The following is a 255,036-nucleotide window of genomic DNA, read 5'->3' as shown; positions in this document are numbered from 1 at the left end:
GGACCTTTGTCCTGTGAAGTTTGAACTCCACCATGAATGGATAGGATGACTGAAAGAGTCAACGTGTTTTTTTGTTGTTGTTTTTTTTTGCTGCATATTGTGATGTTTAGTTGTGTTTAAAATTATAGCTACGATTTTAAATTTTGCCTCTTAAATTAATTTAATTTAAATTTAAAGTTTTTGTTGGGAACATTACAGCTTTTCTGTGTTTGCAGTCACTCTGCAGAACGTGAGGAAACCACTGTTTCTGAGAAACGCTTCACATTTGTGCATGGAGTCAATTATCTTCTGGTATCGGTGAGCAGCTTTTCCAGTCCAGAACAATTGGAACAAATTCCTCATTTCCTCTAATATTCTGGGTTTTGCCTGAGAAATGGCCTGTTTGATGTCATCCCCACAAATCTTCCCTGTTGCATTAATGTCTGGATTTGCCTATAAAGTTAGTCTTGTTGGTCTGGAACCAATACTTGCTTACTGGTGTGTTAAGGGTTGTTATTTTTGTCGGAAAAGCAAATTTCGAGGGTATTTCCTCTGCAATAAAACTCAACACAACCTATTTGAGTATTTGGATGTATTTAAACTGATCCACAATCACAGTATGCAACAAAGAGGCCCGACATCTTAGCATAAAAGGGATTCCCATACCATGATGTCTGAGCCACCATGCATCACAATGTGCTGTTGTGTTTGAGGGCTTTTGGACAAACTGTCAATGTTTTTTTTTTTCCCTGTTCATAAGAATGTTGCACCAGTTTTCTGTTGGGCGGGAAACTTGTTGTTTAGCAAAATGGAATCTCTTCAGCAGGTTTCCTTTTTTCACGCAGGCATACTCTAGCTAACTTTAAGTGGACACCAGCTGAGTCTTTGTCACTTACTTCCATTCAAAATAGTCGTTTTCTGGATTTTTTTATTTGTATTTTTTAACCTCTTTCTGGTTTAGGTTCTGTGTTTTAAATCACTTGAGATAATTTTCTCCACATGTTTTGCCCTTCAAAGTTGCAGGACAGCAGTTTGACATCGCTGGTTGGTTGCCTTCATCTGTAAATAACGGCCACTTGTTTGTTCACAGCATGAGCGACCCGACCTCGATGATTGGATGCACACTTTCAATTAATGACTCAGTGACACAGAATCGGCAGAATGCATGTGATCACTTGTTTTGTTTTTTTAACTCTACACCCGAAGCAGTAAGGTATCATGTAAAAATATAATATGAAACAGTGATTGGTGTAGTTAGTGATGCTTTAAAAAAAAACAATATTTGTCGGATGAATGATTCGACTGGCAGGCAGAAGTGTTTGTACTTTGGTTCACTTTTATAAAGGCTTCACTCTTTTGGTCGAGCAACAATCCAGGTTACATCAGTTCTGCTTACCATGCATCTTGTAGTTTCTTGTCAGGGCTTCAGAGGGAGAAAGCACATCCATTTCAATCACTGTTCAATCCAGGGCATAGTGAAAAATAAAACCCCTTAAAATTTACAAACATGGATTACAGCAATTTTATGATGAAATTAAGTGGGATTTTCTTAGAGTTAGATTGTAGACAGTAGTATCAATGCAGCTTCTACAGCACTGAACGATGGCTGCAGAAGTGACTCCTTACATGTCTGACCTCAATGTCTGAAGTACCTGACCTTGAAACACGTTAATCTGCCTAATTTTTTATGCAAGATGCTGCAGAGTTGCGGGGGATAAGTGTGCAACGTGTGCCAGAAATCACACCTGCAGCGTTACATTATGTATAAACATGAGACAAAAATGCGTGAGACTTTTGCATTGAACCTGCATGAAGATGCCTGCATAGCTATCTCAGAGAATAGGAGATAAATGGTGACCTCTGAAATTGCTAGAGCAGATAAACAACTTTTTAGAACAAGATCTTCGAATGTTTGACTGGTTCTGGTCTTACACAACTCAAACTGCAAACAAATCAAACCTGGGAGTATTGTCCTGGAGATCTAAAACTGCCTGACTCATTAAGGTGCACAACCAGGTGGAGATAAAGAGTTCAAGTTGACCAACTATTAGTAAAAACAACTCCCCCATTAAGGCATAAAGACATATTTCCTTCCAATAATGACCATAAAGTGTCCTGCTAAAGCTTTCCTTCTTTGTTACAACAGTAAGCTTTACTCTGACACCCATAAAAAACATCATACAGACCAAGAAAGACCAGATCAAGGAGAAATATGTGAAAAGATGCTTTCCTGGTCCACTGTGTCATTTTATAGCACAATCAAGTGACTATTTTACTTTTAGTTGTCATAAAAATGCTGTATATGCCAAATATGACTTAAAAGACATTTGACTTTGTAAATTGAAACCTTGAAATTGGGTCTCTGTTTCTCTTTCTCTTCTGAAATGCTGCCTTCAAGATGTCATCACAACATGGCTCCTTAATTAACCCTTTAACAACATTTTTACCAGCGTTGCACTGAGATGTAGCTTCTATAACGAGTCCAGATGATGCTCAATTTCACCAGCTGTTTGCTAACTGCTGCTGGCTAGTCTGAAGGAGCTGAGTGGGGATGTAGAGGGGGGAGGGCGCTCTGCAAGACGGAAGCTAAAAAACTTTAAAACTCCAGCTCTGAGAAGGAGCTGTGTCTTGAAGGCGGAGCTATGTCCAACCCGGCGTTTTGCACAGTTCAATGATTGCCATAGAGACTAAAAGATTTCTCAAACATTCATGAAAGAATCAAGGCAACACTCCAGGTATGTTTCTGATGAGAGAATAACATGAGGCAAAAAGCCAATTTTACACTTTATTGCCCCTTCAAAGCAGGGTTAAGCTATAAATCAACATCCTAAACACATCACTGGTCATCGTCTGAAGATGACGTGACTAGAAACTCACTCATCCACCTAAACTACAGCAGCCAAGAAGCCCACGGTAGGATGTGCAGAAGTCCTCGGCTCAGGTGGGTAAATCTGTTGACAGAACAACAATTTCTTTGCAAAGTAATGCAGGGGAAACAGCACAGAAGAAGGTTTCCTAGTCAGCTCTGGTCTGAGCTGACTAGGAAAGCTAGTCAGTACGATCCATGTACGATCTTCTGCTGTACATGGAAAATGCTGAATGAAGAGAAAAACTAACACTGCACATCACCGTGAACACACCACACCAATAATTAAGATGCCTTTAGACAGAGAAAATGTCAAATAATAAAAGGAGCTGAGGACAGGACAACTCTGGTAAAAAAAAAAAAAAACCAGAGGCTGCAAAAGACGTGTCCATCAGTAAAATGACCCGAAATGAATGGTTGTGGTCAAAGCATAGTCATTTGTTAGAACGGCCCAGTCAAAGCCCAGACCTATTTTCAATTGAGAATTTGTAGGAAGGTCTATAATTCCAGGTTCACAGATGGTCTCTATCTAAAGTAAATTCGACTGAGGAGGTTTTACAATGAAAAACTGGGGAAACTTGAATCTCTGGACTTGTCAGGCTGTTAGATGTAGACCCTAAAAGACTTGCAGCTGACTCAGGCAGGCTGAATTCAAATACACTACTTTGCGTTGGTCCGTCACATAAAATCCAAATAACACACATTGTACTTTGTGGTTGCAGCTGAGGAAAATGTGCAAAAGTTCAGGTTTTTCTTTCTTCTTTCTCCGGCAATGAAAGGAACAAGAAACAGTTTGTAGGCACGTAAAAACCTGAATAAATCTGATATTTTAATTCACCTGCAAATAAAGTGGCGTCTTTAGTACTGATTATAAGAAACATGAATACTCCCCCATAATGGCTTCATTGTGCTGGGCTGCATTGATGCAGTCGTGTTGTGGGCCATGCTTCAGGGTGCGGCAGAGGTATTTCCCCCCATGCTGTATTGGCGGTGTGCCCGGGGTGGGGGCTGAGGTGAGGTCTGCTTTACTCTCAGACTAGTGTGTTAAAGTTCATGTCTGCAGTCTGCATGCCTGAGTGTCAAGAGAAGAGTGTCTTTGTCCACACAGAGATGTGTGTCTGTGCTCCCAGGTGCACATAAATGTCCATTTGTCTCTTTTAGGATCTCCCCTCTGCCACTGCTGCAAAGTTTGGGTTGCACAGAGACAGTTGTGCATTAGACTAGTGGTTTTAATTTGTTTTTTGTGTGTGTGTGCATGTGTGTGTTAACTTATGTGTCTCTTAACAGTCCTGTCATAGAACAAAATGTTTTACAACATCACAGATGGTGACTTATCTAATCTGTTGAGTAAGCTTCACACACCTTCACAGATCTATGCCTACAGGAGGGTTTCTGCTGACAGCGAGCAACAAACACGTTGGAATGAGGCCGCCGGAGGGGCCTGGTTTTTTCCTCCAGTCTTGCTCCACTAGGCAGGAACTCCCCCGGACACCAGAGCTCCCGACATCACTGATGTCAAGCCTGGTGCGCCGACGTCAGATGATGACAGAACCTTCTTTTGGAAAGTTTAGGATGGAGGGGGAATAGGAGAAACCAGAGGAAGAACCAGGCAAAGGATGAAAACAAATTTGCATATAAAACAAATTTTGTTATTCTACAGTTTGCAACATTTTCTTGCAGGAGCAATCCAGCCTCAGTTTTCCTCAACAACAAACAAACTGCGAAGAGGCTTTTTAAACTATAAACCAACATTTAAAGAAAATGTATCTGTGAGGATTTGAGTTTTTCAGTGTGTTTATTTTAGGTTCCTGTCTTTTGAGTCTCTGCGTTGTCATGTCTACCCTTTGATTGTTCCAAGTTGTGTCTCGCTCCCTGACTGCCCTCTTTTTTAATGTCTTTTTTAATGTCACCTGTGTTCCTCGGTCTTTGTCGGGTCCTCGTCTCGTTTGGCGTCTTGTCTGTCTTGTTCCTGTCACGTCTTGGTTTTTGCTACCAGTGCTACCAGTGGTGAGCCTTCGCCTTTCCGCTCAAGCTTTGCTGCCTGGACTTTGAGATTATTTGTGCATTCTTCACCATTAAACCGTCATCATTTCTCTCAGCAATTGGGTCCACTGCGCCTGCCTCACACCGAGTTTCATGACGGTATCCGCAATAAGAGTTCATCAAGTCATCACAAATGGTTTTTAACACTTTTACACCAATTTATGGCATGAATTCACTTAAATTTCACTTACATTTCTAATTAAGCAAAATAAGTCTTAACAGAAAAACAAATATTTTAAATATAAACTACATTAACTTGGCTCACACAACTCAACCATTTTATCTCATTGTATTATATTGACTTGTTTAGGGTTATTCCCCCAGTTTAAAGTCTCTTGTGGACTCAAACATTTATTTAGCTCCGTCCATCTGACCGTCAGCTCCAACCACCTTCACTGTCTCCGCTGAAGAATGGCATCCCCACAGCATGATGCCTCCACTGCCATGTTTCACCATGGGGACGGTGTGTTCAATGTGAAGTGGATTGTTTGTTTTTCTCCAAAGTATTGCGCAGCACGACGGCAGAAAAGTTAAACTGGTTAAAACAGTAAAAATGTGTTAACTGCATTTTTCCTGTCCATTCTCTTTATGCTCTATGAGCGCATGCTATTCACTATTTTGTATCATTTTACCCAGTACAATATACTTCTTCCCAACATTTGTGCTTTTTGCAAATCATTTTTGCTCTTTTACGTGCGCACGGTTGAAAAAAAGTCAGATAAATTAAGTTAAATTGACCATTTGCCAAACGCCCAACAGTGTTTTGAGAGCACACGGGATGCGAAGATGTGGTAATGAAGACAAAAAGGGACAAAAAGAGCAATGAAATGTCTAAATAAAGACTTTTACTGGTACATATGTGGTAATTCATGAAGACTGTGTAGTTAAGAGAAACAACACTTTCATGTAGTGGATGTAAAATAGGTGTTTAAGGTGTGGAAATAGGCATCTGTTGAGTTGAGAACACATCTGGGCAGCAGATGTGTCTGACATAAGAGAAAGAGTTGTTCATTTGGGCTCTATATGACGTACTGCAGCGAGTGCACACGTGCAGCGGGTAATGATCCGTCTTCACGTTTGAGCTTGACGTGAGACATAAACCCGCTAAGGCTGGGAGTGATCACAAAGAAAATTATTCTTTCTTCCTTTCAATTAAATCTGTGAATGCGAGTCACAAAGGGATCCGGACTGAAGACTAAGATGTGGATGAACTTGAAGCATCCTCTCCATCTTTGCCAAGCTGCACAGGATGAACAGACATTTATTGTCTGTGGTGGAAAAAATGTAGCAACTTTAACTGTTTTATTTATTATAATTAATGTCTTGTATGTTGTATTTTTGAACCCTGTACAACCCTGACATGACATCGCATTTTAGGTATGAAGCACCACATATTTAATTTGAGCTATTGGCCTGTTCTCCTCATTAGTCCAGATGTCTTTGTTCTGGCTGGTTGTAACAAAACCACAGCTCACAATGGGGGAAAACAAGATGTTCTGCTAAGCTGGAACATAATTAAAACATTTTATCATGCAAATATTAATAAACTCATATTTTAGTGTAAGCCAGTGGTGTCCAAAGTCAATCCTCAGAAGCTGGTATCCTGGAGATTTTAGTTTGTTCTCTGGTTCAACATACCTGAATCAAATAACGGTTCACTAGCAGGTCTCTGCAGAGATTTGACACGCTGAGGAGGCTTAGATAAATTTAATTTATTAGTTTATTTAAAACAGAGACTATCTGCGTCAATAAAAGATGCTTTGCCCCAGATTTAGCTCAAGCTAGTTTCCATCTGTCTGAGCAGGTGTTAATAAAACAGCCTAATGTCATAAAACATACATTGAAAGATCATACATACGTATAAAGTTGTAGAGTTACGATAATGTAGACTAATGAGACTAAATAAGAATGTATTTTTATCCATAATTCTTTGTCGTCAGCATTGATTCAAGAGGAAACAGGCCAAAAACACTCTGACTGTTTTAGTTCAAAAAGCTGAAATTTGTTCAATTTCTTCTTTGCTGTAACAATAGTTCTTAGCCATAATTTGTAAATGATCGGACATTATTTATTTATTGCCCTCTTATTTCCATTTTAAAAAAAACTTGCTTAAACTTCTCAACAGAAAATGGCATTGTGCCTTCAGCTCGTTTGGTTTTGTTCTTTGGTTTTGATACCTGAAGCTGCATTAGAGCTGCATTAGTGTGAACCACAATGTCACTCAAGGATCATAATCTATAATACAAACAGGATAATTTAAGACGGCTCAACCGTCTAACCCAGACCTCACTGGAGAGACTCTCTAGTTTAACACAGTTCAGTTTAATTAGACAGCAACTACACATATTGTCTCATAAAATTCAATTTATTCAATATTCTGCTCAAATCGATGCATTAAATCACAAACAGCCATACATTTACATTCAGATTCAGCCATTTTCATTCACTGTACCTCAATCAAATTCTGAAAACAGTGGGTGAAACGTGACGGATTTGTTTAAGGTGGGAATATTGAGTTGGGCTTTGTATAAACTGAACCCTAAAGTAACTTGTCAATAGTGACCTAAAACCCCATCTAGCCTGGATTCACAACTTTTAAATATCAGATGCATCCCTTGTTCTCAAATTAAGGACAATTTCATTTAAAATAAATAATTAGGGTGATATATTTTGTTTTTCTATTGCCGTTTTTCTAGTTTTTGTATAGATTTTATATTCCATGACTCCCACCCAAAAAACTCAAATACTTTGCTAGAAGAAGCGCAATGTACAGATGGCAGCAGTTTTTGATCCACACAGCTGCTGACCGCTTAGACGACTAAAAACAGAAATTATTTCACATCTGGACTTTCTGAGTCACCAGAAAGTCACAAAAGGTATAAAACAAAATTAAAAAAACACATAAGAAGACATTTAGGGGCAAACATTTTGTTTTTGTCACAAAAAATGCCTAAATAAAGATTTTACCAGCATGCAGCTGTCTAGACATGACTGATGACCACTTGGCCATGTGTTTCAGTGATCATGCATGCTGTTAGCAGTGAGGTCATGCCCAGCAGGTATAAACATTCACTAAGCTGCCCACAGCTGCTTCTTCCTATAGGTGCAGCAGCAACGTTTGCCATGAACATTTGAGAACAGGAGCCACTTTCTGCCCTGACGTGTGTCAGCTGGACTCAGCTGGACATGGACTGAGTTAAACCGGGCTACTAGGAAACATGAAAACATCGCAAACATCGGGAAAACATCATGAAAACGTCATGAAAGCGTCGAAGAAAACATAGTTCTATATGGCTAGTTGACGTAGAACCGCTTGCATAGTTGGAAAGATTTAACGTTTATTCCACCACTGAATCATTACGGCCACATTCATGCTTGTCGAGAACTTTATCCTCTCTGATTCTTCACCTGATTGCTGCACAACCGTCTCTTCACCTCATTTGCTCCTTGACCTTGAGCCCTAAACCCAAATCCTTCGACACACAGCGTTTGCTTCAGCCTGCTGCTACTTTAAACGTTTAGCCGTAACGACAGAGCCTGACATCAGACGGCTGGGACTAAATTCAAAGCTCGTCTGTGCACAATTTAACCGTCACTTTAACACATTTATGCACCGGCACGCTTTGTGACATAATACTTCTTGTTTTACCGCCAGACATGAACCAGTGTAGCTAAGAATAGGCTGGTGTAAAAAGCATATTGAGTTTTTCTCTACAGGCGGATAAAGCATATGTTAAAATAATTGACTTTTGCAATAGTTTGAAGATTTAACAAGGTACCATATTATGGTTTTATATAATTCACAGATGGGGATAAATTGGTTAGCAACCCTGAAAAAGATGTGTTAAAACTCAAAATAAATAAATCTTTTGGGACGGCGCTGTAGATCGCACTGAACGTTTCAGACAAATCAAACCTTTAAAGCATGCACATTTCTCAAATACCCAACAATACATTTAAAACCAACGCAACTCAAGTATCATTTAAATACATGTTTATTTTATTTTATTTTTTGAGTTGGTTTTTGCTGAGTGTCATTGAACTTTTCTGCTTCCCACATGTATTAAAATGGCAACTATTTCTTTTTGTCACCGACGCCGAGACCAAACACAGTGAACAGGATAAAATAAAAAACTGGTTTCCAAAGTTCACTGTTGGAGAGCTGCAGCCAAGAGAGAGAAATCTGGATCAACACGTCTCCATTACAACCAGTAGATCCTCCTTTCTGCATGCCAAGCAACTGCTTTTGAAAGAGTCTTTTCTGTCCTTCATCAAGTTGAAGTTTGATCAATTTTGCTTGGATAATGACAAATTGGTTCACCAGATATAATGAAATAAGGTCATTTAGGTCACTAAGACCTCAATACTGCAGAAAACCTGCATGGTCAGCGAGAAGTGGGGGTGATCTATGTAGAAATTGTGCAAAAAGGAATAAATGTAAACACAGAAAATAAACACAGAATATTTCAGCATTTAAAAAAAAACATCACTAATAACATCACCAATAAATCTGTATATCTCTGTGTTCATGTTTATAAAATTTAAAGAATTCAGATTTACGTATGCTCAGATAAAACAAAATAACGATTTAAATAACTTCTAACATTTTTTTAAATTTATAAAACCCCCAACAGATCAACAGGAACAGCTAATATTGCCTAAATTGAGCAGGATGCTCTCAAATTTATCTTCACTGGCTGAACATGAAACGGTCCAGATGATTTTCTGCTCCTAATGACCAGAGGTCAACATTTGAGCTGTCATAAACTCACGGCTCGTTCACAGAGAGTTGTGCAAAACGTCAATATATGTGAACATTTATTAAATGACACAAAGGAAAACCTCGTCGCGAAATATGAAAATCAATAAATCAGTCAAGTTTAGTTGTGTAGCGCATTTCAGCAACAAGGGATTTCAAGGTGCTTTACATCATAAAAACACAAAAATACAAAGTTATTGAACACATAATCATCTCACCCTGGATGAAACGGTCTGCCATTGCACAAGCTTAGATGGGAAAGTGTCAGGGCCAGATCTGACCACAGGGCCTTTACAGGGTCTGAGAAATATAACTCTATACAGACAACGCTGCTGTTCATGCAGCAGAGCAGAGGAATATCTGTTTTCATCTCACTGGTAGGTTTGGATCGAATCCCTTCAGTCACCTGCTCTCTCTCTCAACTTCAGGTTTATTGACAGTTTCAGCTTTATCTGGGAGCGTTTTTCCTCGCTCTGTCTAAAGAGCATTGCTAACTGTAAGCTAACAGCTGAGATTAGATATGATGTACGATCCTGCTCACCACCACCACTGTTTACGTCCAGATGGATGTAAAGCCTTTTCTCTGGCTGCTGTTCAAACTCCAGCACCACCTGCAGCCCTAGTCTTGCACAACCACCATCCATGTCTTCTTAGAGCCACAGTTCCCACCAATGGTTCCTTTCAGCATCAGAGAGCACGGATCCAGCTACCTGTGAAGGCCTCTGACAAGACACCTTCAGTCCGTGAACCACGTCATCTGCCGACGTGGGTGGGGTTCCCCAGGACTCTGTTTTGGGCCCATTTCGTATTGTTGGCCCCCTACAAACCATTAATTAATTTCATATCTCCTAATACTTTTATGTTGAAAAAAGTGAGCTGTGAAGATCCTTTAAATCTGTCGTAATTAAATAAATCTCAAACAGCTCTGACCAAACATCAAGATGAATTAAGTCTTTCTTCCTGGTCTTTGAGGTAGCTGCATTATAATCTCAGCCAACATGCAAAAAACTATTTTTATTAAATTGTGACGGAATTTTGAGGATTTCGAAATAAATTTATAGCACAAAAGGATAAAAGTAGCTTGGTGTAAGACAGGATTAAGCCCTATTTGTCTGAGAGGACTTCCAGTAAAGTGTGATGGTGATACTGGAGACGTTTTGTGGGATTCTGGAATTAAAGCAAAAATGGTTCTTCACATAAAGACGATTTTATGAAGATAATCTAGAAAATGGCACAATAATGATAGCCTGCTTCACATACTTTTAGAAAAATAACAGTTTTCAATATTTAATTCACGTGATTATTCTCTGTGTTTCCACCCGGAGAGGAAAACTTTGAGACCAGACCACCCAGGACTTCTGGTTCTGGTCCAGACTGCGTCCTCAGAACCGACATGGAGGAGCAGCATTCAGCCGAAAAACACAGAGTCCTTTAAATGTAGGCTAAAGGCCCATCTGTTCACAGTTGCCATTGATTCACAATAACTGGAACATCGACCAGTATAGTTGATGTTTATTTAACGATGATGTTGATGGTGGTATTTAACAAAATGTGATGCTTTTTTCTCGTTGTTGTGTAAAGCGGTGTGAACTGCCATGCTGCTGAAATGTGCTGTAAAAAAGCTTGACTTGTATATGAAGGCGTCGCGCTTCCTGCTCTGCAGCGGTCCAGGAACCAAACACATACATGTGCTTTTTAAAAACATATTTACACGTATTAATTTGATCAATACTTTAAGCATTATGACCATTTTGAACTAAGGAAGACCCTCATTTTTAGTAAAATAAAAATAAATGTTTCTGTTGAGGAATAAATTAGGACGCCCACACATTTAGTCCAACTCACAGGCGTCTCACACTGTTTGTAAATGGATCAAATAAATTATTGTTTTCAAGGAGGTTTGTCCTGTTTACACCTCACAATAATTTAATTGTTATAGTTGAAGTAAACACAAACACCATGGCAACTTATGAATCTGGGAAAGGATTTAAAATCATTTATTTCACAGAACAGAAAGACATTAGGTTAGACATTATTTCAATGTTATTCGTCAAGGAAATAAGTTTTGCAGTTGTGCAAAGATTTTCCATCTTATAACTGATTTCATTGAATTTTAGGATATGTGACGAAAGTCTTGACTGCTGATATGGCAACAATGAAGGGCCATTAATGTTCTGTTTGGTGAAGCAAGAAGGATAAAAACAGTGAACTTTGGAGCCAGCCGTTTAATTGTGCTCACGTTTATTTTGTGTTTTTCTTAATATTATTAACGCCCATCCTGTTCTGAGCCTCTGTTTGTCATTGAGGTGAAAAGAGCACTAAATAAAGGCTAACTCTGGGTCGCAGTGTTGGGTCGGGTTGTTCCGGCAGTTCAGGGGAATCACTTTTCTGAGTAATCTCAATTCACTCCTGACCTGTTTTTTCTTCCAGCATTTGAACTTCCAGGTAAATGAAACCAAGGTTTGATCTAACTTCCTGTGTCTCCTTTGCTGAACTGCCTCATTGCAGTTTTCACTGAAACGCTTTACATTAAAAGATATTATGAATATTGTAATATGATTATTATAAAATAACATATTCAAAGTGAGCCACTTGTTAAGTTACTATCTTTTTACTCCTTTTGGATGAATACAGGATCATAACCTGTCCTATCTTGATCATACACACTTGTATCAGTGGAGAACTGGACATTAAACCATTATTTCTCAAAACAGCTCTAGTCAAAGGGTCGCCGTGACTTTCACAGTTCCTGAACCTGAACAATCCTGTCATAGTGGGGAAAAAAGAGCAGTGCATTTCCACGAATGTTCAGATCTTGAAAGCTGTAAAAAATAACAAAAGATGCTAAATTATCCAAAAAATGACTGTTTCCAAGCAATTAAAATCCAAAAATGAAGCTAGATAAATACTAGAAAGGGCACATAGTTTTAGCTGATCGTGCAAGAAACCCATAAATTATTATCCAACTCTTGCCAAAAAAACAACTATAAAAGCAAATTTTCCAAAAGGTCAGACTTTACCCAGCTGTAGTGAAGACAAGGGAGAAGTATCAAGCTAAAACAAAGCTATTTGGTTAGCTGGTTTTCCATACACAGCGAAGAATGTGTGGTAACCTGAGGAGCAGAAAAAATGGCACAGTGGAGCTGCTATGATTATGTAATGATAACAGCAGGCAGCTGCCACCTTTCAACACATTCAGAGAAGGATTAACCCCTGACCTCTGCAACATTCAGACGTCCAGATGTAATGAATTCTCCGCAGAGGCAACACTCGCAGCCGCCACTCGTTCGTCCGCCCCGTAAAATCCTGTGTGATGACTAAATGCTGCTGCTGCATGATGCAGTTCTGGCACGCTGAAGGGGCTTTGTTGCCACGTGGTAGCAATAAGTGAAATAAAGAAGAGCATGTCCTCATCTGCATCAGTGCTTTATTGGAGCGATTAATGTTCGAGTTGTAAAAGTAATCCGGTGAATACATCCTGTAATTAGCAAACCATATGGTGGCTGGTGGCATTTAAACGTTTGAAAGACAGGAAATCCCTACTCACGGCATAAAATCCTGATGTTTCCATTCATTAGTGATATTTCATGACCTTATTAAGTAGATGGAGTTTACATCCACTTGCTCAAGTCCAAACTGAGTGTCAGAATGGGGAAGAAAGGGAGTTTAGGTGACCCTGAGTCTGGCGCAGTTTTTGGCGTCTGGTTTCAAAATATTACAGACGTTCAAGCACAGCCGTCGCTCGGGTTTTAGAAGACGGTCCAGAAACAAGCAGAGAGCTGCAGTGGTGTGGATTAAAATACCTTGCTGGTGTCAGAGGTCGGAGGAGAATGAGCAGAGTGGTTTGAGATAAAGGAAAGCCAGCAGCGCCTCATATCAGCATCGCTGAGGGGTCAACATGATGAACCTTGAAGCAGATGAGCTACAGCAGCAGAAGACCACAACAGAGGCCCGTCCTGTTAGCTGAAAACAGGAAACCCAGGCTGCGGGTCACACAGGCTCACCAAAACTGGACAATAACGAACTGGAAAGACGTCGCTAACAAATGTGCAGCTAATCTGTGTGACGCTATCGTTATAGCAACAGATCGGACTTTTAAAGTGCTGTTTAGGAGACTCAAAGACGCTTTTTCTATCATGTCAATGCAGAACAAATTTCAGAGTGTGAATGCAAAAGGAGGTGATATCAAGTACTGGGATGGTGTTCCAAACAAAATGGCTTAAAGCTGCAACTAGTGATTATTTTAATAATCGATTAGCCTATCAATTATTCTGACAGTTAATGGAATAATCGTATAAAATATTGGCACATTCTGCAGATTTTTCGTTTAAGTCTTTTGCTGCAATATTAGAAATACATTGAAAGACGCAAATAAGCAAACAAATTCAATCTTCTGATTTTTTTAAAATAAGAAAAACATTTTATGTTATTACATTTGCTTAAAATGTAACAGAACAGCATTTCATTGTGGCAAAAATAATTCTAACATGAACATGAAGCTCTTCCTACCTGAATTAATATCTATGCAGTGCTGGACTAATTTTTTGAATTGACCGTTTAATAATTGGATGTCAAATAGGAGATTTTATTTAACAGAATTTGAACCCAGTGAAGCTGAAACTGAAGACATTTTAGTCAATGACCTTCATCACTTACAGATAAATTTTATTTTTATCTTCACTGCAAGATGTTTCTATTTTTTTACAGTTTTGACTTAATTACTGCTCTGTGTGTTGTTGTTTCAGCAATTTGCCTTTTTTTAAGTCTGTATACCTGTATTAATCAATCACTAAATTAGCTGAATATTATTCCAGTAATCAATTAATTTGATTAGTCGTTTCAGCCCTAATACCGATTAAGACGTCAGGACATTGTAAAAGTTGTTCTATACCAGAATCCAAAATGTGTCAACTCTTACATCATCAAGCGTGCAAAGACGCACAACGGATCCGACTGTGCCACTTGTAAAATAAAACAAAGGTGAGAGAAAATAAACAATCTGTTGCTTCAGAGATTTTAAAGGGGAAAACAGCAGCCAGATGTTAATAATGCTCCTGGTTGATTGAGTGAGGTGTGGCCACCAGAGAGGAGAGGCATCAGCAGCGACCGGCAGAGAGAGAGAGAGAGAGAGAGACCATCCCTGCCCATCAATCTGGGCACAAGGAAAGTAAAGTCTGCCGTTCAACATGGAGACAAATTATTCACAAGTGGAATAATTTCCACTTGTAAGACAGTGGTCAATGTTCCCGGAAAGTAAATTCAAACCATGAAATGCTCGTGGAAACGGCAAAAGCTCTAAAAGCTGCGTGTCAGACCTCATTTAGCAGTATCATCTGAATGGATCACAACTCGTGACTCATGACACTAAAGTGGAGATGTCTGGAGAAAACTAAATATTAAATCAGTGCAAACACTGCATACCGTTAAGTCTGGGGGCGGGAGGGGAAAATTTTGACTTTTTTAGAGGCAATTGGACGCAGGAGTCTTGCCGTCAACGGCAAGACCATGAAGTCATTCGTAAGCTGAAATATTCTTGGGCAAATATGACGCCCTGTTTCCTGCAGCTAATATCTGGCTGAAGCAGAAAATTATACGCCAAAATTGGTCCTATAAAAATTAAGAGACAAAATCTCACAGAACATTACTCCTTCAGGCTTTACAGCTGCTGAATGTTGTGCATCACTCTACTTAACCCACAGAAGTGCTTTAAACCAGAGGTCCCCAACCGTGGTCCCCAGGACCCTTGTCCTGCACGTTTTAGACGTTTCCCTGCTGCTGCACACCTGGCTTAAATGAATGGGCGATTAACAGGCTTCTGCAGCAATGAAGCCATGCTGAGGAGGTGATGCAATCGTTTGAATCAGCTGTGCTGGAGTGGGAAAACATCTAAAACATGCAGGACAGTAGTGGGTCCTGAGGACCAGGTCTGGGGACCGATGCTTTAGAGACGACCTATTATACTTCCTTGAACAGGTTAGGACTATGGGCTATGGCAGGGGTGGGCAATCCTGGTCCTCAAGGGCTGGTGTCCTGCAACTCTTAGACGTCTCCCTGGTCCAAAACGGTTGAATCCAACAGCTGAATCACCTCCCAGGTTCTCCAGAGTCCTGCTAATGACATCGTTATTTGACTCAGGGGTGTTGAAGTAGAGACACATCCAAAAGTTGCAGCAGACCGGCCCTCGAGGCCTGGAGTTGCCCATCCCTGGGCTATGCAAAACGTACTCACCCCTTCTTTTTTTTTTTGGACAAAATCATTTTTAAGAGAATGAGATTTCAGTTGGGTTAGTTCTGCTTATGTTGAGCTCCACTCAGAATGACTATTTTTAAGGCTTCTTGTCAATTTAAATTCAAGCAAGCTGCTGCTGACCAAACTCCTCAACTCAACATTTACTCTCACACAGGAAAATGGCTGCAAATGTACAACTGTACATCTTTGAACAGCAGAAGTAGAGTCTCCTGCACAACCAACGAGAATGTAGCAAGCAGTTTCTGGATGGTAAGTCGACAGCAAAAAGGACCGGGTTCTGGCTGAGGTATATTCAGATAAGCAGTGAAGGCTGAGTGTGAAAAGCTGGTACATTTCAATAGCAAAGACATCCAGTCTAAGCTAAGGGCATCAGACAAAGAGCAAAAATAATCTCCATCACTGTCTGGAGAGAGAAAAGAGGAAGTGACTCCCAGGACGTGGTGGATCTCTGTGTCCGGTTCTGATCAGCACCAAGGCCACGTTCATACTGCAGCTCTTCAGTTTTTTAGCTGAGATCGTTCTTTTTTTTTTTTTTTTTCCTTTGCCTGGTTGTTCATTCTACTAATTCAACCCGACCGCAATCAGACTTCTGGGCCAAAGATTTACGTCCACAAAGCGACCCGCATGCGCAGAAGAACGTTGACGTCACACAGCAGCGCATTGTTTATGGTTGTAATAATGGACGGAGTCGATTATGGATCCATTTTTAGCATTTATTCAATAATGAGAGGTGACAATATCATCGCAAGATCTTAAAAACATGACGAACAGTTAATAGCGATGGTTTCTTTGTGGAGTACTGACTCCTGTTTGGACGTGTAGTGAGAAGCAGAAGTGGAGGGACAGTGATGTGATGCAGACTTCTTTTATAATTTCAGAATAATTTCCAGCCTTTGTTTACGTGCAGATTTACTGCATCTGCTTTCTGGTGGAGAATTGTGACTCATTGTGACGCAGGTCTCACATCAATGCGTACAAGCCGGATGAAATGCCACATGACCGATGCTTCGAAAGCCATCGCATGCGGATCTGAATCAGTTCCTCGTATGGATGCAAAACAGATCGGATTTTTTAGGTCAGCAGATCCAAATTGGGACGTTCAAACTGTGGTGAAAAAGCCGGATATGGGTCGCATATTGTCAGGAGGATCAGCTGTGCGGGCTCACCTTTCTGAATGGCTGCCTGGAGGATCAGCAAAGTCGACAGACATTGATGAGGCCCATCTGCACCATATAAAAGACACCTGACATCATTCCTCCAGTGGGGCAGCTAGCAGGAAGAGGTTTCGTAAAGCTGACCACCACCTTTGGTGTTTGACAACTGCTTTGGGCAGTTTGAACAATTTTGTTCTTGCTTATTTTGCTAAGTAGTTTGAATCTGCTTTAGGCTTTAAACTTTTAGATGCTAGAGGCTCATGTTTGGTGCTCCCTTTTTTCCTCTCTTTTGAGTTACTTTAGACTGACTTGTTTGAACATTTTGTAATTTAATTTGCACTTGGCAATTCTTGAATTTGTTAGCTCTTTTGTTTCAGTTGGGTTAAACTGTACTGTGTTTAGGTTTTGAGAGACCATCTCTTTGTAATAAATCACTTTACATTCCACCTTTTTCTCTGGACACGTTTTTATGTTGCCGCCCCTGAACCCTTAGACCTCGGAGTCGTAACACATATTGACAGAAAATAGGCAGGTTTAGGTTGCATTTGGCTGCTGTGTGAACGGAGCCCAGTTTACCTGGAGCTCTGACTCAAACTCAGCGGCCCAGAGGAAAGGCCCAGGGCCGTAACTCCATGGTTCGGGGCTTGTGCCGGCAGATCCTGGGGAAGCGTCGCTGGACTGAAATCTGGGGAATTTCAGGGCCAGGTCAGCACCTCAGGCCTTTTGTTGTGTCCATAAAGCCGTTCCTGAGAAGCTTCTTTTTTATTTTATTTATTTTTTGCTCCGTGCGTAGAGCCGACGGTCACATGGGGAAAATCCTTCAATCGCCTGGGAAAACCACTGGAGCACCAGGCAGTGTTTGGTCTCCGGTTTATGTTTGGGTTAACCTTGGATTTTTCCCAGGAGTCGCTACAAAAACATCGTTGCTCTTCACCTTCAGGTGTCCGGGATGCTTTGGTTGACACCTTCCAGCATACGGGATATTATGTGCGCCATTTAATCTACTATTCAGAGTTTAAGGTGGCTCAAGTTTAGCTGGAAAAAATGTTTCATGTAGGACATGCAAAAGAATATATAGAGCTAAAAAAAAAAAAAAAAGCTTAACCTGATAAATTGGACACATCTCAGTTCAAGACCTGAACCAGTACTTAGGGTTCAGTATTTCCCTCCTCGGCTCAGTTTTTCCAGTGTCTAGGTTATGAACGTGAAAGCATGTGCCGTCCTGTTGATAATCACCACAGCCTGCAGCAGCACAAGGCCTTTTCAGACCTGCGCCGTCCCGTTTCCATACCCCTGACAGACCCAAATACCGACCTGTAATATACAGCTAGCAATCACACAATGAACACTGAATGCTACTGTTCCTGCTGCACATCACTTTGATTTGAACTTCACAACGATGGGCCGATAGATAAGGATAATTGTTCATCACGTTGAGTCATGACAGAAAACTCTCTAATCTTGCAGCCAGATGAAGATCCAAAACAAACAAGTCGCTGACGGAATGGTACGCGAAGAAAACACCGAGATCTTGTCTCATAAAAAGCTGCATAGTTTACTCAACCAGATCTGAAACTTTACAAAAAAAAAATAAACAAAATTAGAAGTATCTTACGAGCTGGTGAGGGAAATGTATATTGAAAAAAATAAAAATAAATAAAAAAGAAAATCACCTTTCGTCTAGTGAACCACTGTTTTCACTCGGTGTTTAAGCAGAAGAAGTCTCTAGACGACCGAGGAGCTTCGTTGTCCATGTGGTTAAACACATTAAAGTCCAAAGAGTCTGACTTCAAAGCGGATCCTCGATCCTCTGGAAAACTGCCAGGAAGGTCTTCCCGTTGTTCCTCTGAACCTTCTTCCCTTCCTCAGTGCAGGAACTCAAGCGGCTTATAATGACGTCATCCACCTGTGATATTAAGCATTCGTATTATTAAACGATATTTAATAATAACATTAAAGACTTGGCGACATTCAGACCACAGAGGTCTGAAAAGAAAACAATCTGAAAAGTGCATGATTTGGTTCACTTTGAACAAATTAAACCCTCCAAGCGTCACTCAGAGAGGATGTTTAAGAACAAATATCAGAATCGGGGATCATTTGGACTTTGCAGCATTTCCAAAGCTCTCTGACACTTTGTGAGTTTTCCACACTGCTGTACAAATATCACTTGGAGTAATCATAATCCCCATCTAGCCCTAAACTCTGATAAAACAGCACATCTGCATGAATATCTACTGCATCCATTTATTGTTGAAGATATGAAATGTAGCAGCAGCTAAAATAAAGTAAGATGTAAACGTTTCCATGTTTTGTTTTGCTGCAATCACAAACTTCGGTGTGTTTTAGTTGGGATTTCTTTGTCAGACCAACATAATGAAGCTCATTAATGGTTTAAAAAATCATTTAGAAGCACGATTTTTAAATGTTTTTTGAATAATATTCTGAAAGGTGTGCATGATTCATCCTTTCTGACTCAAAGCAGCTGAAAGTGTCCCAGCAGATTTACACACAAAAAGCCTTTAATCCTCTCTCCTTTGCATAATCCTATAATCTCAGTCAAGACAGAAAACATCTCTGAACACTTCAATTCAAACTTTCAATTGAATTTAAGTCTGGACTTTGACTAGGCCACTTCGACGTGAATATTGATTGCAGCTTTGGCCGTATGTTTAGAGCTTTTCTCTTGCTGGAAGATGAACCTCCACTTGAGTCTCAAATCTTCTTTTTGCTTTCTTTCAACTATCACGTTCTTCTTATGTATGGTTTTACAACCTAATCCTGCTTTAAAGCCCCTGCCTGACCTGTCGGGTCAAGCAGACCTCTGAGGCGTTCGGAGAACTGAAGTGAACACAAATGGACTGTATTTACTAACCAGTTGACTCACAAAGGATCTGAATTTTATTTAGGGGTATCGGAGAAATAGGGACTGAATAAAACGAATTAAGAACTCTTCAGATTTGTACTAGCTAAAAACAATGGAAACCATCCATCCTAACAGAGGTTTTTGGTTGTAGTGGGGAAAAAACTGAGGCAAGTTTAAAAGTTGTGGACACTTTAGCAGCCACTTTACAGGAACTGGGACTGTAGTTAATTTCAAAATAAAAGTCAGGTGTATTAAATCAGTGAGATCGGATGTTCAAAGACCAGCGATTTCTCTCCGTCTGAGGTTTGCAATTCAAGGCTCAGGAGGAGAATTAAGGCTCATAAAAAGCTCATGATGGTGGTGCTGATGCTGTTCAGACTGTAAAATCTGATAAAACCTTGCTTGAATTTCATCGACTCCCATGAGGCAAGAAATAAAACCTTTCAGATGAAAAATGCAGTAGGAAGTTTGTTGAACCCCAAGCTTTCGTTAAAAGCTGCATGTGGACATACCAGATCCTCTTCTGGCACCCGTGTGAACAACGGATGTTCGCCGAAGTGCTTCACCATCCAGAGGTGCACCTCCTCCACATCTGTTATGGTGTACACCAAACCCTGAAGCAACCAGGAAAAAAGAAATATTCACATGAAGGTCATAAGGACACTTCTGGGAAAAAAATAGGCTAACAAACTTTTACTGGCGTTCAAACACACATCCAGTTATCATCCAGGTAAACTTTTCCCCTGATAATAAAATGTGCTCCTCTTTTTTTTTCTGAAAAGTTCAGTGTTTGGGCTCAAAGTTGATGCTTTCACCACCCTGACAGGGAAATTTATGTAAAAAGATAAAAATAGCAAACAGACAGTACAGAGGTGAATCACCTGTGTCAATACAGTTTGCGCTGGAGGCTGTGAAGATAAAGTTACCAGAAAATGGATTTCTTAGAAAGCTTAGCAGTGGAACAAACTTCCACAGTGGTGCATTTCAGCACGTAAAACTTAGCTGTTTTTTTTTAACGGGGCAGAACGATGATGAGCGACGGCATTATCAGCAGCGCAGCCACATTAATCTCCGTTGCTCAATCAGTACTGTTTACTGTTTGGGGTGTCGTCTGACCATATTTTAAATTCAACCCAGGTGATGATTAAATGATACGCTATGAGAGCAGCTCTATAAATAGGCAGGTTCCTGACAGTCTTCCCACCCAGCGGCGAATGTCTGGCAACGCGCCAACGCCGAAGGCCCGTCGACACACACACACACACACAAGCACAAATCCATCAGTGGAGGAAAAACAATAAAGTCGAATATAGACACAAGCCTCCCATTGTTCTCTGAACCGTCCATCAGCGGCGCTGCTCAAATGTCCCAGAGCTGCAGGGACGGCTGCGACGGGGGGGGTGGGGACGACACCCGGCCGCAGGCGGCTTCCTCAAACTGATTTCACTGAATTCACTGATTTCTGCTGAACACAAGCTGCTGATAAAATGTCAGAGAAGGGAGGGGGAAAAAAAAAAAGAAAAAGCTTTCCACTGCTGCAGCAGGTTTCGAAATGAAGATAAAAATTAGCATATGTGTAAATCAGAGCATCAAAAAGGAAATTTATTTCAGTTATTCAACTAAAATTTTCAGTAGATTAACTACAGATCAGTAGTTTTTTTTATAATCACACAACATGATTTCATTTTATAGAGATATAATGGCCCACACCTTTATATCTTTATAAATACCTTTATCTTAACACCTTTATATCCAAGGGATTTTTTGTCAAGTGGGACAAAATCCTCCAGTCCACAGCACCGGCAGGAAAAGCAATGTCTTATTTAAACTAACATTATAAAAACTGAATTATGATTTTTTTAACTTGCTCAATAATAAACTGATAATGCAAGATTACAATTAAAGTCATCAAGCATTTTGTAGAATAGTAATGTGAAAATCATTGTAGAAACATCCATCCATCCATTTTCTGTTCACCCTTTGTCCCTAATGGGGTCAGGAGGGTTGCTGGTTCCTATCTCCAGCTGCGTTCCGGGCGAGAGGCAGGTTCACCCTGGACAGGTCGCCAGTCTGTCGCAGGGCAACACAGAAACAGACAGGACACACAACCTTTCACACACACACTCACACCTAGGGAGAATTTAGAGAAACCAATTAACCTGACAGTCATGTTTTTGGACTGTGGGAAGAAGCCGGAGAACCCGGAGAGAACCCACCATGCACAGGGAGAACATGCAAAGTCCATGCAGAAAGACCCCGGGCCAGGAATCGAACCCTCGACCTTCTTGCTGCAAGGCAACAGCTCTACCAACTGCGCCACTGTGCAGTCTGTAGAACCAAACCTAAATTGATAATTTGCCTATTAAGAGAAAGGCATCCAGTTAGCAAACTATTTTAGGATTGACTGGAAAAAATAGAAAAAACAAAAAGACCTTTCTTAGTTTTTAGCCACATTTAATAAATTAATTAAAAGTAAATCTTTTTAATTATGTTTGCTTACATGTTAAAGTCACAGGATCGATGTCATGCTATTTAATATGAAATTAAAGCGAAAATAAAAGTGTGTTTATTACACTTTCCACTGTAAGTAAAATATTTTTTCATGGAAATGAAAAGTCTCCATCACTTGTATCATTCTTGAATCAATGACAGTCATCGTGTGCATAAAACCCGTCCAGGAGACACAAAGAGTTTCAAACATTAAGATCACAGACGAGGCAGACAGAAGGAAAAAAAAATCCTGAATGGACTTTACTTTACAATCCTCTTAACACTGTCTGTATCAGTGTTGCCAATGCACATTCTACGGCCACACCTTTTCCTTCCACTAAACTTTCCTTCACTATTCATAAATGCAAAACAAACAACCAACTTCTTCAAAAATGTACTTTTTTAGGCCTGCCCTCCCTGTGGAAGATGTAAATGACTGAATCAATGAAATAAAACGAATCTTTGATGATATTCTGATTTATTCAGATGCAGATGTAAAGCTGAACTCAGTAGATAATTCAACATATACTAAAATGCAAAAATGATTTCAACAGTATCCATTTGTTAATGTTTGTTGTTCTGCACACAAATAGCACTCAAACATACCCCGATCCTGAGTGTGTAGGCGTATTCTGCTAACAACGTGGGACTAACAATCCTCCATTTGTGCTTGGTCTTCTTGAAATGAGGGTCAGGGAACAGGAAGAACATCTTACTGAGCTGCAAGACAAACAGTGGGAACAATTAGTCAAGCAAACACAGAAAATAAGTCATTTTGTTGGCCACACAAAAAACAACAGTACACCAATATTTAGAAATAAAGTGTTTTTACCCCCTTCATTTAAAATGTACATTTAAAGTGAAGAACAAAACGGATGGACCAGAAAAGCTTCTGAGTTCTCTGCTGAACGTAACATTTCATAATATTCTGTAGTCGGAGTTTAAACTCTGCAAGACTGGAATTTCCCTCCTTGACGTTCGTTTTTTTTTTCCTACCACAAACTTCCCCATGTTTGTCTTTGACAGTCGCTCAAGTGCAGGCACCACTGATATTAGTCTGACTGATATATTAAAGCAAAAAAAATAATAACTCCAGTCACTTTTTATTAGTTAAAATAAATAACGTCTGGTTCAGGCAGAAAGATGTGGGGATAACCACCGGGAACAGCGGCAGCCTCAGGGGCTCCGAGCCGCTGATGGGAGATGGAAAAACCTCAATACTTCAAATCATTTTTAGGGTGCAAAACAAACCAGAGAGGTGAAAAGAGAAAAGTGTTTCGGCTTTTCGTGATATGCCGGCTCATGCGTGTGAGAGAGAGTGGCGCTACATGCCCAACATTTGATCTGGGTGGTCCTCTCTTCGCTCTTGTTTATGCTAATTACGAGCTGCACAGAGAACTAACGCGATTGACCCTCTGAGGGACGTTTAAATGACTTTACGAATGATTCCAGAACTGATATATTTATAACCTGTGAACCTGGCCATGTTATTCAGCAATTAATAACATTTTTGTTCTCCTTAATCTATTTTATTTATGGCTTCGGTTTTTTATTTTCTGTTTATTTATTAGTTTTAGTTCTGGTTTTTTTTTGTGGATGTTTACAAAACATTCCCACAACATGATGCTGCCACCACCATACTTAGTCTGGCTGATGTTCTCGGGTTTGGAAGCTGTTAATGATCATTTTTTCCCCCCCCAAACAACACATTTATGTTTCGTCGGATGACAGGATGGGTCTCCAAAAATTAAGATCCAAGATAATCTGACTTCTGCCTCTCTGAGTTGTGTTGTCTTTCGGTCCATGTCTGCACATGACTTGTTTAGATAATGACACTGATGAGCTTCAGCCATTTTCACAAGGTTTCTTGCTTTCATTTGACTAACACTTTGCAACAACAGACGTCAGGGACAGAGAACTTCTAGTTTATTATGTAAATGTTCTAGTGATGGCTTCTTTCTCTCTGAGTGGCCTCACAGCCCACGTCAGTGCAGGACATGTTTCACTCAGGTATTGACACTGATTTATTGGCCAGACAATTCATTGGCATCCATTTCTGTAATTTTGGAAGATTCATACTTACAGGAAGCTTATCTACCTCAGCAAAGGTCTAAGAATCAGCCACTGTACTGTTCTGCTCTCCATTAAGAGAGGTTTGAGGTCAGGTCATGTCTGCACAGTTAACAATAGTCACCCCACTGTTCCCAGCACAGTGACTCTCTTGCTATATTTAGCAAGATTTCAGACAAAGGAATCAATATCGGCCAAAATCAGAACAAGCAGGTCAGGCTTTTTAAAGGTTTGTAATCGGGAATCGGCCAAAAAAACTGCAATCGTTGCAGCCCTGCTATCTTCCCAGCTTCAGCAAACATCTTCACAAGGTCTTCTGCTGTCGTTCTGGGGTTGATTTGCCTATTTTACACTGAAACACGTTCATCTCTGGGTCACAGAATCCGTCTCCTTCTTAAACAGAACGACAGCAGGACATTCCCATGCCACTTATACTAGATCACAATTATCTGAACACATAAATGTTTCAGCTTCACGCGTCTTAACTATAAACGTTTGGCTGCTCCAGTTGAAAGAAAGCATTCCCACAGCATGATGCTGCCACCACCAAGTATGAGATGAAAAGGGGGTTCAATACAAATGAACTGCATTTTTTTTTTCTCCCCACCAGGGGGTCTTTTGTGGGCTCTAGTGTCCCTTATATGACAGTAGGCTGACAGGAAAGGGGGAGAGAGAGGGGGGCAACAAATGCTGCAAATGTCGCCGGGTCCGGGAATCGAACCCGTGACGGCCGCGTCGAGGACTCAAGGCTTCCAAATGTGGGTCGCGCTATCCCCTACGCCACCATGGCACGCCCCAATGAACTGCATTTTTCTCAGAGTTTTTGTTGTATTTTTCGTAAATCAATTCATACTTTTTTGTGCCAGTCGGCAATTTGTGAGTCTTTTATTATAAAAAAAAAATAAAAGAAATGTGAAAAGAGGTCAAAGGTTATGAATACTTTCACACAGCTTGTCTTCACCTAAAGTAAAACCAGTCTCTCCCTATCCTTTCAGTTCATGTGAATTCATTTAAAGCGCTTCTAATCTGGGTTTGGCACAGCGTCTCCTGTCTGGAAGCATAATTAAAGCACACATCATTCTGATTTAACCCAAACAGCATGGCAAAGTCACAGCAGATTGATTCCGTGTGTGCACTTTTATATGAAACACCTTTGTGATGTGAATTACGCATACGTGACACTTTTACAGCTCTTCTGTACGCGCTCTCATTTCCGAGTTTATACCCTATCAGGGGGCATTTAAGGTGAAAAGTTGTTTTATCTAGGTTAGCTAATTTATCCCCCCTCCCACACAAAGCACACGGTGTAATCTAACGCAAGTACAAACAAGTCCTAGATTACAGTATTTAATGTGAACAGCCTCTGCACCGAGCCGACACAATGTCCTTCCCCAGTCAGTGAACCCATTGTTGTAAAATTCCTAGATGTATTAAATAATCCCCATAATTTCATTAACTCCATCTGTTAAAGATAAACGAAGCACAGTTTTATGAAACACATGGCCTGAGCTTTAGTCAGTGCAATAATCAGGAAGGTGAACAGCTAAAATGGGAATCAGTGTGTCTTCTTTACAGAAAAATTTTCTTTTTTTTTGAGGTTTAAGGTGTGAAATTGGAAATGCCTGTTGTACTGCAGACCATCAATGGTTGACGGTTTGCAGAGATAAACGAAAGAAAGAATCCAGTTTGGGGGAAAATCTTGCGGAATAAAGGACCATTTGCATTTAAAACGTTCCTCAAAGCAAAATATCTTGTTGTTCTCATGAACTTGTCTTGTGAGTTTTATTCATTGTTACACCCACACTTGTTTTCTAGGACTTTGAAATAGTTTTACAATGTAAGTTTACCAGTAAACTGTGTTGCTGTTTTCAACGGGAGCTCTCTTCCTGAACATCCTAACTGGTTTCTCTTCATCTCATGGTGACCGTTGGGATTTCATGGGTTAAAATGTGACACATTTACCTTACATGGACTAACAACTGTTGAGGTTTTGAAATCTGGTGCTTTTCTAGAAACACATCTAACATATTTTTCTAACTAGTTTCAATGTAAATGTCTTCACCGAATAAAAAGAGAGAGAGACATCTTTACATATGTCTTTAATGCATTAAGTAAACTAAGATTATGCCTTTTAACAATTTGAGAAAGCTCAGACAAAGTCTTGGCTTTTTCAAACCTATGATGGGCTCATTCACAAATTAGAGACACATGCATGGATGTAATTTAAGGGACATCTTGAGAAGATGCTGGCTGAAGCTGATGAGAAATTTATTAGAGCAACAAGTGCTGCACTAAGATAGGCTGAGTGAGGAAGAAGCATAAAAACCAGATCAGAGTTTGTAAATGTAGAAGGGATGAATCCTTTGATTCTGGGAGATGAGTCCTGTGGTCTGACGAACCCAAAAGTGCTACATTTAGAGGAAAAAGAGGGAAGTTTGCAATTCAGAGAACCCAGCGGTGAATTAAAGGGGTGGAAGGATCATGACGTATGGATGCAGGAGGAGCTGACACATTTCATAAAACAGATCAGAGCATGACGACGAAATTATGTGGTAAAAATGCTCATTTGGGAGGAGTGGCTTTCCTGAGAAATTAGCCTTTCTACTAATTTGAATAATAAACTGCATTGTTCAATAACTAGAATCAAATTTAAATGTATGTAATTGACTTTGAATCTATCTGCATGATTTGACTGTATATTTCTGCGTATATATTTGATGTTTTTTGTAAAGAGCTCTGACCTGACATTTGTTGTGTATTGGCTTTCTACAAATAAACTTAAATAGATTTTTTACATAATTATTTCATGCTGGAAAAAAAAATTATTTACCCAGCCAAAAATTAATTCCATGACTTTTTATATCCCCTACAATGTGTTTGTTTAATAAAAAGTGACTAAGTTATAAAACAGTAGGTCATAGAAAATGGCTCAAACAAGGTCTGTATGTGACTAAGAGAAACAAGGCTACTGATTCTGACCTAATGGTGTGTGAGAAGTAAACCAATAATATCTGACTGGTTGAAGAGCCTGTAAGTCAGGGGTGTCAAACTCCAGTCCTCGAGGGCCGCAGTCCTGCAGTTTTTAGATGTGCCACAGGTACAAAACACTGGAATGAAATGGCTTAATTACCTCCACCTTGTGTAGATCAGTTCTCCAAAGCCTTAATTATTCTATTCAGGTGTGGTGCAGCAGAGGCACATCTAAAAGTTGCAGGACTGCGGCCCTCGAGGCCTGGAGTTTGACACCCCTGCTGTAAGTGCTGACGATTCATCAATCGACTGACAAATAAAAAAATGTTGAAAACCGACACGAAACTTAAACGTGTGAAAAATAAATACATAAATAAATACAAATTGTGTTAAAATAACTAGTCTTTGCCTCTTTTCTTCCCCTTGCCTCACTTTTTTGTTTCTGATTTAGAAAATCCAATAAAAAAATCCATAGAGGTTAATCTACCTGTCCTTTGAAGAAAAAGTTGGGGAGGTACTTCATTGCGTTGCTGCGGAGGCACGCGATGTTCTGGTAGCTTCCTGGGTTCACTTCACGCAGAGACCGAATGCGGTCCTGCACGTAATCCGATACTTTCACTCTGATCTCCAAGCCCAACATGAGCTTATCTGGGAACAGTGGAGATAACTCCACTGGCAAGAGGAGAAGAAGAAAGGATGAAGACAGTAACACAAACCTTGGATCAATACAGAACTGTTTTATAGCAGAGAAAAGTGCCGGCCTTCAGATCAGCGACTTATTTACCCAGAAGACCCCCGTATCCACAGCCAATGTCTGCAAACTCGACTTTAGGGGCCTCCGTCTCTGATGAGGGCCCAGGTATGAGGTCTGGATAAAGCTTGGACCAGTCCATTTCTTCAGGACACACCGGGCTGGAGAGGAGGAGGAAAACATGGTCAGCTACAGAAAATCCCAATACGATCACAATTATTTCTCCAAACTAACATTATGGGTTTTATGAAAGGAATATTAAAAGAGGTTTCCCAGACTCAGGTGACTTCAGAACTTCAAAATGCAGCGCAAAGCTGAAAATGAAACACATCACAGGTCCTCTTCTCTTCACTATCTCTGACAATGACCAATATTCAATACCAGGGAGCAAGTCCAAAAATTCTGTGAAGTTAATCAGGAGCATTGAATTGTCTATAAGGTTAGGGAACTGTGTGATGAAGTAACCACTAAGATGATGCAATTGGATCCATAAATCTCATGGATAAACAGACAGGACCTAAAAAAGACAAAAGACTCTTCTTGTTGCTTCAGAGGAATTGGGAATGTGCACCTCATGTCAATAAATTACAAAATATTGATTAGAGAATATAAAATTGTGCATTTCAAAGTGTACACAAACCTAATTAAAATATAAAAAACTAATACTACAATAAATTATCTAAAAACTTATTTGCTCTTAATTGTATCTTACATCAAAATAAATCAAAATGCTCAAAATTTGATTTTAAAATACCTTTAAGTTGTACGTCTCTATTGCTTCTATTTTCATATCGCACAACGCACCATCTGGGCCACCGTAGAAGACAGTTTCGCCCACCATATGTATTTAGAATATTTTAATTTTAGTTAAGAAAAAGCCAGACAGCTAAACTAATCTAATACTGGCGATTTAAATTACAGAATTTAACATACAAATCTATTTTTGTTTAATGTAAACTGATGAAATTGGACACAGTAAGGAACCTTATGTAATTGTTTGAAATAAATATACTCTTTATTTACATTGTATTTTCTTGTCACATAATTTAAATAGACTCTCTTGACCCTTTGAACAGAAAAATTGGTATCTGAATTAAAAATCGTTTTTGCATCGATTTGTGACCCTAAAATCGGAAATGAATCGCCAGACACCGAAATAATTGGAAATTAGCTAATTATATATGGAGTCACAATAATTAATGATCCACGAAGACTGAATGCTGGAGTTAAATCAACACAATATTAGTTTTAGGGGTTATAACGTAATTCTGAATGCAATTTTTTTCCATTTCATTCAGCCAGTCTCCCAATCAAAAGAGATTTGGTTATTTTATGCACCTTTAAACCCCCTAATTGTCTGTAAACAACAATAGTTTTTTTTGCATGTTAGCGCTCCACCGAAGAGACTCACAGTCCTGTATGTTCAATCGGAATAGAAAAGAAAAAAGCACATGTGGTACTTTGCAGTTAAATCCCACTGAATGTTGTGGCGAGTAAAGAGGCTAATGGGACAACTTCACTCACTAATCAAAAGTGTGGTGCGCCATCGGGTTTGCGTGGGCTCGCTGTCTGTAGTAGCGCTTCTGCGGCATTGATGTAGAAGCCATGCTGGGTTCAAGCACGCAATATAGTCCAAAACTTTCACACATAAACAGAAAAAGGCCGCTTCTGGATAGGAACCGACGAAGGGAAAGTAGTTGATTCCTGTTTCTCACATGCGTGGAGTCGCGGAGGTTTGGCGTCATCAGAAAGCGTCCGGTAAGGGTTGCCAGGTTTGACAGCTTAATATAATAAACTAAATAACAAAAGCATTTCTCCAAAAGTTACGGTCTCTGTCCTTGCAGGGTCACAGAGGGGCAAGTGTTTGTCTCCAGCAGTCACTGGTAGAAAGGTGGGGTACATCTTGGACAGTTTCACACATTTTACACCAAAACATGTTAATCTGTGAGTCACAGAACCCGTCTCCTTCCTGAACTGTATAATGGCTGAACATTCCCATGTTGTTTATATTTCTATAAACTTGTTTGAACGCTAAATAAAAGTGGGAGCTTCAGGCTCTTAGTAGCTGAATCCAAAAATGAACCAGATTTGGTTCATTTTCTCTTTCTGATACCTTATGATGTCTTGCTATTTTTTGATGATGTCACACAAGAAAACACTGTAGACAGAAATAATTTTGGTCATACCTGAGCTGACACAGAAAGTGTTTAGACTGATTTAACATTAGTAATGAAAAAAAGTTAAAAAAAAATAAAACTATTTTAAGGCTTTTTATGCATTTTAATAGTTGAACGTTTTCTCCATCTTGAAATACTTGTTTCAAACCCAACAACATAAAACAGGCATATTTGTCCTTCAGTCAACACACACTTTAATACAGACATCAGTTCAAAACATTTTAACAAATATGCCACATCAACTTTTTTTCTGAAGGCAGGCATAAACTGTATCCTTAAACCTTTTAGGAGTGTTTGCGTGTGCGGATTTGTGTTTCTTTGTGAAGGTATATGAGGGCAAGGATGGGAGCAATATTAATATCTGTAACATGTTTTTTTCTCTTTTTTTATATATAAAATGAAGTTTTAAAAAAAGTCAAAATCACATTTTGAGACATTTATCATGGTAAAAATTGTCACAGGGTTTATAAATAAAAAGTTTATCCATGTTTTTGGAGAGTAATTCCAGACTTTTCCAAACCTGACTTTCCAAAGTTCTGTATCCTTTACCTGCATTGTGAAACCTACAACATTAAATTTCACCATGAGACTATGGCAGAAACTTCAGCCGTGGGCTGAATATGTTGAAGGGAGGAAAGAAGGAAGGAAGGATGAACTCAGAAAAGGTGTTATTGAACAAAATTTGGAAATGTTATTTTTTTCATCCTTTGACTATCTTTTTTCATGCTTATTCAGACCAAGAGACAATTGATTTGTTTTTTCTTCCAGCCATGGGTTTTTACTCAGTTCTGCCTTCCTCACATTTCAGAAATAGACGATTCCTCACGGCTCAGGACGAACCTGAGAGCACATCTTATCACTTCAGTCTCAGGTACTTTTAATGGCACGTTAGGATTTTACTTTATCAGCACTTTTATTTCCTCTTCAAAGACTGTACCATGACTTCACACCGTGGTCACTCTCATCACCACCTCCTGGTTGGGACCATGCAGGTTCGAGGGCCTCAGCCTGCTGAGGATGTGCAGGATAGTGTAGCCACAGTGGTGGGTGAGGATAGCCCTGAAACGGTTTCAAGATGTCCACCATCTCCTTCAGCAAGTTCCACTCTCGTATTGTGAATAACAACTTCTTGTGCCCGGCTTTTTCAAGAATAGCACAGAGTTTTAGATGTTCACATTGAAGAACCGCCTTCACTTGTCTCACTGTTGAATTCCATCTTGTGATTACAGAAGCAGGGATGCTTTTCCGTTCACCAAATTCAGCTTCAAACACATCTTTCAATGTTGTGCTTGTGTGCAGTAGTGAGCTGAGCTTAGATAGCTTTGAAAGGGCAGGAGATGCCACTTTGGTCTCTGTCAGGCCATCTCTCACCACCAGCTGAAGTGTGTGAGCAAAACATTGCAGGCGATGTTTCTTTCCTGATCTTCCAAGGGTAAGTCATGCCAGAGCTCTGGGTCGTCAAGACGATGATTATCATCAGGTTCCTCACCTTGGTCAGTAGGAAAGCATACAGTGAATGCTTTTCGCATATTGGCAGCATTGTCACTTATAATGTAATCTAGCTTATCTTTGATGTTGTATTCATCGCATACAGCTTCAAACTTTTCACAGATTCTTTCACCTGTGTGCGAGCCTTTGAAGCGCTCAAAGGCCAACAGTTTTGATTTTACCTCGAGCCTCTCAATTCCTTTTTGTATCCAGTGCACAGTGATGCCAAGGAAACCCCTCATCTTTCGGTCTGACCAAATGTCCACTGTCACTGAAACATGATCAGTCTGGCTCAGCTGGGTTTTTAACATCAAATGTTTCTCAGCAGCAAGATCTTCTATTTTTGATGTCATTGTTCTGCGACATATTGGGCTGTATTTGCTGTCGACTACTGTCAGAAAGTGTCGAAAACTCTTGTTTTCCACAATAGACAGGGGCAGATTACAACCAATAATTAAGTCACGTAGTAAGGCATTTGTAATGGCTTTCTGCTGTGGATGATTCATACTGTACTGCCCAGCACGAGTGTCCAGAAATTGTGATATGGAAGGCTGTTGAGGTTCATTTGTGATCCTCTTATTCATCTGGTATTCTTCAAATCTGTCAGAAGTAAACAGATGTCAGAAAATAAATTACAGCCATTCATGAATTACATTTGACTTCAGTTTACTCCTTCTTTTCATAAATAAACATCAACACTACAACAATCAGAGTTTTCAAAAATGAAATAAGTATAAATGAAGTTATCACAAGTAAACTCAGGAAGGTCTGGTGCATTTATTTTTCTGCTTTTATTTCTACGTATGTTAGTTTCAGTCCTCCGTAAATATGGGACAGATATTCTAAACACAAAATTTATTTGGGACAGTCACTGTATTTGGTCTTTTTTTTCCCCAGCAAAGCTATACTACTTGGAAATGGGTCTGTACGACATGTGACAGTAAGTCAAAACAGTTGACTTAATGCACTGACTGCAGTAAACAATATATTGTCAATATAATTTCCCAACGTAGATGTCTTCAAATACACCAACCATCCTTAGATGATACTAGACCCGGCTCATCATCATGATGGGACAGAGAGACTCTGTTCCCAGAATCTGCTTTCTGTTCCGGAGCCCCGCTCACTATCCACCGGCTTATTGAGCTAACACGGTGCACATTATTTGTGGAGGCATTTGAAGGACCGGATTTATGGTAAATCATCACCAATTTAACCGGGAGTACACATGCTAACACGAAGTTAGCTAAAGTCAACTATCTTACAGCAAAAGAAAAGTGCCACCTACCGATCTTTGTGAAGCTTCAAATGCCGGACAAAGTTGGACGTCGTGGCATCTCCATCCGATATTCTCTTCTTGCATGTTTTACAAGTTGCAGTTCGTTTTTTAGTCGAAATTTCATAACCTACGTAGCCAAAAGAAATTACTCGCGGAAGCATATTCGAGCGATTATTTCAGATTTGCCCCTGAGCTCTGTAGCTTCGCCGCGTTTTTTTAAACGTCCAAATCCTGTTAATTTGATTGGTTGTGCTGCAGCTACGTACACATACGTACATAAGGAGAGAGGAAAAACATAGTGACGGTCTGCGCATATTGATACGGAATGAGTGAAATTAAGTAATGACGCCAGTTTATAAATAATGTGTTTTAAATTTTAAGACTTTGAGTAAAAAATATCAAGTCTTTTCAAGTAAACAGCTTCAAGTCGAGTCAAGTCCCAAGTCAATGGCATGAAAGTCAAAGTCAAGTCCGAGTCTTTGAGCATTTTTTCAAGTCAAGTCTCAAGTCGTGATTTTAACGACTCGAGTCTGACTCGAGTACAAGTCATGTGACTCGAGTCCCCACCTCTGCTACATTCTACCCCCCCTTCTTGCATCGTCGACCCGACGATGGCTGATTCAAAACTAATAAAATCAGTTCCAAGGTCTAAACAACGCTGACACAGTTGACAAAGATGCAGAAGAGCTCCCAGGATGAATGTCTCCTGCTGGCCGTGGAAGATGGTGCACATTAGTATGTTGACCGGCAGTTGGACGTTTGGAGCGACGTAGGGCCACTGGGTCAGCATAGCTGGTAGATCGAACAGCCAAAGATGTAGAGGGTTCAGTAGGTGACCCAAGTTCCTGGGATGGAGTTTGAGGCAGCAACCTACCAGAAGGTAAGGCAGAAGCAACCACTAGGGGTTGCTCTTCACAAACAAACAGATCATAATCAAAGGGGCCACTATCTTCAGACAGTCCCTTTTCTACAGGAGGCAAGTTATGGGGAGAAATGTGATCAGGAGGAACAACACCAACCACAGGTGTTAACATGATGCAGTGCACCTGTCTTACTTTAGTTTGGTCATCCAGAGGCACAATGGTGTAAACAGAGCCGCCCTCCTTTGGTGCTCTCAATACCTTGTACTTCACAGAGCTCCATCGGTCCCTTGTCTTATAAGGCCCCCTAGCAGTAAAGTCACGCAAAAACACAAGTTGCCCTTCTTTTAATGGACGATGTTTCACCTGAGTATCATGAGTCTGCCTTCGGCGATCTGCAGCATGTTTCAGGTGCTCTCTGGCCCCATCAAAGGCTACCTGCAACCGAGCTTGATGTTCTTGAACCCACTCATGGACAGAACCACCAACTGGACTCTCAACTCTACCCAAAAGAAAATCCAGGGGCAATCTAGGTTCCTGCCCAAACATTAAGAGAAATGGTGACTCTCCAGTAGACTGGTGAGGAGTAGTATTATAACAATAAAGAACCTGGGGCAAACAGGCATGCCAATCTCTTTTTCGGGACACAGGCAGTGTTCTTAACAGATTGTGCAGTGTCCGATTGAAGCGCTCACATTGGCCATTTCCTTCTGGATGGTAAGGAGTGGTGCGTGATTTTACAATGCCATACAAGTTACACAGCTGCTGGATAAGCAAGCTCTCAAAGTTACGACCCTGATCGGAGTGCAACCGAGCAGGAACACCAAACTTGTAAAACCATTCAGACACCAAAACCTTAGCCACAGTGGCCGCTCGCTGATCCCGTGTAGGGACAGCAACAGTATATTTACTAAAAACATCCGTCAAGACCAAAACATTTTCCAAACCATTATGGGTGGGCTCTAAGGTGGTATAATCAATGGCCAAAATTTCATTAGGACGTGATGCCAGTAAATGTCCCATATAGCCATAAGCTTTAGGGTGAACATCCTTTGCCACTTGGCATCTCTCACAAGCCTGGCACCATTGAGCCACATCAGAGGCCATATGAGGCCAATAACACCGGGACCGTAAGAGCGCCAACGTTCGCTCCACTCCCTGGTGACCATGCTCTTCATGGACTTTAGTCAGAACATCCTTAATTAGCACACTTGGCAACACCAGCTGGAACACAGCATCACCACCATCTGATCTAAATACCTTTCGATAGAGAACTCCATCTCTCTCGACAAACCAGTTCCACTGCCGCAGCAGAACCAAAGTGGATGGGGACAGCTGGGCTCGCTCCTCTCGACTGGGATGCTGTCCTTTCCTCCAGAACACCAACACGTCCTGTAAAAAAGGATCAGCCCGCTGCAAAGCACAAAGTTCAGCTGTAGTATGCTGCGGCAAAACTGCAACAACTGCCTGGGTTGCCTCAACCTTTTCAAACCCCAAAGCATCCTGCAATGCTTTAGGCAAAGCTGTACCTGGGAGCATTGCTTTCACATCTGGCGGATCAGGTGGATGCTGACGAGAAAGTGCATCAGCATTGGTATTACACCGCCCTGACCGATACTTGATCTCAAAATCAAAAGAGGCTAGCTGAGCAGCCCACCGCTGTTCAGTGGCAGCCAATTTAGCAGTGGACAAATGGCTGAGAGGGTTGTTATCAGTATATACAATACATTTGTTTCCCAACAGATACTCTCTAAACTTGTCGGTCATGGCCCACTTGAGGGCCAGAAACTCAAGCTTCATGGAGCTGTAATTTGCCATGTTTCGCTCTGTGGGTCTCAAGCCTCGACTAGCATAAGCAATCGGTCTCACTTTCCCTGCCTGCATTTGCGAGAGGACTGCTCCCAGGCCACCATGGCTGGCATCAACCTCCAAGATAAATGGTTGAGTGAAATCTGCATAGGCTAGCACTGGCGTTGTTGTTAGCTTAGCCTTTAATGCTTCAAAGCTCTTTTGACATTCATCAGTCCAGCATGCAACAAGTCCACGATCAGGTTTCTTACCGGTACCACCACACTGAGCCACCGCTTTATGCAATGGAGCCGCCAATTTTGCAAAACCTTCCACAAAGCGACGGTAATAACTGGCAAAACCAAGGAATGACCGAAGTTCTGAGGCCTTAGTGGGAGTTGGCCAATTGGCTACAACTTCAGTTTTACTAGGATCTGTAGCAACCCCCTCACCAGAGATCACATGTCCTAAATAACGTACCTCTTTTTGAAAGAAGGAACATTTACTGAGCTTTGCTTTAAGCCCCTGTTGTTGAAGTCGACCCAGCACCACTTTCAAGCGCTCCAGATGTTGATCCACACTTGAAGAGAAAACAACAATGTCATCAAGATATAACAGGACAGACTGGTACTGTTGGTCCCCAAAAATCCGCTGCATTAGCCGTTGGAAAGTGCTAGGCGCATTACAGAGCCCGAAAGGCATTCGGTTCCATTCAAACAGCCCAAAGGGAGTACAGAAGGCAGTTTTTGGACGGTCTGCCTCCACAACTGGAACCTGATTATATCCGCTAGCGAGATCGAGGGTAGAAAACCAGCATGCACCAGACAAGGCATCCAACGATTCTTCTATTCGTGGAAGGGGGAAAGAGTCTTTCCGGGTCTTACTATTTAGTCTTCTATAGTCAACACACATACGAATACTCCCATCTTTCTTCCTCACTAAGACTATGGGAGATGCATATGGGCTGCTACTTTCTCTAATGATCTGTGAAGCAAGTAACTGATTTATATGGTCCTTCACCACCTCATAATCAGAAGGCGGAATACACCGATAGCGTTGTTTAACTGGAACATCGTCAACCAGAGGAATGTCATGGGCTGTCACATTGGTACAGCCCAGGTCACCATCATGAGAGGAGAAAACTGTCATATACTGATTGAGCAATGACCTTACCTGACCCTGTCCTTCCACAGACAAAGAGGACAAATCCAGGTCCTCCACCTGCTGTTGCACATTAACTGAGGCTGTCTGGCACACCATCGTAGCTACCTTTGCTGGGACTTCTGTAATTCCTGCAGGGAGACTAACAACATTGACAACATTTAAGGTGCCAACAATAGTGCGGGGATATACCACCACCTCCGTTGTACCAACATTGATAATGGGCACATAAGCTGTACCCCTGATTACCTGAACCAAGGCAGGGGAAGCAAGCAAACCAGAAGGCAATCCGGACTCTAAAGGCTCAAACAAAACAGTAGAACCTGAGTACACATCAGAACATGTGGCAGCCACAATCTTCATGACTCCACCAGGGATCCGACAGCCCTTCTTACCCCTGACCTTAACCCTTCCAGGACTACCTCGAGGCTCTCGTGAGTTGGCAGACTGGCACTGCTGCAGTGCCTGCATGACTGACTGAGGGGCCTCTGAAACACCAGACACAGAAGACCAAGCTACACCATGTTGCCCAAACAGTTCTTGGTAACACTTCCTGATCACATTCATCCCCAAAACACCTGGGACTTTAGCTGGGACCTCACCACCAGGGTCCTGCACAACCAAAACACCACAGTGGGGAATCAATTTACCACAGAGGTGCACATCAAGTTCCAAATAGCCAATATAAGGAATCTTAAGACCATTGGCAGCTCTAAGCTCCAACCAATGACACGACTGGAGGTGCTCTGAACCCCAAGACTCCATATGCTGACGAAAAAAGCTTTCAGAAACTGTGGACACCATCGAACCAGTATCCACCAAACATGGGACTGTCACCCCACCCATGACTACATCTGCATGAGGGCAATCTGAAATCAACTTAGAAGCACCCAAACTTCCAATAGTGGCTAGTGAGCCAATAGCATCCCCACCCAAACTGTGGCTCAGCAGTTCGGTGGGAACTAGTTTTCCGCCACAGAAGCAGCACGGGACTGGGCAGCTGAATTTGGCGGACATTGGGTTCGACGGGGGACACGCACCCCATCACACTCTCGTGCAAAATGACCTGGCTGGTTGCACCGCCTGCAGATTACTGGACCAGTGGTGCGTGGATGATTAGGGCGGTGGAGATTCTGCAACTGAGAAATGCTCTCACTAAGCTGCTGGAGCTGCTTTTGCTGACACTTAAGCATTTCTCTTATCTGACTCATTTCCGTTGCTGATGTTAAGGAAGCTACCTGAGGACCACCATGTACCCCATACTGGACGCCACAAACTGAAGGAAACGACTGGCTACGGCTCCTCCCACCATGAGGTACCCCTTCACGTTCCCACTGGATTGCTGCGGCCCTAACCTCGAGTAAAGTGCTGTCAGGCCTCATGCGTACCAGCTGCTTCAGCTCGCGTCTCAGGGAACTGTCCAACACCTGTTCAACAAACTGATTTCTTAACAGCGTCTCAGAATTCAACATACCAGTAGGTGCACGTTGCTTTACCCTCTCCATAAGGCCCATTAATGCGAGGGAGAACTCCTGAAGACTCTCTCCCTCTTGTTGTCTTCTAGAAAAGAAGGCCTCTTGAAGAGCAACATAGGACTCAGAACAACCATACAACTCTTGTAGGATCTCAAATATTCTAGCAGGGTCCTCTCTCTCTGCACTAGAGCGATACTTTATTTCATTTCTAGCTTCTCCCTCCAGGTGATCAAACAGGAAAAACGCTTGGTCAGCTACAGACAGATGTCGGGCTCTCATACACACCCTCGCTTCCTCAGTCCACTCACTCAAACCTATACCTGTCCTTCCTCTAAAGATGGGACATTTCCTATCTCTAGGCACAAAAATCAGTCTCTCTGCTACAGGGAGACTAGGTGTAGAAGGGGCATTAGGCAATGCTGAAGAAGTGGATGGCTGAGCACTTAAGCTAGCCTGTCCTTGTCGCAACTGCTCATTGTCAGCTCTTAAGCTTGCTACCAGCTCTTTAAGTTCCTGAATTTCTTCTTCCATAATTATCACAAGCTTATTCTGCTTCTTGTGATTACTACAGTGCAGAATTACAACCTAAGGTTAACTGTTAACACCTCACCCACCGCTTTGATGCTCTGCACGAAACCACTGCTGCTCTGTTGACGGATTAGCCAATCTGCACAAACAAAAAAGAAGAAGAGAAGAATACAAAAAAATACAAATATTTAAAAAACTACTTGTCTCAGATGTTCATAAAAGCATGAATCCTGCTCACAGCGCCAAAAATGTGGCGAGACTAGATTGAAATCGGGAAATTGTAAAGTTCTAAACCCAAATAAAATTGCTCCACAGCGCCACCTTGGGAATTTCACCCAAGGAATATTACTCCCCTTTTTGATAGGACACACAAGTTCACTCATGCATGGATTAAGACATCTGAGACAAGTTTAAAATGTACAAACAGCTTTTTATTAAATGCTTCTTAAAATATTCTTTTTAAAACCAATTCTTTATAACACTAAAGGGAAAAAAAGAAAAGTAACTACAGTAGCTGAGGTTACCGGCGGAAGGGGCCACTATAAGACGGTATCCATCCAAACACAGCAAACAAAACCCCTGTAAAACACCAGACGCAGTGAGACAACCCAAACTCAGGAATCACGGCACACAAAAAAAGAAGACACCGTCACTACACCAACACCGCCGCCGGGCCTCAGCACTGCCAACAAAGAGAGAAAAGAACAATTAATAATGACAACAATCCAAAATATACAACGAAAAGAAAACAATATCAGCCTAAATGTATAAATAGTTAGATCACACCAAAAAGGCTGGAACAAAAATAAAGAAAAACAAATTAAAATGTCCGAATCTGTGCGACCCTCTGTACGCCACAGGAGGTGAATTGAGCGCGCCCGGTGCCCGCGCCAATGCCGCACGCCAAACACCACTTCAATTAGGGCGTGTAGCCGCCACCACAATCCGAGGTTGATGCACAGAATCCGGGATACCAACAGAGCAGCAATGGTAATATGGGGAGACCTGTAAAAGTTAATTAGTCACTACTTAACAGAACTGCAACAAACTGTCGCTTACAATGAGCGTTACTTCTTACCTCCCAATCCAGACAAACTCATGCACACAGACACTCACAAAACGACGACGAGGAGGAGGAGAGCCGCACAGTAGCGTTTTGCCTATGATCATACTTGGATTTAGATTTTCTGTGAACAAGCAGCAATAGTGCAAAGAGAGAGGAGACCTACCACCACAAGATCAGAGCAGCATGCACCTGATGTTATGCCTTTTGGCTGTCAGTCCCTGAGACGCGAGTCACAGTCAAGCTTGAGGAAGACATGTGTGTCCGATTGGGCGCAGCGGCTTCTTATATACCACGCCCACTTTGCCCAACCGGAACCTCGCACCTGAAAGCTATTTGTATAGCAATATATGTATTTCTATACCACTACACTATTTACTGATCTGTCAGGTTTCCGATATTTTATAAATATAAATATTTCTTAAATAGGAAAACAACTCAGAGAACTGGCTCTGGTGGGCTCGGAGTACCAGAATAGGCTAACACTCAGGCGATGAAGTGTTCTTCTTCTTCTTCTTTTCTATTATGGCGGATCACAAGCAACTTTAAGGTGCATACCGCCACCTACTGTACATGAGTGTGTAGCAGCGTTACTTCACATCTATTAGATGATGAACATCTATTAGGCGATGAAATGCTGGCAGTCCGCTTCTTTTAAGATCCAGGAGTTAATGAGATGATTGAAGACTGGTGCGTGAACCATGGGTGCGCCTCTCCAGGAAAGAAGCCCTCTGGTGCTATCTGGTGGGTAAATGGTGGAAACTGCACGGAAAGCCCAGAAAGAAAAGCCAAACCCCAGAACCCAACAGGAATGAATCGAAGCTGGAAACGTTTCTTTTACCCAGTGTGAATCCATAGTTTATGAGGGGCTTGCTGGAGCTTACAATGGTGGCGATTATGACACATTGTTACAATCTGTAAAGTAATGAACAGATAAGAAAAAAGGAGTGTAAGGAGGAAGGTGAAGATCTCCAATGAGATAACAAAAGATCCAGGGGCGGCGAGTCGGCTGTGATAAGCACTATCACAAAATACTTTGCATGTCTCAGTCTGTAATTTTCTGAAAAATCATAAAGAAAGAATACTAAAATATTTAATTGCAAACAAAAAAAAAAGGCTGAAAGTGTATGCATTGTTGCACTTAATTAAAGAAACTATTTTTAATCATCAACCGACTTTCTAAGGTTGCAGCTTATTTAAACTACAGCTTTAGAGCGCAATCAGGTCATTAAAGATATTTATAATGGTGCTTTGGATCGAAATTAACGTCGATTAAGAGTCAAAGTGAATTAATCAGAATGAAAGTCTGAACTTCAATCAAAGTCACTTTCTTAATTATTTCACTCTTTAGTTGCAGCATGAAACTGAGATACGGCTGCAGGGGACATCCAGGATGCGGGCTTTAGTCAGAGGTGCTGTTAATTATTGATCTGTTGGCTGCTAACTCGAAATCTCTTGCAGCAACAGCAGCAGCATTCAAGAGGAAATCCACATGAGAGGCAATCTTGAAAATGTTCAGTCATCTTGCACAGATAAAACATATATGTAAGCATTTAGTTTTTGATGCACATTATTAGATGGTTGATAGATTTCATGTCACTTTCAGAGCTTTCGTTCTTCCATTTTCCAGCAGCATCTTTATCATGTCTGGTTTATTTACATTGTTTTGTCAAACCCACGGCTATTTGACAGTTGCAGTGATTTTAAAAGCCAGCTTTTGGTTTCATGTCTGCAGGATCTGAAGGTTATTTTTTCCCTTGTTGAACACGTCACTCTTTAGCTTAGTAAAAACTTGTAAAAAGCCTTGAGAAAAATTTGCCTTTTATCGCAGTAAACTGTGTGCACATACTCGGTTGGGCGAAAAAACACGCACAAAGAGATCACTGTTAAAATAACATCAAGGGGCAAAACTGCAGTTGCCTTCAAGCTGTTCCTTTAAAATGAAATTCTTTTTAGTTATTTTTACTGCTGATCAGAGTAAATTCCTTAAATGCATAAAAAGTAGACCACAATTTTTTATTTTTCTGGGATACAAATATGGCATTATGCGACTCAGAGGTCTAGTTCTATGAGCCATTAACTTGAATGAGGTCTCATATTTATTTTGCAACCATGCATAATGAGCAGGAAACTCTGCTTGCCAAATATTAAATCCTACCAAATATTGCTTCACAGCAGCACTTTGATTACAATATATGTGTCGAGTGCGAGAAATTAACAAAGTCCAAACCTTGTTTGAAAGAGAGAACAAAACACAGCTTTATTACATCTGGCCAGAGGGAGAACCCAGAGAGATCTGAGATCTGACTAGACAAAGGAATCACTTCTCTATATATACTGTTTAATGCCCTTCGCACACAGACAGGGTGTCATCGCTGATATTCTAAAAAAGCTTATCAGATTAATACACATAGTGAGAAAAATGCAACCTTTAGTTAAAAACCAGTTTCAGGCAGAATATTCTGTGCCTAATAATAATCACTCAGTCGTTGGGTCTGGTCTGTCACTCCGGGGGTATGATAGTTATTTACTTATCACACTGGAGCAAACTTGTGAAGGCTAGAAGAGAAACAACGACTCTGTAAGTCTGAGTAAAATATAATAAACTGATTAAACATGTAAGATTAACATTAAATAAACTTCTAATAAAAGTAAGCATACTATGAATAATTATTTTATTCCACATATGGATCGCCTAATGTCCTCACTGTAGCAGAAATATCGCAAATGTTGAAAAGAGTAATGAAATTACACAAAATGTAATCAAAGACAGCTGAAGGTTTCAAGGCCCAGTTGTATTGCTGTTAAAACATAGACTGATTGGGTCACATTAGCTGTCATTTACAGCTGCTCTCTTCCTCCCGCAAGTTGAAGAGCTGTGAAAAGGTCTGGAAGTGCTGTCGTTCTCGCTGTTCTTGTCTCCATTGGTTCCTCACAGTCTGGGGGTTTTCCTGTCCTCCAGCATGCAGCGGCGGCAGCTCAAATGTATGAGCCACGGCTGGGGAGATGGCTGTAAAAGCTACAAAAGACTCTAAATGGATTTGTTGTGCAGGACACAGAGCACTTAAGCTGTGACTGTCCAACTGGGATTTTATTTATAGACAACCACAAGTTCTGATGTTCATTCAGCCATCACGAGTCGTGGAGGCGGACGCTTCAGTCACTGAAACCAAGCAGCCAATTAAACGGCAGCAATTCTAACTTTAAGTAAGAAGCTTATCATTAATCAACGTCGCAAACTCAAACTGCATTCAGTCTATTTCTCCTTTAATCTGGACTCCATCTTTGCCAGCCTTATTAAATTAATTTAGGGGCTGTTTATTGGTGCCTCCTTGATGCTAATTTCAGATGACTTTAACAAAAACCACATATGTACAATCTGTGTTTTAAATAATAAAAATCCTTCAATATAAATTTTTTCCCCAAAGATAGTCTATTTAAGCAAAAGGATCCTGCATTAAGAACAAAACAGATAATTTCTCACGTTTTGTCCCATATAAGAAAGTTTTCATAAAAATTATTATTAACAATGCATTAACAAAGTCAATTAAATAAATGTGCATGTAAAATGGCTCCCAACAGTGTATAGACTCCTGTTAAAACTACAGGTTTTTGTAAATAAATAAGGCTTTGAAAAAAAAAACTTTTATTGAAAAATAACAATGTTTATCGTGTACAAACTAAATTAAAAATAACCTTATTTTTATTTGCATGTTTCTAAAAATAATCTTATTTAGATTATTTCTTTATGATTGAGAAATACATAAAGAAGATGGAAAGCCCTGGTTACATAATCATACACATCCTTGAACTAACATTTTGTTGGAGAATATTTGCATCCCACATCCTCAGTTCAACAGTATTCGACCTTGTGCATGTTCTCCAAGTCAGAGCAATCCCAGTGCATGATGCTGCCACCACTGTGTTTCACTGAGCGTGTAATTTCTGTGATGCACTGGGTTGTTCTTGTGTCAACATCCAGAAGTGGGAGTTTTAAGGAAAAGGAGCAACGCACAAATGTAGAGAACAAGCAGAACTTTCCAGAGGTTCCTGCTGCTCGGTCAGGGCTTCTGGGCAGTAGTTTTGACCGGCTGCATTTTTTTTTAACGTTCGGAGTAAAGTTCTGTTTTTGTAATGTGCCGTGCCTTAAATATTTTCACCAGACATTGATGTCTATCTTGCATGTGCCAAGATAAAAAGTGGACATATGAAAGAAAAAGTAGAAAAGTCTAGACAGAATAGCTGATTTTCATATCTTGTCATATAAAGTTAGAGACAGTGTTGATGGAAACGGACAAGTTTCTATCAACAAGTAACGTAGTGCATGCAAGAAGGAAACATTTGCTTTGTGAGGAAAACATAAAGGCCAGAATGAAGTTTGCCTCACAAATGGAACGGTATGGAGTGCCTACTGGTACTCCAATATGACCGGACTCTGGGTCATTTAAGCAATCAGTGAACAGTAACATTTAGTTTGAATATTGTTCACAAATTTGTGTACCATGAACAACTCCATTTGGCGGAGTACGTGGTGGAATACAGGCTTTTTTGAGGCAGTTTTCCAACATGTTCGCTCGAGTGTTTCAATGGAAACTAGGAATGTTTAATCACAAAGTCCAGACTAGGAGGTAATTTCAGAAGAGTCAACAATTTAGTATGCCATAAACATGTGCCTGTGGTACTATAATGATCAATATTTTACATGTGCAAATGACTGGAACTTTGTCACACGATGACACAACTGATGTTGCTCAGTGTTTTCACGTCGGCAGAAAGACTTCTCTACAGTGGAGGTTCTGTCTGCATTCCACCACACAATCTTGAATGAGCTGGACAGACATGCAATGTTGACAACGTATCACCTGAAAATTGTACTTTGCGATGAAAACTTGGTTACATCCCTGAAGTGTGGCCAAGCATTTTCGGTATTAATGCCTGTTTTATCCATCCATCCATCTATCCATTTTCTATACACCCTTTGTCCCTAATGGGGTCAGGAGGGTTGCTGGTGTTTATCTCCAGCTGCGTTCCGGGCGAGAGGCGGGTTCACCCTGGACAGGTCGCCAGTCTGTCACAGGGCAACATAGAGACATACAGGACAAACAACCATTCACACACACACTCACACCTAGGGAGAATTTAGAGAAACCAATTAAACTGACAGTCATGTTTTTGGACTGTGGGAGGAAGCCGGAGAACCCAGAGAGAACCCACCATGCACATGGAGAACATGCAAACTCCATGCAGAAAGGCCCCGGACCGGGATTCGAACCCAGGACCTTCTTGCTGCAAGGCAACAGCTCTACCAACTGCACCACTGTGCAGCCCTTGCCTGTTTTATACTTAAACAAATCTCTTTATTTCTCAATGTAATAACATGGAGGGGGGGGGAGGGGGTGTTTGTGGTCGGGTCCTGGAAATGGTAAGCAGACCTGGGTGGTGCACAGAAGGTAAAATGGGTGAGCTACAGCAGAAACTACAGTCAGAAAGGCCAGTGCTCAATAGCTGATTTGCATTTGTGTGGCTCCCAGAAACTTCTTTTAAATATGAAAGCCTCTCCTACGCCCAAAGGGAGGGAGGTGATAGGGCAACACGGACACACACAGTTCTTTACAATTCTTTTCAGTTCCTTACAATTTCCCATTCTGACAAAAACTCTTGCTGATAGCCCTCAATCTCTAAGCGCAAGGCAGCGTTAGGATTCAATAGCTGTTGAAAATGCCTCTTTTCTCCTGGTGAATGTAGACAAACACCCAGACAACTGGAGTAATGTTATCTGGACAGATGAGTCTAAATCTGAATTATTATGACACCAGAAAAGAAAGCATGGCGCTGGAAGGGTCATAATGTGTTAGCTGTTACTAAAAGTTGGAATTATGCCTTTTGATCTCATATTTATACATCTAAATCTAATATTTATGACTTTAAATTACGTAGTTGTAATTTCAAAACTTGGAATTAAATCCTTGCATCTCATAATTATGACTTTGTACATTTAAATTCTAATTTTAATTGTTTTTTTTTAATGACTGAATGTCAAAATCGTGGAATTTAAAATCAAAATATCGACTGCTTCGCTCAAGTATATCTTTGAAAGTCGAGATTGAGACTTTGAATCCCGTTATTGATTAGGAAATCAAAATTATAACCTTTAAACTCATAAATATGACTTTGGAAGTCAAAATGCTGACCTTTAATCTGCTCATATTTTTCCTTTCAGGAGAAGGGTTCGTTTAAAAAGCGTAGCCCACCTTTGTTTTGGTCTTAGTTTATGAAGCAGGCTCAATTTGAAACTTTTTCCTTCATTTGCTTGGCTCCGCCTCTTTCACCAGTTGCCAGAAGCAAAAGGGCGAAAAAGAGATCAGCGGTGGAGGGGCTGCAAACATATCGGCTGATTGGCTTCTGATCAGCGGAGGAACGGGGACCCGACCTGCTCAGCGCTGCCTCGGTTCTGTTCCGGATTAATACGTGGCAAAGTACCGAGCATGTCCCGCTCACTGAGCTGAAGTCCCCACCGCTGAAGGAGAGGAGAACCGGGGCGAGGTGAGTTACTGGATCTGGGTTATTGTATGTGTCAGTGCAGCAGGGGTTGTTTATTCTGTAGGGAAATAAAAGTTTCACTCGGTGGTCGGTCTCCCGCGCCTCCGGCCTCAGCTGGTCTCAGGGTTTCTGCTCCGCCACGTCAGGCCACATGTTTCAGCAGTGGCCGCTCAAGTGTGCGTGGCCTGCTGTTGCTTCACTTTCTTTAGTTTAATTAACAAAGGAGCGCCATGGAGCAGCACCACGTGTCGACGCTGGCCCCGCGAAACGCACGCTGCCTCCGCCCACTGGCCCCTCTGTGTCACCGGCCTGCCTCTGCTCAGCCAGGAAACTCAGTGAAACAGCTTTCGTTTATCAGATGATCAATACTTTCAGCTGGCTGACCTGCCCTGCGCTGATCGATCGCCGCCTTTGCGCTCAGGTTCGGTAATCAGCTCAAGAGAAAACGTCCAGATGTTGTTTCTGATCAGATCTGAGCTGAGCTGTAAGTCAGTAACAGGAAATCTGGAGATGTTTTCTAGATGAGAGGTCACGACAATCCCCAGAAGAACTGCAACCCCATGAGAAAAGGGAAAGGACTAAAAGTCGTCTGGAAAACAAAACGATTTGGTCTTATTTGCAGTTCTTGCCTGGAGTCGCCCTCAGACAAGATAAAAAAGTAAAATTTACTCAACTTTCGTTCTTATTTGTAGCTTATTTATTTCAAACATGTTCACATTCACAATTCAAATACCGTGATATATAATTTAGAAATTTGTTTGAAAACGAGGTAGGCAGAAGTATAAACCGATTTAAACCTGCATTTGTCTGTTTATGCCTTACTTTGCACATTAATTGTTTAAAGAAAAGTAAACATAGAAACTGAAATAAGTCAATAAAATATCAGACAAATTTCTTTCACGACAGAGATAACATACCCAAACCATTTCTTTCACATACACACCCACCAAAAACAGTCTTTATGAGAATGCAGTCAGTTTCACTCTTTCTCCACCATCGACATCCACCTGACCTTTGTATATTTTATTTTAAACATGCCTTTACATTGTTTCAATTGAACATTTAATCTTTCCCATGAATTCACTCCATACACAGATACTCGCATATTTTTTCTTGCATGGATTTTTTGCTTTTTAAATCCAATCTCTCTTCTTAAATTATTTCAATTTTCAATTAATTAAGTTGATAAACAGTCAAAATTTTTATATTTGCGAAGGATTTATATTACACTGTATTTCCATTCCAATTCAGCTGAATGGTTTAAGCATTTGAACCAAATTATATATATTTTTTATTAGCAGTCTTTTACTTAAAGAGTATTTACTTTGTGCCTGCAGCATGCAGGAGAGTTGAATGTTAATGTCAGGATGGGAAGTCACTTATCTTCACTCTTATCCTCAACATTTCCCCTGTAAAGTCAAGAAGCTCGTGTCTTCAGGACTTGCCAACAATTACCACCCCAAACCAACCTCCAAACATTTCCCACACGCCACAAGAACACTGATACGAAACAGAAGATGGGACAAATTGACCAGGTCTGGTTCAGAACGACTCTGTGTCGATAGCCTGCATTCATATTTTTTGCACAAAGAAATTAGAAAGCTGCAGTACACCTTAGGAAATCGGGACACAATAGACACCTTTAATCTGTTGGGACGATTAAAATCTCAGCCAGCAGGATGAGCCTCCCAACCCAGCAGGCAGAACGAGCATCAAGCTGACCTTTCCACAGATAAATGCAGAAGCACAGAAGCCCACCTCATCCTGCTGCCTGGCGTTTAGCTTGTTGGCCTCAGGAAACCCACTAGAATCATGCTTTTCCTCCTCTCAATAGCCTTTTTCAACCAATTAAGTTCATTTGAGTTTGAGATGATAAATGTTCTGTTGTACTAATAACACTCAATTTCTAATAGAGTTTAATGAACATTAAGTTTGCCATGCAGATGTTTTAATGTCTTAAATAAAAAAATATACCTGCTAATTATCCAGAGACATTTTTTTTTCCCCTGATTTGTGTTGTGAAGATTCAGTGTGAAAACTCTCATATTAAATCAAACAAATAGAGTTTAGCATAAACTCTGCCCTCAAGTTTCCAAAATAGGAATATTTCTTCAGACAATCATAAAGAGTAGGTAATAAAACTTAAAAACAAAAACGTTGTTAAAAAATACTTTTTAATCACTTTTGTGGATTTTTTGGACTGGCAAACTAAGTAAATACAAAGATTGACATCTACTCTAGTGAGAAAAATCTTTAATAATGTATTTTATAATGATAAACAGTCAGTTAAAATGTGTGGCCGTATTGTATAGTAAAATAACAACTAATGTGAACAGAGTACCAGAACCACCATACTGTTTGCATGAGCTTATAATGTTTTGTAGTTTTTTTTTTAGTTACTGAGTCGATTCCCACTTCTCCAATCCACTCCCCCATTTTGTTCCCACATATGGTCAGCTCGTCTTGACCCACTCGCATTCCACTCTTCATGCATTCACACTTGACCACTGATTTGTCTTTCAGTTTCTCTTGGAAATAAAGTCATTCAGATGAATTGTTCTCGATTAAAAACACTTAACATTTTGATTGTTGAAAATGTTTTGATGTAAATTATGAATTTCTAAATTACGCCGTCTGATTCAAAACAAGACTCTGTCTGGGTTTACATCCGTCAGAAAAACCTGATGGTAAAATTAAGACACGACGTTAAACCTAAATCTGCCAGGGATTATTATTTTGGCTGTAGCTGTATATGGGAGTTTTGTTCTGTTTCATAATCTTGCAGACATGAAAACCGTCTGACACAACTTTCTTTGCGCAAGAGGAAGAAATGTGGCGTCTTAATGAAGCTTCTCTGCCCCTGCAGCCAATAGTGTTCATTGTGGTTTCCAGATATTATCTCTAGTATGTGAATCTGCGTGATAAACAATGTAGTTACCAGGTTCTTGAGGTCTTGAAACAGTTGCTGAAATGGCGCTGGATCAGTGTGTGTCTTTTCTCCCAAAACCAGTTGATAGTGGCCATTTGGAGCTGTTGTTTTGTCTGTTTTGTTTACCTACATCTGGGCTACAGTGGGGTCAGTCAATGAAGGTCTTTAATGTGGGTTTCTATAGAACTTTGTTTATTTTCATTCATTATCAGATTATGATCTTTTTCTCTTTTAACTCTGCCCCAGGACTAATTTGGGCCATATCAGAAATGTCTGGTACTTTTAATTATTATATGTATTTGATTAAGGCTTTACATCTCTTCTTTTGGCCACTTTCCTATTTTTTTTGCACAATATGTCGTCACTGTCCAGGAACTCCTATGCAGTCTGAAAAGCACAATATTTTATTTCAGTGTTTTTACAACTTTGAAAACTAAAATAATATTTGCTCATCCAGCCTTTGTTCAGTTGTCCATTGTGTATCGTTCTTTTCTGCCTAGTATGTTTTCTTCTCTTCTCAGTCTTTCCATCTTCTTTTTCTTCTTTGCTTCCATAAATGTTTGAGTTTTTGTCTCCCCTGTTTCTTTCTCTTTTTTTCTTTCTGTCCTTACTCTCCTATGCATCTCCTTGTTTACCTCATCTTTTCCTTGTGTCCATTCAAGTCCTCTTCGTCTTTCCTTCCTGTCTTCTGTCCTTTTTACCTTTCTGATGTTATGCCTCTATCCTTCCTTCTTCAAGTCCTCTTCCTTTCTTTCTTCTTTTATTGCATCTAGTCTCTCTTGACCCTGACATTCCTTCTTTCTGTGCATATTTCCTCTCTTCCTTGCCTCCTTCCTTCTTCCTGTCCTTCCATTCTTCTCGATGTTTGGTACTTTTGGTCCTTGTCATTCTTTTCTTCTGTATGTCCTGCACCCCCTCCATTTTTTTCTATTCTTCTTTGTATCCTTCAGTCTTTCCATCCTTCTGTACTTGCTCCCTTTTCTTTGCGTCTTTTTTCCTACTAGTTCTTTTTTTCTTTTTTTTCCCTGATACATCAAGCAAACTACAAAAAATCCGCCATAAATGATGAATGTAGGGCTGGACAATAAATCAATAATACATATCGCAATAGACAAGAGATGAATATAAGTAGATAATACAGCTCATAGAATATTCAACATTTAGAACATTCACTGAACTCCTATCCAGAACCACACAGCATTCTGGGAGACGTAGGCAGAGGAACAGCTTTGGTTGCTCAACTTCTCACGACCAGCTAAGCAAAGTTGGTGGCACCAACTAACCGACTCACTCTTTGGTTACCTAGCAACAACTTGCTGGGTAATAAGCAGTTTCAAATCTTCCTCTCCTCCCTCCAACTATGGTTACCTAGCAACAACAAAAAAGCAACGGCGTGACGTGAAAACTGTGGATTAAAGCGGAAAGGTCATGCCACCAGTTTGGCAGCATTTCAGATATTCATAGCAAAAAAATCTAATAATTAACGTTTAAAATATATATACATATGTATATTAAAACAAATATTGAGTCAGTCTGGACAAATCTGGAGTTATTATATGAATAACTACAAACTTTCTTGAAGTATTAGACTGTTAACATTGATAATGCAACCTCTTGGAAGTAAAATAGATGTAATGAGTGCAGTAGTTTTGTTTGCACGATGGTGTGTCCTGAAACGTGAACAAGGTACCACGGTGCACGGGAGGCGGATTAAATCAATTAGAATGAAGCATTGGAAACAAAAAAACTCTAGAAAATCTTCTGCAAACGTTGCGCTAAAGTCTCTTAAATGTCTGTCTTTTTTTTCCACAATGACACATTGGTTTTGTCTTTAAAAAAGATCAGCAGTCGGTTAAGAGATAAGATCCCACATAAGGTTCAGTGTTACTAGTTACCAAAGAGGAAGGGCGGATCAGCTTTTATCAGTGACTCTTTAACACAGCAGCACGACATCTGCTAGTGATTAGGTGAGCAAAACGGGCCGCAGCAAGACCTGCAGAGACATTAACCTTGTGTCTCTCATGTACAAAGGTGTGTGTTCATTTCCTTTAGTACGGTTGCTCACTGGTGCTGGTGTGTAAAGGATTCCTCTCCTGCTAGTGAGGAGTGGGTGATGGGACATGAGTGGGTGAAGATAGGTTGGGGCTCTGGCTGAGCCAACATGTCCACCAAACTGGTTTGACTAGAAAGGAGTGGGAAGACATTCCCACAGATTAGTTTGCTTCATGTTTACGATGTGAAGCAAACACATTTTAAGGTGTTCTGTTTGAGATCTGGTTACTCTGGAACACAGGTCCGTTTGGACTTTTCACAAAACCTCTTCATAACTTTGATTAAAAATAATAAAGAACAAGCTGCTGTTTTTAAATTTGGATATTTCAGCTGCAGATTTCAGCATTTTTTAAAAATTGGAATAATTGCACTGAATGTCCACAACAAAGCGACGTTAAAAGAACCAGTAATATTATTTTGGATATTTTTTTTTTGTCATTTAGTTGGAAACTGTCTGCTTTTTTTTTGCCTGCATCCCACTGAAAAAATTGCAAACATCTTGTTTTTTTACATTATTATTGTTTTAAAAACCTAAAAATAAAATGGTGATTCTTCAAAACTTACATTCAATTTGCTATAATAAATAAATAAATTTAAAATAAAATAAATTTATTAAAAAGTCTTCTGTTTTTTAAAACATTAGGTAACTTTAGTGGCTCTGAGGGAGTTTGATCTATTCGCTCTAAGGAGAAAACCGGGTCTTTGGATTGTAGTTTGCAGACCTCTGTACCCGTGCCATTATACTACCACCACCGTGCTCGAGCCATGATTCTGACCCAAACATTGGAAAGAATCGTAGCCAGGTAGCATTTGAACTTAAATCCACTTTCTTCCATGCTACAATTGTCTGTTTGAACTTTGGCAAGTCGTCTGCACTTCCAGGAGCATAAATTAAACTGAGTTGTTATTGTTGTTGTTTTTATGCTGGGAAAACTTTTTTATTGTTGCCACAGAATGTGGAGTTTTTTCAGTGTTGTTGAAGTTTAATGTAAAAGGGTTTCATCATCTTGACTGATGAGCTAGAAGAACTATTCCCTTTCTTACTTTAAGACTCTTAAACATTCAGCACATCAAGCCTAAGAGACTTACCTTCATAATTCAGGCTTATAATCTCATTTTACTTTATCAGACAAAGTCATAGCAGATGGATAGTCCTTTGCAAGATTAACTTTACTCTGACAAGAAACAATTCTGTGTTTTATCATTGTCTCCTTTGGACCCCAGTGTTAACACTTTATACATGAAAATTAATCTGTTTTTATTTGTTTTACCTCAGAAGAATGAACTCTGACCTGGGATTGAACTACTATTAACAATAGAAACTATAATGCTGTATTTCTTTGCCTTTCTCAGACTTAAAAACCTTAGCAACTGGAACGGAAAATTTTATAATGTGCCCCTCACCCCTCTTGTGCTTTTAGATTGTGTCTGCATGATCTTATTATGAGATTGGTCAAGCTGCCCTCCTATAGACTTCGACAGTGTTGTATAACAGCAGGGGATGTCTTTGATTCAGGAGACCGTCTAGGTGTTACTTCCCCAACCCAAAACTGAGGCTGCATCTTATGCATTAAGTAACAACCCCCCTTTTGCTTAACAATAGACAAATGGCAAGACCATCGGTGTTGGGCTCCACAGAATCCTTGGTGCATAACAATCAAGGATTCACACCTATAATCCAATCAAGTCTCTCTTCTCTCTGTTGGGAAACACCCAGAGACGGCGACACCCTGTTGCTATGTGATCTGCTGACCAGGACATATAAAAGGAGGCCAGAATCCACTGTTAGTCAGAGCAGACTTGACGGACTCCTTTGACTCTGTATTTCTGTTCTCATCTTGCAAGGTTTTGATAAATTTCTTATTTCTTGTCATCCAGACTCTTGTTAAAGTAATTTCTACCGTAACAGCAGCATGTAAAAATAACAGATGTTCTGCAGTGCCAATATAATGAAACACAGACCATCAAAACTAACCATTGCATGGCTAACCAGTTTTCCAGATTCATAATTTCCACTTCAGATTACTTCCCAGTTAACTTTCTCAATTGGAATGCAATTTCTACCTTCAGCAAATGTAAAATATGCATGAAATAATCTTTTTATAGTTGCATGCAGTGCTCCATGTTGTGCTCTGTGACGTCTTTATGCTGATGACGTTTTGTTTTACAGCCTATTTGAATGTGATCATGGCCAACTGCACCAGCATGCAGTACGAGCCTGTGGCAGAAATCGGAGGCGGTGCCTACGGGACGGTGTACAAGGCCCGTGATACGGAGAGCGGAAAGTTTGTGGCCCTAAAGAACGTGCGTGTGCAGACGGACCAAAATGGGCTTCCGGTCTCCACGGTCAGAGAGGTGGCTCTGTTGAAACGAATGGAGCAGTTCGATCACCCCAACGTCGTCAGGTAGCGTTGTTAAAGGATTTGTTTTTATTTCACTATGTAATCGGCATGATAACGTCACTGGAGACATGTTTTCCCTGTTGATACCAGGCTCATGGACGTATGTGCCACCCAGAGGTCGGACCAGGAAACTAAAGTCACTTTAGTGTTTGAGCATGTGGACCAAGATCTGAAGACGTACTTAACGAAAGCTCCAGCTCCAGGATTATCTGCTGACTGCATTAAAGTGAGAACTGGCAATAACAGTAAAGTTTAACGTAGTTTAAAAAGCGTTAGCACCACTTTGCTTCAGTTTAGTAACCGTGCTTGTTCTTGCAGGACTTGATGAGGCAGTTGCTGTCGGGCCTGGCGTTTCTTCACTCTAACCACGTGATGCACAGAGACCTGAAACCTGAGAATATCCTTGTGACCAGCCAGGGCCAGGTGAAGCTGGCTGACTTCGGCCTCGCCAAGATCTACAGCTGCCACATGGCTCTCACTCCTGTGGTAAAAACTACTACATCATTGTTCCTTTCAGAAACATACTGTTTATGTTATTATTATTATTATTATTATTTTTTAGATTGTCTTCCTCGTTTCTTAAAATTTTCACTATGCAACATGTGAACATAACTTTATAATTAAGGTTCTGTGTTAAAGGATGAAAGTTACTGAGTAAATAAGTTAAAATGTTACGTCATGTAGTGAGTTATTGTATGGTTATGTAAATAAGAGTTAATCAAATGTGTAGTGTGAATTACTTCATGATCTAATATTTCATATTTTATCAAATCCTTTCAGAGAGTCTAGTTCTTGGTAATATCACAAATACTTCTTAAACTGTTACTTACTGATAGTTGTTGCAAAGGTGATGAGTTTTCAATTGAATTTATTTATTATATTAAAAGTATAATGTTCAACAGTATCCTGTACACAGCATTTAGATGACAGCTGCCATAAATATTGATAAAATGTGATGTTGAAATGTGGAAAACAAAACAGAAATTATTATAGAATTATTGATGAATTATCAGAAACCTTGTTAAATGTGATTAAGTTTCCCGTTTAAATGTAAGAAAACTTCACATTTCGTAGCTCAGGCTGTGTGGATGTTTTACGATCTCAGTTCCCACAAATAAGTTAAAAATGCAGCGCTACAAGATTGGACCTTTAATAGTTTCTCATAGTTTCCACTGAGAGTATTGCGTTCCTTTTTTTCTTTTTGTTTTTCAACTGATCCACACAATTTCAGTCCAGGAACACAGTATAAAAGGATGCTTACATTTTGCACTGATCAGTGTAATAAATCACAGCAGGCGTGACGTTATGCTGTTGTTGGTATTCATCACGTTTCTTTCAGTGGGTGACAAACGAGAGCTAACAGCCAAATCAGCAGCTCTGTGAGGTAGCACTGCAACTAAATGCACCCCTCAGCATTTTAGCATGCTTACAAGTGGAAATTTAGCAGGTGATGTTTTCCAGTTTTATATTAAAGCCCATATTTTTTTTTTTTTTTTTTTTTTGTGAAAGTTGATATTTATATTCTAGGAAAGCAAAGGTACCCTGAAGATAAAGAAGTTTACAATACAGTTTGAAGAAAGTCCACAAATTACAATTTAAATGTCCTGTCGTTTATTTATGTCCTCACATACTCATTATCGTAAGTGTGTGGAAAGATTTCTACATAATGCTCCTGGACTCTGTGTCTCTCAGGTAGTGACTCTGTGGTACCGGCCTCCAGAAGTTCTGCTGCAGTCGTCTTACGCCACTCCTGTTGATATTTGGAGCACCGGCTGCATCTTTGCTGAGATGTTTAGACGCAAGTAAGTTGACTGTGACTTAAAGATGTGAACTTTTTTCTGTGCTTTTTTTTTTTTTGTTTCATTTTTATTTGCGAAGTGAATTCAATTTTTATTTTTTTTTTCCAACATTGTTCTGTTTTTAATTTATAATTTTGAATCAAAGTGAACTTTTTGAGCCTGAAATAGAGATGCACACGATTTTGTAGTTCTTCTTTTGGAGAACAATTCTGGAATATTTACTTCACACGTGAAATCTACAAAACATCTGATCTTCTGCCTGGGCCTGACAAATGTAGATGATCTATGAACAGGACACTCAGAAAAGCTGTTTCACAAAAACAGTGTGTCTGGATTTAAAATGGACGTAAAAAACAAGTTTGTCTCTCTGAAGCCAGTTGTGTAACAGCAGACATTGATATTTTATTGCAGTTCTACTCCTCTTCTAGATGAGCTTAAATAAATAATGCACAAATAATCTTTTGGTTTATCATCATATTTATAGTGATCCAGACAGTTGAAATACAGATGGGTTTTACATAATCATAATTTTTGATTTCATGTTGATGCAAACTCTGAGAAAAGCAATGTACAGGTGAAAGCAGCAAATATTTTGTGAAGAGAAACTTGAGGAGCAACGTCTCCCTGATGAAGTTAGAAGTGCACAATACCGCCATCTCGTGGTGAAAAGTGATATCAAAGAACAAAAATGGGCCAGAGATCTAATAAAGCTGCTGGCAGCTTTATTGCTTTGTGAGCCATTGATGCCAAAATGATTAACTATTAAGAGTTTTTTAAAAAGGCTCAAAGTTTTCTTACATAATGCAATATACTTGGTGCACCGTTTTATTTGCACTGAACTTATTTTTGATTCAAATGCAAGAAGCTTGTGAAAGAAAATCCTGGTCTAGTTGTTCAATTATCTGAAACAGGAGCAAAATGTGCAATCAGTTCATGTTTCTGGTAACAAAGTCTCCGCTTCTGTTTTTTAGACCCTTGTTCTGCGGAGACTCGGAAATGGACCAGCTCGGAAAGATTTTTGAGTGAGTGGCACACACTTTCTCCTCATCTCCTTGACTAAAACAGAGGCGAGCTGCTTATGCATGCAGTACATATTAAATGCTTCTGTGCTCTTTCAGAGTTATTGGCTTGCCGCAGGAGGAGGAGTGGCCGACCGATGTTACAGTACAAAGAAAGAACTTCCCCCCTCCCAAGGCGCGTCCGATCACCGATTTTGTTCCCGAGATAAATGAGCAGGGGGCTCAACTGTTGATGGTAGGCCTCGTTATTAAAAAATTAAGATTGACGTGCTTTTGTACTGCATCCAGAGCTGAAATCAAGATAACAGTCAAACTTGTTAAGTAAGATGAAGAGTGTGACTGATGAAGCGTTTCTTAAAATAGCTGTAATTAAAACGTTGCTAGACTTGAACATGTGCTTCATTCAGGATTGTTTACGTTTGAGGACATAACAAGTCCTCAGCTTGTTAAGGCGCTCTTCACACCAGATTAAATGTGCCCTTCAGGATCTCACAAACCACTGGAAACTTTCTGGATCATGACAAATATGGGACACCTAATTTCATTGTGAAATTCAAATAATAATAAATAGTAAGATATCTGACTTTACTGCTCTCCTAGCCAGTAATAATGCATTGTGATGTTTCCTCAAAGTATTCAATTTATTTATTTATTCCAAACAGGTCTTTAAAAGCAAGAAAACAATTAATCAGTAGGACAACAGAAGATGTGTGCATACATAACCAAGAAACAAATAATTGGCTTACCGCTATTTTTCTGTTTGAAAAGGAGTAAGGAGAAGTGGACACTTATTTAATCCTGCCTATTATCATACTGGATAAGTATGTGGGAGGTTTCTGCACCTCCATCAGCGGCATTGGGACTTTAATTACCTTATGAAATGCATTATGGGATGGTGGTGTTGAGGTTTAAGTACAGATTGCAGCACATTGTCATGTTGCTCAGCAATTTTAACTTTGCGTAGCACTTTCTCTCCGTATTTCATCGATTGCTACTGCTCTCTAAATACAATGCAGGGCTTTTTTTTTTTTTTTCTCCAGATTTCTAAGAAACATTTTGCATTTTAACTGCAGCCTGAAAGTTTCCCAACTTCCTTTTCCCTCCCAGCAACCAGTCTACAAGCAGAATGTGGAGTTGTGTATGCAGCTGCACTCTTCTATAGGAAACCCAGTATTTTCTGATCTCTACTTGCAAAGTTCCTGACCGTGACTCATATTTTTCCATGGATTGTGAATTGTCCAGTTTTATCTTCTTAAAAAGATCCTGTAACTTTTAGCACACTGCTTTCTCAATTTCCAGAATCCCTCTCGGAGACCGTGCATGTTCTTGCTGACTTTTAATGTCTACAAGGACACGTTAGTCGTATTGAGGTCTTGTTAAACAAAGTGAGATATTATATTACAATTCCAACACTTTTTTGTTTTTCTCCTCACAGCAAATGCTGACCTTTGACCCTTTGAAACGGATATCCGCCCTCAAAGCTCTAGAACATCCATATTTCCAGGAGGAGGAGAAAAAAAGCTGAAATCAGACTGCAGAAACAAGCAGAAGAATGCAACAGTGCCTTTAAGCTTAGGATTTCATCAATGCATTTTCCTTTTAGTAAAGTCTGTTTTGTGACATTTTTCTCTGATATTCCTGCATCAGAAACCAGAGAATAAGGAGGAGAAGATAACATTACTGGCTTCTGAACTTCTCACAATTACGGATGTTACGATTACCAACAGTACCAGTGTTTTCAAAATGTAAAACGTCTGCAGGGACTGGTATCTTCTCATCTGCAGCGCTGCTCATTAGTCTGAATAATGCCCACCCTGATTTTTATAATGTGTTCTGATACTTCTTCATCTGAACCACGAACAATGCAAGTCTGAGAGGACCTATTAGCTACAGTTAGTGACAACCACTGTATTCAAATCACGAGAAAGAATAACACGCACAATTTTACTGACATGGTTCTGTAATTATGTCAAAAAGAAAAGGTGTTTTTTGGGGGGGGGTTTGAATTTCATTTCAAGTTTTTTTTTGTTACACAGGAAAAATGACCTGAAGCCAACCGGCACTGGGACCACAAATAAATCAGACCTGATTCAATTACTGTCGGATACAGTTTGTGTTTCACTTTATTAACGATGAACTATATAAATGAATAAATGTGAACAATGCATAATAACTGAACCAGACTATTTTTTTCTTAGCACACAATAAATAATATGGAACATAAAGCAGAAAGTTTGCAAGATGCCTGTGGTCAGTGTTCAAAGCTTTGTCTCCAAGCAGCAACCGAATCTAATAATTCATTTTAAATATGTATGAATAAAAATGTTAAATATATTTGTTAAGCTGTTGTACTTGGAGAGAATCAGTGAGAACATGCAAACTCCATGAAGAAAGACCCCAGGCCGCGGTTAAAAGGCATCAAGACCACCAACTAAACCAATGTGCAGCCCGAGGTTTCAAATTGAACCTGCAAATCAGGGCTGTTCTGCTTTAAATATGACACATTGGCAACGTTTAAAAACAAAATACAAATTACTGACGTAATTAAGTTGAAATTATTCTCTCAAGTTACAAATGCTGACCCAATAGAAACCCCCGTTACAGCTCCCTGCTGTGCTTGTAGCTAGTTTTTCAACAGCAGTAGAGAAAAGTCCGTTTTTGTGATGCGTCACAATGAACTGGTCCAAGGTAAGTTAATAAAAGACTAACTTAATTTACTTTTAGATATCCTCTTTAAACACTTTAAAAGTTATTTATAACTTTCCTCAGTTATAATTAAAGTTATAACTTTTAAAGGGTTTTTATTTAGGCTAAATTGAGCTAACGCTAGCTAGCCTCTGTAATTGAAGTAGGTACACGATTTGTAGTTATTAAAAGTTGCTTCTCGACTTTACTTTGAGGCTTCGAATCAGATGCTAACTTCAATGTCTTTTTCAACTAGAAAGGCTGTGACGGGAGTTATGCTGCTGATTGATTGTTCGACATTATTCCCGCTATGATTAGGGCGAGGAGTTGCCGTTACAAGTCCAAAATAAATTTATTGCTTTTAAAAAACTCAATATATATCTTTAGTCCAATTCAGGCCCATCATTGTTTGTATGTCGTCACCCTAATATATACGGTTTATTAATATTTCTAGTCTAAGGAGTGTAACCGAAAGACAGACGCGTTTTCCAAATAAAACATGAAACCCTGGCATAAATCTCCGAAAAGCCTTGTGGAAGAGTGTGCTTAGTTGTGATGAACCACACTTAATATTATAGGCCGTAATTAAAAATGCTATGTTTTTCCGAAAAACCATTACATAACAGTGGAACATAGTGGTGGCAGCATCATGTTATGGGCAACCAAGTTATTTTGTTAAGGTGGATAAAGTTATTAAGAGTTATAAATACCAGTCAAGTCTGGCCAAAACTTTAAAGGGACAGTATTATGTCATTACAGCACAATCAAGTTCTATAAAAATGCTGCATATATCAACCATCACTTAAAGGAACTTAAACTTCATAATTTGTCGTCTTGAAATTGTCCCGTGTCTCTTTCAGAAGCTCCAGCTCTTTCTGACTCTCCCACTTCAGCACTTTATAACAACAATGCTTTTCATGCTGTTTACCACTGTGTTCAGGAGCACTGGACTGAGAAGTAGATGTGCAGTTCCACCAAGTGTGCACTAACTGCTGTTGCTAGTCTACAGGAGCTGAGTGGGGGAGTTACGGGGGCGGGTTGCTCTGTGAGGTGGAAACTTTTGTGTAAACAAGTGGTGCTTTGTATTAGGAAGAGTTTAGTCACCTGTCAATGGTTGCTATGGGAGATTAAAGCAACACTCCGGGTATTACCCACTTCTACTTTAAACTTTGCTCATAACAGCCGCAGAAAATTTTGAAGTAGAGCCAAAAAGCCACATTGTTTTCAATGTTTAGTTATATTTAGGGTGACATGCAGTTTTAGTTTTCTGTCACACACACCGTTTTGCTTGTAGACCAATCAGTTCATTCTCATCTGTCCAGTGACTTCTACCACATCTGCAGCTACTTCAGCTCATAGCAAGTAGATGCAGAATTTTACATGGTTTTCTTTCGACAATGGCTTTTTCTTTTGCCAATCTTCCATAAAAGCCAGATCTTTAAAGTGCATGGCTAGCATTTGTCCTGTCAACAGATTCTCACCTGAGCAGTACATTTCTTGGCTGCCTCTCTGAACAATACTTTTTCTGCCAGGCCTGCCAGTTTAGGTGGATAATTGTGTTTTTATAGGTCTACAGCTGTGCCAGATTTTTCTGTTTACAGATAAAGCAGAGAGACGTAAGGCTTTGGATATAGTTTTATAACTCAGCTCTGCTTTAAACTACTCAACAACACTCTCCCTGACCTGCCTGCTGTTTTCTCTGGTCTTCATGATGCTGTTTATTATCCTCCAACAAACTTCATAGACCTTCACAGAACAGCTGTACAAAAGAAATGCATTTATTCCATAAGTGACATTTGAAGCCAATCGTTGCAGGATTTCATTTTGGTGAGTCAGAGTAAAAGGGGGTGGAGGGTGTTTACAAATCATTCCTTCACAATAATTCACTGGTTTGTGTTTGAAACTTCAAATTCCAGTTAATTACATAACACTTTGTGTATTTATCAGGACATAATTTGAAGAAAACTCAAGGGATGTGAATAAATACTCATCTCATTAAAATATTATCTCACATCTGTGTAAGTGATTCATGTGCATCATATATTAATTCAGTCTGATTCATGTTCTTAAAGCAGTTCTTTTCTCCTTTATCTCAGACATGTTCCTTTTCTCATACATGTCACAAACCTTTATTGCTATTGCCATCATCCCTCCTTGAGTTCGTGAAAGATGCCTCATTATTCAGAGGAAAATGACTTTGTTTTTCAGAGTGGAGAGAGCAGGAGCTGCGCTCACAGAGAGAGCGGCGAGACAGAGCTAGAGACAGCAGATGCGCTGGCAGGAGTAGAGCTGAGGCGGTTCTTTTTTCTCTCTCTCTCTCTTTCTCCTCTCTCTCTCTCCCTCCTGGCTCGTTTGTTGTAACGGTGCGGGATAAAATCAGATGAACGTGGGCAAGGACCACCATCGCTGCTGCCGCCTCACAGCGAGCCCCCCTCACTTCCAGCCTGTTTGCCGGCGCTGCATCCTGGTTGTGCAGCAGGATAGCGGCGAGGTGGCAGAGAGCTGCAAGGCTCAGTGGCAGCAAGAAAAAGAGGAGGGAGGAGGGAAAGAAAAGGAGGAGGGGCCGGCTTTCGTGAGCTAGTGGGCTTCCTCTGCCTCACAGACACATTTTATTGACTTGCTAATTGGATGAGGCTCTCGGAGGAGAGGATGCAGTGACCAAGAGGAGCTGCTCTCCAGAGGAGGGATACAGGCGAAAAAAGAAAGCCTTGCTCGGGCTCCCTGAATCAGCCTGCTTAATCTCCTTTTTTCTTCTCCTGCAGACATTACAACAGATGTTTGCCAGCATCTCTCAGTGACCCTTACATCGGGCTTATAATTTTATGGATGACATTGTCGAACGGAGGCTCCTGTTGCCAGACGCTTCGTGACAAGTGAACCGTTTCGCCTTTTTTCTTTTTTTGTCCTGCTCTTTTTTTCCCCAGTTTTTTTTTTCCCAGTTTTTTTTTTTATTATCTCAAGCTCATCTACTGGAGCTATTTTTATCAGCCTTCTTTAATATGCCATTTGATATGAACGGTAATCTGATGGCTGGATGAATTCTTCATAAGATCAAAGCTTCATGGAGATGTGAATGGATCTTCAGGAAGAGAAAATGAAGGTATGATGAGAGGAAAATTCAAGACATACTGTACTAAAGTGGTTTTATTTCACCCATAATAATTCAATATATTTAATCAACTGAAGGTATTGCATGTTTTCAGGCTTTTTTTTTTGAGGGACTATTTTTTTAAATAGAAAATCAGATCTATAGAGGAAGGATTATGAATGAATCAGTGACAGACAGCATAGTAACAGTGTGTACTGAAGAGGATTAATGAAGGCATTTAAGAAAACAGTGTAGACTTGTTTAAGCTCTGGGTCAGCACCTTGAATATATTCAGAAAGATTAGCAATTCAACTCATACACAACCCTCTCAATCAGATTTCAAAATGAGAGTAGCATTCTTGTCAAGTTCACCCAGTATCAGTGTGATCTCTCACGCCTCTTGTGTTTCCTCTGCCTCAGTCCTGCCATGACTGAGGTGTGCAGATGCTGTGAGGTCAGAGAGCAGGTGCCACCGTGCTCAGGTCTGCCGTCTCAATGAGCCAAGCCAGCAGCACGCAGAAACGCACCACCTACCTCATCTCCCTCACTCTGGTGAAGGTTGAGGCCGTGCCAGAGGATGCTGCAGGGAGCCAGACGGAGGGCCTTCCAGAGGGGGAAGGGAGCCCTAGGAAGAGGAAGAAGGAGGAGGAGGTAGAGGTGGAGGCAGAGGAGAACGAGAAGCAGGCTGTGAGAGATGTCCCTGAGAAAGAAGGATCTTTTTATGTGGAAGTGGAGCAAAAAGAAAAGACACAGGTGGAGGAGGAAGTGGAACAGGTGCATGGAAAGAATGAACGCAGGGAGACGCCTGAGAGGAGGGAGATGCATGCGTCCCAGAAAGACATTGTACCAGTTGGCAAGAGCAAAGATGCATCTTTTGCACAACCACCTGTAAGGCAAATGATCAAAGTGTATGGAGGGACAATGTCTGAGGGAAGCGTGCGCAGGGAGGGACTTCGCTCAGATGCCTTACGCCCCAAGACAGAGCTCTACCGGGAGCCTCCCATGATGTTCCTGAAGGGTGAAAACGGAGCGGACTTGAACAGCCGTTCGCGCTGCAGCCTGCCCTTCACTGTCCCGTCGCAGATCAGCCAGCCTCCTCCGGTTGTGATGCGTTCTCATGCAGCAGGGAACTCCTCTTATTCCAGGGAGCTCAGAGAGACCAACACAAGCCTGTATCACCCGGCTAAAACTCTGGATCGCAGGGACAACCGCATCGGGGACCAGTCTCCCTTAGTGGCAGCTACGACTCTGGGGCCTTACAGGGCGTCCTGGGCGGACAGCGACGGCAGAGGCACACTCATCCGGCCTGGAGCCCCCATCAGCGGAAGCTTTTCGGGCGTGATGGCCCGGGAGAGCCCTCAGGGGGAGAGGTACAAGGCGGTTTCCGTGTCTTTACCCGCTCCCCCCACCCCCGATGTTTGCAGGCCTCCAAGGAAAGGAACAAGTTGTACCCTTGACAATGTTGACCTACACTCTTACTGTGAAGACCCGAGGAAGGCGAAGGAGAGCCAAGGAGGAACAATCCAGCGGGCTCCACCTCCTCGCGATCGCAAGATGCTCAAGTTCATCAGTGGGATTTTTACCAAAAGTACAACGGGCTCACCAGGCGCCAACACCACACCTCCTCTCTATCCAGCTGTGGAGAGGGGTTCGAGTGAGGAGGAAGGTAAGGCACGCTGCCTGCATGACTGGAACATTACCAGCACACTCTGTAGAGCTGAAAACACCATCATCTGCAGGAGAAAAGTATTTCTGAATCCCTTTCCTGTCTTAAGGTGGAAACCAACATACTCACAATGGCCAAAATTATTTCTGTCTGTTAAGAACAATATAAAGCAATCACTTTTAAAAAGTAGTGTTAAGAAGCACCAACTGTGGCTGTTTTTAAAAGTATAATAGGTCAACTAGGCCTGAGTTGGTGAATCCTATCGAGCTATACCCACATTTTAAACTTATGGTTTCAAAAAATGTTTTTAAAATCATCTTAGATACACCAGAGGAAAAAAATTAGTGACTATTGTTTTCTCTAGCTTTACGCAGCTCAGAGCAGCAACACACTGCCCCTCCCCCACCTGTTGCAGTGCACTACTGGTGAGCTAACTTAAGGAAGACATCTACTGTTCCCTCCATTTTTAAAAACGAAAGAAAGGACAGACAGTGATGTTGTAGAATAAAACAGCGCTAACCATCTTTCTCTCATTAGGTATCACTAAAACTAGAGTTGGCATACTTCAAATGTCAAGCAGCCATCTGCAGGCTAGCTGTCACTGATTAAGTATTAAAATCAAAATATCAATAATTAATTGTTCTAACATTATGAAATCCCAAAAAAACTTGTTTTTGGGTGAAATCTATTTCAGATTAGTGCAGTTTGATCAATTTACATTCTCTTATGGGAATGCCATGAAAAATAAGTATTTTTAAGGTTAAGTCAATAATCTCATATTAGCTCATGCTTTATGTTAGGACAAATATGCCGTAAAGCCTTGTGAAAGCTTTACATGTGGAAACTTGAAAGTTACAGCATAAACGGCCCTCGTTTCCCTCAAACGTTTCTGCTGTTCCTCTCTTGTCTTTGTGGCTTCAGAGTAATTTCACTGGAAATCCAATCAGATCTAAAATCAGATGTGATGAAACAATTATATGATATTGAACACTGAAACACTTCAGTGTTGCTCCATTAAGAGCTGAGAGATTCGAATCGGTTTGAGATATATGTTGTTTAACATATTTTTCCTTCTTCTTTCTTCTAACATTCAAATATCTTTCCTTTTTTCTTAATGATTATTATATTAGATATTGTCCATAGCTTAGGAAAAGAAACAAAGTGAATATAGCCTTTAGATTATTTTGGCTCTGTCTCACATTTGTTGGGTTTTTAACTAAATAATTAAACATCTGATATAAACAGTATGTGTATGTGCCACAATTAAAGAATCAACGAATGTTTGGCACATGATATAGCAATAAACTGATAAAATTAGTTAATGTATTGCTTTATTATGCAGATACTTTGTCTGTGCTGATGAAGATTAACTCACCTTGGCATGATGGATGCTTGAAGCCACTGTCATAGCAGATAAAATGCCTTTTAATTAATCTGTCAGTTTTGGGGAGCCTGTTTGTTTATTGTGTTTAAAACATCAAACCTTACGCCCAAGTTGGTCGGGCGATTATGGGGAAAGAACAAAAGCACAGCATTGCAGCAAAAAGTAATTTATTATTTTCTGATCCAGTAACAGACTGCATGTTTTATTTATTCATTTTCCAAAGTAAAATAAGTATGTCACATATTAATATGAACTGAAGTTTTGAATGAAAAGGGCTAGAAGGAAGAAAAATCCTCGATAATATACTCCGTCTCTCTGAAAGTAAATTAACTAAAACACATCAACGATTCACAGTTTCATATGCACCAGGGACCAGCTGCCTTTTTCATCCAAAGGGCCACTTTTGCTCCACCTACTACAAAATAAAATTTGTCTGGAGCTACAACAAAGATAGATTTTAAAGGTAAAAAACAAATCGTTAACTTTGTACCATTGATGTCTTCTATATTCTATTCAGATATTACATAAAGTTCTACATAAGAAATGCTAAAACCACCCTTTACATTTAAGGGGTGAATGTAAAGGGTGGTTTTGTTTGAGCCACAGTGGAGCCAGAGGTCGCAAACTCCTGATATACGTGACAGAACTCGATGTGCTTCATTTCCTCAATTGGGGTTTTCTTAGATACACCAAGACAATAAACAGTGTGACAGAGGTTTGAATAATTTCTGAGACATCAGTAAAAGTTGATACTAAAGTAATTCAGTCACAGTCTTCATTTGCTTCTGTGTTTTACAAAGAAAAACTGTCTAATTATCAACTTTATCTCCTCTGTTGAAACCAAGATTCTGGAGCAAGTACTTCCACTATTTTTACCCCATTCTGCTGAATTACACAATTATTACTCAAACAGACACAGTTCATGATGAATTTATAGCTTTATAATAAAGCAGACAAACCGATGCGACTGGTTCAGACCTAAAATGCATTGGTCACAACAATATCCTAATTTTCCACTGTTTCACCTAAATGACCTGAGACAAAAGAGTACGGGATTTGACTGAGCTCTGGACATAATTTGTCGGGGGTAAGTGGGACATGAATAATTAAGGTTGGAGATACACAGAGCAGTGTTCATGGCAGGGCGAAGGGAGTCGGAACCTGCCACTTCCTGCTCTGTGCGTGGCGTTAATCAGCCTCCAAATGGAGCCTATTCATTTGTCAGAGGCATGTTGTGTTTAAATGTAAGTAAAGCGGTTGTCAGCAGCACGGTCACGACGAGCCTGGCTCCGCAGAATAAACACCCAGTGTTTCTCTCAGGCGACAGAGAAACAGCAGCAATCTAATTTGTTCCAAAGATATTGGTGAAAGAAATGCGGCGAATCGTTTTGCGTGCACAGGTGGACATCATGTCTGAGTGACTCTCACTCAAATCGCTGTCTCCATGAGAGACCGCTCATTGTATGGATACCCAGACTGGAGGCTTCTGGAAAAGGGAGTTACCATGGCAACAGCAAGCAATGAGCGATGCTGCTCGGTCTGTGCTGTGACGCTCTCGACGGGGGCGATCTGGGCGTGGGGATCGCCCAAAGATGGAGAGAGAGCGATGCTGGGTTGGTTAAAGTTAGACTGGCTCCCCGCGGAGCCGGGCTGACGGTGCCACTCCGCCCAGAACATTGTGACCCGACAGTTTTCTCAGTGTGACTACGCATGCTGTATGTGTGTCATTGGTACTGCTGGTACAAAGTCTGCAAGAATGCACATCTGGAAGCAGTTTCTCAATGTTGAGCAGAATATGTTTGTTTTTCAAAGCTGCAGCCTCTCATCTGCAGGTAGATAATGTTCATTATGGCTCCATCTGAAGATTTCAGTCACTTACCAAGGCGCTTTTCCCCAAGCTTGGTTTAAAACACTTCAAATATTCCTAACACATTATGGAGTGTGGAGCAAAAACCTAATTCAGATATCTTCCCTGCTGTACAATTCCTTTGCAAAAGTATTAATGCTGCAGTTTGTAACTTTGATTAAAAATGTGTTTTACAAGTTTGTTAAAACGGGGCTGCACAGTGGCGCAGTTGGTAGAGCTGTTGCCTTGCAGCAAGAAGGTCATGGGTTCGATTCCCGGCCCGGGGTCCTTCTGCATGGAGTTTGCATGTTCTCCCTGTGCATGGTGGGTTCTCTCCGGGTTCTCCGGCTTCCTCCCACAGTCCAAAAACATGACTGTCAGGTTGATTGGTTTCTCTAAATTCTCCCTAGGTGTGAGTGTGTGTGTGAATGTTTGTGTGTCCTGTGTGTCTCTGTGTTGCCCTGCGACAGACTGGCGACCTGTCCAGGGTGAACCCCGCCTCTCGCCCGGAACGTAGCTGGGGATTGGAACCAGCAACCCTCCCGACCCCATTAGGGACAAAGGGTGAACAGAAAATGGATGGATGTATGTTTGTTAAAACATGCAAAAATGCAGTATAATATAAAATGGATATTCTATATAAAATAAAAAATAAAAAAATCAATCTCCTGAGCTACTGTTTCCACAAACTTATCTCTCCTGGTCAGAAACAACCAATTAGAGTGGGAGGAAGATTTTATGATCTTAGTGCTGCCAATCAATCATGTGTGGCAGAATAACAAATTACAATTATTTTATTTTATTTTTTATTTCCTGTATTTAACCAGGTTAAACCCCATTGAGATCTAATTCTCATTTTTAAGGGGACCTGAAAATGAGAATGGTGATGATTAGAAAAATTATCACCGTCATTAGCCATGCTAACTAGCCTGAGCATTCATAATAGGCACTGTTGTGGGGGAATTAGCTGTAGCGTAGCAGAGAGCAATGGTATGGACACCAACCTTTGAGAACTGGACTTTGACACCCTGTAAATAATGTTCACCATGAGCCCAAAACCGGGTTTAGATCACAGCGTTAGGGTCAGGGTTTGGGTAACACGTCCACTGTTAGAGTGGCCCAGTCAAAGTGCAGACCGAAATCCAAAGAAAGAAATCAAATTAAGATTTACAATTGATCTTCATGCAGTGAAGCCGTATTACCGCATTACTTGTGGAAAACGTGAAGAAAACTTGCTACTGGAATTGCTGTTAAAGGTATTTATACAAAGTATTGACTCTGAGGGGCCGATCGCAATTGAACGTCACACGACCGTGAATGACTTTGTCAGGCAGTACACAGAGTCAGGCAGACTGAAATGTTAGGGACTATTTGAATGTTGCTATGATGATTTGCTTGGAGGATCGTTGTTCAGCCGCTCATCCATGGCTGCCAAATAAACTCAGTGTGAAACGTTTTTACACACTAGAAAATGTGGAATATAAGTTTGGATATAAAACATAGTTTGTGACTTTTAAATGATCTTAGTCTATAAGCATGATTAAAAAAAAATTTTAACAAGATTTATTTGGTCTTACTCAAAATAAATAAAAAATAATCGTGATTACTCATCTTCACAGAAAGATGGAAACAGACGGATGAGTGGCCACCCAACACCAGGAGGTGCAGGGGGTATTGTAACTAATCAGAGCTGCAGTGTTCGTCAGAAAACAAAAATGTCTATGAAACACAAATACTCTACCCATAGATTTGCAGTATCACATTCAGTCTATACGTATCTAAATGTTTGGCTATTCTTTGACTTACAGTAAAAAATATTATAAATGCTGACGAAGTCGCTCATGTTTACACTTGTAATGATTTATTGTGGAATAAATCATTACCTAATCCAGTGGTTCCCAAAGTGTGGGGCGCGCCCCCTACAGAGGGCGCAGTGCCTTTGCAAGTGGGAAGCGGTACGGATGAATGAAAATATAAAAACAGTTACACAAAAGTGTAAAGATGGTTTGTTGTGTGTTTTGTTGCAACCTGAAGTGTGAAATAAACTTCAGTGGAGTTTGAAAGCAAAACGTGTGTATAGGATTATGTCTGGTTGAACGATGTGTGTGCCCACTTTTTTAATTTGGGGAGGGGGGGGGGTTATTGTAATTTTGTTAGACCAAAATTAGGTTAATCACATAATTTACTCATACAGGTTTGAGGTAAGAAAAGGGGCCGCAAAAAATCACTGCAGACCCCACACATCCTGGACACAAGCTGTGCAGACCTTTACACTACAAAGCACCATTTCCAAAAACCATCTGTTACAGACACAGTTTCTCTGTTTATACTTGATTTCTGCTGGCTGTGAGGTCTTGAAAACAAAAGTCAAATTCCTTGTTTGTCCTCACAACCCATGAAGTATCTGTACATCCATACCGTGAATCTTCTATTGCTCCACCAGCCCAAAGGTGCTCTGTTGGATTGACATCTGATGACCATTCAGGTCACTGAAGGACGATGAACTCACTGTCATATTCAGGGACAAGTTCGTGATGATCTGAGCTTTGCAGAATGGCTCATAATGCTGCTAAGGGATGGACATGATCAGCAGGAAAAATGAGGCAGTAATACTGTGGTGTTTATTAGATGGTCAGATGATAATAGGGTTTCCAGAGTGTGTCAGGGAAATATTGTGCACCTCGATAAAGCCGCAGAAGCACATACATGTTTTTCCCATGTATTTTGGTGGACTTGTATGAATTATAGCTTCAGTTTCTTCCTCTTAGCTGGGAGAAGTAGTGCTGTGCCCTCTCTTCTGATGCTGTGTAGGCCATCAGATCCAGCTGTGTGTGCTACACTATCAGATACACAAATAAATCTTCTTACGCCACAGAAATAAAAAGCAGGTAATCAATGGCATAAAGACAAGAATTAGAAACATTTAAAAACATTTTCCTAAGAAAGCCATAAAATCTAAACCAGAACACAAAAACCAAGATTAGCATCAGATTTAGGAGCCCTTGGAAACGTTGAATGGATCTGAACAGCTCTGAAGTTTGCTGAAGAGAAAAGTTGAAGAAGTGAATCGATGTAGTTTTGATACTAATCAGTTATCGTTGTGCACCAGCCATCAGCATTCAATTTTATGAAAGGGTCGTAGTAAAAAACAGCGTTACGATACATCCCCAACTCATTACTTTTCTCAGATCAGTATTAAAACCCAGTAACAGGATCCTCCTCGATGCATAACAGACAGTAAACCTGTCCAGGGTGTACCTCACCTCCTGCTCTTTGACCTCTGAAGACAAGTGAGTATAATGGATAGTTGAAGTTTGATACAGCAGCAGCTTTCCTAAGCTGAATGCACAACAAAACAAGAAAATTATTATCATCGCACGTAAGCAGTAAAGTAGACGCCAATAATCTCACACTTGTTGATTCGGATGACACAAAGCACATCCCTAACCAGTTCAGTTCAGCTATTAAATTTTGATTAAATGATAATAAAAGCAACAGAGCACTAGGATGTTTCCATACGGTTTTCTCATCTTATGCGGTTCCATCCAAACACAAGAATCGTTTATTATGAGCTGTTAACGTCCCGTGTAAATGTGGGTTATGAGGAGATTTTTCATGTGACGTAAAAGCTCTGAAGAGCTGGCAGATGAAATGGCCTCATTCCCGTTGAAGCACATTTCTGCCTCCTCTCAATAAAGTTGTACAGAAAAAGTCAAATCCCCTCAAGTGATATTTCCAAACTCAAAAAGACATTTGATCCAAAAGCAGAGCCGTAGCTTTTTTGTAAAAGAAACAGCGTTATTGGGGTAAATCTTCTTATTCTGTATGACGTAGGGTTTTTTCTCAGAGAATAAATCTACAAATTCACAAACAGCGTAAAGCGATCTACTAATATAGCACACAATATACTAAACAAAGGATGCTAGGCCTTAATTAGAGATGATCAAAGTTTGTTTGCTGAACAAGCAGCTGTATACTGTTTTGTGTTCTTTTTATCTTTCAGAAATCAGTTTTTATTCTGTTAATAGCAGAACATCAAGCGAAGCACTTCAGACTGTATCGACTACATTAAACTAAATTAAGTAAGACCCCCTCGGCTGACTGATTACTTTAGCTTTCAAGCTTTAAGGATGAATAAAAAGAATAAAGCCCTTATTGTTGTAGACGGGTAATTTTCCATTATGCACTAAGAAGTGAAAGCCAGTGAAGACAAGCAGATATGCTGAATGACTTGAACCTGACTGACCTCTCCGTGAACCCTGCTGGTGAGATTTGACCTCTCTGACCCTTCGTGCTGCTGACAGCAGACAGGCGGTCAGGAGTTACTGACAAACTCTGAGATCAGTTTACAAAACATTCCTGCCATTTTTCTGCTACTTACAGTAGATGCTTCCTCTGAATTAAACCCAACAAACTCCTTTTTGTTTGGCAGGTTTGTTATAATTATTTTTTATTTTTTTATTTCATGTTCTTTAGGAGGAAACATTTAAAATCTCACTCCTTGCTTTTACACAACTTCAATTAGTTTAATTAATTTTCATAACTGCACGTGTCCTACATACTTTTTGTTTGAAATGTGTCAGTCTGAAACTCAACCGCGAAATCCTGCTCTTGTAATCGCCATAAATCAGAAACCGCCAGATGAAACTGATTCAATCTGACAGGATCGCCGCACTAATTTGACTCCGTGGATCAAAGGTAATCTGACTACATCAAGCGCATTTCAGACGCCAGAGAGGTCATTATGGTGGTAATTGATGGAGGTCCTCCACACATTTAAGGCCAGAAGACAAACGCATTCAGCTGTGAGCTTTGGAGCAAAGAACAGTGGAGCTCTGGAGGAATAGATCTTTACTTAATCAAGAGCATACATCTAGAGTTTAACAGTAGAATTTCTTGTTTTCACCCTGAGGTTTTGATCAGGCATTCTCTTTGTACTCTGACGTCTGGTTTTCCCCTGAGGCGAGACAAGGTGTGGCGGTGGAGGGAGCGCCTTCAGATGGAGGCTATTAATCCTCAACTCAGCCGTCTGGGGGTTCGATTTCTTACGTTTTCCTCCCTGTCTTCTCTTCTCGCCTGTTTCCTGTGTAGCTAATAAATACTAAATCCTGTAGAGAAACACAAGAAAGTCGGGAAAGTCGGAGTTCTTCGTATGGTTGTCCGTTCTGTCCTATAAGTTTAAGCTTAATTTTTTTAATTTTTCTGTAAATAAATCTTAAAATAACCATCTAAAATACGTGTCAAACTCAAGACTTGTTGGCCAAATCCCGCTCGCCGTAGCTTTTTATGTGGCCCTTTAGATTCTAGACTAAACATTAAGTGTGCTTAAACATCATGTTACCAGTCAAATCAATCCACTTTTTATCTGTTTGCTACCAAATTGTATCGATCGGTCCCTCCAGTTTCTTGCGAAATATCGTGGAAATTCACATCAAATCGTCAAATCCACTCACTCAATTTATTGCAAATTTTTCTTTAAAAAAATGGTCAAAAACTTTACTTGTGCTAAACAGCTGCCTCACTCTTAATTGATGTCAGATTATAGTCCATGATCTATACAGTGAGTAATAAAAAGTAGCATTTACCATCATAAATTAGCGCAAATATTGCTAATATTTCCGAATTAGTACCATAAGCACTTTGATTTTTATTGCAAAAACATGAGAAAATTCTGGAGGGACTGAAAAGATGTTCAGTATTATTTAATTTTAAGAGTTTATTAGTATTTTTAATGGGTTTTATCAAGACATTCTGGCACAAACGGCCCTTTATGAGCATTTATGATCTTTATGATCTTGATTTGGTGCAAACGACAACGTGTTTGACACCCCTGATCTAAATATTTAGTGGAGCTGTTTCACCCTCTGATGTGCGAGTTCACTCTGCTGGTCGTTGTAAATATTAACTAGAATTGTGGGAGCAGGTAGCGGCACAAAACTGAACTTTGACCTCTAAACAAATTCCGCACTTTGTCGTCTAACACTGTCAGTTCTGCTCACATTCTGCATCTTGTAGCATACCGAGGAACATATTCAATTGGCAGTACTGTGCTTCATTTGCACATAATAACTCTTTTATTGCTGTCAATCTCTGTCCTCAGTCGTTTGCACCAGCAGTCAAGAATGGACCATGAGTCAAGCTGTTCAAGAGCTTCATCTGGTAAGCTTCAGGCCACTGGGTAGCTTTTGCCAACCTCTCCGTCAGACTTGAAGCTGGATTTATGTTTGTGTGTGTGTGTGTGTGCTGCAGGGTGTGTTGGGGGGTCTGTGCAGCGGGAAGTCCGCCCTCGTCCACAGACACTTGACAGGAAGTTACCAGCTGGAGGAGAACGCAGAGGGTCGGTTAAGCTCCCTCTTCACCTGCAGCAGATTTCCTCGAACACTGATGCTTCAGTGTGTTTTAGTAGAACTTTATGTAATAAGGCAACATAAAGTGATGCAGTGATTATTAAATGGAGTTAAAATTATACACGGAAAGAGCAACTTGCACTTGTTATCAGGCCTTGTTCGTTTGAAACAAATAAATGCAACAAATTGCCATCTAAAGTCACCTCAGATTCATAATTTCATTCATAACAAATTTTAAAAACCTTCTATCATTTTTCCGTCCCCCGTCACGACTATAAATGATTAAGTCCGATCAAAACACACTGAACTTCATGGCTGTAACATGAAAAAATATATACAGTATTAATCATTTTCTAAAGCAATGTGCACAGTTTCAATTATGCTAATATATCCAGTTGAAAAGGATAATGATCAGAGGTAATGAATAGAATCTGTGCTGCTGCCCAGGGCGGCAGTTCATTAAGGACGTGCTGGTGGACGGACAGAGTCACCTGCTGATAATCAGAGAAGAGACGGAGCCTCCCGGGCCTCAGGTATGCTGCAGACTGACCTAACCTGCTGCAACAAGGCAAACATTTTCCAGTACACTGATTTCTGCTTGTCTTCTTTCTCGTCTCTTAGTTTGCAAGCTGGGTGGATGCCGTCATTTTGGTCTTCAGCTTGGAAAATGAGGCCAGCTTTCAGGAAGTTTACAAATTCTACCACCAGCTTTCTCTGCATCGGCCCGTCACCGAGATACCTTTTGTAGTGGTCGGTACTCAAGGTAAGGCTCTCCTATTCCACATCTGTTTGTGGAATAATCTGTCTATAGAAACCAAAGAGAGTGGACACACTTTTACTTTTGATAAAATAAATATTTCCTGCTGCTGAGCTACCCTCTATCCGTCTGTAAGGATGATTGATGCATAGTTACTGATGGTACAGCGAATTGATTTCTGAGAGAAAGGGTCGGCTATATACAATTATTTTTCTTCCGGCTACTCTTTTTCGCTCAAAACGTTTGTTTAAACGAACATCTGACATGTTCATTTTAAGCTGCAATTAGATAAAATATAAAACTATAAGTCAGTGATTGCTGTGTGCCTTTTCCAGATAAGATCAGCAGCACGAACCCCAGAGTGATTGACGACGCCAAGGCAAGACAGCTGTGTTCAGATGTGCGCCGCTGCACCTACTATGAAACCTGCGCGACTTACGGCCTCAATGTGAACAGAGTCTTCAACGATGGTGTGTGTGCCTAAACCTGGATGATATTTTTCTTCTGTTTTTAGAGCTAGATTTAAGCTTTTTTCTTTCTTTCTGTTTTTCCTTCTTTCTTTAAAATTTTCATTCAACAGCTGCTCAGAAGATCATGGCAGCCAAGAAGCAAGCCGCTTTACTGGCTTCCTGCAAATCTCTTCCCAACTCTCCCAGTCACTCTGGAGGCTCCACTCCAGTGTCTGGTGTCTTTCCTGGACAGGTAAAACCATACATAACCTCCTGCGTGTATGCTCTCGGTGAGGATTTCTCCGATTTTGAAAGAGCAGCTGGATTAAACTCGTCTCCCTCCTCCGCTCTGCTCTGACTCTCTCCTCTCTGTAGGCCAGCAACGGCGGCCAGAGCAGCGACTACTCCTCGTCTCTTCCCTCCACTCCTGTGATCAGCCATAAAGAGATCGCCAGAACTCTGAGGGGAGAGAAAGGCGACAGCAGCGTGCCTGGGTCGGTCCGTAGCGTCCGCAAGCGCACACCCAGATTTGTGGTGAGTGCTGCTAAAAAGCCTCGACTTTTATTTTATTTTATCAATTTTTTTTGTCCCCAACATAAATCAGAATAGCTCTACAGAGATTTATTTCAGCCGCTAAAAAAAAGAAAGCTAAACTCAAATATTATCTAGATTCATTGCACCCATATTAGTATTTCAAGTTTTATTGTTTGTTAATTTGGATGATTAAAATTACAGCTTGCAGCTAAACGAAGGTTTGATATTAGAATATTAAACAAGACCAGTAAAAAACGTCTGATCCCGTTTGGCTGAATTAACTGGAATGAGGCGCTTCAGGAATGTTCAGTCCGTCTCAAGTCAACCAGCAGCATCTAGTGAGGTCACTTCCTGTCCTTTGACTCTCCCAGGACTTTCCATTTTACAATTTGAAGCCAGTCCTGGGTGGATTTATGTGTTTTGGGTCATTTATTTGTTAGTTTAGTTATTTTTTTTCCATAAAGCTATAAACCTTTATTTACTCTGTTTTTATTATTTACTTATGTTTCTTAAATTTCTGTCATTAAGATTTCTTTTAAAATGTTTATAACTCCTACGTTTTCATTATTTCAATGTTTTTCCTTGACCGTATGTGTCTTTGGGGTGAGAGTGTAAATCTGAGCCTATAAATACGACCCTGCGTATCTGCAATGAACTCAAAGTTGTTCACTGAATCTTGTCTTGGACTCTAGTTAAAGCTCTAGCTTGCACTATAAGTCCATGCTGACAAAGAACAACCTAATAATCTTTAAGAGACGATATTAATATGGCGTGTAAACGATTGATCAGAACTGTAGCTGTAAAAACAAATCAAAAGTACAGAAGATTTGCTGCTGCCTCTGTTCAGTGCCAGCCTTTCCAGTCGTCAGAAGCTTTCCAGCAGATGTACTTCACTCGTTTATTAAATAACAGCCCCGACTAATGACTCCTTTCCTGCCAGTGATGCAGCCTTTCCCTCCTTCCTCGTGCGCAGGGACGGAGAGGCAGCGACTCAAACAGACGGAGTGCAGACTTTAAGGGCGACTTTGGCAGCGGGCGATTCATCCCCATCAAACAGGTAGGACACAGGATTTGTGTGTGACACAGAAGCAGATAAGATGTATCTGATGACCCTCAGCTGAGGACAAGGCACCAGCAGTCGCCTCAGATTGTGTGAAGCCAGTTTCATCATGTTGAGTCATGACACGCTGCAACCTCCCATGCCGGCGCGAAGAATGGACGGTGGGTGTTGCTGGCGCCCGGCGAGTCTCCGTGGCACCAAAAAGTGTGAAGCAAGCGCACCAGACATTGGGAATACATTCTCCTCCTTCAGTCTTCTTCTTTTTTATCTCCATCAGGGCATCTTGCTGAAGCGCAGTGGGAGTTCGCTCAACAAAGAGTGGAAAAAGAAGTATGTCACACTGTCCAACGATGGCATCCTCTCCTACCACTCCAGCGTCAACGTGAGTGCGCGCGTTCTAACGCAGCCCTGCGAATCGTTTCGCTGCTGTCAGAGAGACTGAGAGTCTGTTTGCTTTGGCAGGAATACATGCTGAACGCTCCGGGGAAAGAGATGGACCTGCTTCGGGTGACTGTCAAGGTGCCGGGGAAGCGTCCCCCTCGTGCTGTGCCTGCATGTGGACCCCCTGCTGGGCTCAATGGGCGGGTTAAAGATGTGCTGGGACCTGAGGGTAAAGACCCGCTTTATTGACATGCAGAAGGAATGTACAAGAAGCAAACGTCTGACAGCAGGATTGAAACGATTATCCAAGTTAATTGTGATTAATCAGTCGTAGAAATAAAACGTTATCAACTAATTTAGCAATCAGTTAAACGTACAGACTCTAAAAGTGGCCATTGGCTGAAAGAGCAACACAGTCAGAGCAGGAATTAAGTCAAAGCTGTACAAAAAAATACATTTTGCCTTTAAAATGAAAAATCTCATTTGTCTGTAAACATGATCAACTCAGAAATCATCAAGTGACATTTTTAGCTTCGCCTGGTACAATTTATGTAAAAAATGAAAAAAAAGCACCTCTTGTTTCCAATTACTAATTAAAAATATAATAAACACATTGATAGATGGCATTTTTTAGCTGCTGCCAATACACCCTCTGCTACAAATGATTAAGCTTTCACTAAAGGAATGTTAAGATTGCATAGCAGACACAAAAATTGTGTTATTTAATTATTTTCTTATTTAAACAATTATCTCCAACACATATCAAAACTATAGTTGGCATGGATAAAGTGGGTCGGCATCAAACTTCTAGAATGATCCCAACCTCAACCCTATTGAAAATTTATGCAGTGTGCTCAGAAGCAGAGTTGGTGCAAAGCGAGCATCCACTCCAGATGAGCGCCCACATTTCCGAGAAAAGGCATTCAGACAGAGTCATGCAGCCAGAATAATCCAGCATGCATGCAAACCTTTTAAACTGCCTGATTTATGACTCTGTGTTGTAGAGTTGCTGCGTTACTTCAGGTTATTGTCTCGACGCTTGACCCAGTTTCTTCAAAGCAGCTTCTGCTGTCAGCTTGATGTTTTGATGTTCGGCTCTGCGAACGCAAAGCGAGCTCAAATCGTCACTCTGCCATCATTTTGATAGAAAAAGTATGTTACTTTGCAGAAACCCTTGCTTGTTGTTATGTTAAGTTTAATTGCATGCAGGCTAATAAATGCTGCTGAATTTCCCTTTTTGTACATAACGAACTGACAGAGGAAGCATTAAAACCCCACACAGTTTAGAACAAACATATTTATATCACAAAGATGTATCATATTTATATGTAGTGTAATTTGTCAATTGTATAGTAAACACTAGTGGTCTCATGCAAGTGGAGGAGGTGGAAGGACTGGGAGGCGCTCTGTTCCTGAGGAGCAACATTGGTGTCCAGCGCTGCCCGTCCACGCTGTCCAACCACGCCCAAGGCGTTGGTGAGCTCACCAGAAGACCGTTTTTGCAGGATATTTGTTTTAAAGCAGCTCTTGACGTCCTGTTTCTGCTCTCTTGTGGCCAGACTCTGCAGTCGAGGGAGTCTCCAGCTCCTCCTCTACCAAAGACGTCGGCTCAGCCTCCCCACTGACCGACAGGAAGAAGCACCGCAGGAAGAAGAGCATGAATCAGAAAGGAGACGCAGCCGTGGGACAAGCCGACGGTACAGGAAAGCATCTACAGACGTTTTTGCAAACATAATTTATACTCTAACACTTCTTGCTGTCACTGTTTTGTCAGGGCATGTAATTAAATATGCATTATACAGTCTAAGAATTTTGGGCTTTCACTTTGTTGTTTGCTTTCTGCAGCCAAACGGAAAATGTGGAAGCTGAAAAGTTTTGGGAGCTCAAGAAACGTAAGCAAGACAGGTAATGAACAACGAGCCAGCAACATGTTTCTAAAAATATTTCATTTATGTGAATTCTGTTAATGAGTGACTAAATTACTCACTAGTGTTTAGTTGCTTCTCCTCATATGACCAGTAAGAATATTTCACGAAATGGTCTAATATTCTGGACAAAAGTGACTTGTTTATTCATAACCCTGGAACATTTTACGGTGCTAGTGTTGGTGCACTGTGAACATCGGCTATCTCTCATTTCTTCATCTGCTGTAATAGCTTAAGGGTAAAATATCTCTAACAGATTTTCTTCCCTGGTTGACTTTTATTTAGTTTTTGTCAACTCTAAACGTCTTCCTCACTGAAAAAAAAACAATCAGTGCCTCCATGTTTAAGGTTAAGGCTATACATTTATTCTCCACACATAATGTTTTGCACGTAGCCAAAAAGTATCCTTTCGGTTTTTACGTCTAGGGGAAATTTGCTCCATCAGATTTTAATTTTGATATTTTGGAGGAGAAGGATAAACACCACTATATGAACTCAAAAGCTGCTTGTGTCTGACTCAGAGGAGGACAACTTTGACTTCCTGGTTGTGTCGAGCACTGGTCAAACGTGGCACTTTGAGGCCCAGAGTGTGGAGGAGAGGGACTCCTGGGTCCAAGCCATCGAGAGCCAGATCCTGGCCAGCCTGCAGCTGTGTGAGAGCAGCAAAAACAAGGCAAGCAGCTCGTAACATGTATGTCACCACACAGAGAAACCTTTACTGAAAATGTAGAGAAAACTACGGCAGAATACATGCGTGGGAGAGGACTGAGTGTGTGTTTTGACATGATAGGAAGCATCTCTAAGGAAGTTCTACGTTTAGAAAAAATCTGTTGATTTTTATTTATTTAGTGCTTTTTATTTCTAGGAGAATCTTATCATTTTATAACAGAAACCAAAGAGTCTCCCTCCACCTCCTGAACAACCACACACATTAAAGAAATCCACATACACTCACACACTACCAAGGAAACACTCCCTTTACCATAACTTTCTGTGATGAGGAATACTGAGATATAATATACCACAGGATAAAAGATAAGGAGATCCAGAGAGAATAAGTTATAGTAAAATTAATGAAGATCTCAAAGTAACAGAACAAAAAGCTTGGAAGGTAAATAACAGCAAACCATAATGACCAGCATATAATGGCCTCAAGGAAGCATATCAAACTAATATTTCAGTCTATGAACATATAAAGCCAATAAAACTAACAATTTCAAACCAAAGAGGCGTGCTGATTGTTCCTTTCTTCTCACCGTTTGCTCTTTGTTTCCTGCAGGATCGCAAGGACAGCCAGAGTGAAGCTGTGGCGCTGCAGGCGATCCGCAATGCAAAAGGGAACAACTTCTGCGTCGACTGTGATGCTCCAAGTTAGTAACAATCGCTCCTTTTCCACTTTTCCCTTTAAAGCCACAGTGCTGTTCTACTGCACAGGCGATCCACCTCTGACATGACGAATATTAACCTCTTATTTATTTTTTGTTGGACAGGAAATATATTTTGAGTTTGTAAAGAAAACAAACGATTTAGATCTAGATACCAAAAGTTAACAGAAAGCCCAGAATACTTATATTCTTTTACTTCCGTGGTGCCAACATTTAAGCGTGGGTTGGAAATGGACGTCCCGGTTGTGAACAGATGGGAATGCCTTTGGGTCACATCATGGCCCTGTGTGAATTTCCTGCAGAGATGTGATGAAGGATATATTTTGAAACTTTGTGACTCAAAGTTTGAAATGAGACTCAGTTAAGACTTACAGAACCTTAAGGTTTGCTGATGTGGAGTGTATTTGTTCAACCCAGATGGGTCCCACTGTGACGGTGTTAATCCACCGTGACTAAACCCCATATGGGTTTCCCAGATGTAACAATAAGATATTATGATGTAACTATGATCTGTAACTATGAGCTTAATATTTAAAACCAGAAAACAGCTGAGCAAGTGAATGCATCACAAGTATTCAACACAATTCTTTTTATTTTCTAAAATCCTCCTGCAGTTTTTCATGCTTTAAAAAGTCTTTTTTTCCCCATGTTGCTCTGTTCCTCTTGTATGGAGGCCAGCTGATGAACCCTGCTTACGTGATCTGACTTCAGTTCTTATGCAGACATTAAAAAGACTCAACTTAACAAAAGAAAGAAAAAAAAATCACATTATTTATGAATATGAGTCAAATCTGTTGTGTTTGTCATGAAAGACTTGAACTGATTGAAATCTCATTTAAGCAAAAGGATGCAAAAAAAAATAAATCACATTGAAAGAAAATGTAAGCAAAACTTCTCCAATTTCTTTCCATCTTTATAATTTACTCCAGTATGAAATATCGATGCGTGGCATATTTTACTCAAACACTGCCACTTTAAATCTTTGCTTCAGTTTCAGCTGGAGTCTGATTGGCTCTTTGTGTCTCATCCCTGCTGCAGATCCGACGTGGGCCAGCCTGAACCTGGGCGCTCTCATTTGCATCGAGTGCTCTGGGATCCACAGGAACCTGGGGACCCACTTGTCCCGGGTCCGCTCGCTGGCCCTGGACGATCTGCCCAGAGAGCTCACCCTTGTTCTCGGCGCCATCGGCAACCACATGGTCAACAATATATGGGAGGCGCGCACAATGGGGCACCGGAAACCAGCGCCTGACGCTACACGGTAAATCAACGACTGCTTGAATGTTTGCTAAATATTTCCACCAACTAATCTCTTTTTCCTGTACTTTTTCATTCTTTTTTTTTTTTTGCTACGCCTTCTCAGAGAAGAGCGGGAGTCGTGGATCCGAGCCAAATACGAGCAGAAACTGTTTGTGGCGCCGTTGCCTCCTCCCACACCCAGCGAGGGCCCAGACATCAGCATGTCGGGCCGTCTTCTGTTGGCAGTGATGGAGCGCAATCTGCCCAAGCTGCTGCTTCTCTTGGCCCACTGCACTAAAGAGGACATCAATGCCCCGCCCTTCCTGTCGCTCCCCTCCAGGTCGCTGCTCGCGCTCCGCCTGCCTGGCTCTGCCCTGCACGCTGCTTGTCAGCAGGCTGATGTGGTGATGACGCAGCTTCTGGTCTGGGTGTGTTACACTTCCCCTCTAGCAATCCTGCCGTTATTTTGCCAAGTTTGACTTAAAATACTGGCAGAAGTATCCATATGCCTGTGACCCGCATTAAAAACAAAATTGTGAAATGCATTTATTTCTCTTTTATGATGGACTAACACATATGTGTGAAGTGAAAGGAAACTGATATGTTTTGTTAATGATTTTACCGATAAAGATCAGAAGGCGGGATGTGCATTCAATACCTTTTAGCTTTAATTAGCCTGAAATGGGTTTTTTTAGGTTGTATTTCCACTTGATTTTTACATGTCGAGACTGAAATTTATACCCATTCTTTTATAAAATCTTGTAAAAGATCCTCAAATGAACATAGGCCTCAAATTTAAAGGGGACCTATTATGCAAAAGTCGCATTTTGCACATTTCTTATGCTTCCATTTGGGTCTCGACTGCTTCTAAAAACAACCCAAGTGCTTGAAAGCAACGCCCAGCCATTTTCTGGTAATAAGTTAATGTTGTTTGGTGTCTGGAGAATGAGTAATTTCAAAAACATCCCGATTATTAAGTCACAATCGATGGATACTGTGACGTTACCTAGCAACCCAAACAGAGAAATTACTTGCTGCATTCTTGTTGGTTGTGCAGGAAGCTCTACTTATTCTTTTCAAAGATGTACGGCTGTATAATTTTGCATCTGTTTGCAGACATTTTCAGGTGTGAGTGTAAATGCTGAGTTGGGGGTGTGGCCAGCTGCAGCTTATTTGGATTTAAAGTGACGAAAGACCCTAAAACAATTCATTTTGAGAGGAGCTCAAAATAGGCAAAATCTCATTATCTAAGAATGATTTTGAGCAAAAAAATATAATGACCATCTTTTGCAGAGCCCATATATCCTAACCTGTTCAACCAAGCATAATTGGCTATCTTTAACTAGACTGCTCACGTAAATATAAAACTTTTCATTTTAGCTTTGTCTGTGAATTTTGGGTCCTTGTTCTGCTGGAAACTGAATCTCTCCTGCCTGAAGTTTGTTGCAGCTTCTAAGAGGTTTTCTTGAAGTATATCTGGTTGCTTTCCTCTGTTCATCTTCCCATCATCTCTACACAGATTGTCCATCCCCGCTACAGAAAAGCACTCCACAGCAAAAACAAACAAACAAAAGATTTTACTGAGTTTTATTTAAACGTGTAAGAACAAAAGGGGTAAACACAGATGCACATGGCATCAGACTTTTAGGTGTAAATACTTTTGACATTACAGTTTCCCTTTACTTTGCAATTATGCAGTACTTTGTGTTGATCTGTCGCGACAGAATATGACGCAATTGCCAGTATTTCCGCAGGACCGTGTTGGTCAGACACAAGCGTCCCACTTTAACCAGGCTTCCTTCTCTCTCCGTTTGCGCCCGCAGTACGGCTGTGACGTGCGGCATCGGGACGCTCAGGGTCAGACGGCGCTGGCTCTGGCTCAGGGCGCCGGCGGCCAGGAGTGCGTCGACGTCCTGCTGCAGCACGGCTGCCCCAACGAGCCGACCCCCTCCTTCGGCGCCACGGTCGGCTTCGCGTCGGCCGTGACGTCCAGCTTTCCCGCCGCCATGACGCCGAGCCTGACGTTTGCCACGACGATCAACATCACACAGAAGAGCGGCGGCGGCGGCAGCCTGGGCTACAGCACATCCAGAAGAGCTGTGTCGTAACTGCAACGTGTCTCAAAGTGAGTGTGTGAATGTGTTGCCGCTTAGCGAGTCCTGTCCATCCGCACGGACATACTGACAGATCCCGTCCACCTGGAGTCAGGTGAGACGCTCGGAGGGGTGCGGGTGTGTGTGTGTGTGGGGGTGTGTGTGTGTGGGTGTGTTTCAGGGATGAAAACTGGAGAACACACTGTGCTGGACTGATTTCTTTTTTTCTCTCTTTCTTTCTGTTTTTGGCCACATGTCTGTGCATTCAGATGTAAGTAGAATGTACCGACCTGTTTACCAGAGTCACACCTGTTCATGCAGTCAGTACTCGACTTTATTCGCCACTCGGCTGTGAATGGAAACCCGCCTGCAGGCCTCAAACAGCTTCTCTGAGCAGCTGAAGCCCAGAAGTAAAAGAACTGCAATAAGTTTACTAATCTAAGAGTGGGATGTATTGAGCTCGTAGCATAAAAGATTATGGCTATTATTAATTTTGACAGTGAATGTGAGTTTTAGATTCATCCGAGCTTGTCATTAAGTGCATAAATTATGTTATGTGTAAGTTGATGTGAAATATGTTAGTGGCTGGATAAGGGGGAATAAAACAGCTGTATAGAAATGTGTTGATAAAATGGTGAAATACTACAAATTTAAAAGTGTTTAATTTCCAGTTTATTACTGTATGATTTGTACAGTTGTTTCTGTGTATAAAACATAAAGGGTTACTCATTGCTGTTCGGAGATTACCTGTACAGAGTTTTAGTTCAGTTTTAGTTTCCTGCTTAACTCAGATTTTTTTTTGTTTGTTTAGTCTGTTACTGGTGTGTCTGATGTAAAACACTGTACATACTGCAGTAGCTCATTGTTCAAGTGAGTATAGTAAAAGATACATGTGCAGAGCTGTGAAGATTATAGATTTGTTCTGTTTTTCCAATTTTTTTTTTTGGCGCACTTAAATGTTTCACATCATCAAACTAATTTTCTTTTCAGACAACATATCTGGATGCGAGTCTTTTTCACAAGTTTGCCCTCTAGAACAGAATCGTCTTAGTTCAGCCATGCTGGAGGTTTTCCAGCATGTTTGAGGTCAGAATGAAGCAAATTATTTGGATTTAGGTTCAGACTTTGACTAGGACACTGCAACAGGAAACTTTTGAGTCATTCAGAAGAGATGTTGCTAGTGTGCTTGGGATCATTGTTCAGCTGCATAACCAAAATGTACAATCTGATGGCCCGACGTTCTCCCACAGAATTTTCTTGTAGACAGAAGCCTTCGCTTTTCCATCAACTACAGCAAATTATCCAGATCCTGAAGCAGAAAAGCAGCCCAAACCATCACACTACCACTACCACCATGTTTGTCTGTAGGCATAATATCTTTTTCTGAAATGTTGACAGTTTTACTCCAGCTGTAACTGGACCCACACCTTCAGACAGTTCCACTATCGTCCCCCTAAATGTTTTCCCAAGAGTCCTTTGGAACTTTACGGATGTTTTTGATAAACATCATTTATGTTGTTTTGGGGTAGCAGTGGGTTTCTCTTTCTTGGCTCTTTTGTTACCTCCTGGATGAATCCTTGATGGCGTACCGTTGGTAGGTTATTGGGACGAATCATCGCCCTCCTGTTTTCTCCATTCGCAGATAATGGCTCTCACTGTGGTCCACTGAAGTCCAAAGGCTTTGTAACACTTTTCAGATTGATAGATGTCAGTGATGTGTTCCTTTTTGAAATCTTTTGACCTACTTCCTGTTGCCAGGCAGGTCATTTTGAACTGATTTGCGTTTCCCACGAGCTTCTGCAGTGAAGTGAGGCTGCTGAAGTTCAGCTCAGCTTTCCAAAGAGTGCGGCTTGGATACCTTTTTGTCCCCTCAAGTGAAATGATCATTTGAAAACAGTTTTTTTTTCTATTTACTCGTGTTATCTTTGCCTTTGTCTGTGGAAAATTTTAAGTGTGACTAAAAAGCAAAAACAGAAGAAATCTGTAAAGACGCAAAACGCTTTTTCCCACCACTTTACATAAATAGGTTAAAATGACTTGATTTTTGACTGAATGTAGATAAACGCTAATGCTGACGTGTTTTTTTAGAGGATAAAATTTTCAAGTAATATTGTTCCTGATGTGACGACTAGAAATTAAAGGTATACTTTAAATATTAAGAGCTTACAAATGTACAAAACAAGGCCTTCAAGTGAAGTTTCTTAGTGGCTGAAAAGAGACACACAACAGAGGAAACAAATCTATATTATTATATAATTATCAACTCTGATGCAGTACTGGGAGTACTTTCAATGTGACCAAAAGCTGACCTTTTCTGTAATGTACCCTGTTCTCTTTTCATGGTTTGTTTTTTTACTAATTTAATAAATCAAAAGCATTCATTATCGGTAAGGTCGCTCTCGGATGCTGTGCTGTTTTTGTACGTTTCATGTGTTCAGATTTTATTGACATTTTCTGCCACTAATAAACCGAACTCGCACTTCAAAGGTTGGGAGGACATTTGTATTACATGGACTCATTCCTTCGTTGCTTCATGTTCAAGCAACATTTGAACACATCCTGGAGACACACGGAGTCTCTGCTGGCCCCCCGACCTACTTCTTTCTAGGTCGCAGTCATGTGTCCAAAGTATTCACGCCCCTTCAACAAACCTCAGCGTATTTCACTGGGATTTCATCTGATGCAACACAGAAGCGCTTAAGTGTGACGTGGAAGGAAAAGGATGCATTCGTCATCTTAGCCTGCTTATGGCCACAGGAAGCTGCTGGTCCAGTGCAATCGAAAAAGACGCACACCTGTCTCTGAAAGTCAGTATTTTGTAGAACTGCCTTTCAGTGTACTTACTTACAGCTGTGAGCCCTGTTGTTTCTGGTCGTTGTCCTGCTGGAGGATGACCCTCCGCTCCAGTCTCAAGTCTTTCTGCTGCGTCTTACAGGTTTTTCTCCACAATCATCCTAAATTTAACCCCAATCATCAAATCTGATAAGCTTCCCTGCATCTCCACACCATCATGTTTCTGTCAGGACTTTGGGGTTTTCATTTGCTATCCTTGGATATTCTTTCTGTGATTGCATCAGTTTGTTCTGTTTCACTCTTATTTTAGTTAGATTTTGTGTATATCTTGCAACCTGTCTACATTTGGTTAGCGTTTGTCACATCTAGATTTGGCTTGGGATTTTTTTTCTGCTCTCCTCTGCCATTTCTCTCTCTGTTTCTCTCCTCACCTTGCCCTCTGCTCTCCTCTCACACCTGCACCTTGTTTTCCATTGATGTCCGTTGTCCCAGCATTCAAACTTCCAGTGTTTTACCACCTCTCCTTTGGTCACTCCTTGCTGGATCCTCCGGTTACATCCCGTTTAACCCCATGAACTAGTCTCTGTCTGTTCCTGCTCCATGTGTTGTCCTGCTAGTTTTTAACTTCTTGTTTTATTATTATTTTTAAGCAAATACTTAACTATGATTGATGAGCCTGTATTTTTCTCTGCAGGTTTAGTTAATATTCTGAAAAACATTCCAGCATTTAGAGTCTAACTTCCAACCACCTTTGGCTTTTACACCAATATGCATTAATGTTTATCATGATCCAGGGTGTTTAACTCTTTAACCAGCCTTTGTGCAACTAGCATTACTTTCTCTAATACAGTACAGTTATTCAAGCTCCACACACTTGAGTAAACACATCCAGAAATCTTGACTTTAAGTTTAATTTCTTAAACTTCAAGTGGAAATGTCTTTCTTTATATCTGATGGATAAATGAGAAGGATGAGGGAGGTGTGGGCAGAAAATAACTGGTTTGCTCTGAGCTTCTTTTCGGTTATCTTGTGCACGATCTCACTGAAGCAAGATCTCTCAAGGTTGTTTGTCTCAAAGCACTCCCACATTGAAAAGGAACAACAAAAAAAAGTTTGCTAAGAAAAATGAATCATCAATACCGAGATCCGAACTGATGGGTTTATAACCAATTAAAAAGTGTGTCCTTGCAGAATGTTGGATCGTTGAACAATACCGAGCTGCTGAGGTTACAGAGGTTTACTTTTTTGTGGTTTGAGTCCATTAACAGGGGGGTGGGAGGAGGCGGGGATTGGATGTGCGTAAGCTTTCAGAGCTTGTTGCTGCAGTTTTGGGACATGTATCTAAGGCAGAAGTTGAAAAATTCACGCCACTTGTTTTTAACCTTCATATCCTTTCTGTGTTTTGAATTGTCCATGTGAAGCAGGAGCATCAGGAATGTGTGCCAGGAGCTCTGGGATTCGAGATGGGCCTAAATAAAGACAAAAAAATGAATGCTTCATCTCAGAGAGATTCAACTTCAAAGGGACACCTAGAAATATGAATCACTCCTAATGCATCTTAACATCATGTGGTCAAGTTATAAATGTAGTAACTAACTGTGTATAAGTCTAAACTAAGAAACAAAGAAAACTAATACAATGTTTAGCAGTTGGGTTTGTGCATTAAAAGCCACTGGATGCAGATATTTCCTCCAACAAAGAAGAAAAAATACATATTTTACACTCTGATATGTTACAAGTGTGTTTTTATTGCAGTTTTTACATGAAGGTCCAGCACAAAGTGGAAGAATAATAACTCATGAATTTTACTTTTTTTTTTTATTAATCAAGTAAGAACAATGGCTTCCCTGCATTTGGTTAGATAACAAAATACAGTGGTAAAAAAATCTGTTGGTAGGACTTATTATTTGTATTCTACACCTTTACAGGAGAGTGATAAGAAAAATATCTCTGTTGAAATAAAGCCAGAAGATGTAATAGCTGAGATTCATAACCAAAACAATTTTTTTTTTATTCAAAATGAAAGATAAAGACTGAACACATTCTCTGCTTTTCACCATATTTGGATTGAGATTGGGTCATTTTGTTAGTTATTTTTGTTTGTTTGTAAAACAATGTATCGCAGACAGACTCCCGGTTGTTGTTGCAGCAAAAGGTTGTGACGCAGAGGAGCTGAATACAAACACACACCACACTTTTCAGCTTTCATTTCTACACAGTACTTGTCTCTTTAGAATCATGCGTTACTTTACGTTTTATTGCATAAAATCCCATTAAGAGAAACTTGAGTTTCTGGTTCCGACTCGGTGCCATTAACATGTCTGCATGGCAGCGCGCTGCCTGAACACCGAGCCAGGCTTTTATTATATTACTGAAAAGTGCAATAATGAAACTCCTGACCAAATGTAGCCAACTGGCAAGGTGAAATGTTTTAAGGACAGAAATAACACAGCCTGTTTTTCTCGCCTCATTTGCAATTTTAATCAGCTTTTAACAGGAAAAGCTGAAACATTTTAATTAGTTGTGTCGAAGAGGTCAGTCAGAACATTTCATCACGTTTATAATGGAGTCTTTCCATATCACCACCCATGCCAATATTCCCACAAAGTGGAGGTGAAAGTAGATAGACAAATGAATTTGTCACATCACTAACTACACACAAACTATGACACATTTATTAACGTATTTTTATTCACTGAAAGTTTTCTAAAATAAAGTCTAAGGATGCAGATTTTTGCTCCCAAAGAGACTTACTTTGACTCTCTTTAATTAAAACTCTTTAATCTTTTCCTGAGAGTCAAGACGACCAAAATCTAAAAACAAAATAAGAGTCAGGAACCTTTTCAGTGTAAAGCTGCAGGTGATAGGAGGGGATTAAAGTGCCAGACATGGCTGGGATAAATACGATAAAACCCAAGTTACCCATTTCTGTTGTCACTTACGTCTGGCCATACAATTTCATTCTGCATTTTCAAATTAATAAAAAGCCAAAAACATTTTCTTTTTATTGTTGGCTGTTGACTTTTAGACAAACGAGGTTAAAAAAAAAAAGGCTATAGAATCAAGAGAACATTTTGTGTAACGTAAAAAATGTCATAGGAAGTGTCATACTTCAGAGTAATGTTTTATTTGTTTGTTTCAGATCCCGACTACCAACTGGGAATGCAAACATCACCGTTAAAATATTAGTGCAATTAGCACAATATATTGCTGCATCTACAATTTAAACCTGCTTATTCAGATTTTATGTGACTGACCAACTCAAAGTAGTTCATAATTGTATAAATGAAAAGAAAGACAGCTAAAAAAATGTAAACACTGAGCCATGTTTAATCAGAAACGTCTGAATAAGATCCAATGGTTTCAGAGGTCGTTTTGAACAGAATCTTTATGTGTGTCATTTAATCTCAGTATAAATCCATTTGTTCAACAAAGGCCTCAGAGGTTCGTAAAACATTATCGACCAACGCAGGGTCAGGTTTTAAATCCATATCTCAACTTCTGAACATCCCACAGAACTCACAAAGGCACAAAATGTTTCATTTTTTTTAAATCCAGCACCTCACTCAACTTGCAGTGAGCGCAAACCAGAAATATCTCTGACATTTAACACAGAAAAGTAAGTCACATGACTTCATTAGAAGAGGTCACGTGACCAACAGGTTTACTCACCAGAGAAAATCTTTTTCAGTCCTTCACTCCCTGTGAGGGAGAGTGAAATGAAAAGCTCTCTGCTAGTAATGTCGACCCGTCTTCTCTGTCCAAAACACAGACATCTTGGTCTTCAACGTTGTGTCGTTTCTGCTTTAGGTGAGTGCAAATCGCTGCAGGATTTTTCCTCTACAGCAGATTTTCAGTAGTTTTGTTTTTGCTTTGCCTTTTAATAAAAGTCCACTTAGGATAGCCAAATTGTAAATTGTCTCTGGCTGTCTTTGCCTAAACTTGAAGAGGCTCACAATAAAATAAGCCTTCAGAGAGACTGTGCATCATCCGAAAACAGGACGAGTTTGGCACGACTGAGGCCAGAACTATGCTCCAGATTGAATGATCTTAATGTGAGCACATTTTAATAAGTTTAATAAACATAAATACTTCTGCATAGACTTTTTAGCTGTAAATGTTGAGTGCTTCTTGTGGGTATTGTGCAGTTGGCATCAAAACACAATCAATCCTTGAGCTAGGCAAAGATCTTCGCGATGAACTCCTTGAAGCGTTTGGCGTACTGCTCAGGATGAACCGTTGTGATTTCAGCTCCCGCCTGCAGAGCACAAAGAGAAGCACGGCTGACAGAAAAAACAAGGAAGCAGAGGATGAAAGCCACCCTTTACGCCGGAGACGTGTTGCGTCCCCACGCTAAGCAGCCCCTTTTAAGAGTAATGCTCTCTCACCCCGTGTTTGACAGCCCTGGCAGCGTGAGCGGCTTTCTTCTTGGCATCATACTGCGTCAGCACATCAATCAGACCCATGAAGTACACCTCCCTCCTGGGAGCACCTGCGAGGGAATGATTCACGGCGTCTGTTGAGTGACAACTGGCGCCGAAGTACGGCGAGCGTTCGCCATTTGCAGCTCTGCGTGAGGCGACGCTCAGGTGCCACTCACCCACGGCGCTCTGAACGGCGTACACGTCCACATAAGGGTCGAACTCCCCAGGACCCATGGGCTTGAGCGAGCTCATGTAGCCAGCGATTCCTTCAGGGGAAGTGGAGCACGGAGGGGCAGCCGGGTCATTTTCATCCTCCTCTTCCTCCTCGCAGGATGACTCCGCGTCGTCCTCCTCCTCTCTCTCAGCTCGCTCGGTATCATGGATGCCCAGCAGCAGGCTGTAGTCCATGATCCTCATGCGCACGAGAAACTGAAACGAGGACAACAAAAAAAAAAAAAAAAAAAAAAAAGGGTTTCTATCGCTGAAACCTTTAAAAAGGTTTCTATCGCTGACACTAGACGCATTACTTCCTCACCTCGATGTCTCTGCTGAGTTTGTTCGTCACCTTCTCTTTCTCCTCTTCGCTCACATAGATCTTCTGCATGTTATTCAAGAAGTCTGCATCCTTGTACGTGGGCAGCTCTTTGACCTGAACAAACACTGTTATGCTCCACATTTTGTTTTGTAAAAGTGACACAACAGTTTTGTGCATTTCAGTCCCCGGTGTTCTTATTTAGGTCTGCTTGTCCTTTGCTCCTCTACCCCAGTAAAGGATAACAGCAGGAGAGTACCAGCAGCTACTGCTAAAGTAGCTCATATTTTCAACTGGCCATGCATAATCCTCCTTAATCTCTCACTGACCATTCTTGTTTTGAATGCATAAATCAAATGCATTCAAAAACAATGTTCTGACTACATTTCTTCAGTAAACACACTGCGACCAACACATCAGCATATATTGCAATAGGCCACATTCACACTTAAATTAATAATAATAAAAAAAACAACCTCAAATTGAATTTAGTATCTTTAAGAATCCCTATAAGTTTATCTGGTAATTTTTTCCTTAATGATCTATCGGTCCATACAAGCGGCCGAAATGGGTTTTCTCCGTAGGGTGGCTGGGCTCTCCCTTAGAGATAGGGGTGAGAAGCTCAGTCATCCGGGAGGGACTCAGAGTAGAGCCGCTGCTCCTTCACGTCGAGAGGGGCCAGTTGAGGTGGCTCGGGCATCTGGTCAGGATGCCTCCTGGACGACTCCCTGGTGAGATGTTCCGGGCACGTCCCACCAGGAGGAGGCCCCGGGGAAGAAGAGGGACTATGTCTCTCGGCTGGCCTGGGAACACCTTGGGATTCCTCCGGAGGAGCTGGTGGAAGTGGCTGAGGAGAGGGAAGTCTGGGCCTCCCTACTGAAGCTGCTCCCCCATGACCCGACCCCGGATAAGCGGAAGAAGATGGATGGATGGATGATCTATCAGGTTTCTTGGAATCTTTATCTGCAATCCATGATTTCTTTTTCTCCAGTGACATGAAGGAAACAAAAGGACACTTCGGTCCATTTCTCTTCAAAATGGGAAAAAATTAAAGAAAGACCGATGTGTGTTTATCTTCATGAGCCAAGAAATAGCTTTAAACACAGCGATAAACAAACAACACATCCCCAAATCGGGGTTAGCAAGTCTCCATAGCAACCGTGGGGTGATGTTTACATGCCAGCCACTTGTCTCACATTCAGAAACATAAGGAAGGGAGCGGGGAGAGTTTAAGCTCAATTTGCTGTCGTGAATAAACTGAACCAAGTCGGGTGTAATTTTCACCAGTAATTTAGTGGAAAACAATTATATCATAATGTATTTTTTATCACTATCAAATCTAGTCCAATAAAAAGCTGGATTGCCATAACGTTATTACTACAGTGAGAGATGAGTTTGTTTTAAGGGTTTTTTACTCATCATTTCATTACCAACATATACACAGCACACACAAAGTGATAGAGTGCATAGCTTTAATCTGATCTCACCTTTTCTTTAAAACTTGCTTCTCTAGTCAGCGAGGAGCCCTGAACATGGAAACACGGAGAAAGTAAATCAGCGATACTTACTAAACACATTTGACTGACATGCATCATAACTGGGATCAAATTGCTCTTGAAACGATTGAATTGTAATGAAGTTGGACTGTGTGGATGTTGATGAATATGCAATTTTTAAAATTTGTTTTGGTCTGGTAGGATGTCTTCAGGCGACGTGTTGTAAATTTGTGCGATGAAAATAAGTATGAGAGAAATGCTTTAAGGCATAGTTATGGAAAATCTTTTGTACACGAGCTCAAAGCAAACTAAAGGTCACTGTTTTATGTGACATATAAATACTTTTCAATTCAACAGTCGATTTCCTGTAAGGGTTATTTGTTGTTACGAGTTCATTGGTGTACTAAAGCTCCATGTCAGGGGTCGCTAAAGTGTCCGTGGCCCATTTGAACTCAAACTGATATAAATTTACACAGGCAGCTGATGCAGGGGAACACCTTTTAAAGCTTTTTAGGGTGAAAACGTTCACTGTCTTATTTTTTTTTTTATAAAAAGGGGATTATTTATGGTAGAAATACTGTTTATGTCCACAATTTTATGCTGTTTGGTTTTAAACTGAAAGGTTATTACATTATTAGATTTATTGAGTATAAAACGGTCAGAATGACTATGGTACTTTCTTACTGGCTAGTCATTACATTATTGGAACAGAAATAAACCTTTCCTTGATCATAAGGCAGGTTTCCAGCGTACATTTATGCTGTCCTGACTGATCTCTGAGTCCTCACTCACCTTCAGGTCGTACTTCCTGTGTACTGGCAGCCTGTGGCTGAACATGTTCCTCATCACTAACAGGTAGGTGTCCTCGCTCTCCACCGTCACTCTGTACATGGCGAGGAACTGAGGGAGCAGCGTGCTGCCGTGGGAGGTGACAATATGCTGCAGGAGGACGGAGAACAAAAGACAGACATCACAGATACAGGAGGAAAGCTTTGGTCTCCATGTGCCTCTTAATGCTGATGCTTTCTGAAAAAAACAAACAACTAAACTGGGTATATGTTATGATAACCATTAATCTGTTCAAGAAGGAAAAAAAAAATCATTCATGTTTGATGTTAGGTCTTTGCCAAGGAAATGAGGGATATTGAAGGGCGAGATTCTGTTCTCCAAACAGAAACAGCTCAAAGTTAAAGACAGCTACTATCTCTATGATTAAATGCACGTCCCCATTTAAAATGATCTACATATTAGCAACGTCACTGTCATGCAAAGGTCTTCATACCTTTCCACATTTTATCATTTTACAACTTGTATGTGTTCTGTGGGGAATTTACCAGCAAAAAGCAGATATTTAATAAAGATAAACAAATTAGGGTTTCAAACCTGAGCCTCGTAAAAATCTGAGAAGTGTGGCATGCTTTTGTATTTGTTCTGTTTTACTTAGCGTGGACTGTAATTTTAGAGTCATTGTCCTGCTGGAAGGGAAACCTCGAGTTTTCTTCCAGGTTACCTATCAAGTTGGATTAGCTTCTCTTTCCCTGCTGAAGAAAGCATCCCCACATCATGATGCTGCCACCACCACCACCGTGTTTCACCACAGCGATGCTGAGTTCAAAGTGATGTGAATTGCTACTTTTGTCCACTTGCCCTTTTGCACGTATACCAGAGCATCAAATCTGGGTTTCATCCGACCAAAGAGTTTTCTTTAACGTGTTTCCAGAAAACCATCCTTTACAGCTGGATTCATACTGAGAGACTTGTGCATTTTACACAAGATAATAATTTAGTTATTAAATTAGTTTTAAAGGCAATTGGTTCTACTTGATTCCATTTGCAGCAAAGGGAGCCTGTCGCATAAAATACGTAAAAATTTTGTGATTTAAAGAGACCAAAACATAAAACAGTTCTAGGTTATCTTCCAGTACAAATGATGAAAAAGGAAAACAACTCATGCTTTTGCCAGTACCTGATGATACTCTGACAGGATGCTGTGCATTTCCTCGACCTCCTCGCTGGAAATCTCTTTTACCACCAAAGTGCGGTCGTATGATGTGAGCCGCAGCCCCACGTATTTCCCCTCCTCGTCTCTGAGAGGAGAACTGCGGGTCAGAGAGACCTGAAGGAGAAAGAGGCCACCCAGCATGAAGAACGTCGTTATCGACACGTAATTTCTCCTGAATTAGATTCCAAATTTAAAAAGCATTCCAAAAAAAACAAAAACAGAACATTTTGTACAGATATCTGCAGACTTGTGTCACAGTTTCACACAGAGGCGCCATTTTGTTTTTCTTGAGTAAACTTAACTCGCAGATTTTGCCCTGCTAGTACAAAATGTTGCCCATTATTGTGCGCTAAGCTAATGTTCCCTGTATGTTCTGGAGGATAACTCGGTGCACCACCTGGCACATGCAAATAAGGCACAAAGCCATGCAAATGCAGACTGGAGGACGTCAATAAAAAGCTGCCACAAATGGAGAACACTGAGAGACGTGTGCTTGTGTTCAAATAACACGGTTTGTTCTTCGTCCATGTGTATTTGTGCACTTTAACAAACTAGATAATGTTGAGTTCATACCTGGTAATCTTGATCCTCGATGCCAAAGCGCTCTCGCAGGTTTCTGAACACTTGTGGGCAGTACTCTTTGAATTTAAACTGGCCGGGGAGATTCTCCCTGGGAATAAAAGCAGTTTGATCAAGCAGGACGGTGAGCCACTGTTTACCACAGTCTGTCAGAGTTTATCGATGGCGTCCACTTTCATTGTTTTCAAGTCCTCGCTGTTTTCCTGTTTCCACAGCAGGTCACATTAAAAACACACACACACCCATTCACATCAGTAAATAAAGTTAAAGTAACAACCTTTCAGTTTGAGAAAACGTTTGTTATTCCTCACTGTTATTGAAGTCTCTAAAAGAGCTGCATTCCTGGATGGATTATGGGATTACCGAACAGTTACTCGGTTTTGCTCAGTCGGTTTCCGAGCTGAACTTTAATAAAAAGCAGGTTGCATTTTGCTGTAAAATGCACCATCTGAAAATGGAAAGAGTACAGTAAACCCATCGAGTTGTAGCTGTCCACCAAAACTCGCAGGCCAGATGAAGAGAGCTCTGGAGGAGCTGTAAAGATCCATAACTCAGGTGGGGGAAAACTGTAGACAGGAAAACCGTTCCACAAATCTGACCTTGATGGCAGAAAAGAAAATATTCCCAAGATGTTGCTCTGGTCAAATGAAACCAAATTTAAGCTTTTGGCTTACAGGCAAGAAGAAACATAACGCTGCACATTACACTGAGCACAGTATGGTGGTGATCGTGTTGTGGGGTGCTTTGTTACGGTTTATAGCTGAGTATGACCCAAGCTGCTGAACAAAGACAGAAAGTTACATGAGTCACAGAGGGAACGATGAAGGAGAAGCAACCAGGAGTAACAAGCATGGAAAATATAGGACTAAAGGACTAAAGGGGAACTTGAAATACAGAGGAGATGATAACTGAAGCAAGGATCAGAATATAATGGCACAGGAGGCAAAATAAAAGGAAATTGACTAAGTCAAAATGGCATTATGAGAATGAAAGAAATGTAAGCAGTAGCAAAACAAAACGCAACGATTAATTAGGACCAGAGCAAAAAACTTAAGCAAATCCAACTCCTACGTCCATATGAGCGTGACGTGTGTGTGTTCATACAGGACAGAGTTGGAGTTGCTGAGAAAAAACAACTCAACAACTTTAAAGTTTGCCATAAGCCAAAATAGAGTTGCGGAGGACGCTGCTCTAAGATTTAAAAATCTCATTTTGGACAACATGTAAGTGGATTGGAAAACTAACACAGTGGCATGGTGGTGGAAGCATCATTCTGAGGGGATACTTTTCTTGCTTCTTTTCTAAGTCACATAAAAACTGCTGGGCGTCACTACAGTAAAAATCCCAAGTTCTTTTATTTTTCTGAACTCACTCATTCTACCTCTGTTGTTGACATCTGGATTCCTGAATGGATTATGGGATTATTGAAAGGCCCCTCGGTTTTACACAATAAGTTTGAAAAGTAATCTTAAATGGATACAGTTTTATAGCACAACTTTTAGAAATGGCTACAATGCTCTAACAAATCCCTCATTTAATAGTTTTGCCTCACATTTTAAGGCTAAAGTGTTCCTTTCTTTTTAACTCAGCTCCACAAATAACGTACATTAAGTAAAATAAGCCGTAGCATGTTTGTTACTATTATTGCTTTACTTTAACTTTTTAAAAGCTCTCACTGCCGTTGTATGAAACGTATACTTTTACTACTACTTGAAAGTCTTGTGCTCCCGTAATGATAAACACAAAAACATAAATGGATAGAAAATCTGTGCAGCTTTAGAGGAAGCAGGGCGAGTGTTCCCACAGAGAGAGCAGAGCACATTACTTGTTGAAGCAGTGGTTCATCACTTTGATCTTCGCGTTGGCTTTGAAGTCGTCCGGGAGCAGCATGACAGGTACAGGCACCTGGCCCAGGTCATTAATCTGCGCATGATCAATGGGCGAAATGTTAATGAGCGCCACATGAAAACCGATCTCTGTTCAACGCAAAGTCGAATACCGAGTGATTGACTCCCCACATCAGGACGCTCAGCACCGGGTCGCTGGCTCGGAAGACTTTCACCTTCTGCTGCACGAAGTGCTTCTTCTTCGTCTTCCTTTTGGGCTTCAGAGGGCCCGGGGGGACGGAGGAGGAGGCGGCGCTGGGAGAAGACATCGCGCTGTCTGTCTCAGGTTATCCGTCCCTCGGTCTGAGTGAGCAGGCGTTGCTGTTGCTCCCGTCGAGTCCTGTGTGTATGTAAAGCAGGCTGGAGTTGAAGTCCGCCTGTGGAGTCTCAGCAGCAGCAGCTGAGGCTTTAGCTCAGTGGCTCTGTGCGCTCCAGTAACAGAGAGTGAAACAAGAGCGGAGCTCAGGGACAGTATATACTGCAATCAATGTAATTAAACATTAACTAGATTTATGTGGGTGTTGTATTTATCTCATGAACGTGCGCCTTGTAGTAGCTATTAGCATGGCAGTAACCTTAACAGACGACTGCAGTGAGGTAATTTAACCTGTTATTTTACAGAGACGTGGGCCTGAGCAGAGGCGCAGTGAGGAGCAGGAAACACCGGGGCGCACCCAGCCCCCAACATTAGCGCTCTACTACCACTTGGGAATTATTTAAAAATAACGCACTGAGAAGATGCGTTCGGTCTATTAAATATAGACGTGCATTTAAGTTTTAAATTTTTACATTTAAATTGACTAAATTGCTAATTATTGACTTTTTTAGTGACTAAAAAAAGTTTGATAGCAAACATCTCAAGAGTGGTTTCAGTTTTTATGGCAAAGTGCAATTTTTTTTATATATAAAATATTTATATAACTATATTTGGGTGATGGTGAGAGAGCCAATATTCAACTACTACTACTACTACTACTATTAGTAGTAGTACAAATATTAAATAATAATAGCAACAACAGTGTTTGTGCTGCAGAACTGAGTAATGTGGCTGCATACTTTTACCTCTGGGTGTGAACACTTTTTTTTTTTTTTTTTTTTTTTTTTACATATTTTTAGTATTTTTCAACAGAGCCATGAAATATTTAATTGGGATTAAATGGCTTCATCTTAACCAATATAATCTTACTGCTATGAAATTGACATTGAACTGTTTAAAATTGAATGAAAAACCTTTTGTTTTTTCTCTTATAATGCGTTACTCTTCCCAATTTATCAGTTACTCCTGTTTTAAATTCGGTTCATGCAAATGATGAGCCAGATTAGGATGATATTAAGATCAGTCCAGATATTACTTACATGAACTGATACACAGTTTTGCAGTTTTTAATACATCAAACGTGCATCAGAGGAATAATTTTGAATTGTGGGTCAAAACTTTATTATTAAATATTGATGTTTTAATATTTTTATTATGCTCTCAGGGTATTTGTGCTTTCTTTCACTTAATCTCCTTCTCATCAGTATGTATTCATTTACAATGATCTTGTAGTCTCAGATGTTATCAGTAAGTGTTCTGACTCTTCTTAGAAAGGACAGATAACACTTTCCCGTATGTTAAAGTCCAATACAAGATCCTGTCTCAAAAGATATGTCTATCAGCTATAAAGAAATACAATTGTCAATTTTATTGCAGCCAGTTATAACGCTGCACGAAATGCCACAGGAAACACAAGAAGCCTAAAGGTATTTGATACATTTTTAGGCAGCTAGTCGTCGTCTTTATCATGAGTCCATTTGCTTATGCAGAAAGAAAGAAGAACATTTTTTATACAATATTTTACTTCACAAGAATACATTACACAAAAAGTAGTTCATGGACATTATTGTAATACTACCTAAAATAATCAGTCATCATAACCAATATTAAAAGTCACAGATGTTATAAATAATAAACATTCAGGTTCCTAAGTTCCCTCAAAGGAGTCCTAGTGTTTGCTTTTATATGTAACACTAACATAATGAACAATTTAACATAAATAGACGTATCTACAGTCAGATAAATATGGCGACATGTTTTATGTGCAGCAGGTACTTTTAAAAGAGAGTGGTTTCGAAGGAAAGTAAGGAGGAGCATATTGAAAATATGTAAATGTCATAGAACCTGAACACAGTCGTAAAAGAGTTTGTAATTTCTCATTGCTAGCTTGTGAATGTTCTGTAACTGATTTCTGGCCATTAATAATAAATAAGTTTCATTTGTGGCACTCTGTTCATAATTTCATTCTGTATTTAATTTTATCTGGATTACTTTTAGTTGCAGTCCGATCTCCATCGAATGTGCAGGGCAGCTGAAAGTGAAAGAATCAAATCAGCACAATCTGAGTGTATTCAGCAGAGGGCGTCAGGAGACAAAGTTTGATCGTTACGCATCTCCTCGGGGAGGAAGATCTGCTTCCATCTGACAGAAACGTAACATGTGAAACGACGAGTTCAGGTTTTAGTCCGATGTTCCTTCATCTGTGACGTCTTTCCTGCTCCTCAGCAAATCACGTTGCCCTGTTGTTTAGTCTTCGGTGGGACGTGGAGGCCGTTCTCGTCCACACACCAACACTTTCCACGTTGCTTCCCCAGAGACGACCAGCACTGCACACAAAAGAGCAAATGAGCAGAAATCAGTGCTTAATCAAAAACACCTTGTTTCTGTGGGACTTCATTCAACCTTTAAAGCCTGATGTTATTTCAAAATAATATATCTGCGATACAGGGTTGATGTCAGTGATGTCAGAGGAGTCACATTTTACACTAGAAGATTTAAAGGCTTTAAATGGAAATGTGTATTGCAGCACCACATGGTGTAGCTGCGGAGGCTGTTAGTTGGAGTTCAGTCTGGGGTTCAGGTCATGACCCTGACACCTGTGCTGTATGTCTTCCCTTCTTCTCTACCACTTTTCTGCCTGATGACTGACAATAAAGAACACAAAATCTTATAAAAAGGGATATGTGTATGACTGCATACAAATCACTGACTTAAGTTTTTGATGCAAAGAGAAGTCGGTCTAAAATTTAAAAAAACAGTAGCATGAGGCAGGTTGTTCAGGAAATGACTTTGTTTTTGAGCCACATAATATGGAAGTGGGAGGAGGGCAAGTCGTTCATTTTTTCACCTATGGACACAAAATTGCTCTTTCATCATAAATACATAAACATCTTTTTTTATTAATGGCATTATTGAGTTCAGTTCTTGCCATGATAGGTGGTAGGTAACATTCAGCTCTGAAATTGCCAGCAACAGTAATTTTAATCAGCTCTCTTTCTTTGGTAAAGTTTTTTTTTTTTCTTCCAAATAGTTCCCTGGCACATCCAGAAACATGCAGATCTAAGCGTGGCAACATTATGACTTGATCAAGATGCAGTGATAGTGTATTTAAAGTGGGGCAAAGGTTATATTTATTTAGTTTAGAACTCATGAAAACAACTGGAAGAAAACAAAAAAAACATAAAAATGGAACTTCACCCCAAAATATACAAGCAAAAAAAATAAATAAATAATAATCTTCAGGGACAAGGAGGGATAGAAAAACAGACAACTTCAATTTTACTTTCTATTGCCGTTAATCCACAGTTTTCTGACTTTTCTCTTAATCATCATAACACATCCACCTGGCCAGATATTTTCTTTTCAGGTGAGTCAACCAAATACAATAATACGTGTGTAGTTTGTCTAATACAAACAAAATATCATTAGTTTAAATACGTGGAATGAAACTTGAATTTTCTTATATGCCTTTTCTTTATTTAGAATCCTACCTGCTTCCTTTTGTAGAAACCGCTTTTATCACAGTTGGGTACGTAGATATTTTGATGGGACTTAAATAAATGGGCATCAAGACCTTGGACGACTTTCATTAGAAGTTTGCGACAGGGAGCCTGCAGGAAGAGACGGATACATGCAGTGTTAGCAGTGTATGATAAACAGTTTAAAGTTTGCTGAAATAGATCATTTTTACCTCATTGGGCTCCTCAGTTGGCGCCGGTTCTAAGATCAGACAAATGGAAATACAACAGTCATTGTTTACTTTGCTAACGTTTTCAAGTAGTTATTGTGCATCCTTTAGTTCTATGTTTAACTTGTGGCAGACAAAAAGCCGTCAGATTGATAAAATCCGTATCTGTGGGAAAGTAATGAAAAGTTACAATGAAATTATTTTCTGACCATTCAGCACAGAAATTGTATTCCTGCCTAAAATGCTCTCCAATCAGATTAATGTCAAACCATAATGTTTAACAAAGGAGCCTCAACAGTGGACTGTTATCTCCTGTATACTTAAAGGAATTTATGCAGATATGTATCTAAGAAGGCGTTTGTTGGTCTTGTTTATTGTACTGCTTATGTGGCAGGTATATCTGTAAAAATACAATAAAAGTATTGGAAAAAAAAGCTCTCCAATCACATCCAAAGTAAACTGGTGATTTGCCAGAACCACTAAACCAAAGTTACTCATTCATTCGCGCAGCCCTGCAACAAACCTTATTGAAACACCATCAGCTGATGATGTGCACAGAGTTTCAGACTAATAAAACACATTTTACTTCATAAAACACATAACTCCCGGCAAAAAAAAAAAAAAAAAAAGAATAAAAAAATACCTAACATTTGAAATGACACTGAAATCCGTAGAGGAGAGCTGTATATACATATAGAGGGTCCAGTCGAGAGATGAGGCAGATAAAGTCATTAATAAATCAGCTCTGTATGCCTTACCTGCAGGGTAGACCTGTGGAGTCGGTGTGGTGCTGCTGACATTGCTGCAGACTCCTCTGCCCTCCAGCAGGGCACGCAGGGGCCTCGGCTCTTCCTGTGGAGCTTCACAGCGCAGACCTGGAGCACAGCTCAGAGTGTAGACGCCGCACGGCTCCCCAGGAGCCAGAGAGGCCACGTTCAATCCCACAGGCTTTCCTGTGCAGGTTGGACATCCTCTTGATGGCGTGGTCAGGATGCTCGACAAAGCGACCTCTCGGACGAGCAGTATCAAGATGTTTACATACAGCAGCATCTTAATTTGAAGGCTTTCCATAAGTAATTTCGTCCTAATAGAGGCTGCTGCTACGTTTCTGTAAAGATGTTCTGTCCTCAGAAATGTTGAACTCCTCTGACTGCAGTCTCTCCGTCTATAATAGCTGGGTATAATTTCCTTCTGCCAAGACAGTGATGATAAGGCAGACAGTCACTACTGGCAGCACCTTTTAAGGAGCCTCCAGCAGCGAGTAAAGGTATATGGGAGGGTACGAGATGGAGAATGTTAGATTTTCCTCTCATTTTCACGCAGCTGAGCACACCCCCAGTTTGACAGGACACACACACAAAGACTCACACACGTTCAACCAGTTTGTTGTCTGTCAGCATGGAGAACTGTAGTGTTTTCAACACTGGCATAAATCACAGGTAATCACAGTGTTTAACGCTCCATTGCTCTGACTTTTCCCCATCTGGAGAGTCATTTATTTACGGAGACAATGCCTGAATGTGGTAGACCAGGCCAGTGAGGCAGAACCCAGTCTACCCAGTGACTGAATGAATATTTAGCATCAGTAATACTTTAGATCACCAGATCTCATGCATTTAAAAAGTATTGTGGTTCAAACATGACTTCTGTGAAATTAAAACAAAACAAGAAGAAGAAAAAGTTTTAGGCTTTGGTTTAATAGTGCAGTTTAATCATTTAGATTTACATTTTAAGATTAAATTTGGAAAAATGTGCAGACAGGTCCCCTTAAAATCAGAATTTAAAGATCAAAATATAGAAGTTTCCTCCTAACCCTAACGCCACAAATCCAATATGGCTAAAATGTGTTATAGTGATATTTGCAATAGTTACACAATTTACATTTCTGGTGGTTTTTATTACATTAAATATTTTGCAGAGAAATGCACAAAAAAACTTCTTTGTACATGTTTTTCTTTTAGTGTTTTAATGTATAAAATGCAGATACATGCACTGCTGTTAGCTTATGTTGTCAGTTGGTTAATTGATGTTGCTTGATGATAATTTCACCACTTTAGCACTGGAATATTTTGCAGTTCTGATGTTTCATTTGATCAGTGGATTCAGATTCAACAAGAAAATGGATGGCACAATATTTTTTGTGTTGATAATACACAGCTAAAATTAATAAGATTTAAGCTCTTGGTTGCCATTTAGTTCATTATTTCAATGAAAAATAAACTCATATGCTGCAGTTTAAATCCATGGATGATTTTTTTTTTTAAAGAATGTAACAAGGCAACCTTTTGCGGCTGGATTTTACAGTGAGGATGAAAAATTGAGGCACAGTCAGGTGGAACAGCAGTGGTTTATTCTTCTCACAGCATTAACAATAACCATCATTTCACAGGTGAAACTGCAGCCTTAAAGAGTCCCAGCTGCAACAGACCAAACCACCTCCAATTCACAGGGGGATCTCAATTCACCAATCTCCACCTATTTAAATAAAATACCTTTTACTAAATACAAACATTTCCATTTACTTTTTACGAATATTTTATGCTTTATCATCACACCATAATGAAACACCACAAAACCCATAAACAATCCCCCCACACACACTTTTCAATGGCCTCTCCCAGAACCTGTAAATGGTGTCTGAACCCCCAGGGCAACATTTGTCCAAACACCCTGGAGAGGACACTGAAAAGACAGGTGAGTCACTTCATATTAGCACTCCACACTTAACAGATTATGCAAAAACATTTGCTCAGTTTTACCTACAGTAGCTCATTGCTTTGAGTAACAATTATCCTCCCTTCACAGGCAACCAACCTCACTTCTCAATGAGGAGCAGCTGAGCAGAGCCCAGAACATGCTAATCACTAAAAATACTCAATAAATACAATTAAAACTTCTTGTGTGCAAATTGTTATTTATGTGCAAATCTGTGCTTAAAGAGCAGTGCTAAATAAAGTGCTTGTTAATAAAGTGCAAAAAGTGCTTTTAAAGTGCTAAACAGTGACTCAAGTAAAAAATTGTCCCAGCAATGTAGATCTTTTCATTACAAAGAACTTTAGCAAAATATGCATACAAAATTAGCAAAGAGATAATTTGAACTGAAGCCAACAATTAAGAAATCTTACTGGTTTCTGACTTGGAAATTATTGTTACTCCAAGATCCAAATTCCTACTTAACATGTAGGTAGAAGGCTGAAGCTGAAACTAGTCCCTCTTTTGATTTTTGGGGGCTAAGCTCCACATTAAATTGTTAGGTTTCCTATTTTGCTTTTAAACAGTGTAATATTAAAATGTACTCTGATTATCATTAATCGTAACCCAGGTTCCACCAGTAGTATATATATTGAAGAACAAATGGCTTTAGATCTTGTATTTACAATAGACACATTTGTCAACCAGATTACGAGTTTAATAAAAGCATTTATCATATTATAGTCACTACAGACACTAATTTATAAAAACAGCCATGAAACAATGTTAGAAATCTGCAAGTTAAATTGCCTCATTTGATTTTTGACATAAAAAGGTATTACCTTCAAGAGAGTAGAACAATTTTATTCCCATACGTTTCAGTATACAGTTTGTTTTGTTTTTCTTTAATAACAGTATCCTGAATGATTTCACAGCATTTGAAACTTGGTTGCAGTTTGTGAGGAAATGACTTGTCAAGGTGTGTCTAAATGCTCAGTGAGTAACTTTAGCAGCTTAGGGCAGAACAGTCCCCGGCTGTAAATTCCACACTCTGAGTCACTGACCTACTGCAGTAGTCTCTGATACACAGTCTGTGACAACACTGAATTTGTAAATAAGAAGTCAAAAGCCAGAAATAAGATAGTTCTCACTACATACTATAAAGTATAAATTTAAAATGAAATAAGAACGTACATAAATTAAAAAAAAGTAAACAGCTAAACAAAATGAAATGGACCAAAATAAGCACATAAAATTAAAAAGAAAAAAAAATGTAGTTTTTAGAAAATGAGTAAAATACGTTCAAAACGACTGCGCGTTGGCACTGCGCGGGTTAAAAATTCCTCACATTTGATTGGTTGAAGGGGCGGGACTTCCGGGAGAGCCGGTTGGCCATAAAGTGACAGACTTCACCTCCTGAAATTAAGAAGAAAAACCCGACGGACGACGCGTTACAAGTAATAAAACAGTAAGAAACCAGCGTAAGATTAAGAGTCATTGAATAGCATCGGCGTGACGTGGGGTAAACTGTTGTTTTCGTTTCAAAATCAGCCCCACGGCGCGGTAATGTTTTAACGCTGGAAACAGCTAGCCGGCCAACAGTCCTGCGTGTACTTTACGAGGCTGCGTTTAGGGGCGGCTCGTAATTTCATGGTTTAGGACGTATTCATACACCATCATTAAAATGAGCATCTCTGGTATTTATTTACTTTTTCAGAACACACGACCTGTTAAGTCCAGGTAATTAGTCGCATTTAACTGATATTAGACGTCAGTTTAGACATAAAGGACTCATGGTTTCAAGTCATTGTTCCTCTATAAAGGAAACATACAGAGTTCAGTTTTAGGTAAACGAAAGTGACGTAGCAGGCACGATGATACTGCTGATTTATTCGTCGGTAGCAAGACAAACAGATCAATTCAGTTTATCTGTTTGTCTTTTTTCTTTTTCAGTAGATCGTAGTTACTCTACCATTGGCAATGCAGTAAAGTATGTTAACAACGATACCCGGTGATGTTATGATATACTGTTCACTAAATTAGGAATGAAAAAAATATATACGATAATAAATTATATTACATTCCGGATACGTTTTATGTAGATTTACAAAACTGCGCCATAAACTTTTTAATAAAAAAGTTGCTTTTTAGTTTGTAGAAAAGCCAGTCACAGATTCACCGGATAAAAATAAAAATGTTAACTGGATCTAATTTGAAATTACTTGTATATTTAATTCTGAGCTTTAATATACCATTCATAGACGTATTTATGTTTTTAGATTTACTGAACTGAAGTCCTGAGTTTGGTTAGGAGGCTCCCTTTTTGTTGAACGGTACATTTTTACAAGTGCTTCTAAGCATCTAAAGACCTCAGGAAAAGGCCCAAGACCTTTTCCTGGGTTTATGTCTATGGTCTTATGTTTATGCCTATCGGCAGCTGAGTCTACGTCCAGGCCTGTACTTGTCTCTGGAATATTGGATTAATTGGAAAATCTCAAACTTCTCAAAGGGAAGCGTTTGGCCTAAGGATCAAATCCATAAACATGTTGTTGTTAAGCAACAGTGGTGATCATCTTGTGGTCAACATTATATGGGAAAGAGTGTTGTCTGGTTGGTTACAGGATAACGTTTAAGTTCAACGGAAAACTGTATTAAGGTAAACAAAAATTATCTTGCACATAAAACTATTTAAAGTACCACTAAGACATCTCTACTCCAATGTGTTTAAACCTCACAACCTTATTCGTTTTATTTTTTATTTTTTTATCTTCTACCTTTCATGTCTTTGTGTCTTTTCTGAACATTAATGTTTAAAACCACGACTGCATCCGGTGTCTGGTTTTTTTTTGTTGTTTTTTTTATGCCTCAGGCTGGGGATGATTTTCAGACATGGACGACATAAACCTTCATTATCGCTTTCTGAACTGGAGGAGACGAATTCGAGAAATTCGTGATGTGCGAGCAGTGCGTTACCGGGATCGGTGGAGGAATATGTTCAGAGATGGCGACATGCTCAGGTAATAGCGACGGACAAGCTGAAAGTGAGAAAGCTGCATCCTCTCAGCTGAAATAATAACGCTGTCTTGTTCCTGATGGATCTGTAGGTACCATGGGGATTCAGATGAGGTTGGCTGTTTTGTGTCAGGCAGACCCTTGTCAAAAAAGAGGCGCTATTTTGAAGTAAGAGCTGATGGTTCCTTCTTATTCTATTGTTCTTTTCACACAGGACCTCATATTTTCTATGGTACTTGTTGTATGACAGGATGCATGTTTCTATTAATGTGAAAGCAGCAGCTTTAGTGTTACTCACCATGTGATACACAGTCTTGGGGAAATAAAAGTACACCCTCCTTCAGTTTTAAAGTTTTACTCAGCTGTTGCACGGTACAATCTATTGAGAGTTTACCAGGTTCTTGCCTCAGGTGTACAAAGAAATACAAGCTATGCCAGACTGTCATTATTTATCATAGATGAACCCAAAATTAGTCAACACCTTTTAGCAAGAATGAGTCGAAGTAGGTGCTGTAGGCATGCCTATCTGTCTCTGACATCTTTATAGAGGAATTCTGACCCACTATTTACTACAACATCACTTCATGTTGTCTATGTACTACTCTTAAAGTCCTGCCATCGCATTTTAGTCAGGTTGAGAGCTCTGCTTTATTAATTCATCGCAACAGCTTGATTTTCTCCTATTCAGCCATTCACTGTGGATTTACTGCTCTGTTTGGGTTCATTGTCTTGTTCCAGGATGCTCAGCTGCTGCACAGATTGACTCTAGAACAGTTTGCTATAAAAAAAAAAAAAAAAAGTTCATGATGGACTCAATGACTGCAAAGGGTGTGCTGGTTCTATAGCTGCAGAATGAGCCCGTATCATCAACCCTGCACCACAGTTCATGACAGCTGATGAGATGTTTGTGTTGATATGCTGTTTGGTTTTGTCAAAACAAGTTTTATAGGCAGAGTATTGTGTGAAACTGACGTTTTTGAGCTTTATGTTGTGATATGATGTCATTCCCTCATCTAAGTCAGACCTGGAGTTTTGCTTTGATTATTTCATTAATCTTTGTGAAATACTTTATTCTCCCATGACAAACATTGGAGGGTGCCTTGCTCCCACAAAGTGCCGCCTATTTCCACAAAAACAGTTTCTAATGAGAATTATTGTTGTGATGATGCACTGAAAGTGGGGTATCAGAAAGAGCAAGAGACAGAGGCTCAATTTAAAGGCGTCAAATTGCAAAATCATTTTTTTTTTTAAGTCATGGAAAAGACAGCATTTTTCTAACAACTGAAGGTAACACAGTTACTTAATTGTGCTGTGAAATGGCACAGTTTGCCTGGAAAAGACATGCCTTTTTAAAGAAGGCTGGCTCTGTTCTGGAGCTGATTGTGTAAAGAAAGATGAATCAACTCAGGAAGTTTTCTTGAGTCAGAGGGTTCTTCCAACCTGCTGCAATACTGATCGCTGCAGGAGATCCTCCCTACTCACAGCTATAAATATTTAAAATAAAATGGATATTACTACTATATTTTGGGATTGAAATAGATTAGAATTGAATTAACTAAATATTAGTGGTAAATATTCATATATTTAAGCCAAATTATATAATTTTAACCCTGTGTAAAGTTGGGTAAAATCCTCAGTAAACTCAAAATTTTGCCTCTGTTTCCTGTGTTGAAAACTCTGGATCATAAATCCACAGTGGAAACAGAACAGTTCAACTGCATCATTAAAAGCACCAAAATGATGACATTGATATTTGTGGTGAATGTGGGAAAACTTCTGAGCAGAACTGTATTTCCTGCTGCAGAGAAAACCTTCAAAATAAATGTGTTAAACCACTCAATAGTTCTTCTTTACAAGTAGAAATTTAGTTGGCTCATTACTCAGATAGCTGTAATTATTTGGTAATTTAAACTTTTGTCAAAGGAACTCTTTGTATGTCTATAAATCCACATTGCAAAACCTTTTGTGGTGTCAAACTTGCACTGAAATACCCTAAACTATGCCGGCTTGCTCTGAAGAATGCCAAACTTTAATTATGTCAATCGGCTCAACTCCTAACACTTAACTAACATCCAGAAAATCCCAACTAATCTGTGTCTAACAGATTATTAAAAATTCAGACCTTACAGTTGCAGCACCGAGGCATAAAGATAAGCTTTGGCTGTAATTTTTGACCTTTGGGCGCTTATGACTCAGTTATCTTTGGCTGTCACTGTGGTTTCTGAGCGCTTGCTCATTTCTTTGTGATCTAGATACTGTACATGACAAGCATCTGAGGACGGTGAGTGTTTCTGAGTTCGCCATGCTTTAACTTGCCTTACAGTTACATCCTGGCTGGTTTAATGTGCGGTGAAGTTTTCACCCCCGAAACTTACTGGCGGCTCATTCTTCTGACTCAGCTGTTCAGGAAGAGAAAGAAAACCGTCGATATGTGGCAGTAAGTGAAAAGGTTACCCGTTGGAGATCTGATTGGAGATGTGGGAGTTTCTCTGCTGGTTACAGGGAAACGCAGGCTTATTACTTTTTAAGCCCATTGAACCATCGGTAAAATGAGGTCATGGGAAACAATTTGAAAGTTTCCTCTTCCTTGTCTCTGTGGATTGAGCTATAAATGTGCCCCATCGGGCGCCCTGAGGCTGATGTCATGTGGTCACTGTGTAGTTATGACAACAGTTGTGAACGCTTGACTTAGTAATCAAGCAAAAACAGAACAAACTCATCGCGAAATGAAGTTTAATCGATTTTGTCATTAAAAACTAGAGGCAGTAAATCTCCTCTCAGCTTCTTGTTTTCTAATATTCCCGTGTTTGTCCCACCATACCAGACGTAAACGTGCATTCCCACCCAGAGGGCTTCTTTGGCTCTTGGCATGCGTTTATCTTGCAATAATGGAGTCCTTGTTCTTTCCAGGTGACTGTCAACGATACAGGAGTGAGGGGGATGATTGCTGTCGGTTTGGTGCCTCAGTCCCACAAGCTGGACCATCAGCCTGGCTGGCTCCCAAACTCTGTAGCTTTTCATGCTGATGATGGCAAGTAGGTCATGATGATTTGTTTTAATCTTTACAGTGAATTGTAAGGTTGCAAATTAGTTCATCTCTGGCTCAGTTCACGCCTTGCTGACTCTTCCACATTTTGTGAAACTACAGTCAGAAATGTCTCCGTATTTTGTTGGGATTTTATGTGATGGACTAATGTTGGTTCTTTTGTGTGTTTTTTTTTTACATAAGAATCTCAAGTGTGGTGTGATTTGTATTTCTGCTCCCTTCAACCTAATACCCCTAAATAAAATCCAGTCCAACCTTTTGAAGTGCTACTAATTCATTCTTTACATAAGCATTTCTATTAGCATTGCCTTTGTAATTTGATCTCAGTTTCCAGCCAGTCTGGGAAGTAGTATACAGTATATGATAAAGCAGTGTTAGGCTATAAAGTAATATTCCAAGAGCTGAACATCACTTAGAGCTTTGTTTGATCCATTTAAAATGGAAAGAGTAAGGCACAACTGCAAACTTCCCAAGATAAACCCTTTTCCTGAAGTTGAAGGGATATTTCAAGTGGCTGCATGTTATTTCAGCACTCCTTATATTTTCTACTCAATTCTCTTCAAAGTGCTGCATGTGTCTTGTATTTAGATGATGATAAGCCTTGGCATGGCAAATAACCCGTCAGATTTCATATATTAACATGTCCTATGTCTCTTCCCTGCAGGCTCTATAATGGCAGCACAGTTGGACAGCAGTTCGGTGCCAAATGCAGCAGAGGTGACAAAATTGGTTGCGGAATATCGTTTGACACAGATGACGGGCAGATAACAGTGTTTTTTACCAAGAACGGTGAAGAAGTGAGTGTCCTGTTTTTCACACGCAAACCCTACCAGATGTGTCTCTAAACATTTTCCGGGTCTCCAAACGTTTGGTCAGATCGGCAGTGTTGAGATCCCAGCGTCTCCTGAAGATCTCTACCCTGCAGTGGGGATGCACTCGCTGGGGGAGGAAGTGGTTTTGGACCTGAATGCTGAATGGAGGATGGAGGAGGATGATGGACAGATGATAGTTGATAGTCATGAAGAGGACTGGAGCCGTCTCCATGACGTCAAAGTGACAGGCACGGTAAGTCATTCAGAGTTGTCAGTCCTGAGGGAAATGTGCAAAACTTTCTTTGCATGAGTCACTTCAGGCAACGTCAGCTGTGATTAGCATCTAAAAGTCAGACGTTTACAAACTGCGAGATGGAATTAGACGAAGATGAGCTGCAAAGGCCTCTTCAGGCCTCAGTGTGACAAAATCTGCATTTCGATGGGGCCGCAATTATTCTTCATTTTGTCCATGAGAGTTTTTTTGTGAGTACTGTCGGCACCTTTACTGAAAAGAAAAAGGCAGTATGAAAAATTGTCTGAATAAATAATATAAGTGCTGTGTTAAATGGGTGAAGTTAATCAAATATGCCTGTTCTCTAGCTTTAGCAAAGAAAACCTCACACCTAGAAACACTTACCACGTCTCCCTCTGAATATTTTGGCAGGTTTTTTTTTTCCCCAAAAAACCCAAACTACTTCAAAAATGTAACAAAAAACAAAACAGAACGTTCTGTGCCTTGCAAAAGTAGCTATTATTCTTGAACTTTTCCACATTTTGTCACATTACTTCTACAATCGTCGATGTATTAGGATTTAATCCGTTAGACCAACACAGGGTAGCATTTTATGAAGTGAAAGGAAAATTATGCAAAGTTTTATTTTTAGTTTTTACAAATAAAAATCTGAAAACTTTGATCTACATTCTATTTAGTCCTCCATTTAGCTCATCATCAACTCAAGCTCAGTCAGATTTGATGGAGGGATTGTCTGTGAACGGTAGTTTTCATGGCTTCCTGCAGATTCTGTCAGATTTAGGTCTAGACTTTGAACAATACATCAATCCGTATTGATGTATTGTTCTAATACATCAATGTGCTGGAATCTAAACCACCCCATTGATTTATGTTGAGGGTTGTTGTCTCCCTGGAAAATGAGGCTCCGCTCCAGTCTTAAGTCGTTTGCTTTTAATGACAGGTTTTCTTCCTGTATTCAGCACTATCCACCTTCCCAGAAGAGAACGAGTCTCTACCAAATGACAGTTCCTGCACCAGGTTTCACTGTGAGGATGGTCTCCTTAGAGTGATACATTTCCTCTGTGAAGAGTGTTTGTATTTTGGCCAGAAAGTTGAGTTTTGGTCTCATCTAATCAGAGCATCTCCTTCCACAGGTTTGCTCTGCCCCCTACATGGCTTGTGTTGAATTTAAAACATTGACTTCTTGAATGTTTTATTTCTACTATGGCTTTTTTTTTTTCTTAATTTTTCCATAAAACCCAGATTTGTGGAGTGAACAACTAGTAGGTGTCCTTTCGGCTCATTCCTTTCACCTGAGGTGTTTATTTCCGCAGCTTCCTCAGGGTTACCATGATCTCTCAGCTGCTTCTCAGAATAATGTCGTCCTTGTTGAGTTTTACAACCTAAATGTGATTTAAACTTGTTCTCAACCTTTTCCATGAAGGATCTGCTGTGTTGTTTGGTTTTCGTGGAGCTACAACAGTTTAGATAATTAGTCATGTTTGGGTTCTCAATTCGGCTCCACTTTGTGTTGGTCTGTCACATAAAATCCCAGTAAAGTAAGATTATATGAATAATATTGTCACTCACTGTAGCTATAAATAAAAGTTAGAGCGGCAGAGATGCAACATATGACACAAAAAGTTGCTCAGACGTACTTCTACTCATCCTGAGTTATTTTGTCTCCACTTGCTCTGTACAGCATCAAGCTTGCGCCATCTAGACGCTGCAGCACACAGGCAGCACCCTGTTTATTCTGAGTTTGCAGATCATTTAGAAAGTAAATCAGCCTCTACACCAGCTGAATGTCCCTGATCCAATGGACTGTGCAGTCTATACACCTTGACTAAACAGATCATATCAGTGTTACAGAGTTGCTTAAACTTCCCTTGCATATAGTTGTGATAGCTGTTAAATGCACTGTGAGCTTTAAATTTCAATAGTTGTTATCTACACAAAGTGCATCTGTTTCTATTCTTCCACCCAACCTTTCTCCTTTGAATGGGAGCAGACCATAGCTGTGTAATGTAGTTAAATCACAGATTAGACCAAGAAGTGTGAATCATGCAGCCATAATTACTGGACAGTCACTTTCATAATGTGTGTAGATACTAAATTAATGTTGATGTTTGTAAAGCTACCACCTGAAAAAGCTACACAAATGATTTATGTATCTGACCCGGTGACCCAAACTGACCGTGTTTAAAGTAATCTAGATTACTGTTCATTATTCACTTTGTCTGATGTGGAGGAAAAATCTTCATTCTGGAAGTTGAGAACTGCAGTATTTTCTATAATACCACTCATACTTTGTATCACTGGCTTTATCGTGTGATCTCTCATTTCCCACGCATGCATCTTGTTGCTGCGCTGCAGTTCAGAGTGGAGGAGGGACAAGAGCAGTGGAAACTGGGGTTCTCTGTAATGACTGCTGTCTGCCTGGGAATAGCACGGCAGAGCTGGATTCAGTGTCAATTAGGGGCTACTTTTATAGGATAACTGTAGTCAGGAGAGAGCAAATGGATGAAGGGGTTGAGCACTTCATACACGAGGGTAGTTGATGGCGCTAAAACCCTCCTCTTGGCTCTGGTTGTTTCTGATGCGGCACTGTATTTGTGCAGACGGTACTGGGAGAAGGACGTTTTTTTTTTCTCATAGATTTTTGCATATTGTATTGTCAGGACAGTGATAGTTCAAACAAATATGTAAAAAGAGATATTTTTACAAAAGTTACCTTTAACATAATAAAATAAAAATAGTGCTAGTTAACCAGCTGAGTCCTGTATGAACTGTAGTTGGGCTGTTTATTTATTTATTTATTATTGAAGCTTGAATAGAACAACTTTTAATTGTAAAACTTAACATGAAGGCTCTTATTTGACCGTGCTGCCAGCCTCATGCTGGGAGTTTTATCACTCACTGTACAAATTGTCATGTATAAACACTCTGCTGAACAAACTCTGCTTGCTCAGCATGATGAATAAGCCATTGACGTTGTTTTATCTCGGAGCCAGAGCAGCGTGTCTTTAGTTCGGCTGCAACAGGAGGTGATTGTTTGGCTGTGAACTGCGCCTGCACGCTGTGCGCATCCATCTCTCCTGGGATTTTTAACCCGGCTTGTCCCGACACATTCAGCAGCTTTCGATGTCGAGTCTAGAAGTGACAGCCCGACAGATTAAAGCAGCAGACGTGAGCTTTCGTGTTAGCAGGTGGCGCACCACAAGCTCCCTCCATTGATGACCCAAATGCTTTCTCATGTCAGGAAATGTTAATACTTATTTTCCACCGCTGCATTAACAGTGCTCCGCACCTGAGAGGTGTTTAAAATTATTTGGCAACAGTCTATGAGATCAGATTTGTTTTACTGCGAGATTAATCTTAACTAGTTTCTTCTGCATTATATTCTATTTGGACGGCTTTAAATAATCTTTTATCTCCAGTTTTCACAAATAAAAACTGTCGTCACGCTGGTGCAAAAAACTGCAGGTTTACACAAGCAGGAAATTGTGAACTTCTGCTTTTCTTTTACATTACAAACTTAAGGTGCCATTCCTTCAGCTAATGCAGTCATTAAATTACTTTTTAAAGCTTTGCAGTCTCTTTATGATTTGCATGACTTACAGAGGAAATGAAAGATGGTTTTAGCTCCAGCTGGTCAGAAGTGGGCATAAACTACATCATTGGTGTGAGAGTAAGATTAGTTTGGGTCTATTAAGGTTTCATTGAAATAGTTCTTTTTTTCAGAGTGGACTGATGATAGGAAATAAAACTCAAATGAATTTCAGAAAAAGAGTGCACAGTGAACTTTTGATATAATTTCACAGGTTGAATATTCCCAGCCTTTCATTTCAGTGAACTTGTTTTTATCCTCTGTGGTTTATATTTTCCCTTCAGTTTAAACCCCCATAAGTAAAAAAAACAACAAAAAAACAATATTTAAACCAATTGGGGCTTCATTTTACAGGATTTTGAGGAGTTTACATTCAGATACATTAAACCCTGCAATGATTGTGCAAATGTTTAATTATAAGAATCGCTGATTTCTGCTATTAATGTCTCCATTGAGAGGGAGAAAGAAAGAGACACTCTGATCAAAGCCTTTTCAAAACATTTTTGTCAAATCCAGGTTTAAGTGTTCACAGCTGCCCAAAGTGGTTGATTAATACCTAATGTTTAATAACAGAGCAGAAATGCCGCTGCTGCAGCTGGAGCATGTGTGTGTAGTTATCCTTCCTACGAGACAGATCTATGGATTTTAATAACCGTAGAAACCTTAGAAATTATTTTAAATCAGCTCCAGATTTAAGCAGCCACGAAACTGTCATAAATTATGTCTTTTGAGCGGCGACTGATCCCAATCAAAGCGCTACGTTTTCTCAGAGTAGGGAGAAAAAGTACTCTGCTGGACTCTACTGAGAGTTGAGCCCAGTAGAGTACGATTAAAATCAACTTATACATTTTCACAGAGATTAATGCTGCATTGGTGGGATCACAGATCACAGCAGCTCTCCTACACGAGGAGAAGCAATTCAGAGTCAGTGGATCTAATCAGTATAAATGGCCTGGTGTCATGTAAATGCACACAAAAAATGGCCAAGTTAGATTAAAAAAGTTTTGGAAAGTTAATTTATGGATAAAGAAGGATCCTATTGGTGAGGCAGAGTTACTGGTCGCACAGCACTTTGAATTTAACTAACCAAATTTCTCGTCTCTAATTTCACAGTTTAGGACAGATGATTGATACTTTGGCAAAACTGTGTGTTCCAACAGCACAATGAGCCTAAACACAAACTTCTGGAACGGCTTTAACAAATCCCCAACATCAAACTGGCCGATCACATCACTAGGTTATAAAAGCTAAAAAAAAGAAAAAAACAAAAGATGGCTGTGTACGGTGGTGGTAGCATCATGCTGTGTGACCGGTGTGTTCAAAACCGTAGCATCACACCAGGTGGGGATTTCAAACCAATCAAAACTGGTTTCCATACAGATAAACACTAAAGGGTTAGTTGGGACTTACTGTGACATTATCTTCTATAATAGTAAAAGTTCATTCTCATAAGCTGCTGGAAGATAACTAGCTGGACTTATGTACACTGTATCAATCCGGCTCACCGGGTAAATGGACTCTGCCTGAATATTGATCAAGCAGCTATAAAATCTATTTGTTGCTGCTGCACAACTGAGGCAGAAAGCCAATAGATCTGGCAGGTTGATGCAGCCGGACGACTCAAACCACGAAGCTTAGAAACACGAAGGTAGTTCAGCTGGAAGAGCTCCAGACGTGCCCAGCTGGTTACATCTGAATAAAACATAGAGCTTTATCCAGTTGACATGAATGTTTTCATTTTGATTGCTAAGGTCAGCTAAAGCAGGAAGTGCATGTCTGACTAGCTGCTAGTTTTCACTTCTCTTGATTGTTTATTTCATTTCCAAAAAGTTCAGGAGAAGATGACCTCTTTCTACTGCATATAAGGGAACCATTTCACTAAAATTCAGAGAAAAAGGAAGCAGAGCATCTATTTCTAACAGTAAAGTCAGTTGCTTTGGACAGAAGACTGAAATGAACTAAGTTGTTTCTAAAATTACTTAAAGGGGCACTGTTATGTAAAATTGACTTTTTTCCGCTTTACATGATGTTTTATTCTCATCAAAAATATACCTGGAGTGTTGTCTTGAGTCTTTCATGCATGTTTGCGAAACCCTCCAGTCTCCATGGCAACCATTCAGCTGTGCAAAAAGCCCGGATGGACATAGCTCCATCTCTGTTGTGATGACTTCCTGAAGGAAGCGTTTCAGAAAGAGCAGGAGTTTTAAAGAGACAAAGACCTCATTTCAAGGCTTAAAATGACCAAGTTGGGCGTGCTGTGGTGGCGTAGGGGATAGTGCAACCCACATTTGGAGGCCTTGAGTCCTCGACGCGGCCGTCGCGGGTTCGATTTCCGGACCCGACGACATTTGCTGTATGTCTTCCCCCCTCTCCCTTTCCTGTCAGCCTACTGTCATATAAGGGACACTAGAGCTCACAAAAGACCCCCTGGAGGGGAAAATAAATAAATAAATAAAACTTACCAAGTCAAATTTCTTTAAAGTTATATTTGATATATAAAGCATTTTAATAGCAACTGAAGGTGTAACACTTGTTTGATTGTGCTATAATATGACACTGTCCCTGGAGAATGCCTAATTCTGCCCTTTAAAAGGCTGATTTCTCTCTCAAAATTAAAATAAAAATCATATTGATCTCTGTGCAACTTTTAAAATTATTGATTTGATGTCAACCATCGATGTTGGGGCCATTTTTCTTCTCGCACCCACAGCTGCTGGAGTACATGGGGAAAGGGAAGGGGATAATGGACGTAGGCCTGGCTCAGGCTCGGCGACCTCTCAACCCTCGCTTCCACTACTACGAGCTGGAGATCACCGACGCTGGAGAGAAGTGTTACATCGCCCTGGGTCTGGCACGCAGGGTGAGAGCCGCTGCCTTACATCAATCCAGAGATTAATTCACTGCACGCGCTCTGTGTTTTATTAAATGCTCCTCTCTCCTCCTCAAACACCTCGCCATCCGTCTCCCTCGTATGTACTTTTGCTCTCAGTGTTTCCAGTGCAAGTGATGGATGACTGTTAGAGGAAAAGCCAACAACTGAATAAATATTGTCTCATTTCGCCTCCATGCCCGGTTTTCCATCAAAAGTTGTTTCTTCCATTTACACGCTGATCCACTATGGAGGGATTACAGTTCAAAATGGCAAAGAGATAAGATCAGATTCTTTTTTTTTATTTTTATATTTCTTCCATTTGTAGCTAGGAATGAATTTTGGCACGTAAAGTCTTACTTTATTCTTCCCCTCATAAAAAGGTAATAAGTGATATATATTTTGGAAATAAGCCTCGTTGAATGTTTGCCGTCATTCGCCTCAAATGAAATCATCGCGAACATTGAGCACATCCTGTTTTAATATAAATAAAACGCTGCAGTAATTGCTGAGGGGGCACTTATCATGTCGTGTGTGTGTGTGGGTGCGTGTGTGTGTGTGTGTGCATATGGAATGCGATGTCGTTGCATGCTTTCGCTTGCTGCTCTCAACTGTTTGCCTTTAATTGATTGAGCATCAGTCATCAGAGTCGCAGCACTGCTTTGCCAGCTGCGATAGCACCCACAGCCCAGGAGATGATGAATTATTGCTGCTGACGCTAAGATTGCCCCGTCTGCGCTGCTCTGACTTACTCTGTGTGGGCTTGTTATACCCTCAAGTCAAAAGGGGTAGAGAATAGCGCTCTGTTATTTGGTTGATTATTTTCCTGGAATTGTTTTTCTTGCCGTGTCTGCGGTTAGTTGAGGAATTATAAATCCATCAGAGGGTCATTCCTCACATCTTCTCCTGTAAGGGCATCAGGCTGCTGATGGGAAGCATTACCTCCTGCTGCAAAAATCAAAACATCTTCTTCACTATCATCGTAACCCGAGCTTGGCGCTTATTAGCTGCTCAGAGGTGAAGTACTCTGGATAAATGAGCAATTGTTTATTGTGGATTCCTTTTCTGTTTTCTTCCGTAAGGGGAAAGTGTCAATGGGTCTGTTGTGTTTGTGTTGGTTTACTGTCGTCTTTCCTTCCAGTGCTCTCAATTTGTTCTGTTCTCAATTCATGCCCTCCATTTTTCACCAAGCCATTCTTTTAGCTCCTGCCTGTAAACATTTCATGTACACATTCATGGCAGGGAAAACATTACAGATTTCTTTGGTTTAAATAAATGTTTTCAGCTCATCAAAAAAAACTTAATTTATCAGATATTGGGGGTGGAGCAGAAGAGTGTCTCCTCTGGGAAGCTTTGTGGTAACAGAGAAAAGCTTTTGGCATTTGGCTAACATAGGCTGGGTTCTCACAGCAGTCAAATTCGACCAATGTCTGACTTTTTCATCGCAGTCTGAACAGCCCGGTTCTGGTCTTTTTACCCCTCCAAAAAAATCCAATCTGTGGTGCTAAATCGTATACATATCTGATTGTTTTCAAAGCGTCTGCAGTCAGAACAGTCATGTCGCACTTTATCCAACTTGTATGTCATTGATGCGAGACACGCATCATAATTCTGCACCAGAAAAAGCCAGATGCAGTGAGTCCAGTCATGAAAAATGGTTAAAAATTTAAATTACAAACTTATGGAAGAAAAAAAGCCTTTGTCACTGAAGCGCTTCACATCACAATCCATCCACTTCTGGTTCTGACTAAACATCCAATCAGGCTTCTCTTCAGACATAATTGTCGCTATTAGATATGATTCCTTTTTCTTAATGTTTGTGTTGTCGATTATGTGACGAATGTTGCCAGCTCCTGTTGCTGAATGACTTTAAAATGCCTCTATCAATTGTTGCTTCCATAAACAATGCGCTGCTGTGTGATCGTCAGTGTTTTTCGTCTACGTACGCGGGTCGCTTTAACGTTGTAAACCGTTCACAAAGAAGTCTGTTTTTGCGGTCGCATTGTCTGCTGACTGTCCCCCCTTTCCTCTATGTTGATCCATTTTAAATGAAGATGTTTGTTTCCGAGTATGAAGCTCGACTTCAAGAACTAATCAAGAAACCGGCCGCAGCTGAGTCGCCTGAACCTGACCAGGCTCTGTTTGTTTTTGCATCGTATGCTATGCCAAGCTCACTTAACGTCTATTTTGAAGTTCCTGCACAAAGAGCTTATTTTTCTTCCTAAGGATTTCATATTGCCTCGTCTTCCATTGATTTTGGTTCTGTTTCACAATTTGAACTGGTTTATGACCTCTGATCAAACCAACCGGGTTATCCGTCCTCGTTCTGTCTTTTGTTGTGGTTTTCCCTGCTGCCAGATTTAACCAATAGAAATTCAAATAATGGCAAGACCAGTAAAACACGTGTAGGACGCCCAGTTCAACCTGAAAAATCCTTCACGGTTTGGAGGCTACATCTGATGGAAGATGACACAGTTCTTCTAATTGAGCGCTAAGCCATCCTCAAGATTCATGCTGACGCTCAAATGGTTTAAGAGCTTAACTTGGTTCATTGAGACACTTTTAATGTTCTCTATGGATTTATTTCTAATTTGGTAATTTGTCTTTTGGCTTGCAGGACTATCCAAAGGACAAACATCCAGGTTGGAACAAAGGCTCCATCGCTTACCATGCAGGTGAGTCATCTCTGATCTGTCTGTTCATGTTCTATAGATTCAAGGCTTAAGAGCAGCTTCAATTGCACTTGGAAAGAAACTCAATACTTGACACTGCTCACTTCCTGAAAGGTATGAAATCACACAAAAATACTTTTACATAAGAGTAGAACAAAAAGTTCTTGGATGCAGAGTTGGGTGTGTTTTGGCGACCGGCTGGATGACAGCACAGGCCGTTGCCTGGATAGCGGTGAGATGGATGTAAACATAACCAAGACGACATGTGAAAACTAGCTCAGCAGGTTCATTATGACCAGGGTGGGGGCAGCAGGTCAATCATCTCTTTTCCAAGCCTCTGATTGATTCCTGTTTATCCAGACTGTTATTCATGCTGGTGAATGTGGATGAAACGTGGAAGTTGGCTTGGATTCCCAATAACTATTACTTTTTTCACATTTTTGTCGCATTACAACCAAAAACTGTGACGTATTTCAATAGGATTTTATGTGATAGACACTCAAAGTTGTGCATATCTGCGTTAGTCCAGCTGGGTGTAATTTAATCTCAGGATAAATCCAGCTGTTCCTGAAGGGAACATTGAAGAGCAAACGGCACCAGTGGACGGGTCAGAGACAGATCTGCAGCTCAGGCTGTCGACAGCCCTGTGATGCTGCATTCCAGTTGCTCTCTGAACTGGGAAATTCTGACTTTCCAGTCCAAAAAAAAAATCAACTGGAAAGTCCTCTGCAGTTGGATTTCCAACTGGGAAACTGGGAGCGACTCCCGACTACCCCCCGGTTACGACGTTTCAATACGCCCGCTCCTCACATCAGCAGCAGGAAGACGTGGTGGAAAAGTGCGTCTAAAATCTGTGTTACATTTAGCGCCTGCAGCTCTAAACTGAACAAACTAAAACTGGCAAAAAGAAAGGCTTCAAATCACCTTCACGCTACTAGAAACAATGTTTATGGGCGTCGCCATGTTGAAATTTCATCTTCCTAAGTAGAACGCCGTTGACGCGGGTCTTGCGTCAAACCCAGCTCAGAATTCCCACTTCCTCTGCAACTGGAACGCAGCGTTAGTCATCGATCCTTAATGTGCTTAGTGGAGGAGTGGCAGGAAGAAATCCATTGTTTGAAGGAAACTGAAAGACGTCACAGCAAACATGTGGAAGAAATTTCTCTGGTCTGATGGAGAACGTGGATGTTCCCCAGCCCCTCCCGTTTCATACAAACGAGGCTGGTTTTCTAACGACTACAGTTAACATCTGAGGGTGGAAGATGAATACGCCACACGGCTTAAATTGGATTTTGATCAGATTTTTAAGACTATAATTTTTCTTCCATTTTATTTATGCTCTACGTTTCACATGAAACCCAATCAGGTTGTTTTAACGTGACCAAATGTGGAAAAGTCAGAGGGGAATTAACATCTCAGCAAAGCTCTGTGTGTCTCAGATCATCTTAATATTTATATGATTATAGTATGTGATAAGATTCACTTATTAAAAGACATTTGATTATTTTTTTCTTCTTCTGCCTTCAGTTGTGTGAATATCATAATGAGATAATATTTGAAAAAGTGGAACAGAAATCCAGCAAATAGCATGTTCAGTGCAGAGACGACACAGAAATGTAAAGCAGACAAAAACCTTTTAAAGAAAACGGACAACATTGTAGCTCAGAGTCGGAACTTTGAAGGAAGCATGAAGACGAATGTTGCTCAGGGATTACATCGTCCGGCAGATTGAATCTTTTCATTTCAACTAATTGTGTTGCAGGTTGAGGAAATGCCAGGAAGAACATCCAGTTGATACGTTGTAGTTGTTACTAAACCCAGTTTCTCTGAATGTAGACATGCTCAATAAAACAGGATGTTTAAAACAGAAATGTGGATCTGCTGAAAAGTGTCTCCATCGCAGTGGATCCAGTATCTGTCGTTGTGGATCCTTTAGCCTGAGTTTCTGCATCAATGCTTCACAACGCCAGGTGATCAGCCTGTGGTAATTATTTCAATAAACAACAATATCGTTGTTTTGAGACGGCTTTCAAATAATATATTGTTAACAGCATAATAATGAAGCTCACCCTCTCAAAACTAAATAAACTTAAATGTTGTAAAGAACACTGAACACCGGAGCTGGAAGATATTTTAAATATCCGAAATAAAACGACAACCAGGAACAATAAATGAAATGGATTAGGAAGTCTCTGTAAACAACTTCACTCGTCAAAAAATATTAATCATCAGAATGGAAATTAGCAGACTCCTTTTAATTAGTCCTGCAATTAATTGCTTATTGCAACAGGCCTGGCAATCAATGAAAGATCAGAAAAGGGTCAAGTCAGCCAATTGCAAGGCAATAACACTTTTGTATCAAAAATAATGATCTCCTGTAACGTTAACGCGTCATAAAAAGCTGGATTTTGGGTTTCAACGTCTTCCTCGTTGGTCGCAGATGACGGGAAGCTGTTCCACGGCAGCGGGGTGGGGGACCCGTTCGGGCCGCGCTGCTTCGAAGGAGACGTCATGGGCTGCGGGATCATGTTCCCACGAGACTTCAGCGTGGATGGAGGAGGTGAGCGTCCTCCCGTCGTCTCTCTTTTCCAACTCATTGATCGGCTCCCTAACGCTGACGGCGGTCTTCCAGACGACGCAGACGACTTTGACCTGGACGTGGCTTCCAGCAAGGTGCAGAACAACCTGTACGCAAACAACGACGACGAAGAGGAGGACGAGGGGGAAGATTTGGAGGGGAGGAAGGTCATGGTGAGATTCTGTCTGATGGCAGGAATGTAGAAAATCATAACTCGGATGCGTTTGGTCGACATTCACCGCTTGTTCTCCTGCTTTTGTGTTTGGAACAGGTGTTTTTCACACGGAACGGGAAGGTGGTGGGGAAAAGGGAAGTGGCCTTGCCGCCAAACGGTTTCTATCCCACCATTGGGATGATGAGCACTGGGGAGAAGGTCAGAGTTGAACTCCATCCCCTCAGTGGGTGACAGAAACCAGGACAACTAGAAACCTTTGGGGTGATGAATGATTCCTCCAAATCTTCATTGCACCTTTACGGCGTAAACATCACTCTACATGCTGACAAAACGCGTCTTAAAGACTGATGAAAATAAGGTCTTTAAGACATCATCTGTGCCTCAACAGAAACGGCCTTATTATGAAATGATTTTTTTGTACTGTAAGAAACTGTGGAAGTAAGGCTGAGTTTGGAGGGAAAAGTTATTCATTCTGACACACGAGGCTTAATGAAATGCCAAAAAAAAAAAAAAAAAAGGTCTTGAATAATGAATGTAAAAGTCCAAGTAAAAGAGACCTCAGTTACCAAACAGATCAGCAAAGGGCAGTCCCGGTTAAAATGAGTTACTAGATAATGAAATTATTTGAAAACTGCAAATGTGATTTATTTATTCTACAGCAATGAGGCAGAAATGGAAAAGCCCCTGAATTTAAAGGAGGTGTAGTTTCATTTTACCATGACTGTGTGTGTGTGTGTGTGTGTGTGTTTGCTCCCACTGTGAGCGACGGTCCATTACTGACACCCAGTGGTGAGACGGCTTACAGTCCTGGGACTCGGTAGAACCAGCTGCACATCTGGAGGAAGCTGTTTCAAGTAACTATGAGGGAATAAAAGTGCAATAATAATTTGTTGAAATCAAACCTATTTTTATTCTGATTGTTTGTTATCTTGCAATAAGAGAAAGTGGATCTTAAAGCTTTAAAGAGAGTCCTTATTTAATCTGAAACCTTTCAAATAAACGACGCTTATAGGATGAATCTAAAGAAATTAGACTTTTTATTTGAGGAAATCAGATTTTGGTTTCCTCGCTGACCAGATGATGGAAACATTTTATGCTTCTAAACTAGACCCAACTTAAACAATATCATGTGTATGATCTTTTTTTCAATTTTTATTTTTTTTTTTCAGAATATACTGAAAAGGAAAACAATCAGTAAACAAAACAAAACACAAAAACTTTTAAAGTGTTGGATCTTATGGCTGACTGGTGTTTTCTTTCTTTTACTGCAAAAACACAAAATCTTACCAAGTATTTTTGGTTTAGTTTCTCGTGCAAATATCCAATTAAGCCTGAAATATGACAAAAATAACTTTAATGTAACTGTTCAGAAAGCTAAAGCAGCTTGTTTTACATAAATAATCCTGCAATATTCATCAATAAGTTCTGGTTCCACTTGCAGATTATTTCACTTATAACAGGGGATCAATGTGCTGTTATAAGTGAAATGATCTGGGACTTTTTGAGTAATAAGCTCCTACATCTTGCTGAAAACTCAGCGTTGTCTTATTTCAGTTGTACTAAGGAAATTGGACTAGGAACTAGAGCAAAAAAAATTTATTAAGTTTTTGTGTTTCTTCAGTTTTGACTTGTTGGAAATTTATTTTGAAATGTGTTTTTGAGGGTTTCTGTCTGTTGACAGTCATCACAAAAAGCTGTGTTTACTTTTTGTTTTTTGTTTTTACTTTAAATGTGTTTTGTTTTTTTTTCTGTGATTTTCTTTGTGATTCAGGTGAATCTTTATCATCACATTTTTTTTATTTTACTCATTATTTTTGCAGTTACAAAAGTTTTTTTTTTTTGGTAAATTTGAGGGGGGGTGGAATATCAAATTCAGATATACTTTTTAGTTTTTTGTGAAAGACGGGGATTCATTTACGTGTACGCAAGACAATGTACATAATTTAATGGATGTAATTTTACACACATTAAATTAAGTTTGTTTCACTCATTGAACAAGAACTATCAGCAGTAATGTGATTTTTAACTGAGAAAAAAACAACTTGCACCCAGTCTAACCGACTTATGTTGAGATTCAGTTAGACGTTTCTTGTTGCTGACAATCTGAGGAACGTTTTCCCCAGTCTTCACTTTGAGCTCTGAGATATTTGATGGCTATTTGACTCAAAGCAAATATCCCCCACCTGTCCAAAGGTCATCATTCTCTCCAGCTTGTTCCAGTAAAACCTTCGTGTTTTTCTTGGAAGCTAACGGGAGCGAGAGCCGCTCCGTAGGGCCCCTGGTGGATGTTGGGGACTTCGTTCAGCATCTTGCTGTCGGCTTTCAGGGTGAACTTTGTCGGACCGCCAGGCCTGAATGTCCATCAGTTGTAGATGGTTGTCCATTCGTTGGAACGGCTGATATTAATCTCCTTTAATCCCTCACGGACTCATAAGCTGCTACTGTCTTCTTTTCTGAATGGCCCGAGGTCTAAACAGGACAAGTCTACGTAAAGTAACGTTGTTCTAGTCATACATAATGGCTGATATCATAAGCATGTGTGAACTTTAGCCATTTCCAGGTGAGAATGGATGTGGAGTTGTTTTAATTTCCAGATTCTTCTTTTAAATGAATTTTTTTTACAGAGTTTCAAATTGTCGTCTTTCTTCCTATATGCTGGAGAAACAATCTTTTCCATGACTGTAAACTAAGGAAAAATACTAAACTGAGACAGAAGATTGAAAAAAAAAAAAAATGTTTTACGTTATATGTTGATATTTAATTCCATGTGGAAAACTACAATGAGGAATTTGGTTATGTAACTTTTCCATGTGGAGATTTGAAAAGTTTGTGTCTTTTTCTCCCTGCCGCTTAATCAAAATTTAGATGTAAATTTTAAATCTGTATTTTGAAATTGAAGCCATACTTGTTCTCAGGTATATTTGATAATCAAAATGTGTTCTTAAGTTTCTTCTGATTTTTTTTCTTTCTTTTTTTTTTTTTTTTGCTCTGTGTCAAATTTGCTTGTTTTTGTTTTTTTGCCAAAATTGTTCTACATTTCCTTGTCACCTTTTTTTTTAACTACATCCTTCTGTATATCTGCAGAAAGTTAGAGATCTGTTGAGAAAACGTTCTGACAGCTACCTGTAGATATTTGGAGGAATATGTTCTTCAAGCGTCTTTTAGTCGGTAATGACTACATTTAAAGGGCTCACCTGTCTTTTTTCTATCACCAGTACTGTTCTGTCAGTTCCCCGTTGAGCTGTACCTTTAAAAGATAAACCTCTATGTCTTAACGTGAGGCCTAATGAGCAGATTTGTTGAACCTGCATGAAATGTTGAACCTTTCTGAAATAATCTGCCACAGGAAGAGGATTTGTGTTAAAACTTGATCGATGCGGAGAGTAAAAGGTTTGAAAGAAAGATGCAGCCGAGTCCGCGGCTGCTGGATTTCAACCTTTGCTGGAATATTTGATCGAGTTGTTCTTCTCGTTTTGACGCTGAGTTGCTGCTATTTATGTGCTGAAAATGCTTGGTGTAAAATCACGTCATCCTGTACTGTAGAGGGTGTTTCTCACTTTGTTTTTAATTGTTTACTTTTGATGGTGAGGCCGATGAACGGTCTCCAGGGGAGTATCTGCAGCATTTCTATCTTCACTTCAAACACATCCTTAATTTGTACTTTTTCCTCCTTTCACCTCTATTTTTTTAAGTGTAAAGCAATAATGCCAAAAATGTTAATAAATTAATATTTAAACTCACCGCAGCGCCGACTCTCCTCCTCCTGTTGTTCTGAGGTCACAGCGTTCTCACACGTCAGACACATTTAATGAGTAACAGCAATCGTACACCACAACATCCCTATTGTGCTTTGTGTTGCATGGATGTTGGTGTGTGTGCTAACATTGTAATTTATTTAGTTTTACTTATTTATCTTGATGTCTGCAAAGCAAATTGCCCTTTGGGAGATGACTGCTAAACTTCCACTTAGAGGAAACACAAATATCTGGAAATATTTTTGACCGCTCAGATGTTCACTTCTATCCAATGAAGGCTTGTTTTAAAAGCTACATTTAACAACATGTGAGCGTCTGTATGCTAACATCAATTATCTGCTAATATTTACTCCTGTTAAAGAGCAAAGTGGACTAATAGAATCAGGGCCGGCCCTAAGTGAAATGTGGTTTTGGGGCTCTCTAGTTCTGCTAACAATGATGACTGGCTGCAATCAGCAGTCTGATCATTGGGTCATAAACGTATTGCATCTCTGGCCGTGCTGTTTACATTATATACATGTATAATATAGGATACATTTACTGGCCAACTGATTTATCAACCAGTTGATTTCTGGGCGCCGACTTCCTTACTTCTGTGGGATCGTGTTCTGGAAATACTTGCATGTGAAGCTAATCTTATCTTCATCGGCAAAGGATTATAAATCAGCCTCTGTCCTCTTCTGCTCTACAGTGAGAGGTTTGACTGACAGACCGGTCCACCAGGTCAGGTCTGAATGTCTGCAGTTAACAATATTCACTCCACTGTTGACTACTGAGTGACTTTCTTGCTATATTTAGCAACATTTCAGACAAAAAAAAAAAAATCCATATCAACTAAAATCAAAATCACCGGATCAGGCTTTTTAAAGATCGGTAACCAGGGATCGGCCAGAAAACTGCAATCGGTGCAGCTCTACACAAATATTCATGACATTATTTGATTACATAAATTTCTCTCAAGCTAACTTCAGTAGCTAAAAATGTAGAATGTGGACCGGCACCGGTACTGGACTGATTCTGAGCCTTCAAATGATTTTAACATTAGTTTCACATAACTTAGAAGTTGATTTAAAAACTAGAAAATTCCTGAAGAAATTTAACTGGGGCCTGCCAAAGTGTGCCCGTCGGTTTGGACCCAGCGTTCTGATGCTAACAATTTGCATCAATGCTAAAGAAAGCTGCAATGTAATCAATACAATCAATAGAATCACAAGAATGTTAAGTAAACTGGACATGCACCATTCAGTATGATAAAGTAAGTGTATTAGCTAAAATGAGCAAATATGCTAATGTTAGCGTGAATGCTCTCTGTAGCATGTGGGATATTATTAGAATGTTCTCTGTAATTTACTTAATTCCTTCAGAATACTAAACATGGCAGATAAGTAAGAAAAATAGGTAATAGCTTATTTAAGCTAAAAGGCTAATGCTAATGAACTGCCTTGCTGTGCAAGGCAGTTCCCTAACCTGGGATAAACAGATAATGCAGAATGATATCACTGCACCGCCTCCGGTGGTGCACTGTCAGAAGAGGGGCATTTTGAGGCTTTTATTTTGAAATTTGCAGTAAGCTTCATATTAAATGCCCACACTAATCCAATGTGTAAGAGTGCTTTGGATAAACCAGTCACATAAAGCCAAAAGAGCAATTACATGATGTAAAAATTCCCAAGGCTTTTATTTTGAAATTTTTGTTAAGCTTCATTTGAAAGGGTCAAAGTCATCCCATGTGTAACAGTCATTGGATTAAATCAGTCATATAACGCTCAAAAAAGCAATGACCTGATGTAAAAATTTTCAAGGGCTTTTATTTTGAAATTTTCAGTAAGCTTCATTTCAAAGGGCCAAACTCATCCCATGTGTAACAGTGACAGGGTTAAATTAGTTATATACAGCCCATAGCAGCAAGTTTTCTAAAGGCCAGCTCAGTCCTCCTCTGTTTTAACTGAACTAGTAGTTCGAACTACAGTGATGCGTGTTGTAGTCCTCAGCAAATCTCCCTGCTCTGGGTTCCGTTGCCATGGTAAATAATCCTCTCTGCCAGCTGTGAGTGAGACATCCAGGGAGACAATTCTCTGTTTGAGCCAGCCAGTTTGACTAAAAAACAACTGTTTCCCGTTCGGGAACCGTAATACATATTCGAAAACCGTTTGAAGCATATGAGAGGGCTATTTGTCGTCTCACATAGTCCCGCCATTCATATCTCTACCTCACTCACAGTATTAACAGCGATGAGATAAAAAAAGTGTGTGCCAAGGTCTGAAATTTTCAGAAATACATGGAAGTGAATCAGTGAGATCTGTCTGCTACCCTGGCGCATGACTTTGCTCTGAAGCACCTGGAGAGAAAACTGTAAGCGCTAGATAATTTTTGAAAACATTTGACCGGAGCAGGCACGCGTATCAATGTCATGACCAAGTTTGATACCAATCATGCAATATTTGTGAGCGTGAGGGCGAGTTAAAAAATGATTTGGGGTCAAAATGTCGCTCTGACTCTCACTCTATCTCAGCGGCCTTCACACTCTGATTTTTCCAAAAATCAAAACTTTGGGTCGCTTAGAAAGAAGTTGTGGACAAACCATAATACATATTGACGTGCTGTCTTCACTTTAAAAGAGATCACGGACGTATCTACAAAATGAAGTTTGAATGGCGTTTCTACATAAAGTTATGACGACACAGAAAATCCTCAAAAATAGGGTATTTTCAGGATTTACTGGTTGCCTCGTCCCCTTGACGACGAGAGATGCACCTGGTGAGCTCGTTAGTGATTTTGGGGTCGTTTTTTGCTTTTTACGTCGCCATGGTAACTCCAAAGCCCACCAAAAGTAATAGCTCCCCTCCCGGGAACGAGCCGCACGTTTTGATACCACTTTTGTGGGTGGGCTCGCAGCGGTACGAGCCGCATTAACGGTAACGGAAGAATAATAAATAATACGTATTAAAGAAACATTCTATTGGGTGTAGAACAATAGGTGCCTGCCATGCAATGCATGGAGGCAGTGACTGACTTGCTTCGCAAGTCAGTCACTGCTCTCCTTATGCATTGCTATGGGCAGGCCCCAATAATGTTTGTTTTAGCCACAAAATGATTTTGCTCAGCAGCAAACAACATATCCCCAACTACAGCATAGAGTAGCAGCTATTTAGCCTGACGTAAAAACATTTTAAACATTGAGAAGTTTTAATTATTATTATCAGACGTTGTCAAACACGAAGCCAAAATACCTCAGAAACATACAGAGCCAACCAAGAGAATCAACTCGTTTAAAGTTTAAACTCAGCTTCACACAAAGACCCTAGCATAAATGTTTGGCTGTTGAATTGAACCTTGAACGTTGTTTTGCTAACTTAACTTCTGACCGGAGCTTTGGACGTTTGGTTGCACGGCAGCTCGTTACCGTGAAGCGTGAGGTACCTACTGCGGCCACCAGGGGGCTCCAAGAGCAATTTATTTTTTTCTTTTTAGCAATAAAATAATAATTTCTACATACATAATCAAATATATATATTATTGTAAAAACAAATCAGTTCATAATTAAATTGTGTGTTTTTTATATTATAATGACACAGAAATCATTACTAAAAACAAAATTTAAACAATCAGCTCCACTCAGGGGGCCCCTTAATGGCCCTGGGGCCCTAAGCGGGTGCTTAGTTTGCTTATGCCTTAGGCCAGCCCTGAATAGAAATTATATTTAATTCAATAAACATCTGAGAATCTCTATTAAATTTAGCAGGTGTTTATTCCACTTTTTCAGTCAAGTCTGTGTATTAAAATAATGTATCTTATTGTATTATTATAACTGTAATAATCAACATTGTCTTTCCACCAGCAGAAATTATTGTGGTTTAAATTAAAGCAAAATTTTTTTTATGTAAAACCTCATTTGCAATGTATAAGCAACAAAAAAAGAAAAAAAAAAGGCCTTCTAGGATCATTTCAGTGATTTACGTTGGTGTGGACAAAACAGCGTATCACTGTTATTCCAATATAACATAGAAGAGCAAAGTGGCATTGATTTAACTATTTTATAATTTGTTAGCTGCTAGAAAGCGTTCATCAAAAAGGCTTTAGAGCCCAAAGAAGGTGCCAGCAACGCCTCAATATAACTGGTTTGTGCATTTATGGCAGCCATGAGGTAGAGAATATGTTATCAGCCCTCGATTTAATACGTTTTAAAACCACCTTTTGTTCTATAATACCAAGTGTCTTAAAGTATGTTCTCACCATTGTCATTATTTTGCATCAGAGGCAGTTTGGAGTCCAGCGTTTTGCTGCTAGTGAGGTCGGACTCGGATCAAATCACCAGGAACTTCAAGAGCTTCAGTTGCTGTGAATGTCGTCCAACCTGAACCGAGCTTCGCACATCTGGGAACTGAAATTTTGGCCTCAAACTCCGATTGGAGAACATCTGGATAATTCTCAAATCTTGCCACGTTAATTTTAAAGTCTGATTAGTCTGAGTTAGTTTATGAAATAGTCTCCAAACAAGATAAAGCACAACAAGGACTCAGTAGTACATTTTAATTCTGTTTCAGAAACAAGTTGTGATCTCCAGTCACAAGAAGACAAACTGTTGTGCAAACATGCACTCCACAGCATAAAAATACATTAAAAATGTTTCGCATACAAAAATGGATTACATTTGCAAATGTTCCTTTAAACTTGAAAAGGCCCCTGGAGATGTTAGGAATTACCACGAAACTTTGGCAGCTCATTTGGTCTGTTTTCATTTCGAGAGATGAATTTACAAAAAAAAAATGCAAATTTTGTAATATGCGACATGATAATGAAAAAAAATATCTAATTGCACAAGCGGTATGTGGAAGATCAGCCAGGTGTTCTGCACAGAAAACATTTAAAGCAGATAAAACATTTAAACTTAAGAAAATAAAATAAAACAACAGTTTGAAACAGAAAAGTGACAAAACTGGGCAACAAGCAGCTGTTTGGTCCCAAGTTTTCAGGAGTTAAAATCAAACAGAACAAAAACTAATTTAAACACTGTTCTTCATTTTTCAAAGGGCAAATGATCAAAAGAAAGTTAAATTTTATAAATGAAACATGAAAAGAGCAATAAAAGATTTGATTCACAGATAGTTAGTTTTGGTTTCTGCAGGAGTAAAATCTGGTAAAGCTAAACTAGTCGGCCACCTTTGAGCGAAAAGTGGGGTTTTTTTGGTTGCTGGAAGTAGATTTTGAAGCTGCTATTACACTATTGAGTCCTCGTCGTCTTCATCGTAGTAGCGGTTCTTCTTGATGATATCCTCGGCGCTCAGATCCTCAGCGTCGCTCCCCTCTGTTTTGTCTTCCCAGAAGCCCACATCCCGGGAGGAGCGCTTCTCCTTCCGTTCCTCCTCATCTCCTGTCGGATTCTCCTCCTTCGAGGTTCTCACGCCTCCGTTTGCCGTTTGATTCATCCTCTGCTCTTCCTCTTCCTCCTGGTGGTGGTTTACTTCGGGTTTGTCTTCAGATGACTGTTTCTCCTCCAGCGATGCCCTGCAGTCCTGCAGTGATTTGAGTGGCCGCCGCGGCTCCCTGGGACCCGCGGCGGCTGTGGGAGTCGCTTTCGGTTTGGCTGCGACGGTGAATATGCGGCTGCGCTCCTTCAGAGACGTGCTCCTCCTCAGGCTCTTCAGCTCGGCCTGCTCTGCGCTCTGGAAGGATGAGTGGACCTCGTCCTCTGGGGGCCACTTGGCTCTCCGGGACCTGTTTGAAGGGATGTCCTCTGCGGACGGACTCAGCGGTCCAGGGCGGTCTTCGCTAGCCGGAGGCGGCCAGGCCACCTTCAGCCGCCGCTTCTCGGCCGGCTTGTCTGCAGCCTGCAGCATGTCTCCGGAGCCGGCCCGAGGTTTTGCGCGGGTCTCCAGCAAGGCGGCCATGTCTGTGACCTTGACCTGTGGCGACGTTTCCCCACTGGGATCTGGCTGCGGCTCGGACACACTCTCAGCTGGCCGCTTCGCCTCCACTGGTCGCTCTTTGGGCTTCGGCGGTTCCTCGCTTTCCTCTCCCTCGTCTCGAGGTTCCCACATCTCCTTATGAGGGCGGAGGCCGAAGCCCTCGTCGTAGTTCCCTTTGGCCTTGAACAGCTGGTTGTAGTGCGGCTTGCAGTAGATCTTGCCATGCAGGGAGGCGTAGTTCCACAGACTGGAGACAGAGCAGCAAAGATTTTACATGAGCACAAACCTTAGAAAATTCATCTCATGTTAAGACTCCCAGAATTCCAGGAAACCCTCTTCCAGAGATTTCAAAACTTAAAAATGCAAAGTTCATACTAAATGTGTGGCAGAACTAAAGAAGGGAAGAAAGAAAAGTAAAATAAGGAGAGGAGGAGACCAAAAAGGAACTGAGATTGGACAAAAAGGTGGAAAGGCAGAGGACAGATATAAGGAAGCCAAGAAGAAGAAAGGACACAAAGACAAGGAAGAAAGAAAGAATACAAGAAGCAAGGAAAGAAGAAAATACAGAGGGAAGGACAAGAAATGAATGGAAAAAAGGAAAACAAGCAGGTAATTATAGAGATAGGAAGGAGGGAAGGACAGAAAGGGACACAGCAACGAGATCGGTAAGAAAGAAATACATTTACTTTTATTTTCTTATTCAAACAAGTCATATGTATATGGCTGTATGTATATATGTAAGTAATAAATGTGAATGTCATTGACAAGTTGATTAATTTTAGTAATTCAATTCAAATAGCATTTTTTTCTTCTGTTACACTTTGGTTATTGTTGTCATAACTGATAAAACTAGAAGGCGTTTTTCCCATTCAAATCAAATCACTACATAAGACCAAAAACAAAGCTTTTCTTGAAGTTAAACAGAAATGATAAATTCACCCCAATCGGTGGATGACTGCTGACTGGGCAAATGGAAAGTTATGTGGGAGGAAAAAGTGTGGCAGAACAGGATGAACTGCAGAATGTAAGGGATCGTGAAGCAAAGCACATTCGAGAGTCTGGACTAATCTTTTCTATTATCATACAAGAATAAATATAACAGTAGATCCAAGTGCAGAGGCTTACTTCAGCTTTGTGCTGCAGTGAGAACAGGCGAAGCAGTTTTTGTGGTAAGTGTGCTCACCGACCACCATTTTCTCCAGAGGATACACCGTTTTCTGACAGGCAGCGCATTTCGTTGTCTCTGGCAGGCGAAACATCTGCTAAAACAAAAGCAATCAAATGCATTCATGAAGAGCGGAGAGTGAATAATTAATTTTAGGATCTGGCTGTGAGATTGTCATGTTGCCCCACCCTGGTTGCTTTGGGTTGCTCAGTTCCTTCTCCTGAAAGAGAGAAAACACAGAATCAGCTCTGACGTTGCTCAAGGCCTCTTTGTGTTTCCTGTGGTTTCTGGAAAACGTTACCGTTGCACTCTGCTGCCGGAGTCTGTTTGACCCTCATGGATACAGATTTTCTTAGAGCAGACCCTTGTGGTTGATCGGTCTGGTGAAAACACAGAGAGGAATAACAGTATTAGTGACGAGATCATCCAGGTTTGGACACCGAGGGAGAACGATGCAATCCATAACTGGAAACAATTCTCAATCTCTATGAGAAAGAAACTGAGTAAGAAAAGCTGAACTGGTAAAACTGGTTTTATTTTATAAATTCAAAAAGACGGGATGGTCAGATCAAAGTACAAGATGTACGACTGTTCTTTGATGAAAGCAGTTTCAATGTGTGGTTTTAGAGTATTTCTAGTGCGCTGTGGTGGCGCAGCGGTTGAGCCGACCCCTGGCGACCTCTGCTGCATGTCTTTCCCCTGTCAATTCACTATCATATAAAGGCCACTACAGCCAACAAAACCTTAAAAAAAATAATAAAATTGTATTCTCAATATCAATTTAATCATTTCAGTTACAATCCGTTGTGTTTTCAGAGACCTCTGAACTGAACAAAGCCGCTGCTTTACATGACAAAACTCACTTGTGATATTCACCCTCGAAGGTGAGAGCGTGGCGACTGCTGCTCGTGTGTTAGCATCGCATACTGTAGGCAGTCACACAATCCGCATGTCTTTCCTATTGATGACGCCCCTTCGGCAACATACAGAGAGGCTCACTGCCTAACACTCAAACCTGATTTTTTTTCCCCAGCTGCTTCTGCACCACAGTTCTCTTGTCACCCCACAGAAGCGACCTGCAGCCAATCACAGCGCAGGAGAACGAAGCTGCAGTCTGGATTTCATCCTTAACTTACGTCCTTAATGATTTTTATCCGCTGACGAGGTTAAACAGATTTCATCAGGGGAACATTAACCTTGAAATCCACAGGTGTTTTTTTTTTTGTTTTTGTTTTTTTTAAACAATCAAAACATAGCAGAATTATTTCTGTTTGTTTCAACTGAGTTAAACTGCGTCTTGTGCTGAACTCACAGAGAGGCCGGCGTTATGTTTAGCAACACTCAGCTCATACTTGGCCTTATTCTCCCTCATGGACGCAGAGCGGGTCAGCGCAGAACCTGAAGCAGAGGTGGGGATCTTCATAAACTGAGGTCGATAGATGTTAAAAAAACACACACACACACACACACAAAAAAGGCTGATAGAAATAAATCGTTTGCTTACTTTTAGGATGTTCTGAGTCTTCAGACGAAGTGCTGCGGATCGCCGACCTGCCGACCTGAAGGAGTGAAAACAGGCCGAGGTTTTAGGAGTGGAGCTAAATGTGCGTGTATGAGCCAGGCCTCGTTTTCCTTCCTTAATTTGTTGAGGAAAGCACTTTTAAATATTACTCATCTCTGCCTTCACAACTCAAACGTTTTGCAATGGCTGATAGCGAGAGACACCACCCAAACAATTTCCAGATTAAACTTAACAAAACAGGTCAGAGGTCATCAAGTGTTCTTTGAACGAGTTCGATTTGTTCAGGTTCCGTGTCCAGAACCTGAATTTTTTCCTGTTTTATCCAAGTACATATACTAACATTTAATGTTTTAATGTGGCAACATTAAAACACAAAATAAAAATCAGCTACATATTTACATTGGGAACAATTTTTTAGCATTAATTTTTGTGTCAATAACTAAAGTTCATCACCGCTTTAGTTAGTCTCTATTTAGTCACATTACAGCCAAAACGTCACTTCAAGAATTGGAGTGTGTGTTTAGCATTCACTCTATTAAAGAGTGAAGTAAAGTAATATGTGGCAGCAATTGAACCTGCAAATCAATGGATCATTCGGGTTTATATATTTGTTCCGGCTCGCAACACTTTGAATTACTTTTACGTTTCCCGTCGTTAAAAATTTTTTTTTTTTTTATTAAAAAAATAACAGAAACATTCAGGAGGTACGAAAACTTTTGCCTGGTACCGTAAACAACATCTGGACGCTGTGCTGATTCAGAAAAGAGAAACAAAAGTGATAAGAGGTAGCAGATGTCTGACTCTTATCTGATGATAACTGGGACAGCTGGGATCTGATAAGGCCGCCAACCTGCATCCATCTGACCTGCAGTCAAAACATCTGAAAGCATTCATGTGTCCTTCACTAAACACAACGTGGATGAGCCTGATTGCACCGCGGCTCTGACACTAATGATAGTTTCCCTCTGCACACACACACACACACACACACACACACACACACACACACACACACACACACACACACACAAAACAAGCAAAGCAGTGTGAGGCGTTTCAAACAGCCCACGTGTTGCTAAGAACAGAGTGAAAACACTTTTGTAACTTTCCTACTGATGATGTTGAGATGAATAAATGGGAATAGTAGTTTCAAAGATCATGTGAGAACAGATTAAGTATAATGACACGAGAGGGAAACTGAGCAAACATGAATGCAGGGGATGAATTAACTAAAGAAACCCAAAGAGTGAAGGACAAACTCTAAAAAAAACCCCCAAAAAACAAAAGGTTCTTGGTTTTAAATATGTTAACAATGCCAAGATAAAGACAGCAGCTTTACTGAGGTGATCCCATGAAGACTGAGATGGGCCTTGGAAAGGAATGTCTGCATTCCTCCGTTTCAGGAGCTGAAGAGAGGGAGACTTGTTTTATTGGTCAGAGAGAAAAAAAGAGAGAGAAGAAGAGGAAGAGAGCTGCAGCGAAAGAATGGAACTGGGGAAGGTAGAAACTGGTGACTGAACTACAGGGGCTTCAGAAATGAGTGAAACAAGTAAGTTTGGACGGTTTTAAACTTCTGAAAGGACGATGAGGGAAATGTGCAAGAACATTTTGCACCAGGGCAGCCCCTCGCAAAAAAATGTTCACCTTTGACCTTTTCCTTTTCTACATCGTATCAGGACACAACAAAAAAACAATAAATCTGTTTTACTGGAATTTTATATGACAGATTATCAGAAAGCTGCGCATAATTATGATGTGGACGGAAAATAATTTGCAATCTTAAAAACAAAAACGTGTTTTTGATCCAGTGTGCCAATTAGTGAGTGGAGTCAGGCTGTGTGTCGTTTAATCTGTTTTGTGAAGCTCTATGAGTGTGTTTGTCTGAACAAACAGGATAATGAAGAGAGAATTACGGTGGTGGCAGCAGCATGCTAAGGGATAGCTTCTGCTAAATGCAGGTCAATTCTGGGAGAAAAATCCTTTTAGACCTGAAACTGGGAAACTTTTCAGCAGATCCAAAGCTGCTCAAAAGTTAGGAAAACATGACAAAAATGATTTGACTTGTGAAGAATTGATACTTATGAATGTCTATTTGTTGAAACATGCATAACCTGTAAGTTTTTAATAACTCTACATGACACCTCGTTATGTTCTAAAACACATTACCAGCGTTCATCAATGATTAATATGTAAATAATTACCCAACTCTTTGTAATTTATACATCGTAATCAGTATAGTTATATAGGTATGTATTTTGCAGTAAAAGCTGACTCTAGAAAACATCACAAGCAAATGTCCAGCATATTTTAATAACTACATATGCTAATTTCTTCACTTTGCAGATACATCGTGTTTTGTGTTGGTTTATCACACAATTCTTGTGAAAAGCAAAAGCTCCAGGAGTTTGAATACTTGTGCAAGACGCTGTAAAAACGACAACAATAAGATTGTAACCTTAACTACAAGCTAAAAACCTGAGTTATGCTGCACTCGCCATCAAATTCAGACTTTTGCCACTTTTACAAATCAACAGGTTCACCTTTCCAGCGGCGTCTTCTCCCTTCTCAAACTTCATCTTCAGGTCGGTCAGCTGAACTTTGGGCTTTTCAAAAGTGGCGAGTGGGCTGGTGGGAGCTTCCTCCTCGATCGTCTGGGGTTTTCGCCTGTCTGTGGCCTCATCCCTGTCCATCCCTCTCTGCTTGTCGCCCGCCGGCGGTGCGGGTGGCTGCTGCGCTGGTCTGGCTGCGCGCTGATCGCCCTTGTCGGCGTGCAGCTCCTGGTTCTTGACGGGCGCGGGCTCCTCGCGGATGGCAGCGGGTCTGGTCAGGACGGAGCGTGAGCGGCGAATGCTGGAGCCACTGGGAGGCAGAACAGGAGGCTTTTTATCCTGATTCAGGCTGACTGTTTGCTCGAATTGATTCTTCAGAGAATTCAGTTTTCCAGAGCGCAGAGAGGATGGAGCACTATCAGTGGTCTGCAAGAAAAACAAGAGCAATTAACTGAATTAGAAAAGAAACAAAACATTCAGTCACAAGAACTGTTTAGTTGCAGGCGAACTGATGGAGAAAGACAGCTGTAAGGCCTCAGATTAATGCAGTGGAATGAAGGAAATGCCTGATTCTGAACTTGGCAAGGTTAATAGAAGAAGTGAGCAGCTGCTCCAGCACAGAGATGTGGCTCCTGAAGTCAGAGACGCTGGTTTATTAGCTGCGACGGAAAACTCAGCTGCTTTTCTTTTCACTTTTTTCCCTAAACCCCACAGACGACGGCTCCGTTTACCGCTGAAATGTCTGCTTCTAGTGACAGGTGAGGGGGAAAAACAAAAAAAAAACTCAGCAGGAGCACCACACACTCCAGCAGGCAGGAAGTTCCTCAATTGTAGAAAAGAAGTGACACATAAGCAAAGAGGATGTGGACAGGAAAATATGTACTTCTGTTAATCATAGAAAACAAAATGGACTTCAGAATGACGTTTCCTGCCCACAACCTTGCACAATTTCCACAAAAAAACTATTTAATATGTCTAGCAACTAATTACAAGTTATTGAAGATGACAAACATGAACTGAATCCTTATGTGTAAAATAAATACAGAGAAACAGTAAAGAACGCCGCGACGAGATTTCAGCGAGTGACAAAAAAACAAAAAGCTGTGGCACAACTGCTGTCTTTGTGAAGCGAGGCCAGCCTGAATGGACAACCGGATCACGGAGAGATTGTTCCCGATTTCTTGTTTAAGCAAGTAGAAAAGAAGAAGAAACCTTTTTCAATGAGATGAAGCGGCCAGGATCGGTGTCCCTACAGCTAGACAGCAAGGAAAGTCCAGGTGGACCGGCTGGTTTTCCCTCGCGGCTCAGGAGGTGAGAGACAGCAGAAGGTCGAGCTGTGCAGGATACAGGCGGCTAGACAAAACCTACCAGAGAGCCGGTCCGGCCCCGCTCTAACAGCAGGAAAGTGAGAGACAGAGTCAGAATACCCAGGAAACCAGAGCAGGAAATGATACGCTCCGGGAAAAGTTAACTCTTTGCTCCCTGGTTTTACTTCTTGTTTCCTCTGATGAAGTGTTAGTGGACAAAGTTACCAAAACCTCGAATTAGAAAGATGCAGATTACTCAGATTAAAAGAATAAAAGGGATCAATTAAAGCAAGAAGCAGGAAGGAAAATTAAATGGTGAAGAAATAGTTCAGTATGTAATTAAGAGTTGCTCATTTACTCTACAATCTTATGACTCTACAATACTTTAGGATTTTTGTTTGTTTCTGTCACACCAGTACCACAAACATTTTATGAGACAGACCAACACAAATCAGTGCATCGCTGTACAAGTATCATAGAAAAAATACCTGGTTTTCAAAATGCTTTATAAAGCAAAGATAAATAAATAATAAATACAGAAAAGTGTGGTTTGAATCTTAGTCGCCTTTACTCTGAGGCCCCTAAATAAAGCTGAGGAAGAGTCTCTATCATTTGGATCTGTGAAACCACGACACATTTTCAGTTTATTTTTGACCTGGACTTTGACTAAACCATAGAGAATGGTTTAGTCAAAGTCCATGTTGATAATTGGCGTCAACCAATTATCAACAATTGGTGTCCATTTGTTGATAAAAATTGCCAGAAAAGTGCGATTTTTTAAGTAATGCACAAAAGCTGTTTATTGTGACTTTTTTCTATTTTAACCTGTTCAACAAAACCCAAACATGACATATCTTAATAAAATGAACTTACAAATGATTTGTACATAATAGTTTCTTGCACATTTCTCTTATTCAAATTCTTTTCATTTCATTAATCTAGAAATATTATTATTATTATTATTATTATTATTATTATTATTATTATTATAGGCCACTTTTAAAGAATGGCTGCAGCGATGTCTGCTATTGAGGAAAAGCTGCTCGATCCTTGGGGTTCTCTTTATTTTTAAACCAAACTGAAAGCCAGATATTTGTGTTTGAGTTCAGTTACAAAAAGTTTAAATTTGTAAATGAAAGCTTTCTGTAATAAAAAAAAATAAATAAAACAAAAAAAAAACCCCTTCCATTGCAGCTCTGGCTGTATGTTTAGATTTGTTGTCCGGCTCCATTTACCCTCCCATGATAGTGCCACCACCATGTTTCCCAATATGAAAAACGTGTTGAGGACGATCTGTAGTATTAGTTTTCCGTCCAACGAAGCTTCTTCCATGAAACCCAGAGAGGTAATCTGACCAGAAAAACCTCCCTCCACTCTCACCCCCAGTTCATAACTGCTGATCTTTCTCATAAAATCTAGTCAAGTTTGTGTTCAGAACTGAAAGACCAAAGGGTATGGATATTTATTGCAACAGAAAATTTTAAAACAATCATGGATTCTGTATTTTTGGTCATTTCTGTCTTTGATCAGGGTCACTGATGCTACCAGATCCCAGTGGCTTAAACACCTTTTCAGGTTTTCATCAGGTTGAGCAGAGGCCTGATGTTAATGACCCACTGCTTTTAAATCAGCTGTGCTGAGCCAGGAACACATAAAACATGCAGGACACCATCCATCTGGTCCTGGAATTGGAAACCTCTGAATAAATACAGAATCACAGAGACAGACAGACAAGAGACGGTGTTCAAAACGGCAAAACAAGTGATGGAGAAGGCACAAAAGTGATCTACCTTGGTAAACAAAAAGACTTTTTATAGCTGGAATTAGAGCAGTCATATTTACATATAATCTACTATACACATGCCAACATGTCTTATGAAAAAACTTATTTTAAAAAGAAAAAAAAAGAGGTTATTTGAGCTTAAACAGAAGAAGAAGTCCATTCAACTGATCATATTTTGTCACAACATACCCAGAGACTTCAGCATATTTTATTTTATTTAAGGATTTTATGTGTTGGAGAGAAGTTAAACTCTGTCAAAGGGAACTTTTGAATAAAAGTTGTTGTGGTGAATTTTATTTAAGAGTATCAGAATAAAGGAGGCTCAATGCCAATAACCCCACGTTGACCAATCCTAAAAAAAAAAAGTGTATTTGAAAGTTGCTTAAAAAATATTTCTCAAACAGATTTTATTCTTGCTTAATGTTTTTGTCACATGTGGCCTTTACTCGTTAGTAGCTTGAGAGGAGAAAGAGCAAATAGATAAGGAAGAAATCAGACGGAGGACAAATGTGTCAAGGACAACAGTCTCCATGTTTGTGTTCCCCCTCTGAACCACACGGCAGCATGTGATATCAGTTTCAAATAAAACCTGCTGCATTAATTGGGAACACAGATTGAGACAGAAGGTCAATACAGATTCACTGCAGTCACACAGCATTTGTTAGCATTTCAGCAGCTAAACAAGAAACTAAACCAGGAGTCTGCAAGTTGGTAACAGAGAACCAACTAATGTACTTAGATATAGATTTAATAACACATGCAGGTTTTCAGATTTGTTGATAGAATAATTGCAGTAAACATCAGAAGAATGACTCAAAAACCACCAGTAAGATTTTTATGGGGGGGTTTTTCACTGGGTTGGAAACTATGTGTTTTGTCAGAATCAGTTTTTATAATACAAAATCATTAACCTAAAAGTTAACTCTTCAAGCGCTCACAGTGTACAGACTTTTGGTATAAATATATAAAAAAATACTTTTTATTGCTTCTTATACAAAAAAAATCAACATTCCATAGAAGAAAACTGTATCTTTTCTTTGTTTAAAACTTTAAAAAATTAATAAATATATGGAATTTTTTTAATTGAGAAATCACATTTTCTAAAGCAGATATTTCTTAAAAATTATAAGCAGTCTTTTTGTCAAAAGATCTTGGAGCATTTCAGCTCTAAACAACTTTTATTTCTCTGGACAGAGGGCACAAAAGCGCTTTCGATTACAAAGGTTGCAGACCCCTGACTTAGACGAACCATTTTCCACAATACAATCACTAGGAATATTATGTGGGGAATAAAATTATATTTTAATTTTACCAATATGTTTCTTCTAACTGGAACTACTATTATCATTTTTGAAATAGCTCAAGTCTACGTATGTGGTAGAGAGTCTGTGTAGGGAGCTGAAGTTTAGGGTGATGGCAAAGAGGCTTTCCAACCTGAAAGACTTCGAGCTCATCGCCAAAGAAAACCCATCAAAATACCAGCGGAAACATGCAGAGAGCTGCTCAGCAGTTATGAGGGTTTGATTCATGCTATAATGACAAGATTAAAAATAACTTTCAACACCCGTTTAGAAACAGAAACTACTTTTATATTATCTTGTCTTTTGAGATGCCTGTCAGAAACAAAGTCTTGGATAAACAATTTAGAGCTTAGCTGTACATTGTTAGTTAAACTGGGCAATTTGAGGCTGTAGATCATCTTTAAAGCAGAAATAAATCTGAATATTGACTTTGTTCTCCTGCTTTTCAAGCTTTCCTTTCTTACATTAAGCAACAAGTTGGAAAGGCCCATAAATAATTAAAAGACTAAATAATTTTTTTATGTAAGGAACTAGGTTAACTGGATGGTAACACTTCACTTGAAGACGTGTGCATAAGACTGACATGACACTGTCAGAAATATGACATAACATCTGTCATGAACATGAAAGAGTCTTGATGAATGTTGTCATCAAGTGTCATTCAGAAAATAAAAACACTTTTAATGCAAAGTTGCCCTAAAAGTTGCATTAAAAGTGTAAATTTTGCATTACTCGGACAATAATGGCCCTTTTAATGCAAAATTCTATTAAAATGTGCATTAAATGTGTCATTATTTACCAAGTGACACTTTATGACAACATTCGTAAACATTCATAAAGACTCCTTCATGTTTATGACAGATGTAATGTCATGTTTATGACAGTATCATGCCAGTCTTATGCACACCCCTACAAATAAAGTTTAATTTGAGGTTAATAAATTACTGCAAATCACAACAGAATAAAATCCATAAATCTTATTCTTTATAACAATCTGTCTCTTGATTACATAATAAAAGATGGATGTGGTATTTGCTGGACATGTTGACAAAGACTCCCATCCCCCAACTATCTTCCCACACACACACACACACACACGCCCACCCACACACACACACACACAAACAGATGGTCTTCCACGGTGCTCATTCAAACTAAGCTCAGACACAACATACCACAAGAGTTATTCATAAATAATTCAGCTGACGCTCTACTTTAATGTAACTGTATCAGGAAGGCAAACATACGTTAAGACGCTGAAAAACAATAATTAAACTGATTCACACTAAATATTGGTTTAGATTACAGCTGGCGGTGCTTTGTGAGAATTCAGCTCCTATCATTACAGTAACATCTGAGCAGCTACCTGGGTTTATATCAAGTTTCGGCTTTACCACCCAGAGCATTAAAGAAAGAAGATGCCTACAGTCTCTCCAAATAGCTGCTTGACACACAGGCTGGGAAACAGACCCTGTAATTACAGTGTACAACAGTACCTTGTGCTTCCTCATGACGTTCTCTGATCCGTTTCTCATTTGATCCCAGTCCAAGTTTGTTTATTGCTCTTTCAGTCTGACACAGCAGCCAAACCTGCACGTGGAGCCTCAATAAGTTTTACAAGTGGGGGATTACACTGGAGCAGGATTATGATAGCTTCCCTGTCGCAACAAGTAGCCAATGAGAGGTCAGCTGGGACAGGGCAAGACCCGGCAGTGTGTCGGCATGGTGAGTCAATGCGTTTGTGAGCGTGTTCCTCATCTCCTAAAGCTTTAATTAACCCCCACCCTGGAGGAAGGGGCAAAATAAATGGTAATTTACAAATTAATCTGCTTGTTGGTTTAGTCTTCAAATGAAAGATCTTAATCTCTGTCTTCCAACAAAGGATTGGGTTTCTACGGTGCCTCGTAAAAACATTTACACCTCTAGAGCTTCACCCGTTTTTCCAAGAAATTAAAACTTTACTGCATTTTACTGGGGTTTTATGTCGCAGGGTTGCCCAAGTTCACTCATCAGCATATTTTTAGCTTTGCAGAGGCGTCATAACGAGCCACTCATTTAATTCAGGTGGTTTTGAGCAATTTGAGGATGCGTTTAAAAGTTGTTAAGTTTTTAGATGTACATCTAAAAACAGTACAGTCCAACCGTATCCTGGTCAAGTCCAGGATACAGTTGGACTTGACCAACCGTATCCTGGACAAACAAGTTCAGGATATGCATGGTTTTCAACTGTTTTAAACAAATACAATTCTGAAATATGTGACCTCCATTTTTACTCAGCTCCCTTTGCGTTGATGACTTTAAATAAACTCATGTACAGTCAAGAAGAGCCACTTACTTAATAGTGTCCAAACATCAGCAAAGGGCCTGCGTAGGTTCACCTTCCAGCAGGACAGAAAGACTCTGAACATGCAGCCAAAGCTCCACTGAAAGGGCATGAATCTAAGCAGCCATGTCTTAGAAAAGCCCAAAGTCTAAACCTAAATCTAATTGAGAATCTTAAAAAAGATGCTCACAGATCTTCTCTATCCAATCTGACTGAGTGAGTTTGTGGCATTTTAGAAAGACAAATGGGCAAAACTGCTGGTATCCAAACTTGCAAAGATTGTAGAATCATAACTCAGAAGATTTGCAGCTGTAACCGCAGAGGATGGGGTGTTTCTGCAAAGTTTGGGATCAGCGAGGCTGAATAGAAATGCACATAAAGTTTTTTAGAAAAAGCCAGTGACTTTGTGTTAACTCCCAATAAAATACACTAAAGCAACAATATCTGCAGGACTAGTGGATGTCAATTATTTTGCAAAGATCTGTGAATGTTTTCTTAGCACCACATAATTTCTACATATCTTCAATATCATCCATCTTTAAGAGGAATACTCACTCCTTTCTTTTCTGCATTGGATTTCTCAGCATTCTTCTGGTACCTGCAGGGCAAGGAAACAACACTGACCTCTACTGACTCACAACAATGCAGAGCATGCACACATTTTCTGTTTTCTGATTTAAAACATTGGGAGGCTTTAAGTTACAACGTACACAAAGAAAAACTGTTCATTTGCCTATTTTAATGTTATATGATGACATTCTGGAAACAGACGCCGGTGCTTAGATGCTTCAATGATTAAACAAGTTTTACTAGCTATATAAAGGACTTAGGAGAAAATGCACTTATGGATAGTTTCTACACGTTTTTGTCTGACATTGACTGGAATTAATGTCAACTCCTGGATGGAGCCAGTCCATGTACACAAAACTACATTCATGTGAGTCCAGCCTCCACCATGAAAACTGTCTTAATCTGGAAATCTGCGCCATCATTTCTCCAAACAGAACACTTCCCACTTACACAATAATATGGCATCATCTACCAAACATGTTTAAACAACCTTCCCACTTGCCCACATGGTCTTGAGTAAACTACAGATAACCATGGTGTTTTTGGAGGGCTGTCGCTTCATCCCTTGCTGTTCAGGTTTCTCCTGGTGGGAGTGGCTTCATTTTATACCCAGGGAGGTTTGGTCACTACATGCTTGAGTGGTACGATGTCATTTTCTATTGTCCACTTATAATTTACAGTAGTATGAAAATATGGCTTCAGTCGGCAATGATCGGTCATGTTTCATTAGAGTCAACAGACCCGAGCTTGGATCAGAACCACAAAAAATAGAAACAAATTTCATAAGAGCAAAAAGGTTTCAGAGGTAATATACAATTAAGTTCAATGAAACATTGTTAAAAGGGGGATAATTATGGAAAATTGACATTTTGAGCTATATATCATGTTATATCATCAAAAATACTTTAGCATATGCTAACATATGCTAAAATTTGTGAGTGCTTGCACGTTACCCACATTCAGCATAATAGATTGTGCTTGCCAATCATAGGTTTTGTGTTGGAGTGGTTGGATTTGAACCCTGAAAACAATTTATTCAGGCAGCTCAAGAGATTTATACGTTACACATTCAGAGGTCTGATCATAATTTCAGTTGTACCCGAAAAATAAACAAAAACACTTAAGATTTTACATTTGTAAACGCAAGAGGATATCATAAACTATTCAATCATCTTGAACATGTCCTAAAATTTACTTTAACCCCTATCTATTTAGCAGCTGCTAAAAGTAGAAATTACTACCAAACTTTGCTAAAATGTTACCCACTTGGAGAATATTGTTGCAATGCCAGTGCTTTTCCCTCGCCCGCCGAGCGACAGCTCCTTGGCGGTGATACGCAAGGACTGCGTCACCTTGGAGCCCCGAACAAATGAGCCGTTCTCCATGGCTATCAACCTGAAGCGAGAAAAAATAAAAGCCACAAATACATTCAGTATATATTCAAACATATTTCTTAGTAATCTATTTCTCCAAATATATTTCTTTGTTTTATACCATTTCGGGAAATAGAGAAAATAAAAGAAAACAAAAGCAGCTAACAAAAAAGATGATCTTATGTAATTATTAACGCCTTGTACTTGTTGAAGAATAATGTTAAGAAGTGTTAGGACAGGATAGTTGGGATGTGAAATGATTCACTGTGTTTTGAGGCAAACTGTGACACAATATGATCGTGAGAGTCTGTCGATATCATGAGATCGTTTGTGATGCTATTTGATAGGATGTGAAACAAATCCAGAGCAATACAACATGTGATGCAGGGGCAACTCATACAAAACAATGCAATGTGATATGATATGATACATGTGCCTGCAAAAGCATTCATTACATCCCTTTAACTTTTTCACAGTGTGTCACGTTAGAACTTGACAGACCAGCTAAATTTAAGTTGCTATTTTATTACTAATTAGGTGAATTCTGAGGAAAACTTGGTGCACTGGATTTATTTAGGGGTTTCACTGTAAAAGAAAATGCATGTGAATCTGCATAAGTCATGCGCAGATTTTTTTAAAACCATAGTTTTCCTTTCACTTCATGTTAATGCAGAACTTTATGTTGTTATATCACATAAATCCCGATTAAAACATTGAAGTGTCTGGTTGTAACAAAATGTTAAAAATGTCCCAAGTACTAATAATCTTGGAAGGCACCAAATCTACGGATGTCATTTATTTTCCCCTTAAAGGAATTAATTTTTTTATTTATTTGTCTATTTATTTATTAACCTTTAATTCACAATTAAAATGCCATAGAGGCTAAACATTTACTTTACAAAAGCATTCAAGCCAAAACTGGCGACCTTTGTTTTGCACAAACAGCCGCCTTTAGAAAATAAAGTAATCAAATAATTAAACTGTGAAACATAATATGTTACAAATATGCACTAAACATATGTACAAAATAATGAAGTATAAAAATTACTAAAATAGGATTCATTTGAGAGTAACACTTAGCCACCTAGCATGTAGGAAATAAACATACAAAAAATTATTCAGAATGAACAGGATGCTCCCCTTTTTTTCCCCCGTATCTGTTGACAGTTGGTCCATCTTTCTGGCACTCCGTTATTAAGATTACAGTTTCTACTGAAATGGAAAAACTAGTCTGAAACCGGTTCTTGCATCAGACCGTCAGGCACCCAGACGGAAGGGTCCAGCACGGTGAGTGTGCTGGGCTTGTTTTCTGTCTACGATTATTCATTTGCAAGTTTACAGCATAAAACTTCCCTAACAAAACGGCCCACGACTGAATGCACATATTTGTGCTCATTCAGTTGTGCATGCAAACAAACGAGTTTGAACTTGTACTGCAGATCCGGTTGCATGAATGCAAAGAGGGAAAACACAAACTGAAAGCAGCAGGGAGTTGGTACGTCCACACAACAAGCTGCCGGCTCAGTGGCGACACGGTTTCACAGAAGATGAGTGGGAACCCAAAATTACGCTTTCACTTAATTATCCTTCGACTAAGCTTTTGATTTTTTAGATCTGGTTAATTTGAGAACCTTTGAGCAATTTCTGCATGGACAGACGGGTCAAACGAAAACAAATAGGATATCTTAATATCTCATCTAAACCTACTGTAGCTTACAAAAGTCTTCACAGCGCCTGACATATTTCACAATTTATCAAATTACAAACAACTTTCAATTTATTTTAGAGGGATTTTATGTGATGAACCAACACAAAGAGGAGCACAGTTATCGAGAAGAAAAAGAAACTTAGTTTGCAAAAACGTTTTTTAATCATCTGAAGAGTGTGGGACACATTTATCTTAAAAGTTTTTTTACTCTAATATCCCAAAATAAAACCCAACCAACCAAATGTCTTCACAGGTCACCTAATTAATAAGTAAAGCCCACCACTGTATAAATTTCCGGTAAATACTCATTATCTCCGCTGTAAAACATGGTGCTGGAGTAACACTGTGGGGATGATTAATGGTAAAAATTAGTAAATTATGACAATAATTGCAGCTATAAATAGGATAATCGGACTGTTTGAAGGGATGCAAAAGACTTGAGACTGAGGCGGAGATTCACCTTCCAGCAGGACAACAACCTTGAGCCATCAACCGGAGCTGTAATGTAATAGTTTCATAATGTAAATGTTTCATAATGGTCCAGTCAAAGTCAAAACTAAAGTCCACCTTAGAATCTTCCTGTAAAATCTGACTGAGCTCGAGCTATTTTGGCAAGAAAATAAACAGTGTTATATATATCTTTTTAAATCACTCGGTGGACTGCAGAGCTGGTGAAGTCATATTCCAAAACACTGGAATGGGAAATGGACAGAACTTATGTAGCGTCTTTCATACTGACCTCTCAATGCATTTTACACTACAGCCACATTCAACCACTAAACACAACAATGAACACATTTCTAGTTGAAACACAGATCTGAGTCTCCTTCACTGAAAATGTATTCGTGCCATCAAAGATGCTCACATTCACACCTGAGCTGTTAATACCTTAAAGGTTTGATTTATTTACTTAGCAGTTTGTCTGTTTACACCTAGAATGCTAATAAAATAAATATATTGATGTTTGCGGTTTCAACATGTATGTAAAATGTTAGCAGGGCCTCGCAAATCCCTGCCATCAACAGAGTTTTACTTTAACAATCACTTCATGTCCACCGTGGCACACCTAGAGGATTACATCATCACTCTGATGCTGACTACTTTCAGGACTTTGAACTGAACTTCTACCCTCATTTAAAAACAGTCAATAAACAGTCCTTCTTTAACTTTAGCCCAAATTTCATCTACTTATTTGTGTTTACTTCAATCTACTCTATAGATAAAGTTTGGATTTCTATATTAAGTTTGACAAATATGAACAAAACATAAATAGTGGCGGAACACAATCCAACATACATTCACAAACGAGCGTTTCGATGTTATGTTTACGTTCCTTAAGGCGACTTATTACTGACACAAACTTTAGATCTGAAGGCAGGGTGGCTCATTTCGTCATCCTGTATGTTGCCTGATACCAATACTAAGCCAGAACACTGGACTGGGTTCTTTTTGTTGTCATTCAACTGTTCATCTGTTTGCTTCAGGTCTTGGTTTAAGCCTGGAGTCATTTCCTGCATGCAAAGGAGGAGACACACCCTGGAGAAGTCACCTATTCGACTTAACTCTTAAACAGCCTAAGGAGTTAGAAGCAATGAATGAGACAATGTAAATGTGCGTCCGACCTGTCCTTCCAGATACTAATGCAGTGAATTATTAGTACAGATCCTCTGTTTTCTCCACGTTAATAAAAAGCAGATAAGAGTAAGATAGGGTCATGCAAAAGCAGCCTTAATGTTTTGATTTAAAATAAATAAATTAAGCAAATTAAGACTTAAAACTGATGCAAAGCTGTGGTTTACATACAGCGCGGGTCTTAGACACTCTGATCGTTGTGACCAAGCCCAGAAAAACTTGTCTTAAGCAGCTGAATGCAGGGTGGCTCCCTGAGCAGATAGCCTTACTAATTAACAAGCTAATAACTGTTTGTTTTACAGTATGAAGAGCAGAACAGCAGAAAGGCATACAACTCTGTGCAATGAGCGCATGAAAAAACTAATTTAGCTACAATTTGATAACATTCTTTTATTATTATTATTATTGTTATTATTATTATTATTATTATTATTATTATTATTATTATTATTATTATTATTATTATTATTATTGATCTTTTGCCTAAAGTGATACTTTAGATTTTTGGAAGTGTGGCATCTTTGTATTACCTGTAACAGAAAGATGCCATATCACAAAGTAAGTAAATCGTCAGAGAGGCAGAAGACTAACAGACACATCCACTATGGCAGATTTTATCAATCTGAATGAACTAAAACTGGATCTGTATGTTTCACATAAAATACCACCCTACTTTCTTATGATACCTTTATTAACTTTGCAAGTATTGGTACTCTTTTATTATTATGTATCAGTTATTATTCATTGTTTGTTCTGGTAAACTAGTGTGCTCCTGTAACATGTTCTCATCTGTTGTATTCAGTTTACAGCACTGTTTCCATTTCTAGTAATCACCACTCCATAAGTCAGATCCCCCTGGTCTCAGTTCTACTAATGCTCCTTGTCTTCTCTTGTGACTTTTGGGGATTTTCTAGTTGCCCCACTGTATAGATGGTCAATGATATTTCATTTAAAAAAAATCCCTGCTGCATTTAACTCTGGCTGCTCCGTGTAATAAAAGCCATCTCAATCACTTTGGAGATTATTTTTGTTACCATGAGTCATAAAAATCTTTTCAGTGTCACCTTATCAGCTCCAGATCACATGACCAGAGGTTTCTTCATTTTCATTTTGCAAAACTCCACAAAGGTGAGCATCATTTTTTCAGCTAAAAGCTCACAATAGGAGTATTGACTGAGTCAGTGGCTTCATATGTTGTGAAAGCGTCCACAGCGGTCGCCCTGCTTCAGCAGGGGAATGAGACACAAGCAAAGGCTTGACTAGATGACAGCCTACATAATCCTGTAAACTCTTCAGGATTTTATAATTAAACAAACTCATATATGTTCTCAATGCTCTTGATTTCTACATTGCTGACATAACACCCTCAAAGGTTTTTGCTATGACTACAAGCTACCACAGTCAGAGAAAAGGAGGAATCCTCCTTGCTTAATGCATAATTGATCTATTATTAATTAATACAAAAGCCCCAGTCAGGTGTTCAGGAGAGCATGAGTGACTCTGAACTACAGAGTCATTACAGAAGTATGCAACAAAGAGGAATAACTTGACGACAGGCCGCTCAGCTCTGAGGCCAACATGTCATCTGAAAAACTTTAATTATAGGTCTAGCTTTCATGGTGGCTGGGAAATAAAAGGGTAAAATAGGCTGTAGCCTTTCGATGGCGCAGACCGAGAACACAGTCGTTTAACTTCAAGGAAAGTCTTGAATAAACAGAAACACACAAGCTGCTCTCACAACGCACACACGTGTATTTATTAAACTTTCCATCAAAGTTAGCAGTATACGAACTCAAATCTTCCAAACATACCTCTTTGCTGTGGATAAGAGCGGCGTTAGTTGTTTGGTGAATGTTCCCCCGTCCTAACATGTATTCGCTCCTACCTGCGGGAACTTCCGTTTAGCCGAAGCTTGTGAGAAAACCTGCCAGACACCTGACACTGGCTGCTGGTGCCGCGACACCGCCCGGAGTGGACAGCTCGGAGGAGGAGGAGTGAGCGCAAAGGTGAGTGGAAGAGGCAGATCACGTGACTTGCTGCGCCAATGACCTGAGGCAGAACGTTACACTTACCTGGGAGGTTTTTGTATGTGTGCGCAGGCTAAAATTCCTGAGAACAGGTGGCTTTTGCTCACTTCCCAATGTTAAAAGTCAAGAGACAGTCTGATGGTGATAAGTCAAACATGGAGACGGCAACCGTCTCCATGACAGGGGGAGGCAGCTGGAGGGGAGCGTGGAAAGGGGGTGGGGGAGTGACAAAAATGAACAATGCACGCTAACCCAGTGAGTGAACTACGCCTTTTATTTGTATCCCTATATCAGCACTAGCACATCCATTCAGTTTTAGTATTATTATTTGTTTATCAGAAGGTTATACATTTGTTCACATTACATGGACTTTGCGAAACTTAAATAGCTTCTCCAAAAAAATAAATAAACATAGCTATATCACCCTACAGACATAACAGAAAAGGTTAAATAAATAAACAAACAAACAAACAAATAAATAAATAAATAAATAAATAAATAAATAAATAAATAAATAAATAAATAAATAAATAAATAAAGGGGGCAGCATTGGGGAGCTAAAAGGTAATAGTTGTCACCATGTGCAGCTGTCTAATTCAAAAACACTATCCAAAACCTTATTAATTATTAATTAATTATTACAATATTATGTAAACTGTATCACTACAATGTCAAGTCTCACAATTTTACTTCAAAACGTGTTGTGTTAAATGCACAAAGCATGATTCTTCGATAGACTCAAAGAAATACTATGGTTTCTGTAGTGACAGGAGGGTGACATGCTTAATCAGGAGTGCCCCCCCCAAAATGAGTCCTGCATAAGGACCCATGAACCCTTGGTCAACACTGATGTAACTGAAGACACTGTAAAACAAATCATCTTTTGGATTCTCCTTCTCATCAAATACAGCAAAGGCACATCCAAAAGAGAGCAAAAAAATTTTGGGTGGGGAGTAAAGGATGGAGTTAGTTAGATGTTTGCATGGTATTTGCCTTCTAAATAAGAAGAGATCACTTTGAACGAAGAAAAGTTCTCACTTGGTTGAACCTCTTTTAACAACGTCCAGTGGTTGTTTCTGAATTGGACTAATTACACAACCAGCAGCTTTTAGTGCAAACTGCAACACATCTAATTTGTGTTTTTGAATTTATTAGAAGAACTGAACACAGATTTCCTCTTATTGCATGCTCTCAAACAAATACAAGCAGCTTAATGTGGGAATGTTCAGTGGCGGTGTCACAGGTAATGTTGGATTTTACTACATTTGCTTGGGAAAATATACAGCAGAAATCGTACACCACCAAAACACTTCATTTCAATTATTCTCCATCTTTGCAAGAGAATTTGTGATCAATATAATTTTCTGATGCTTAAGATTTTTTGATGGTGTTTCTAAAATGACCAAAAAACATTTAAAAAAAACAAACAAACAAAAAAAGAAGCAAAAATCAAAAGAAGAGTGAAAACTTTGACTCAACCCTTGTATAAACCATATTCCATTCAGTGGCTATTTTAGCTACATAAAAATGATTTTATAATCCAACTCCTACCCTAATATTTTTTTTCTACCAGCAATGCAAGAAATCACAAAATCTTGTGATAAAAGTCAATAAGAATTATTTCTCTCCATTAACAGGCAATTTAGTTTAGCTTATATAGAAATTATAAGTTAATAAGCAGACAGGTGAAGCTAATCTCAGCGTGCAGTGAAAATGTGGATAAGCAGCTCGTGATCTTCTGGCTTGTGATGAAACCAATTAAACATTAAATTTCCTAACACCGCCCCATCACACATCATCCCTTCTCTCTCTCTTTTGACAAAAGTACAATTGGTATTTTATTTGGACATCAAAGTCACAGAGTCTGGAGAGAAAGGGGCGAGGCACAAAATCCAAGATGTTTTCAGTCCAATGTGTTTTATTGAGCATATACGTCTCCCAGGAAGTTATAGATCATTTCATGCTTTCCTCTTCTGACAAGCTGCATAAAGAGGCTGGTTTCCTTTTCCAGCAGGAGTTGAAACATCCCCACACTGCCAAAGATACTAAGACCTGGTTTAAAAACCATAGTATTATGTAGCAATTATGTAACCTGCAGGTAATTTGGGACATGTTTTGAGCATTTTGTTGGCACTAAATCAAAGCCAGTTTAGTTCCCCTTAAATGGTTCCATGTTTGCAAAGGAAATGAAGCTGATTGTGTCCATCAAAAGCTGACCAAATGCTCTCTGCCAATGCCAAATGGCTTTTGGTAAAGGAAGTGTAATGTTTGAAAAAAAAAAAAAAAAAAAACAAAGCTTGTGATCTTTGGCTGCAATCTCAATGCAGAGCTATTAAACTAGGGTTCTGAAACCAGTGGCAATCCCATTTCTGCATCCTTAGGAATTTAATTTCATCCTCCAATATGTCAGTGCTCAAAGTTTATCAGACTACCTAAAGAATTTGAAAGTGGAGATGACATAAAAGCTTTCTGCAGCTCTGACCTCTCATAGGATTAGTTTGGAAGAATATGACCAACACAGCCACATTGGCTAATAACTAGCCATCCTACAGGAAGAGTGTGACATGTCTTATTAGGAGGTGCTAGGCTGTTGTGGAGGTGTAGCCAACAGTTCTTCGACACATTATTAAAGCCCTGTTCATTAAGTGAATTATTTACTACAAAGATGCCTGGCATTGGTAGGAAGAATTTAGATCGTTTTTCATGGATGCAACCAACAAATTAGTTTTTCTAACTCCTAAATGTGGCGCAATTTAAAGAAAAATAAATATAAGTCCAATGATATAATAAGTAATTGATCACTAATCTTGCTATCTCTGCTCAGACTTATATATGTAGATGACTCAATCCAAAAGGGAAAAGGGCAGCATAAAAACTACTGTAATTCCCTAGTGTTTGTACACACGTCCCTGTTCTCTGTCATTTTAAGAACTCACTCCCTTTTTTTCCTTCTGCGCCTCTTCAGACGTGGTCTGAATCTACAGTGAGCTGAGAGAGAGGCCCAAACAACATTTATCAACCTTAGCGCGGTGGTGGGCGTCTCCAGATCAGGAATAATAATGGACTAACAGTCTTCTCTGCTGTTTCAGTTTGATCACCACTCTGGCTTCTCGGGGAGCTGGAAGAAGATGAGCCCTTTCTCTTCGGCTGAGGAGGGTTTGCTGCTGTTGCTGTGTGGGGGAGTGGGCTACATCCTGTGGCGTTTCCTGTGTTTGTAAACTAGACGGTGCAGAAAACGTCGGCGAGCAAAGCTGGTACGTAGAAAAATTGTATTGTTTTCAGTGTTCATGTAATGTTAATTTTGCATTTGGATGTCTGTGTGCTCATTTTGTAAACGTACAGTCGAAGAAGGGAGTAAACATTATGCATTGTTACAGCGTCAGTGTTAGCCAGTGCTGGGATGCTAACAAATGTTAGCTTAATGATCGGGAGGGGGAGGCACTCGTAACGACGGCCATCACGAATGTCTTTATAGCCCAGACTCGTCTGGAACCAGTTGAGCTTGTGTTTTTTTTTAGTAATCTAACTGGGAAAAACATGAAGCGATTCATCTTGTGAGGTATATACTCTGGCGAAACCGCTGTATCAATTCGAAGTAAACGTTTTCTCATGATTTGTTCCGAGTTTTAGTCTGTAGCGGTAGTGGGCGAGGGCGCCACCGAGCAGTTAGCTGCTGTTAGCTAGCCAGCAGCTAAACTAACGCAGGGTTCAGAGGCAGGACGAAGGCCACTACTGCATGTGCTGAAAATGCACGTTTAGTATAAATCAGGCTTTAGTTGGATTAATTTTCTGTCTTTTAACTAACCAAACGGCAATAAACATTTGTAAATTATGTACTTTTTTTCTTGACTTATTAAATTAGCATTAGATATAGCGGTCCGTTAGTTGTCTGGCTATACTAACGTTAGCTCACGTTAGTGAACTGAAACGCTTTGAAGCTTTTAAGATGAAAAACATAAGTTAGTCCCATCACCAATCTAATATATATGAAAAACTAAAGTCCTCGTGATGTTTCTGTTTAAAATCGAATATATTGATAGCATTATATTTGTTAAAGGGGGGGTTTAATCATGCTTTTGTCTGCTTTTTTTTTTCTCAAAAAGCACAATCCTAAATGTAGTTACATTCAATAATCGCAAATAAATAATTTACTCGAACTGTATTAAACTAGCTTTTTAATGAGGAAAATATTGTAGTTTCTACACAGTAGAACAGCCAATAACACATTTTAAAAGCATAAATGTCATTCTATTTGTGTTAAATATCAAACCCAAAGTGTATATTAATATACTTTGCTAAAATAAATTATTTCACACAAGTGAGCTTTCAGAGGAGTTTAAGATAAAACCTAGACTGACTTATTGACTGTGCAAATTAAGACCTTACATCAATTTAAAGGCTGAAATTCTGGGGTAATTAATGCCCTTAAATTACCTTAAAAACCACAGAAAAACTACTCAGATCATTAAAAAATTACTTGCTTTAAATTTTTTTAATACATATTCAACAAAATCTTTAGCAAATGTTCATTGATAAATGATAAACATTGTAGGGCTTAATATTAGTATCAGATAACTTAGAGGAATACTTTTATTCACAGTTACTTTATTGTACGTATTCGACCTTAATGTAAAATATAGTAAGGTCCTGGTTTTACTGTTAAAAACCACATATAGCAATCTACTGTGTAACAAAACTAGTCAAATATATCAAGGGTTTATTTCAAAATAATTTCTATTGGAAGAGCAAGGATATGTATGTGAGTTAATTGTGTTTCAAAGGCAGACTTCTATGAATTATTTTGGATGTAAATACAAATCTGTAAACTGTTGAGACTCAAAATCAAATGAAGTAATCTTTGAGACATCCAAAAATCGCATTGCTTATTGTAGCATGTGGTAGTTTCATTAAATAATTAAATGATAGATATTTTAAAGGTTTAACTAACAAACTACTGGCCTGATTAAAAATCCTCTTATCTTTAAAACTTGATTTTTATCATTAGATTTTTTTTTTTCTTTTGATATTATTTTTGTCAATCATCACTGAATTATAGATTGTGTGTAATTATAGGTGGAGTTGTAATGTAGCACTTTTATTGGTTAAACCTATTAAAAAAACAAATAACTGATAAGAACTGATAGTGGTATACGTTTCTTCCCAATAGGATAAGTCTAACTCTCACGTATTAGGCCAGATTGAATTCACTTTTAGCTACAGTGAGTCCTGTTGTTGTTAAAAATGTGTTCATTACCTGGAATCATTTGTGCAACAAAAAAATCATCTGTTTACATGAACTTGCTTTGTATTATGTGTCCGTAAAGGCAGCCAATGAAGCAGTTGTAACTGTATGTCTGTCTGTTTCGTCCACATCCTCCTCTTCCTCAGTTTTAGTACTAGATGAGTGAGGTGGGTGTGGCTTCCCACCAGCCCGACCATCCTGACTGACGGATCTCTGGATGACCTTGTCCCCACCCCTGTCCCTGCGCTCACATATACCTCAGCAATGTCACATCTGCCCAGCAGCTCAGTCCGCGACCATATGAAATGGGTTTGTTTTGACAACACCAAAGTGGTTACAAATGATTTTATTTGCAGTCTTGTGTCACTCAGGATGTTGTCGTTGATGAATAGCTTGGCGGATGCCGCTACTGTCTTAGCTGTAGTTCATTTTAAATTGCAGCTCATTTTGTATGACTTGATACAGCTTGTAAAATGTTGTGCCTTGTTTTCTTTTCTTTCTTTTTTTTTGCCCCCCCCACACCCCCCATTTATGCAGGCGGGGCTGCTTGGCTGCGAAGCTGTCCTGTCCAGCATGGCCCTGATGCAGGCCAGTACAATGGCTGCTCCTCCTAAAAAAATGATGGCTCCGCTCGGCCACGCACCTCCTCAGAGAGACGGACCCGACCGTGCTCCCCAGAGCCACATGATCCTCCCTTCTGGAATGAGCTGTCCACCCCTGGTTAGGACTCACATGGAAAATATGGGGGGGGGGGGGTTAACTGCTAGGCTTTCACAGTGTGAAGATTGCAAACCTTTTGCTTTTATACAATTTTTGTATGCAATTATTCTTGGATAAACCAGTTTTGTTACTTTTGTTGCATAATTTAGATTTGTCATACACAAAATCATATTAAAGAATGGTATGAATTATTAGAGAGGTTATAAAACGGGTCTATATGACCATTGCAGTTTATTTCTGACGGTAGCTGTTACTGAAAATGCTGTATAATAGAGAGTAAAAGGTCGCTGCTATAGCTTGGTTTTTGGCCATGATCAGAACCTCTGTTTACAGCGCTAAGAGACCTTTGGGGAAAATGGGAAATAATTAACTTTCTCTTGCTCCGTAGCTTATCAGGAAGGAAGGTGAATTCCAAGCTCCCCGCTTGCTGGATGAGAAGGACATGAGGACCAACGAAGACATGCAGCAGAAAAAAAAGAACAGGAAATCAGTGACGCCCTGTAAAGTGAGAGAACAAGAAGGAAGGGGAGGGAAGGTCAGTAGCCTGGATTGTTGAAATTGTTGGGAAAATTCTTGTATTCTTATTTCATGAATGTGCACTCGGCGCCCCGTGTGTGTGCACGTACCGCGTTCAGCATTTGACTTCGCTGATGTGTGGCTGCCTTGGATTATCCAAGGGTGCACATTTTTGTTTGTGTGGGGGTGGGGGAGGAGCACAGGAAAGATGTGGAGGGGGTGGCTGGAGGTTCTCTGGAGAGGAAGGGGGGGAGGGGAGTGAAGTGGAGCACAATGACTGCAGTTGTGAGCATAACAGGGGGAGCAGTAACAGGAGGGCATTAAGGCCATCTGACACGACTGGGAGATTTTCTCATTTAAAATTGACAATGTGCTTTGAGAAAAAAAGCTAAATTTGACCGTTTCTGCAGTAATTGTAGTGTTTGTGTGGAATAAACAATTTAACATGAGTTTTGATTGTAACAGTCACATTGAATAAAGGGGCGCCTGATGTTCAGTTCACAAAGGAAAACTGATGTAAAGTTTCATTACACGCAGTAATAAAGCATTTAATTTAGCTAATTTTGATGAGGACTTGCAGCTAATGAAAACCCAACTTTACACACAATCAGAATATTTCACGAGACTTGGAAAGTTTTTTTTTTTTTTTTTTTTTTACTGACATGTTAGCAGTATATAGTCAGGGAAAGCCTGATTGCATGACGGGTATCCAGCAGACACTGACTTACCGTCAGCTGGAAGGGTAAGCAACTAAAGCTCATTCCTAAAGAAGCTGGATTTTATGGGTGTTATGTGAAACTGTTAATGAAAAGTTGAGTGGAAGGAGAACATGTCCTGATCCAGGACACTGACTACAGGCGATGGATTTTTTTATTTTGCGTCTGAACCAAACATTAGAAGTGTTCCACATTTAATTTTGAAATTAAGGCCAAAAAACCCCAGGAGAAGTTCATTCCTGAAACAAATAAACATCTCCACGATACTCTTATTTCATTCAACTGCACCTATCTGTTTGCATTAAAGTTTACTACATATTGAATATTTGTGTTACACTCTTCTTAAGCCTGTATTTAAAATGTTCTTCTTATCTGCTTATTTCATAGGGCGCAGGTGGAGATGAGAATGGTCCGGCCTCCAAAGTGCAGAAAAATTTTATTTGTGATCATTGTTACGGAGCATTTAGAAGTGGATATCACCTAAAGAGACATATCCTCATTCATACAGGTATGGTAGCCGCTTGTAGTAGCTCGACTTCTCTTTGAAGCCAGAACAGCTTTTAGTGACTGAATATTTAAATCAAATGTTGAAAGAGGCCTTAAACGTTTAAGTTGGACTGAGTTTAGAAGTGTGCAGCAGTTGTGAGCCTTTCCAGTGGCCTACTTAAAGCCTTGTTTGGTAATAGTTTTGCCTCACAGCTAACTGGTATCTGTGGGGGACTTGAACTAAAACTGGTGCTCTTCGGTTTAGGGGAGAAGCCGTATGCTTGTGCCGTTTGTGACATGAGGTTTATTCAGCGTTACCACCTGGAGAGACACAGCCTCATTCACACGGGTATGCGTCCTTCAGCCGTGCCCATTTTTACATAAATCTTGACTACGCATGTAGTCTTTCACATAAATCAAGGGACAGATGCTGACGATTCATTTTTGTCTGTGGACAGTAGTTTCCAACAAAGCCAGCCCTGAAATCTCTTTATTCCAAATTATAACATGGAGTCTGTTTATTTGGCCCCACAATCAGAAAACAAAAGAATAGAAGCCATTGTGGTCCTGTAGTCCAGAGTCCATTATTAAAAACTCTTTATGTGAATTTCTTTGCTTTTAATAGTTTTGACTTTGTGTATTAAATTATAGAAATGTGAAACTTGACAGAAGTTTTTGATCATTTTAGCAGTTATTTAAGGATTGGTGAACATTTTTTTTTTTGTTTTTTTTTTTGAAGAGTAGATGAAGGTCTGGTGTAAGCAGAAGCTAATTTCAGCTTCCCACTTTATATTGATACTTGTTAGCCATTTTAAATTGTCTTAAAATACAAACATTGCAGATTTGTATGTGTGTGTATATATATGTATATATATAAAGAAATATTTAAATTTAGAACTTAAACTTGGCAGTTTCTACTTGGTCCAAAGTCATCTGATATCAGGCTTAGATAGTATTAGACTGTCATGGGCTGATAACTTCAGTGAGATTACCACTATTTTATCGTGTCATGGTATTTACACATACATTTTTGACTAAATTGTCTTGCATTATATTGTTGCTTTTTAAAAAAAACAAAAAAGTAATTGTTTGTCCCAGAGATGGCTAATATGGACAAAAGACATTATCATGTTTCTTTGTGGGATTAATTGCGAATGGGATTAAAAATTACAATAAAAAGGGTCAAAAGTTTAATCTTTTTGGCATGTATATTATAAAAAAGGCTACTGCATCCTAAAAGTTACATTCAGCTGTGCTGCTAAACAGTGAAATAATTGTTTGAAGTCATATTTTGAAACACAGGATTTATTGACGACCTCATGGAACAATGGAAACATAGTTTTTAAACCTGTAAAAACGGCAATCATACTGCCAGTTTTTGAGGATTGTTCATCTTTACCACATGATTACTAATCCCTTTAACGATGATCCCTTTTCTTTCACAAAATAATAATGAATTATGCAATATTTTTCAATCCCTAATTCCTACAAAAGCCAAAAAAACCTATATTATTGCAGTTGTAATAATTTTTTCTGAACAGTTTTTCATGGGGGTTTGCGACCATAATCACTGCCATATGATCCTATGTTACATGCGGTTGGATCTGTAAGTCTACAACTGCTGATAGTTGAGAATCCTTTTAGAAAATCACACTAATAGGTTAGAAGTACCTTGACTTCATTTTTACAATTTTGTTCACAAAGTGTTTTGATGTTGAATCCCAGCATAGGATGTTAAATTGTTGGTGAGCTGACTCTGCATATCTGCCGTCTTTAAATATATAAGCAGGTCAGTTCAAAAATAATTTGAATTTCTGTTCATATGTAGAGGTTCAATCACTAACATGTTATAAATTTTACCATATTTACTCTTTAGTATGTTGTTGTTCTGGCTGCAGTACCAGAATATTCACCCCTCTGTGCTTTAACAGGTGAATTAGATTTGTAGTGAAGACTTTTTAATAGTGGACTTTATGATGGACTCTTCCTTGTGGACCCCGGTGTGCAGATTTGAAGCTGTTAAAGCACAGGCAACACAAATCATGCAATACATAGCCCCTTTTTACTATGTATGTTCTTCGGTTTGTGTTGACAGCATCTGCATGGTGACCAAATACTGAATCCTTAATGTTTTATTGTGTACAATTAAAAATTGCGGACATCAATTGGGGAGATGTTTACATGATAGCTATAAAACAGACTGGGTAAGTCAACCTTCTAAATAATTGTTTTAAGTAAATTATTGCTGCTAAGTTATTCACTATAAGAAATTAAAGCTAACTAACTTTTGGCTAATCTACCAATCCACGTTGATGTAGTTGACATTTACAGTTTTTTTTCTTTTTGCCAATACTTCATCTGTCTTTTCCCATACACACTTTACACATTTCTTACTTTTTCTTCCTGAGTTATTCCCTATTTACCAGACTGACTAGCTAATACTTGTATGCTCTGTGTGTATAGGGGTGAAGCCGTTTGCTTGTTCCATGTGTGACATGAGGTTTTTCCAGCGTTACCACCTGGAGAGACACAGACTCACTCATACGGGTATGCGTTCTTTTACCGTACCCAGTTTTTGTTTAGCGTGATTGGGTGGACTCTAAAGTCAGTGGATTGATTCCTAAGCAGGGAAAGGGAAGGTTGACTTCGATCGAAGAAAAAAAACCACACGGGGTGAAAGAGAAACGCAGGCTGTAGGATTTGATTTTGTGGAACAAACTGACAAAACCCATTTCAGGTTAGCTCAGGCCCTTTTTAGTAAGTGTTAGGAATATCTGCTTGTAAAGTAAGAAAATGCTCATCATAAAATTACTTTGATATCCTGTGTAATAGTTATCCTAACTGTATAAATACTGACAAGCGCTTAAAGGGTTTCTGGAAATATATGACATTTTTTTCCCCTCATTTTTTACTTTTGTTGTTTTGGATGGACTTTCTTCCACACTGAGAATTTGTAAAAGTACACAAATACAAACAATAGTTTGAACTGTCAGACAGCATAACAGGCATAAATAGATGTTAATGGCTGCATCAAAAACAATTCAGATACAAATACAATTATCCATATTTACTTCTAAAATTACATAAACTCACTTTTACTGTTGCTCACATTTTTCAAATAATTTTTTGACCTTCTTGAATGTTTTTTGTTGGTCGTATAAAAGTAAATGTACTGTACTTTAGATATGTCCATTGTTGTCTACAGTGTGAAAGCACAAGGCACTGATGAGCTGATCACAGGTGGACTTGGTGTAAAATGAAACCTAAAACCCATTAAACAGGAAATGTATTTTTTCTAAATCCCTTCCTTTAGATTTTGAGAATTTCCACTATGAACAACCCACCATTGTACGTAAAATAACAATTTCCTAACTTAACTGGTTTCCAATTGTTTTTTTTTTTTTTGTTTTTTTTTATGAAACATGTAGCCATATCAATGAACAAAAGACATAATTACTTATTAGACCTTAAGACTTTGGGTGACATTTACATTTACCTGGCTGAGAAGTTTGTTCTGACTAGGTCTAAGGTCCAGTGTTGCAAATTTAGAGAGGCTTGGGGAAGGGCGCTCTTTCTCCAGGACAGTTCAAATCTGAGGAAGACCAGCCTCACGACAACATAATTGGGGAAACTCACTGTAATATTTCTGCAGTTTAAATTTTGATTAACTTCAAATCCATTTTTTTTCCCTTCTATCCCATAGCAATGTAGCTTTTACCATCTCAGAGCCTCTATGCATTGTTAAAACATCCCTAAATATAGTTTTTTTTTTTTTTTTTGTGACGTACTTCATTTCATTTGAAAGTTGATAATCTCAATACCTGCTAATAATTTTACCAAACTTCTTTTAAACTAACATAAAAAGTGAGTGAAGGAATATCGGATCCTGATTAAACTGGTTGTAATGAATTCCCCGTAATCCCAAAGTAACTGCGTAGCTAATTTGTTCATAATCTGTGTATGTAGGGGTGAAGCCGTACGCTTGCTCCATGTGCGACATGAGGTTCTTCCAACGTTACCATCTGGCAAGACACACCCTCACACACACTGGTATGCGTCTGCTCACTCTAGAAGTTTCCACCAAAAGCAAAGATTTAGCAGGTTTTAAATGGCAAGAAAGACTAGTGTTCAGACGCTTGTGGATGTATCCAGACATGTAACAGATAAGTTGAAGTTTAGCATTTTTCCATTAACGATATGAATACTTTATGAAACAACTGTGTGTGTGTGTGAACACTGCCTATATTCTGTTCAATTGTTGGATCAGCCCTGCCATTCTTTTTGTTGTTCAAGTGAAATAACCTTCAATACACACATTAAAAAATGACACATGGTATAAATGTATAACTGGGAAAAAAAAAAAAAACTCACTTAGGAAATAGTTGATGGTCAAATGTTCAAGGTTTCTTTTGAATATTTACATACTTTTGTATGTGTAGGGGTGAAGCCATACGCTTGCTCTGTGTGTGATATGAGATTTTTCCAACGCCACCACTTGGCACGACACAGCCTCACTCACACGGGTATGGTTTCACCCTTTTTCCTTCATCAGTGCCCAAATACCCAAATTTCTTAGTCGTTTGTAACCTGAAATATTTATTAGCATTAAAGCATCTTAGCTGTTAACATGTGTATGAAGTGTTTAGCAGCTAAATCCTGCAGATAATACTTGAAAATATTCCTGACTGGATTGCAAATAGCCCTTTTATTGTAAGCATCTCAGGTTATAGAATACGGTTTTAATCAAAGTCCCCGGTTCATGAATGTGGACAGACTAGAAAATGTTAGCTGAATGTGTATTTTGTTTCAGTTCTGGTCCTCCTTGGCATGTCTGGATACATAAAATACAGATGCACCTCAGTAAATTGTAATACAATTGAAAAGATAATTTTATTTGAGTAAATTTAACCCACAAATATTGATTCAGTCACACACAGAATATTTAACAAGTCTTTTATTTTCATTTGGATAATTATGGTTTTTAGCTAATGGAAAACCTACAAAAAAAATGTAGCTAATTTTTTGTTTCTCAGAAAATTAAAATTATTTATAAAACCAAGTCAAAAAATGGCTTTTGTTACAGAAACTTTAACTTGATCTGAAATAGGGATGCACTGACTATTAGGCAGATATCTGATAGTAATATTGTTGCTATTGGCCAATAACTGATATTTACAGATATAGACTGTGTTCTATACATTTCTCTAAGCTTTTGACCCCTAAAGAAACAATCACACTGACGTACATAGCTACTTTAGTTAAACCACTCACAATCCTGCACTGCGTCACTATTACTGCCACATTCCCAAGCAAACACCACATGGTCATCCCAATTCCAAAACGCAAACAAGATGGAAATAAATATTTGTTGTAAAACTTATTGACTATTGTCAATAATCTTTACTCATTAACTCGATATTTAGATGTTAAAAAATGACAAAAATTTGCTGATACTGATGTTGATGCAGATATATCGAGCAGCAGTCCAGTCCAGAAACTCCTGGATGGGTTCTGCTTCCCAATCCTTACAAGGTTGCAGTTATTTATTTATTTTTTCTATCACCATGCTTGAATACGGTTTCTAAACAGCCACCATCTTTCGCAGTGACATGGTGTGGTTTGACCTTTCTGTGGACAGACGTCAACTCAACAGTCCCATGCGTATGGAGGCCGTAAAATGGAAAAAATATAACATTTCTATAATAGCTTGATTCACTTAGAAAGTGAATTTTTGGTTTTTAGTAGCTATAAACCATAATTACACTTGTGTAATGTGTGTGTGTGTCAGTTTCAATATTTGAATCAAATTATCGACGGAAATCAACTTTTTTCCAATGATATTCAAATTTATTGAGGAGCAGCTATAAGTAAGTGTGTCCTGTTGAGTTCATTTTGTCGTTTTTACAAGAAAAACTTTGCTTTGTGTGTGCAGGGGTGAAGCCATATGCTTGCTCCATGTGTGACATGAGATTTTTCCAGAGATACCACCTGGCAAGACACACTCTCACTCACACGGGTAGAAGTTTTACTTTATCCCTCTTTCTTGACAGTGCTAGGGTTCCTAGACATTTTGTTAATGGTATGGGTCATTTTTATCAGCACTAAAAATTATAAACTTTTTTTTTTTTTTTTGTCTATCTGAATCATTAAACCTAATTTGCAAACACAGTTTGTCCTGTATTGTTTATATTTGATGTTACATCTTTATGTCTGCATAGAAATAGCTGGCTATAAAGGTTAATGAGCATTTGTAACGAAATTTAGACATAAGTATATGTAAAATCATACAGCTGTGCCCTCATTTGACTAGATTTTCTTGTCTCTGAAATCTGGTACTGTATACATTTAGGGGTGAAGCCATACGCTTGCTCCATGTGTGACATGAGGTTCTTCCAGCGTTACCATTTGGCAAGACACACCCTCACTCATACCGGTATGATTAATTAATTTTCACTGTGAAAGTTTTCCCATTTAAATGAGAAAAAAAACCAACAACTTTTAAAATAAAATTCATAATCCCTTCTCCATACTTTAATTATACGACTGTCGATAAATCTTTAGGCTTTGTTGGAAAACTGTCCACTGAAGAAGTGATTCTGTCAATTACCTTGACTTTTACTACTGTAATGGTACTTTTGCATGCAGATTGCTGATTATTGCTTGTTTTCAATGAGAGAAACATTACACTACAAGGTGCATCGAGTGCAGTTATGAAGCTGATCAATTGCTTGATTAAAAAGTTGACGAATAACAAATCTGAGGATTTGTTGAAATTATTATAAAGGTTTGGATCCGTTTGTGGGAAAAGCTTCAGCCTGAAATTAAGTCAAACTGCTAAAAGCTATAAGCAGCTTTATAAACATGTGTTAAGCTAAACTGCACCGTTCTTTTCACCTGTATTAGTGTAATGTCTCTAACTTCACATTATTAAAGCATGGTAGAAGAAAAACAATAAATTCATGTAAATAGTTTTTCGTGTCTTGATGTTGAATACCTCTAATTTTATTGTGTTTTAGGGGTGAAGCCATATGCTTGTACCATGTGTGACATGAGATTTATTCAACGTTACCAGCTGGAGAGACACAGCCTCACTCATACAGGTATGTGCTCATTTATTTATATTTGCCTCCATCCAATCGCTTCCTGGCTTTGGTCGTGCATGCAGTACGCATTAACGGTTGAATGGCTGCTTCAAACTCGAGTTTGTAATGCTTGCTATAACTATCCTGGCAGTTGCTAATTTAGTCCTGGAGGATTTTTACAAATCGTCAGTGTATTAGAACATTTTCCCTGTTCTTTGTTTATGAAATGACATGACAACCAGGAAGTATGTGAAAATCAGGCTTTTTTTTGTTGTTTTTTTTTTTAAGCCATCATTACATTACCACAGCCTGGAATATCTCGGTGCATGCTTCCTGACTGATGTTTTTTAATGCAATTTTATTACAACTCAAAGATGTTTGCCAAACATCTTCAGAGAGTAAACTGGATTTTGAAAAAAAATATTTAATCAATGTTTTAAAAGTAAAGATCAAATTTGCCTTAAATTGTGGTGCAATAGAAGCTAAATTGCTGCCTGCAAATCAAAGATACATGCAGATAACTTTACTCTGATTGGGAGATGTAGATTTAGCATGTCTTGCAGTCGCACACACAAAGGAAGCACTTTGTGAGGCCAAATCGAACTGGAACTGTGCTCAGAACGGGCACTAATTTTTGGTTAACGCTTTGGTTTCCTTGGCAAAGAAAAAACCCCAGCAAAACTAGCTGAGTACCAGCACATTTTGTCATTGTCATTTCACATTCAAAGTTATGGTCAGGAAACAAACATCTACTTTCATGCATACATAACCATGTTTGTAAATATGTCTCGCATTTATATTGTTTTGTAAGTTGGATTTTAAATGATGGAATGAAGTCGACTTTCAGAAGTTACTTTTTACTTTCTAATTTTTCTGAAAGCACAATAGATGCTCTAATGTTGAAAACAGTTGTTTGCCAACTGCCTAAAATTGTCTCCTGCTATCAGCGTGATTTAGTTTGACAAATCTAATCAGGAAATCCTTTTTGGGTTTGTTGGAAACATGATCACAATTAGGATTCATTTGGCATTTCATGAGTTGGACTGATCCCCTCTGGAGAGTCAGGCCCCAGTTGCTTGTCTGGTCACTTATAAGCACCTCCCGAAAACCCCAAACTTTTTTGGTTTGAAACAAGTTGATTTGGCCATCTGAACAGAAGATCTTCCTTATTCTATGGCAGCTCAATTAACATAATAGCCAAAGATTAGTGGCAGTTAAAGAGATGTGGAAACGTTTTCTTTTTCTATCGATTTGGATAGCAGGTTTGTGAAGCAAGCTGGGATTTTCCAGTTCAAACCGAGCGCTGAAAAGTGCAGCCAAACTTTACTAAAGCAATTAGTAAAGTTTATCATTGATCATTTTTGGCAGTTGAGGTTTTTTGTTTTTTTTTATGCTAAAGCTCATACTTTGTGTGTATAGGGGTGAAGCCGTACGCTTGCACCATGTGTGACAAGAGGTTTTTTCAGCGCTACCACCTGGCGAGACACAGCCTCACTCATATGGGTATGCCTCTGCCAATCCTAAACCTGTCACAAGATTAGGATGCTGTAGTATGCCTGATCTAGACTCTTATGTTACTGTAGCTGCATTCATTCACAGAATCAGATAGTTTGATTTCCACTAGGTTGTACACACGGGTCTTGTGTTGGAGTGGATTTAGGACAACCCATTTTGTAATTTACAACAACCATATTGTACACTTGTAAGTTACATTAGGATTATGACATTGGTTATTAACCACAGTTAACAATTAAACCACATTGGCTCGTTTTTTTTTTTTTACCAAACAGAATTTTAGACTCATATATATATATTTTTTGTTGTTGTTGTTGTAGAGACATAAAAATTTTTTTTTTTCTTGATGCTCTGGGTTTAGGTGTGAAACCTTTTGCTTGCACCATGTGTGATATGAAGTTTTTTCAACGTTACCACCTGGCGAGACACAGCCTCACTCATACGGGTATGGGCCTGTCCACCGTCAGTCAGACTTTAGGGTGCACATTTTATGCTAATTCACTTCACGTTTCTGCATATTCACGTCTCAGGATTAATTACAGGGTTCCTACAAAGTCTGGAATTCAGGTTCTGTATTTTCCAGGTTTGTCTATGTATGAGAAAATAAAATAAGAATATGGAAAATTTCTATCTCAATTTCTCTAGATCTCTATGGTTCCGTCTCCATCTTTCGCTCATATTTCGAAATGAACAGAAAGGGCTGAACTCTAAAGTTTGTTCTGAATTGTTTCTTCACATGGAAATTGTCCTGGAACCCTGTAATTATAAAGTTAACAAAGACCTGTTGATATTGGTCAGTATTGTTAAGGATAAACAGGATAATTCATAAATCAGCATTTTAGTCTTTTTATTGTTAATTTTTAACAATGTGAAATCGATTAGGCATTTTGTGTGGTTAATAACCAATAACGTTAAACTTTTATTATACATTTAAACAAGTGAAAAGGAGGCAAAGTGATATAATACTGCTACTTTGCATTTAGGTGTGAAACCTTATGCTTGCACCATGTGTGACAAGAGGTTTTTTCAACGCTACCACCTGGCGAGACACAGCCTCACTCATATGGGTATGCGTCCGCCCACCTTACCCATGTCACTGAGATCAAACTGTGTTTATGTTTCATCAGATGTTCACCCAGCCAGCTTACATAGTAATCTTTATTCTCTCAAGCTGAATATTAAAGCATACCTTTATAGATGACAGGATACAGGACTGCAACATCATCAGCTCATGTGATGTGTTAAATTGTGGATTTGAATTGGTTCATATAGTTTGATGTGTTGTTTAATAAAATCGGGTACCATTTTCTTGGAAAAAACTTAAAAAAAACAAAAACAAAACAACAATCCCCTGCAATTATTGTGGTTAACAACCCATCAATTTTGTCTTTATGTTAAAAGTGTCATGATTATTGATGGATTGTGAACACAAGCCCGGACAGTTTTGTATATAATACTTTAATGCTCTGCGTTTAGGTGTGAAACCTTTTGCTTGTACCATGTGTGACATGAGGTTTGTCCAGCGTTACCACCTGGCAAGACACAGCCTCACTCATACTGGTACGCCTCAGTGCACTCGCCCTCTCACAATATACAGGACACCGTTACTTTAAATCAGCATCAAAAGTTTCCAGATTCCAGGGATGGGTGATATGGACATTTTCACTATATCTTACGGTATTTATTGCAATGAAGATGGAAGGGATGAGAAGTCTCAAAGATTTCATTGGAATTGTTTTTTTTTTTTTATATATAAATATGTGACTGTATATAGAAAGAGACCTACAGGCACAGATGGCTCTAAATATGTAATCAACCCATTGTCAATTAGACTATTTCACTACACTACAACATCAAGTACTGCAACGGAAATGCAGAAGAGTACACAATGCACCTTTAAACATTTGAGATGCACCATTTATTGATGGCCTTTGACACTCAGGGTGGCTGATTTGGTAATATCAGATCATATAATCTATTAGACACATTCTGTACACTGCTGTTCTATGCTCAGACTCTCAGGTTTTGCTTTATTAACCTACTTTTAAGCAGCAAGAGTGAGAACTATGAGTGGTAAAGTGGTGTTTTTACCTTTTTAATTTAATATAAAGTCATTAACTTTGGCTAAGTGATCTGTAGCGGAGTGTATTTCAATAATAAAGTACAATTGTACTGGGCATAAGTTAGCTAAATTTAACTTGGATGAAAATCCATCTAAAAATGTATTTGCCAAAAATGCTCTTGTCTTTCCTGTGAAAAAGTTTTTTGCACATTATGAATGTTACAGATTCACCAAGAAATTGTGATCAGACTTGAACAATTTCAACCATGATCTGCCCTGATCTACCAGTCATAAATTCTCTAAAGTCCAGTGAACGCACCACACCTAAACACAACCAACAACTCTCTGTGCAACTTGTTTCCGTGGGATGAAGACTAAACATTTGCTATTTTCATTACCAGTTGGCATTAAAAATGATATTGAATGAAACAGAGAAGTAAGATGGTGTTTAAATTGAAACATTTTTCATTATATGTTGATAAATGTCTGCAGTCCATTCAAGCTGTGGGAGAGTAAGACTTTTGGTAGATAACAGGAAGGCTGAAAAGTGAACTGCTGTTGGTTTATTTTGTCTTTTTGAGCGTCCAGCCTCTGTCTGTCATGAGACATATCCGATTTAAATATGATGAAATCAATTTTGAAATATCTGAGTTGAGGTGTTGCCTTGTAGTCATTTGCAGCTACTAATGCTAACCATACTAATGATATAAGATACTAAAGAGAAGAGTTCAATAGATCGACACTTTATAAATGTTTTAATTGGTCAAATCCTGCTCTGTCACACATTGATGTTGTCTCTGCTCCAAACATAAATGACTGCTCATTTAAGAAGTCCTTGAAGATGCTTCCTGTTATTAGAGAGAAATCAGAATAACCTGAAATCTGTGTCAGTTGGTGAAACGTTTACAAAAACCAGAGCTACACGATGCATCTTTCTAGATTTTGAAGTGTAAAATATAGATAAATGCCATATTGTCCATCCCTAAATGGATCCGCTAGTGGATAAAATAGTTTCCAACAACAGAAGCATCAATTTGAATTATTCTAATCAAAAACATAATTGGTTATATTGTTTTCTTAGGATAACTCATTCTTGTCACTATTATATGGTAAACAAACAACACCATGTTGTCATCCCTACTGGTATGCACACCTCTTGAAATCCATATGTAATTGGCAAAAACAACTTGGCTCTTGCGAAACATTTGGCGTGTTAAACTCGGTATCCATCAAATAGACAAACATCTCAACATCTGGTCTGTGCGTTTAAAACTCTTATTAGTTTGCTTTGTTTTTCTCTGATGGTAAGAAAAGTCTTGTTTTGTTTTTAGATGAATTTGACCATGTTCAATGACTTTAACGACATAGTAACAATTTGATGACCTTCACGTGAATTATTTAGAGGGAAAATATTCACTTCTGTTGAAACGTTTAAACTTCTCTTTTACTTGATGAGTTACTAACACAACACACACACACACACACACACAAATGATTCTGGTGCTTTCAAATTAGTAATTTGAACTCCTTGTGTCATAAAGAGCAAACTTTTATCAACTTGTAAAGTCAGTACAGTGGTCAGCTGTTTAGTTTTTTGCTGCTGACTAGTGTACCCGAAAGTTAACATGTGAAACGTTTATACTTACTTTTCTTTGTGTTGCATGACTTGGAAAATGTGTAGTTAAGTAATAATAATTTAGATATTTTTTTGTTGAAGAATGGAAATGAGAGCTGAAGTGATATAATAGTAATATTGCTACTTTGCATTTAGGTGTGAAACCTTATGCTTGCACCATGTGTGACAAGAGGTTTTTTCAACGCTACCACCTGGCGAGACACAGCCTCACTCATATGGGTATGCGTCCGCCCACCTTACCCATGTCACTGAGATCAGCTTGTTCATACATTATGAAGTTTCAATTATCTCAGACAATTGGTATTTCTGTGAAAGTAAGGGACACTTTTACTTGTTTTTTTTTTTTTTTTTTAATCTCTGGTGCACTGTGTGTTAAAGTAACATATAAGACCAGGACTAAATATATCATCAGCTCATGGGATGTGTTTAGAAGTGGATACATAATTTGACAAAAAAAAAACAAACAACTAAACTAAACAAAACACGATGTTAATCGCATTCAAACAAATTTAAGAGCATACATAACTGATCGTTTTAAGCAATTGAGAAGTGGTTAACAACCCATCAATTGTAAATACAAGTTTCAAGTACATTTCTGATTGATGGATTGTGAAACGTAAAGTAAAAGCCCTGAAATTAACGTGTTGATGCTCTGCGTTTAGGTGTGAAACCTTTTGCTTGCACCATTTGTGACATGAGGTTTGTTCAGCGTTACCACCTGGCGAGACACAGCCTCACTCATACTGGTACGCCTCAGTGCACCTGACCTCTTGCATCGTCCACAGTACTGTGCAAAGGTTTTCGGCTCAAGCCGTAGGGATTCTCCTCCCCTGCGTGTGGCGGCGTCATGGTGTTGGGTTAATATTTTTAAGCAGTAAGATGAAAGCTGGTAACTATTGATAGGAAGCCAAGTACAGGGAAGGAAGACAACCTGCTAGACGCTGCAGGTGGAGGCATACTCGTTTCTTCGAAGGGCCCAATCAAAGTCCAGACCTAAACCTCATTGAGAATCTGTGGCAAGACTTGAAAGCTTCTTTCCACATCCTGAAATTCTTAAGAGCAATGTTTTTTTTTTTTCCCTTTTACAATAGTGAGCATCTTTTAGTTGTTGTATTGCATAAATTCCAATCAAATAAAGTAAAAATGTCTGGTTCTAACTTGACAAAATGTTTAAAATTTGAAGAGCCGAGTTCCCTAATGTGTTGTGTGTATACGTTTTCTGTAATCTTTGGTTTGTATTTCCCATTTTTACCAGAATGTAAATGGAGGAATGGCCCAAGACTGTTGCACAGTACTGTAGCCTCATGTTAAAATATTAATCAGCCATTCTAGTTGCATGAATGCTTATATTAAAACGACAAAAATGCACATTACATTCCTGTGTAGGATGAATTCCCTTTTGCAGGGCTAGCTTGAGCTTAAACCCTGTCTGTCTTGCACTTGTGGGTGGTAGGGCTAATATATTGCTCTGTGTGTGTAGGGGTGAAGCCGTTTGCTTGTTCCATGTGTGACATGAGGTTTATTCAGCGTAACCACCTGGAGAGACACAGCCTCACTCATACGGGTATGCGTTCCTCTGCCGAGCCCCTGTTACCCAGAAAAGGCACCGGTGCATGAACAACAAACTCGAGTTTGGATTGTTAAGTCATTTGATGGGATGTTGAACCAGCCTAAAAGAAACTCGCCCCAGTTTTGTGGGGGCTCTTGTGTTGCTTAGATCTGGGCCATGAAATTGAGAAACTCCACTCTGATCTACACATAATGAGTTGATGACGAGGCCTTTTTAGAAAAGCAGCTCAAAGTACTCTGATTGTTTGACATTTAATAGAAGAGTTATTTCCCCCTGAACTGATATAAGTGTTGGACATTTATTCTCTTAAGACATCTAAATTAACACTCTTGCCATTTTGCTGACTCAAGACTCTAAGACTGATGCATTGACTGTGTATTTGTGTGCTCTTCCAGGAGAGAAGCCATTTGCATGTGACATGTGTGATATGAGGTTTATTCAGCGCTACCACCTTGAGAGACACAAGCGCGTTCACAGTGGGGAGAAGCCTTATCAGTGCGAAAGGTGCCAGCAGGTAGGTCTGACTGAACAGGAAGCAAAGCCTTTTCAAATCCGGTGATCTATGACTAATGATAATAATGCATCTTATCTATAGTTCCCTTTTTGACTTGCCATTTCCAATGGCTTAAAATGGGGAAAGCAGTTAGAGTGGAGAAAACAGAAGAGATGTAAACAAACATCTACGAAAGTGAACCAAAAGTTTCGCTAAAGAGAAACGTCACAAGACCTTTTTAACAGTCAGTTGAATGTATTTTATTAATTTTTATTACCAGAAAAAAAAAGAAAAGCAGAATCATTTAATATAACCAAAATGATCACCCCCTTTTTCTTTCTTTCCTTTTTTTTTATGAAAATGGAAAACATAACCAGGGAATTAGAGGAAACCAAATAAGAAGGGATAATTAAGTCTCAACAGTTAGTTATTTAAAAAATATGGCTTAATAAATCATAAGACTTAAGACTTCAGAGAAAAAAAAAACTAATGAAAAATTAAACTTGCACAACATATCCAGTCTTATGCATCAAAAACAAACGCATACAATTCTGCAACAGAGATTAAGGGACCAACAAGGGTTACAATTGGCCCCGATTGTTGATTTTCATAAAAACTGAATTTTCAGTAAGTCCACACTTTTGAAACTGGATAAATAAACACATTTTTTTAACTATAAATGATTTTTGATCAAGTTTTGTGCTGCGTGTCAGTGGAAGACAGATTTATCTAATATTTCCCTTTTTCTGTCTCTCGAAGAACTTTTCACGCACAGACCGTCTGCTGCGGCATCGGCGGTTGTGCCAGGGCCGCAGCGTAGCCAAAGTAGAGAACCAGCCATGCTGCGAACCACGCCCGTACCAGCAGGAGCCCCCGCCTGCGCCGCCAACCTGGAGCCCCCTGCACCCACCTCCGGGACGGCTGGCTGTCTGACATTACGCCTTCCCGGGATCCATAACTACAGCGGAGATGGGACAAGCCGCAGGGTTTCCTCCTCTCGCCTCTGTGCAGAGTGGCGCCACATTCTAGCGCAGACGCTCTCTCAGCTCCAGTCCTGGGATTATTAATGACAGTGGGGCAAATTATTATTTTTTTTTTTATTTACATTTCACTGTGTTCCCTTTTCTTCCCTGTTTTTTTTTTATTTTATTTTAAATGATACTTTTTTCTGTGATGAACAGTGGTCAATAGTCCTGTTTTGTACATTTTTGTTCCCAGGAAAAAAAAAAAGGTTTTTATTGTTCAAACAAACTGCATTTGGTGGTACTCCTCGGGAAAGGAACTGGATATTGTTTGTCCTAATGTTTTTGCAACAAAAAAAAGAAGAAAAAAAAAGGTGGAAAAATACTATCGGAGCAACTTGGTAATTTTTTTTTTTTTCCCTCTTAAATGGCCCATTTTGCCTCAAAAGAATTGTCACTCAAGTTTAATCGGTAAAACTGGGGTTTCCCTCCAGGTCGAGCGTGGAAGCCGCGCGTCACTGGGACCACAGTTTGCCTTTCGGTGCTGCTTATCAAGAAGTTTTTACTGGAAGCATCGACTGGCACCTTCAGTGTTTGGGTACACTAAATTCTGTTGACTCGATCAGCAGGGAAGGCCCAGTTTTGATCGGTGTAAATAATTGAAAATGTATATTAATCTAGGTTGGACTTGAGTGTCTTTTTATGCGTGAAATGGGCCACAGTAAGAGTAAAAATGGAGTTCAGATACAGTCTGACGGCGCCGCTGCAGTCGAGTCCTGAGGGAAGCAGTTTGTCTAAGATAATGTTTGTAAACCAGATCAATTTTTTTGTGTCGACTCGCGAGATTCAGAGGACAGCAGTGTAACAGTACTTCTTCCATAATTACTGTCCATTCACCTGTGTGTGTGTATATACTGAGATCTCCAGTGCTGTGTCAGAGAAATGTCTCCCAGAGTTTGGGTGGAAACCGGTGCAGGTCGGCCTCCTCGAGTCTCACTGTTTGTACAGCTCGTCACATTGTGAGATTAGCAGCAGTATACAGAATATTGTGGCCTTAGTATGTTTCTTTATTAATTTTGTTTGTTGCCTTTTATTTTTCTGCTGTGTTTTAGGCTGTGGCTCAGATACATTTACCAGCCTTTGGTTGTTGTTTTTTTTCCTTTTGTTTTAAAATGACTAAGCTCTCAGTTGAATGCCGAAAGCTTCAGAAAGCAGATCTTTCTGATGGAAAATTTTAGGTCATTATTCCTGCTAATTTTGTAACACGGCATACTGTCCTGAAGGTAGTGCTCGGCGGTTTTTAACAAATTGCTTTTTCTTTTTTCTTTTTTTTTCCAGATATGTGACCGGTGTGTAAATGTTTATCATGTCATTGGGTTTAGCCTTAAGTTTGAAATACAGGAGTTATTGTACTAAATGCCGCCGTAATAACTGGGTTTCTTCTGCGCATCATGAACTTTGGAGGGAATCTTTTCGAGCAGCCAATCAGCTGCTGGTCGTGTTTCTCAGCCCCGCTGTTACCGAGCAGCTTCTGGCCCTGAAACGTCAGTGCTGGACGGAGAAGTGCCGCGTCCAGGCAACCTGTTTAACCTGTATTGTACCGATCTGGACGACATGCTGTTGAAGCCATTAACCAAATGTGGAACCTTTCTGCGGCCTATGTATTTGCTTCAATGTGTCAGAATTGTAAGGAAATTGGGGTGTTTTTATTTTGTTTGTTTGTTTGTTTTTTATAAAGACAAAGTTGTGCAGCTGGTAAAGTGTGCACAGAGAAAAGGTTCAGTTTTAATTGAAATGATTTGGCTGAAATTATGACAGAGAAAAAGGGCCAAGTTTAAAGAAATACAGTAATTTGCTTTGGAAACACTATTCCCAGCCTGTGAAAGGACTCTCCTGGTGTGTGCACATATAAAAAAAAAAATGCAAAAGGGCAATACAGTATGTAGATGTTGCTTGTTAATATTTGTCATTTATTGTTTTTAGTATTATCTTTTCCATCATTAAATCGCAATAGAATCCTTCCGTTTCAGATCTCGTTATGAGATTTTGTTTTTCAAAGGAAGGGTTAGCGCATCATATTTTTATGATTGTTTTACTGACTTTTTTTTTATTATTATTCAGATGAAATTGTACACTGGAATGAAATGGAAAAAACATGGAAATTTGATTTCTTTTTTTTTTTATTATTCCTTTCAGTCTGTCTTAGATATTAGGCTTTGACAAGTTTGTTTTCTCTTTGACACAGAAGGCAAACAGAAAGATTTGGATCAGTACAGTTGGGAGCCCAGTATGTTCTGTAATTTTGACATTATATGATGTAGTATCACAGGAAAATGTTTTGCTTTTCTTATACAAAGTCCCTGGTATTTGTAGTAAATTATATTGATAATGGTATTAGATGAACAACAGCATAACAGTAGCTATCACAGATTAGTTGTTTTTCTTTATTAGTCTTGCATGCAGAGTTACGGTCCTCAGTTAAGATAGGATCTCTATTGATTATTTTGTGTAGGAAAAAGTGCATAAGAATAACTTCCTAAAAAAAAATTTTTACAATGAATTATTGTAAAAATGGGCTAACTAATATGTACCCTTGTGATCCAATTAGTTTCAGCTGTATGAAAATCAGAGGAGAGGCTTCTTACTATTATGCTAAAATAAAGAATTTGTAAAGGACTTGCTGTTTTTATTTTATTTTATTATTATTATTAATGAAACCGAGAGTCAAATGTGCCAAAGTAAATATGATCCCCATTTTGTCTTACACCGGTGTGAAGATGTAGAAGTCTAATCTTCACAGGGTTACTATGCAGTCTTGAATTCCTGGATAATTAAGGAGATGCATGGGAAATGGAAAATGCTGTATTTTCTTTGTCTGTTCTCGGGGTGATTCACTGTTGGTATGACATCGTAATGTTCACCTGGACCATCGGTGTCAAACTCCAGGCCTTGAGGGCAGGTGTCCTGTAGCTTTTAGATTGGTGGTTCCTGATCCAACACACCTCAATCAAGTGGCTGATAGCATGCAGCCAGGTTCTAATGACCTCATTATTTCATTTATATGCATTCAAGCAGAGATGTGCTCAAGTTAGAGAGTCTCTAATTGTTGGTGGGTTTTTCTGTGCTGAAATACTTTTACATGCTGTCATCCCAGGGCAACTTCTGCAAGTAGCAGCTCCACTCCTTAGTTGAATCCTCCGTGGGAGACTGTCCTTGCCTTTGCTGGACTTTCTTGGACACCCTATATGTTTCAAAAGACCCCTCTTGGCTAGATTTGGCTGCAGTCTAATTAGCAGCATATCGTTCTGTTCTTCATTCAGATTAAGATGAGGGGTGTCCTTGTTTGGCTTATTAGCAGATCATATTTAGGGTTTAAACATGATCTGTGATGATGGTAATTGCATTAATTTTGCAATCTATCTTCTTAAAGCAACCTAGACTCGACGCTAAATGCCTGCAAAAGAGCTAATACAGTAAAGTTGGTGGGCTAAGAGGGAAAGACGGTTGTAATTACACAAATATTCCTGTAGATGGCACCAACACATTCTGTGTAAAATGCAGCATCAGAAGAAGAAACTGTTGCGACTCTGTGTTCTGGCTTTAAGCTGTGATCCATAAAAACAACTTAATGCGCCTTTTTAGCTTGACAATCAGCGACTTATTTAAATATGTTGGACGGCAGCACGTCTGGGAATGAACCGGGGCTCTCCGCTTTACAGAACCGGGGCTCTGAGCCCGCAGATGGGACCCCGTCCTCCAGGTTCCTGCAGGCTGAGCAAGAGCTCAACGCCCTCCTCCGGGGGCTCACTTTCGGAGAGCCCGTCCGCTACATCTACAACCCGCTGGAGTACGCCTGGGACACCCACCGATGCTACGTGGAGAAGTACTGCCAGCCCGGGAAGACGGTGCTGTTCCTGGGGATGAATCCCGGACCTTTCGGCATGGCGCAGACCGGGGTGGGCATCGTCAGCAAGAGCACTGTTTACATTTAGCCTGCTCTGCAAAACTGTTGTACCAATCTTTAAGGTGTTTTATTAGAGTTTGATGTTAACAAAAAATACAATAACCGTGAAGCGGAAGAAAAAAAAAATTGAATTGGGTTTTTTTTATTTCACAAATAGAAAATCTCAAAAGTGTGGTGTGCATTTTTGTTCACATTCCAAAACTGTGATTCCCCAAAATAATATACAATTCAACCAATTAACTTCAAAAGCCGACTAGTCAGTGAACAGGCTATTGGGTGCACAATGCGCTGTACACATCTGAAAATTTAAAGAGTATGGTACGATGCTAGCTGAGAGGGCAGCTAAGGAGCCTAAATCAGAGACACAGGCCCATGATAACTGTGTAAGAGTTGCAGAGACCCACAGCTTATCTGGCAGGGCTTGTTGACAGATCAACTATTATTTTTCCTCACAAATCTGGTCTTTATCGAAGAGAATTGAAAAATGCCATATCTGGGAAAAAAGACAAAAGTCCTGTTTTATCACATGTGATGTAAAATAACAGCAACCATATGGAAAAAGGTGTTAGGGTCAGATTAGACCAAAGTGGAAGATTTTGGCCTGCATGCAAAGGCTGTGTCTGTGTGGAGGAAAAATAATTGTAATTTCAACTATTTGTTGAAATTGTGGGGCTGCACAGTGGCGCAGTTGGTAGAGCTGTTGCCTTGCAGCAAGAAGATCCTGGGTACGATTCCCGGCCCGGGGTCCTTCTGCATGGAGTTTGCATGTTCTCCCTGTGCATGGTGGGTTCTCTCCGGGTTCTCCGACTTCCTCCCACAGTCCAAAAACATGACTGTCAGGTTAATTGGTCTCTCTAAATTCTCCGTAGGTGTGTGTGTGAATGGTTGTTTGTCCTGTCTGTTTTCTGTGTTGCCCTGCGACAGACTGGCGACCTGTCCAGGGTGTATCCCGCCTCTCGTCCAGAACGTTAGCTGGGGATAGGCACTAGGAACCCTCCCGACCCCATTAGGGGCAAAGGGTGTATAGAAAATGGATGGATGGAAGTTGAAATTGTCACAGTTTTGAAATTGTGACGGTATGAGACAGGTAATTTGTCATTTCCCAGTGCTACAAACCACCAGTTAGAGGCAGTTGGAGGGTGTTAGCGCTGTCAATCACAGTGTCCTATGGTGCTGCTCATCCTACCTCCCCTTTTCCCCATTGCTGTTTGCTATGCTGCAGCTAGCACAGCCTGTTGTGAATGCTCAGTCTAGTTAGCATGGCCACCAATGAAGGTATAAAGGCTTTTTCTGTATTGGTAAGCCATCAAAACATTTAGTGGAGGATGATTGGCAGCACTAAGACTCTCCCCCTGATTCTGATTGGTTGTTTTTGATTGGAGCGGTTCATTTTTTTCAGATGGCATTAGTAATGCAGGGAGAATGTGGAGGAGATTGATCTTATCACAGATAATCTGTCTCATAATACTGTCACAACATCGTGACAGATTAACAAATATGTAAAAAAAAGAAAAGTTTTGTTTTTGTTTTAAATAAAAGTTACATACTGCACCGTTAAGGTTCAGTATGAGTGACGTGTTTCTGTCTGTTTCAGGTCCCGTTCGGTGAGGTGAAGTCAGTCGTTGATTGGCTGAAGATCTCAGGTGAGGTCGGTCGCCCTGCTGAGGAGCATCCAAAGAGACGGATCCTAGGCCTCGGCTGCACACAAAGCGAAGTGAGCGGCGCTCGCTTTTGGGGTTTCTTCAGAAAGCTGTGCGGCGAGCCCGAGCAGTTCTTCCGCCACTGCTTCGTTCACAACCTGTGCCCGCTGATCTTCATGAGCGCCAGCGGGAAGAACTTGACGCCGCCAGAGCTGCCTGCAGCGGAGCGAGAGAAACTGCTGTCCCTGTGTGATGCGGCGCTCTGCAAAGTGGTGGAGGCGCTGGACGTCTCCATGGTGATCGGCGTGGGGAAGGTTGCGGAGCAACGGGCTCGGCGGGCACTGTCTGCCGAGGGTGTAGTTCATGTACGAGTCGAGGGCATCATGCACCCGTCGCCCAGGAACCCGCTAGCCAATAAGGGCTGGGAGGAGGTGGCTAAAGCCAAGCTGGCGGACCTGGGTGTCCTCCCTCTCCTGAGTAGCAGCTAACGAGTTGCAGATCCAATCTGATGATTCATCAGGAGGTGAAGAGCTGCTGCAAAAGGCTGCTGCTAATACCTTCCGACCACATGCTGCTTCCTATACAGCTTGTTATCACAAACACCGTCTCTGACCTTCCTCTTTGACCTTCATGTGGAGAAATCTTAACACAGGTCTACAGAGTTGGCATGTCTCCCCGTCAGTAATGACTGCAAGAAGTGCATTAAATATTCATCCTCAGAACTACAAAACATCACTGTTTCTGTTGTAGAAACTGTTTGTACGTTTTAGGTTTCTTCTCGCTGGTAGATTGCCCACATCTGAGAAGGGAGTTTGGTCCGTCGTTATGCTGAACTTTATGAAGGACTCATGCAGCCTGGAAAGGTAGGGTATTTTATTTCTGAATGTATTTTGGGCTAAATTGGTATGAAAATAAGAGTAAACAAAAGTTTCTGTAATTCCGGATGTGGTTTATAACCCCAGGGTCCGAATGCGCCAGCCTGCCTTCCTTCCTTTTCTTGCTACCTTTCTGGTACTTCTTTCCTTTTTTGTCTCTTTCCTATCTTCCTTCCGTCATTCTACCTTTGTATCCTACTTTGGTTCTTTTGATTGTGTCTTTCATTTATTCCTACCTTCTTTTAGTTCTTTCGTTCCCCCTTCTGTCTTCATTTTCTTTCATTTCATTCTGTTATTCTTTCTGTCCATTCTTTCCTTTCTTCCTCTCATTCCTTGCATCCTTCCTTTCTTTTTTTTGCTCTTTGTGTCCCTTCTTACGTCCTTCGTTCCATGTTTATGACTTTGCTACTTTATGTTTTGTAGAAATTTGAGTCGCTCCGTTATGGGTAGGGACATAAACTCTTCATCTGAAGTTTGCCAGTGAGCATTTGAATGATTGAGAGTGCATTAAATATTAATCCTCAAAACAGAACCTAGTTCTAGTCAGATGAGACCAAAATCCAGTTCTCTGTGCCGGGCCACAATTCAGCGGGGAATCAAACAGTTATTTCTTCCATATATCTGAAGCTCAGGACACTCTGTTCCCCTTTTATGTTGTAATGAAAATGACAACAAATATGTAGAAATAAATCATCAGTTAGACTTTAGTTTCTCCTGCCATTTTAGTAGTTTCTCCTGTCAAACCTCTAAAATGGCACCTAAATGTAACCATGGCTACATCTAATATCTACGTATGCTGTATTACATCCTGCTGAAAGAAATGTTGCACGTGAGACGCTATTTTTTATACTTCTGTTTGTCTTTTTTGTTTTGTTTTCATAATGTATTGGTTGTTTTCCTCAGGTCTGTTTTAGGGTTCTGTGTCTTTCAGGGTTTTTGCTACTAAAATAAAAACACTTCTTTCTACAAATTAATGTTAAATCTTTTCTTAATATTTTGTTTTCTGGAAAATATAAAAGTCATAAAAAATTAATTTTTTACCTGTGATTCAGCATGTTTTTTGCCACTTAGTATAAATATTTTCGCAGTGTGTTAAACAAGCACCAACCTAGTTTGAAAATATTTATAACAGGAAGGCTGAAAAGGGAACTGCACTTGGTTTATTTTGTCTTTTTGAGCTTCCAGCCTCTGAAGAACTGCCCTGTCTTGAAGCTTGTTGAAGATTAAATTGATTTCATCATCAAAGAATGTTGGCAAACTAATGAAACATTTATTGCCAATTTGAAGTCCATGGTTAAATCGGAGGGGTCTAAAATATGTGAAGTCTTACTGTTTTATTAGCTTGCCTTCTTTTTCTCTTATTTTTGGTTGTATCTTAACCGTGGAGCGCCGCTGCACTGCCATCTAGCGTCCAACGTGGGAACAACATTTTAGCAAAGTCACAGGATATAAATATAGTAAGTGGCCCACAGCTTGCCCTGAACATGAAACTTAAAAATAATGAATTTGCTTAAACAACAAACATTTTCTATATATACATATAGAAAAAAAAAGGTTCACATGACTTTAGCTATTTTTGTCCCTTGTTCTTGGTATCATTTACACGGTGTGACAGTATCTCCCCAGTCCTGCACAGCCTCTGATTATTGCAACATGTCCAAACTACAAGTAGCACACGCTTGGAATATGTTTTCTTTTCTGGGAGTTGAAGTCTTTAGAGCGACTTTGCCCCCTTACCAGCGATGCACTCACTACATCTCCCATAATCCCTTCTGTATCAAGAGATGTTTATGTGGACTTCACATGGTCCAGAGGATGTTGTGAAACTCCTGCACCTGACAGAATTGCTCATCACTTTCTCCAGACTGATCGGATCTCTCACGAGGAGCTGAAGGCAGGACTACATTTCTCAAGAGATTAAGGTCTGATTCATTGTTCATTATCAAAATTTGACATAAAAAAAAAAGATACTAGCATTAAGATGAGTTTTAAATTGATTTTTAAAATTTATAGATCTAAACTTAGCAAGTGTGACATTATTTTAAGTGTCTTGGATTGAAATTGACATTTTTAAAATGTATTTCCTCTGAAACTTTGCTCAACCAAATTTAATAATGTTTTTTTCATGTTAGAAGGATTAGATTAGTTTTTACTGTGACTAAGTAAAATACTTTTAATATAACCCATTCCAAAATCTGATTCATAATTTCCACTATTCCTATTGTTTACTCTTGGGGTATTTAATATGACTTGCAGGTTTTGCTTGAACTAAACTCCAACAGACGGTGTGTGTGTGTGTTCGTGTGCGTGTGTGTGCCTGTGTGTGTGTGCGTGCGTGCGTGTGTGTGTGTGTGTTTGTGTATGAGCTCCTTGCTTGCTATGAGCACACAGCTGCATTCCTGAGCTCAGCTATCACCTTTCATCAGCTGTTCTCATCCAGAGGGAAATTGGAGCTCATCAAACCAGACCCATGTGTGTTTTCTTCCTCAACAGCAGAGCTTCCTGTTACTTATGGATAAACAGCCGGCGGTGGTGTTTCGAAATGTGGGACAGTTGTACTTCCCCCAAACCAGGGTGGAGTGCCATTACAGTCTGACATCAGAACATGGGTGGAGCAGCAGTGACTGGATAGGGATTTTTCAGGTATAATAACCCACGTTAGCATCAATTTTTAACCCTTGAGCGAATGATGGAAAGAATCTGCTTCGCCCAGTTTATGTTTTACGGGTTGTACTGTGTCTCCTGTGTGGCAGATGGGCTGGTCTTCAGTCAAACAGTATCACACCTACACATGGGCTCTGGTTCCTGAGGGCTACACGGAGGGAGCCAGCGTCGACCACTGTGCCGTTTTCCAGGGTACCAATTAAATTTATGAATTACTTGCAGCACGTCTCACCACGCTCAGCTACAACATAATCAGACTGAATCTGTATCGGTGCTGTATTCACAAAGCACTTTAAAAACAACACAGCTGACCAAAGTGCAATAAAAAAAACCTCAAATATAATAACGGTGACTGTAAAAACGAACACTTCAAGTTGAGTTAAAAATTAGCTTTAAGAGAAGATTCAGTCATGTCAACAACAGCTCTTTAACATTTTTCCACAGGTGAATCCAAAACTATTCATACCTTTGATTTTTTTTGATTCTTCTTTCACTTTGTTTTGTTATCATTTTAAAGACACCTGCCTCCAACAAAAATGATTAATAATTTGCATAGATTTGGGGCTGAACTGCAACCGTTTACAAAAAAAAAATCAGTAGTTTCTCAATATTCTTCTCTATTATAACTGATACATTAAGCTTTGACAGCATTCTGCTTTTTTGTAGAGAATAACATATTTTGAAATATATTTAATCTGGTCACCGCAAGTTTTTAACATCGTAAAAGAAATTTCAGAAATGATACATTTGGTGTCGCAGCGTTTAGACATGCAGATTCCTGGCACTATAACACAGAACAACAAAAAACTGCTTCTGTACTTATATTATTTTATAAAGATTCAGCCAATGTGAGTACATTGAAGCATTGAAGATACTTTCTCTCATAGCGGCAAAAAATGAATCAGGCAATATTGTTAGCTTTTTTGAAACTCTGCACATTTCCCCCCCAGTTGTAATATAATTGATGCATTAAGCTTGTGTGGTCATTTTAATATCATAAAGCACAAGATGAATTTTGTGTGCCTAAAAACACCACAAGGAATATTGAAATCATGTTTTGCATTTTAACAGAAATGTGTAAACTATTTATAGTTAAGTAGAACAGGTTTATAAATATGCAGCTGTTACAAGTTTTAAATGCTTTTCCACAGTTTCCAGTACAAAACCCAAAGACCAACTAAGAATATCCAGCTCAAGAGCTTTTTATCTATTAACCTGTTAATGTTTAGGTTTACCATATTTGAAACTATAAGCCTGAGTATAAACAGTAAAGCTTTATATTTCTTCTGCAGCGTCGTACTTGCCTCGCCCCAGTGCTGTGGAGTACCAGTTTGTTTATGTGGATAAGGTGGGAAGGGTTTGTGGTCGCAGTCGTTCGTTCACGTTCTGTGCCCCAAAGCCGCTGGAGGAGCTGGAGACGCTGAAGGAAGAACAGGACGAGGAAGATGGAGAGGAAGAGGAGCTGATGCTGGTCATCCCCAGAGCGCAGCTGCTGCAGGTGAGGGAGGGAAACTCCTACATTCACTGTGATGGTAAACTGTGATGAAGATGCCAACGTTGAGGAATTAGCGAATCCTCTTACTGGTTTCTGTAAAAAGGAATAAACTTGTCCATGTTTGCCTTTATCGTCACCAGAGTCGGCTCGAGCAGAGCCTCAAAAAACAGGCGGGCTTGCAGCGAGCTCTGGATGAAGCCAAGAAGGAGGTGGAGACCGAAAAAGAGACCAGCAAAAGAGCAAGACTGGAGTGGGAGACGGAGAGGCAGGCAATGAAGGAGGAGATCAGTGAGCTCAGAGGCAACCTGAGGCAGAGCTGTGAGATGCTGAAGAGGCTGGAAGAAAAACACACGGTAAGAAGGGCCTGGACTCTGAATCACATTTGTTTTTATCCACAAACTAAAACACACTGAACATAAATCCCACAGCTAAACTGTCTTGAACACAAAGATATCCCCAACCCTATTTACATTTTCACAGATTTTTCACATTGAAACCACAAACCTAAATGTATTTCATTGAGATTAAATTTGATAGATCAAGACAAAGTTGTCTATAATTGTGAAGTGGAAGGAAATGTTCAGTATATTAGCAGATATTTTAAAAAAGTGGAGTATAGCAGGAACTGAAATAATAGAGAGAAAAGACTTCTATAAACTAATGATGTCTCTGGAGGAGCTGCAGAGAGCAGCTCTGCTGATTCTACCAGGACTGTCAGTCTGCTGGCTTTTATGGATGACCAGCAAAATACAAACAAATATGAGAAGTCCCATTTTTCTTTCTCCACAAACCTGCAAGAAATAAAATAACCAAGTGGAATAATGTGCTTTGTATAAATCAGACTAACATTGATTTTTCTTTTTCTTTTTTTTTACATGCAAAATGCTTTGTGATGTTAAAAACTAATATTTTGCATAATCTTGAACATACCATCACACAAAACGTGGCCATGGCAGCGTCTTGCTGAGGATATGATTCTTTTAAAAGAGAGAGAGGCTTACAAACCAAGCTGGAAGCAAAAAAAAAAAAAAAAAAAAAAAAATCTGTGGTGAAATTTTTAATTAAATTTCAGGTCTGGTCTGACTAATTTCAAGCACAGAAAATGAAAAAAAAAAATCAGTCGCTTTAGGTCCAAATTTGGTATCTATATTGCTCCTATGACTTAGCTTTGAGTCTAAAAAATAACTGCTACTTGTAAAGGAAATTTGGAAACCATGCTTCAATATCCTCCCACTCCTCAGTTTTTGGAAAACTCTTTTCATCCATTTAAAGCTTGCAGCTTTAATATGGCAAAAGGTTTCCAAGTGATATTTTCTAAAACACTGTAATCAATCATGTCTTATGCTGAAAGGATGTAAAGTACAGTCAGGAAATTCAGAGATCTGAACTGAGAAAACTTGTGGCTGAAAAGGGGGAGAACCAGCAGCAAGTCCAAGACCTGAGGGACGAGGTGAAGGTTCTGGCTGACAGAGAAGAGCAAGCAAACATGGAGCTGCAAAGGTAAGAGTCTGAAATATTTATGTGACTGCATCTCATTAATTGCAACTAAAGCTAACTTTATCTTTGTGTTCACAGGTTGAAGGAGAGAGTGAAGAAAATGTCCGCCCAGATAAAGCACGATGAGGAAAAAAGGAAATCCCTGCAGGTATGAAACTCTGATGGTAGCTTAGTCACAAAGATGGGCAGCTTTGTGAAAAGAACAAGTTATGTTTTACTTTCACTTCAGTAAGTTCAGTATGAAATATCGCTACTCTTACTTGAGTAAAACCTCTGGATACACCGTCAGAAAAACTGAATGAAGAAAAAACCTGCTTTAACAAAAGATTCACCAGATACACACACACACACACACACACACCCACGCACGCATACACACACACACACCTGCAGTTTCTTTGGAAAATTTTCATTTGCCTGATTTCGTTCTTTTGTAATTATGTTATTTATATAAATAATTTTCATTTTGGTCTTTAAAATACCAAAATTTACACATGACTTTATATTTTTGTCCATTCGATGATCCCCAAACCTGATGTTTTGATCAGTTACTCAGTATTTAATACTTTTTACTTTTGAGTAATTTCTTGGAAGACTATTTTTTTTACAGTTACCTGAGTAAAAATTTGTTGAAGCTACTCTTACTTGTGCACAGTTTTTGGGTGCTCTGCCCACCCTCTATCCCTCTGATTGTTTCAGTGACTCTTCACCTCTCCCCCAGGTGGAAGTGGAGGCCTCGGCTGCAGAGCTGCACAGCCTGCAGGAGCAGCTGGAAGCCAGCGACCATGTAGCCGAAGGCCTGCGCAACGAGCTGCGAGACCTGAGCACCCAGCGGAACCACACCCACGCTGAGCTGCACCAAGCCCGCCTCCAGGTGGCGCAGTTCACCCTGCAGCTGTCAGACCAGGACCTGGCCCTCAGGGAGGAGCGGGCCACCTGGGCCCTGGAGAGAGAAGCTTACAGGCATGCAGCAGAGGTGAAGATCCAGCAGGACCTGGTGCAGGGCATGCGTGAGACATATGTGGAACCAAACTTATTCTCAAACCTATTTTTATCATTTTTTCGGGTGCAGATTGACAAGAAGAAAGTCCAGGATCTGACATGTGAGCTGCAGAGGAAGGAGGAGTGGCTCCAGGAGGAGAGGACTGAACGAGACAACCTGGAGGCAGAGCTCGGGAGAGAAAAGGTGAGGTACCAAAACACAGCAAGAGTCAAAGCATCGACACACCATCCGCTCAAAACGTGAAGGGCGTCGCTCATGGTTGCTCAGAATGTGTTTCGGAGAAGCATGCCAGAGTTCGGCGGAGTTCTTTTCTTACACGCACGCTGGCAACCAGGGCAAACAGTTCCCGACATGTGATCAGCGGGACAGGAGGCGGGCCTTGTCAGATGTCCCAGGGTGTGAGGTTGCTGTTCCCCCTGCAGGTGCTGCTGAGCGACGCCAAGCGAGAGCTGCAGCAGCTGAAGGCCGCTCTGAGGAAGGTCCAGAAAGGCAGAGAGCAGGAGCTACTGCACAAGCAGGCAAGGCTTCAACGCCACAAGCAACTCGGGGTTCATTGTGAAACTTCTCTCATCGTCATCGTTTTGCTTGAACGCGTTATTCTAAAAATCCTAGTGAAACATGATTCCCCGATGCCCAGCTTCATCTCTAGATGAGATGCATCTTCTGCTTATCTGATGCCCAGCATGTAGACTGTGTAGCTAAATATGTCACTTTTAGTAAATAACATCATTTTTAGTTTAGTAAATAAATAAACTTTTTGTTACCAATTTGTGCTTTAAGTCCAGGTTGTTGAAATGTGATTCACAGTGTTAGATTGTCAAAGTAGAAACCTGACATAAACATATAATCTCTAATCGCAATTCACAGATTGTAATTTACTATCAAATATGATCATCAAACGTTTAGCTTCATACAGTTTGGGCAGAATGAGCCCGTTTTTAATTTGAAATTAATAAACTAGCTGTAATGTGTCGCGTGTCAAAGTAGGTAAACTTACTGCACGCATATTCCAGTTTACGCTTTTTAATTACTTTTAACTGAGTTGAATATCTGAGTTAAAATAATCGTCTAAAACCAAACCTCTCTTAACCTGGAGTTATAAACGTGAAATAGAGCTAAGCAAGAGTTGAGAATTATTTACCTTTAAATTGAAGTGAAAACAAATCTTCATTTATTTCAAACGTAAAATGTCACAAAAAAATAAAATAATTAAGAATAAAAAAGAATAATTTCAGAAGTTCGCGAAACGTTCTGCCTGCTGTTTTTGTTGTGAGTGTGTGTTTTTTCTCCACTTACAGAGACATTATACTAAACTTTTTTGTGATAACCTGTCTGACTGAAACCTTCCAGGATTTGGTGACCTGCATTCGGCAGCTGGAGATGAAGCTGGGCATCGGGGACGAAACGAACCCAAACAACACAGAAGTTAAATGTACTTGTGAGTATGGAAAAGGATTTTCATGAACCGGACCGGCAACTTTTTCTAAGGAGGCTTAAAATAAGGAAAATCTTGAAACAGCTCCAGGTTCTTCATCTGAGAAAGGGGATTTCGCTCCATCAGCTGCTCCCAGATCTGCTTCTTCATCTTCCTGCTTGGTGGAAAGATCCACCGCTGAGATCCCAGCTGAGACTCTGAGCCAAAGCGAGGGTGACGAGTCGCCCGTTGACTCACAGGTACGGCCGCCCGCCTGCTCTGCCCTAAACCAAACAACCATTAACAGCGCCTGCATTAGGGATTGACCCACTCTGAGTGGGTCAATATTTGATTGTTGTCTCAAGAGATTCCTGCAGCTCTGCTGTGTCATGAGTGTTTGCTCCAGTTTCATTGTTGAACATCCGGGTTTACGCCTGCTTCAGAAACCGGCCGGGGCAAGACGGTCTGTCTGCAGGGACGGTGTGAATAAATTAGACGAAAGCAAACAGTGTGGAATAAGAAAAATGATAAGATAACCAAAAATCACCTTAATAACTAGCCTGTTAATATTCAAATGTAAATCATGTAATTGCCATTGAGCACAGAAGAGACATATTACATTTTTAATTTAGTAAGCATGCAAGGCAAATGCTACTTTATGTGTTTGGATTATTTTGTTCCACCCCCCTTGTGTTGTCTTACGCGACAGCAAGTTAACTAAACAAACTCCAAGCTTCAGGAAAGAACATCATACTGTTGGAATGTCACCAGTAATTTTATTATCTGCAGTTCTGTTGAAGAGATGGAGAAAAATAAAAAAACAGCAGACCTAATAATAAAAATGTTTATGTTTTTCCTTTATGTGCCGCAGCACAGCTGGCTGCTATGTTAAATTAGAAAGCAGCATGTTAAATTACACTGAGAAATCACTTCAGAAATTTGTAATGAGCCACATCCTCCTATGTTTGACATGCAGAAATAATTTTTAGTTTTCAATGTAGCACATAAAACTCATATTTTCCTGGAAGCTGGTAGATCCGACCCTGGAAACACCGGTCGGCATCACAGGCTCCGACTCAGGTTTTTTTTCCATTTTGTCTGTGAAATCAGGATGAAAAATCTCAGCTCAACAAACCCCAGACCGGCGAAGCGAAGCAGCTGATCCTGCCTGAACTCGTCAACCCCGTCTTGAGGTGAGAAGAGTCCAGCCACACAGAGCACTGCTCTGAATATCCTCTCTTACACAATCTTTCCTGAGAGGCTGTGTCGCTGAAACACATCAGAGTGGAAATGTACATCGCGCTGATGAGGACTTTTCATCCCTCCATCGTGATGATATGTGTCATGTTTAATTTGCGGCTTTTGATTTGTTTGAACCACTCTTTTTTTTTTTTATATCAAATGATGCATACAACTCGAATGATTAAAAAAAACAAAACAAACAAGAAATGGCAGCACAAGTTTTAATTATTAACACAGAGTCAAATACATGCACACAGCCCAGTTTGCACATGAACCGCATGCTTTTTGCAGTCATCAGTAATCTTCCATCTAGCTCAAAAAGGTTGATTTCACTAAATCTGCCTGCTATATCCAACTATATCCAGGAATAAACCCCCATCATGCTGAGGGTTTGTTTTCTGCCGCTTATATTGATGCACTTCACAAAGATGAAGGAATAATGAGTGAGGACTACCTCTAAACTAACCTTCAACTAGAGGGCTGAAACGTGGACATGTTGGGTTTTCCAACAGGACAATGGTCCTAAACTGGACTTTTAATGGGTAAAACAGGTTCACTGATCTGATCCCTGATTGATGATGCTTAGAAATGTGCTGGGCTGCGTTTAAAAGCCAAGTCCATGCCTGGAAACCAAGCAGGCACAATGAGCTGCACCATTTCTAATGAAAAGAGTTGAAACATTCCTGCCAGGTTGGAAAAACTGTGCAGTCGATTTTCCTTCCAAGGAACATTTCACCAGTGAGTCGCCAGAGACATTAAGTGCACATTTAAAATAACACAAGTTCTAAATAACTGTGTTTGTATTTAGGAAAAACGGTTCAACTAAATCATCGAAAGCCCCAAATTATTGTGAAGCTGCTGCCCACGGTGACGGAGGTGTACCACAAATTAAAACTCATTTAAAATCAGCTGCAAGTTAGTTGTTTATTGTTCTCTATTACGATATTGTTTGATTGCGTGTTCTGTGAAACTTTCATCTGTTTTCTCTGCAGTGAGCTGGCTGACTCCCCAATGTGGTAACAGAACAAGGAGCAAGCAGCTTTGGTGCCACTAATTTGAATCCAAACTAAACAAAGAGCATTTAGTTAGCATTTGCTTCTTATATTTGTGAAAATGCACTTTAATTTTATTTATTTTTTTCCTGAGTGGTCAATCATGTTATAGGAAATATTTCTGGTGTTAGGTGTGACCCTCGACTCAGGTTGCCTGGATTGTAGTACTTGTAATTCAGTCCTCTGTGTTCCAGCCTTTAACCTTACTGTAATGTGAATATGTGGCAAACGTTGTGAGAAATATCCCGTTGGCCTGACTTTCATACTCTACGTGTTGTTCTGGTGCTATTTTGGCCCCAGGGTTTTGCATGAGAGCATGACTCCTAAAACCGTGTCAAATGTGTGGGCGTGCGATCGCGGTCAAGTGTGAAATGGTCTGTTTCAGGAACGTGAATGCCCCTCTGCAGTGCCGCCGTGTTGGGAAACTGTGTTCAGGGTTCTTAGTAAAATGCTAGCAAGTGTTGTTGTGTTTCTGTGCTTTTCTGTCAGGATACTGACAGAAAAAAAGATCCATGATCATTAAAATGATACACAGACATCTGCATGGTGGAGGTCTTCACTTGACTGGAGTTAAAGCTGTTATTATTATTATTATTATTATTATTATTATTATTATTATTATTATTATTATTATTATTATTATTATTATTATTATTATTATTATTATTGCAGGGAAAAATTCTCACTTTAAAAATACTTTATTTAAGTATATGTAGTTAGTGTGAAAAATTATGTAAAAGTAAAAATATTTACCTTTTTTTTTTGTCTTTTTACCAAAATCATTAAAAACACATCGATCGTCTCCTTTGTGGTGAACAGCACTCAGTTTACAGAGAGAACAGCACTTAGCATCCTGTTATAGAAATACTGTATCAAAATCACCTATAAACTGTAAAGACAGTTAACAGTTGATAAGCTTATTGTGAAAAAAAAATTCCTCTTTTTGAAAAAAAAAAATTGTAAAAACAATTACCGTAAACTTAATTAGCGAACACTGTTTAAAAACAGCTCTTTTTGAAATACTGCAAAAACAGTGAACTTTAATTACCTTTATTTTATTAAAATAAAAAACTGCAAAAACAGTGAACTTTAATTACCTTTATTTTATTAAAATAAAAAACTGTAAAAACAGTGAACTTTAATTACCTTTATTTTATTAAAATAAAAAACTGTAAAAACAGTGAACTTTAATTACCTTTATTTTATTAAAATAAAAAACTGTAAAAACAGTGAACTTTAATTACCTTTATTTTATTAAAATAAAAAACTGTAAAAACAGTGAACTTTAATTACCTTTATTTTATTAAAATAAAAAACTGTAAAAACAGTGAACTTTAATTACCTTTATTTTATTAAAATAAAAACTGTAAAAACAGTGAACTTTAATTACCTTTATTTTATTAAAATAAAAAACTGTAAAAACAGTGAACTGTAATTACCTTTATTTTATTAAAATAGCTCTTTATAAAAAAACTGTAACAACAATTAAATTTAATTAGCTTCATTTTTAAAACCTTGTTTTCGAAGTACTGTAAAAACAGTAAACTTTTAATTTTACTTTATTTTTTTTTAAATAGCTCTTTATAAAAAAAACTGTAAAAACAGTGAACTTTAATTATCTTTATTTTATTAAAATAAAAAACTGTAAAAACAGTGAACTTTAATTACCTTTATTTTATTAAAATAAAAAACTGTAAAAACAGTGAACTGTAATTACCTTTATTTTATTAAAATAGCTCTTTATAAAAAAACTGTAAAAACAATTAAATTTAATTAGCTTCATTTTTAAAACCTTGTTTTCGAAGTACTGTAAAAACAGTAAACTTTTAATTTTACTTTATTTTTTTTAAAATAGCTCTTTATAAAAAAAACTGTAAAAACAGTGAACTTAGCTTAATTCATTTATTTATTTTTAATTGTTCTTTTTGAAAAACTGTTAAAACAATTGTTCTTTATTATCTGTATTTTGTAAAAATTGCTCCTTTTTTAAAAATGTTTCGTCTGAAGTGACTTAGTTAGAGCCACTATGGAGGCTTTTAGGAGCCGCAGATTGCTGACCTCTGATTTAGTCCATAGTCCTGGTTCCTACGTTTTGTTTTCTTCTTTTCAGCTTTTCTAAAGGATTCAGGTCTGGATACTGAGATGGTCATGGGAGAAAGTTGATTTAGTGTCTGGAATAATTTCTGTTAATTAGGTGACCTGTTTTGAATCAGTATCCTGCTAATATCCCTCAAATAATCCATTTGTTTATTTTAATTGAGTTAATAGAAATCAACAGCTAGATACAAGCAGCAATTTTTAACCTACGTAAAAATGTCCTCAAATTATTATTTTAGGGTGAGATTATGTTAAATAAAATGAGATCAAGTTTTAAGCATCTTTTCCAGTGGTTCCCACGAATGGTCTCCATGTCTGTAAATGTTTGTTGGAAGAAAAAAAAGTTGAGACAACTGGACACAATAATGTCTGAGAACAAAAAAAATGCTTTTATCAAAATACAGGAAATATCATAAAACATTTAATAGTAAGCATAAAAAAGCAAACATAGTTTCAGCCTCTCGTGGAAATGTAACCAGAGCATTTCAACACAGTTTTTGAATTTGTTTTGTAGCTGTGTGCAATAGTCAGAGACGTGAAAGCTAATTTGGTTTCTCAGATATAAGAAGACACAAGATGAACGTCGCTCCCTGAACATGCCTGGAATAAAATATTAAAGACATTTATCAGCAACAACAAAATGCAGGAGAGATGAGATTTATCCAGCTTCATTATTTAAAAATAGAGTACAATCTTGCCCAACACAAAGTGACTTATCTGTCTTTGGTCTTTTATTGTTACATATCTATGCTTATAAAATTGCTGGCTTGAGAGTTTGGCGACAACCTCTGTGGTTAATTTATTGCACCGGCTCAAATTCAAGATAATTAACATCAGAAACAAAGCATTTACATTGAAATTAATAAACATTATACGATCTGAAAAGATCATGAGAAGTGTAATTTTGACTGGTGCTATGCAATTACTATGTTACAATGTGTGTGTGTGTGTGTGTGTGAGAGAGAGAGAGAGAGAGAGAGAGAGAGAGAGAGAGAGAGCAACGTTTAGATCCAACAAGCAGAAACACACCTTAATGAAAATCCTGACAACTTCAGTTTTGCCTTTTTGATGACTTTTAATCTGATTATTAATACTTTGTTTTTAATATGGAAAACCTCAATACTTTTGGTTCTCAACACAAGTCTTTCATTTGATCAGTTTTTATTCTATTTGCAAAGAACTGTAATATTTTATTTCACTAAAATATCACCTTGTGCTTCAGCAGGACACCCGTTTACTGCTGATGCTGGATGATCATTTTTGATCAATTAACAATCGTTCCAATTAATTCATCTTTGAGATGAGGCTTTTAACTCTAAATAACCTCTTCAGTAATGTTTTCTAACTTGTAACCAGAGCCGGCCCAAGGTATAGGCAAACTCCTGGGATATTTTATTCGTCTCTGATGTCAAACTTTGGAACGATTTGACCCCAAAGTTGAAGACGCTCCAGTCGCAGGTCGGATAATCTGTGGGATCACCTAACGACTATTAATACAATGCATTTTTCTCTATTTTATACATTAAACACTAAAGTAACACATGATAGTTTGTACAACCTAATGTGTGCGGTACTGGTTTACTTAGATGCAAATTGTCAGAAGTACTAATTGATATTTTATATCTTTTAAAATATTTTAGACGAACAACCCAAAACTGTTGACTTTCCCAATCCTGAGTGGATTTCAAAATGACATATTTATCAACAATCAACCTGCTTTTAAATTTTCTCCAAAGGCTTCTGGACATCAAATTTAAAATGAAAGTCCTCTATATTTAAAATGTAGCTTTATTAGTTTATTAATTTATGGATTAATAAGTTTAAGCAGGCCAGTGATGGCTCTCCAGATCAAAACCCGCTTTGGACAACTTTGGACCGGCTCTGCATGCATCCAGTGTGTTCAGCATAAACCGATGATACAACATATTCAATTTAAAATGCATCATTTTGAGAGTTTCATCTATTAAATGTATTTTTAATATTTTATAAATGTGGCTTTAAACATGGAATTTGTGTACATATGGAAAGCTACTATTTTTGGCATTATTTTTAAATGTTTGTTTCTTTAGCCCATCTGCGCTTTCGAGCTTGAATTGTTGAAAATGGTACACACACACCTACACGCACTCCCTCACCCCCCCACACACACACCCACCCTCCTGAGTATATATATTTAATTTAATATCTGCTTAAATATCTTTACTTGCAATATCACAAGTTCTTTCTTGACTTTATGTGACTGGGATTTTTTAGTTTTGCAGAAACGGTTACACGGAAAGGTGAGACAGAATCAACCTGAGAGTGAAAGATGACCCCTCTGAAGATTTAGAGATTTTGATGGGGGGTCAGAAATATTAAAATAGATTTATAAAAAGGATGAGAGATATGTCTTGTGTTTGCATTTTTTTTTCCTATTTGGCACCAGAGTTAAAACACCAGCTTTCCTATCATCCTCTCAAATAGTTTCAAGACAGAAAACGTATTGCGATTTTTCTGAGTTTGAGTCCTGCTCATGACTCTCTTGTCTCTCTATCGCACTTTTAAATGCTTTTGTCCAATAAAGCAGAAATTAAAAGGGTTAAAGTTCAAACTTCACACGCATCGAGTCGAATGAGAGTAAAAAATCGACCAAACAAAAGAAGAGGCAAACAGACGTAAAGGTAACATGCTCAGGAAAAGGACGTACACAGAAAGAAATAAGTTGCATAATCTCTGAGAAGTAATTCTGAGAAGACATTCGTGGCACATGAACACCATGTAGAGCTCAGCTGCTGCAATCAACCACTTTAGACAAAGCATAGCCCTTAAGAGACAGAAGAGGAGCTCCTTTTCTTCCTCCAGCAATCCTTGCTGCTCTGTGTTGAACTCAGGAATTTTTATTTTTATTTTTTTGCAAAGTCACGTCGATATTTTAATGGTGCCCTCATTCATCCACTGAAATGTAGTGCTTTTTCTCTTTGTTTAGTTGCTTCCTATTCTGAATTGAAAACAGTTTCCTTGAAGTCAGTATGTACAGTTTATCATAATGTCATTAACGAGCCTAAATCTGTGAGGTGGTGTCGCTCTGTGCGGCTCAGCGGTCTCTCAGACAGGAAGCGGCCTTCCTCTCTCACTGCGTCTTTCCCGCCACGGCCTTCTTCTGTGCCGCCTCCCCCCACGGCTCGCCGTCGCTGTCCGCCCCCCACTCCCTCTCCTCGTCCCAGTAGTCGTCCTCTTCCTCCTCCTCTTCCTCTTCGAAGGCCGACTCGTACGTGGACTTCTCCTCCTGCTTGATGGCCTGGATGGCCGGGGGAGGGGCCGAGGCGCTGTCGCTGGAGTCGCTGCTGTCCTCGAAGGCGTCCGGGTTCTCCAGCATCTCCCTGATCAGAGGCGGCATGGGGCCCGGGATCTCCGTCTTGAGGGTGATGGCTCGCTCTGCACCTGCGGGCGAGGAGAGAGGCTCCACGTCAAAACAAATTGCTCTCCTTTCAGAGGAAACAAGCAGGCCTAAGCTGTGCAGATGCACACGGTGCTTTGAAAACGTACAAACTTCAATTTTATTTGGATTTTTAGACATTTTACACAGAGTGAAGCTAAAAGAAGATGCTTACAAAAAACACCTGAAAAGTGTGGCATGCATTTGCATTCAGTGGGAGAGGAAATCTGAAAAGAGTTGATGGGGAAGGCGGCTGGAGCTGAATGCAGAGCACAGCTTAACTTGAATATGTTAAGGAAAGACTGCAAACGATCCATTTTAGTTACTTTGCAACCCAAAGTCCCAACCATGAGTGACAAAACTGTGCAGACATCTTCTGTGTACATATTAAGGGATACAATATAGTGAAACCTCATAAAAGAGACCTATTATGTTTCCTTGAATAGGTTAGGATAGGTCTAAGAAATATACGAAACATGTTCATTACATTTTCTGGACAAAATTTTTAGTCAATGAGATTGTCTAGTCAGTTCTGCCTGTTTTGAGCTCCTTTCAGAATGAGATGTCTCAGGGCATCTTGTTACTTTAAATCAAAATAAGCTGCTGCTGGCCACGCCCCCAACTCAACGTTTAAATTCGTTTATAAATATGCCTACAAACAGATGTGAAATTATACAACCGCACATCTTTGAAAAGCAGACGTGGCGCTTCCTGCACAACCAACAAGAATGAAACAAGTGGTTTCTGGATGGTAAGTCAACTACAAAATCTTTGTCTCTTCCAGCAGCCATTGCACAGCAGTAAAACCAGGTGACCAAACTCAGCTGGGCTTCGCTGGCGCTGCTACTTTGGCTGTTTTTCGAAGCACTAGAAACCCAAATGGAAGTATGAAAACATAAAAATGAGGGATTTTTCATAATATGTCCTCTTTAAGATTACAACCGGGAGAGGAAGACTTACGTTTTGATCAACTGAAAAATACTCCCGAAGTTTTATAATAAAAAACAAATAATTCCCTAACCTTTGGTGCTGATTCCTCGCAGGTCTGTGACTTTCATCAGCATGCGAGGGAACATGTGAGGCTTGTTCGGGCGTCTGCGGCGAGTGTAGATCTTTAGAGCCTCCAGCAGCGGCTCCTGGAGTTTGTCGACCTTCTCCGGCTCTTCCAAGTCCATGCGGTCTGGTGAGGGGCAAAGAGGAAACAATATTAACCTCACAAACAGCTGACAAGAAGACAAAAGCAAAATGAGACACTTTAAAGACTCAGTGAACCAGCCGGCTCACCAAATTTACCTCCACAAATGAGACAGATAGCACTCAGGAGCCCCGTCTCTGTGTCGTCCATCTCCAGAGGCAGGAGCTGACCGGCGAAGGCAAACACCAGGTCTGTGAGCGGCCCGAAGCCGGCGTTGTGCATCTGGGTCCTGTTGAGAGTCAGGCCATCTGAGAACGTCATTGTGTCCTGCTCTGGAGTGTAGCGGGTGCATATCCTCAGCATCTGCGCAAGGGAAGGAAAAACATTACAGAACACAGGGGGAAAAAACTTGACAGTTTATTAAAAAAAACTAATATTTGCTTTGTCTCAACTAGTGAAGCAGCGTGATGAATGAGAAAGCCTTGGGAAGGTGGAGGGTGTGTTAAGCAGGAGAGGGCTAATACCAGGATGTCCAGGCATGCAGATTTGAGGAGGGTGATCTGGTCAGCGATGGTGAGCGTAGTGAAGCCTGGTAGTCGCTTGGCAAACTCCACAATCTTTATAATGCACTTAGTGGAAAGCTCACTGAACTTATCCCACAGGCCCAGGTCCAGCTGCACTCTGTGGTCAGCGCTGGAGTTCTGGGAGAGAGAAACAGGGACACTTTTTGTCTGCGCAGAGTCGGCACTGTGGTTTGTTTTTCCTGGAGAGCAGCTAGACTCGGCGCTGAGTGATGCGGACACTCCGTCGTGCGTGGAAGTCAAAAACTCACTGTGGTGTATTTTCCCAGCTGGCACAGAGACGGGAATGTCTCTTGGTGAGCTTTGCTGACTTTGTTCACAAGCTCCTCCAGTTCTCCGCTGAGCTCGTAGTTCTCGGGCAGCACCACCTCCTCCTTCACGTCCTTCTTCTTCTTGTTCCTGTCGTTGCGCACGGCTGAAGGTTGAAGAAAATCCGGTTACTACAGGGTGTTCAGCTATGATGTTGCAAATTTGGGATCACAACAACTCGCAGGCCCACTCCACACTTATTGGCCCTCCTAATAAAGTTTTAAATAAGTTTTCAATTAAACCTAAGTCTAAGTCAGCTTGAAAAGGTTAGATATAAATTAATTATCAGGAAGAGTTGTTTTCCAGCCCACAGACCTTCTTTGGACATGCCGACCTCAAAGCACTTCTGCAAACGACAGTATTGGCAGCGGTTCCGGGTCACTTTGTTAATCTGACAGTTCTTGTCTCGGTGGCAGGTGTATACCATGTTCTTCTGGATACTGCGGCGGAAAAATCCCTAAAAAAGCAGAAAAGACTCTGATTTATCCCCTTGTTCTAAGTTTCCGGGACAGATAGAAACAGGACAGCTCTCAAAATGTTTCCACTTTAGCTAATAATAAAGGTAGAATATAATCCAGTTACCGTGTCTTTCAAAGTATTGGTACCCCTTCAGATTTTGTCATGTTGCAACCTCAATGTATTTGATTGAATTTTAACGTGATAGACTGACGCATAGTCCACAATTATGAAGATGAAGTAAATATTACAAACCTGAAAAGTGCGGTGTGCATTTTTATTTGGCCACCCTGATTAAATACTTTGTTGAATCATCAACTACTTTTAGTTTACGTCTCTTCCTGCTTTTAGAGACAAACATTTTTGCCAATTCTATCTTGAAACTGGTTTGTGAACATCAATCTCTAAGTCAACTTCTCCTAGTCAAATTAGAGATAGGTTTGGACTTTGACTGGGCCATTCTAACACAGGAATATGCTAAAAATGAACCTTCCCACCAGTTTTAGGATTGTATGCATCCTAACAGGTTTTCTTCCCATTAATCTGTTCAGTTTAATTTCCACGAGTGAACTTCTGGATTTTTATTCTGGTTATGAGTGAAAAGAGATAGGCCTACATATAAATTCCCGTCTTGCTTTTCCTTTCTCTGAACTTTGAGACACTACTTTGAGTTGGTTTATGACAAGAAACCCTAAACAAAGCTCTTGCATATGTACATGCTGCAAATAAATTATTAGAGAGATCATGTTTTTAGGATTTCAAACATTTTTAAACAGCTGCAATCTGTTTTTGTTAACATTTAAATGCCATTGGGCTTAATTTTTATGTAAGTAGTCTGAAATATTTTAAAGTTGAAATTTAAATGACAACTTCACATTTATTTGGTTTTTAAAACTAGATGGGAAACACCAAACTACCAGATTATGCTGCGTGCCTGTGCAGTGGCAGTGAGTACACACCAGGGGGCAGCAGCAAACACACAGCTGCACTCTTCACACATCTGTTTGGCTCTCGGAGAGCATCAGGTTCCCACTCTGGGTTTCTTTTAAACTGACCTCAGCTGTTCAGCTTCTTCTTCTTCTTTTTCTTCCTCTTCTTCTTCTTCTTCTTCTTCTTTTTTCTTTTTTACACATGTCCTGTAAACTCTGCATGTACCTCTGGCTTCATTTACCTTGCAGCCCTCACAGGAGCTCACTCCGTAGTGATAACCAGATGACTTGTCCTGGCACACAAAGCACGGCTTGTAGACCCGCGGAGGAGGAGGAGGGGAAGGGGAGCTGGGCACCATCTCCTCTGAACTGGTGCTCTGCGTCTCCACCGCTGCAGGGCAAGAAAATAAAAAAAAAAAAAAAAAAAGAGGGGAAGAAAGGTCACTTATTATAAGAATGCATCTTGTTTGCATTAATCCTACAAGTCTTTGAAATAATGATGAAAGCAAATGCAGCAGCTGATTAGGAGAGAGTGGTCAACAAACAACCCCCATCCTTCCTCGGGCCACCCTGTGGAGCCAGAAGGGAACAAGCTCAAAAGCAGACATTTTTAAGAGAAAAGGGAGGAGGGCGGGGGGCTCTGCTGATTGACAGGGACTTAAAAGAGACACAATTAGCTGATGGCCAGATGGCCCTGCTGATAAAATGCTGATTGGCAGCTGAGCTTTGATTGGCTTCACCATTTATTGGAAAGCAGGAGGGGCGGTGGGACACCTCTGCTGACTTTTTGACTCAAATGTAAAAATTTTGCACGTGTGTGTTTGTGTGCACACCCATATGCTTTGTTTTCCTTTTCTTTTCTCTTATTTCATTTGGAAACTCCATCCAACCGGACCTGCTCGTCTCCCCGAAGCCCCATGTGAACAAACAGAGGCGGGATATTTACGAGACCTCGCTGTCTCCCTCCGTCCCCTCGCACTGTCTCGCTAAGGAAAATTTCACACTGTAGAACAGCATATTTTTTGGCAAAGGCCTTCCACTGGTGAAAAAGCTTCAAGACAAACAATGTTTAATGGTTGTAGTAAAGTTCATCCAGCTGTGGCTTCTTGCACTTAAATGACAATGCAGCAGAAAACCTGAGGAAAAACTGCAGCGATCCAAGTATCTATTTAGAGAACAGAGTCGCAATGAGACCAGAAAAGATCATTTTATGCTTGACTGTTATTGGCTGAATGGAAATTAAAATAACTTTTTTTTTTCCAAACAGCAAATAATATCACTCCTCTGTGCTGCTAGTGAGGGAAGATAACTCAGTATGATATTTTTTTAGCATCAGTGATGCACACTTTTAAATTACTTTGCAGGAATTACTATGAGAGGAAAGACAACTTGAGTGCTGAAGCTGAGAGTATTATTGTAAAGTTGCTATTTAATTATTTTAAAAAACTTTATTTTGCAATGCAGCAGGACAAAATAAAAGAGCACGAAACAGCCTTGGTTAGGAAATACTGACGTGTTTTTGAAAATGTTACAGTTGGAGATTGATTTCACGACTACTGTTTAAAGATAGAAATGCTAGCTTACTGCAGAGATTACTGTGCTGATCATGATAAAGATTGATGATAAAAGTTGCTGAAGAGAGTTTAAAAGGTCAACTCTTTAATCATTTTTGTCTTCACTTAAATATTAGCAAAATAACGTTTATCTGCAGAGCTGTGTAACAGTGTCAGCTCTCCAAAATTCAACTTCTATGTAAGCCTGGGCTGTTTTTAAGTAGTAATTTTTTTGTAATGCTTCAAACATCTTATTGTTGAAATACGTGAACGTCAAAAGCAAAAGAGGAATCGATTAAAATGAGCATGAGCAGGTCCGAACTTCAGAAATCTGGGATTGGAAATCTACCACGAAATCTCCGATCAAATGTGCCTTTCAACTTTCACCTTCAGTCACCCCAACTTCACCTCTCTGAGCCCACGCCTGCCCCCACCCCTCTGTTTCCTGGCCCTAAATTCCTCAGTGCAGGCTGGACGGGGTTTAATAGTTGCCCAGGCTCATAACCAGCCCAATAAAGGTTGTGTCTCGGATGGGAAGGGGGCCTCGGCCAGGGTGACGGCCTCTTTATTGGGATCCAGTCACCTTGGGCCGCTATTCACATCTACAGCTCCATCCTTGGTACACTTCCTAGTAAAAATAAAGAATCTGGGGGTCAAATACCCCAAAGTCACAGCCCCTCCTGTCACCTTCAATGGACAGCACAGGACTGAACCAAATGTGGCCCTCACCCCACGGCAGCAACCCCAGCCTGAACCCCCAGCTCGTCATTAACAAGAGTGGTAAGGTTTCAAACCCAGAGAGGGACAAAGGAATTATCTAATAAAAACAGAGAGGGGAAAAATGAAAAGAGAGAGAAAGGGAAAGCAGGAGGTGAGCCTGAGGACAGAAACTTCTCAGTGGAAGGGAGGTTAAATAAAACCTTGACTATTTAACTTTGACCTTGACTTCGAAGGCCACTGCTAATGATCAACAGCCTCCTATAAACTTCCCCAATGAGTGCAAATATTTTAAAAAATGGACAAATCAACACCAGCCTGGCAGGAACTAATGCAATTTAACAACTCATTCCCCGTTGAACACTGTTGGATGTCGAATATATCTGAGTATTAGGCGGACCAAGAAGTCAGAAAGCTTTCAACACGGCCGCTGCTTTCCACAACAAACCTGCTATCTGTGAAAAATAATCCCTGTAACTTAGTAAATTGTTTTTAAATTGATGGCTGGAGGTATTTTGTAAGCCTCCAACTGATTTTGACAAAGAAATCTGCAAGTTTGCACATGAGTCTCTGGGACGAAAGCTCCCCTCTCCGGGATTCTTCTTCTGCAACAGGAAACCAAAACACACCAACCAGGATTACAGCTCATTAGCAGCTATTCATCTCTCTGAGACACATCTGCATAATTTAGGAATTTTCTGTTGGTTTTACGTCTCAAAGAGACCTTTACAAACATTACTGTCAGGATTAATTTATATCAGTTAAATGCGTATTTTAAGCTCCTCCAGCAACGTTTGAATTTGAGGACATGTTATTTAATAATTTCTTCCGTATTTAAGAACCACAGGTGCAGACCATACGGTCCTGTCTGGATTAAATGTTTACATTTTGACTCATCTGGTGTGCTCTGCAAAGCAAAAAGCTGAAAAAAATAAAATAAATAAAAATCTCCTGATTAAATACTGTGTGCGGTGAAGAGCAGTGCAATGAGTTCATTTCAAGCTATGCTGTGAGATATGGCAACATGTGGATTCTGATAAAAGACGCAGCATCCTGCACACTGAATGGTACCGCAGTAGACGAGCGAAATGGCTAAAAATAAATGGAGCTGCATGATATTAGACAAAAATATATATACACAGAAAAAAGAAAATAGCATCTTTAATTAGAGTAAATTTATGCAGTGGGGGGAATCTTGCTTTTTCAAATAATTAATTTTAAGAAAATAAGCAAATCTAACAATTCCTTTAATAACAATAAATCCCCCACAAGTATTTTCTTCCATTCTTAATAATTTAATTTGCTTATTGTGAATATTACTTTTAGGTGAAACTGTGATCTATTGCGTTAACCACTGTTAGCTTAAACCTGTTCATAACTGCAGTCAGAGCAACAGGAGCTGTGACAAACAGAAATCTGCAACGTTTGCTTTTAGAGAAGAAACGGCACATTGGGGTTTCCAAGTTTTCATAACAACAATTTCAAAGCTTCCAGGTGCTTTTAATAATGTAGCTAATACACACATTCAAAGAAATCGAGCCAAATTGCTCCTAACATGAAAACACGGGTAAAAAACTTGGGATGACACAGGTATTAAATATTGAACACATGAAGAAAAATAGGTGCAAAAAAGGCATAGAAAGCCAAAAAAACCAGCTCTATGTGAAATAGCCATGCTTCTCCCATGACCAAATCAATCACAGTCTGGTGAAACCTTCAAAAAAGTCTGACAGGTTCAAAAAAGGTGCTAGTTGAAATTATTTTAACAGCATCTTTAAATGTCTGAGTGTTACGGTAATTCCCATTGGAGTCGTAATCCAGAAGTAGCAACCACCAGAATCAGATGCTGATGCTTTCTGGGTCAAAAGAAATAATCAGCTTAGAGGTCCAAAAGCCAAAGTGCAGACACAAAGAGACAGAAGAGAAACTTCTGGACACAGCAGGTCCGGTTCTTCACCCTGAAAACAAAGTAATGCAGTCAGCCACAATGGCCTCTATGTGCGTTAAACTCCATTGCTGAAGAAAAAACATGTTGTTCAGTGAAGGTTGTGAAGTTTACCACAGTAGATTTGCTCAAGTCTGGTCAGATCAGGTCAAAGGTGAACTCGGTGGATGCCTTTTCACAGATCATGTTTGAAATCAGAATTTTTCTGCCCAAAATTATCACCCCGGAACCAAGGTGAAGTTTGCAGGAGGGAGCATCTCGGGGTGAGCTGTTTTACAGCAGATTATAATCTCAGACTTCATAGAACTGCAGAACTTACTTCTGGTAAGAATCTGAAGATTTAACAAGTGTGGATCGTCAAGCAGGACAAACATCCCAAACACACAGCCGACTGCTGGAACAGCACAGCCCATAGTCTGACTGGTAACAGAACATTTACGGAAAGAACGGTAGATTAGAGAGCATAAGAGGAGTTCAGGATTTTAAGGCCTGGGTCAAACTCACACCTGAGCTCATACAAGAGCATCCATCCATCCATCCATCCATCCATCCATTTTCTATTCACCCTTTGTCCCTAATGGGGTCAGGAGGGTTGCTGGTGCCAATCCCCAGCTAACGTTCCGGGCGAGAGGCGGGTTCACCCTGGACAAGTCGCCAGTCTGTCGCAGGGCAACACAGAAACATACAGGACAAACAACCATTCACACACACACTCACACCTAGGGAGAATTTAGAGAAACCAATTAACCTGACAGTCATGACTGTGGGAGGAAGTCGGAGAACCCGGAGAGAACCCACCATGCACAGGGAGAACATGCAAACTCCATGCAGAAAGATCCCCGGGCCGGGAATCGAACCCAGAACCTTCTTGCTGCAAGGCAACAGCTCTACCAACTGCGCCACTGTGCAGCCCTCTACAAGAGCATACATTTATGATTTGTGTGTTTAATACTTGTATTCCAGCTTGATACCCACGGAGACCAATTGGCTTTGATTTTTATTTTTATTTTGTATATTTTGTATGAGTGGATTCCTTGGGTTGCTTCTGACATCTGGTGTGATTTTCAAGTTAACAGAAAATCTAAAAATATATTTACAGAGAAAAACAGGGCAAGTTTCGACGCAGGCAAAAACATTGGAAATGGTTTGTTTTGGACCAGGGCCAGAGAGTATCTATAAAACAAAACTAAACAAAACATAAAAAGAAGTATAATATAGAAAAGATTGTATGGGAATGAAAGAAATGGAAAGCATTTCTTTTTATAAGCACGGCATTCATTTCTGATGTGACTCAAAGTTTCCAAAAAGCAACCATTTTTGAGTTTTCACCATATCAGACAATTTATCATCTGTATTTTAGTTTGTACCACTTCAAGTTTAAATAATTTGGACCTGCACATTAAATTATTATCAAATGAACCATTAAAAAGGTCTGCATCCTCTGAAAAGGTTTTTAGTCGTCGGATCAGGTTTCTTGTCGGACGACAAGGAAAATCCTCTCGGGTTGTGTCATGTCTCAGGCTTAGCTTGGTGTAAATGGTTTTATGTGCGGAGGAGCGGCAGCAGGTGGGATGCACTGTAACCTGATCACTGGTTTCTGTTTATATAGTAACACCGACGGTGTCCTGCGAAATCCAGTGGAAAAAACAGCTCCTATTGAAACGGAGAAGCTGCATATGGCGCCAGTGGAGAGCGAACGACTGACACTGTCTGAGCGTGGCGAGAAAAGAGAGTGAGAGAGAGAGAGAGAGAGAGAGGAGGGGGGATTTTACCTGGTGTGGAGAAAAATGGCGAGGAGCCAAGAACTGTCAGCAGCTGTCATCACCCTGAACTGAGCTCAGCCTTGAAAACAAAAAAATACGCCTCTCTTCCTAACCTACAGCTCACCCCTCAGTGTGTCACTCCATCAGTCAGCACAGAGGAGACAACGGGACTCGTGTGAATCCCCTCCGTCAGCCAACTCCCACAAAGAGTTTTTTTATGCAACAAAACTATAAATCTTATCTGTCATGCAACATATTTTTCTGTCTAAGCTTCATTTACTCATAGCTGCAACTAAAACATGTAATAAACACTGCGCAACATTCCTTCACTTCACTTCCACGCATCTATCTCTTTCCTCTGCCGTTTCCTCAGTGGTTGTTGTCGGATCAGCACATCCCTGTTTAGACAACAGAGGCCCCTCGGAAAGGAGACACCTTCCTTATCAGCTCACAGGACAGAGAGTCACAGCCAAATCAAGACATTAGTCCTTTACAAAGTCTGCAAAGGAAAAATATCCTTTTATGCGTTGATTTAAAAAGTTTAATCTCCAAAAAAAAGTTCCAACTTGTACTATTCTGCAGAACATAAAGTGTCTTTTAATTTTTAGTCTTTACTTCTTTTCCTCCTTACGACGTGAAACAGAGACCTATTTCTCTGAGTCACTCTTCAAAATGACAAAGAGAGGCGAACAAGTAATTCCTTAAAGCCAACCTGGTTGTGCTGATCTTCATAGCTCAGAAAATGGCAACAAGTAAAGAGCTACAGGCCTAAAACCTTGACTACAAGTACAGTCTGAACGCAAAGTGGCATTCATTATGCTGCTATGCATCGTTAGCTGGATGATAATTAAGATAAAAATATTCCAACTTGGTATTTCACCAAGTCTCCATAGCAACCTTTAGATGCTGCCTGCATGAAACTGTTTTCTGTCCTACCATCACAAATATAAGCATATGGAGTTAGCAGAGTGCTACTGAACTTGGCGCACTCATTAGATAAATTGAGCTTTTCAGAAACTAACACTGCAGGTAGGGCAGGTGTAAAACAGAAGTTCCTCATGCCCATTGTTAAGCAGGGCAGAGAGTCTGTGATGCTGTGGGTCTGTTTCTCTACCAGAGGCTCTGAAGTGTTGCTATAACAGGAACATTGAAAGAAAGTGATGCTTTATAGGTACTGGCGAGAAAATCAAGACAACTGAATTTACTCAACACTAGCAAAACTTCACTGCTTATACTTCGGTGCTCTTGAGCAAACAGGGTTTTGTGATTTCTCTGTAGTCAAATATTTCAATTGAAAGTCAAACATGAATCACTGTGCCCTGCAGACACACCTTCACATTCTCCTGGAGTTATTTGTCCATTTGGCTCCAGGGTGAGTAACAGTTCTGATATTTCAGTGTGAAAAACCCAACGTGTCTTTGCGCTCTGACAAATATGTGAGACCAAATACCTGACTGACACATTATGATGACATAAAGTTTTCAGGAGTTTAGATTGTGAGAGTGCAGAACATGGAGCCCAGAAACACACGGAGGGAGCTGATCCTAAAGGTGTTCTTCTGGCCCGGCCCGAACGGACCTGGTTCTGGACATGGTCCTACCTGTTCACATCTGGTTAGAGGAAGGTTAGAGTCAGAACTTGAGCAGACTTGCTTTACCCTTAATGCACAGTTAAGGAAGATTAAACCAAAATTAGTCGCATAGTAAAAGATGCAAAAACAAGAAATATTTTAACAGAAAATAAACTCAGCAGTCTGTAGAAAAACCTGGATCCCGGTCTGCTTCCTCAAACCTTGTGACATGTCAACTTGTTGGTCACTAGCAAGGCTGCTTGTGCATGTTGCTATTTGCTATTTCTTTCTTAATGCTGGATTTTCCCCCTTTGAACAAATGTACTAAAATCGAACCTTTACTTTTCCTGTAGAAAGCAATGAAAAAAGCTTTTTATACATCCGTTACCATTGATCGCAATAAATATTAAGAACAGTGTTAATCACTCATTGATAATTGTATTAAAATTTATTCATGGTAAAAGAAAATCAAAATTGCTTTAAAATGCAAATCTTAAATCTCTAAAACATTTATTCTGGTAATAAATTCAGCTTCTGTCAAACAAGCCACAAAATGTTCAGCAGTGCACAGTAGGATGTGCGTTCATGTGTGGGCGTGCACACTCGTGTGTATGTGTGTGTGTGTGATGTATGGATGCGTGGGTCATGTGATTTCTTTCCATTTGATCTGGAGTGCAACAACAACAAACGTGGTGACGATACACTGGGAGAAATGTTAAACAGAAATGCAGCGCTCCAAAAAAAGTGCACAAAGTCTATTTGAAAAGGTGATCTATAGAAAATGACCTCAGAGTCTTTCATAAAAACTCAAATTGTCGTTTCCAAATGGATGTGTCACTGTTCGCTGATAGAAAACCTTGCGAGTGTCTCGACCTCAAAGATGCTGAGTAGGTAATTACAGCAGGGAGGAGAAGGGACATATCTGAGATACAATCCCTTTCATCAGCTGTTCTAAGTTCAATACCAGAGGCACCCCTTCCCCTCTGCCTTCCTCCCCGAGCTCGACCTTCACTAATAACCCTCTTCCCCCCTCTGTACTCCTCCTGCCTTCCTGCCCTGGCAGGAGGAGGAGGAGGAGGAGGAGGAGGAGGAGCCCTTCCTGTCATTGGCAGCGCCTTTTAAAGGGAAGCCTGTGAAAACCGGGCTACTGTCCAGGAGACGGTTCCATAAAACACACACCAAACACTTGAAAAGGAGGCAAGAACACACACACGCACACACATGCTTGCTAGACGTAGCTACAGGAAATAAATCTTGCAAAAACTAAAAAAAAAAAAAAAAAACAACCAAACAAAAAAACCCAGCTAAAATGTTTGTAGCAGAGATATGGGCTAATGGAGAATAACTTAATGATAAAACAAGACAAACGTTAGAAAATTGGAAGTTAGGTCTGGATTTTCATGCATGTGTGAAGAGTTTGTCTGCAGAGTGAGGGGGAGGCTGCATTTATGTGACAGGCTGTTAAGTTTAAGTTTGTCCCTCCTGTCCCTTTTGTCCCTTTCTTTCTTTTACAACACCCCATAAACACAGATGGGCTCATATGTTGTCTCTGTTTTGATATTACAGTCCATGTAGCCTCCATATTTCCTCTTCTTGGCTTGCAGGGTCAGAGTAACCATGTGGCCCCTTTTCACATTTTGATACATCAAAACCACAAACTTCAGTATATTTTATTGGGAATTTATGGGCAAACACAACGTAGTGCAACAGCAGCTTTATTTTTACAAATAATTTGAATGATGTGGTGTTCATTCGTATTCAGCCCCTCAGAGTTGTCCAGAGCTCAGGATATTGTGTTATAACCAAACCCAGCTGTAGTTTTTCCCATATATTTCCCCCTGACCTGATTACCATATTGCTTGAACTCACAAAAGGGGCTAAAACATTTTAACAACTAAAGAAAGAAGTTTGTGAAAGCTGATATGTGTTGAGGGCAGGTTTGAAGATGCCAAGCTTGGAGACAAGTTTCAACACGACTGGTTTAACACCCTAAAAACAATCAGCTGCAATAGAATATAAAAATTTAAAAACTACTTTAATAGGGACTATATCAAACTCCAGCTTTGAATACTGTGAGCAGTAAAATAAGTGTGGTTCATCAAAACTATACAATAAGCAATGGTATGTTTTATATAATAAATACAATTAAAAAACAACAACATAGATTAAAATATTTTAAAACTCAGTTGGGATATTTCTAACTTAACCATTTAAGCAAAGCAATACTTAACTCAGAATCCTAATTTGATACTTTCAGCAAAAATGTTGCAACGTAAACACTTAAAATTCATGACTGTTATTACAATTTATTTACATACATGTCAGACTATTTTGAGTGACACTGAATGGCAGTGAGGAAATGTTTCTTTTTTCATATTGCTCCTACATATATATCCACATATATATCCGTAGTAGAAGAAGATTTTCCTTCCCACTGTCACCTCATGCTTGTCAGTGACTGACTCATTTCAATCAGCATTAGAAACTGAACTTGGTTCTTAAAAATAGATAATATGTCATTATCTGCCATTAAATGACTTAATATAATTCAGAGTAAACATGGAATTATATTAGAATGTTATAGTACAGTAAAATTGTCTTATGGTATTGAGAATATGTATGGCAAATATAACATATTAATTAAAAAAATAGTAGTTAAAAAAAAAAAGAGGACCACGATCCTGCAAGGATAAGCAGCAGCAGCAGCAGCAGCAGCAGCAGCAGCAGCAGCAGCAGCAGCATCTCCCTATTGTTTAGCAGTTAACTTTGCTCCATCTCTGTGATGATATGAGGGTCCATTGTCTGACCAGCTTTGAAGAGACAACTTTAAAGAGGATGCCAGGGGAGAAAAAGAGATTATCACTGAATGAAGAGGAGAGACAGTTTCCCCTGAAGGCATGAAACACCTTCAATCCCAAATTCCAGCTTCATCCTGCTATTCTTCTCTCAGCCCTCGTCTTTCTCAAAAGTCGAATGTCCACACACACACCAGCTGAATCACTTAATTAGCTCTTTCTTATTGTGATCAATTCATTAAAGGTGCTTGGTTACACAATACAAGGTGTGAATGGCGAGTAAAGACTGAACATGCATTTTTAGCTAAAAAGGAGCACACACACACACACACACGCGCGCGCACCCACACCTACACACACACACACACCCATCAAGATTAAAAAAAGAGGGAAGGAGGAGAGTGGGCAGAGTTTGGCATAACTCTGCTGCATTAAATACCTAAAAAAATGGGAACAAAGGGAGGCAAAGAGGAGCTGCACTGATCCACACAGGAACAAATACACAGCAGCTCTTAGAAAGAATGGTGAGGTTCCAGTAATATTGACATTTATCACTTTCTTCAATCAAATGGGCAGAACAAGAGTCATAGTATCATACTCATGGTAAAAATACTATTAATTTATGATATTAAGAAAATTTACGACAAAGGTGTACATTATTAATTGATTTCATTTAAATTATCCCACTATTTAATTAATTTATTTCCAATAAATAACATACTGATGATTAGTTGTGGCATAACAACTAGTACTTATTTCATTTTAATTCTGGTGTCAAAAACAGAAGAAAAAATGTGAATAAAATCCTTATAGCGCAGAATAATATGCTCTTCATAGAGAAATACAGGCATAATAATCAGATATCAGCTGGATAACCAGTAGGGCTGTCTGTGGTCAACCTGCATGTTGCTGCTCAACAGATGTGCTGCTTGTTGTTTTCCAGCTGTGCTACCTTAATAAGAGAGTATTCACAGAATAACTGTGTGTGTTTTTTACCGCTGGAAACACTTTCAAAAGGCTGAATTTGTCATTCTCCTAAAAGAGGAAAAAAATAAAAGTCTTTCAGTCATGAACATGCGGTGTGTTACTCTGTGGTTAACACAGCAGCAGAAAACAACAGGGATTTCTTCAGGAGCTCTATATCCTCTGGGCTACATGAATTTGATTTTTCTTCATTTTAGTTATGCTAATCCATAATATTTGGTCAGGTAGTCTGTGTTTTGGGGAATTTTATTTCTTATTTAAATTCACGTCTTTGCCATTCCTAAAACTAAATCTGTAGCCTTTTGGCATTTTCATGCCATTAAAGATGCATTTTATGAACACAACCATTGCAATTTGATCTGGGTGTTTGATTTATTTTTTTTTCTTTCCCTTGTGTTGGAGCCCCTTCATAATACCTAGTGGATAATATGTATTTGATCTAATAGTGTACATCTGTAGGATGTAAAAATTTATCTTTGTGATGACTGCAGAAATTGTCATAAAGGACATTAAAAAGAAAAACTAGAGGCACACAGAAGGGTTTTTAAGACACCAGGTAGTGTCAAAAAATATTGAAAGACAGAAAAATGTAAAATTTTCTGTTATTTGTTTTTTCTATGGAACAACAGTCTTTAATAAGAAAGTATCTTCATATTACCCAGATCATAAAAACAATTTAATTTTAAATCGAATGATACCTGTTTAGACCAGATATCATTAATAAATTTGTCAACAAACCAAACAATATTTTAAAACTTTTCTATTTAGACAAGCTGAGAAGTGAGTGGTTTATTTGACCATCACTAAAATCCAACTTCAACTCTTTTTCCACCAATAACTTAAGTATTTCCTCATAGTTTTACTACCTACAAAGTAGAGCTAACAGTTCAACACTATGAAGGTATCATTTAAAAACAAAATAGAAGACGAGTAAACCATGTATTTCTGGGAGACAGTCCTCCTTAAAAACCTCCACAATTACTCACTCAGTGAACAACTTACACATTTCCACTATGTGGTAAAATTTATTTTCTTGCACTGCCTGGTAAACAATAACCACTAAAAATAACCCAAAAACGAGAAACTAAGTTGAATTTAAGGTGTAGTAAGGAAAAAAAAAAAGATGAATGAGCACTTGTGGACATTTGTCTTTCAGGCTGGCATGTGGCAAAGCTCCACAGCGAGTTGAAACAGGCCCTGCTGTGGTGTTTGTCATCCTGACTCCTCATCCATCATCATTAGCGAGCGCCGCGGACTCGACTGCCTTTAATGCACTGGTATCTGAATAATTACCACAGATAAATAGACTAAAGGCTCTCTTTAGGGACATCTTGGCTTGTTGGAGAGAAGTGATGAATAAAACTGTGAATTGAGTCAAAGATTATATCAGAAAGAGTAAAAATAGACCGAATGGCAGCAGCAAAAGAAACTGGCCATTATTCCAGCAGATAAAGTGAGATTTTCTTCTTTATCTCGGCAGTGTTTGTGCGTGCTGATTAGATTTCTTACAACACCTGAACGCCTGTTGCAATCTGTGCGTTTTCTTCTCAGCAGCTATCAGAAGAATGTCTCGCTTGTATGGTTCAGAAATCATGTGGTTCTTACTTTATCCGTCAGCCACTGACTTCTCTTTTTTTTTTTTGTCCACAGCTTTTTGCACAATTAAGAAGTTTCGGGAAGAGTTTGCATCGTCCAAAATAAAGAAATATAGATTAATCATTCTGTCGTTGTCTTCATTCATCTTCAGCACGCTGCCTGTGTGTAAATAACGGCATCTCTGTGATTGAGTGTGTCAGTCAGCATGTGATTTGAAGGCCCATTTCCCGTCAGTCTGTCAGTGTTGTTTCTGTTTTGGACTCTGCTCTCTTCTGGACACATCACCGGGTTAATTCCCTGCATTGTTTAAAAGAGCTGTCAATCATGTGAAGTCATTCATAAAGAAAACAAACCCCGTGATGTATAAATACACTCCCCGACTCACCCAGTCACACTCACAAAGCTCGCTAAGCACATAAACAAACAAGCTGCAGGGTGAGAACCGGCACATATAATCGAAAGGAATCTGACTCTTCCTGTGGAGAGAGCTCCCTCCGTGATAACAAAACCCACAGCAACAGCATAGTGACACACACACACACACACACACACACACCCACAGAGAGAGTTACTGCTGTTGTGCTTCTTATTAAAGGCTGATTGGACTCACACTGAACGCTGCCCGCCCCGGTCCAAGCGAAAGGGTCCAGCCTGGAGAAGTAAGAGGTGGCCTTGCCCAGCATGCAGGAGCCCTGCCTGGACACATCGAAGAGGGGCCGAGGAACCAGCCCGAGAGCCTCCATGCAGTCAAACATGTTGTGTCAGATCACAGAGAGCAGTGAAGCTGGGAGAAGAGCCCAGAAAAGGAGCTTCCTGTGGAGTAACCTAATGCCCTGTTTGGTCCAGGTGTTCCCTATCTGTCTGCCACTGCCTCTGGTCGTCCCGTCCTGCTCCCCCTCACATGAACCAAACCTCGTCTTTCTGCCGGCTCTTTCTCCTCCCTTTCTTTATCCCTCTCTTTATTCCAGTCTTTCTCCGTTCCTAGATCACTTGCTTGGCTGCCTGCTTTCGCCCTGCCTGCTGTAACTGATCTCACCTCCCCTCTTGCTGGCTCCGTGGGCCTCTCACACTCCAGCGCACTTACAGCCAACTATCCGCTGTGGTGGTGGGGATGAGAGGAGGAGGGAGGAGCGGTGGGGTTCAGGGAGGGAAAACAAGCCCAAGGAGGTGTGTCCCTGCTTTCTGATTGACCAGACACCAAACACCGCGCCCCTCCCTTTCTCGCTCCAAGTTTTCAAACTCACCTCTGTTTTTCATGTGCAGAAAATGAAAAGGAATATTTTTGGTCATCCTTGTTTCTTGTTTTCCTGCTTCGGTTTTTATTGTGTTCTCTCCTGCAAACAGCAAAGCAGACTTGCTTTCTGCAAAAGTAAAATTGAAAAATCCCAACTCGCACAGATCAGTTTGAATTTGGAGCGGAGAGAAAAATACGCAGAGAGAGAGAGAGAGAGAGAGAGAGAGAGAAGTGCTTTAGCCAGCATGTCAACTTTCACTGGAACTTAAGTTTACTGAAAGTACAGTGAGCTCAATAAATGTGGAAATGCATAAACCTCACTCGCAAATATGCATAACCTGCTAAATGGTTTTAAAGTAATCATTTGTTTGTTTGTTGTTCTTATTTGTAAAATTTACTTAATGTTATTTGCTTTAACTTTATTGAAAGTGTGCATAAATTCACACTTTATGCAGTATGATATGGTTGTGCAGATGACCGTTTCACAACGGTCATCTGCACAACCATTGTGAAAAACGGTTGGGCAGATGATCAGAAAAGTTGAGGTTTCCACTGTGATGTAATGAAATTTATCCACTGTTTATTTCTCCTTTAATTATTCAACATTAATTAGGTTATTTGTTTCTGGTTTGAGCTCCAGAGTTGTGTGTTGAACCTGTGCAAACTTGCCAAATCATCTCTGTGAATGATGGTCGTTTCGGTGGAGGCAGTACAATGCAGTAGCATTAGTGGAAATTCTGCAACTCTCCTCTCTTAGAAATCAAACTCTATCCTCCGAGATATAAATAATTGCAAGGTAGAGCGAAAGCCCCCACAGAGCAGGATTTATCAAAGACTATCTCCAGAACGTCAGAGTGAAGACAATGAAATGCAGTGGATGCTGGTGAAAACAAATCTTGATAGGGCTGATGTGCCAATAAATGTCTCTTCCCTTCCTACAATTCCACAATACTATAACATTCCCCATATAGCAAAATAGCACGAAGCGTTAGATTAGCTAAAAGTAAAAGATCTGATCACAAAATTGCAAAAATATTTAGCATTTAATCATTAAATAATTGTCAACAGATAACACAGACTCAAAATTGTGAAAATTTTGAGCCTAGAAGTTTAGCATCAGAAAAGCCATCTTACCCAACAAACATCATCATGTCAACAAAACATTAACATACCAGCAGGAGCAACTCAAAGAAATCTTAGCAACAAGTATCCAGAGCATCATTAGCAGTATGCTAAGCATCAAATAAACAGCAGCAACATTCATTACTGATTTCCAACAAAGAATAAATGACAGCAGCAGCTGATGAACAGAAAAAGTAAACAACAGAAAGTAGCAGAGTAATACAGTCGCGCTATAGAGACAATGTTCCTATCAGGAAACTCCTCTGCTCTGTCATTCAAACTGTCCTTGTCACCATGACAACCCAATTAATGAAATGACATGCAAGCAGTTCTGACCTCAACCTGCTGAACACTTGTTCTTGCTACAATGACCAGCACAAGTGGAAAAACAGTTTCTTGACCAAGCTGGTGACCAGCAGCATGAGACGGTTACAGGCTGATGTTATATAAACTGTTGAACTTCTAACATGTCTTGTTTCTTCAAAAGTCCAGTAAAAAATACCAAAAAAGTTCAAACTAAAGTCAAAAGAAGCCCAAAGTATAAGTAGTAAATTAAAAGGATACTTATTTTCTACAGACAGATGTCAGCTGCTCATAAAGTTTCAGCAGCGTTCGATCCCAGCAGATAATCAGGACCAGATAATATTAAAGCAAAGTGTGTTTGATTCATACTACTGAAAAGTAAAGTTCTGGCTTTCATACTGGCTTTGGAAATGTTGTCAGATTATTGAAAGTCAGTTAAAGAGAATAAAGTGACTGATATTTACCAACACTAACTGCGACAGCTAATTTAAAACACTAAAAACAATTTAAAACGCCAACTCTAATAACTTTTTGTTGCGTTAACGTAGTAGGGAAAGAGCTTTGTAACGCCGATTGCTTTCTTGTTCTCATGGTGTGACATCACCTGCGCTCCATTTACAATTTACATGTTTCAAATTACATCAAAGCTTTTTCTTTTTAATTAAAATAACATCTTGCAATATTGTACACTTGTTATTTTCAGATAAAAAGTAAGTTTAAAAAGCTGCCGTGTCACTCTGGTTTATTTGTAAAGCACATTTAACATTAATTGCATGTGACCAAAGTGATGTGGAATAAAAACAACTTAACATTGGAGAAGACAGGTAAGCAAACCTCTCACTCCTGATGCATAGCGATAAAAAAAAAAATAATCACAAAGCAGCTAAAAATATTGAGCTGCAGCTTAAAGGGTGCTTACTGTACTCCAGGGTTACATTCAGTAAAAATGAAACTTTACAGTTTTGTGAAGACAATTACATGTCAAATTCATCCAGGAATTATAAAGTGAATGCTGAATGTGGTAATTCTGAAACTTATTGAAGACAGAATCAAGTAAAATCAATATCGGCAGGCCTAAGTCTTAAAAATTGTCCTCTAAATCTCTAACTCTTTCACGGCAGCTTTAAAGAAAAGGGACATAATTCAAAGAAATAAACTAACTCAAGAATAAAAAGCTACCTCTACGTCTCACTAGCAGAAGAAATCAAAAACTGATTCACGTATTTATCTGGCTCCAGTTTGCGCAGTTTCACTGTTTTACTTGCCTCAGTTCACTCAGCTCAGTTCACGTTTATTAAAATGATCTCTGTGTGGGTCATTTCCCCTCATCATCTCCAGGTTTTTACTATCTGGTCTCTATCGAACTGAACTCTTTTGAGGTTTCTTCCTCCCCTCAGTAACACTGAAGTGCGACGGTGCTGCAGGCAGGCCACGCCGGCCCCAAACTCTGCAAAGTCTGGACACTTTGTGTACGAGACAAACTCCCCCTCCCTCCACACCTCCTCCCTTTCCTTCCCTCGTTCAAGAGAGATGAACTCTGGAAGAAACCCCCACTGGGGCCCTAACACCCCCCGCCACCCCAACCACCAGCACCACCTTCACACAGATACACACTCAACTTGTCCTGCCTGTGGCTTCGTACTCGCCGCACTTCTTTTGTATATTTATGTGCAGAGTCTGTTTTCTTTGTTTTTCCTACACTTTTTGTTTGTATTTCTTGCTCTGTCTTGAATATATTAATGGATGTTTCTCCCTATTTTTACAAGTGAATCTATTATTCTCCTTCCTTTCTTTGAGGATTATTTTTTGCAGGCGTCCCTCCAGTATTTACCTGTTTTTCTGTTTGCACCCTCACACACTCCTGGAAGCGGAGCTGCACCACATCAGCCTGCTGAGCTCTCTCCACACCTTGAGACAATTAGCCTCCCTGCCTCACAGCACCCTGCCCCCTGTTGCTGTTTGAGAAAAGAAGCCCATAAACACGCTGGGGGAATGCGAATAAAAGGAATAGTTGGATCACTTTCCTTAAAAAAAAAAAAAAAAAGACTAAGAAAAAACAGGCTTGCTCATCCTCTTCCATCCGCACAAAGTGAATTTCTTTGAAAAGTAAAGCACTTTCAAAGAAGTTTTTATCCTTACTTTTCAAACATCCAACTCGTGAGAGGACGGAGTTGTTCTCCAATAAAAGTCCAGTCCTCATGTCAGACACAGACATACGAGACTGAACAATGGGTTTCTCTGTGTCTGCACAAGTCCAGCAGCGGCCGTTCGCAAGCGCAACAATATGGTCACAAATGTGAAGCAATGAAATGTGAGCGCAAGACTGCTGTTTGTGATATCCATGGGTGTTGGAATGTGCAGCAGAAAGAGTGGCGGTGGGTACGTGTGTGTGTGTGTGTGTGTGTGTGTGTGTGTGCGTGTGTGTGCGTGTGTGTGTAGGTGTGTGTGTAGACATGCTGACAATTATGTGTGTGCTTAAAGAGAGTGCATGTGATGACAGACAGAAAGGAAAACACACAAGTCTCACTCTGAGCCTTTAGTTTCAAGTTACTATCACATTCACCACACACACACACACACGCACACCCCCGCACCTACACACACACACACACACGCACACACGCACACACGCACACACACAAACACTCAGATTCAAAATGCAACCCAGAACAAGATGTCACTAGCACAAAAGTTACTCTAGTGTCAAAATTAAGGACACTCTGTTAAACATTCAGTTCTTTATGAATAAACAGGTTGATGTCCAGCCCTTTTATTGTCTTTCTCTTCAGGGGAAAGTGATTTATTTGCACTTAAACTGCAGCTATAACTTTGTTTTACTCATTTAACAAAGCATATCAACAGGAAAGGTTAGGACGCCCTGCCTCCTAACAGCTTGTCTGAGGCAATAAATGAGACTTTTCTCATAGCCATTTACTTATCTCTGATATCTGCTAAAAAAAAAGGTTTGTCCTGCTCCTGACTCTCAGCTGTGAGAGGCTTCAGGGTTTTTCTTTTTATGAACAATCACTCAGTTAATCCCTGGTGGATTTACTCGTATACTTCTGGTCCTTGTCATGTTCTAGAGCCCAGTTCTGCTTCAGCTTTTGTTTCTTACAAGTGATCTCATGTTTTGTCTGATGCACAGAACAATTCACGACCAGGACTTGATGTAGCAACAATAAAATCTCCACCTCCATGCCTTGTAGTTTGCATGAGTTTTTTTTTTCTTTTCTGGAATGCTATCTTTGGTTTTGGTTGTATTCCTGTTTTGGTGTCAAAATAATTTGAAACTTATCATTCCAAAGAATGCTCTCCACAAAGATCTGTTCTTGGTTTCTGCTCTCTGTGGCAAACTTCAGTGTTACTTTCATATCTTTCTTATAAAAGCAAAGAGTTTCCTCCCCTTGCACACCTCTAATAAAATTTAAACTTGTCCAGTTTCTTTCTGGAGGTGCATTTTTGAGCATCTTGCTTTTAGGGTGAACTTGCTCAAGGGTCCAAACTAGGGAGGGTTTTGAATGTCCTCTTCTTGTAGATCACTCTTTATACATTGGAGGAACTGTTTTGAAATTCATTACAATCTTCTTTCTGAAGGCTTCAGAAAGTTCTTCAGATCTCTCCATGAAGTTCACGCTCACTTCAGCCGTCAGGAGTGATTTAAACAAACTGTGAGATGTTGAGAAATGTGGATTAATCATGTGCACCTGATGTTACAAAGCTCAATAAAAAATGAAGAGCCCACTGTACTGAACCCCATTGAATATGAACTTGTTTTCTTTGCATTATTTGACGTCTGACGACACTGCATCTTTTTCATTATGTTGACCATTTTTCATTCTCTGCACACAAAAAAAACAACTAAATTTTTGCTTGGGATTTCGGAGACATGTCAGTAGATCGTAGAATAAAAGAACAATGTTCATTTTACTCAAACATATACCTATAAAAAGTGAAAACACAGAAACTGATCATTTTAAGCGGTCTCTTAAATTTTTCCAGAGCTGTACACACGTGCTACTGTATTTAGGATTTCTAGTGTGGATAAATGTAGATGTGTTCTAATTTATTCCTCTGATTCTGATTATTAAATATTCAGAAACTGATACACCAACACAAAACATCTAGCTCTTTTTCCCCCCAGATTTTCTTTTAAATAAGTATTTCAGTATAAAACCCATTGCTTTGATTCAGAACTGCTCTGGTGTCTCTGAGGACATGCATTAAAAAAGATGAATATTATCCTAACCTGGTGACTTTATTCTACTTTTGCAGCAGTTCCAAGATGTTCTGGGCCGATGTCAAGGAGCCTTAAATGCATCTTTACCACATCCCCACTCAGCAAGAACGTACTGAATGGGTGAACACAAGTCAGGGTGCTTTTCATGTGGATAACCACTAACTTCAGATCAGGAGATGTTTTAACATCCATCTCATTAGGCAACAAAGTCTGGACTTGCACTCATGCTAATAAGCGCCTGGTTTGAATTTACTCAGAAATCCAGCTTTTACTGGGACCATGCACCCTTTGGTTCACATTGCATTGGCAAAAAAAAGGACTTAATTCAAGCTTATTAGCTGCAGAGTTACTCATAATGAAAACCAAAGAATTTCCACCAACCTGGGCATGCAGCCACAACAACCTTTTATCACCTTTGGGACGTCTGCAACTAACAGGGCCTCTTGTTTCAATTTCCTTTTAACATAACATGAAGAATATTGAGCAAAACCACTAAACATCTAAATGAGCTACAGTTCCTGTGGAGTTCAACTCCCTGCTGGCTGTAATCACTGAAATCAGCGCAGTGAATGGCTGCAGATGTGACATAATGGACGAGTGTGTGAGCCCTTGGATATCTCCTTGTATGTGAAAGTCAAGTGTCTCAATCTATTTCAGATGAGTAGGTATTTATGAATAAGTATTTCTGGAAACATTCAAATGAATGAATGTAATAGAAACGTGGTGATCTCAAGGTCGCACTCTGTTCTCTACCAGTGAGATTTAGAAAATTTATTTGACCTTTCCCTCAGAAAAAAGACTTTGTTTGTGATTAAAATGTTTAATCGGTGCTCTAACCAAATTTACCTGTAGCCACTTCCTCCCTGTCAGAGATAAACACTCATCTGCCTCATTTTAATGTCACGTTGTCTCGTCTTTTGCATTTCGGGTGTGGCTGAGAGGAGCTGGGTTGGTGTGCCATTCCCCAGGGAAGCAAAACATCACAAATTACTACTTAAGAGTTCCTGGACGCTTGAGTCACTTTAAAGAATTAGAATATTAACAGCTTTGGTTACATTTATTTTAAAGAAATTTAAAATAATTCAACATAGCCTATTTTGTTTAAAAAAAAAAAAAGAAAGGAAAAACATGTTATTGTTTAGAATAAATGTACTCTAGTAAAAGGTTTTCTTGTTCTTAAACTTTCAGTGTGAGATTATGCTATTTGAACAACAGTTGAATTTAATTGCAAGCATTTTACTCATATTTACCAGACAATCCAGTAAATATCAAAGTCTTCATAATTTTTCATAAAGTTGACTTGTGATTTCCATATTGCTGTCGGCTGTGGGAGAACTTTGTTTAACCTCTCTCTTTGTTGAAATAATAATAATAATAAAGTAATAATTCCTTGTTTCTCACATGAAAACATTGTACAAAGTTGGTTCATTCCTCTATTATTATTATTCCTCTGTATCAGATTCTCGTATCATCATTTGTGACAATTTTAATCCAACATTAACCTTAAATAACTATGATCTGAAAAAAAAGTGTATCATAAGAGTATAAATATTTATAGATCAGATAGATTTATGCATGTACAATGAGGGTTAAGACTTGAAAGCAACTGAAAAGTTTATTTTACTATTGGCAATATTATAGAAGGTCATTTACGAAGTTGGACTGATGAATGTTTTTGTCTAAAAATAATTAGGAAAACATGTTTTTTTTCCCCCCCCGTTCAAACATTCGCTGACCTGTAGGTCCCAAAGGAAGATTTTATTCTGGATAATAAGACTCATGTTGCATTTTGTGCAAGTTGTGGAAAAAAAAACTATTTTTCTCCACACAGATTTCATGTTTTCTCAATTTTTTGTTACATTTATATGTTTCAGATCATCCAACAAATCCAAATATCAGATAAAGATAACCTGAGTGCAAAATGCATTGTTTGCAGAAAATCTAGAAACCCTATAGATTTCATCCAAGAGGTTACAGAGTACATACCATTTAATTAATGCTTAGTTTGTTTCATTCTGATACATCAGCATACCAGGAGCCGCTCTTTTCTACATGTGACACTTATCTATTTAAATGTTGTCCCATTATCCTTCTATCTCTGCCTGGGTATCAGTAAAAGCACCTGAGGCAACATCTGAAAGATGCAATCAGACACTGAGAGCATGTAGCCTGCAGGGCCCCAAGCCCTCCTCCAGAAGGACTCCAGAAAAAGAGTTCAGATCCGCAGATTAGAGGAGCTCAATCAACATGTCGTACACACACTGCTGGACTCACGCCGCTATCTCTACAGCTGATATGTGGCTGACAGCAAGGAGCCTCTCTAAATATATCTCAGTTTGAAGTAAACTTAGTTTACAGAGCCAACTTTTTTATATTATTACTATGTACTGTTTCTTTTAGTCATAACTTTCATTTTACTTTGTTTGTATGTTTCAAGCTCTCCTTAGGCGGCAGCTATATTTATTTATTTATTTTTTTCAATATAAGCCTCATTATACTTGTTTCGCCAGGGGGTTGAGGATCTAAATTTAGATGTTCCACTGTGAAGTGGAAAAAGTTTACAGATGGCAGTAATCCTCCTGGATCTAACTCTCTAAGAAAATGAAACATGAGGACTGTTAGTAAGAAAAAGGAATAAGAAAGGAAACCATGGAGCCACAGAGGTCATGTGGGATCCAGTCAGTCAGTCAGTCAGTCAGATCCTTTCTACCAATCAGCTCTTAGTGCAGAGTTCAGAAATAGATCATCACTGCAATGTGTCTACACTTAGTGACAACGACAAATATATTTTATTGGAGTTAGGCAGAAAAAATGCACGGTCATGCACCTAATCTGACAGAGTGGACAAGGAGAACATTTGTAACGCTCTTGGTTTCTCTGGAGGAGCTGCAGAGATCCACAGCTCAGGTTTTAGAGTTTCTTGGCAGGACATCTATCTGTCATGCAATGCAAAAATTTGACCTGTAAAGGGGAGAGGCAAGAGGAAACCCAGTGTTGCAGTTTGCCTAAAGCCATGTAGGGGATGTAAGAAACCCGCTGAAGATGTTCTGCTCAGATAAGACCAAAGTGGAATGTTTTAGCTTCTCTCATGCAAAGAGCATCACTCCAAACACATCCCCACCCTGAAATATGGTGGTGGCAGCAGCATGCTGTTGGAATGATTTTGACAGTCAATGGATGGATGGATGGATGGATGGATGGATTGATGGATGGATGGATGGATGGATGGATGGATGGATTGATGGATGGATGGATGGATGGATGGATGGATGGACAATAGAGATGCTCAAAGCTGGTACAGATTTACCCTGAAAGACTGTAAAGCAAACAAGGTTTTCTAAGGGCTGCTGAATAAAATGCATGCCACACTTTCCAGATTTTATTTTATTTTATATATATATATATATATATATATATATATATATATATATATATATATATATATATATATATATATATATATATATATATATATATATATATATATATATATATAAACAAACTAATTTGTTTAATACTTAAACGAATTAGTTCATAGAGTTACAGAATATGGAAAAGTTCACAGGATGTGGGATTTAAAATACTGGTAAACTGGTGCTGCACTGGTCAAAAGATGAGGTTTGAGATGAATAATTAAAAAACACAAACCCCTCCCTGGACTCTGAGTGTCAAAGACAATGAAATGAAGAAATAAAACCCCCCAAAGGTCTGAGTGAGTCTGAACCTGAACCCAGAAAACCCTCTCGAGATCCAGCCCTGCAGCGATCAACCTGAGTCCTAAAAATTTCATATAACAATAAATAATTGTAGATTTTAACCTTTTTTTATCCACTGTATAGCTACTAGGATACAATTGTTAAGAAATAACTCTCTTTTTAAACTATGTCCAGAAAAAATATCTTTTCTTTCTATCATCTGTAGGGAAGAGTTTAATTTTAATATTCATACCCATGAATAACACGCATGCTGTCCTAAAGACAACAGACTTTTCATTAAGATGCAAAATCAATCTTAATGTTTTTCACCCTTCAAACTGTCCGTATTTTCATTATTTCGTGTCGTTGGTTTAAGAAAATAAATTGTCAATATGAAGTGCAACAGCGCCCCCTGTGGTAGAAAAGGAATTCCATGTGCAGAACAAAATGAAAAACTCTGTCATCTGCCTAAACTTTCCTGCTTGAGGAGAGTCCTGGTTCAAATATAAAGAGCTGGAGCACGTCCATGGAAAGCAGAAAATTACAAACAGGGACCACATTATGTTGACTGTTTTTCCAGCCTGCCTTCTTACTGCCATCTGTCTGGTTTACCGCATGGAAAAAAAATCTCCTCTCCTCTCCTCTCCTCTCCTCTCCTCTCCTCTCCTCTCCTCTCCTCTCCTCTCCTCTCCTCTCCTCTCCTCTCCTCTCTCTCTCTCCTCCTCTCCTCTCATCTCGTCTCCTCTTCTCTAATTTCCTCTCCTCTCCTCTCCTCTACTCTCCTCTCCTCTCCTCTCCTCTCCTCTCCTCTCCTCTCCTCTACTCTCCTCTCCTCTCCTCTCCTATCCTCTCCTCTCCTCTCCTATCCTCTCCTCTCCTCTCTCTCCCTCTCCTCTCCCTCTCTCTCCTCTCCTCTCCCTCTCCTCTCCTCTCTCCTCTCCTCTCCTCTCTCCTCTCCTCTCCTCCCTCCTCTCCTCTCCTCTCCTCTCCTCTCCTCTCCTCTCCTCTCCTCTCCCTCTCCTCTCCTCTCCTCTCCCTCTCCTCTCCTCCTCTCTCCTCTCCTCTCCTCTCCTCTCCTCTCCTCGATTAAATGCGTTACTAGAGACACACATTTGCCCTGAGGACCCTGAGTTTCCTCTGTTCTGCACCCCAAATAGCCGGTCAGGACACACATTCGACACACAGGCTCGTCATGTGGGTGGAAAAAGAAATTGATTTTCTTGCATCCCAACTTTGCCTTCTTTCATTTGAACATCTTACAGTGAACTCCAAAGTACTGCATACAGATACTCTAGTGCAGTGTTTCCCAACCCTGGTCCTCAAGGCACACTGCCCTGCATGTTTTAGGTATTTTCTTGCTTCAGTCCAGCTGATTTCAATTGATGACTGATTAACAGGCGTTTGTTGAACTGCAATCAGTTGAATCAGGTACATTAAAGTAGGGAAACTTCTAAAACATGTAGGACAGTGTGCCTTGAGGAACAGGGTTGGGAAACACTGCTCTAGTGTTATATATTAAAATGCAATGTGATATACTTACAAAACGTATTCACATCCCTTTGATTTTTTTTCCACATTTTGTCACATTAAAACTGCAGATTTCATTTTGTTTTATTAGGACTAAAAGGAAAAGTTAAGAGGAAGGAAAAGGATTGGCAGGAACTCTGGCCAAGTGCTTGTCTTTGTGAAGTTCACAATTTGATTTACAATTGTTTTTGTTGCTGTTGTTTACAAATAAACATGACAAGTGTGCCATTGAAGGAAAAAACAAAAAACAAAAACATTTTTGCTTTAATTATAGTTACAAGTCTTTTGGGGGTATTATCCCACCAGCTTTGCACATGCTGAAAATTTTTTTTCCCATTCTTTGCTGCAGAATATCTCAAGGTTAATCATATTAGATAACCTGGACTTTGGTTGGACCATTCTAGCAAATAAATAAACTTTGATTTAAACATGTTGTGTTTCTGTCTGCGTGTCCAAAGTTGTTGTCCTGCAGGAACATGATCATCTCCCGCAGTGCGACGACTTTTTTGAGCCTCCAAGATTTTTCACCCTCCTTAACCTCAGCATGTTGCTGCCATCACCATATCTAACCGTGGTTTGCTGTGTCCCCTGCATGCCTAGTGCAGAAATAAAACTGTGAAAACGCTGGTGTGGAAGACCAGATGAGTCATTTTTCTACTTACACAACGCAGCCATCTCTTTTGGAAGGTCCGCTCCAAAACGTCCAAACAGGTGACTGCTGGCCAGCAGGTCAAAGGGTGAATGACCCCTCATGGAGTTAAAGGTGAAGGGGTACATGGCACGAGAGAATCCCGTCATGTGACGCATTTGGTGCTCTCTGTTTGTTGCCATTGTGAAAAAGTGTGGCTGCTTATTCATCTTGTTGTTGTTGTTGTTTTTTCCTTTGTCTTCCTCTTTAGCTTCTTTGTCAGGGACGTGTGGCGAGTTTGAATCGGGTTAGTGCCATTCAGCCCCACTCAGCTGCTGGCTGCTCTTCTGTTCGGCTGCAGTGACGCTGAGGAGGGAGGCGGGAAGGAAAGTCCTGTCCAGGTCCGAATGCTGTAGAGAAAGAAGCAAATAGAGGCCAGAAGGTGAATTTCTGTAGGAAAAATGTTAAATATTTATCAAATGCAATAGTGTATGTAACTGGTTTAAGTAAATAGCTACTTATAGAGAATAATAACCACATGAGTATTTTTCCTGGCCAACCCTTGAATTTAAAACATATTGTGTCATAATTTCCACCTGTAAATGGATCAGCAATGTTTTTGAGGAATTATGTATGTTAAAATTCCCCAGTCGTTTAACAGTATATAGTTTCGATTTATATTAGATTCAGTTGAGGAATAGCTGAGCTTTATTAGGAACTGCAGTAGTGCATGTTAAGTCAAATAAAACACAAAGCTCTAAAAATGATTGGAGAACGCTTCAGTTCAGGCATCTGAACAAAGAAACAGCCAAGAGAAAGTGGTGCGCACTTAGCATCATAATTTGTGACAGTAGGTTCAGGTTAAAATCACACTATTGTAAACCATAAAACACTGATGATATGTAAAATAATTCTCAGTAATTCACATGTGAAAGAGATTATGAAGGATATCTGAGAACAGGGCTGGAGGCATTGCTGAAATATTAAAAGAGAAAAACGAAAACAAAGAAGATTAAGAACAAAAGAAGACGAGTAAGATCAAGCGGGAATGGTGGGGGGTAATATTGCTTTGCCTTTTGTTTTTTTTATCTTTCGACTAGAAAAGCGATTTCAGGCATACCATATGATTTCAATCAGCAGAAGTGTATCATAAAGGGTCCCTCTGTTTCATTTGCCAGCCTGACTCCAGCCAGCCAACCCACAAACAGTCAGCCGCAACTTGGGCAATTTTAACCCTTCGCTAGAACAAACACACATTAGCTTAGCATCGTCGCATCGTACACAGGCCCAACCTCATCTGCTCTGCTGACAACTTTCTGATGAGAACATCTGCTCCTAAATCTTCCTTTGTTTGTTTCCCAGGAGTCACATTGTGGCTTATAACTCTGTCAGAAATGCTTAATGTGCAGCACTTCCTTCATCTTTCTCTGTAACTCCTGCCCCCTTCAGTGAATTTATGAGTGGGTGGGGTTAAGCTCTCTGTGGTGAATCTGTGGTAAATACAGCTTGGCCAAAGAATGTCTTGTTGTTTTGGGTCTGCATGGGAATCAAACACCCAGGGTGGATACGAGGCAGTGTGAGAGAATAATGGCTTTACACATGTCTTCCTTTCAATAACTCTAAGTTCGTTGTATTTCAAATGAGCAAAATAAATTTTGCTGAATTAAAGAAACAAACAAACAAACAAACAATTCTTTCAAAATGAGGTCACATTCTCTTGTCTATGCATGGGTGCAGGCTAAAACATAAATCTTTTGACTCTAGCGACAGATTAGACTCACACAAACAGTAAACTCGACTAACCCTGACAGCAGATTGAGGCTTGATTTCAGACTGAGTGCAGATGTTAAAAACTATTAGATAGCTGTTAAAAAAAACCCATGACTATAATTAACAAATGACAAATCACTTAATGCCATTTGCCTCACAGTTTAAACTAATCAGTAAGGAAAGCTTAAAAATGTAGTAAAAGAGGGACAAATTCCTCAGGAGCCACCAGTGCAGGGCTTTGCTCAAAACTGGCAGCAGGTAGGCGAGATTTACGCAACAGCAGAAACTCTTTTGGAAGCGTTGACCCGAAGTTGTGTAAGAAGTAAAATGACTGAATGGAGAATTCTGGTTCAGAGTAATTTTCTGTGAGGAGTCCTACTTCTGTTCAAAACTATTTGAATGCATGAGGTGTACTACTGTAAGTCCTGCCCCAAAACAGCATCCTGATGAAACCTACAGTGTCTTAAATAAGTATTCACACCCCATGAACTTCAAATGTAAAGATAATCACACCTGCACTACGATGAATTCACCCAGAATTTACAGTAAAATAGCAGCAGTGGAGTTGTCAGGGGGTTACTGTCATTTTTACTCAAAGTGTTTGTTATATCATGTAAACTTTTACTGTAATTACTTTCATTAAAATTCTACTTTAATGTAATTATAGGTGCACTGTATATTTTGATAAATCTAAGTTCTGAAATTATTTTCCAAATGAATCTCTGAAAAGTGTGGTGTGCATTTATATATTCACACTCCGTAAAGTTATTGCTACCAGGTTTTCTTCTAGCTCTATACCTTGTGTTATTAGCTCGGCCCATTTTTCTAGCAGTCCTGACCTGCTTACCTGTCACTGACAAAGAAATGTCTCCCCATATCATGCCACTGCCACCACCGTGTTCCACCCTGGTACTGGTGTAGGTCAGATAAATGAGGAGTGTTGATTTTCTGCCCACTATAACATTTTGCCTCATGGCCAATGAATGAATATTCAATTATTTATAAATGCAAAATAGCAATTTTTTTTGATAACTAGTTGTTTAAAAAAGATTAAGTCATTTTTGTTAGCGAATGTTTATTAAATGTTAAAGGGTTGGTTTAAAGCTGCAGTATGTAACTTTTATTAAAAAAAATTTAGAATATTTTTTTAAACTGTTACTATGTACAATAGAAAATCCGTGGAAAAAAATTAAGTTCCTATCTCATTATGTTGTTATATTATCACCACATAGTGATAGCTTTAGCAAATATGTAAGAAAAACCATATTGTTTATAAAAGCTACATGCTGCACCTTTAAAAGAGCAGCTAAGGACAGTGTCCTATGAATTCAATCCCATGAAAAAGTACAAGAAGTGCATCTTTATGTCTGTGCTCGTAGTAAATATTCTTCATTGCAGTCTACTGCTGACAATTTTTGTTTTTGGCCCCACAATAAAAGACTGCCAGCTCCTAGTGTATGATTAAATGGTCAGAAGCTGAAATATAACAACTTATTTCCATCGTGTTGTGTTTTTTCACTGAACCGTATTACGACGAGAAGTGTTCCTAATCACCGAGAACATTTCACTTCTCTCCTCTTCTTTCATCTAAGTGACTATTATTAGAGTAAAATCCGTCCACGTCATGTCTTCCCACACACACGCCAAAGCGCCTACAGTATATAGCGCAGTTTCTCACCAAAATCCACAAAGTCAGCTCCCAGAGTGTTGTTTTTAAAGTCATATTTCCCATATTGACATATTTTCTGTAGCGGCTTGGCTCCGCTGCGGTTTTTCTTCACTGCGAGGGCCCGTCGGGGAGAGTCCCCACAACTGTTTTCACAAAGAGCTGCAGTGTTTGACGATTAAAGAACGCCAAGCACAGGCTGGACGAAGCATGCAGTTATTTCAAACGTAATTACATATGCTTGCTGGGAACTGCTGCATTTTGCAATCAATGCAAAGCCTCTTCTAAAGGCAGGACGCAGACACACGCAAGAACCGACATGTAGGCAGAAGAGAGGGGCGCGCGCGCAGATGTTCTGCGACTTTAACCGAGCTCGTGGGCAAGTAATCAGCGGGGGGACACACGACGTTCACACACTCTGAAGGACCATTGAGAGTGGCAATTGACCTTGAAGAATGAAGCCGTAAATACAGGACCGAGGATCCGACTGCAGATGCAGCGACTTCAAGAATACTCTTTAACCAATCAAAATTCAAAGAGCAAAAATATGTGGTATGAAAACCAGATGTATGAAAAAAAAAAAAAAAAACTGACATGAGGGGGGAAAAAAATAGTGCGCTGGAAAGAAAGAGGAAGATGGTGAGGCTTGTCAGGAAAAGTAGTGAAACAGGAGGCCGTTTTAAACATCTGGCAAGCTGATGAAAGACGTGGAGTTAATGAAACGGGAAACTAATAGGAGAAAGAGTTAATTGTGTTTAATGGTGGAGGGAGAAAGTGGATGGTGAGCAAAGCCATTAAAAACGTACATAGAAACTATTTTATTTTTGCTAATAAACTGAGAATTAATGAGCACTCACACTACGCAGAGGTTTCTGCCTTTTGCTGGGGTGTTACTCGCCCCCCACCCCTCATTACCTCCAGGGGGAATACACCTTGGGCCGGGCAACAAAAGCAGCGCTGTGTCGCTGGGCCTCCAAGCCTCAATGCTGCTTTTATGAGACCTTGCTGGGTCGGGTCAAACTGGGTCACCTGGTCCTGGTACAGCTAACACGCACACGCACTTACACACTCATAAGTGACGTTCTCTTTCCCCAGACTAATAAAATAAGATCCAATGTAAAAACAACGGCTGCTTCTACTCCTTTCTGCCCTACCAAGTCTCTTCATACAGTGCCCACACTTACAGGCTCTTTTTCTTGCAGCTCTATTCTTTTCTGACCCTAAATATAGAGTAAATGAGATACATCCATCCATCCATCCATCCATTTTCTGTTCACCCTTGCCCCTAATGGGGTCGGGAGGGTTGCTGGTTCCTATCTCCAGCTACGTTCCGGGCGAGAGGCGGGGTTCACCCTGGACAGGTCGCCAGTCTGTTGCAGGGCAACACAGAGACATACAAGACACACAACCTTTGGACTGTGGGAGGAAGCCGGAGAACCCGGAGAGAACCCACGCATGCACAGGGAGAACATGAAAACTCCATGCAGAAAGACCCCGGGCCGGGAATCGAACCCAGGACCTTCTTGCTGCAAGGCAGCAGCTCTACCAACTGCGTCACTGTGCAGCCCCTCAAAGACACATACTAACATGAATTCTTCATGCTTTAGTTGATGTAATTTAGTCAAACCTGCCAAAATCAAAATCACTGGATGTAGTTAGTTCTTCCAGATATAATAGTGAGGAACTCAACCACGGTCAGATTGCAGACATTAAAACGGAAATAAGAGTGTTGTCCAACGACTTGTCCACACTAAGATAGGTCATCTCTCAGCTTTTCAGCACGCTACCTCAACAAACTGAGCTCTGGACCATTTCTTTTCTTTCTGTCCATCTTTGCCAGGATTAACACATCGAACGAAATCCTGCAGCATTCTGCAAAACATCTCAACTCATAACCAAGGAGTCAGAGTCTCTTAATCTATTAAAGGAATCTTGACTGACATTTTCATAAACGTTCTCAGGGTCTTTTGTGTTTTTCTTTTATTTTCCATCTTTGAATCTCTACTAATAATTTATCACATTTAAATTATATACAAGCTAAGACTCACAATAACTGACCTGATCATAACAAATATGTTTTTTTATCAGACCATTTGAGTTCACACTTATTGATCACAGGGATCAAGAAGCAAAATGCAGTCTGAGTTCATGCACTTCACATGAAGCTTTGTTGACATATTTGGGATCTAAGTTGGTAATTTTTAAATCTCCCCAAAAAATAAAACAGCATTTGTGAAATTTGAGGAGGAACTTCTGCACTGATAAAAAGAGAATTGGCCTCAATCTGTCTTTGTAGCTAATCATTTGTGTAATTAATTTGTTCTAACAGAACAAAACTGCAGCTCATTATTTTTCAGTTTTATTCAACAACACTACAAGTACAGAGAACAAGAAAATGAGTCGTTTCATGTAAAAACTACATCAAGCAAGAGCTAATTTAGAGTGTCTTGAAAGAAAAGTAAGTTTTATTACATATTTTAAAGATTATATAATTTTCCACAAACTAGAGTGTCTCATTCAAGTCGAAAGAAGAAGGCCATGTTTTCCAGTTTCAGTTTTCAGTTTGTAGCAAACAGCGGTGCCGGTCATAAATAAAACATTTACAGACTCTGATGACAGAGACGCTAAGAAATAATAAGTGCTTAAGGACTTCCATTTTGGTTTGAATATAAAGTTTGTGCAAACCAAAGTTTGATTTAATGTTTCCAGATAATCTTTATAGACTTTAACAAGTGAGTTCCATAATTTATCTCAGAGTCAAATTTTCTCATTCTGGGAGTCACTTTTCTGTTTTTTCTAGTTCTGGGTATTTATATGAATGAAAAACTATCAGCTCTTTTTTTTTTTTGCCTCTTTCCTCTTGTGTTCAGGGGAAGAAATATTGTGGAGCGTGTGAAGAATCTTTTTCTGGGAAAAGGAGGATAGGAGATTAAAGTTTCAGAAAAACTGAGTCGAACAATCTTGAACTTGTTACAAAATATTAACTTAAAAATGAGTTAGTTGGTTTTCACTCTGGAGATACACTTAATTATTTATAAATCAATAAAATAATCCTTTGCTCAGGTTATGTCCTGATTAGTCAGACAGTAGATTTGTTAACCACTACAGTTTTTATTTTGTGGTTCAGTAATTTTGCTCTCTAGTCTTATTTTATTCTGCTCTCCATCCACATTGGTTTATTCTTGAGCTTCATTCAGTAGTTCCTGTTTGTGCTCTTGTTTCTTTGTTTCTTGTATTTGTTCTCTTTCATTCCCCTGTCAGATCTCTTCAGTTTTATTTTGACCTTACCTTTCCCCACACATTTGCAGCCTGTTGCCTGGTTCTGGTCCGGTAATCACTGCCACAGCGTCAGAGCCTGTCAGATTCGTGAGTAGTTCGTCAGATCCATTTCTCCTCTCTGCTGTGACCCGACTGCTCTACTTGTCCCTATGAGTTCAGTAGTTCAGATCTTGCCTCTCAAACAGAAGTGTGTCTGCATGAACCACATAATGTCAGACTGATCTCTGATGCTATTTTGGCACTAAGTTTTTTTCTTGCTATACTTTCACCCAATTGCACAGACAATTGATACATGTTTTAAATGGAATATTTTAGCAATTATAACAAATAACACATTCTCAAAATAATTTGAGAAATAAATATGAGCATTTGTCTTTTGTTTGCACCCATTTTGTAATGATTGTTATGATTTACTGACTTTTATTTGTGTGCGATTTCTTTAATTTTGCTCAAAACATAAATCTGATATTATGATCAAGTAGTTACTTGGTAGTTCTGTAATTTGTTTACCAAATACGTTTTTACTCTTGGTTAATTTTTCTTTGCTCTACTACCTTTTATTGTTTGTGATCTAACATTTTTAAGTAGTGCTACTTGAATAACATTTTTGGCTGACCAATCTTACCAGAAACATCCCTTCAATCTTTGATTAGAGTATTCAAAATGTTTTCCAATGAATGAGTTATTCTTTTTTTTTTTTTTCTTCTCTGAATCATTGTATCATCCTGGGAAATAAAATTTGAAAGGCATCCAGGCTACTGTTTGAAGAGTTCTTGGTTTTATTGCTGCAACATTGCTACTTTTACTCAAGCTGTGTTTATCCTGGTAAGGGCGGCTTTGAATAGACGTACTTTATTTTTTTAAATGCATCACTCTCTCTACTCTGTCCCGAAACCCAACCACTGCTTCATATTTCAAAGATTTTGGCTGAAGTCTTTTTTATCACTTCACTCTTTTTAGTTCCATCAAACTAACATGCGTTTAGCTGTGTGTGAGGTAAATGTTGGGGTTTTGGCAAAGCTTAGGGGAAATTTGAAAGGAATTCAACTTTAGCTGAAAACATGCTTCATACGAGAACAGAGGATAAACTGGACAAAAAAAACAAAAAACAAAAAGAGGCTGTTTATGTAATGCTGGAGGTTCAAAGAGGTGGCAAAAAGATCAAGTTCAGAAGACCTTCTGCTGGTTCACTGCTTGTTTCACATTTCTGACTGGTATTTATATAAAGCCTCATAGACATGCACATATACTGGTTTTATCCTTGAAAATGCAAACACAAATAAACAGAGCCTTATATTTTCAACTTGTTCCACCCAGACCAGTGACCATCTGATTAGCAAACTGTGAAATGTAATCTTTTCCCAATCAGTCCCCACAATAGCAGCCGGTTCAGTACAGCTGTTTATAAGAAAACAGTATTTTCTTCAGAAATGGCACGTGAGGCATGTCTGTGTGTCATTGTTGGAAGCATGGCAACTATGTCGACATATGTAACAAATATTCAGACCGTCCCAATGACCATATATATAAAAGGTTACGTTTTTCTACTCTTGTTGGAGACTTTAACATGAAAGTCAAAGTCTGAAAGTCAAATTATCATTGTTACTGTTCATGATAATCAGCAAGAGCAGCAATAACAAAAAACTCCACCAGAGTCTTTTTGGGTCAGTTGATTCAGTCCAGCTCTGAATAAAGGACAAGGAAGTCCAACATTTAAGAAAACCTCTATTATTGTGTGCATTACAATTACATACACATGGCCATTTACGCAATTTAGGTAATAACTTCATTTAGTGACTTTTAGTGACTTTTAGGACAGCCAGTAGCTACTTTCCACACACAGCAATTGGTAAAACTGATGTGGTTCATCAAAGCTGTGAAAGAAAGTTGTACCGTTTTATGCTTTTGAGATTTTATGCTAAATTAGGAAATAGTGGAAGAGAGTTAAAGTAAGGATCAATGCTCTCTTGAATACACACACAAAGACTGCAGTTTTAGCAACGCTTACTGCAACAGAGTACTAAAACATGCTGCTAAAGGCCATTTCCAAAGAGCTCTATAATGTTTTTGTCTTTGTCTAAAATATTGGTAAAATATTTCATCCAGCGACTCCTCTCTCTCTCTCTCTCGATGTAAATAAATACTGACCACAACAGAGAATATTTTGCATGTTGTTAAATCAGATGTCGATAAACAAAGTGAAATCAGTCCCAAAATTCAGATTAGCACATGTTTAATAATATCTGATCCTTGACTCTGGTTCTAAACTCCTTTTGAGGTTTGGGATGAGTACAACTGAGCCAAAGTGTCTGGTTTTGTTTTTGCCTAAAACATGGCGTTAGTCCTTAAACACAATCTTAAAAAACAACATCAACAGCAAAAGAAAATTTCTTCTCTCAGCTAAAAAATAATCTTGCGCTATGACATAAATCTATTGGGAAATATAAATATCTTCCTATAGTTTTAGCCCGGTCATCTCTCTTCAGTGCTCCATGTGCGATTTCTCCCATTGAGGTCAATTTCTCCAGTTTAGCTTCAACTGGACCAATCAGGAAGCAGAAGGAGGAGTTGCGAACGATTGACGTCTTTTTTTGCATGATGTTTTAGAACTGTAGTCTGATAGTGGTTGCAGTTTGGCAACAGCAGCGGAGGAAGTGAACGCAGTCATTCAGTTCGTCTTAGCCACGCTTCCAAATATTGAGCAATTAAAGATGGAGCAAGAGGAATGTGTAAGACATTTTACTGCTGGCAGAGATGTGGCCCCGCAGAGTTGATTACAACTTTCCAGTGAACTTCATTGAGGTAGAGCGTCCACATTTTCTAAATGAAGCAAAGAACAAGTTTTCCTATGAAAATATAAATGGTTTGCTTCTATGTCATTCTATTTCTTTTCATAAAGGCTTTTTCCTTATTGGCAGTCTGCATTTTATGCACTCAGCCTCTTTTGTTTAAAGATCTACTGAAAGGCCATTGAGGAGTTATCTGCTTTGTGGCGGGGAATAAAAGAATGTGTGTGGTTTTGTAGGACATGAAGTTCTAGTAAATATCTACCGAGACAGAGTGGAACAAAAAAGGGCGAACAACATTTAGTGCGGTGAAAAATAAAAAGAAAAAAGTCCCAACTGAAAAAAAAAAAAAATTATTCTAGGAGGGGAAAATACCAGTAAACTAAAAACCCAAAGTTGAGTCTTATTCTTGGAGAATGCAGTTAAAGATGAGCTGCGCTGAACACCCCGAGGAGAAAGTGCAAGTACGAACACACAAACACCAGACGAAGAAAAAATAAAAATAAAAAAAAAAACAGGCACCATCACCCGCAAACAACATAATTAGATTTTCCAACAAATGACCATGCTATATATTTCATGTCAAACTGACATGCAAAAAATGTCTTTTGAAAAGCGCAAATACAACTTGGCGATAAAGCATCAGTTTCTGACAGCCTTCATACAGCCGCAAAATGTTTTTGGCTGCCGTGAAGACGTTTTTAATTTATGAATGTAATTACGTTGTTAGCTCAGTCGAGAATATCCACACAGAGTATTAGGACGGGAAACAACATTTGATATGTTTTCTGGGCATTATTGCTTAAAAACGTGTTAAGAAATTGTTACCACGAATCCATCTTATTGAAACATCTTGCAGCTGACATGATCTAACCACCTTTGTGGAGCTTTTAGGGCATTGAGAGAAATTCAAGAAGGACTAAGCTAATGACTCAAATTGAAACCACATTTTGGAAGGATATATTTTTTACGTAGAAATTAGCTGAAGAAGATATCTTGTTTCAATCAAAATCCGGAAATAAATGCTTTCAGTAAAGCAAAAGTTATTTATTTTTTATTTTTTTATTTTTTTTGTTCAGATTCAACTACAAATTTGGGGATTTTTTTTTTAAAGATAGACTGATGATATTAGCATTAGTACAATAAAATTTCAGCCATTGGGCTTCATCTGAATGTGTAGGTGCAGCACCTGTGAGTCATAAATCAAGTTTAGAGATTAAATTTTAGCTCAACAAATGGTGTCTAAAAACACAAAAAAAGATAAATAAAACCACAGCTCATCCAAATGATTGCAGGAAGGTCAACATGAATACTAGAGCACTATCTGCACTTTGCAAAAAGCTGAATAAATTTTAGTTGTGTGATCAAATGGACTAACAATGGAAAAACCGGTTCAAGTGGTTCCATTTTTCCATCCCAACCTACTTTAATTTGACTGTATTTTTTTCTGAAGGCTTCATATCATATTTTCTTTTGATTAATTATGCTTCTCAAACCTGTTTGTGAGTATTGAGTTATTATGACTTCCACTGAAACCAAAATTACTCCATCATTGTTTGGAAACACGTATGACCAAATTTATCCATTATATGGACTATAATCATTTGGAACAAATATTTCAAATTAGTCTTTATCAAACCTTTTCATAGCATGTACCACTTTCTAACCATCACAATAATTGGAAACAGTGTGTTATTTGGGCTTAGCCAGTTCACTGTGTCATAGTATAAAAGCGTGAAAGAATAGATGTAAACATTCTTTGGTCTTTTTGGGGCTGCAGTAATTGTGACGTGCTGCAAATTTTGATCATATGTTTCTTAAACGCTCCAGTGGAAAATGAGACTCATTGGACCAGGCACCATTCCTCCAGTGTCCTATTGTCTAATTTTAATGAGCATGTGTAAACTGTAGCAGGTGGTCTTCTTCTGTAGACCATTTGTTTAAAGGCTCAATGTCTTGGTTGTATTGAGTGGTTATTCAATCTATTGTTGCCTTTCTTTAATTTGAATCACTTTGCTCTCTGATTATCATTTTTATCCACTCAACAGTCCTACTGAGACTGTGTCATGTTCAAATCTAAATCCCTTTTCGGAGACATCATCACTCCGTTTGAACTTTAGTAAGTCGTTTTCACCATAACTAGATGCTTAAACGCGTCGAGTTGTCGCCATGTGATCGGCTGATTTTGTGTTTGACGAGCAGCTGTAAGGAGTACCTGCCAACATACCTAGTGAGTTTATGCACCAGTTTTACTTTAAACTTAAAAGTTGGAAGTGGAAAACATTTCTGTTCTTTTCAAATGGTAAAGATGAGGGCTTCTTACCAACTCTGACCTTAAAACCCAAGGCAGCCGACTTTAACAAGTGAAAACATTCTTGTTTATTTGAACTTTTAACTTGTAGGTCATTAAAACAGTCGCATACAAATCACTAAACTCCTTTTTATTACACACTTAAATTTACCTTGCTAGTTAGCTGACTATAATTTCTTCTGTTGTGCTTGTACCAGTGGCTGAAAAACAATGAAACACTTTTTAAAGTGAAAGCTAAGAATAAGTGTATAGTTTTTCCTGTGTTGTGCTTGAGTTTTTCTGTTGTTGTTGTTGTATTATTATTACTAATCTGTGTGTGTATCTCTGTCCTTCCATTGCTGCTGTAACACTAGAATTTCCCATGGAGGAACAAAATCTTTCCATCTATTCTAAAACAGCCTGAAAATAGTTGAAAAGGTTGATACATGGTTAGTTCAAGCATGTATCCGTGTGTATATTTACACACAACATGCTTGGTACAAACATGTTTCAATTCAGACACTTCCGTTTCTTTTCCTGAAAGTTTATGAATAGTTATGAATTGACGAAAAGTTCTGCAACAGATGAATCCTTTCAAGGTAAACAGGTACAAATTGTTACCAGATCGGCACGAAACATCCCATGGCAGATGATTCCTTTCTGCTTCCTGAAACAAAGTGGGCGTAAATAGACACATGTTGTTGTGGCAGAGGTTCTTTTTAGTTGGAATAGAGTCTGTCTGCACTAGATGTCCCTTTTTTTTTTATTATTTCCCAAAAAAGTGTGGCATATAAAACAACCAAAACTGAAATGTGTTAAAAGGCAAAACTGAAACACGACCAACACCGAGATTCTGTGTCACTGGTGCAAATGAGGTTGACAATAGCAGTAATGTTTAATAGGACACATAATGTTGTCATTATAAAGAGGCTACCCTTTGGTCTGCTAAAGGTCTCCAGGTCGGATCTGGGGTCACGGCCTGTCGCTTCAGGCTGTGCAGGTCACATCTGATCCAGGCGTTCAGTGGGACACTTTTCATTTAGCATTAAAGTCAAATATCCCCCATCATCACCACTCTGAGGTTGTTTGTCCTCAGAGTGGTTTAAACTGTGCTAAAAAGGACTAGTTGCTTTTACTCAGGCACAGCCCTCAGGACATGATTAATAACACTGAAGCGCTCTGTAGACACTGAGGCTTTTTCAGCATTCAGTTTAAGAAACTGCAGGAGAGCAACAGTAAATGTCACAAAGTGACTTTCAAATCTCCAAAGGCATCAAACCAAAGCATGACCAGTACACGACTCCAAACAAATCCATCAAAAATAATTCAGCAGACAATGGTGCAGAACAGAAACAACTGATGCCCTCCGCTCTCCGAAATGAGCAGCAAATGGCTGCATCTTCGTCTTGAAAGTAGCAACTGAAAGAACAAACCCATACAAAATGAAACTCAGCTGACACGCACAAGAAAAGAGTGAAGAATTTGCTCCCACTTTTTATTTTATATATATATATATATATATATATATATATATATATATATATATATATATACATATATATATATATATATATATATATATATATATATATATATATATATATATATATATATATATATGGCAGTGAGACAGAGGGAAAAGAAGAAGGGAAAGACAGAGAAGAGCCAGACATCGCTCTCAGCCTGAGGGGCTGTCATTCTTCAAAAGTGAAGAGAACAAAGATGAGATTGGAGCGCAGTTAAAGAAGTTAGCACACCCCAACACATGACTATGCAACCACACATACAAGATGTTCCAACAGTTCTCTGCATAAATGAAACTAAAAGGAAAACTTAAAAATGTAGCTACACTTAATCCATTCAGTAGCTGGTACTCTACAGAAATGGCCATGCCACGGAAAGCATGTTTACAATGTGATTCTGATATACTGTATGATACATTGTTCACACCCACTTGTTTTTTTCCCCTTCTTGCAGACTCATGCACTTTTCCCTGTGACATGCTGATGAACATTCCTCCAGACATCAAGGAAAATTAATCTGGAACCGATCTGTCAAGAGTTTGCGAGACCGACCGGCGGCCAGGCCTCGAGTTACCATGGGTCTGATTGAGCACTCATCAACTTAATGTTAGCCGACTGATGCGGAAAGCTAAGAATATTAACAGAAAAATAAAATAATAAAGGTAAAGAAACTCAAAGTCATGGGATAAATTAAAAGAATAATAGTAAAACTGAAGAGTCATGTAAAAAGAGAGAAACCTTAAAATGAAAAATAAAATGAACCGATAAAATAGTCTTTGGTCCGTATGGGAAAGTTGGGGTAAAGAGTGGTGTTTTCCGTCCTAATTTGAAGGAGTCAATAGTTTCTGTAGTTTGAGTGCGAAGGAGCTTAAAAACCGGTTGCTCTCTTCTTCTCCTGGGAGCCCCGATTGGGCAGAAATCTGGTGATTTACCGTAAGTTGTGTGTACTTGACCAGCAATTTTGAAAAGGATTTAGGTTCAAAACCATGCAAAGGTTTCTAGAGGAAATATTTAGATGGCGTCCAGCTGCTTTATTAGTAGTTTTACACAATAATAAAACCAACTCAAAATAAAAACCTTCAATGTCTTGTTTTGTCTCTTTTGACAGGATTTTTTTTTTCTTGTAACGTTTAAGATTGTAGGAAGCTGATTTAGTAACAGATTTAGATGTAGAAATAAACATCAGAGTCCATAACGACATCTTTCATTGTCTGTGGTCTTCAGCCTCACTGAGTCCAGTTGGGTGCTGCGTTCTGGGCTTCCATTATTAGGACAAAAATATTTAGTTTTATCTGCATTAAGCTGGCGGAAATGCTAGCTCAACCACTCTTTGATTCCTTTGCACGTTCTGTTTTAGTAAATGTAATGAACTGTTGTCATGTTGTGGAACAGAAATACAGTCAACTGTCATCAGCATAGATTTTGTGAGCGATGCCTTAACATTACTTGGTCTGAACTAAGGCCATCACATAGATGCCAAATGAAAACTTTCCTGAGAACGAAACCTTGAGGAACCCCACATGTGATCATTGTTTGCTCAGAATACCAAGTGACAAAAAGTATTTCCAAATAAGATCCGGCCCAATTCACCAAAGTACCAGACAGTCTCAACACACTTTCCCAGTGTTTCAAGCTGCGGATTGTGATGAACTGTGTCAAACGCAGCTCTGAAATCCAGAAATAAGATCGCAGAGGAAGCACTTGGCATGCAAATGACATCTTAATCATTATCATCAATCAAGCAGCACATTTGTAGTCATACACCACATCTCGCACAAAGGCTGCTATTTGAAGTGATTCAGTCTGTATAAAAAGAGCTCGTGTTTCAATGCGAGAGGGTCACCTAGTTTATTTTCACACATGATGCAAAGCAGCAGCAATGATCAGACAGCAGATCGCCTTATGACATCCGACAGAGTGAGTGGGGAGGGGGTCAGGGTGAGGGATCATCCTGAAACTAAGGTAGACTAGACATACTCAATCATTGTGATGTTGATGGAGTGACCAATCAACTTTGACAGTCGGTTTGGCGGTTGAGAGCCTTCAGGTTGCAGCAGCGTCTTCGTCTGCTGCAGGAAAACAAATTGAAATGGCCTCAAAGCTGAGCAAGCCTGCTGTTCGCCACAGAGGAAAATGGTTTGCTTTTTGTGGATGAGAGACTAACTCGTCTTATTTCCCTTCGTTTTATCTTGTTTATTTAAAAATCTGCAGTAAAAAGGAGTTTCCCCACTCATAAACAGGGCAAACAAATACAAAGTATTCATCATCATCATGCCGTAGTTCTGATGAGCTTTTACTCTCTTTCTGTTGTTCTTTATACTCCTCTCCAAACCTCTGTTCTCAATTAAAGCTGTCCTCGAGAAACTCAGTCTCCCCCCTCATGGTGTCCCACAAACACACACTGACTCACACACAGAAAGAGAGAAGGGAGAGGGACAAGAGGAACACTTCTCACTCATGCTCTGACATGTCCTCTGCCTGTCGTCTTCTTCTCTCGAAAACCGCCAACAGACTAAAAGTTATCAGGAAGCCATAGGAGCAAAGAGTGAACGTACCAGATGTTGGATGTGAATGCCTCAGAGAGTCAGTGTAGAAGGGAGTTTGAAACGCGGCGCCGTGGTCGAGTTCGTCAGTCAGAAGTCCGTCTCACAGCGACAACAGACCTCAGCCTGTTGCATTCCACCTCCCTCTCTGCTTCTCCCGACTCTCTCGTCGTCTCACCAGCGTACACCCTCTTTCTCTTTCCCTCTGTCTTTTTCCCTCCTCTTGAAATCGTTGTGTACTTTGATTCACAAACCCTGCCTTTGTCACGTGATATAACACTTCAAATATACAGCACATATTTTTACCAGCCACAGAATGCCCGAAGGCAGGGAAAACAGGGTTCAGAGAGCTTAGGTTTCAACTTGCTGCCCCCTCAACCCCCACCCGCTTCGCTTTCTTTGTCTCAAAGTCACTCCTTACCTTCGGTCCATCTGAAATGCACTGTCAGTCAACGCTGGTGAGTGGGATTTTTAATGCACAGCAAACTGTTTGCTTTCAGCCTCTGAGTTTGTGTCTTTTCCTGCTCATCACCCGAGGATAGGCTGGCTTGTACATGCATGTCATGAAACAGCGATTAACTCCCTGACATACACAAACACACATCTGGCAAGTGGTGCACACCTTTGGGGGTATCAGTATCAGCCCATAGCTTTCGTTCCATTCCTTCGTGCCTTGACTTTTGGACTGTGACTGTCTAACCTGAGGGATAAAGGAATCAGGCCATTCAAACGCCTCATTGTGACATGAAAATGCTCAGCACTAACACTCTGATCCAAACTTTTCCATAAAAAAAACAACTTGTACCTGCAAGAGCTTTACAAAATGTTGAGGGACTTTCACTCAAACCTATGGAGAAATATATATTTTCTGCATTTCGCTGAAATGCAAATGACTAAATGTTACTTTCCATTGTGCCTGGCTTGAAAAGCACATAGGGATTTTCTCCTTTCAGTTTCAACAGCTTCACATTCATTCAGAGGACTCTTTTTCCTCCTACAGGATTTTCCTAAGCAAATCAACCCTGTGCTTTTCTGGTGAGGAAACATTTAATGGAGCACCATTTGATCCGTGATGAGATCAAACCTGGCCAGTGGGCCCTTGGAGGGTAAAGCTCGCTGCCTCCTCATGTCAGAGATAAATCTGTCTGCCGTCTATCTGACCAGCCTCAGCAACAAGGAAACAAACTGCAAAGCCATCCAGCAAATTACTGTAGAGGTGCAGGCGGCCTATACTGGAAACAAGAGATGAGATAATGCATTTACATTTTTCCTTACCTTTCATTTTGTCTGGTCAGGTAAATTCAGAGGATGAGCCAGTATTGTATCAACATATAACAGGTAAATAAGAACCTGTTTTAAATCTTATCTGTAGGCCCTTTGGATTTGGCAGCACGTAAAAATCAAGTTGTTTCCATTCAGTTTGTTGTCTGTACTGAAGAAATACCAAAGATAGTTTGGTTTGACAGGCATGAAATAGCATCTTGGCAGCAAGAAGGTGATTCCCAAAACGATATTAGCAAAAAACTTGGCATGCCAGCAAGATAAATAGTAACGACATTGGAATGTCATTCAGACTGGAGAGATGCAGTCAAATGTTATCCAAGAGAGGGAATGTTATTCCAACTGAAAAGGCCGAACTGGTAGACGTCCACCTTTCAGACGTTCTGGACAGCTACAAGTACTTTAGTTTCCACTTAGTACCAAATATAAGAATGTTACAGGGAGGTCAGCAGCAACTAATCATCTACAGAAAGTAAAAATGGTCTTGAATAGCAGCTTTGTGGAAAGACCCACAGAGCTATGTGGTAATAACTCTATAATAAGATGTAATTATTAAAGGTAATCTTGTAAAAAAAATTATTAAAGATGCACTTTAATAAGTACATCTTGCCAAATATCAGATAACCCACTGTGGTATTAGCTTTGTCCAAAGAGTTCATCATAAAGATGATGCCCAAAGTGTGAAGTGAATGTTATGGACAATAGACACCCAACGACAGACAGGAATAATGGTGGAAGCGAGCTATCAACTGCACACTATGAACATTAGATAAGGCAGCTACTTTGTTGCTGAGTTTAATCATCGGGGCAAATATGAAGCGCTAAGGTCAAGTTTGAGACTTGAACTTGAGTCGGACCCAAGTTGGAAAAACAGACTCAGTTCACTGACTTAAACTAGTGCTGTAAATAACAATGACATGACTTAGACTTGTGGTCGGAGACTCAAGTCTTATAAGCAATCTTTAGTTTAACATGTAATTACAACAAACTAAGTCAGTAGATAAGCTACAATTTAAACTTGAAACTTCAAATTGGGGCAAAAGAATTGAGACATGACTGGACTTAACACTCAAAGACTTGGCACTTAAAGCTGCTTATTAGCTAAGTGCTAATAAGATAGAATAAATTATAGATGACAATTTCTGGAGAGACAACTTATTTGTTGTTATGTTGTTCAGCAAAGACCAAAGTGGAAGTTTTCAGCTGCATAAAAAGTTATGTGTGGAGAAAAACACCATGAATGTAACATCCTCATCCTGAAACATGGTGGTGGCAGTATCAAGGTGTGGAGATGATTTGTATCAGTAGGGACAGAGGAGCTGGTCAGAGTTGGTGGCAGCATGAATGAAGCAAAATTCAAGACAATCCTGAAAGAAAACCTGTTCAGGCTGAAAAAGACTCATCCGTACAACGTCCCTGAACGTCCAGTGGAGCCCAGTCAAAGCCCAAACCAGAAGACAATTTAAAATTTGTGGTAAGACTTGAAAATTTACACATGCTCTCCAACCAACTTAACTGAGCTTCTGCTGTTTGCAGAGACGAATGGCCAAACATGTCAATGTCCAGGTGTGCAAAGCTGGTATGAACATCCCGGCAAAGACTTACAGCTGTAGCTGCAATAAAATCCAGAGATATTTGTTCCTTTAAAAACAAAATGTGAAAAAGCTAGGCTGAATAATTTTACGAGGCACTGCATTTAACTGTGTTGGGTTTACTGGTGTAACCATCTGGCCCAGTGCCACACTGCTCCTTAACAGAGCCAGAGGTTAGCGCTGTTTGGGTTTCTGTGTCAGAGGAAGGTGAACAGTCACAGAGTGTGTACGTCTGCTGAGTGAGAACAAGGAATTTGTGTATTTCTGAATTCAAATGAACATCCTTTCTTGCAAACAGACCTGAAAACAAACTTTCCCTTTTAGCTCAAGCTTATTACTCCGAAAGATTGTACATTTGTTTTTCCAGAAGCGTTATGCTTTTATTAAAAGTTTAAAGATGTAAAACACAGGACAATAAAATTGAGAAGAATTGAGAACGAAAAATAGATTGGGAGTTTATAACCTTCTGCTGAATTTAAAATGGGGCCCTTTTTGGCAGCAGGCAGTGGAGAAACCGCAGAGTGGTGCGACTCTGGAGTCGAGGGGTGGAGAGAGGAGGAATGGTGCCGAGGTAAAGGCAGAGGAAGAAGAAAATGGTGAAGAAGGGTGGAGGAGAGGGGGTGCTGGTAAGGCAGAGGGTGCAGGTTTTAATCAGCAGCAGGCTGTTGGTAATGAGATCACTATCCCACCGCTCTCAGATTGATGTCATGTGAGTCTCTTTGGTGCATGGACGAGCATGCAGAGGATGACAGGCATGCATGACATGCTTGCTGTCTTTCTCTCAGCAAACAAACCTGCAAACATGTAAGCAGAATTGCAAAAACAGAACCAGACTCACACAGCCCGCAAACCAATTAACACTGGAACCGTGGCTCATACAGAAACGACACTTGCACAACACACAGAGAGCGTTTAATACGACACAACACCCTGTTATTAATTTTCCCAAGAAAAAGAGCTGACACAAATATAATCACACCCACACATACACTCAAAACACATTTCTGGTCCTGAGGCTCCTTTATGTATTTGCTGTCTCTCATACTGCTAAACATGCCTACACACAAAGAACATACTGTACCAGCGGTGAGGGCTGGCTAGACTTGCAGGCATAAAAAAAGGGGGGAGCAAAAGCAAGAGAGAAAACAAGAGCTGTGAGGAAGAAAAGAAGCGAGGAAAATGGAAAAGAAGGGTAGAGAAACCGGGTAAAATTGCCAGCTTGGGCTTGTAGAGTTTGGTAAACAACTGTTTTAGATGCTTTGTTACAGAAAAACAAGCTACATTGTTGCACAGCGATGTAAAAAGTATTCAGAGAAAAGTTTGTTGCAGATTTTCTCTGTTTTTGTTCCCCACACACACACACACACACACTAATGCTTCAGATAAACTAATTTTAAAGTCAAACAAATAGAATCTGAGTGCATAAAAAATGCAACTTTCAAACGATGATTTCATCCAACGATGCAAAAAAGCTTTCCAATCCAACCTGGCTGTATGCAAAAAAGTAATTTTCCACTAAACATTTGGCGACACAAACTGCCATCTAGCTTTTATTATAACTGGCAGTGAGTGTTTTACATCACTGTGGAGGAATTTTTCTTTACAGAAATGATTTAAGACAGCCACATTGACGGGTTTCAGAGCTTGAACGCCCTGTTTCACGTCTCGACAAAACATCTCAATCAAATATAGATCCACACTTTCAATCGGTCACTTAAAATTTTTTTTTTGTCATTTAAGCTGGTCGTTCTTACGCTTTAAGTCATTGTCATGGTGCATAGTAGATGCACCATGATCTATTTTTGTCTTTTGGATTCTACAAAAATCTTGGGGTTCTTCAAGGTTACTTTTTGGGGAGATCTGATACAGGCAATGTTGTTCAACATTGGTTTTTATCTTGCAACTCTAACATTGACGACATTTTTGCTCCCGCTGTTGTTCAGTGGAGTCTCAAATTCTTCAATAGACTTTGTCAGCTTTTCCATACTGACAGATGTTGGTTACTGTTTTGTGTCTGTTTTTTTAATCTTATTTAATCTTTTTATATTGGGGCACGATGTACTAATCTTCAAGATTGTTTAGCCTACTTCATGTTGTCAAACAGGTTCTATCTAACACATTTGGTACTAATCAGGCAGCATGTCTAGTGAAGGTGAAATAGGGATTTATTTGATGATTTCAAAATGGATAATTGTAACCAAAAGGTAAAAGCAGAAGAAATCTTCAAGGTGGAAAGTACTTTTTGCAGTCCTGTATTGCTTTCTCAAGCGAATCTGAATGTTTGAGGATCTTTGCAGCAGTTTGTGCTTGTGGTTTGTCTTAGGAGGAAAGGAACGTGGAAAAAGTGGTTAAAGGGGTACATGTGCATCCAATGAAAAGCAAATAGTTTTTCCGATATAAATGTTCCCCAAAATTCAACCATGATGTCACCGTGAACCTGTCGTGAACCCAACTCTGTCAACTACCATTACCGTCTCATCCGCTCTCTGTTTCCACTCAGTCGCCGTACCTCTCCATCTCTTTCCACTCTCTTCCCATCCTGTTCTTGGACTTACACTCGTCATCTTTCGCCATTCGGAGTTGTCTGGTTACATTTTTCCCCTCTACAAACTGCCTGTGCGCTAACCCCTTCATCTCCCCCCAGGAACCCCAACACCGCCCCAAATATACAACACAAACTGCTCACAGACATTTGGAAAGTCTCTAGCACAACAGCGAGAGTTTTAATCAGAACAAGGTGGCATATTTTGGCCAAAACCTGCACTTATGGTAATTCAATCAGAAAGAAAGGAGAAAGATGGGGGAGGGAACAAAAAAAAAAGGAAAGAAAGAAAAGGGGCACACAGAGGGTAGCTGAGAAATAAGAAAAACAGAGGGAGAAAAAGGAGACAGTGGGCGGATGAGAGGGTAAGGTAGGGGTTGAGTGGTTTGCAGGAGTTTGATCCACATGTGGAAGCGATTGCCTAATTACAGCTGATACGTATGTGTTACTGCCTGCAGGACAGAAGGTGATTGGAGGGTGCACATCATTAAAAAGAGATGACGGGACCGGAGGGAAATGAGAGGGATAATTAGAAGATGAGGAGAAGTCAGAGAGATGAGCCTTGGTGGCTCCTCAATCATCCCATTGTTATCTAAGTCACAAGATTTTGCATTTAGTCATGCATCGCCATCTTGGCGACTAAAGAATCCTCACAGCTTCAAATGGTTCCTTAGGAATAAAATGTTATTTACAGGATTATTATCGAGCCTGAATGCACGCGGACATGAAGGAGCCATCTTGTCCTTAACAGATCACAAAATTAGTGAAGTAAAGCTTTAGATACACCTGGAATATTAGTGACAATAATTCAGACTAAAGTTTTTCTGTTTATGTTCAGTTTGGATTTATTTCTGACAGCCGAATAACAGAAAGAAACATAAAATATGTTTCTTTGTTTTTGTTTAAATAATTTGAATCACTTTCTTTAATTTTCTAAGTTTACCTACACTTTGATTAGCATGCCTTTCAACAGTTTGGGAAAGCCCAGATGATGCTGCGATGTAATCTTCTGACGAATCTCATATGGAGACACACCTGGTCATGCATTTCCTAGATGACATGAAACAGGGAGACTTTAGTCTAACTTACTTTCAGAGTGTGAGAAAAACAAACAAACATACGGTATACGCAAATATTTGGTTTCAACTGTATTCAGGGGCAGTGTGTGACTTTATTCAACACCATTAGCATACTACTTCCTTGTTTGACATTTGGGGAAAAACTAAAATCAACAAAGAGAAAAGTTCTGTAGCCTGGTTAAAAAAATCATCCCCTTGTACTAAACGCACAAGGGGAATTTCATTATCGGTCACTAAATGTGTTGCTAAATTCTGATCAGATACAAAATATTAAATGAAGTGTCCTCTCTCTAGTAGTGATGCTGCATAAAAACATGTTCAGGTGCTTCCAATAAAACAAAGGAACTATTTGAATTGATCGATAAAACTGAATTACAAGAACTGTATCCTAACTGCCCATAGGATACAATTAATGCAGTTAAAAATGATTCAACCTGCTCAACAGAATTTTTCATAACGTCAGGCACACTGGTAAATATGGTAGAGCCAAGAAAATTAACCTAAATGTTCTTCAACCAATGAAAAAGACCAAACACTGAATGTTCCTAGAAATGCACGTGGAAACAAAGATTTTTTTTGTTTGTTTTTTTAAGGTTTTATTGGCTCTGGTGGCTTTTATTTGACAGTGAATTCCCAGGAAAGTGGGTAATGAGAGAAGGGGGAAGACATGCTACAAAGGTCACCAGGCCGGGAATCGAACCTGTGACAGCCGTATCAAGGGCTAAGGCCTCCATATGTGGACCGTGCTCGATCCCCACGCCACTGCAGCACCAGGAAGCAAAGATTAAAGTAGCAACTGATGAGGTTTTAGTTTTGGAAGTGAAGCGGATGAGAAACAGTGAACGACTCCAAGATGTACACCAATTCTGACAACGAAGCACAAAAAAAGTTACCCTCAATGTGTGTATAAATAAGTCAAAGAGGCTTTGGGACTTTGTTCTGTAGAGTTAAAAAAAACAAAAACTGGAACTTTTCAGACCAAAGGATGAGCTGCATCGCTGTAGGTCGAAGAATGAAGCAAACACAGTTTGGCTCTGAAGCCGGTAGCGTGCGGATGATAAGATCGACTAAACTGAGCATCAAGAAAATCTCTCATGCTGTTTGTGATTAAAGCTCTGTGTGATGAAGAGGTCTTCATTATGGATACCATATTTTACTTAAGTGACTTATACAGCACTTTAAAAGTAATTTATTAAAAGTACTTATCTTAGCACTGCATTTATTTGCATATCAATAAGTTTTAACTATTTATTGAATATTTGTTGAGTTTTTAATAACTAGCATGAACCCTTTTGTTCCAGGCCCTGCACAGCTGCTCCTTTTTAAGTGTGGTGGTTCCCTGTGAGGAGAAAAGAACTGTTACTTGGAGCAAACAAAGTCTACTACTTTGCAAAACTTTGCAAATGTTTGTGTGACATCTAAAGGTAGAAGAACGAGTGTAAAGATGTGACCTGATATTGCTAAAATATGATTACTCATCTGTCTTTTTTGTTTCCTCTCCAAGGTGTTTGAACAAATACTTCCCCAGGAACTCCAGATACTGTACAGTGGTTCCAGGAGAGACCATGAAACAAGAGTGTGGGGAATTTCTGCACAACGTTTTTGGTGTTTTTGTTATGTTGCAGAGGTGTAACATTAAACTATGAAATCTTTATATAAACTAAATAGTAAAATGTATATATATTTATATCCATTAAAATATGTTTTATGTGTACAGAGGGCTCACCTGTGAGTTAAGAATGGTTTAGTCCATAAACAGCTGAGACTATTTAAGGCTGCAATTTTGTCATTAGAGAGATTATTTTTATGTACTGTTGGAAGGCTTGAGGTGTATTGTCCAGCAAGTTATCCCAAATGTGAACAAACAAAGCTGCTAATTCCACCAGTTGCTGGTTCGTATATGTTGCCAAAAAGCCTGATCTGAACAATCATAGGCACAACCGTACATGTACTTAATCTTTATTTGTTATTTTGATCAATGCTGCAGACCTCAAGCCTTTTTCCTTTTCGATAATGATTGGAAGACAAATGGCGATGATGGCAGAAGTCGGAAAAACACTCTAAACCGTTTCGATATGGTGAGACTGGAGCTGTTCTCCCTGCAGGATTTTTTGGCACCTCTTCACAAGAGGGCACTTGTCCGCAGATGTCAGCAGATCTCTGCTGGCTGCTGCCATGAAGTCTGTTCGAAAACGTATTAGTCCTCGGGAGGGATACCAGGAGACGTTTAGTGGATTAACACCACTCTTTCTGTCCTGTTTATTATGTGACTAACACAGTTTATAAATGTTCTTTAATATGTCCAACACCCTTAATTGGGGCCAACATTATTTCCAGAATATCAGAGCTGTTTGTTGGTGTGGCTGTCATTAGTTTAGTAAAAGCAGCTGTTCCCTGGATTCCTCTTAAATTTCTTGTTTGGCTGCAATACATTTAGTTTTAAAGAACTTGAGCAACTAGCTTCACAGTATCTTGAGCAAAGTCCAGACTGCTTAATGCACTTTAAAAACCACCATTTAATACCTGCTTTAAGCTGTCAAAGCCTTACAGATCTTGTTAAAGTGCTTTACAAAAGTATGCGTGTATCTTGAACTTTCCCACATTTTGACATGTTGCAAATAGACTACCTTGGGAGACACATAAAGTACAGATTAGTTGTGTATGTATACACTACAATGTGAACATTTTGCCCCTTTTTTGCATAATAGCTCAAGTTCAGTCAGATATGATGGACTGTGTATCCGATTTTAGGTTTTCAAGTTCTGTAACAGATTCTCAAATGGATTTAAATCCTTCATTTTTATCCGCATTATTCTGCTGCGGTTCTGGCTGCATCTTTAGGGTCATTGTTCTGTTGTAGCTGAACCTCCAGCTCCAATTTAAAGTCTTTTGCTGCCTCAAACAGGTTTTTCTTCTAGCATTTAGCTGCATCCAATAATGTGCGTCACATATAGTGTCTTACATTTTAACCAAATTGTTGAAATTTGATCTCGTCTGCTGTGTTCCTCGACTTTGTGGTGCTGTTTGCTCATCCATGTTTTCTATCAAATCTCTGATAGAACAGTTGGTTTTATACTGGGAAAATTACATGCAGATGGACTCGAATCACTACATAGGTCATTTCTAAAGGCAGTTGATTGCAGTGAATTTCATTGAAAGGGATCAGATTAAAAAGGGACACATTCCATTTTAATTATAGCATTCCATATGGAAGTATATCAAATAAAACACCAAAAAAAAAATTTCATCAAAGTTTGTGGTTGTGATAAAATGTAGAAAAGTTCAAGGGGTCCACATACTTTTGCAAGACACTGCATGCCCAAATAGTTGCTCTGTTGACTAATTATATCTACATGTCATTACAGTAAGCCTTACTTTCTCTCTTACAATGTTATCTGATGTATAAAGCTATAAAACCTCAGATAAAATCCTCCTTTAGATCTCTAATTTAATTCCAGTAACACATTTACACATTCATATCACATTTACAGGGTCAAAATAGCAGGGAAGCAGTTTAAAGACAAAGATGCTGCCTGTTTTCCAGAGGAATGGGTGAAGAGTTACTTGTTGAAGTAAACATGTTGCCATGCAACTCTAAAATCAAGTAAACATGGTGAGTAACCAGGTATTGACTCAATGTGACACAAAGTACATGCATGCAATGCAAAGAGTGTCAAGAGACTGCAGTGCTTAATATAACTCCAATTAGAGAAGCAATGCTAATGGGTTCTGTGGCAAATATAGTCCTTCCTGAACCTCTGCAGACACATGCTCAAACATCCACACCCACTCTGGGTTTACAGTGGAGACAGCAAAGGTTTAAAAGTCTGAGCACCATTTGTACTGAAGCATGTGAAGGCTCAAAAAAACAAAACACTAAGAGCTGAAATTACCTCACATTTCCATGCTCGCACTGCCACCTTGTGACAAGAGAAAGCATCGAGGTCCATCCGTTCAGCACCACAAATCTAAAACAGTAACTGGGAGGTGGTTTATTTCTAGCATCAGCATTAGCAAGCTCTGCACCATTTTATATATGTGACGGGATCTCTTCCAAGCCATCAAGGATCACATATCTTTGACATTCTTAAAGAAAGAACTGTTCTTCTCTCCCTAAGCAGCATAGAGAAATGTGAAGAAACACAAGAAGCACAGACATTGTTCAAATGACCTGATTCATTTTGAGGAGCAGTCAGTGACAACAGAACCATCTGCCAGTCCACCTCCTGGTGGTTACTATAGTACGCCACAAGGTGGCGGTGTTTAATTACTTATTTCCACAACTGAAACCAAAGAAACACGTTAATACGGTCAAATATGTGTTGATTAAAACAGATCAGGCAGAAAAATACAGACATGTTAAGAACATTAGGCAGTGAGTTGTTTCAGTCAGTATTTGCTCTAAACATCGCCTCCATTCATAAATTATAATTTTTCATCACACCTTTGACTTTTCTAAGCTACATGTATGTATTTATTTATTTATGTTGTTCACTTATTTATTTTCCTTTTTATTTACTTCATTTTTTAGGCACATGCTTTTATTTTCTTTACACACCTCCAACCTTAACGATTTTGCAGACCAGGTCTGTAAGGGTTTTTCTGAAACTCCTGACCTCCCAAACAAAATAACTTCAGTTTCTTTTTCAACAAGATGAAATACATTTGCATTGAACTGTGTTTTTATAGCATTATGACAAATAAATAAATGCTTCAAAGAGTCAGTTAGTTATTTCTATCTATCTGTTTTTGGGTAGATATGCTTTAATATCATCAGTAGAAAGGAATATCCAGCTCCAGAAGTAGAAATCCAAACAGTGCATGGCCTAAGATGGAGCTCTGTGGGACTCGATGTGTAAGCTGTATTGCAGCTGATCAATTTTCTTCTATGTGGACTGAGAACCTCATGCCTTGGAAATCTGCAAGCTGGGACAAGCGGGTGCTTGATATCATTTACAGACAGACTTAATTTGCGAATTTTATGAGCGGTCACACCACATTATGGTTATGGCTTGTAGGCATCAGATGTTTTACCACTTCACTAAAAAGCAACATCGGTGTTAACGTCTATAAAGGAAACACTACAGCTTGAAGAGAGTGCATTTTCTCTAAAATATCTGTGTTTTTTATGTGAAAGAATTAGCCTTATGTGCAGAGAAAAGAGTGATATACCACTCTTAAAAGAAAGACATAGAAGTCCAATTTAAAGCTTCAAATAGGCCTTGAAGGGGACAGAGCCACCCCATCATTCAAAATCATTTGTGGGGCAGAAAATGAACACATAACCATTTACTTTCTAACAGGACAGCAACTGTAGAGTTAAAGCCACAACAAAATGGTTTAGCTGAAAGCACATACACGTGTTAGAATAGTTTAGTCAAAGTTCACAATATTAAAGCAACTGAGGATGGGTTTCAATATTTGACATTTGCTGGACAGACAGGGAAGTCGGACAGATTTTCAGCCTGTTGTTTAAAAAAAGGGCTCAATATTTCAGTCTGTAGAAGTGCAAAGTTAATGAAGACTTGCTCAAAATGACCTGTAGTCGTTCTACAATTTAAATAATGTCACTGTAGAAATTATTTAAGTTTCTTTGGTTCCAGTTGTGTCAACAGAATTGTGAAAGTGAAGCATTGCACCATGAAAGACAATGATTGTAAAATTCAGCCAATTACGTTCTTAATTAAAGTAATTTTACTGCTGAAAACAGATTAATATACTTTTTTAAAATTATTTGACTTGGAGCTGCAATGGTATTATCAGGTTTTGTTGCTGTGGATGACAAAAACTAGGCTAAAATACATACTCAAAACTAGAAAATGGTGGAATAAAACTGGCTGTAGCAGACAGTAAAATCAGTTTATTTGTGGTTTATTGTATAACTGATGGAGTCTGATACCACCTAAACAGGTGCAGGTTTCATCCCAAACACCCTTTGCCCCCATAGCCTCATTCTGCACCAGCCTGCGGTGAGGAGATTGTAATTCAGCTCACCTACCAAGGAGAAGAAGAAAGAAATGAATAAACACATCCCCTCCAACCTCACCAAGGTTTAGCTATGTGTCCTAAATTTTATTCTTTTGTGTGTCTGCCCGCAACAGGAGCTTGTCTTTTTTGTTCTTTCTGTGCGGACGCGGTGCTTTTTAGCACATTTGGGTTGTTCTACGACGCTCTTGTTTGCACAAGCTGCTCCTGACCTACATTTGCTGTGTCCCAGCAACTCTCCGGTGAAACTCCCAGCTATCACAATGTGCGGGAGAGCAAACGTGACGGAGCGGGGGAGGGGTGCGGGGAGAGAAAAGGGAGTCACGCTGAGGT

The 255,036-nt window shown here is 39.6% G+C and overlaps 12 protein-coding genes across 47 annotated transcripts; 6 read left to right on the top strand and 6 right to left on the bottom strand.

Annotated features, from left to right (window-relative positions):
• Window positions 1–17,262: 17,262 nt before the first annotated feature.
• Window positions 17,263–29,954, bottom strand: mettl1 (methyltransferase 1, tRNA methylguanosine). Its single transcript, XM_044122292.1, has 6 exons — window positions 29,722–29,954; window positions 28,231–28,358; window positions 27,934–28,118; window positions 23,013–23,126; window positions 20,429–20,530; window positions 17,263–18,956 (listed from the first exon to the last, which is right to left on the bottom strand). The coding sequence occupies exons 1-6, from the start codon at window positions 29,940–29,942 to the stop codon at window positions 18,840–18,842; spliced, it is 867 nt and encodes a 288-aa protein (XP_043978227.1). The 5' UTR covers window positions 29,943–29,954; the 3' UTR covers window positions 17,263–18,839.
• A 1,364-nt stretch (window positions 29,955–31,318) lies between these two features.
• LOC122833911 lies at window positions 31,319–33,309 on the bottom strand. Its single transcript, XM_044121892.1, has 4 exons — window positions 33,151–33,309; window positions 32,045–32,462; window positions 31,772–31,863; window positions 31,319–31,433 (listed from the first exon to the last, which is right to left on the bottom strand). Exons 1-4 carry the CDS (start codon window positions 33,300–33,302, stop codon window positions 31,319–31,321), a joined length of 777 nt encoding a protein of 258 aa, XP_043977827.1. The 5' UTR covers window positions 33,303–33,309.
• A 13,023-nt stretch (window positions 33,310–46,332) lies between these two features.
• Window positions 46,333–58,935, top strand: cdk4 (cyclin-dependent kinase 4). Of its 2 annotated transcripts, none has more exons than XM_044121576.1 (8): window positions 46,333–46,559; window positions 53,708–53,942; window positions 54,030–54,165; window positions 54,258–54,425; window positions 55,632–55,741; window positions 56,710–56,760; window positions 56,857–56,992; window positions 58,193–58,935. In XM_044121576.1, exons 2-8 carry the CDS (start codon window positions 53,725–53,727, stop codon window positions 58,280–58,282), a joined length of 909 nt encoding a protein of 302 aa, XP_043977511.1. In that variant the 5' UTR covers window positions 46,333–46,559; window positions 53,708–53,724; the 3' UTR covers window positions 58,283–58,935. The 2 variants fall into 2 exon arrangements, with proteins under 2 accessions (XP_043977511.1, XP_043977512.1); XM_044121577.1 differs by lacking the exon at window positions 46,333–46,559 and adding an exon at window positions 53,247–53,382.
• Window positions 58,936–59,378: 443 nt separating this feature from the next.
• On the top strand, window positions 59,379–86,363 carry LOC122834199 (arf-GAP with GTPase, ANK repeat and PH domain-containing protein 1-like). The gene is made up of 22 exons (XM_044122392.1): window positions 59,379–59,445; window positions 61,651–62,542; window positions 62,951–64,196; window positions 73,527–73,585; window positions 73,676–73,763; window positions 74,221–74,306; window positions 74,395–74,536; window positions 74,866–75,000; window positions 75,111–75,232; window positions 75,355–75,513; window positions 76,487–76,570; window positions 76,851–76,955; window positions 77,036–77,183; window positions 78,308–78,430; window positions 78,514–78,651; window positions 78,800–78,859; window positions 79,401–79,552; window positions 80,159–80,249; window positions 81,303–81,525; window positions 81,628–81,931; window positions 83,327–83,628; window positions 83,866–86,363. The coding sequence occupies exons 3-21, from the start codon at window positions 63,026–63,028 to the stop codon at window positions 83,609–83,611; spliced, it is 3,675 nt and encodes a 1,224-aa protein (XP_043978327.1). The 5' UTR covers window positions 59,379–59,445; window positions 61,651–62,542; window positions 62,951–63,025; the 3' UTR covers window positions 83,612–83,628; window positions 83,866–86,363.
• A 173-nt stretch (window positions 86,364–86,536) lies between these two features.
• LOC122834200 (phosphatidylinositol 5-phosphate 4-kinase type-2 gamma-like) lies at window positions 86,537–97,920 on the bottom strand. Of its 3 annotated transcripts, none has more exons than XR_006371154.1 (10): window positions 97,422–97,920; window positions 97,248–97,345; window positions 95,417–95,513; window positions 94,808–94,957; window positions 93,634–93,780; window positions 92,833–92,871; window positions 91,349–91,462; window positions 90,778–91,242; window positions 90,062–90,647; window positions 86,537–87,858 (listed from the first exon to the last, which is right to left on the bottom strand). XR_006371154.1 is itself a non-coding variant. In XM_044122394.1 (10 exons), the coding sequence occupies exons 1-10, from the start codon at window positions 97,575–97,577 to the stop codon at window positions 90,567–90,569; spliced, it is 1,239 nt and encodes a 412-aa protein (XP_043978329.1). In that variant the 5' UTR covers window positions 97,578–97,916; the 3' UTR covers window positions 89,471–90,566. The 3 variants fall into 3 exon arrangements, 2 of the variants coding, with proteins under 2 accessions (XP_043978329.1, XP_043978328.1); XM_044122394.1 differs by lacking the exon at window positions 86,537–87,858 and having other exon boundaries at window positions 89,471–90,647; window positions 90,778–90,881; window positions 90,990–91,242; window positions 97,422–97,916; XM_044122393.1 differs by lacking the exon at window positions 86,537–87,858 and having other exon boundaries at window positions 89,471–90,647.
• Window positions 97,921–99,088: 1,168 nt separating this feature from the next.
• Window positions 99,089–102,453, bottom strand: LOC122833989 (insulin-like growth factor-binding protein 3). The gene is made up of 4 exons (XM_044122024.1): window positions 102,071–102,453; window positions 101,316–101,344; window positions 101,116–101,235; window positions 99,089–99,951 (listed from the first exon to the last, which is right to left on the bottom strand). The coding sequence occupies exons 1-4, from the start codon at window positions 102,381–102,383 to the stop codon at window positions 99,847–99,849; spliced, it is 567 nt and encodes a 188-aa protein (XP_043977959.1). The 5' UTR covers window positions 102,384–102,453; the 3' UTR covers window positions 99,089–99,846.
• A 2,916-nt stretch (window positions 102,454–105,369) lies between these two features.
• On the top strand, window positions 105,370–126,744 carry LOC122834213 (SPRY domain-containing protein 3-like). 3 transcript variants are annotated; one of them, XM_044122416.1, is made up of 11 exons: window positions 105,370–105,471; window positions 106,873–107,020; window positions 107,108–107,183; window positions 109,926–110,050; window positions 110,726–110,858; window positions 110,938–111,126; window positions 117,426–117,575; window positions 120,202–120,259; window positions 122,697–122,816; window positions 122,889–123,007; window positions 123,106–126,744. In XM_044122416.1, the coding sequence occupies exons 2-11, from the start codon at window positions 106,893–106,895 to the stop codon at window positions 123,238–123,240; spliced, it is 1,233 nt and encodes a 410-aa protein (XP_043978351.1). In that variant the 5' UTR covers window positions 105,370–105,471; window positions 106,873–106,892; the 3' UTR covers window positions 123,241–126,744. The 3 variants fall into 3 exon arrangements, with proteins under 3 accessions (XP_043978351.1, XP_043978352.1, XP_043978353.1); XM_044122417.1 differs by having other exon boundaries at window positions 105,381–105,460; XM_044122418.1 differs by lacking the exon at window positions 117,426–117,575 and having other exon boundaries at window positions 105,383–105,471.
• A 4,535-nt stretch (window positions 126,745–131,279) lies between these two features.
• Window positions 131,280–151,899, bottom strand: LOC122833918 (LIM domain and actin-binding protein 1-like). The gene is made up of 10 exons (XM_044121902.1): window positions 151,789–151,899; window positions 146,457–146,585; window positions 145,176–145,218; window positions 137,898–138,332; window positions 135,340–135,394; window positions 135,148–135,233; window positions 134,137–134,215; window positions 134,024–134,055; window positions 133,796–133,932; window positions 131,280–132,917 (listed from the first exon to the last, which is right to left on the bottom strand). The coding sequence occupies exons 2-10, from the start codon at window positions 146,573–146,575 to the stop codon at window positions 131,981–131,983; spliced, it is 1,923 nt and encodes a 640-aa protein (XP_043977837.1). The 5' UTR covers window positions 146,576–146,585; window positions 151,789–151,899; the 3' UTR covers window positions 131,280–131,980.
• Window positions 151,900–154,870: 2,971 nt separating this feature from the next.
• znf740a (zinc finger protein 740a) lies at window positions 154,871–177,606 on the top strand. Of its 26 annotated transcripts, none has more exons than XM_044123284.1 (21): window positions 154,871–155,184; window positions 157,319–157,481; window positions 157,710–157,892; window positions 158,281–158,427; window positions 159,512–159,632; window positions 159,876–159,959; window positions 162,074–162,157; window positions 163,577–163,660; window positions 164,050–164,133; window positions 165,543–165,626; window positions 165,960–166,043; window positions 166,627–166,710; window positions 168,112–168,195; window positions 168,569–168,652; window positions 169,191–169,274; window positions 169,684–169,767; window positions 172,041–172,124; window positions 172,568–172,651; window positions 173,386–173,469; window positions 173,871–173,989; window positions 174,728–177,606. In XM_044123284.1, exons 2-21 carry the CDS (start codon window positions 157,437–157,439, stop codon window positions 174,899–174,901), a joined length of 1,965 nt encoding a protein of 654 aa, XP_043979219.1. In that variant the 5' UTR covers window positions 154,871–155,184; window positions 157,319–157,436; the 3' UTR covers window positions 174,902–177,606. The 26 variants fall into 26 exon arrangements, with proteins under 26 accessions (XP_043979219.1, XP_043979231.1, XP_043979230.1 ...); XM_044123285.1 differs by lacking the exon at window positions 154,871–155,184 and adding an exon at window positions 155,205–155,489; XM_044123296.1 differs by lacking the exon at window positions 159,876–159,959.
• A 642-nt stretch (window positions 177,607–178,248) lies between these two features.
• Window positions 178,249–182,383, top strand: smug1 (single-strand-selective monofunctional uracil-DNA glycosylase 1). Its single transcript, XM_044122990.1, has 2 exons — window positions 178,249–178,886; window positions 180,489–182,383. Exons 1-2 carry the CDS (start codon window positions 178,599–178,601, stop codon window positions 181,020–181,022), a joined length of 822 nt encoding a protein of 273 aa, XP_043978925.1. The 5' UTR covers window positions 178,249–178,598; the 3' UTR covers window positions 181,023–182,383.
• Window positions 181,324–192,314, top strand: LOC122834494 (calcium-binding and coiled-coil domain-containing protein 1-like). 4 transcript variants are annotated; one of them, XM_044122987.1, is made up of 15 exons: window positions 181,324–181,397; window positions 183,274–183,331; window positions 183,903–184,052; window positions 184,163–184,265; window positions 185,366–185,571; window positions 185,709–185,921; window positions 186,920–187,068; window positions 187,144–187,213; window positions 187,787–188,041; window positions 188,138–188,251; window positions 188,491–188,586; window positions 189,419–189,506; window positions 189,588–189,742; window positions 190,593–190,675; window positions 191,717–192,314. In XM_044122987.1, the coding sequence occupies exons 3-15, from the start codon at window positions 183,921–183,923 to the stop codon at window positions 191,742–191,744; spliced, it is 1,692 nt and encodes a 563-aa protein (XP_043978922.1). In that variant the 5' UTR covers window positions 181,324–181,397; window positions 183,274–183,331; window positions 183,903–183,920; the 3' UTR covers window positions 191,745–192,314. The 4 variants fall into 4 exon arrangements, with proteins under 4 accessions (XP_043978922.1, XP_043978924.1, XP_043978921.1 ...); XM_044122989.1 differs by lacking the exon at window positions 181,324–181,397 and adding an exon at window positions 182,791–182,866 and having other exon boundaries at window positions 186,980–187,068; XM_044122986.1 differs by lacking the exon at window positions 181,324–181,397 and adding an exon at window positions 182,791–182,866.
• A 1,960-nt stretch (window positions 192,315–194,274) lies between these two features.
• Window positions 194,275–242,431, bottom strand: LOC122834493 (retinoic acid receptor gamma-A-like). 3 transcript variants are annotated; one of them, XM_044122984.1, is made up of 9 exons: window positions 242,237–242,431; window positions 226,402–226,777; window positions 200,941–201,089; window positions 199,629–199,770; window positions 199,256–199,419; window positions 198,948–199,124; window positions 198,582–198,786; window positions 198,310–198,468; window positions 194,275–197,293 (listed from the first exon to the last, which is right to left on the bottom strand). In XM_044122984.1, exons 2-9 carry the CDS (start codon window positions 226,595–226,597, stop codon window positions 196,983–196,985), a joined length of 1,503 nt encoding a protein of 500 aa, XP_043978919.1. In that variant the 5' UTR covers window positions 226,598–226,777; window positions 242,237–242,431; the 3' UTR covers window positions 194,275–196,982. The 3 variants fall into 3 exon arrangements, with proteins under 3 accessions (XP_043978919.1, XP_043978917.1, XP_043978920.1); XM_044122982.1 differs by lacking the exons at window positions 226,402–226,777; window positions 242,237–242,431 and adding an exon at window positions 214,232–214,701; XM_044122985.1 differs by lacking the exon at window positions 194,275–197,293 and having other exon boundaries at window positions 198,305–198,468; window positions 242,237–242,410.
• Between the last annotated feature and the right edge of the window lie 12,605 nt (window positions 242,432–255,036).

The sequence above is a fragment of the Gambusia affinis genome, linkage group LG07 (assembly GCF_019740435.1).
Source record: "Gambusia affinis linkage group LG07, SWU_Gaff_1.0, whole genome shotgun sequence".
NCBI lineage: Eukaryota > Metazoa > Chordata > Actinopteri > Cyprinodontiformes > Poeciliidae > Gambusia > Gambusia affinis.
The sequence above is the reverse complement of the archived record's forward strand: the minus strand, read 5'-3'. Positions and strand labels throughout refer to the sequence as shown.

What these genes read in the sequence shown, in the direction of transcription:
- mettl1 (XM_044122292.1), bottom strand. Translation starts at nt 29,942, where the DNA reads ATGACGCCAAACCTCCGCGACTCCACGCATGTGAGAAACAGGAATCAA. An exon ending in TGGATACGGGGGTCTTCTGG is followed by an intron (nt 28,119 to 28,230) that starts GTAAATAAGTCG and finishes TCCTCTTGCCAG; the next exon opens with TGGAGTTATCTCCACTGTTC. An exon ending in GGGTGCCAGAAGAGGATCTG is followed by an intron (nt 18,957 to 20,428) that starts GTATGTCCACAT and finishes TTAATATCACAG; the next exon opens with GTGGATGACGTCATTATAAG.
- LOC122833911 (XM_044121892.1), bottom strand. Translation starts at nt 33,302, where the DNA reads ATGCTTCCGCGAGTAATTTCTTTTGGCTACGTAGGTTATGAAATTTCG. An exon ending in TTGAAGCTTCACAAAGATCG is followed by an intron (nt 32,463 to 33,150) that starts GTAGGTGGCACT and finishes TACTTCTGACAG; the next exon opens with ATTTGAAGAATACCAGATGA. An exon ending in AAAGAAACATCGCCTGCAAT is followed by an intron (nt 31,434 to 31,771) that starts GTTTTGCTCACA and finishes AAACCGTTTCAG; the next exon opens with GGCTATCCTCACCCACCACT.
- cdk4 (XM_044121576.1), top strand. Translation starts at nt 53,725, where the DNA reads ATGGCCAACTGCACCAGCATGCAGTACGAGCCTGTGGCAGAAATCGGA. An exon ending in TATCTGCTGACTGCATTAAA is followed by an intron (nt 54,166 to 54,257) that starts GTGAGAACTGGC and finishes TTGTTCTTGCAG; the next exon opens with GACTTGATGAGGCAGTTGCT. An exon ending in CAGCTCGGAAAGATTTTTGA is followed by an intron (nt 56,761 to 56,856) that starts GTGAGTGGCACA and finishes GTGCTCTTTCAG; the next exon opens with AGTTATTGGCTTGCCGCAGG.
- LOC122834199 (XM_044122392.1), top strand. Translation starts at nt 63,026, where the DNA reads ATGAGCCAAGCCAGCAGCACGCAGAAACGCACCACCTACCTCATCTCC. An exon ending in GAACAGAGTCTTCAACGATG is followed by an intron (nt 75,001 to 75,110) that starts GTGTGTGTGCCT and finishes TTCATTCAACAG; the next exon opens with CTGCTCAGAAGATCATGGCA. An exon ending in AGCCGTGGGACAAGCCGACG is followed by an intron (nt 78,652 to 78,799) that starts GTACAGGAAAGC and finishes TGCTTTCTGCAG; the next exon opens with CCAAACGGAAAATGTGGAAG.
- LOC122834200 (XM_044122393.1), bottom strand. Translation starts at nt 97,577, where the DNA reads ATGTCTTCTCCCAGCGCCGCCTCCTCCTCCGTCCCCCCGGGCCCTCTG. An exon ending in ATGAACCACTGCTTCAACAA is followed by an intron (nt 95,514 to 97,247) that starts GTAATGTGCTCT and finishes TTTTATTCCCAG; the next exon opens with GGAGAATCTCCCCGGCCAGT. An exon ending in TCGAGGATCAAGATTACCAG is followed by an intron (nt 94,958 to 95,416) that starts GTATGAACTCAA and finishes TTTCTCCTTCAG; the next exon opens with GTCTCTCTGACCCGCAGTTC.
- LOC122833989 (XM_044122024.1), bottom strand. Translation starts at nt 102,383, where the DNA reads ATGGAAAGCCTTCAAATTAAGATGCTGCTGTATGTAAACATCTTGATA. An exon ending in TCCACAGGTCTACCCTGCAG is followed by an intron (nt 101,345 to 102,070) that starts GTAAGGCATACA and finishes GTCTGATCTTAG; the next exon opens with AACCGGCGCCAACTGAGGAG. An exon ending in GTTTCTACAAAAGGAAGCAG is followed by an intron (nt 99,952 to 101,115) that starts GTAGGATTCTAA and finishes TTTTGTGTGCAG; the next exon opens with TGCTGGTCGTCTCTGGGGAA.
- LOC122834213 (XM_044122416.1), top strand. Translation starts at nt 106,893, where the DNA reads ATGGACGACATAAACCTTCATTATCGCTTTCTGAACTGGAGGAGACGA. An exon ending in AGAGATGGCGACATGCTCAG is followed by an intron (nt 107,021 to 107,107) that starts GTAATAGCGACG and finishes ATGGATCTGTAG; the next exon opens with GTACCATGGGGATTCAGATG. An exon ending in CTCCATCGCTTACCATGCAG is followed by an intron (nt 120,260 to 122,696) that starts GTGAGTCATCTC and finishes CGTTGGTCGCAG; the next exon opens with ATGACGGGAAGCTGTTCCAC.
- LOC122833918 (XM_044121902.1), bottom strand. Translation starts at nt 146,575, where the DNA reads ATGGAGAACGGCTCATTTGTTCGGGGCTCCAAGGTGACGCAGTCCTTG. An exon ending in AGACTCAGAACATCCTAAAA is followed by an intron (nt 135,234 to 135,339) that starts GTAAGCAAACGA and finishes CCTCTGCTTCAG; the next exon opens with GTTCTGCGCTGACCCGCTCT. An exon ending in AGCAACCCAAAGCAACCAGG is followed by an intron (nt 133,933 to 134,023) that starts GTGGGGCAACAT and finishes CTTTTGTTTTAG; the next exon opens with CAGATGTTTCGCCTGCCAGA.
- znf740a (XM_044123284.1), top strand. Translation starts at nt 157,437, where the DNA reads ATGTCACATCTGCCCAGCAGCTCAGTCCGCGACCATATGAAATGG. An exon ending in ACACAGCCTCATTCACACGG is followed by an intron (nt 159,960 to 162,073) that starts GTATGCGTCCTT and finishes CTGTGTGTATAG; the next exon opens with GGGTGAAGCCGTTTGCTTGT. An exon ending in ACACAGCCTCACTCATATGG is followed by an intron (nt 169,275 to 169,683) that starts GTATGCGTCCGC and finishes CTCTGCGTTTAG; the next exon opens with GTGTGAAACCTTTTGCTTGT.
- smug1 (XM_044122990.1), top strand. Translation starts at nt 178,599, where the DNA reads ATGTTGGACGGCAGCACGTCTGGGAATGAACCGGGGCTCTCCGCTTTA. An exon ending in TCGGCATGGCGCAGACCGGG is followed by an intron (nt 178,887 to 180,488) that starts GTGGGCATCGTC and finishes TGTCTGTTTCAG; the next exon opens with GTCCCGTTCGGTGAGGTGAA.
- LOC122834494 (XM_044122987.1), top strand. Translation starts at nt 183,921, where the DNA reads ATGGATAAACAGCCGGCGGTGGTGTTTCGAAATGTGGGACAGTTGTAC. An exon ending in CCACTGTGCCGTTTTCCAGG is followed by an intron (nt 184,266 to 185,365) that starts GTACCAATTAAA and finishes TTTCTTCTGCAG; the next exon opens with CGTCGTACTTGCCTCGCCCC. An exon ending in GCAAACATGGAGCTGCAAAG is followed by an intron (nt 187,069 to 187,143) that starts GTAAGAGTCTGA and finishes TTGTGTTCACAG; the next exon opens with GTTGAAGGAGAGAGTGAAGA.
- LOC122834493 (XM_044122984.1), bottom strand. Translation starts at nt 226,597, where the DNA reads ATGAATAAGCAGCCACACTTTTTCACAATGGCAACAAACAGAGAGCAC. An exon ending in GCTCCTGTGAGGGCTGCAAG is followed by an intron (nt 199,771 to 200,940) that starts GTAAATGAAGCC and finishes CTGCTTTTTTAG; the next exon opens with GGATTTTTCCGCCGCAGTAT. An exon ending in GGTCGGCATGTCCAAAGAAG is followed by an intron (nt 199,420 to 199,628) that starts GTCTGTGGGCTG and finishes TTCAACCTTCAG; the next exon opens with CCGTGCGCAACGACAGGAAC.